General features: G+C 40.9%; 2 protein-coding genes and 1 long non-coding RNA gene across 17 annotated transcripts; 1 reads left to right on the top strand and 2 right to left on the bottom strand.

Annotated features, from left to right (window-relative positions):
- Positions 1 to 6,017: 6,017 nt before the first annotated feature.
- Positions 6,018 to 183,346, bottom strand: KCNH1 (potassium voltage-gated channel subfamily H member 1). The gene is made up of 12 exons (XM_039569735.1): positions 183,206 to 183,346; positions 172,238 to 172,361; positions 171,885 to 171,991; positions 161,961 to 162,089; positions 154,231 to 154,349; positions 146,098 to 146,490; positions 133,221 to 133,650; positions 99,481 to 99,680; positions 95,671 to 95,923; positions 82,532 to 82,728; positions 11,989 to 13,032; positions 6,018 to 8,151 (listed from the first exon to the last, which is right to left on the bottom strand). The coding sequence occupies exons 1-11, from the start codon at positions 183,276 to 183,278 to the stop codon at positions 12,184 to 12,186; spliced, it is 2,874 nt and encodes a 957-aa protein (XP_039425669.1). The 5' UTR covers positions 183,279 to 183,346; the 3' UTR covers positions 6,018 to 8,151; positions 11,989 to 12,183.
- Positions 183,347 to 185,575: 2,229 nt separating this feature from the next.
- LOC109950953 lies at positions 185,576 to 197,931 on the bottom strand. 7 transcript variants are annotated; one of them, XR_002273313.2, is made up of 4 exons: positions 197,058 to 197,931; positions 192,918 to 193,671; positions 187,617 to 192,222; positions 185,576 to 187,304 (listed from the first exon to the last, which is right to left on the bottom strand). It is a non-coding gene; the product is annotated as an uncharacterized LOC109950953 (long non-coding RNA). The 7 variants fall into 7 exon arrangements; XR_002273317.2 differs by lacking the exon at positions 185,576 to 187,304 and having other exon boundaries at positions 187,361 to 187,700; positions 187,809 to 192,222; XR_002273319.2 differs by lacking the exon at positions 185,576 to 187,304 and having other exon boundaries at positions 187,361 to 187,909; positions 189,431 to 192,222.
- Positions 197,932 to 198,028: 97 nt separating this feature from the next.
- RCOR3 (REST corepressor 3) lies at positions 198,029 to 224,972 on the top strand. 9 transcript variants are annotated; one of them, XM_039567917.1, is made up of 12 exons: positions 198,029 to 198,267; positions 198,760 to 198,816; positions 204,658 to 204,735; positions 206,226 to 206,278; positions 207,963 to 208,124; positions 208,472 to 208,596; positions 210,057 to 210,135; positions 212,822 to 213,040; positions 214,690 to 214,767; positions 215,558 to 215,615; positions 220,870 to 221,111; positions 221,541 to 224,972. In XM_039567917.1, the coding sequence occupies exons 1-12, from the start codon at positions 198,126 to 198,128 to the stop codon at positions 221,883 to 221,885; spliced, it is 1,638 nt and encodes a 545-aa protein (XP_039423851.1). In that variant the 5' UTR covers positions 198,029 to 198,125; the 3' UTR covers positions 221,886 to 224,972. The 9 variants fall into 9 exon arrangements, with proteins under 9 accessions (XP_039423851.1, XP_039423850.1, XP_039423855.1 ...); XM_039567916.1 differs by having other exon boundaries at positions 210,057 to 210,153; XM_039567918.1 differs by lacking the exon at positions 198,029 to 198,267 and adding an exon at positions 198,495 to 198,606 and having other exon boundaries at positions 210,057 to 210,153.
- The last annotated feature ends 2,144 nt before the right edge of the window (positions 224,973 to 227,116 follow it).

Genomic DNA, 227,116 nt, shown 5'->3' with positions numbered 1-227,116 from the left:
TGAAGACCACTTCGGTGTTTTTTAATTTTCTGCTTCGTGCAAATGCAATCACATCCAACACAGGTCCTGCCAGAGCATCTGAGTCCCAGCTGTCTGTGGCACCAGTCACCTACGCCTGACCTACGGATGGACAATGTGGCTCAGACATCCCCAGCCCGGGGGACAAGCACTGGCAAGCTTGAGAGGCTTTCACAGATGCCACCAATGCCCAGGAGGACAGGAAAAGGAAAATTCTAATGGATATGACACACTTTAGACACTGCACAGGAGATGGAGCTGAAGGGTGTCAAGGCTCAACTTTGAGGCAGCCTCAGCACCGCTCCCTTTAGTTCCCACAAGCTTTAGCAACCTAAGTGAACTGCTCCAAGAGGAAAAAGGTGTGTGCACTCTGTACCCAGTGGAGATAATGCCAGGATTAAAACTATGTTCAAAAATCTCCTCATTCCTTATGCTGGGAATCACAAAGATCTGGGTGAGAACAAGTCAGGCTACCATCAGGATCTAACAGGCAAATTTTGACCACAAACTAGGCTGCACCACCTTTCTTAATATCCAGGGGCAGCTCAATGTGTAAATAGCCTTAGGCAGCTGCGTATCAGCACCTTTCAGGAATAGAACAAATTAAATGGCCTACCTGTGGCCTGTGCCTTCTCCAGCAATGGTCAGCCTGCAGGTAACAGAAATGCATTCTAGCCACAGGGATTTAAGAAAAGCTTTATATATGGTTGGGTAGCTGAAGTGAATCATTGCAGACAGGTGCATCAGCCAGCCACTGAAAAATTAAAGTCTACTGAAGAAGTGGCACAGAAATATAACTTCAGTTATGACCTGAGACATTTAAATTGTATTGGCACTCCCTCTAAAGCTGATCTTTCTTGACAAAATTAATTAATTTTTATGGACCATAGCATTTTCATCCCTGCACTAGTGCATTTGAGTTTCCGAAATTAGGTGGCAAAAATAGAAGAACTGGAAATGATACTAGAAGACCAGAAACAGCTACACTGTTTGTAAGGTAATTAAAAGGCAAGTCAGTGAAAAAATTAAGGTCCAATTGATTTTTTTTTTTTCAGATTGCTGCTGGAAGGGTTGAGGTTGCTTTAAGGACTCAGGTATGCAGGAGGATTACCTTATAGTAAGTCACAGTTCAGAGATAAAAATGAGCATTTATGAGACAGTTCTTGAAGTGATGGTACTGCTAATTTATAGTTATGTGTTTCTTTACTCTTGCGGTAATAGTTTTGTGCCGAGGCAGTAATTCATTATGAAATTACAGGCTAATAACTTCCATTTGGTTATATATTTGCTCCAGGCCACTTCAGTGACCTCTCCACTGCCTTTCCCCAGCTCTTGGCATCCTGTCTCAAGGCTACCCTTGGATCCAACTCTGTTTACGCACACTTCACACACCACTGCTGGTGCCATCTGCCCAACCATCACTCAGGTTATTCTTCTCAGAGTTCCTCAATTTGATCAAATCCTGCCAAACATCACTTGTTAAAAATAAGAGACCTACAGAGGGTCCTGCTTGCCTTGAACAGTTATGCCAATAACCACTGACAGCATGAACAACTTGGATATGGCATGAACAACTTGGCAAGTTTGGTATGAGGCCTGACATAAGTGTAAGGCTTTAAAAACCATGGCAGCCATTCAAAATAAAATAGCACACCGCTTTTGGAGTACTTGGGGCTCTGAACTTGGGGGCTCTTAGTTCATGCTGGTTGAGGAAACTTCTATGTTAAGAAAAACGGCGTTTTCATAATAATAATGTTTCCAAGCTAAACCTTTAAAACTTTAGGGGTGCTGGCAGTAACACAAGGGCACACTCTGACACTGGCAGAGACAACTGAAGCAGGGTAAAGTATCTCACAGCTCCTTCCAGCAGGCAAATGGTGACTCAGAGGGCTACAGCCCTTTAGAAACTCCAGCTGAAGGAGCCTCCTGGGCAGTCAGTTTCATTTGCCCTTGTGCCAGTGTTGTGCTTCCCCTTCCTGCTCCCTACTGTCTACCCCCTTGGTGAGTGCAACTCACAAACCCACCCTCTCACACTTCATTTTCCAAGGCTTTCTTCAGATGCTTACCTGAGACACAGACAGGTTTCCTCCATAACTGATTTTCCTGGGTGAAGGAAATGCAGCTGATTCAAGCCACAAAGACAGGTCTCCAGGGCTCTACTTTGGCTTCATTATATGCTGCTTCTATTTGCTGCCATGACCTTAGACTCTCCCTGGTCTACCCTGGGGTCAGAGCAACCAGCCTGCAGCCTTTCAGCACACCTGCTGAATAGCTGCTCTATTTGCTGCTCACAAATGAGAGGTGCCCACCCTCATTTTACAGAGCTATTTACGATTTGTGTTGGCAGAATTGTAATTTCATGCAGTATTTCATGCACAGTTCCTGTACACTTTCCTAAAGGATGCTTTTTCCAACCTAGCTTGCAGCTGAGCAGCTGTACTTTATATTTTTGTCTCTCCACTTCCACCTAGCCAGGGTCAACGTGGTTGCATGCGCAGTGTTAACATTGTAAAGGAAAACAAAAATAAATATTTTGACTTGGGGCTCCATATGGATTAGCTTAGCTTTCTTTCCAGTCCTCATGCTGAGAGTGTTAATACATTTTCCTGTTATCGTTAGTTCTTCTAAAACACCTTCTGCTTAACCGTAAAACTCACCAAAAAAGATTGCTGGAGAGCTTTGAAAGCAATCTATTTCTCCTCTCTAAGCCCTGCTTGCAGGGAGCCATTTCTTGTTGAGCTGTCTTGGTCCCATTGCTGAGCACACAGTAGCTCCCAGGTTTAATAGTGCACTTTGTGTGCTACTGCTGCTTAGCACTTCCCCCCAATGGCAGCCCCTGATGAAGAAGAGGCCATAATCTTCCTTTTATAGAAAATCCACGTGGAATAGATACTCCAGCACAGTTTCTTTCTCCCTCCAGTTGTGTAAGCTGGGAGATGGGGAACATGGAAGAAAGTTCCTCTTTGATTTGCACATACAAACTGCAGTGATATTTGCAGGGGCTCTGTGTCCCCCCAGGTAGGAATCAACAGCCAAGCCTGTACTTTCCCCTCATTCCTCATTCACCTGAACAGAAATACCTTCAACAAAAAGTGAGCAAAGCTTAAAAAGAACCAAAACCTCTTTAAGGTTTCTCAGACACTCCTGCCTCCGTAAGTACTTAAAGTGAGGCTGCAGGGAGAAGGCTTCAGAATTGGTAATGATGGATGGAGCTGCCACAGTTAAGCTTGTTTTAAACCTACACCTGTGCCACGGGGCAGCTTAAATTTGAATTTGGCTGTGCTACGTAAGGACTTAGAACTTAATTTGGAAAGGTGGAGCAGGAATGAAAAAGGAAAGGAAAAAAAAAGCAAAAAGACAAGGCTTGAGCACATGTATTTTACAGATACAGCTGTGCACAAGCGTCTTGGTGTCTACTTCTGACAGACTTCAGGAGTTTACTTTCCCTAGTGCCTTCTTTGGATTTCTCACAGGTTTTTAGTCATCCTGTCTTTCAAGAACAGGACAGGTTATTTCTCCCAGCTGCCACGTACCAACACAGAAGTTGTGGTGAATTAGAACGAAAGAAGCACAGACTGAATCGTCTAGGTGAAAAATACTTGTATTGGCTGAGATTCTTTATATGTGTGTTGCAAATCAACCCCTGATACCACTGGCAGCAATAAATACCATAGCAACACAGCATCCTTCCCAGCATTTTCTGTTTGGATACACAGCCTTACTAACCAGCCTAACTCGTGGAGCAGAAGGCAAGCACAGAGAGCAGCTCATCAGCCAAGGTCTCCTCAGCCTCAGTGCTGGGGTGCAGCGGCAGCTTCTCACTGGGTGAGGAGCTCGGTGCGCTCTCTCCCCGAGTTTTGGGGGGGAAGGGGGCTGGTCTTCTGAGCACTGCCCTGCACCAGGCACACACACACTGCTGGGACATGCTGAACCAGAATAGTTGTGATGTTTCCTTAGTGCTGGGGGAGCAAATAAAACCCACTGCTATTGCACACGTGTGGGGGGAGGGATTTTCTGCGGTTCAGTCCCACTGGCTCTCACAGCACAGAAGAGCTGCTTTATGCTGGTTGTCTTTACTCCATTGCAAAAAAGCACCAGAGTGCTTCTGACATTAACACAGATACTAAAATGCACCACAGGACAACTAAAGAAGCACCATTACCAAATGCAGAATTTAAAGCTGTGTATGCAGCACTTACCTCCCCACAAGCCGATGCACTGCTGACTGCCCCCGGGGATCCCTGCTGCTGCCCTGGGGCTGCACACTCAGCCAGATAAAGACCCCACGTGCCTGGCAGGGGTCCCCAGCAGCTGGACACTAATTCATAGCCAAACAGAAGAACAATACCTGCAGCTGTTTCTGAGAAAAATCGGAAGCCACAGCACACTCCCTGTGCTCTAGAAACCTTCTGTCCCTGCTCTGAGTGTGCTCCCAGGTGCAGGGAACGAGGAGCAGGGGCTGGTGCAGATGGGCCCAAGGCTGCTCACAGCTGCTGGGGCTGCAGCTGCCCAGCTGAGCCCAGGCCTGATGGGCAGCATGCAGAACATGGACCTTTGCAATCTGGCATGTGAATCTGGGCAAAAAGTGCTGTAGTTAATTACCTTTGGTTTGAAATGCTGTGGGGATGCTGAGGGGAGAGAAACTCTGATGGGGAACATTGAGTGGCCAGTGCTAACCCTCCTGCACTCACTGAAGCCTGGAGCACAGCCAGGGAGGCTGCGAAGAATGCAGGAGCAAAGAAAATAATGAAGAATCAGAAAATGAGCACAACAGCCTCTAGAGACCTCAAAAAAAACCCAAATAAACCAAACCCCAAGCAAAAGTACATGCCTTCACTATGGTAATTTTCCCTTTTCCAGTAAGTATAAGGACACTGTATAACATCACACAAAAGAAAGCTGGATTTTCACTCTGGCCTGAGAAACAATGTGAGTGACAAGAGATCCTGTCACACCACATACGACACTGGATACTGAAATGGTGTTAAAAATAGCTCCTCATTGTGCTCCTTGGCTGCTCTCCGTACAGTTCCGCCCCAGCTCGGCAGTCTGAAAGCTTATGCTTTATTGCTGTTCTTTTAGAGATGAGACTGACAAGCCCCTGGAGTGCATTAATACAGGTGACAGCCACATTCACCAGACCCCTGAGCGAGAGGATGGAGAATGAACCACAAAAATGGCTGCAAAGCTCACGGGGCCCAGGCTGACATCCTGAAGACTAAAACTTTGTATAAACTTCCAGTGTGGCTTCTGGCCTGCAGGAATGCCTGCTGACTGTGATCCTGTCATGTAATGTCCATCCTGACCTGAAAGGATCTCCCATTCCCATGACCTCTGGTTATTGATTCCTTTGCTGAGGTAGCCAACAAAATAATATTCATTGCTGCCTGTTGCAGCAGTGTCACTGCCAAGTGACACACTGCTTGGGGGTTCCTCTGTGGGGTTTGTCTTTGTGTAAGTCCATGGTGAGGTCACTTTCTTCTGCAGCAGATGACAGGACAGCAGAAGCTTCTTTGATCTCTGGTTTCCATGAGCTTTGTAAAAGTTCTCAGATACTGCAGCAGTGAACACAGTCTAAAACACAGACCAACTACAGACACGTGTGCCCTCAGGACATGGGATGATCCTTTCAGACAAGTCACAGCCAGTCCTCTGGTGATCTCTTTTTGCTCAGCAGATACCTGGACTAGACTTGAGGTCCACAGCACAGGACACTGCCTGGGGTGTCAGGATATTCCCTTTACAGAGCACCTGAGTTCAGTTTATAGTAAGCCTGGAAATGTGAATCCCTTTGCACTGATACACAGCAGAAAGGAATCTGAAAAAACAACCTGAATCATTTACAATCAGGGTAATAATATCCCACTACTCCACTGATAACACTTGAGATACAAACCAACAGCAACAAAACTGCTAGCCAGAAGTTCCAGAGGGTAATTTAAAACTACCTTGTTGATCTTGTGAGCACATATTCAACACAGAGAAAAGCACACCAAAGCAACTGTAATGTATAAAATAGTTTATTACTATAATAAATAAAATTAAACTTTTTTTTTTACAAATATTATTTGTGCTTGTTTAAAAATGTTGACTAGGGATATCATTAATGGAGGTGGCTGCATTTGTATCTAAAACATTCCCAGACAGTGCATATACATACATACATACACACACTGTCTATCTACTGGCAGCTGCTTTGCTGACCACAAAAATAGTATCTACTCATTCTCTGTTTCTAGTCATGCTTCATTGAACAAAGTGACAAATGCAAAGAAAAAGAACTCAGAGTATTCGGTGGATTTCTGAAAGGATAAAAATGAGTGAAGTACATTGAAAAGCGCCAAAGCAACTGCATTAACTGCATATCAATCAAGTGTCCATGCAGTAGTGGCTAAATATTGAAACGCAGACAGGTCTCCAACAGATGTACAAATATTGATTGTATGTAGGTACAATAATATAACACATTCATTAGAAAACTCGGTATTTCTTTATATAGCAGTTCATCCTGATACAAGATTATTGAACTTCTTTCATCTACAGCTAAAATGATTCTTTTTCTATGTTAGTGGTCACAGATTTAGTGGGAAGAAGAAAAAAACCCATGAGCCTTTCAGAACAGTTAGTGAAAACCCTGAACTGTTTTGCTAATATTAGGCATTGGATCCAGTTACAGAGATGTTCTGGGATTACACATCAAATATGTTTACACAACACTCAACAATCAGCTTGAAACAAATTACAGTTGCAGGTAATTCACATTAGCTTTGTCGATCTGTAAAAAAAAAGTCTCTGAAACAAGCACTTTTGCAATATGATGGGCTGGCTCCCTGATATACAAAAGTACTTAGACAATAGTTATGTCTCTTTGTTTTATGAGGGGAGAGGGCAATTGGAATAATTCATTATCCTAATAAGAAGGCAATAAGTGGAGAAAGAAATGTGATTACCAGCAAGTGATTTCCATTAGATTTAGAAAGCTAATCAAAGTGCTTCATCTTTAGGCAACACTGTAAATACTACAGAACATTAAGAAGGAAGAAGAATGGAATCACATTTTGAATTGTATCACTTATGAAAGGGTCTTAAGGCTAAATGCTGGATATATCTTATTGCAAAAAAAGCTTTATTTTTATTTAATTGAATCAATGCTTCCCACAACAATGTGGTCAAAATGATGTCAGATTGGAGGATACAGTATCCTACTGTGCCTCACCTCAAATTTCTGGAGCTTCCCCTGCATGGGACTCACTCTAAAAGGTTTGTCTTGATGTATCATAAGTGTCGCTAAAACACAGACTTTGTTATTGCCAATACACACACAGGAGACTATGTGGAAATGAAAAATTCAGAAGATGCTTTTACCACCTAACACCAGGACAAGAAAGCAGAGGTGCAGCAACCATGTGTTATGCTGCCCATGAAGAGAAGGATAGGCTCAGCACCTTTGAGACAACCCCTGGTACCAGAAAAAAATAAAGCCATCTATTCCACCATCTCTCTTGCAGAAAAAGCCATGAGAAACACTACCAGGGCAGCTTGGCTTCAGATACTGTGAGCAACAAACACCAGCTTATGAGTCTTATCCCCACCGACTAGGATACAGCATCTTTCCACTTTCACATGGATTTCTCTTTCCTGACTATCGTGACCCTCACCAGATCTTCTTGCAGTCACACTATTTACCAGACTCACAGTATGAAGTTGAGGCCAGCTAGAAAAATCCAAAATCATGGCCTTATACGTTCAACAGATAACAAACAAGACACTAACAGGACACTCAGTGGATGTCTACTGGGAAGATTTAAGCTCCCTTCTTGGACTGGAATCAATGAGGAATGTGCTTTTACTTAACAGAAATGCAATCCATAGACTTACCTATACATAGATATTATATATATATGTGTGTGTATGTACACGCATCTGCACAAGTGTAATCATACACGTTGTTTATATAGTAAAGACAAATTATGTAGTAATTTTTTTTCACAGATTGGTTAAGAGTGATTGAAAATATATCACCAGATAGTCACAGTAAGTATCTTGTTCAGTTCATTAAAGGGAAGTACTGTAGAAACAGAACATCTCCTTCGAAGCTGTTAAACAGGGTGTTCGCTGGGATTCAGAGCAGAACTGTGGAAGAGATTTAAAGGAAGAATGGTGTTTTCAAAAGTATACTTGTAAAACCAGACAGAAGTAAATGTATCTGAACAAGGCAGGGGTGAGGGCTGGGGTTTGCTTTTTTTAATCCTTTTTTATGTGCTGCATATTTGTATTCTTTCTAACAATTTAAGCATGGACTTTCAGAAGTTCCCATTTGACCAAATCATAATACAGCTCCTTCTCTCAACTACCTTGACTGAAATTTAATTACACCATATAACCAAAATGGAACACATCATCTCTTTTAGAATGATGCAGGTCATTTAGCAGGTTGTTAAATGGCAGAAGCACTATGCCAGAACACAAACTCAGGTGTTGGGTTTTGTTTGGTTTTTTTCTTTATATTATGTACAAGCATTTGCTTGTGAAGGGGCAGAGTCTTATTTTCAGAGATGCTTCATTTCTAAGCTGGAAAATAATTTAAGCAAAAAGGCGTAACCAACATGTAGAGAGGAACAAGAGAAAAAGGAAAAGCTGACAAATAAAATCAAAGAACAAGTAACATTTATGGTGGGTCCACATGCCATCCAGCCATAGGCATCTGTCTAAGTGTAAGGCTCAGGGGAGAAAGACAGATTTTTAACACAGGGGCTTTCAGCCACTCCTTAAAGGAAAAGTGCTGCATCAGCAGAGCCTGGGCACCACAGCACAGGTCCAGATTAGTCCAGGGTTCAAAGGAGTGGGCATGGATTTGTTCATTTTTTAACCACTCAGTAGTCCAGGGAATCCAAACACCAAAGCTCATCCCTAGGTGGTATTTTTTTTCAAATTCTCTTACAACAAATACAGGTTGCTGAGGGATGATGCACTCTCCTACGACCAGTTTTAGTGCCTGACAGTTCATAAAAATGGGCCTCGCCTCAGTTACAGCTGTACAGGTCTGAGTGACACTGACTGCTGTCAGGGCTCATCTGGAGCACCACCCTGAAGGTGTCATTTTAAGGAGCAGAGTTTCTCTGCCATTTCATGACTGTAACAAAATTAAATTTGGCCATAATCTTAAATTTTAAGTGGAATTCAGCAGTGTGTTACAATCTTTGAAGGCTTTACAAATAATAAATGCCTTTATAGGCCATTGTAAGAGCCTGAAAAAAAGCCTTAGAAAAGGACTGGGTGCTGCACACCAGCAGGGTGGGAAGGAGTTCGGTATCATTCTGAGCATCAGGCTACACAAGGAGCATCCCCAGAAAATGGGGACTTGTCTGCCTTTGTTCACAGGCCTGGGTTATTATTACAATTAGGGGGCTTCTAGGGCTGGTCCTGCTGGGATTCCAGGCTGGGCAACCAGCAACAACAGAGTAACCTTTAACATATCCCTGAGGGCACACAAAAATATCACTGAGAAACATCAGTATCAGCAACAAAGGGACAGGTAACCTGCAACTGCACATTTAATCGTAGGTCTGCACTGCAATTCTGGAGACACTAGGCACATACTTGGGAGGTTGTAAACACTTCCTCCCTTGTCCCCCTGGGCTCATAAGATCATGTCCATGCTTATTCAACTGCAGGTAAATGAGTGACACTTTCACAAAGGACTTGATAAGACTTTCAGCCTTTCAAAAATTTTATGAAGGAAAGTGTTGTGAACATCATGCTGGTGAGGAATTTGCCTGGATCAGAAAACTGACTCCAAGGTAGTCTCAAAAAACTTGCTGGAACTTTTGGAAATCAATTACAAATCCTTGTGTATCAGTACACCTCGGGTTTACTTTGGTGGTAGTTACTGTCTAAGAAGACTAGAAAGAAAAAAAATCATGACAGAGTTTCTCACAGGAACTGTGGATGGATGGGTTTCTGTGGCAGCCATGTTGTTGCAGGTAACTGCTGCCACTTACAGTGATTAAAGCACCAAACACAAACAGCATGGCTTTGGTCAGAGAGAGCCTTCCTCAGCACTGCAGGTCTGCAGTGAGCAACTAGAAAAGACAACAGGTACCACTGGAAAAACCTAAACATGGAACCAGAAATAAGTTAAGGAAGTGGCTTCTTGTTTTCAGACTAATCCACCTCCCTGCTTGCCTTTTCTTGTGGGAGGGAAGAAGGTGACCTACATATTTGAACCTGAGAGTTGCTTCTCAGGAGTATTTCAATCCTTGGCTATGAATTCGCCTCCCTCTGGGCACCTCCATACCAAACCAAGGAGTAAGACAATGAAAGCCAATCCTAAACCACCTGCCTCTGGACTTGGAAATGGTGGTGCTGGGCTTGGAATATTGTTATCTTAGAGAGCAAGGGCAGTTACTGCAGGAACAGATACAAACGAACACACTGCTGGCAGGACCTGAGCTGGGAGCTTTGCACAGGCACGGCCTCACCACTGTGTCACTCATCAGGGCACCTCCCACCTCCCTGGGGATGTCTGACACAGTTCTGCATTGCACTGTGCGAGCATCAGGCCAGCAGAAATCCTTAATACTGCTCACGTTCTTTGCCTCTTCTGTACTAAACATGAACAAAAATCTTCCCCCAGAAAATGCTGTATTCCTTTGTAAATGACTCAGTACCAAGGAAAAAGAATGAGACTTAACACATACAGTGTTAAGACCTATTGCCATTAAAAATGAAAACCCCTTGGAGTGTGTGCCATACTTCTGAGCTCTAAGCTACTGTTAAGCAGTGAATATACCAGATCAGTGGAGTGAATAAATTGTGAATATACACCTATATCCCAAGGTGAGAACCCAAGTCTGTGCTACCCTATATGAATAATGAAGAGTAGTTTTGGTAAAGTGCTTCAATCTTCCTCTGAAAAAAGTTATGAAAATATAAGTTTTGGAAACATCTCCTTCTTTAAGAAGCAGATCTCTTTGTTTCCTTGCTACAATAGCACTTGCATACAGTAAGCACTGTATTTCTACCTCTACTATCCATTTGCTTCCAAGCTAGATTAGATCAGGAACAATACATCTGGATGTAGAGGAAAATGCCACAATCTAAAATTGTTAAAAATTCTGTGAAAGCCTTTGGCTACAATGAACTTTATCAAAACAGAAACTTCTGAATAATAATTTAACAAGAATTAAAAGAGCAGATTCATAGCAGAACAGGAGATAAATGCCACAGTATATTTTCATTGGGAAGCAAATCTGCAGGACCTGTTAGCGATGTTCCAAATATGTTGTGCCATGGGCTGCTCTCAGATACACTGCACACCCCAACCTCTGGCCTCCAGCAGCTGGAGTTGAAAGCAAAAGTATCAAATGTTGAAAGGCATCTGAGACAGAAGTCAAGTTTTTGAAAAAACATTAAAAGTTTTGAAAAAACATGTCCTTGATTCAGTGAATGACAGTGTGGAAGGTCCCACTTATTAACAGATCTGGAATACTGTGGCTATTTTTGAAGATGTTGCTAAATGTAATTGTTTTAGCAATATGTCAGTTTGAAATTAAAAAGTACAATTTTTTTCATCTTGTTAGCCCTTCGTTGACTGCCCAAAAGAAACTTCAGCACACAATGAAATACATGTCTCCTACTGCTTCTTGCATTATTACAGATACATGAAAATATACTGTGACATCCAACATGCTGTAGAGATGACTGAGACAGTGACAGCAGCAACAAAACAAAAAAAACAAACAACCCACCAAACACTGAAAATATAAGCACCCTGGCAAGTGCTTATTCATATAGGCATAACCCAAGCTAGGGACATAAGGCATGCTCCAAAAACCTCAGAGGTCACCTGGGGCTCACAGGGACGGCTGCTGCTGTCAGAATTCTTATTCCAACATCCCGGGGGCGGGGGGGGGGGGGTGGGGGAGGAATGAGGACAAAGGGAGAAAAGAAAAATTTTAGAAACTGTACCCTTGCTGTCAAAAAGGCTTCAAAGTCAGCTGCCATCTTGACATGAGGTTGCAATTTCTGTTACCATACCTTTTTAGACAGAGGGAACATGCTTAGTGAACGGGTCCCTCACTCGTTTTCAAGAAAGATTAAATGTAAAGTGTTAGGGGGCTGTTTCTTTGTTGGTTGGTTTGTTTGTTTTTAAAAAGAAACACCTCAGCTAGCTCCAAACACGTCTTTTTCTGATTCTGGAGACTGGGGCCTTGATATTTCAAACAACTCCTGTGGAGACTGGGAGCTTCTTCTTGAGGTTAATATCCTAAGTATCTCAGCAAGCTGATTTTCTATATTGGTCATTTTTGTGTTTAAAGCCTTGATGTCCTCTTTCAACTCATGTTTCACTTCCAGCATGGTGGCCTGAAGAGTCTGTTCTGGGATGGGATAAAAGGAATGCTTGACCTCGGTGAGGACCGGGCTGTGGTCCTGCGGGCTTCTCGTCTCCCCCGCATTATCCAAGCGCAAGTCACTTTTTGTAATGCCACTGTCACAAGAGTCTGTCTTCTTCAGGGTAGCTTCTCCCGAAGCTTTAGTTCTCTCAGGTAAAGTCTCCATGGACTCTGCTTTAGAGACCTTGTTCCAGTCTTCACCTTTCCCACAGGCTTCCTTGAACTTGGCCCAGCCTTTCCGCCGGGGGTAATCCCCCGCTGCCTTGCACGCTGCGTGGTCCGATGGCGGGGCCTGCAGCTTGGCCTGGTCGGAGGCCCCGGAGGTGGAGGCGGGCTGGTACGACACGGGGGTCGCCGGGCTCTCCCGAACGGTCACAACGCTGGCCTTGACCACTGCGCGAGCACAGGATTGCTCCCCGACAGCACTGCCCTTTTCCACATCCAGGTCATCCGGATCTCGGCCCCTCTCTGCCGCAAGCCGCGCTTCCTTCTGCTGCCGGAACCTCTGGAACAGCCGCCGCACTGGGTGGTCTGGGGGTAAGATCAGAGGTGCTTCGTTCTTCCTCTTCATTCTCTCCTCTTCTTCCCGCTTGACGTCGCTGATTTTCCGGAACACGATCTACAGGGGGAAAGAGATTTCACTCTGTGATTAACAGCACATTTGTTAAGGGGGGAAAGTTGGAGAAAGAATTATTTGAAAAGATCTATTTTAACTGAGAAGTGCACAACCTCTGCACATTTATAGCAACGTTTTCGAATTCTTATGTTGTGTGGAACATGGCTTATTTCATTATTTAAGAGCAGACACCATCTGTCTTATAACACCAGAAAGAAAAAAAAAACAGAAGAAAAATACTTCTCCAGCTCTGACAGGTCAGCAAGGCAGTGCCATTGTACATGTAATGATCCCAGGAAGACACTTGTTCTATTTTGTGTTAAAAGTGACTTCTTGTATTTGTTTTCCTGACTCTGTGGTTTAGCACCAAGTTTCTAATGTTTCAGAGCCATTCCTATCAGTCTCAGAGCTCACTCACTGCAAGGGATCTGATATTATTTTAGTGCAGCTTGGCCACTCGTGGTGCCAGTACAGCAGAGACTACTCTGGACTCGTTGACAGCAGTTTGGAAAGTGCTTCTTCCCCTCCCTTCCTCCCACATATTCTTCTAGAAGCAACGTGCAGTTTAAGGATGCAAAGGCTGAGTCACTCCCAAAGCCAGGGGCACAAGGACGATGGGAGGTGGGCTTGGCAAGACATGGGGAAGCTGCTCATGGCTTGATTACCTCAGAAGCTTGTAGAGCTGTGTGTCTTGGTTTATCTCTTTATTTCTATGCAAAAGAGAACATCTTTGCACAAAGAAATATTAATTTTCCATCTACCCTCCTAATTATATCTTCCTGAGCCTCTAGGCTAAGTGATCTCTAGGAGCAGTCTGAGGATCCCACAGTACTGATAAAAACCTCAGTGTCCCAACCTGTAGCCAGGCAATGTTTCTTCCTTGTATGTGATGGAAACACATTCTCTTCAAAAAATCTGTGTATTTTACATTAGCATTGGTACTTCCCAAGCAAACCCAAAAATTCCAGTCTGGCACCAAAGGAGAACCAGTAAGTAGTCTTGTTTGAAAATGACAGGTTCCCAAAGCCGAAGTTTGCAATACAGAGGGTAAAAGATGCAGCCCCCAGTTTCTACTGAACACTGATACCTAATCCCTTTAGCTGCTTTTGGGAAAATCCACTCAAAGACCTTACACTTCAATGCAAATATAACTTTCAGTTTCAAATCATTATTAGGAAATGTGTAAATAAACCCATCCCTCTGTTGCAGACAAATTTAAACTAAAGTTAATAAGCACTTCTTCACTGGCACACCCAAAATGAATGTTTCTCCAGACTCCAGTGCTTCTTGACAGTTTTGTCATTGTGGAGCAGGGAAAAAATACATCTTAACAGCGTGTCTTTGGAAGGAAGAAGTTGTCAGACTTGGCAGCATTTCCTAAATACAAAAGAATAAAATTAGCAGGAAGGATATTTTATTTCCAAGCTGCAATTAGGAAACTAAATATGAGATAAGAATAAGAAAACAGGGTACTTGACAGTCCTTTTTTTCTTCCCTCCAGGAAACTCACTCTGCAGTGAGCTCAGTAGAAAGTGGACAAAGCAGTGTAATCCTTAGAAGTGAAAGAACAGCACTCACAGGGAAGGGAATGCAGTGCAATCCTGCAGGCTAATGGCTTCCCACACACTGGCAGTTTCCCACTTTACCTGAGGGATGAGTATCAGCCCAGCGTTGGGGCAACTGGCCTGCTCACTCTGCTGGAGCTGAGTGATGCCAAGCAGGGTCTCAGGGGGTCACTCCAGCAGCATCCTGAGGCTGGCTCTGGGGGCACAAAGCCCTAGCAAACCGAGGCAGCTACAAGCCAGGTCAAATTGTCCCTGCAAAATGTTGTGCCCCAAGCCTTCTCTCTCTTGAAGTTTACATGTTTGTATGTGGACATCCACATCTGTGCCAGATGCAGCTAACAGGGCTCACTTTGTACATGAGCATGTTGTCTTGGTCTGACTCATGGATCAGGACTTCCCTTAAATGCTCAGAAGGGATGTATGACTGGCTGGTGCAGCGGTCACCCTCTCAGGGGTCATCAGGGAAGGCTTTTCAGACCCAGAGGCCGGGATACTTCATAGAGTCCATGTCTGGGCCAACCCCTGCTCCACACAGCCCACTCAGCACTTGTCTGGAAAGCAATGGAGAACCTGTCACTATTTAATGACTGTTTTTTACAACATAAAAGGGTAAGTTATGTGACAGAAGCTGCCTCTGCTACAGCACCATGCAGGAGAGAGAAATGAGCAAGTCTCAAGCAATCAATCCGATATTAGGAGCCTGGCCCAACCCGTATTAGCCCTAGCCATTGCACCTCAGGCAGCTGGTAGCATGAATCCCGTACTGGAGGACACAATAAATCTACCAGCAAATGCAGAAAGGTGAGCGCTGATGGACAAGCTGCTGGCAGCCCTTATCCACCCACAGCCTCCACTGCTCTCCATGCCACTGCCAAGGTGAGCCCTCCCTGTGGATGCCAGGCACATGTGGCCATGGAGGAGCTGCCATCAGCCTTCCCACTGTGTGGGATCAGCCTGAGGGCCCTGAACACACCCTCACTGCTTTGCCTTCGGGAGATCCGACTGCAGCAGGAACAGGAATGTATGTGGAGGGAGCTGTACATCAATACTGCCTTTGCCATGGACAACTGCTACCATGCTAACAAGACCCCTAATTTCCATCTTCCACGAGGCCTTACACCAGCTCCGAGGGAAGTACCCCACGGCAGCAGCCACTGCACGAACGCAGAAATGCAACCCTCGGGTCCCCCACGCTGCTTGACATCTTCTGCAAATACGCATTTACGCAACAAGCTGTGCCCATGCAGTGCAAGTCAAACCTACGCACGTTTGCCAGGGGACATCGCCTCCAACTCTTGGGCTGGCTCCTTTTAACTAACTCCTGAGACATTGGAGAAACAGCTGTCAGAGAGCAACTCCTCTTTGGGAAGCTCAGGCAAGGCTGTCACTTGTCTCCTTTTTTGCAAGTTCCCCAATGCCATATTTTCTCCAGACAGCTCCATATTTATGTATTAAGCAAAAATGTTACAGCTATGCAAACTTCAGCAGTAATTGAAAATACTTTCATTAACTCCGTTTTGGATTTTTTCTGCCTTTTTTAAAGATTAAATGCAAGTCCTTATAAATAAAAATACAAATAACTTTAAAATGGACTCTTTTCTTACAAATGCTGAGGAAAACACAGTTTTTAAGTGGTTAAACATCTGCAGCAGCAGCCAAGTTATTCAGAAAATCTGGTTGTTATGCCAATGGATGTACACCTGCTCCCACAAGCAGTAAGAAGGAAAAGAAGATAGATTTCATTTGTTGTAAGGAAGAGAAGTCTGGACCTACACAGATACTTTTGTGTGGAATTTTCATGTGGCTACAAATATGGACCTTACTCAAAGTTAAAACCCAAAATATTGCGGCAAAGAGCCCAAGACAGGACTTTTGGAACAGTCCTTCTTTATCGCTTTCTCCAAGCACTCACGTCTGTCTGGTAAGAGACAGTCCTTTGTACCTTCAAAATCTCCTAGCCTGTGTATCATACACTGCTTAAACACAGGGGACTTCACAAATTATGCAGTTCTCCACAACATCACACTCTTCAAGACCTAAGCACACAGAAAAAAGCCTAGTGGGAGCATTTTAACAGTGTGTCAAGACCAAAAGATGGACAAAGAACCTGAATTGAGATGAAATAACATGAAATTTAAACACCAGGCCTAAAGCTGCATGTTTCACACATCCCATCTCAAATCTCATCTCATAATTCTGTTTGTATTAAAAAGGTGCTGAATCTTGTGCCTCAACAGGGAAGCTGCCCAAGCTGCCAGAAATTGGATTATTGTGCAGGTATCAGCCTAGATTTGCCAAAAACTTGGAAAATAGCCCTGTTAGGCACAGATCCTTGCAATTGTACAAACATTTAACCAAGCCATGCAGTTACAATGACTCGATAACCATTTTATTTTTTGGAAAATGTAGTCAGAGACAAATGGAGAAATGTGCTGATATGTCCTGGTGCACTCCTGCTCCCCTATGTCCCCACAGCAGCACTCTCTCTGTGACCACATTCTTGCCTGTGCATGAGTCCTGTCCAAGAAAGGAGGACAGGGTTACACCAAGCATTTGTCCCTTTCCTTGGTATTACCTAGTTGTGAAGTCTTAAATGATTCTGGGTAAAGAGTCTGCCTCTTTTGAATCATCATAGAATTTTCAAGCTGTATTTCTAGAATCAATGTTTTTGTAGATTAAGGTCAAAGTATTAAAAAAATGACGTGGACATAAATGAATACTTGGTTGTCAAATGTGGAGTGCCCAGCAACTGTTACAAGGACCTTACTGTGCTCTGCACTGAAACCCAAGCATCAACTAAATAACAGAGCATGGACTTTATTTGTGAATGTGACTTTCATAATTTGTTTCTGGTAAGACCAGAAGAACAGATGGCAATGTGACCCCCAGCATAAGGCAGCCATAGGATTGCTCTGAAGGGGCATGCATTCCCTGGGAGGAATCTTGTTGCCACTAGATTGCATCTTTTAGAAAAACACCCAGTTTGATGGCAATGAAGAATCCATCATCACATCTTGATGAAAGATTGCTTCAATTTTTGATTCAAGGCTAAGTTTTATGGAACAACAGAACCATAGAATGGTTTGGAAGGGACCCTAAAGATCATCTAGTTCCAACCCCTCTGCCATGGGCAGGGACACCTTCCACTGGACCAGCTTGCTCAGAGCTCCATCCAATCTGGCCTTGAATGCTTCCAGGAATGGGGCATCCACAACTTGTTTGGGCAACCTGTTCCAGTGCCTCAGCACCCTCAGAGTAAAGAATTTCTTCCCAATATCTAATCTACACTTACTCTCTTTCAGTTTGAAGCCATTCCCCCTTGTCCTGTCACTGCATGCTCTTGTAAAAAGTCCCTCTCTATCATTCTTTTAGGACCCCTTCAGGTACTGGAAGGCTGAAGGTCACCTGGAAGCCTTCTCCAGGCTGAACAATCCCAGTTCTCTCAGCCTTTCCTCACAGGAGAGAGAGGTGCTCTACTATGTTGTCCACTGTCTGCAGTTGTTCTTGCAATGAACAGCCCACTGCTGGTTGTTCACAAACCCCACCAGAATGGTGCTGCCTGCCAAGAGATGGCAAGTCACATTCTTTGCCTCTCCTCACACTGCCAGGAAGGTAATCAACAGCAGGGCAAGGCAGGAATGATGTACTGGCAACCAGATTTTGGTCTTGTGTGCCAACACTGCATGAGACAGACTTAAAGATCACAGGATGCTGCATTTAGACAAATTGTGAATATATTGAAAAGCTTACCCTGACAAATGCTGAAAGAGACCTGCCTGCACCTGAAGTAGAAAGGATCTTTTGGTCTTGTGCAAAAACATCCAAGGTTTTTTTCAACTCTGATTTGTAAGGACTGATCCAAGACCACAGGAATAGATAGAAAAATGGATTCCATCATGTTTTGAATCAGACTGTCATCATAGAGTTACAATTATGAGGCTCCTAGCCACAAAGCTGCTGCTATTATTAGCTCTGCAAGCTTCCCTTCTTTCCACCTCTATAGCATGCACAAATACTGCAAGATTTGGCAGGCCTTCCTCAGCATAACAGCAAGTAGCGTGGCATTTTTCTCTGGTGCTTAATAATTCTCTTTCACAGATACAGAAACATTCCCAGAGTCTAGAAGTACCAGATATCATAAACAATTAAAAGCTTAAAATTACTTCATACAGTGCTCACAGAAAATGAACTTAAGTGTGAGGAAAACAATTGTGAAAAGGCATTCATTATTACACAGTCCATCTAGGATCTGCCAAGAACTGATGAAAATATCTTCAGGCTGATGTTAGTCCGATGAAAATTGGATCCAATCTTTCTTCCTTTTTTATTTAATTTTTTTTTTGAGAAGCAAAAGGGGGGGTGGGGAATGGAAAGAGACAGAAGGCTTGACAATGAAAATGCTTTTGACACTGATGCTAAAGAAACCAAAGCTGCATGTGATCGACGTAGAGTGTGATGATGAAGAATCTCTATAGCAGTGTATTAGCAGGTGTGAGGGAAAAAGGAGCCTGTGTCTTTTGCAATTATGTGGGATGGCTTGTCAGAAAGGAGGGAATCACTGGTCCTACCTTCCCATGAAATACAGGATCAAGAGAATATGCAATAATGTTGCAGATGTCATTAAGTTCTCTCTAGTTTTACTGTCTGTAACAGCAGAATTTAGTTTCTGCTTCTGAAGAGGAATGAGAGTCTCTCCAGTTAAGGCCACATCCCTTCTGGACACTCCCAAATATTTCTAGTTTTGATTAATTATCTGAAAATTCAAAGCAAACTAAGATTTGGACGGTCCTGGCAGTGGGGCTGTGAAGGAGTTCTGGTACCAGGAGTGCCTCAGGGATCCCTGGGAGACACAAAGCCCAACAGCCAACATGTGGAGAGGCACAGCCCTTTGTGCTGTGGAGAGCCATCACCCTGCCCTTCAGACAGAGCAGTACCCACTTACTTCCCAAAAACCAGACTTCTGTGCACTTCATTAATAGACAAGTGCTTGGAAGAGACACAGCTTCATCATTTCATGAGCATCCAGGCTATCCAGATGAATAGAGGAAACAAGGGTTTCAGTCTCTACAGAACAACATCTGGGCTAAATGTTACTGTCATGAGCACTATCAGCTTCAACAGTGCTGAAGCTCTTCTCTGTGACAGCCTGCTTTGTAGCCTAATTACAAGTTCTAGAAATACCAACTCAAATATTGGTGTTTAATCGTGTCACTATTACTTATTTACAAGCTCTGCACAACTCAAGGCTCTACTCCTCTATGTCAAACTCCTCATTCTAATTCATGTTTACAGGCTGTGCTAGTGTTGAGTGAAAAGGGAAAAGCTTTTACAAAAATACTACTGAAAATAAGTCAGAATTCTGTCTAAAGCAGTTAGTGGAAATAACAAAAAAACCTTGCCTGATCTGCAGCAGACTCCCTAGCAGGTTTTGAGGCATTAAGAGATGTCTCTTCCCCAAAACAGACTCTAAAACACTCTCAACAGTAAACTTAGACAACTGCACAACTAAAAACTAAAAACCACACTGGTTTGGATAGACACAATTACAGCACATTAGCTCATTCAGCAACCTCCTCCACTAACATAGAAAGAATGCAAGAGAAATAGGGAAAAAGAAACCATTGAAATACATATATTGCTAAAGATCTACTAGAACATCATTATTTTGAGATGAAAAGTAGCAATTACAAGTAAATACCTAATGTGCAGACAAGAGCTTCAGGGAAATTATGCCCGATCTGACTGGTGGAACATTATACCCCCTGAGAACTACTATGTCCATCAAAATGTGAAATGCTCTGTAGGAACTTCTTGTTTCTAGTAAAAGAGGAAAAAAGAATGTTTATGGGTTTTGACAGCCAAGTGTCAGCAGTTTCCAGCAGCAACTCCTATAAAATACTATTTTCATGTTTGTTTGGGGGCTTTTTTTGCAGGTTTTTTTCTTTTCTTTTTCAGCACATGGGTTGCTTTTCTAGCTGTGGGCAGACATCAGACACATTAACAGTTCATGTAGTGTCATGTTTTATTCCAGATCAACATACTACCTGCATTCTTGGGCAGAAAACACTGCCTCAAAAACTGCTTTAAGGAGAGCCCAAGGCACAGCAGGAACTTACCTCTCTGTCACCTAAATTACAACTATACAAAACGTCATATAATCTGTACAACGTGCCTTCTCAGGACTCAGAGTCTGTTTCTCCAAGCTCCCTGTGGCTTGCTGCCATTTACTGTTTCCTGGAAGAAACCAGGCAATTTGTGAGAGTCAAGGATTTGGGATTTTTTTTCCCCTCCTCTAACTCAGACACAATTTCACTTGAGATCTGAAATGGATGCAGAGGTTGTAGAGCTGAGAAAAGCAATGATGTGTTGAGGGAATAGTTAAGTTGTACAGTTTGCCTTCTGTGATTACATTTTGGACACTAGCTTGCCATTAAGATAGCTTCCTCTCAGCCAGTGTCTTTTTTTCATTCACTTGTTTTTCCTTCTGCTTTCACTTATCTGCATTCTGTCATTAGGCTTACAGTGATTGACAGGTATTTTACTTTCCAAGAGAGTAATCAAATGTATTTTCAAATGTATTCAAATTAATCAGAGCTTACCAAGAGCTTACGAGTCATTCAGCTGCCTTCGAATGCCCACTCACAAACCAATCCACACAAATACAATGCTTCGTGTTCCCAATGCACAAGGTTTGTTCAGCTCTTGAAATTATAAATTGAGAATTAAATTCAGATGAAAGTTCCCTGCATAAATTGCCAGAGATAACATGAACTCTCCTTTATGTGTCTCTCTCTGAGCTAACAGGCTTAAAGTTCAGCTATAATATTGAAGAAAAGCAAACTAACCTGCAGCCCTGCATGAAAAGAGAATAAATCTTCTACCCAAGTAGGTGGCCCAGTATGGCTGCACAGCCATGCACAGACAAGCACCCAGTGCCACTCAACTCGTCTGTCCTTTCCCTGTTCAAGAGCTTGGATAACATTATGTGAGAAGGAAACAAACTACTTATAACCGAATGAGAATCGGCAACAGAAAAATTGCATTGCTTACTATTTCCCAAAGCAGCTGTCAAACCCCTTCAGCCCTAACTAACAGCCAGGAGCTTAAAACATTGGAGGGAAGACAAGAGTTGACTGTAGTGAGGTGTTTCAGACCTTCTCATTACAAGAGCTCCTCTAAATTCGCAGTTCCTACAAACCCTCTCTGCCAGTTTCCCACGGTTCAGTTGCAGCTGGTGATGGTAAGTGATGGCCCTGTTTCCTTATCAGTTGTCAAAACTGATAGCTGTCTCCCATCTGCTAAATCCACAGGTGAGCTAATTAGAATAGCCAAGGACTGACTGATCCCTCCAAGTAACTTCACAGAGAATCGTTTAAAGCTGAATTTCTTGATTTTCTTTCAGCTGTTTTAGTTCTGTGAAAGCAGACGCTTAAGTCCCAAGGTGAATGTAGATTCAAATACAGGCAGAGGTAGGTGCTCTCTCTCTTATCAGTGTATTTCATTCACACATCTCCAAGAGTTTTACAACCATTTCTCAATTCTCCCAATATGACCAGTGCCATTATTTTTATTACTTATGTAGCAGCAATGCTTAGGGTTGTATTGGGCTTTCAGTTTATATACACACAGAGCAAAGTGTCATTATTCAATGAGGTGAAATGGCCTGTTTCATGGGAAGACATCACAGGCCCAGCACATATTGCAGTCTCATGTCAGCTGCACGAGTATTTATCAGGAGTTGAACTGTTACATGTGCAAGACATCCCTTCCTGATACAACTGGTGAGAGTTCACCCTTACAAGTTCCAGATAAGAGATCCTCAGTACAATTTGTCAAGTGATTGCAGACACACTTAACTTAAACATTCATTAATTTCTCCTGAAGAAAACACCAGCTCTAGAAGAGGAAAACCAGGATAATTCAGCAGGAGAGCATTGTTTCTTCACAAGCAGACTGAAACCCTCGTTTTAAAAACATTTTCCATCACCTACATTCAAAAAATCACAAAGTTAGATCTGATTATTGAAAACCTCTACACACCTTTTACCAGGAGCAGTAGGAACCGCAAACTCCAGACTCCCTGAGATCATCAAATGGGAATCTAAACGCTGCCTTTGACCCAGCCTTCGTTTGTATCACATCTCTCCCTCTTACACAGATATGGGCAGACACACATTCACAGTGGTTCATTCATCCCCAAACACCTTTTCAATCATAATTCAGCTGCATTTGCAACCAGTTTTGTTAAAAGATTTTGTTTAGAAAAAGCATGTGCTTGCATTTGACTCTTGGACACCACAGTCATGGTTTTGTTTACCTTTTTTTCCTGAGTAGTTGAGAGTACTCATAGACAGCAGAAGGCAAATTCCCTTTTCCCCTCTGCCAAAAGGATTTGTCACCACATTATGGGACAAAACCTCCGTTCAAGTTCCGATGTGCACAGAGACGCCAGGAGGGAAGCTCTCCCTCCCTTCCCTCCCTTGCCAGAGCTTTGTCCTGTGACCAGGTGACGGTGATGAGATGCCCGCCCACTGCAAGCAAGACACACGCCAGGATGGCTGAGGTTACCTCAGGGAAAGGTGTTCCAAGTCTCCCCTGAGCTTTCACTTCAGAAACACACACAGCAGGGCATCCTGCCTTCCACGCTACAGAGACATTCAGAGCCAGTGTTCCCTACAAGATGGGCTGAAGGAAGTTCTGCTTTTAAAAGTGAGGATTGGAACTGAGATCCCCCAGCTTCCCTCAGGCAGGTGACAGGACTGGTGCTCAGCCTGGAGACACAGGCCCTCACCAGGAGGTGGGACCCCCACATTCTGGCTCCTGCTTCAGCAAACGCCCTCACCACTGATTCAAAAGAAGAAAATTTCAGCTGGGGAGACAGTGACACCTAATCCCAGAACTCCTTCAGCAGTTTTACCATTCTCTTCATCTTCTCAAACCAGTGAGAAAAATAAACTTCCTGAACCTGAAAACTATCCCAGTTTTATTGAATAGTGCCCTCCTTCTGCTCTGCAACTCTAACCCTTCATTTCCCCGAACTAAAATGTTTCATTGTATCTTACAGACAGCTTTTCATTTAAGCTTTCTCCTCTTCTCCTATTTTTCCACTTCACTGAGACAATGCAAAACATTTAATTTCATTTCGTAGGCAGGCAGGTTTGAAGAGTTCAGCTTCAGTAGCTTAAGTGAGGCAGAGCACAGAGTGTACGCTGACGTGATTACATGCTTTTAAGTCATCAATAAAATACTGATTGTTTAACTATCGTGCTTTGCCATCTCTACCTCTTCCAGGTTCTAATGTCACACTGGGCTAAACTTAAATACCTCAAGTGACATCTCCTTGCTTCCTCCTAAGGAGCATTGTAAAATCAGTTTTCTCCTTGATCCCCTGTTCTGAGATAAGAGACAGATGTGACACAGAGCTCGCCCTTGAGCAAACTGCTTCTCTTCTACTGGCAGTAGTGGGACATGAAGCCTTAACCTCTAAGCATCACTGAAATGGGATATATTTTAGTTTCAGACTTGTACTAGTATCCAGGAGAAGCCACCACCAAAGTCATATCTCAGTGATGAGTGATTATGAGTGCACTGAAGCTTTGTAATCTCAGCTTAACTCCTCCTCACACTGCTTCACAGGCTCTTTAGTTCCCCATGTGCATTTATGCTTTATATTTACATAGCATAATCTTCTTATTTTTAAAAGAAGAGAGGCAACTTTCAAGGAGCTTGTCATTTTATGTTTTGTTACCCATTTTCTAGTCTCATCTTTCACATGAACTGATTCTTATCGCAAGTGTAGGAATGTAAAACACCATCATCCTGATCAGAAATAAAGTCTGTGAGCAGCACGCTGTACTCTCATTTTCCTGAAAAAGGGAAGAACGGCAGCCATGGAGAGGTTGGAGAAGCTGCTGGAAGTCAGGTGGGTTTCATGTTGCCACAGACCCACGGCAGGTGCTGTGACATTCTGACTTGTCACCACCACATTGCGAAGTTGTGCTTGTGGAGAGGAAGTAAAGGTTTTCCATGTCCCTCATATAACTTGGGGGACACAACCAGGGCCTCAGGCATTTGAGATACAGTTGGGAACAGTTCCCAGTGTAAAGCATACCCTAAGAGTAGACATTTCAATGGTGCTGTAAAGTTTTTCTGTTATGACAATGACTGTACTTGACTACAGTATACTAATTTGTTTACTTGCTCAGAATTAAGCAAACAAAGGTAAAAATCCCTCTCTTCATGTCTCCCTGTGAGCTCTTCTCTCCTTTCTGCTCTCTCTTATGCCTTTGTAAGGCATCTAGTCTGCAAGAATTACTAGTCAAAAAATTCAGTTAAATTTGTCCAGGTGAAAAGATGGATGATCCTATACCACAGGCATAGGCTGAGACATTAAAAATTTATATCGAGGAAAGGAAACCATTTCCTTAGCAACTGAAGAGTGCAGCAGACACTTCAGCAGTTAAGTACAGGTAGAAGTAATACCAGACTCCACAAAGAGAGTATTTCAATATAGTGGGAACAGTCATTTAATGGAAAATGCTATTTTGAGATCCAAAAAAGAGAGTGTTATCCAAAATAATGTTAGTCGTGGATCTAAACTCAAGAAAAGACAACACCAGATATGGTCCAGTGCATCCCCCTGAATGTGAGTAAACAATGCTTAGATCAATCTGTTGTGTGTGCATACCTGAGAAAGACACAGCTGGACAATCTAACAGAGAGCTCAGAGAAAATAAAAGTGTTTGCACAAACAGCAAACCATGCCGAAGAATCTCTTCCTGACATTGTTTTCAACTAAGAGATTACAATCCTTGGAAACACAAAGCAGTCATCATTATATAACCAGCACCAGCAACTGAAAGCTGGATTTTGGCAATAGCTTCAGCATCCCACAGAAATGAAAAGTGCTCTTAATTTTTCACATAATGACATCCTAAACAAATGAACTGCTTGTAAGACCATTTCCTTTACTGCATAATAACCCCATTTCTCATGGGAACTCATCCACCATTTTGCATTTGCCACCTAACTTCTGTGCACCCACCTCCCTGCTGCAATCACAAGTCAAGAGCAGGTGGACCCGAGCCATCGTCGTGGCGTTCTAATCACAGACTGTCTGGGGGCTGGGAAGGACTAACAGATTTTACAGGACTCAGAGGCTTGTCAAAGATACATCTCATCCTCCACCCCTGCTGTCCTCTCAAATGCCCCTGAACTCTCCCAACGTGCATCTTTATCACCACTCTGCCCACAGCATAGATTTACATCAGGCTTTATCTGGCTCTGTCCAACAGGGGCCCCACTGCAGAGGTTTTGGCACCAGATTCATAGAAAGCAGCTACAGTGCTTTCAGACCTCCATCAGGTTTCTCAGAAGTCCACAGGACAAAACATTTTATCTGGCGATGAAACGGCACAATTCCTACAACTCCTGGCTTGGGGTCTCCATGCTGACCCTGCTGAAGCAAGCCTGCACATGCACACACCTGGGCTACTCTGCACAAAGCAGGTTTGCATGCTTTTAATTTATCCATTTCCCACCACTTGGAGCTACTATTATATACCAAGTAAAATCTAGAGAAACTTTAAAGATGTGACTTCCAACCCTCCCTTCATGATTTTCATCTAATGCTGCACTTTCTAGCAAATGCTTGACTGCAAAGGCACGGAAGGGGCAAAGAGATGGTGCATTCATTACACCAGCACACTGGCAAATTTGCTTCATATTCAGATGGAAACCATTTGGCTCAGAAGCATCATTGCATAGTAAATCAGCTGTAATTTCCATTATTCTCATTGTGCTACAGGGGCATCCAGCCCAAAACGCCTGTTTGGCTGAAGTGGATGGAGCCACCAGGCAACTGCTGGATCCAGCTTTTGTTCTTCAGTGACAGAAGGCTCTAGAAAATGCTGTCAAGGAGGGCTTGGCAATGCTGGCAGAGATCATTTAATCTCCCTAAACTCTGAAACCTGCTCACTTATAACTTCGATCTGATGCCAGCTCTCAGGACAAGAGTCCTCCTGGCAGGATGCCAGTACTGGAGCATCTCCTGATGCGCCGCACGCTTTCATTACGTGGAAAAGCTGTCCTCCAGCTCAGTGGTGGGGAATGAACTGCCCCACTGTGCTCCTCACCTGGGTGCCTGTCCCCATCCTCAGAGCAGAGTCCTCACGACCACCAGCCCCACAAACAGAGAGTGACACATCAATATGCAGGGCAAGCGTGGTGTCCTCGCTGCAGAGCAGCATAGAGAGGGGGAGGCAACATGCTCAAGGGCTCTCACTGCCTCCAAAAAGTGTCTGAGAACAGTAAATACACTGTCTGCCTTTGCTCTCTCAAAGCCAGGTCTTGCACCAAAGGAGGTCAAGAATTAAAATACTTGCCAACAGCCCTCTTCTCTCCCTGTCTGCTCCCCAAAGCTCAGCAGCAGAACAGGCAGAGCACAAAAACCTTTTTCCGGCACACGAAGTTGAACCCGTAAGGCCCCTCTCTCATGCACAGACAGTAGGGAGTGCTGGAGATCACCAAATTCACCTGCAGCCCATTTATCTCTAACACAGTGCCAGGCCTGAAACGTCTTAGAAGAGCTTGGGATAAAAAAAAAAAGGAAACTATAATAATTAAAATAAATATATTTGACCTCTCAAATCCTAGAAGGCCCTTGGGAAGATTTGTCAGCAATGTCCTCTGCTGCTGAACACAGGCACTGGGAGGAGCAGGAGCTGCCTGCATGGGTGTGATGAGCAGGGTGGTGGGAGGTCTGCAGGCAGATGTGCAGACCTTGGCAGCACATGAGCTCAGCTGCTAACAGGCATTCCCGTGCAGACAGATGCAATAACTTCCCCAGCAGCTCCAAGCTCTAAGATATGTTTCAGTTGGGATGTTGGACTAAATGAAAACACCATTTGAACAAGTAGTGCTCAGGAATCTTTTCAATTTTATTTGCAAATTCACTTCCCCCCCAACAATCTGTCTTACCCAGTTAGAAAGAGCCCAATCCAGCTGCTATTAGATATTTTTCTAACAGGACAGTTTGCCAGATCTGGAATTTGAAACAGATTTTGTCTTTAATATTCCTTTTACTTAGTATTTGCTGTTTCATACATGACTTCTTAGGAAATGCGGTTCATTAATAAAGAGGATTATTTCTAGAACATTAGTTTGCATTAAACCAGCTAGAATCAAAATGCTGCTCTTCAAAATCACTATCCGCAGAATACTATAAATTGAAGAGCTGTTGCTTCAGTAAGTCATGCAATTTTTTAGCTTTTATCTTAAATATGACTATGTATCATCACCTGCTCTGCAGCCCAGCTGCCCCCAGCACACCGTCTGGAACTCAGCTTGCTAAAAATAAGAGTTACAGCATCATCTTCTGATTTTCCTTGCTTTGCTTTGTTTTTTTTTAATACATTTATAGCATCTGCATCCAACCTTCCAGTCTTGTTCAGGTGCAGGGGTGATTAAAAGAAGATCCTTTTAATATTGTTATTAGAACTTCTCCCCTGTGAGAGGCCCAGGTTTGCTGCTTAAAGGGTGTAGAGCTGCCCATGAACAGCTGGCTGCCTGCTGCTGCTCTAATGTGCAGATCCAGAAGGACTCAGCAGAGGCACAGGATGCTGCCATCGCTCCCTGTTAACTGAGTCAAATTACTTCACAGGGCATATTGTAACTAATCAGCACACAAACCTCATCTTTGCCCAGCTCAAGAGAAGAGGATTCCCCAGAGAGAAGGCAGAAGGTTTTCTGTCTTAATAGATGTTTGGCATATCATATTGCATTTGATTACCTTCTTAAATACATCATTTGCTGGATACATCTACCATATCAGAACTTTGAAGAAGCAGTCATCAGGCAGACAATGCAATTCAGATAAAGAGGAGAATCTTTATCTTTTAGCCTGTGCCTTAGGGCAGGGAGAATCTAGGCTTATCTCTGCAAAGGCATCCAGCTCTGAAAACACTAGGTCCTTGTGCCTGCATCGGTTACTGAAACTGCATCTTGCCAAATGATCTCCAGCACTGGTGCTAAAGCAGTGAGTCACTCCCAATTGCCCAACACTTTCCAAGGCATTTACAAGCTTCAATACAGCATTCTGTGCTTGTTCACAGAGAGGCTTCTTCACATTCAGACCTGCTCAAGGACAAACCTACAGCAAGCAACTACTGACAGCAAAGCAGTGCTGAGACACCCCAAAATTTGTTGTTGCTGTTGGCTTTGTAGTTGGTTCTATTTTTCACAGTGTCAGAGGCTGAGCACTACCACATTAGTGCTGCATCCAGGACTGGGCTGGGCTCAACCCTGAATGGGAGGCAGGGTGAGGAAGGAGTGCAGGGGCTCTGCTGCCAGGTTCATGCAGCAATTCACTGACCAATCACCACATCTCAGATGTGAACCTCTACTCAACCCCAATGAAGTGGGAGTATGATGGCAAGGCTCAGTATGATGGCAAGGGTACCTCAGGAGACACAAAGAATCCTCCCGAACTGCATGAAAACATTTTGATGGCAGTGGTGACACCTGCCAAAGAGATGAAATCACACTCCAAACAGGCCACATTACCCTTTCTCTACACACACACCATTAATTCTCCTAGCTGCAGTCTGGCATGATGATGACATATCTATTTTGTGGAAAGGGAGCAAAAGACAGAAGAAAATAAATTATTTCTTAAAGGCTGCCACCGACATCATTTTGCAGAGATGTGGACTAGTATCTCCGAAGTCTCATAATAATACACTACCCAAAGGTTGCTCTTCCTCTTGGAGGCTTGGACTAAGTGATCAGAAGTTGTCTACGATAGCAGGCACTTACTGATACCAGGCACTGCAGAGGTCCTGCAGGACTCAAGTGCTGCACAGTGTCTGCAGACTGAGGCACTGATAGGGTGATCCGGCTACGCCTCACTGGGTTTGTCGCTAGCCACACACACAGGAGGTAAACTCAGAAGGCCTGTGGCTAACCAAAATGCCTCCACACACAGCCACAATTCACAGACCAAGCACCCAAGTGGAATATTGACTGGCCTATGTCCTCACTTTGACTGCAGGAACAAATCAGGCAACAAATTTGCAAATGCATCATCCACTGCATTGAGATGTGTTTTGCATGTAAGGGAACCAGGACTGGGATACTTCAGACTCTCTGTGGCTGAATGCAGTATCTCATCTATTTTTGTTTTTTGCTGATTTGCCCTGACCAAAGGCATGAGGGTCAGGAGTCAGGACAGAGCTGTGCTTACTACTGGGAAGGTCAGCACTCCTGGGCAGTGCAGGATGCAATGGGAAAATTCATCACCTCCGATGAGGCCATTGCTCCAGTGAGGTCTTTTAAACTCAGATGGTTATAAAAGGAGACCTAAACGCCTGACCAGGTGAGGGCGACAGTTCTACTGTCTCCTTTATGTTCTCAAAGATGAGATAGGGTCTGCGCCCTGCTGCATGTCTTCCCTCTTCCCAAACTTCACTGCCAGATTGAGCCCTAAATTTTGTGTTTAACTATAGCTGATGGCACCCTCTTAGCACTGGCAGTTTTAGGCAACAAGCAGATGTCACCGTGCCTCTAACACATTGGTAGACATAGCTTTAAAGCATCATGATTTTGTTGAAAACATCTCCAGTTTGTATTAGAATTACAAAACCAAGCAAGTAGAATAGAGACAAAGTTCAAAGTGTTTAACAGATAACAAATGCTGCTTCACAACACCCAGGAAATATGTGTCACAAACAAAAGGCTTGGAAAATCAAAGCCTGGCCTCAGCTGAGGAACCATCCATACCATCCATTTCCTGGCCGCTTTCTATCAATTCAGTAAATATCTTGTCTCCTGCACTCTGTCATATATAGGAAATGGTCCCAAAATCAACATAAAAATAATTGTCAGAAGGAAAAAAACCCTACAAATAATTCAATTAAAGTAACTGTCAAATTTTTACAGGAGTTTTGATACTGAGATGAATCACCATACTCAAACCCCTCCACAGGACAATTCCAGCATCTCTTAACTTTTTAGGTCTTCTCTCCCTATCTACGAAGATTTTTTTTTAAGATTGGATCTAGATTTAAGTCCAGCTATAGTGTCGATGTCACTAAAGATGTTTGGGTATGCTCCGGGAGCTCCAGCAGTCACTGTCCCCCTCACAGAAGGCTCCAAGACAAGAGCATTCCAAAGTTCCCACTGATGTAATGACAGTGAGGAGGAAGACAGAAGGTGTATGTGAAGCCCTTAATTCCGACTGGAAAACTAAGCACTGTCAAAAAGCAATCTTCCTGCACACATAAGAACCAGTAAAAAATACCAGTAAATTACATACTTTAGGATTTGATCTAAAATTTGTAAGCAACAGCAGTGAATTTCACCTTTTTTGCAGGTTTGTTGGGTTTTTTGGGGTTTGGTTTTTTTTATTTGTTTGTTGGTTTTTGGAATTTTTTACTACCGATCTAGGCTGTGGAACAAGCCTTAGTCTCTCAAACACCTTTTACCTGGGAATCTTAAGTAGATTCAACTTTGTAACATCTTCTGAGGCAAGGAAAACACTGCTTTTGCTGCCTGACTGGAGAGAAAAGAGAGTGAATAATCAGCCTAGCCTTTAAACTAGATGCCTGCAGTAGAAAGAAAAGCAATCCTTGTTTTAGCAGCAATACAGGATGTTCATTGTAAGAATAAATGTTCAAAGGAGTCATATATGCTTGCAGAACAGTTATAGATAGTGCACTGAATTACCAGTGCAGTAAATAAATTACTTTGACTTGTGTAATACAACAGGAATGAGAGGTCCCTACTTTTAGTTCACTGTGATGGGCTGCTTCCAAGCAAAAACAAAGACATGGTGGTAAAGCATCAAACTGCTACCATCATAATGGAAAAGTTAGGGCATTAATTTGACCATGCTTTACCAGACCTATGCACAGATAAAATAATTCACTTCAGGTAAATGCAAATGGATTTAACTCCCACAACGGTGTGCAGGTCCCACAAATTTCCATTACTGTAAAGAAGCTCATATTGCAAGGTTAAATTTCTCAGGTAGAAAATACTGCACCTATAAAGTATGCAATTCCAGAGACCATAGAATGCTTTGGTTTGGAAGGGGCCTTTAAAGGTCATCTAGTTCCAAAGCCCTTACCATGGGCAAGAACATCTTCCACTAGACCAGGCTGCTCAGAGCCCCATACAACCTGATGTTGAAAATTCTAGGGATGGGGCACCTACAACTTCTCTGGTCAACCGGTTCCAGTGCCTCGCCACCCTCACAGTGAAGAATTTCTTCCTAACATCTAATCTAAACCTACCACCTTTCAGTTTGAAGCCATTGCCCCTTGTCCTATCACTACCTGCCCTTTTTAAAATTCCCTTTCCAGCTACTGGAAGGTGCTCAAAGGTCTCTCAGAGCCTTCTCTTCTCCAGACGGAACAATCATATCTCTCTCAGCCCATCTGCAGAGGAGAGGTGCTCCAGCACCCTGATTATCTTTGTGGCCTCTCTGGACTCATTCCAACAGGTCCAAATCCTTCCCATGTTGGAGGTCCCAGAGCTGCAAGCATTATCTTTCAATCACCAGAAGATGATACTTCAGTTTCTGAGTGCTGGGGCATCCCAGCAATTTCAAAATCAAAACCAGTTTGATTTAAAAGCTTAAACAGCTAAATTCTCAATGGAGCTGAACACCCTCAATCTCCCCATGGCTCAGTGGCTACACCAAGTGCTCGTCACTGACCTTAAGCAGTTTCTCAGCCTCTGAAAACCCCCAGGCATCCCTCCCTCACACACACTCAGAGGCAGGCTCAGAAACTGCACTGGGGTGAGGCTCAGGCAGACCTGCAGCATTAAGAAACCTCAAGCTCTGGTTGCCTCTGACAACCCTCCTGTCTGCCACATTTCTTATGAAAGCCCTGCCCTCTAGCCCAGGGCTCCTGTGCTGATGAGCAGTGCTGAGTTCACCAGGTGCTATTTTTCACACGGCTTTGCATGACCTGTCTATCAGCCAGCAGCATCCAAACTCTGCACAGCCAACAGAATCATTTCCTCATGGACTTTCTGTGCTGCAGTAGCTTTATCCTTTCCAAAGATTAATGAATTCCCCTTTGCAGTGCCCTGTGACATTTTACTACCCATTTACCCACAGAAGAAGGATTGCAAGTCTGCTCCTAGTATGTACTCATGCTTTATAATCAAGCCAGACTGTTTCTGTAATATCAGTACATGCAGTTCATCCTTTAACTTAAATCAATATGGATCAAAACAGGTTATGACCTCTATGCAAAAAACCGCCAGGTTTGAGACAGTCTGTGAACAGCTGTATGGATTTTGTTGAGCCTGAAGGATAACTTTGTCAAAAGCATGGAAAGTTGCACATTTTCAAGTAGTCAGAAAAGAATGGAAATGCCATCAGCTAGTGTCAGTGCAAGTGCACCTCTCAGGAATGCCAGAAACTAAGTAGGATTGGGGAAATGATTAAAGCATACTGCAGTGCAACACTCACAGAGACACCTCAACCCATACTCCTTTATATATATATATATATATATATATAAAAGTAGGAATTTAGGGAGAAACTATCGAACTATACTGTGATCTGTCTTCTTGTAAGATAGGTGCTTGTCTTTTGTCTAGGCAGCTCTTTAGGAAGAGCCAGGTGGGAGGAAGAAACAGCAATTGGAAGCAAAGGATTTCCTGAGAATAAGAATTCTATTTTTAAGAAATCTTTAAAACATCCAAGAGAAACACAACTGCATGCGGATTGACCTTTTTTTCTTTTGTAATGAGAACCAGCCCTTGAAAATAAAATAATTTTTAAAACATTCTCCAAAAGCCTTTGCATGCTAGGCCAGTAGATATTTTCCTTAAGTCTAAGGAAAACTGAGACACAGCATAGCTATTACTCAAGAAAATGTGGCTTCCGAAATGTCTGGTTTACCAGTTTGATGCATTTACATTGAAGAATGTTAAAAGCCCCGTGCAACGGAACAGAAACATAAGAGGCATGAGTCAGCAATAGGACAGGATCATCTTTCTTTTGATTTAAAAGAGCTTGAAGAAACTCTGAAACATAGAAGGATTCAGATGTAAGCAATTTGAGGAAGATTGTAATTTTTTCAATCTATACAGTGGGGACTGACTGGACAGAATTAATGGGTGTTTTGCAAAAGCCCTGCAGTCATAGTAAGATGATTCATGCTACACTGTTCTTATAGAGCATATGTGTATGGAAATCTGTATATCATATTTAAATGCCACAATATATTCACATTGTATGCAAGATTTCATGGGATCAGAGCAGGAAAGCTTTTCTACACTGAAAAAACATCATTTGCATTTTATTTTAATACAATTGATACCAAGCAAAGAACAGTCTGACATGCTGTGTAAAGCCACCCTCACCCTGAAAAGAAGGAATTGTCAGCTTTCCAACAGGTACCTGCTGTAACTCTGCACTACGGAGATGAGATGGCTAATGGGGATTTCATTCAATGAGGTGGCTAATGGGGATTTCACTCAAAACAGGCAGTGAGACACCACTGAGCTCCAGTAAGCAGCTACTTCTACTGCTGATGACAGGATAATGCAAGAATATCCTGGACAGATAATTTTTTGAGAAAAACTCCCAGTTTTTGTTGTTTGGCTTTTTTTTTTAATCAGATGATGTGGAAAAACTGTAGTCAGCTCATTTCAGATGATACAGAAAGGCCAGACTTCTGAGACTGGCCACACAGAACCACAGGTTTCCTCAGTCTCTGGACTTGTTCCGCCACCAGTGGCATTCATAGAATCATACAATCGTAGAATAGTTTGGGTTGGAAGTGGCCTTTAAAGGTCCCCTAGTTGGGCCCTCCTGCAATGAGCAGGGACATCTTCAACTAGATCAGGGTGCTTAGAGACCCATCCAATCTGACCTTGAATTTTTCCAGGGATGGGGCCTCTGCCATCTCTCTGGGAAACTTGTGCTAGTGCCTCACCACCCTCATGCAAAAAATTTCTTCCTTATATCTAGTCTCAATATACCTTCTTTTAGTTTAAAACCATTAACACATGTCCTGTTGCCATAGGCCCTACTAAAAAATCTGTCTCCATCTTATATACCCCTATTCATATTCTCCTATTCTTATTTTTAGGAAAACATAGTTGGAACATCTCTGTGAAGCATCACAGCATGATTGCAACACTCCCAAAAGAAAACTGTAAGGTGGGTATGGAACAGAAGCGAAGCTTCTTAAGCCAGAGTGAAATTAAATGTGTGACAAAATGGTTGAAGTGAGGATACCTGATCCTCAACATATCAAGATGGCAACTTGATTGTTTGGTGTACTAGAATCACATTTTCAGAAGTCTATTTAATCCCTTACAGATGTCATCGCTTTGTTTTGGTTTTCCTGCTAGACTGAAATCAGTTATCTCATACATTTTTAATTATTTTGTCCAAAACAGAACTTATTCTCCATTGGTTCAATCACTCTTTACAATGAAAATTTTAGAGGAGATCATTTTGCCCTGGCTTCACTTCTTTTACTCTGTGGGAAGGATGAGGATGCTGAAAAGGGGCTTATAAACCTGCTGTCAGCAGAGCAGGGTCTCCTCCGGTGACAGTGCTGTGACAGAAGCTACAGGCTGCCTTCCTGCATGGCCACTTGCATTGGGAAAACTACTCTGGACACAAAATGGTCAAGGACACAATGCTGCTACAGGTGGTACAAGGCCTGGGAGGTTGCCATGACACAGACAGGGCAACAGGTTTGCTAAATTTCACTATGGGCCTTTCCTGCCCTTGATATAGCCAATTTAGGAAGGACAAGCCCCAGTCAAACCTCCCAGAGGGGCAAGCTCAGCATAGCTTCACTGAAATTACTGGAATTGTCTAAAGAGGAAAGCAGTTACCCAACTAACTGAAACCCCTTTCAGTAGTAATAAAACTATACAAAAATATATCAGTGAAAAAAAACTTAGTAATTTTGGAAGATACTCAACCCTTATCTCACTTCAGAGCTTGGCATCATCACATTTCTCTTACCAATTTCTCTAAAGAAGTTTCACAATATTTTTTGTTATCACAAATATAAATGTTACAAAATATCTTTAAAGCTTTAGTTGAAGTAACTTCTACAGCAAGCTGGAGTTGGGAGGCCAAGTGCAGCAAGCAGCTGTAGTTAGAGCCATACTAGAGTTCTGAGGACGCCTGAGACACACCACTTACAGGATTAAGTTCCCTACAAGTCACCAGCATGTCTGCTGAAGTGCTACATACCTTTATAGCATAAGCTTTGAAAGGAAAAAAAAGGTTTTGTGACAAATTAAAAGATTAAAAATTTCGAGTATCTGAGAGCATCTTACAGCAATGTTCAAAAGTTGCCTCCATGTGGTTATTATTTCTGCCTTTATTCACTGACCCACATCACTTCCTTACTGTGCTGGATGTTAAAGCCAATGAGAGCACAGCCTTTTTACATTCACATTTTGCTCAGTCTGAATCTTTAAATGTCCCTATTTCACCATTCAAGATAAGTAAAAAAGTCCTACTGAACAGCAGTGCACAAATGAGTAATACTGCTGCCTATTGGATTAATCTTTAATTTATCTTCCTCACCTGAGGGATGCTTTAAAGCATCAGTTTAGGCTCAGACCTGCAGTACCAACCTGCTACAAAATTAACACACTAAGATGCAGCCCAAGCCTGCATTTTGGAGAGATGTAACTCTAGGGAGTGAGAAGTGGTCAGGAACCCACCTAACCCATTACCATTCTGTCCTGCCTTTCAAATCCTACCAAAGCTGGTGAGGAAGGCAAGTGTGTGCACACAAGTGCTGTTCTGGGTCTCTCTTCCCGCTCTAGAAAGGAGCTCCTTTGAGGTTTGCTGGTCCAAAGGCTAGGTGCGGATGTTCAAAATTTGGATGAGCATTTCCTTGGAGTTTTTAAAAGTGCAGACATGGAGGGGGTTTTGTTTGGTTTTGGTTTTGTTTTGTTGGGGTTTAGTATCTCCGCAAATCAGGTCCAAAACCAAAATACAGCACTAGAGAGGCATATGGATTTATTATGGGCTTGTGGCTTCAGAATCCAAAAGACCTTATTAAAACACTTCTCACAGATACACACTGGATTTCCTATGAAGTAGATAAAGTCTTATTCCACTACTGGTCTGGTGACTCAAGAGAATACAATGCCAGTTTTCTTCATTGCAGTGCTTTGGCATTTAAACAGGTAAAAGATACTGCTCAGGCTCAATAAAATGGGAAATACAGGCCTTATTGCTCATCCTTATGAGATGAGCAGAAAGGGTACAACTTTTTAACCTTTTTTTTAATAACACTGCATTTGTTCAATTGCTGCTGAAAAAAACCTTCTCGTGCTTATATTAGCAGGCGTTTTTTGCATGATTTGTCCTCAATTCAGACATAAGACCCACGAAATGCCATTACAAAAAACAAATTAGTGGTTTAGGACAGAGCAAAGTGAGGGGACATCACAATTGAAACAACAAGATTATGCCTTGAGTGCATGACCCTTGTTTAAAATACTTCATTCACTTCTGCACGATGCTACCCTATAAAAAGGTCAGATCTACTGTATTACCAACCTATAAATAATTCAGGGTTATAAAGCTTCTTATCTTATGTTGAAAATGCAGAGGGCACACAAGAGTGCTTTCTGAATAAAGTCTTCATAAACCTTGCAGATCAGAGAACATTAAACTGTGCTGCCTCTACGCCAACCCCAAAGAATGATGCAGTATTCCCTACAACAGGGCAGGTCCCTGGCTTCACTTGCACAAGGTCCCAGTGAAGATCCACTGAAAAGCTGCTCAGCCACCCCAGCTCCCAACCCACAGGCTGAGTGCACAGCCTAGGCTGCGCTCAAGAGCCAGAGAGAAACCTTGGATTCCCATGGCAGCTCTTTCACTCCAGAATTTGTGCCAGCACAAAAGAAGAGCCCGTGTTTTTCACAATGAGTTTTGGTCTAAATGCTTGGGAGAGAAAGATCCACTTTCCATCACCACAGACACAGATATTTATCAGAAATGAGGCTAATATTAACTCCATATGTCCATACTCTAAACCTGCTGCACCTGAAACTGAAATGTGAACACATTCTGCTGACAGCTCTGATGCCACTACCTGTACATTGCAATTTTCATCTAATGTTGCAACTTGCTTTCACTAGTTCCCTTAGCAGAGAAATTTTAAAGAGTAGCATCAGAATTTTTGTTTCCACAACTATTCCAAATATTGTAGCAAATGGCTTTTCAATTTGTTGAAGTAGACCTGATGTTAAACATCAACAGGCTAGCCATTTTAGAGTATTTATCATCTTCTGAAAATTGCCAACAAGAATTAAATCATCTTTCTTTTTTTCCTTACTTGTGACTTAGAAAATTCATTCTGATTCTGTATAAAACAGAATGAAGGAGATGGCTTTGAAAATGACTGGACTTTTATTAGCTAAATCAAAGCTAATTGCTTTTCTTTCTCAATGATGCTTTAAAATATTTGCAATAAAGCAAAAATATACCCTTAATCTGTTTGAACCATTTTTCTTCTTTATATATTTTCCCACTGTTTTTGTGGATTAAAAAAATGCTTCAATATGAAACATCTGTTTGACCTTAAGCATACAATCTGTCCATTGTCCCCTATGGAAAACATCAATTATATTGATTTTCCAGGTTTTTTTCCTTCTCTGCAATGGAAAATTGAAAATTACTTCAGCATGCTTAGACCTTAGACTAGACTTGTATGGCCCAGCTGGCAATTCTGTGGGCCACATTGATTCTTCGGGATTTTTTCTACCTGTGCAACTATCCTTTCCCCAGAAGAGATTGGGAACAGCTGTAGGGGATGAATGCTCAGCACTGACAGGTGACTCTGTGTTCTCCTACACCCCAAACTACAGTCACACATCCACTTTGGTGGCAGGAGTGGGGTTATGATGCACCTGAGATGCAGCCCACCACCAAAGAACACATTAGTGGGAATATGGGGGGAGACGGAGGGGAAGCACGATCCATCTCTAACAACTCATGGGGATGGACCTGCAATACTTGTATCTATATGCCACTATCACGACTGACTGTTTAAATATCTGCTGTGTGCTCTACAGGCATGCAAGAAGAAAAATCCTTGGTTTAAAAGACAGTGTGCTGTCCTATGCTATACAGCTACCACACACAGACTGCCTGGAACTGGCTCCTCACATCTTTGAGCACAAGCGTAGAGAAATGAACTACCTGCCTACCTGACTGGGGGCAAAACATGAGGGAGCCAGTCCCTGCCTCCTACTCTTATGAACCAGCCACCCAACACAATGGGGAAAAACTGCACTGGTCAGGTCAAGTAACAAACACAATGCTTCTCCTGGAGGCGGCAAATTACAATTTTCTTGGAACAAAGAGGAGAAGTGATAATTTTTTTTTGGATGGTAAATCCTTTCTAAGGTGCTGTGAGGAGCAGCACAGCTACATACTGCAATTTATAGAAAGATGATGCACTGTGACCAAAGCCCATACTCCCCAGGTTAAATCACTGCTTCTACAGGACTGAATTCTACCAGAGACCTACTGCAATCAATTGCATTCTCATAGAATTAGAACCCCAGAACATACAGTGGCAGAGCAGCATCTCAAATGGGAAGAGGAGAAGGAAGAAAGCCTACAAGGAGCAATTGTCATTACTTTCCTTTTCTCAGTATTATTGTTCCTTTTCACTTGTTTATCTTGTTCCAAAATTCTTATTTCTCATACAAAACAGGAAAGTGGGTCCCAAATGCATTATATAAGTGCCTCGATAATACAGTCTTAAAAATTTAAAATAAGTGCTTACAATGTTGTTTTCATTTTATTTTGGTGAGAGAAATAATTAATATTAATGCAGGGAACACAGTATCATTTTACATTCATTTTGTTAGCTGTTAAATTGCTGTACATCCCCCACTCACTCTTATTACTCATCGCTATTTTCCTGCTCCCGTGGTAGCTGTAGGAGTGAACTCTTGGCTGCTGTCTGTCCACAGCACGTAGCTGTCTCTCAGTCAGCTTTAGAGCGTTAGCAGTCATGCTCTGATAAATCTGCCACGGTAGGAACAGGATTTGGTCTTATGTTACTTTAGCAGGATCAGAACTAAGCCTTGAATCCTCGCATAGGTTACACACACACACACACACACACACACACACACACACACACACACACACACAGACGTGCCAGCAAGCAAAGTACCTTCAGTGCTTCTAGAGCCCTGCAGCACCTCAGGTTTGCACCATTTGTTATTAAGGCTATTAGGCAATTCCGTGGACAGGAGTCCTGTGTTGTGTGAGTCATGGAGCAGGGATGGACCGGGGGTTCAAATGAGTGGGACTAAAGGAGCCCCACTGCGGCACCACAGCAGAGCCAGGGACAGTGTGTCTGCCCAGGGAAGGCACAAGGGATGCTGAGCACGAGGCATCATGCCAGCAGCCTGACCTGTCTCCTTGGCTGCTGCCACACGCCAGGGACTGGCTAAAGTAAAGGTGATTGCAATGCCCAGCAAGCAGCTAAAAAGCACCGACAGCCCCTGTGCAGAGTTCTGCGGGTGGCAGCTGTGGCAACAGCACAGACTGGGTCCTGGGCTGCTTGAAGGCTTGAGGCTTTCCAGGAGGCTTTCTCCTCGCAGTCCCTGTGCTGAATGCCTGCTCTGGCAGCCCTGGCCAAGCCTCCTTCCAGGTGCATGGGAGAGGAGCATAAAGGGACACAACCTGCATCAAACCCCTTGTGTGGATATACCCTTAACCCATGATTTGGGGAACAGAAAAGCTTCCACTAATCACCATGGCCATGGTAATTAGTTTTGCCTCAGAGAGCCAAACATCTCACCTATCCAGCTGCAAAGACATGGCCCCTTCCACACGCTACAGAAATGGTGTGAGAGCAAACAGTATGTTCTGGAGATCCCACAGCACGGGACAAAATTTGCCTTGAGGACTTCCACTGAAGCTTCCTGTCATCCTCCAAAGACAACTGTGGCTTCATGTCAGCACAGACAAGCGTGATCCCCAGGTGGGGCAGAACTGTAGGTACAAGGTGAAGTTACAACTGGCCATAGCTACAGGTATCTCTTACTCCACAAAAGCAGAGCTGTACAGAGATAAGCTATCACAGCAATATGTAAAATGGAAAAGCCTATTTTGTGTAAAACACGCAGCAACAGAAGGATGTAATGGACACATCTACTGCTTTGTTTTCAAAGGAAATCTAATTTTTTGACATATTGAAGTACTTCAGAAGACAAAGGTAAATCCTCTGTCATCTCTAATCAGATGCAGATGAAACTAGAGAATGAGCAATGACACCAAAGAATATAAAATCTAGAGCAGTTAACTGCCTAGCTGAGTGGACAGTCCACTTGAACATTTGGGAATCACACTCTTTTTTCAAACCTGGCTGGTAACAGGCACATAGGCACAGAGCAAGATACGGGAGAGAGACTTCTCTTGGCCTTAAATGTCTGGCTATGCTACTCAGTTATTAATAGTTCCGCAGTGACTTGTGAAACTTAAGATATCTGAACAGGTAAACTTTGCTGCAACATTATGGCATTGGGAATTTACTGTTTCCTCATTATAAGGAAAAATATTAAAAATGCATTTTCTAAATAAAAATGGAATAAATAGATGGAAGTAGCCATTGCAACCACTATTTAACATTTTGCCTTAATTTTTCTTGGCCTTAAACCCCTCATTTATAAGAAAAGAGAGAATGTTCTTAGATGGTACACCCCAGGCACAGAGCTGGCTTGGAGGCACATGCTCTCCCATAGGCAGTGCCTGACCTCTGTTCTCTCTATTAAAACTAAAACTGCCATGCAACTAAACCAGATATAAGCAGTGAATGCCTGATGATCCACTTGCAGTTACACTTTTCATATTAAAGGAATTATTAAAGAAAAATAAACAGTCAGAAAGTGGCAGTTTTAGAGTAGGGCAAATGAAACTTTTTAGGTTTCCCTTACCCCCCACACAGCTATTTCTGGCTTTGCTTTAAAACTGGCTGAAAGATGTCAGACATGCAAATTCCTTCCCCCAGCATCAGCTCCAAGAGGAGCAGAGCTGCAGCAAAAAGAGGAGCAGAGACCGAAGCTGAGCATCTGCTGTGTGAAGTGGGAGCTCTGCAGCCTCCACAGCTCTCCTCGCTCCTTCCCACCCCCTCTGCCCTGCACCACCCGCCTCTCCTGTGAGCCTTAAGACATGGGCCCTCATTCTTGATTTCTCCTTCCAGTCCTGCAGCAGCTTTCTTGGAGCAGAGTCGACTTCTCTGCTGGCAGGTGTACTGCTCTTCTGAATTAGGAACGTCCATCTCCCACACGGTTGTTACACAAAGCCTGAAATATTCCAGGTACTCTTCTCAGTAAGAAAACAGTGAGCAGTTGGCTATCACTGCTACAAAAGAAACTGCTACTGGATTGGGGAACCATTTGGGGAAATCGCAAAGGATCAGCAGAATAAGGGCAAGCAGAGAAGAGAAACTCAGCTCAATCTCATTTGTAAAGCCCTGGGCTGACTATCGCTGTACTTGCTGTGGTCTTTGGGGACCTGTGTGTGTGAAAGGGTAAGTCTGTAACGTATATGTACTTTCTCCAGAAGGCACCTTTTCAGGGAAAATGCTCACTGAGCTCCAAGTTAAGGAAGTGTGATTTCAGATACCATCACTGTCCCAAACAACATTCATTAAAATGCTTGTGCAGTTCATCATGTCAGCCAGCAGCTGAACACCCCCTCCCACCTCTTCAGAAAGCAGGAAAGGCTCATTTTGTTTCTGAGGAAAGCAGCATCAGTGTTTGAATTCAACAACAGTAAACAGTACTCATTCCTGTAGAAAAACACAAGCAAATCTCTCATGCCACATGTAAGCATGCAGCATCTATCTGACCATGAGGCAACATACTTCCTTCAGTGTGTCCCCTCAAAAAACCTGAGACATGTCCCTGCTTTCCAGCAAACTCTGGTGAGATGCTTCCCAGCCTTCCCACAGAACATGCAAGGTTTTTTTCAGCTCAGTGGTAGGGTTTTAGAGCATGAAAAGGCTTTTGGCACTGCTTTTGTACAACAGGATGGACCATTAATGTCCTTCTCCACATGCTGGCTACTCGAATAGGTGCTACAGAGATGTTCTCAACAACTAAGCACTGAAGTATTTTGCTTAAAAAAAGGACTGAAAAATTCTGATTAAAATTTGTTTCTGGTTCTCACAGGAGGCATTTTCAGAACCATGGCACTAATATGGCAAAGCTGCCCACAGTGAACTTGCAACAAAAGAGCAAAACAACAGGAAAGAGGATGTTAGTGGAAAAAACCCACAGTAGATAACCTTCCACGATAGGCAGTATCCATTTGTATGAGAAATTGTAGCTATTCCTTTAGTGCAGACCTCAAGGAACACAAGACCTAGCCTGCCTGGAGAAAATTGAGTACTCCTATCTGAAAGCTCAAGAGGAACAATCCACTGACACATACCTCAGCACAGAGTCAGCACCTGCCACTGAGATTTCATTCAAATAATTTCATAAATAACTGTATATACGTCACTTCTGTTGCATTAGTCAAGCTGACAGCTCTTGCTTATAAAATATAAATAGGATAACAACAGGATTAGTTCAGTTTCATCTAACTCAGCACTGTTAATATCTTTTCCTAAAAATGCACTCAAGAGTCTGCCTTGGAATCATCCAGGCATAACTTTGTTATCATGAACTAATTATTATAGACAGTTTGCACTGGCTACACATTTCTGTCTCTAGTAAACAGATTAAATCACTGAAAGATGTCTACAGCAATAATCATGCAAGGCTGTTATGGTGAAAACTCCATTTGCTGATCTTCTTCCTTAATGCTCTGGCTATCACAAGCAACTGATTCACTGGTGAGGCTGCCTGTAGGACTACCAGTGAACATTCTAAGAACAGTACATTAGGGGAAAATGCTGACACCTTTCATGGAAGAATGGGAAAAATACAGCCTCAGTTGTGCAATTTTTACCTCACCATGAAAAAACAGTATCTCAGTGCTACAAGACACACCAAGGTAAAGAAAGTTCCTTGTCTAGTGCTACACACATGATCAAAAACAACAAATATGAGCTGACATACAGGACAAAGGAGAGTGGACAGCCCACAGTAATGCAGCAACAGCATTGCCAGTGACCTATCTACCAATGTACCATGACATAAATGAAAAACCCCATCTCAGTGATGGTTAATTTTCTACCTGAGCCTCACTGCTCTCCTATAAATTCTTCCCTGGAATTTACTGGAGTTGATAAGCGCCAAAGAGTCAGAAAGCAGGCGCACCACCCATACAAACCTTTTCCAAAGCAATTCTTTGCTTCTGGTGTTTTGGCAGCTCCAACTGAGTGACAATAAATCACAGCTGTTGGCTGAGTCAAGTGTTGCTTTAAATGCCATTGTCTGCAAAAACTCATACCAATTTACTGGTGCTATGCTCTGATGGATGGAAGACAGCAGTGTTGAAACCCATTTTAGAGTGACACTTTTACTGTCAGTATTTTGTAAACAATGTAGAGGCTGATCTGGATATCAAAGAGGAGCATGTAAACACTTTGTTACAGCATTTGTTAAAGCATTTTACAGATAAATAAGTAAATTATATGAAGGTATATACATAGAAATTGCAGTTAAAGGTCTTGGTTGATTTTTTTCAATCCCTCTGTTCTTTGAAGTAAAATTCAGTCTTGTAGAAACCTCACAGTATTGTGAGCATTTAACTGGAAATGGTTATTTTCCACTATTTGCTTTGATTATCTCCCACAGAAGCTTTGTTTTTCTCCTGGTGACAAAATAAACTTGGTGCAAAGTTCCAGAAATTAGTGATACATATCTGCAGAGCCTGAATTATAAATTCTTCCAATATTCAAAAAGAAAAAAGCAGAAGTGGATTATGTACACAATGAACAGCTTTTTACCTTGATATTAACCTGAGGGTTGAAACCAGACTGGCTCAATAATCCAAGACACACAAGAGTTTCCTAGAGCCACTTTTATGAAGAGGGCAAAAAAATGAATGCAGCCGAGTAGAATGGAAGTTGGTTTTATCACTCAGCTGTCTAGAAATTACCAGGTACATTCACATTACTGTTGGAAAACCATTATCATTAACAACCATATCGATTCCCACTTACAAAGAAGTCTTTGAAAAAGATAATTGCCCAGTCTGACTAGACAATTCCTGTTTAACCACACACAGAAGTATGTGGCATTGCAACCCCCTACACAACAGCGTGTTCTCTACCTTTGCTGTGAGTGAAGATGCAGTAGAGAAGCACTGTGTCCTTTTGTGATCTGTGGTATAATCCTTGTGATGGCACTGCTTTCTCCTTTAGTGCCCGCCCAGTGAGACTTAACACAGAAGGGTAGGTGGTATTTCTGTCTGCTCAAGCTTTGTGTCAACAAACTACATCCATCAAGAGCCTCAGCCTCATGGCTGTCAGCCATGTAAGCTGACAGCCAAACAATGGCTCTTGTTTTGAGATAGACACTTCCCCTAAAAAAGGAGCTGTTGGTATTGTTCTGCTGATCCTTTAAAAGAGGAGACTGTGATTGCTGAGGCACTTTGCTGAAGGGAAAACTCTGCGTCACTTAGGAGTCCCACTCAGATTTCATCAAAAGCTTGGAACAAATGCCATGGTTGTGCCAACTGGTTACATGGTGGAGCATACATCCAGAGAGGAGTGTAGCTGGTCAGGAGTGCTGAGCACACACACAAAAAGGCAGAAGCTGTTGCTAATTTTATTGATCTTGTTGCTGGTCTTGTGCCTACTGCCTAGTCCTGAAATCACTCTGTTTCAACCACTCGAGGGAGGAAGAACAGCTATCAGGCCAACACTTGACCCCACCTACACTAAATCAGCAGACAGTATATGTTCTTCCAAAAGCAAGTTTTGAAGAAGTTACAGCTCTCCCTGTGACTATCTCTTTTCTAGAAATAAAACTTCTGAGATATAAATGTGAAAGCACAAACCAGTAACAGTGTCACCATCTTCAACAAGGATAATTTGCCAGCAACTCCTAGACTCTAATGTGAGAAGGAAATAACTATTTAAATTACACTGCAGGTTCAACAGTTCATAACAGATTTCTCTCAATTGCTATGAGAAAAAGCTTTTCTCTTAGTTCTTTTATAATGCTTATTTGCCTTTTAACTAGTTTTCCTGCAGGCATATACTATAAAGCCATAAAAGTGGATTTTTATACTGCCATATCTTAAAAGCTGTGTGTCTGCAGCTACCTTAATGTTATTCTTCATTGAAGTCAGCACCATCAAATTTATCCTTTCATCATTCGTAACCCTCATGTAGCTGACACAACTGCATGAAGATCCAAACACATTTATTTCCAATGCATCTACATTTGAGCCATTTATTTTGCTTGACTGTTGACAGTCCTACACAGTAATAGAAAACATTTTTGATTAGCTGAAATAAAGCACCCTTCTAGCAAATGAAGTCTTGATGAGGGTGTCATTTTCTATCATTGACTGAATTTGTTGAAGTTCTCAATATTTAAAGTTGTTTAGACTGATTGTTCATCTGGGCTGAAATTTTATTCTTTTTACCTATTTGTAGTGCAGTTTATAAATTACTTGGATCCTGAATGGAACATCTAGAATGAGGTAACAGAAATATTTCAGTTATTGTAGACTCAAGGGTTTACATTGTCTGCTTCTCTGTGCAGTATGGAGCCAGAAAGATCTTACTCTTTAGAGTTTCTGGGATTACATTTTTTTTTCTATTTTAAACCAAGATCTTGACTTCTGCTCTTCGTCTGTGTAACATTTTCTACTCATCCTCCTATCCATTAGAGTCATTCAAAACTTACAGTTACTGCCCACACCATCCATCACCTGTGTTTATCCTCTCTGGTGATGTGACACAAACCAAACATTCTTCCTTTCTTCTTTCCTCCAGGCTAAACATCCCCAGCTTCCTCAGATGCTCCTCATAGGACTTACTCTCCAGAACCTTCACCAGCTTTCCTAAACCCTACACAGAGAATCAATAAAAAGCTAAAAAGTGAATTTCCCAAATAATTCTACAAAGGTTTCTTTTCTGTTCAAAAATGCAGTTTTAGCTAACTACACCCTACATATGTTGGGCCTCACCCTCTTACAACAACTCAGCACTGAGATCTGCATTGTCATCAGCCTGTGCTGCACCCTTTACACCACTTCCTTACTGTGCACTGGAACAGACTGTCCAGAGAGGTTGTGGAGTCTCCCTCACTGGAGATATTCAAGAACCTTCTGGATGCATTTGCATGTAATGTGCTCTAGGATGACCTTGCTTGCGACCCTGCAGGTCAATTGGAACAGGAATGCACTTCTCCCCTTCCCTCAGAGGAAAAGAAACATTTCAAACACAAAGCAGCAGAGAACTTCCAAAATCCCCCTGAAAAATTCATGGCCTCTCCCTAGTTCTGTTCCTCTTTTATGCTCTCCCTGGAAAATACCATCAGTGAGTCCAAAGAAGAGGTATCACAGGCTTGGGGACTGCTGGTGCATGGTCCTCAACTGAGGTTCCTTGACAGTGGCCCACCTTAAGGAACAATGGAAGGAGAGATGACATTTATGATTAAGGAGTATTTCAGTTTCCTTTGATGTTTAATTCCCCATAGACATCTTTTCTCAATCCTGAATGCTATTCTAAACATCAGCTCCTTGTTGCATTAAATGCCTCTGCATTCCCAGCACCAGCAAGCTCCGGCAACGTTCAGCTTCCAAGGCACTGAGAGCACAGGTTCTGCAAACTGAGTGGAAACAAAAAGCAGATTTGGTGTGCAGGGATGGAGGAGCGAATAGGGAGAGGTGTTCCCTAGCAAACAGTTCTGTGCTTTTCTATCTATAACATGACAGCCATGCTTTGGGGAGCACTAACAAGATCACTGCTAAAAATGGATTAGGAACAACATTGCTCTTCTTTGCTGGGTCATGCTTTAAATACGCTAAATAAAAGTCAATTCATTTTGAAATCAATGGAGAGTTAAATCACAAAACATCTTTCTTATCATCTCTTCATTGGAAATACTTCTGCATCGACAAAACCTTAAAGCATACACTCAAAGTTAGCAAAAAAAACCCTGCCACTTTTAATGAATGTTGTGCTAAGATTGATTTTTAGCAGAGCATAATCACCAAGATAAAGACACTGTTACTGGAAGCCACAGTATAAAGCTGAAATTCCTTTAACATTGACTTTTCCAGTCATGGGTAAGTGACAAAGAATCATTTAAACTTTTAAATGTTGGCCTTCTTAAAAGGTGAACTGCAGTAGTTTTGTTCTCTGGGACATATTTGAATCCCACTGCAATAAAGCCACGTTTAAAATTAGCTAGCAGCACAACTCTTCCATAGAATCATGAATCATGGAATGGTTTGGGTTGGAAGGGACCTTTAAGATCATCTGGTTCCGACCCCCCTGCCATGGACAGGGACACTTCCCACCAGACCAGGTTGTTCAGAGCCCCATCCAACCTGACCTTGAACAATTCCAGGGATGGGACATCCACAGCTTTTCTGGGCAACCTGTTCCAGTGCCTCACCACCCTCACAGTAAAGATTTTTTTCCTAATGTCTACTCCAAACCTACTCACTCTTCTTTCTCAAGAGGAGATAAAAAAAAATTCCTGCTTTTCAATACTACAGCCTTAGCAACAAAGATAATTTTTATGAAGCTGTTATTTTTACTGTTTGAAATCCATTAATACCACCATTTTAAACCAAGATACCCTATTTTTGCATTTTAATATGCTGCTTTAAAGAATTTATTAGGTCATTATCAAATAAGAATCTAGCCCAGGCTACAGAATAAACTTGAAAAGCAAAATGGCACAGACTCAAAACATAGTAATTTACCTTTTTGTTCTGTAAGAGAAAGATTTCACTTATTTGTCTGAAATGAAAAGAAAACAAACAAAAAATCCCTTAACTTATTCTTCTTGTGGTAAGGAATGACATTAGAGGTAGATACAAATCAGTGTTCCCCTCTCATTCTCTTTTGAATGTTCAGGCCAGACAGTCCATTGGCAAGAGGCAGATTTAGCACAGGGGGGTGATTCCAGTGATTCATGGACACCTCACTATTGTATAATCATGCAGAAGAGGCTTCAGCACAAATTGCTCATTTGTGGAAGCAATTTTAATTAAGAGCAGCATAAGAAAGTTAGTAGATACATTTAAGCAATAATTCAGGGGTGATGGATGCAGAAACACAGGCAGGACATTTGTTGCATAAGTCACTTGACTTGGGGTCTCGAGACTGACAAAAACAAGGAATGAGACAAACAGAAGAAAGCAATTCTAGAATAAACACTAAAAGTGGAGGGGCCATAGACATCCCAAGCCAAAGACTGTTGCACAAGTGTGTAAACATTTGCACACTCAGATCTGTGTAATAACAGAAAGATTTGACAGGGCAAAGAAGGGGGGTGAAGAAGGGAAATGCCAGACATAGTTTTCTGGTCCCTTCTGACTCTCCCAGCGCCTCTGGCTGGGAAATACCGTGAAACACAGAACTGACTCAGGAGGTTGCAGACTTTGCACCTCAAGCATAAATACCCTCAAGCAGGCACAATCCTAAGCACACATGGAATAAACAGAGCAATAAAACAATTCCTGTCAGCAGGACAGGGAAACATAGGCTTAGAAGGCAATGACACCTCCAAATCCAATCCTGTGCTGTCACAGACAACTGCAACCTCTTCATTGGCTTAACAAGTTCTCTGTTTGACCTAATCTGACTTTTACTCATATTTAAAAGCCAGTTTCAACATCTCATCCTTTCCATAATAAGAAACCTGATTTTGAATTCCACCTAAATTTATCCATGATCAATGTAGGTCTATTTGGCATAAGCCTCACTCTTTTTTTAGTAAGTAGTGGTCATTAAGTCCTATTTTATTTCCTCTTGTAATTCACCACTATAATATATCTAAAGTAAGACAATGCTATTCTCTGCTTCTAAATTAAAGAAAACATATTGTCAGAAAACTATTTGACCACCAACTCTTTTAGAGTTGGAAGAACAGCATGTCTTAAAAGCCCAGCACATGAAAAACAGTGATAAATGATGGATGCCACATTGACCTTGTTGCGGCCCGTGGAGCATTCGTTGTGGCCAGGAAAATGTTTTCAAAAAAGCCAAAATTGGCAGCAAAGGCAGGCTTCCAGCTGGCTGGGAGGTTGCTCTGTACCTGTTAAGAAACAGCACCCTGTTTTCTATTAATTGGAAATTGTTGGGAATTCTCCACAATTTCTCCAGGTAGCTTTCAGGAATTTTTTTTTTTTTTTTTTTTTTTTGCTTTTGCACCATTCTTACTCATTAGTTATAAAGAAGGATCATATAAAACCAGCTTGTCACAATATGTTTGTTTGTTATTTAGGTAAATACAGTAGGTGGAATTAAAAAAAAACATTGAGGACCTTTTACTGAATATTAGTATTTCCGTAAGTGGAATTTCTCCTTAGTGCCGTAATCAGATGCCTACAAAAGTTAACTGCACATGCATAAATATATATATATTTACATACATAAAATATATAAAACATACTTCCATATGAGTATATGCCTACATCTTTAGAACAGAACAACAAAATAAATTTCTGTGAAAACCTTCTCATATCCAAAATCTTTAATGAAAGTCCTATGTCTTCTGATCACATTCTTTTTCCTGTCCTTTATTTTACAAAGAAGTAGCTATTTTATAAATGTTATAGCAAACAAATATAATGTTTTTACTATTATTTTTGTGCTTTTAAAATTACAACATAATTTAAATAAAAATAAAATTGACTATTTAAAGTACGTTGGTTATATACAAAACAGAATATCAATATAAAACCTTGAGAAGTAATGCCAAGATGGGTATAAAATAACCTTGCTGCCTTTTTCCTCTTTTCTTCAAATCAGGGAGGAGACCATGGTATCAACACTAGTATTGCTTATCATGCAAATGTGTTTGGAATTCACGAGATTAAGAACCAAAAATACCCTGCTTTTTAGGTTTTGTATTACACATTTCCAAGTATTTATAACTGTGGGATTCCTAAATGTATGAGTTAGTTCCTCGCGTAGATGCTTGTATCCAGGAATTGTGCCATCAGGGGAAAAACACCAAATGGAGCCTTTTCATGAAATTACAGGAGCTGCCAAGCGCTGTGACTCTTGCTATTTTATTGTGAATCTTAAAATATAAAGTGGGGGTTTTTGTAATAGCCTAGTTCTCAGAACCAAATGGTGTCTGCAAATGAAAATACTTTCAATAAGCAGAAAGATTGAACTTGCTGTTGGTCTGTAACACTAGCTTGGCTGGCACTCAGAAGTGTTAGTTTAAATACGTGGTTAAAAAATTCTTCACCGTTGTGTGAAATGAGATTGCTGGAACATCCTGACCCCTTCATCTTATACCATCTGCTCTACCTTTCCTCTCTTCTGAAGGCAGCTCTATCCCCACCTTCAACCTCAAAGAGGTTTGTGCTGCTGAACATTGGGCCAGTGCAGTTTTTTATTCTCCAGCTCCTCCATCATCAATATGTCTCGTTTTCCTAACACTGTAGTAAAGGAAGCAAACCAGTCAAATACAAGCCATTCATCATCTGGACAGAAAGAGTGCTGGAAAATTCAGGGGGAAAAAAAAGAATACATGCCTTTTTTAACAGAGGCAAAAAAAAAAGTCCATCATAAAACAGGAAAACCATCTGTTTTGAATCTGAAAAATTCAAAGCAACCAAAGGGCAAAAAGGAAATAGTTTGGGGACTATGTCTGCAGATTCATTACACCTCATTCAAGCTACTAATGCAGCCTCAAGTGGGTTTAGAAAAGGGAGGTACACCTTGGAGTAAAAGGCTGTTCAGAGCAAAATGCAGTTCTGCATGAGGATTAGATTCCACAGAGCATTCCCATCTCAGCAGAACCCAGAGGCAAAACGGTGGCAGGGAACAGAAGCAAAAGGAGAAGGAAGAGCAATAAATGAGGAAGAGCTTTTGCCATGTTGCTGGAGTGCTGCTGTCAGTCTCTAGCTGCTTCACTATTTATTTGGCAGATCTCCGCTAAGAACAGACTTTTCTAGAAATCAAAGTATGCATTACCTTTCCTTCAAATTAAAATTTTAAAGCCCATGCCAAAAAGCAAACCATTTATATTGCAATATTTTCATTTTATTCTCTCTACTTTGGGAGGTTCTCAGTAACTGAGGCTTTTAAACCAATATCAGAGACAATTACAATGATATAAGGAAAATCATGGGCTTTACTGTAGAAAAATGAAGTCAATTAAGCCCCTGAAAAATGACCTGCATGCTGAGATACTGAACTGCACAAAGAATGGAACAGAGTAAAAGCATGTTGCTTTTGAATACCATAATGAGGTACATTTGGAAAATAAACAATTTAAAGCAATTTCTATTAACATCAATGACTTACTTTCACAGGAACTACTCAGACCAGTTGCTTATTCCCAGTCCCCAAGACTAATCAGTATCTAACTTACATAGAGGGCACCATGGAGAATCTTATTTAGAAGACAGACATGCAAGGAGGGAAGAGGGGCTGGGAATGGAGGAGCCAGTACTGAAATTGCTGTCATTGTGAGAGAAGGAGGCAGAGCAGGGTCAGGCCACAGTGAGCAATGAAGGCTCACTGGCCCTGTATCTGAAACCTGCAGCATCTGAATAAAGAGTGTATTCCAGTGATGCTGTGGGGGAAACAGAATCTCACAAACAGCTCCCCTGTCACTTGTGGTTGTACAGCAAAGCATTAACAAGCCTGTACTCCACCCAGCTCTGGGTGGCCCCGGACCTGACCATTTTCCATCACAAAAACTCATTTACTCAGGCTGTTCTCCGAAAAGGCTTGAAGCAGCTTGTTCACTTCATCTCTCCCCCTTCTCTGGGTTCAGCAGCTCCCTAAAGCTCCTGGTTTAACAACAGCAAGAAACACTCCAGGTCACTGCTCATTTTGTCCCATTTCTTTCAGTATTGTTGGCAAAATAACACTGATGATAATATTACTGATTGCAACCAAATGCAATGAATTCATTACAGATTTCATTTCATAAATAACTATTTTGCTCTTGCATTTTTAGATGCTTTCAGAAGCAATAAATCAATTAATAAACACAGCGAGTGTCTTCTTTTTCAGTGCTGACAAGGTACAAATTTTGTTAATTGCAGATGTCAAAGTCTGTCATTAAACTAGTAGGCATACTCTGCATAATAAATACCAAACAATCACCCTTAATTCTAATTTAATTTCTGCACTACAACACTGCATTTACATTTGGGGGGGAAAAAAAAAAAAAAAGAAGTTGAAAGTTATGCCTGCTGTGACTAGTTATCCTGAAAGAAATGAGAGGGAAAAAACCCAACTTTTTATCAGATTCTTTAAATTTCATTATCTATATTTTAATAATCCTACTTTTTCTGAACAAAAATTTGTTTCTTTATGGAATGTTCTGATTGGAAATCATAGAACGTATAAATTGGTCACAAAATTGTAAGCAAATAAGAAAAAATTGGTAAGAACAGCAATAAATGGGCCATTTAATTAAAATGCATGCATAACTATGAAACAACTATGTGCTTTACTCTGTCTGGAAATGTTGATTTGTAAACACTGGGGCAAGAAATATGGTTCTAGAAGAACATTTGTGTCTCAAAACAAAAGGGATATTCACATTGTAGCAATATAAAATATTTTTTCTTTGCTATCAGAGGTAGAAAAATTGTAACCGAAGCACTAAAAACTGGAGGGAAAAAAAGCAGCCTTTGCCTTTTTATAGGTAAGCCCAGAAGACTTGAAACAACCCATGCTGGGAGGAAAGTGCAAAATGGCACCATCAGGTTATACTGAAATACTCACATTTGAGCCCCTTGTTCTCCGCATCAGTTTCCAGATATGTTTCAGAAAATATTTTCATATTCTCAAAGAGCTGAGGTTGAACTTGGCTTTTAAACTTACTCCTCTATACTGAAGAAAATGTTTCTCTATTGAAGACCTCTAAAAATCACCTCAGAAAGTTTGACACTCATCTGCAGCACGTTTAGCTTCCCAGCACAAAGTAATATAGGCAGAAATCTGATCTGATGCGTTTGTTTCTGAAACAGTCAATGGCATAACTCAGTTGCAACCAAGAGAAACATGGGAAATAAATTTGTCTGTCATTAATATTTTATGATCATCTGAATTTTTTGTCACTTTACGGACCACGTACCTTTCAGAACTGAGCAAATTAAATATGCCAGATATGTTCAAAAACATTGCCAAACATTTAATTAGCCCAGAATTAGTTTAGGGAAGTAGGGAAATATTTTTTTTTCCATTTAGAAGTCATAATAATGAGAATATTTGGGAAAAAAATCCTATAACTTCAGAGGTTTTTGTAGTTTTGGAAGTTGTTCCCTGTCAGTAACTTCCTTTAAAATTTCTGCCATGCTTCTTGTAAGATTTACAAAAGGAATCTGGATTGGTGGGGTTTTAGGACAAAAGGAAGATTAATGTACACAGCACTGTCTTGCACTTCTAAATGCTAATTTTAGTAGTAAGATTTATTTTTAAGTTACTTTTCCCAACTGGCTAGTTTAATTTTACTGACTGAAAAACTATGGAAAGAGGGCAAAGGACACTTCTTTTTCATCCTCCTAAATTATTTTTATTTCAGTGTTTCTTTTGTTTGTTTTCTATGGCAAGATAATTCTCCAAAGGAAACTTCTAAGGAGATAGCAACCTTTTTGGTCATTTGGAATATTGAATCTCTGAAGGAAATGCTAGCTTACAGCTACAGCTCCTCTCGCAGCTCAGACCAAATCTGATTTCCCGTATCTGCTGATAAAGCACTGACTTCCCAGAAGAGACCACCACTTACCATTACACTGTTGGTCATCTCACAGGCTCTCAAAGTGCTGACTGAGCTTTCAATTTAATGCATGGTTATGTTAAAGTAATAAATGAATGGAGGCAGGGCATCTACACACATAACATCTTTGGTATATGCTCTTCAACACAAGTTGTTCAAAAAGCATAATGCTGCCTAAAGCAAAATGATATGGAATCACAAATCATTGCAAGGGGGCTGAGCCCCCTTATCTCTCCATCTGGGAGCAGTGCAGATCCACTGCAAGGAGGAAAGGTGGCTGACTCAGGTTCTGCCAGCAGGAAGCACACAGCATGATCTGGGGGAAGTGTTTTCCATTGCTACCACCATGGACAAGTTGTCTCAAGGACACACAGCTCATATGCATGCAATAAGCAGAGTCAAACAGCTGCTAAACATGACCACTATCGGCCATATATTTGTGTCAAAAGCACATGAGAGTGCCAGACTTTAAGTACAGGTAACTAGATTCACCAAGAATAAACTTAACAGCAGCAAGGAAACAAATATTTAATGTACATAAAATACAAAAACACCTCACATGTTTCATCACCATACTAGGGAAACTGAGGTTCACATCTTCAGTGTAATTTCAATTCTCTGCAAATACAACTCTGGTATAGAGCTGTGTTATTCCCACTTCAGCCTTCATATATACAAAATGAGTTACATTGGCTGCCATCATGATGGAAGAGAACTGCCCAACCACCTATTCCACTTCTGAGCCAAGGAAACACTTTTGTTTGCTTAATTTGGGGGTTGTTTTTTTTTTTACAGTATGTACTTCAATGATCTGCCAAGGATACATGGGCAATGTGATTTAAACTTCTTTTGTCATGCTTTTTAATGAACTAATTAATTCTAGCAGTAATGACCTAGATAGTGCTTGAAATTCTTCTTGCTACAGGAAATAATTTGCATAAAATAATAAAACAAGAGAATTCTTTTCTTGTTGGACCTGCACTGAAATATGGCCCACAGAAAATCTTATCATCTAGCATCTATTCATCTAGGAAATAATTCAGACCCCACAAAGTAACAAGCAAAAGTGCTTTTCCCTTGCCACTATTGCTATTTGTGAAAAAGCAAACTGGGAGAGACCCAATAGTTGCAATCTGCTGGCTTTGAACTACCCACTCATTGCTATTCACACAATTACCAGCCAATATGTGCATTTCTATTTCTCATTTCTTCTTGGAACTAATCTCTGGGCTGAATCATAACCACATGAAAGATGACTTTTCCAAGACAGCAGCATTTCAAAATTTAGTGTGTGCATCAAATGTGGCTTGCTTATTTTGATCACATTGCTTTTACTGAACACTCTCTCTGAATTACTGCGAAAAACACCCCACCCTCTCTGCTGTTCCTGTAGTCAGTGGACTCTCTGCAAACCACCTCATAATGAAAAAAGTAGAAAGGCTTTGGTTAAAAGGTACTTTTCAGGAAGTCTGTCAGCCTTCCTCAGCTATAGCAAAACAGATCTGATTCCCTACATTCACTTCACAGGCAAAATGAGCCACTTAGTCTCAACCATGTGATGAAGAAGATACTGGTTATGAAGGTTTCGGGCAATAGTGAAAATACTTTTTAACTGAAAAATCAATCCCAGTATTTTAAAAGAAATGAAGTCCAAATGCTCCAGAAAGATAGAAGAACTGTAAGAAGTTCTTGTGAGATAGAAAGCAAGGTGTCCTCTTTGACATACCTACACACACGTCTCACCCAGACACTTTAATCTCCTATTGAGAGACAGGAAACCAGTGACTGGAGGTCAGTCAGGCATAATCCCAAAGGAGATTACAATATCCCTCTGTGTTCCCACCCTTTTAAAGATGACTACTCTAGAGTATTACTAGGCCTGCAGTTGTACTACCCATGTTTTGGGTTTAGAAACAAGAAGTAAATTAATAAAAACATAAATCTGAAAACAACAGTGGGTTCCAAAATTATTCACTGTTATCCTGCTGGCACACAGATTATTTGTTTTTAATTTCCACCCAGTGAGCTGAAAGCACTACGCTCTTCCAGAATTTCTTACATGCACATCCAGCATTCAGCAGCTCACTCCTCTGAGTGACTTTGCATTGCCATCTCTTATTTTCCAAAATGCCTCTGCTGTGTGAAAAATAAATAGCTTCCCTCCTTCACAGCACTACTCACTTAACATTGTGGTGTTAAATAAATATTAATATAAGACTAGACTCACACTGTTTTATTATGAGTAAGTGGTACCTTACTCTGCAAATATTTCCATTCTCTTTAACAGAGCAAGGTATTCCTCTGCAGAAGTAAAGGAGGCAGAACCTGGCTCAGGCCAGCAGCATTTACTCCTCTTCCCCCCAGTTCAGCTTGGCCCACTAGTGCAAACACAGAAACCTGCTGCCTGTGGGGAAGGCAGCAGGGAAAGACAGCCCAGCAGGACACCACACTGGGCTCAGAGCACAATGACACCCAAGCACATCAACCCCTTTCACCACAACACCGTGTAGAGCCCTTCTGTGCCTTCCTCTCAGAGAAGTGCATGTGAGCAAGGCCAGGGGACAGCAGGCTGGGCCAGAGACTCCCAACTTCAGCTGGCACGTAAGCTGGACCTACTTACCACTCAGGTACAGAACAGTGTGGCACAAACATGCACTTGTACCTCTTTTCTCTCTTGGGTTATAAGAAAAGAAATCCAACTCTCCTGCTTTTTGAGAAGGGGACAAAATGCAGTGTGGAGCCATCCAGACTTATAGGCACTTACCCACCTAACCAACTCACCTTGCTGCATATTGTCTGTTTGTAAAATATTCCCCTTGCTTCAAAGGCTCCTCTACTCTCTCCAGTTTTACTCTGTGATACATAAAATAAAACATCAAACATCATGCTACTCTGTGACATTTCTCCACAGTAAGAAGACTTCAAAGATGCAGCTTCTGTTGCTCTTATTTTCTGCTGCCTGATTTTTATGTTTTTTCTTATTTCCATTTTAAGTATTTGTATTTTAATGCATACTGTATTGAAAGATAATGTTTTTTAAAAGAAACTGTTTAAAGGTATTTAATAATTTGCCACATTCCATCTATCTAATTCATATACTGAATTTCTATTGAGCTTCCTTCAGTTTGTCTTCCTACATTGTTCTAGTAATAACAACATGCCAGCAACTAAAAGTAATACTTAGGTTCATGCTATACACAAGTTACACATTAAAAAAAGCACATAACTAAGAGTAAGTTTCAAAAGCCCACAATTTTCATATCTGTATCCCCCATTTGGTGCCACTTTCAGATTTTCTTCCCATTTTTATTACACTAACTTCTCTAAAAGTTGCTGACCATATCTTTTTCTTCTTTTGAACAGGGGTCTCTGACTTGCCACTGTAAGCTCTTTCATAAGCCTGTGCTGCTTTGGGCTGGTATAGAGTTAATTTTCTTCCCAGTAACGAGTGTGGGGCTGTGTTATGGATTTGTGCTGAACACAGGGTCGATACCACAACAGTTCCACAGTGATCTCTGCTTCAACCATTTTAGACCTCTGACTGGAGACAGGCATAGATATGTTCCAGTTTCTCTGAAAACAAGGTCCAAAATATTCCAATCAGACAATCAAAGATTTGGCCACCCAAAAACCAGAAGTATCAGGCCATAAGTGTCCAAGCAATCTCTAGGAACACCTCAGTCATAGAAGCTAAGAGCCAAATAATGTATTAAACTGCACAGTAGTTCAGATTTCTTGAGAAGAGTCAGCTATCACAGTTAATTAATTCTGCAGAGCAATAGAGAAGGTTTTATGATTCTGCAGGTTAGCTATAAACATAGATTAAAGCTAGGTGAACATACTTGGAGTTTCTGAAGTTGACAGTTTGGATCAAAGAAGACTAAAATTGCCTTGTGCCCATATTTGTCTGGAGTTTTGTAGTATTAACAAAAAAATAAAAACTGAAAAAGAGAAAATATTTAAGCTGAGGGCTCTTTATGCTTTATTTTTCACTTTCTAGCAAGCAGTCAGAATGAAACTTTCAGAATTAAACTGATGATTAGATCACAGTTAGATGTTAAAGCAGTCAGAAGAGGTATGGATACAAACCAGAAACGGCAAACCCAAAACCTCTTGTACCAAGGTGTGCATAAAGGCTGCAGGGAGACCAACTCCTTCATAATGACACCTGGTTTTGCATAGACCCTGTGCATCCTGGATTTTGGCTAGAAGTTGGTGTTCCACAGCTGGGGTGGAGCCAGCCAGTGCTGCCACTTTGACCTGGCTCCCACTGTGGAACAGGTGGAGGTCTGATAGCTGAAAGGCTGCAAGGCAGCACAAGGACTCAGAGAGACAATTCAGTTCTTCAAAAGAGGAAAGAAAATCCCTCTTATCTGCCATGCACACTCAAAAAATGCTGTTTTATCAGGGAAGTAAGCTCCTAAAAACATCCTCAAAAGATGTACTTTGAGTCAAGAAAAATGCTTCAGTTTCTTCTCAAGGATTTTTCCCCTAATTATATTGTTTTGTGTTTTAATGTGTTTTGTGGCTTAACTGAACCATTATGAAATGAACACCTGACTTTGAAAATGTGAAAACAATTTTACATCATAATTTTTTCTCATCACGCTTTATTAGTCAAATTCAGCATGAAGCTGTGAATGACAAGCAGTCTCACACCTACCTTGGGGGCGGGGGAGAGGAAGAGAAGAGAGGGAAGAAGAAGGAGGAAAGCATGAAGGTTTCTACAGAGAGCTATAAATCATTAGTGTCACATTAGAGGACAGGGAAATGTTGCTGATCCTCTCTTCTGATGAAGAGTTAAGTGGTATTGAACGGTATTAGAAGGTTCAAAACAAGAAACGCAGCTTTTCTCACACAGCTGACTACTAATCTTTAGACCTCCTTGCCATGGACCTTACGAATTTTTCAGTCTTAGTTTTAAGAGGACTCAAAAGGTACCAGGACAAAGTCACAGAAGAAAAATACACAAAGGATTACTGAATACAAACAGACTGCTGCTGATCCTCTCCCCTAATTGGTTGGGTGCCAGGAGATTATTCCAAACAGCGCAGTGACATTTTCCTCCTGTACTTGTGCTGTCCCCTAGGCAGTACCACTGGACACTGTCTCACACCAGACACCCAGTTAGATGGACCTCTGAGAGGAGCAATCTCTCTGTGCTTGCACCTGTGCTCCTAAGCAGGTTGAATAAACATTTGTTGTAAGATACCAACACAGCCTGAGCCCCATAACTGTGTGTTGCTATCCTGGACCATGCTTGTTTTCCCCTGTTTTACATAACTGAGAGAAAAGCAGAAATTCCACTGGCTTTGCAAAACTACATTCCCCCCAGATGAAGGTTTAGAAACCACAGCATGCAAATACATTCTCAAAAGATGTGCTGGTAAAAATGCAAGCACAAGCACTCTCATTTATCAGGACAAACTGAATGACTGCATGCACAGTTCCGGAGCAGGAATGCACCAAAGCCATGCATGGTAGTGCTTGCAGACAGAAAGGACTGTGGAGTAACCCTGGAGCTACCTCCACCACCAAGTGTGGATTACAACATTGTACATCAGCTTTTCACCAGGCCCAAGTTTATCTTTATATATTTTATGGCAAACAGTTATTTGCACTTACTTGTGTTCAGGCACCATTACTCTGCATAACTGACAACTGACAATATACTTTGGACTTAGTAACAAGGAGTGCATATTTCCTAAGAACATGACACAAGCTTTTACTAAGGCAGCTAACATAAAACCCCCAGATGTCAGTTTCAGCAACAGTGTAAATTCAAAATTCCAAATAGTCTCAAAAAGGAAAGAAAGAATTCTATGTCCGGGATTTATACTTAACAGACTTTATCTTGACATGCAAAATGGCTTCTATTATGTTGCTTTGTAATCTTGAAATTCTAATACAACACAAATCCTAGGCAAGAGCTGGAAGTGGACAGCATATGTCCCTGCAAGATCTTTGGACTCTACTCCAAACCTATTCCTTCTGTGCAGAAGCAGAAGCCAGAAAGAGGTGTGATTTATTTCTAACAGTTTACAGATCTATTAATTCTTACTAAGCAAACATGTTACTGAAAAGCTACGTGCAGCCTGCTAACCTTTATCAAAATCCTTCCTTACTTCAGTGCTCATAGGCAAGGCACTGCCATCATACAAAGATCTGAGAGAAAAGCAGAAGGATGTTTGCAAGAGGCACAAGACTTATAGGAGCGATTGTTATTTGCACTACAAAAAAAGAGGCTCAACATAACAATGACAGATTACAGGAGCATCCCATTGTGATTTCTGATAGAATAAGAAACACTTAGTATTCAACCAGACATCTTTACTGTAATGTGATAGAAGAATGTAACAAAGGTGCAGAATCCTCCCCTATTCAGGCTGATGCACACGGCTGGAAAGAAAATCACATTTCTATTTTTGGTGTCTGTGACGTTGAGTACATAAGGTGCATGTAAGCCTAACAACTACCATTTACTGATTGAAAACATTTAGCAGGCATGCTGACAAACTCTTCACTGTAGCTCTACAGAGACAATGCCATGAAGGAGATTCAGCGTGAGAAGGAAAAGCTGGAACTGAGAGAAGAGTCACCAAGGTACAAGGGATGTTAGCACATTCCCATATGCTGCATCTGAGCCTGCTATCACAGATGCAGCTGAAGGCACTTTCACACCCCAGAGAAGGGTGCTGAGTGGAAGCTCAGCATGGGGAAAACCCATCCAACCCTAATTCTGCTCCTGAGGGGCCCTATGGGAAACAGCTGGGTACACCACCAACCAGACTGTCCTTGCAGGTTCACAGGTTGGACACTCCTCCTCCAGGCAATCGATTTTCAATCTCACAGCAAGTTGGTTTTTTTTAAAAAGTATTTTAATTTAGTGGCTGCACTGGAGACAGCAAAACTGTGTTGCTTGGAGTTCTTTTAGAGTGGCAGAGCTCTGCCTCACTCTCTGAGCTGTACCCAAGAGCTGGCAGGAGACTCTAGTTCCAGCCAGCTCATGGAGAAACCTCTAAAGGACACAATGCCCCACGACATCTTGAGGCCAAAGTCAAACTGCCACAACAGCACAAGGCACAAGTGAAATTAAATTGCAGTCCCTTACTCTCTGAAACTTTACCGTCAGATAAATGACATCACCACAAATTAGTCACTGTAAATGTATATGATTAAGTCAAGGTCAATCGTCTCTACATTAGGTTGTCTAGCTAAGCATAGGATTGTGATTAAAGTAAGACTCAGAGATTTCTATAATTCAATCTTTCAAATGGCAGTTTTCAGTGATGCATCATTAAAAGACACACCAATACTGTGCAAAAATGGCTACAAATGCAGGTCTACTTCGTAGCTTTCTAGTCTAAGAGGCATTACAGCTTTCTAGAACTTCCACTTGACCTACAGTCTTTTTTTCAGAAAAGCCACATCAGAAAAGTGCCTAAGGACCTGGAATGGGAATCTGGCCATCTGGGTTTAGCACCTGGGTCTGTCAGAGGTTTCCTGTGTGAACCTTGGCAGGTCATTTAATGACAAGGGATGAACAGTAAGAAATATGTAGAGCAAAACGATTAATAAGGTTAAGTGACTTTTATGGGCAGCTGGACCCTGACAGGCTTAGGAAATCCCACAAGGTACTGAACTCTTTTGTAACTTCCAACTCTTCAGAGAGAGAGAGAGATTAATTCCCCATCACTGCAACATGAATCATGCATCCTCTGCCTTAACCAGTTTTACTTCAGAGCAATATCTTTGACATGCTGACTGCAACAGGCAAGTCTGAGGGTCTCATTTTGCTAAGGACATTTTACTGTTGCTGACCTGAAATCGTGAAATATCACCCTCACAACCACTGTCCTCAGCCCTCAGAGAGGGCACAGGTCAGCGGGAACTTCTCGGCACCTTGCAGTAACATGCATCACTGCCCAAACCCAACTTTTTAAAAAATGAAATCTGGAGTCAGAATAGTGTCAGACAAGTAAATAGTCATCACTGGCATATTTTGTGCTCTAGGGCAGATCTCTTCAAGCTGAAAAACAAAGTAAGTCTGTGGTGGTTGGCATAGCAGACTTAATTCATCTGCTTAGGAGCAGTCTGTGAGCAACACTCCTTCGACCATCTCACCTGTCTGACTGAGATTCTATTCTTTCCTCTTTGATGCTGAGCTTGTCTACTCATCTCAGTTTATTCTTAATTAGACTACAGACTGACACAATTTCTAATCATTGCAGACCACCAGTGCAAATCCTCAGTACCATGATCTTTCGTGAAAAAGGCATATAAAATCTCAACTTCTCACTGTATTCTCAAGCAATGTAAAACCTTGCTCAGTTTCCCATTTTCTCCCCAGCTCTGTAACTTCCAGAGGTATGTTAAAAGTATTTCAGTTCTAGGGAAAAACGCTCATAAAATCTTGTGTTCATTGGTATGGGATCACTTTGTCCTGTGATCAACTTTCAACTCTCCCCCAAGAGAGAAGACAAGACAGGAGGCATGTTGGGCGTTTTACCAGATGGCCTAGACAGGAAGCAGGCCCTACACTAAAAGCATAATGCAAGAAGATGCCCAGAACCTGAGAAAACAAGAGACAGAGCAATGGCAGCATGACCCAGAGCTCACTGCAAGACTGCAGAGCTGGCAGACCACAGAGGGGAAAAAGGCAGCGAGAGACAGCAACCCTTTTTTTTTTTACAGGGAAAATTACTGGAACAGTTGAACCTATCAGGTTGCTGCTGCCAGAACGGGGGGAACCTCAGTAACCTTCTTTCCACTCCAGCAGCTTCTCCACCCCTGCTTCCCAGCCACCTCCTGTCCCTTGCTGATACCCAATGGTGCTCATCAGACTGGTATTCTCATGGCCCCTCCTCTCTCTCTCTGCCACATCAGTGAACTGAATGTGGCTGTAGACAGGGTCTGAAGAGTGCCAGAGCTGCCAGACACAACAGAAGTGACAGAAGAGTGAACCAGAAACAAGGAGAAGGAGACAGCAGGGGTTCCTTGCTCTCAGCCACTGAGATCTACCAGATTCAATCAAGTCACCTCATGCAATTTTAAATTATTTGGAACTACTCAAGCTTTTAGAATATAAATTGTCTCTCAAAGAAAGAACAACCTGAGAAGGCCTCTGTGTAACTTTTTGCATCGGTGGTATGTTCCAGAATCACACAGAAGAGAATGCATTTTCAGAAGATTACAGCACTGCTGGAGTGCAGAAAAACTATCCCTCCAAGAAAGAATATAGAAAATCTCCCTACAGTCATGAAATGTAAGCCATTCATCATTGTTCAGTGGAGATGCAAAGCTGTTTTTATTGTGAATTACTAAGATCCTTATTTCTTTATATACAGAAAAACTCCATTTTTCTCAATACTCACAAAAGCTCCTCAGGTATGGGATCTCACAGAAGGAATTGCATGAATGGCTCCTTACCCTTCCCAGAAAAGTGGAATGCCTAACAGGGCAATAAGAATGATAATAGGTCTCAAGCACGGAAGAAATGATCACAGCTAATGAAGAAGAACTGTTCTAGGAGAGGAAGGCAATTCCAAGTAGGCTTCAAAGTGACTTCCTGCAGTTCCCAATACTATTAAGGGATGATAAAAAAGAAACTTGAGTAAAGATAAGACAGATGAAACAAAGAGGGTGAAGATTAAAGAGCTACTAGGAATGGAAAGGACAGGAGCTATAAGCAAAAAGAAAAGTGATTTTCTAGCTTTCTTAATGCACAAAGTACCGGGACATGTATTGAAAGAGGATGACGTTTAAAAGGAGTCGTTCCAAGAGACACCACCACGGCTGTGCTTGCACAAGAACCAAACTCATTAGCAGATGGAATTAGCATTAGGAAGAGGATGGAGGAAGCGCCCTGAGGCTTTTCCCTGCTCGTCTCGGCCAGTAGGTGTCACAGCAGTCAATGCTATCGGTGCACAGCGACTCCAGGCCACAGAGGTGTCTAGCTTGGAGAACGCTAAATTACTGTACTTAAAATAAATCGGCTTTAATTAAAATTAAAGAAAAAAAAAAAGGAGTCATTAGTCATTTCTATTACTTTCTAGCAGATATTTCAAGTATCCTTAAAGAGTTTGGAAAGAACGCAAACAGATTGCCAACCATGTCTGCAAATACCACAGCTCTTACACCTGCACTTAGGGCTTTAGCGAGGCATTAAACACTCCGTGCTGGCACAGGTTAAAAGAACAGAGATGTTTGCTGCCCCCTCCCCAGCTGTATCAGCCAGCCTGACCAGCACACACCACTGAGGTTTGTTCCCAGACATGCCTGGTCTGAGAGCTACAGCTAGAAAACATCAGGCTGTCACAACACGAACATAAAGCCAGAGCAGTATGACTTGCAGAAGCAAGAGAATTTTAAATAATTCTTAAAAATTTTCTACTTCAAAGGAAATTAAGAACAAACACATCTAGGAGAGCTCCTTGGGTTTAGCTTCTTTTTTCCTGATGTGAATGCTCCAGCAGCAAAACTTCAGGCTGAGTGTTTTCCTACCCTTTACCAGCACTAAGGGAAGCAGATGGGCTCTAATCATGCTCAGATATAGCAAAGAGAAGAAAAGCATATGATGGCATCCCCCATCATGAGTCTGCCTTTATGCTTGCCAGTCAGCTGTGCACATATAAAGCAATCATGACTTTGTTTGGCATTTCCTCTGGAACATATGGTGATTTACTATGCAGTCTCCAGCATGTATTGACACTGTTTTGAATCGCACTTAAATCCTTCCCTACTACACACAAAAACATAAATACATGTGGTTTATGTTTAGGGTCCTGTCTACCCGATAGCAGAAGGGTCCTACCAACAGCTACAGAGCAGCTGCCGACAGCTCCCCTGTCCCCAGTGACCAGAGATTTCAGTGGGAGGAAAAGGCTTTGTTTTGGAGGGGAGACCATGACAACTTGCTGCAAAGCAAGACAGCTTTAAACAGACCACCTGTGTGCCCAGAGGACCCCCACTGCCTGGCTGAGCACACCAAGTGGTTTCTGTTTATCAGCATCCAGTCCTGCTCTATCCTTTCTGCCTAGTCCCACTGAGTGGTGGGTTGCATAATGATCCAAAAATAGATCACTAAAATATGAAAATTATTAGACATACTTAATAATAATCCCTGCAGCTAAATTTTTCATAGCAGGCAATTGGCTGGCAGGTTACACAATAGAGCATCCAAGATGTGAGTCAGAGCAAAAAAAGAGAGAAGCTATAAGAACATCAGTTAAAAAAGCCCCACAGATTTAGGCAGTGCTCTCAGTTCATTACCAAAATGCATCAACTGTGACAACTGGATCTTCAAACCCTGTGCAACTTTGGAACAAGTAACAGTTTTCTTTTCTCACCAGTAATTGAAGAGACCATCCAATAATTAATCTTCTCAAGCCAGGAAACACACTTTTTTCTTCAGTAGCACTGATATGAGGAACACAAGTTAGATTTAACAGAGTTACTCAAATTTTGTAAAATCAAGACAAATACCAAATAAAATGCCCTATGAAACACCAAGATTGAAACATTCTTTCTTTGTATGTTTTTCTCAAAACAACAGCAACAAAAAGGAAATCCATTGGATTGCCACAGTGTCTGCTGATCTTTACACAGTCATATTTGTAGCACTCCTGAAATACTGAAGAGAGGAAACATAGTTCATCTTTTAAAAGACAGAAGCAATTCCAGTGAACGACCCTTTAGCCCTTCACTCCTAAGGAAAATAACCATACTGCCCACAAGATGCATCTCATCAAGAAAATGTAATTAGGTATAATTACTTCACCATGCTTTTAAGAAGCTAGTATCATTTCCTGTTCTTGGTGCATAGACTCCACCTTCTTTAACATATATGCACTAAAAAACCTGACCAAAGTAAACCAGGTTACTAAACATACATTCACTTCTCCAAGGAAAAGAGATGAGAAAAAATAAACTACATAAAGCAGATGTTCAGATGTTAGTGGGTTTGCTTTGTGTTTCACCAAAAGACACTGGGATAACGAAGTGGTAAAGGCAGTAAGCGTGTTCCTAAACTTGGATAAAACTAGGGAAGAAAAAAAAAGCAAGTATTTCAGTGGTACAAGAACTGAAATGAATCAGGTGAAAACAGGTTTTTAGAGCCTGAAAAAGTGCAAAAGCAAAATACCCACCTTTAAACGTTTAATCTTGGATCTTTAATCTTGGATCGCATTAAGCAAGCCAGATAAGAAGCACTCATGATTGCTCAAGGCACTTGGGTGAGTGGTTCCCTCACCCGGAGCTCCCACCCTTCTGCAAAAAGCTGCTGCCTGCTGGCTTCCAGCTCCAGAAGACTTACTAAGGCCCAAGAATGACCTAAACAAGAGTGCTTCACAGTATCACACTCAGTCATCAAAACTTTGGTTTCAACAAGGGCCTTATCAAAACAGGTTTATCAGCTAAATTTAGGCTATTGTTGTTTTTCAAAGCCCCTGCTCCAGTCTCACCTAATGCTGCACTCATGCAGATCCCCTCCTAAAGGGGTAAGAAAAAGCTTTGGTGTTCTGCATTCAGTTACAAGCTTTAAATTACAAGCTTTGTAGAGCCCTGTAACTCAGTCCCTCACAGTGTAACTCACGCCAGGTTGTAGAGGGGAGATGTTCTCTGGAAAGCACAGGTTTCAAGGGAAATCAAAGGGGAGCTCCTGCCTGGGTGGCAGCACTAGAATCATAATCAAGGAAATAAAAGGAGCTTGATGGCACCCTAACAAGCATGAGTCAATGTATTTCATGCTTGTCTGCCATCAGGAAAGGCAGAGACACTTTACCAGTGCCCAATAAAAGAGCAGTTTAATTTCCAATGTCTAGCAAGCAGCTTGTTCCAAATCTCTTGTTTGCTTCATTGGAGTATAAAACAAAATCAAAATTAAATCATTTGTCTGTTTCTCTAAATCACTTAGGATGTCTACAGGCAATTGAAACTTTTTAATAGGAAACAAAGAATATTTATATTGCAAAACAATCTTAAACAATTAATATTATGCTATTAATATTATGCTATTTTTCTGCATTTAATGCAAGTTGCCATATCAATACCCTAAACAAAAAGTAAAATGGGAAGCTTCCTAATGCAATCATGATTAGTAGGTCTTAAGATAAGCATGTGGGAACTAAAGAGCCACGGATCCAGAAATAGCCAAATAACAACTAACATTAGCTTCCTTTACATTACAAAGGTAATTTGTTTAGCTTATCATTATTATCGTTATTACTGTTGCATCTTCACACCCTACTCCCATCTGCTCAGTCTTGCCTTACTGCCCATGCAGAATTCATATTCAGCATTTACAAAAGAGATTAGAAACCTCTGGTTAAAGAAGGATCAGTAATTTCTTCAGTAGAAGTGTTCAGCACTGGTGTCAGATCCATTTTAGGAGGCTCCCAGACATAAGAATTATTCCTATTTGTTTGTTTGTTGCACAGCTCCATGAACCATGAAATACCTGGCACTGAACTGTGCTTGATTTCAAAGCAAGAGTTTTTGCTATGAACAGGTTGTGCTAGAAACCTCCAAATAGCTGAGAAGAAGAGTAATCCTTTGTAAAAATCTTATTTTCTTCCATCTCAACTAGCTTTGATGCTTCTATGGTAAAACTATAAGTATTCACTGTCAAGCTGCCCTTTCAGAATGTTCCTGAGCACTGTATATGCCAGATGGCCTCAGGCTGGAGCACGAATGTTGTCTTCTCTGCTGCTGCCCAGCCTGATGTCTCCAGCAGGCTCTACCTGGTCTTCACTGCATCCCTGAGAGGGGACCTACTGCCACAGACACCATCCCTTGGCAGCTAAGGCAACTGAGTCTCATTAACACACTGGTTGTCCACACCACTCGCACAATACAAAGCAGTCCTATGGAAGGGACCCTGCCTAGCTCTGCTACCTGCCAGCATGTGTTCAGGTAAGGTGAGTGAAATGAAGAAAGAAATCAGCAGCAGGATAGATCCAGATCTCTGAGAGGTCAGCCTTCCTTACCCGACTCCCTAGGCTCATCAAGGACTGTAAGTGAAAAGCCAACCACCACTGACCTCTAGGTGTTTGTTCCAGCAGACCTGTTTGCTCACGTGGAGCAGAACCACCCTTCTCCCTGCTGCCTCAGGCTTTTTCTTCCATCACTGTCTCCTGAGAAGGTGCTCCCACAACTCAGAAAATGACATAGCTCATGAAGCTTGAGATGTCCTGCCTGTCTTAAGGGACACAGCTGGCCCAGGTCACATTCAAAGGCTGCTCAGAAGGTGTGGGGCTCAGCTGCTGGTGGGCAGAACACAGCAAATCACACATGCAGAGTAAATCTCAAAGGAAAACATGACCTGGCATTGTGCTCAGGCAGGGGTAGGCAGCATACATGGTGTGACGAGCCAGTCTCAGATCCCAAGCACACACAGTTGCTAAGTGAGTCTGGGGAGTCTGAGCAACCCACAGCTGGCATTCATCCAGCAAGCATGGAGCAGCAGCTTGATCACATGTTGTTTTTGTAAGGTGGGAGGGCTGCAGGATGCAAGTGTTATATCTATTCTGGTCCTTAAAGCAGCTTTGTTGCTCATGTTCACACAGGAGGAGCAGGAGCATAAGGATCAATCATGCACCATTTGGGTACCACGTGGAAATACCAATTAAGACTACTTTTGATGGCCACCATGGCAGAGGCCCAGCAGCATGACCTCTCCAGTGGGAGACATGGGCTTCATATCCATGCCACACAGCTTTTGAAGCAGCATTTTTTACAAGGAGTGTGGTAGATCAGTGGTCCAGGTTGCCCAGTGAGGTGGTAGATGCCCCATTGCTGAAAACACTCAAGGTCAATTGAATGGGACTCTGAACAAGCTGATGTAGTTGAAGAGGTCCCTGCACTGCAGTTCAGTCAGACTAGATGACCTTTAAGGGTCCCTCTCAACACTCACTATTCTGTGATTCTGTATTGGGTCCCTCAGGCTCAAGGATGTGTTATGGTAGCCATAAGACACGATGCAGTGGGTACCACATCAGACTTTCTAGAAGACACTGTGTTGGTAGGTTAAGCCTTGGGTACTAGAGCAACCTTGGATACACACAGTTGAAAAAGGACCTCAAGTGCAGTTATGTCACCAGAAGATGCTCCTGACTTTTTCATTTTCTTCTACTGGCTGCTTTAGTAATATTTCTTGGAGATCATGAGAGTGTAGATGTTGCTTTACTGCAGCTTCTATCGTCAGGAAGGAGTAGCAGACAGGCTGTCAAATGGTGAAGTCTGAAGGGTTTCTTTGGGGCACAGCTAGGGGAAAAGTTGGTGAGACAATCTGAGGTTGCTCTTTACTGTTTTTATTGTGTCCACCTGGTCTAATAAAACTCTTGAAACACTGAGCTGTCTCTATCCCCAGTCACCAACTGCTGTCCTATAGCCTTGTGGATCACAGAGCACCAGCTGCTCCATTCATCCAGGTTTTTTCACCCACCTCCATGGAGAGATACCAGATGCTCCACTCCTCTCCTGCCTCTTTCTCTGTTTTAACATGCTTCTCTACTGAGAGGCTCTCTTGGTACATGCAGCATTCAACAAGGGGAAGAGGGACAAGTCTGTGTTTGAAATACCATTTTTCTGGCCTCTCCTGACAACCTTGTCCTTGTTTTCGCTCACTCAGTTGCTTCCTTTAGCACACTCGTATGGACTATTAAATCCTTACAGGCTGGGTTTTGTTTCAAAGCAGACACAAGGCCCTTTGCAAGACTGCAGCACAAAACCAGAGTCTGCTCTTCCACTACACAAAGCATAATTCAACATACTATGCCACGTGCTGCAGACCTTTGAATGTCTTCTACACAGAGTAGAACATATGACTAGAAAATTCTACAAAGTGTGCCTTTCTGAACAGCTCTCTGAAGAGCATAATGAGGTTTGGAAAATCTTACTGATTGGAAAATGTGGTGAAACAAGCAATATGCAACATTTAGTGAGAGATTCTCAGAGAGCATACCAAGAAACACCCCCTCAGTATTTTTGAAGTTATGCCTTCACATCTCTAATAAATATGCTAGATATAAAAATAACAGAGCAATTGCAAATTTAGATGAACTTCTATAAATTTTGGAAACATATTACAAACCAGAACCCACAAGTTTTCCAGACTCCCTTTGTGGCTGCATCTGTGTTACAGAATGGTTTGGGTATGAATGCTGAAGGTCGTTTAAGAACCATTTTGATTGTCAAACACAAATGACCATTTTCAAGGTTGCTGAAAAAGACCACTGTAATGCTTTTATGTTATAGAATATAACTGATCCCAAATGACATCCCAAATAAAAGCTTTCCATTATGACTTCTTCCATTCACTCCCATGAATTTGTCATTGGACTAAATGTGAATCCCCTCTTTCAGAAAGGGTACAGGATAATCACTGAGAACACGTAAGCCACTGAAACTTTTACTCCTACAAGACTTACTGCTTGAGCAATTTGAAAAATGCAAGAAAGGAAAACCGAAGGTTAATATTTCTAGACTACACCAAATTTCTAATGGCAAAGCCAATATCCATTTGTTAGAGCTAACACTATTTTCTTCCTCTGTTATTGCTTTGCAACTTAGCATGACCAAAGGTTACAACATCCTCATATTTCCACTCTAGCCAACCATCTGATCAAGTATGTGATGGAAGTCAACAGCAATTTTGTTTTCATTAATCAAGATAATAACTGGCAATAAATAACATCTTTGCAGTCACTGTGAAGTAACAGCAAAACCTTGAAAAACAACAAATTGCACGTCCCCCTGCTTAGAGGAAGACTGCAACGTGCCTCACTTCTGCAGCACTGGATACAAAGTATGCTGAAATTTACATGACATTTAAATCTTATACAAAATCGAGGCATCAACCTTGAAGATGGGAGACACAGATGTATCTATTCCAGTCAACCTGGGTATACCATTAGTTCTTTTTGAAGTATTTTGTCTGGGTTTGGGTTTGTCTTTTGGTGTTGGTTTTTTTTTAAGAACCAATGTAAAAAAGAAGGTTCCAAAAGGGGAATGTAATTCTGTATTTTCACACAAAGACAATGTTTACACAAAGTAAATAATCCAGTGTATTACAAAATTATTGTGGCAGAAATTTTCTTGGATTCTCTGATGTTAGCTCTGTAAAAGAATAATGAAAAAAAATCTGTTGTGTAGTATATTTATTAGAGAGCATATGGGAGAAATGACCAACCATGAAGTATGTCAGAATGGTGGAAGCACATCCTCTGAAATTTTAAGAGGGAGGCACAGTACCTTTAGATGAATTGCAAGGCAAAGCCAGGTTGGGCAATGCTGGGGAAACGGTATAGATGTGGTTTGCCAAAGTCACAAGGACTTGGAACAGTGCATGTGTGGAGTGTTTTCTTTCTGTGCTTGGAAAAGATGCCAGGAGATGGTGACAAAAAGAAGAATCACAAAGGTATATGGTATTAAAAGCACAAAGTATTAAAGTCCAAACACTTCTTTAATTGGGTATTGCGTTTTCACATTCATAATGCTGTACTAACTAAAAATGGATTTAGCAGACTTAGCTCCTGATAAAAATCTGGTGAAAACATTATGCAGTCTCACAGCTGCATAGACAGACAACGCATTTGGACCTGTGGTTAATTAAGATCCCTTCATGTCCAGCTGCATGGCTGTTTGTGGATAGTGAAATTCCCATTCCAAGTCCTATAAGGACAGCATTTTGAGACACTGAGTATACTCAGAGTAGCCTACCACTGTATGCTCCAGCTTTAGTTGAGGGAGGTATTACCAAACACACTGTATACATGTGTGTGTCTTTATATTCTCATATATACACACACAAGATGCTGAAGTTCACGCCCCATTTTGTAATGTAAAAAGCAAAAGAGAAAATTAATGGGAACAACAAAAAACCCCCATTAAAATAGGAAGAATATTAATATTTTCAAGTAAAGCTGAGTGTAAGGCCCCCCTGCAGTCTGCTAATTCAGAAAAATTACTCAAAAAACACTTAGTACATTCATTTGTATAGGGATTTTATGTTCTACATCAGTGCCAGGTATCACATTTCTGTTCGAAAATCTGAATCCAAACAGGTGTTTGACACAACAGTGCACTTCCTTTTGAGGAAGGAGTCATACACAGTTTGAGCAAAAACCCAGTTGCTGGCTGCAAAATTAATACCAAAAGAGAGGGGATGATTTGTGATTCTACTCTCAATGTATTTCTCAAAGTAAGTTCTTATACTGAGCCACAGCCCAACACACTCCTTAACACTTGACTTTAGCTGAAGGAATAGTTGGTAGCTGCAGTTATAGCAGACAACTGGCAAGGTGCCCTATCAAGTTTTGTTTGCAATTGGCTCATTCCCATGATGGCAAAGAGTACTGGACTTCAAATTCAGAAACTCTCACAAGGCCGCACCTCGTCGTTACTCCACTTGAGATGCAGCAGTCAAACACTCCAATGTCACGCTGGAATGGGCAGCAGCCTGTAGAGCAGGTTGACATCAGACACTGTGTTACCTGCATGACTGCTCGCAGCAGGCCTGAGACTAAGGAATGTGGCACGCTCCTGGCTATTCTCCCCCAGCAAGATGCTTGTTCAGAGGCAACTAAAAGGCTGGTTGTCAAGGATGGATACAGGAAAAACATCAGTCATCTACACACAGAGGTTAGTTTGACCGCTCAGTGTTTACTGTTTATCTGCTCTGAGATCAAGCTGGGAAACTACTTTGGTTCGCACGAAACCTTAACAGGATTTGTTGGATTTAAGGTGATCTAATTCTTTTATGCCTGTCATGGGGCATAGCAAATAGAGCCCTCAGAGGAACTATGGAGACCTGGCTCAGGCAGAAAAACAGGGAAAGGACCTCCTTTGTCTCGCTGTCCAAGAGCTCACAGTTACAACAAAAGTCTCAACATTTAAGCAAGAAAATAGCAGACCTGTAGGTAGGGTTTGGTCTGGAGCCAGGATCACAAAGCCTCTACACAACACTAGCTGCAACCTCCAGAACGTACTTTCTTTTACTTCCTTTTTTGTTTTCCCATAGGGGGCAGTTATTTCAGCTTTCATTGCAGTGCCAAAGAAAGGATCAATCTGATCACTTAGATTACAAAGTTTGATTACTCAAGGATGTAGGTTGGCCAATGTAATTCAGCTTTCATATTGCAGTTACCTACATCCTCTCTCCTTCATGGAGTATCTTGAACAGGTTGTGTTTGGATCTGCAGTCCTATGAGTTCAACTCTTAGTGACCCTAGAGAAGACCAGAAGGTCAAAGCTGTTATGCCAGGAAATCACCCTCTTTTAGTAAGTTTATCCTGCACCCAGCTGCTTCCCAGACCAGAAAGATCATTTTTAGAAAAAAAATAATACAGGAGCGTATTAAGTCACTGTTCTGTCTTTGGCTTGGTCATTAGTGCTCCACAGTGAAGCACCAGGCCACAGAGGTTACTATGTCATTGACATAATTAGTGCAGTTATAATACATGATAGAACATGGCACACAAATGCAAAAAAGTCTGGGTAACAGCATGAATATATTAGAAAGAGTGTGGGACATTGGAATTACTTGGGAGCTTCAGCAATGATTCAGTCACTGTACATATATATATATATATATATGTATATATACCCACAGACAGATACGGCAGGCACCAAAAAAACCCCGTATCTTATTTTTTTTATTAGAAATACAGAAAAATGTTCAATCTCTGGCCACTCAGTCATGGTAAGCAGAAGACTGCTTTGGAGAAAGGGTAGGAATTCTTTGAATTCCCCTGGAATGTCCCCTCTTTGCAAGCCTGGTGCAGAACTGGACTAAGGCACCTCATTACACTTGACTGTGGGCAGGTGGTGGAGTGCCATGCACATATTGAACACACCATGCAGACAGACTACACATATTACACTTCTATTTCTCTAAATCAACACAGTAGTAAGAAAAAGGATGAGTTTAAATTTGGGATTAATCCTTCCTACTGTAAAAATACTAGCAAGAATTTCACTGTTTTCACAAGGAAGACTAGATTCCCAGACTGTGTAAGAGCAGCTACACTGTCTTTTGGATTATCGTCTTCCGTCCCTGGTGGTGGGCCAACATTTAGAACTTCCTCAGTTCCTAGGAAATTCATTTTCTATTTTTAAAAGGCTTGGGGGAGCTATTCTGGGGAATCCTCATTCACGCCGAATAACCTTTCTCTGTATTAAAATTATTTCTACGTTTTAGTCTACATGGGTGGAGGAGGGTAAAAATCAAAGTGATGCATTTCCTTCTGTTGGGATAAACAAGCTGGTGTGGGTGGTTGTGCATGTTAAAATGAGACAAAACCTTTTTTTAACGTCAACTTTCTATTACTCATCTGAAAATAGCTTCACAAAAGCCAAATGTGCCTTTTTTTAAGGATTAAAAGAGTATGAAAACAAATTTTATTTTAATTCACCATCAACCTTGTTACATGTATTTTCATCTACTCGGAAAATGTCTTTCCAAATATGGAAAGACTTTATGAACACTAAAGATTTCAAAAAGGTCAGAATTTTTTCTTTTATATTTAAGGCTGAGTATTTTACGAGTGGCTGAGAAAAAAACTCTTTCAAAAACAACTCAAGCAGGTCTCCTCAAAACATGATAAAACAAAGCAAGCATCAATTCGGTTTCTGGATTAATGAATGAAGTTCTTAACCTCAATTTCTGGTTGACCAGAACCCCTTCTGTTTACTCCACTTTTCTTCCAGGTACTGACATATAATTGGAATGTCTTTATTGACATAACATTGACATAGTTTTCTGTACTTAGAAAACACATTGTGAAATAGCCAAAATTCTGGGTTTACAAATTTAGTCTGCACAAATATAATTTCTAATTCAGTGATCAGAATGCAAATGATAGTTAAGAATTTAGTGACCAGCATGGGAAAACTTGTAAATCTACAATAGCACAGAACAGGAAATACTCTTTTACTGAAGATACTTCAAGGCAGTTATGGTTTTAGTATCAGCTTCATAAAAGAACCATATTCTTCCATTTTAAGGTGAATTGGAATTTGAACTTCAGCCATACAAGCTCTTCCATCAATTTTATTGATGACTATTAATACCTATTGATGACTGCATTACTTTTAACGGAATTTGCTAGTGAATGGCCTATCAGAATTTCAACAACGTAATATTTCTGTGAAGAAATACACAGCTTGCTTTGTATGGCATACTAAGTTACTTCTTTATAACAATTGTACAGACATTATACTACAGCACCTAAATGTATGAAAATTACTCATTATTCATAGTAGCAGAAGGCATCTCAAACATGATGAATTCATTAAATCAGTTTAGAAGGGATTAGTTGTTTAAGAGCATTCTAAAGAAGCATTTTGCTACTTACCCACAGAGCTTTATCTAAGTCCCAGCTAAAATTTACATTACAACATATAATGTAGTGAGTAAAAGCAACAGAACAGTTTTGTTGTCTGTTTTGGGTTTATGTAGCAAGGGTTTGATAGCAGACAGGCTGCAGAGGTGGCTTCTGTGAGAAGGCACCAGAACCTGTCCCCATGTAGGACAGAACAAGTTGTGGTTCGCCCCAAGGCGGACCCACCATAGGCGAGAGCTACATACATATCCAGTGTCAGTAGCACCTCTGTGGTAACGTATTTAGGAAAGAGTAAAAAACACTGCACTACAGCAGCTGAGAGAGAGAAGTGAGAATAAGTGAAAGAAACTTGGCAGAAACCAAGGTCAGAGAAGATGGAGGGGGAGGAAGTACTCCGGGGCTGGAACAGAGACTTTCCTGCAACCCACGGTGATGACCATGATGGAGACTGTGGAGCTGCAGGTTGTCCCCCTCTGGCTCGTGGAAGCCCATGGTGGGGCAGATATCCACCTGCAGGCCACTGAGGGGGGCCTAGGAAGGAGCAGGTCTTCTGGCCAGGACCTGTGGCTCACCAGGAGAGCAGCCCTGCAGCAGGCTGTTCCTGAAGGACTGCCCCCGTGGAAGGGACCTGCACTGGAGCAGTTCCTGAAGAACTGCTGCCTGTGGGAAGGACACACACTGGACAAGTTTGTGAACTTCCCTCTGCCATGAGAGGGACCTCACACTGGAGCAGGGGAAGAGTGTGAAGAGAAAGGAATGGCAGAGAACAAGCGTTATGAACTGACCACAAACCCCATTCCCCACCTCCCTGCACTGCTCAGGGGAAGGAGAGAGAAGAGTTGGGAGTGAATTCGTGCCTGGGAAGAAGGGAAGCGATGGGCAGAAAGTGTTTTTTAGATTTTTTTTTTTATTTGTCATTATCCTACTCTGATTAACTGGTAATAAATTAAATTAATTTCATTCATTCAGGTTTGTTTTGCCCATGACGGCAATTGGTAAGTGATCTCCTCGTCCTTATCTCAACCCACAAGCTTTTAATCTTATTTTTCTCTCCCTGTCCTGTCAAGAAGGGGGAAGATAGAGAGGCTTGGCGGGCACCTGGTTACCAGCCAATGTCAACCCACCACAGTGTTTTAGAACTTCTTAGTTAATTGTGTTTTCTATGGTACACACACATCCCCACTACGTAAACTATTTATCTGTAGCCAGATCTTCCTCTCTATAAGCACAGGAGCCTAAGGCTCCAGGTCACATGCATTAAAAAGAACAGAAATAAGTTTAGAATTTGGAAGTTTTGGAAAATAAAATTGAAGATGATGTGGCTGAAAGGTAATGGAGTTGCTTTGGCTTGAGCACAATCACATATTTCAATAATCGCTGTAGGTGTATGAACATTAAATGCTCGCAGTTCGTCAAATCCTTTCCAAGTCTGGGTGTTGAGGCTTTACCTGGAGGGGTCCAACAAACTACAGAGGAGGAGAAGGAAGAAATCCAAGGGCACATCCTCCCGAGAGCATGAGGTTTCAACTCATTGACAGACATAGCACTAAAACCATCCATAGAAGATGCACACACAGCAGGCCTCAGAGCACTTTCGGTACAGAGTGTAAAGCCTATTTGCCCAAAAATCTGTGGGCTAGCTAAACAGTTCTCTGTTAGAGACAGATAGAAGTTCAGATGTCCAAGGCCAGAGAAAAGATGCAAAAATGCAATATGGAATCTACCAATGATGAAACAGAATAAAGTACCTTTTGTTTAGATTGACATGGAAAAACTGTGAATACAAGAACATCCAATTCCCTGAACAACTTTTAAAAAGCAGCATGGGAAGGAACACAGTGCTTAACTGTTTATTTATATTTGGACAGGTTTTTTGGAAATTGACAACTTTGCCTCCTGGACAGCTAATTTGGCATAATTCCCAAGCCACAGGCACTTCCAGACATACCAGTCATGTCCAATGTCCTCGGTTTTCAGTGCTGTAAGATGCGTGCCTGTCAAACATCAAAATCCTCTCCTCACAGGACTTGTGGGATTGTTTTGGTGACAAACACAGGAGAAAGAAGCAGGCTGTCAGTTTGACCATCATCAAATGGGACAATATTCTAAAATTAAAATCTTTCTCTTCTCAGTGTAAGAAAGCTTTGTTGAAACCTTCCAGCAATTCAGGCTTTTGTGTAGGAGAAAGAATTCTGGGATACCATTTCAAACCTCTACCACGAAGAAGGATTTTAAAACTTGTCATGCGGAAAGGCAGAATGTAAGGCCATGGACTGCCTCTCTGAAAACAAACTGCTGCCAACGCCCCCTGAGATTTAAAATCAGGGCTTGAGGCACTCCTAGCTGAAATGTATGATTTGAGAGACGTTCTCTCTCTAGTTAGAGCTTACACTATCAAAAGAAGAAAGATTAAGCTAATGCTGAAGAGGAAAGTACAATTACATTTTAAAATTGCTTTTTGAAAAAGATGTTGGGGACCTGTCCACTGGCACAGTTGGAATACCAGAGAATAAACACACCACTACATGTACAAAAGCAAGCAATCTTACACTGCCAAGGAGAGAGACTATTCTGTTACAATCACTGCTCTCTCAAGTATGTTCTGACTAGGAGTTTTGGCTCTAACTCACTAAATCATGTTTGATTTGTAAAAACACAGAACGTTCTTTGCCGCTTCTTTCACTCTAACAAAATCCCAGTAACATACCTACATCCTACTGTCTTCCTTCTTTCATATCAGGATACAAGTAGCTTCTGGGAAAGCTACTTGTGCTTCCTATCATGACACTCCAAAGTATTCAGAATTAGTCATTTAATCTCTATCCAGGCTAAAACGGCTTACTAGAGAAATCTCAGCTTAATAAATTATGTATAAGAATTCTCCCTTTTATGTAGTGCGAGCAGTCATTTGAGATACAACATCATTTATGGCTGCAGCAGAATGAAATGAGCAAATACACTGTGGTACAACCCAGTGTAAGTTAATACTGGTCACAAAGCTCATACACATGGAAAGAAGCAACTGCTAAAGCCAGAACATTTCCCAAAGGCCTTTCCCATTCTTAAAGAAGGTGCCAGCAAACTTGCACCCCATCACATGCCAAAGACAGAGACAGGTAGTTATGCTTCTATGAACCTGGAGCTACGATGTCCAATTTGGAAACCCAGAAGTGTTTAAATATTTGGTGGGAGAAGCCAGACCTCCATCCAGCCTGTGCATCCTGCTGCCCTCCTAATCTGCAGTATTTCTTTTGTCTAGCATACCTTCCATGAGAGTGAGTTTGTGACTTGACTATCCAACAATACCCCCCAGTGTCTGCACTCTGGTTCCTCTCCAAGATTCCAAAAATGGAGAGAAACATCAAGTTAACCTGCTTTAATTTCAGAACATTGTTACAGCAAGTATTGCTCTGAAAAACCTCTATCAGCTTCCTTTCAGCTGCAAAGTCTTCAAGTCCAACATACAGCCACCTGCAGCCACAGACTGCAGTTTCAGTTTCTTAGCACGGTGGAAAGAGAGATGCAGCAGATGATTCTCCCTCTGTTCCCACCTAGATGAAAATTTCAATGACTGGCAGCAGAAGGAGTTAATTAAAGGTCTGCTTTCTCTTCTCTTTTAGGAAAAATAAAAAGTTTTCTAAGTCTGAGCTCCAGTCTGAGGTAACTAGACAGCTAATAACTTCAGCAGGGATTTTAGTCACTTGAGGAAACTGCTCAGGGAGTCACCTGACAGCAAGCTGACACTTTTAAAAAAGAGGATATTTCACTGGTATTTGTTGAGAAAGTGAGTGAAAGGAAACTGCTTTCACAGCACAGACAGGGACAATAATGACATGCCAGGCACAGAGCATTGGAAACTTTTCCCTTGGCCACAAAGTCTTTAAGCATCACAGGCAGTAACATTTTATACCTGCAGGCCTGTTCTAGGGAAGGCATAAAGGGGATACATGGACCAGAAGTATCCTGCCCTCCCAGCTCAGCTCAAACCACATTCAAGACAAGTAGGAAGACCAGCACAAGGAATGTTGCCTTTTACTTTGCCTAAATCCAGCTCTAGGTTTAGCTAAGGTCAAGGCCAATTGACCAGTTAGGGTACCTTCCAATGTGCCTGCATGTCTGCTTATTTCTGTCACAGCCATCAGCACGTGGATCCAGACCCAGTAACAGGGGGAACATCTCTTCACTGGCACTGAAGGGCCTGGGATAGGGAATCCCAGCTCCACCAGGGATCACTACAGGAGACCTGGCACCCAAGGAATATGTTAATATGGTGAAAAAAATGGACCAGTGCTAGAGTTCACTTAAGCTGAGTGAAACTTGGCTACAAAGCACCTTGAGCTGTGTAGTGAGACTCAGTACCATGGCCAACTGAAGGCATATGTACCCTGAAGATGGGGACACCTCAGAGGAATAACCAAGTCTAAAAATGTGAGATCCTTCTGAAAAAAAAAATCCCCAAAGCTGCTTGTTCATGTATTTGGAATCTGTATGAATATATTTGGGAGGAATACACAGTATCTACATTTCAACTAGTTGAACACTTTTGGAGCCAGAGATGAAACTGTTTATTGAAATGAAAAGTGTAATTCTGGTATTTATACTCCAAAGGATATGCAATACCTCACAAATGCAACTAACAGAAGGTACCAGTTCATTTTAATTCTACAAAATTCCATTTGCAGAAATAGACCATAGAAGTGTTAGAAGTGACAGGCTGGGGAGCTATTTCTAAAAAAAAAAAAATCACAGATATTTAAACCAGATTAAATTCTAAACTCTAAAAAGTTGCCTTTTAACATGCATTACCTCAAATCTCTAAAGTATTGTACCTTCCATGCATTTTCAAGAACATATATTATCCACATTACTTAACATTTGCATTCTGATTGCAATCAGCCTTCTTCTAATAAAATAAATAATGTTACAGTCTGTTAACCAGGAACCATCAAACTCTTGCCTCCATTATCAATCAACGCCACTTTTCTGCTGACTGCAACTCAATTAAAATCCAATTATTTGAATAACTGGATGGAAATTGCTATCATAAGATGTATGTTTTTATTAGGAACATTTTGTGTAGAAATTGACAGCACAGGAGTTGTGACACTATGATTAAAAAATGTTTTGTAACCTGTGCTGGGAAAAGCTATGCCAATAAACATGGAGGGGCAGTGTCACTTCTGGAGTAGGTATTTGATTCTAAAGTCAGGCCTTCTGGCTCAGAGCAGGTCCAAAATTATGTGATTCTGCTAGCATTACTATGAGCTGTTAGAAAGCTGATCCTTCTAAGCTTCAAAGGTTGCTACTTCTACAGATGATGTTAAAAAAAAGAAGTAGTTATATATTCTGAGGGCATCTTACCACATTACCCATGGAGTTAATTATAAAATATGTCAGTCAGTGATACTGATTCTTTAGGTGATATCAATGTCAAATTCTTTCATTTACTTTATTTCTTACATTAACTAAGACCAGGTAAGGAGGTGTTTATTAACAGGACATCTCTCTTAATATGCTTGCAGCTGAATACCTTCATTTGAAAAAAATGTCTTAGAAGGAAATCCCCAAGTACAAATTTGTTTCTTAGTTTTTAATCACATCAATTTTCTACCAGAGCTCTGATTTATTTCACCAAAGTGTGGATAACACATTTTTCTTCATCCAACCCTAAAAAGCTGAATTCTTTGATACTGATAACATATGCAGATAGAAAATATCATCGCACTACTTTTACTTTCAGTATGCCAACTCTAAATATAAAAAATAAAATATCTTTAAAAATGTCTAGTTGTAAAGTCTAATTTTACAAAACAGATTTAAAAGATTAAAACAGTTCTATTTTTTTCAGGTCTAATTATCTAGGACTTACTTGGCACCTGAAATTACTATGGAGAACCATTTAAGAACAAAAATTTCTCCTATCAAACATATTTCTTTACCTGATGTCAAATACCCTTATGAAGCAAGTACAGGTTCTCTAATGCACTTCTTTTCAGCGTAATATTATTGTCTTCTACCTCACATCATAAAATCATATCATCTGAATTATACCTACTACAGTTTTAATAAATTTCTGCAGAGGTTGTTCACTGAGGATTACACAGAGGATTTAAACTGGGCTATTAGATTGTGATTACTTGCATTTGACAAAATACCTTGAACTGGCACACAGCAAGGAATGAAAAGAGCCAAAAAATCAAGGATAAGAAAATGGAAATACTATAGATAAGCAAAGTAATTCCAAAATGTGATTTATAATAAAAGAAACAACTCTTGATAGAATGTCATCTTCATATTACTTTTCCATTGTGATTACTGTACTTAACTTTTGTTCCATATATCAGATTTTATATCTTTCCTGTCATTTTCCTTGTGATTTCAGGAACACCCCTAAAATATTTTTAGGGGCTTTACAAACTAAAGTTGCATTAAGTAGTGAACGCTGTTTATCACACGTACATGACAGTTTTCATATCTGCTGGAACCTGTCTACTTCCTAGAAATGTATACAGTCTAGCTCCCTCTAAAGCTAGCACTGGAATAAATACTTATAGCCTTTTGACTCTACATGCTAGCAGGGTCTCCTAGGCAAGCACTGAAAAATCATCTTATAAAAGGGGTCCACGAAAAATGCCAGAATTCAAGCCATTCAGTCTTCTCACGCAGACAGACGTTAAAAGTGAGATCATTTACATGATGTATGTTAAAATCACAGCTACTTACCCTTTTTCTCAAGTTGTAGGTCAAAATGAGATTTCTGGAGAAGGAGTGTGAAAAGGCTGTGTAGAACTCCAGCACTTTCTGCAAGGCATCCCTTTTTATCACATGAAGATCACAGTAAGTCAAAGCCCTTACATTAGCACAGGACTGGGCGAGGGTCGACTCCTTCCAGAACACATCACCAAAAACGTCTCCTTTGCCTACAGAAAATCAACACCATTGCTTTCAGTAACAGCACTACTTCCATCAAAAATATAACAGAACAGACATCTCATTCATGCAGTCAAGTGTCTTCTATTTTTGCACTCAGAAAAAAAAACTGTCTGGAAAAAAAAACTTTGAAGCATTTAATGGCTAACTTTTTCCATTATCTTTTCCTTAATTACAACAGTCTAGCAAAACTTCATAAGAATGAATCATAATTTGAAAGTGTTCTATGTGACAAGTTCCCTTTAAATATCAATAAAGATTTTTCTTTCAAAATCAAGAGAAGTGGTTCACTCTTGGTTCATGTTCTCTTCTAATCCCTTTCAAAGAAATTAATTAAGAGGAAATGGTTTTTCCCTTTCTCCTTTTAACTGTCACGCAAAGGATCTGTTTCTTACATCTGTGCTGCTGAGTCTTCTTAATCTGGCTACCATTTACCCACTGTTGTGTCAATAAAACCATCCTGTATAACATATCAGTGCAGTTTCAGGCTGCAACTAAACAGAGTCCAAACCAAGAGGAGTACAGATTAGTTATCCCCAACGCAACAATGACAAGGCATGAATGTTTAGCTGTTTCACACTGGAAGGAAGAAAATGGCCGTTTCCTCACACCCTTTCCATGTGCATGTCTCTATGAGCTTGGGGCAACCAGTGAAATCCCTGCAGTGGGATACTACAATGAGGGCATTTGCACCAGTCTGGGCACTACAATGCTGGGCACATATACCAAAACCTACTGAGAAGCAGCCCCCCGTCAGGATTTCACTGGTCACACCCCAGCTCAGGCTGGGCACAAAAGGGAGCGTGTAGGAGAAAGTTACAAGTTCATTTCCAAAAGTAATTGTCTTTTTTTCCTGTTTTCCAATACATAATGCTAACAAAAAAAGAATATTCAGTTGTTACCTTGATAATGAAAAGCTAAACTGTTTTTGTTTTGAAGTGTGTTTTCCTCCCAAATTTCTGCTGTGCTATATCACTGCTGCCCATCTCTCTTAAGACCAATGACATGGAAATGCATCCACATCTATCAAGCTGTGGTAGGAATGGTCCCTTGTCTTATAAGTATTATCTTGCCCGTAGCAATTCTTAAATCCAAAGCATCAAAATATATATTAGTTTACTGACTTCAGCCAGGTTCTTTTAGATTTCCTTCCCTAAATAAATTGTCATTTTTGAAAGCTTATATGAAAGTCAAGAGAACTATCAGGGGTAAAGAGCTCAAGAAAACTTCTAATTCAAACTCAGAATTCCCATCTCAGTCCTTCAGCTGTATTCCACCCTTATCTAATCTCTTCCATGAGATGATAAGCATTTTCTCTTTGAGAAGATGCTCTCAACTTGATGGTAAACTACCCTGAAGTGCACTAAGCTGTCGTTAACTCTGATGTGCTCTCAGTCTTCCACAGAAAACCTACACCATCCACCTCCCATGGACCAGTTCAGATCCTGATCACTTTGACTTCATTTTAATTTTAAATGTGTATATACCCTGAAACCACCTGTTCTGTTAGCACATTTTTCACAAGATTAGGCAAACACACCATAAAGATAACCTTTCTTCCACTTCTAGTCTCCTTACATAGGACAATGCCAACATGCGGAAATAGTACAAAAGCTTCATACCAACAAGCATAGCAGTAGTCCCACAGCCCAGTACAGTAAACAACTTTTCTTTTTAACAGCAATGACTTTTCACATTTTCAATTATTTGTATGGTTTTTGTTAGTAGATACATTAAAAACGGCTTAAGGAAAAAAGCTTCCATGCACTTAAAACAGATCTTCCTCTACAAGGCTTTTAGACAGACAAATACACAATATATTCAAAATTGAAATGAAACAATTTTTATGCACCATAAAAACTGATATGCTTCACTGGGTAAAAATGGATTGTTTGCCTTTGGAATAAATATGCTTTTACTCACAATCTTCCAGGCAATTAGCTAAACAACTGTTTTAATTAACGCTCTGGAATCTATCAAGCATTGAAATGTGGCATCACTGATGAGCAACAGTTAGAGCTGGTAGTCCAAGCACATGGGAGAGGAATTCTAGCTCACTTCTAAGTGTATTGCTTAACATCTCCGGACAAGTTTCCCTACCTTAAAATGACAATAATTATGTTACTGCCCCACAGTAACATGCTGAATAATTAATACAACCCAAGCACAAACAGCAGGGTGCTGCTGTGCCTACCTCAGAAGTGACATACCACAGAAGTTAGTTATGTCTTACTCTTTTTGAAATTTAATTCTGCTTTTCACATAACACAGAAAGACACAACTCTGTCCTTCATCCCTGGCAGCAAGCACAGCTGCCTTTTGCTATTTGTAACTTTTCCCTCCATAAAAATCTCCCTCCTGCAGTATCCTGCCACCCCAGGGAGTCACCTCCCATTAGTGGCAAGAACAGCACAGGAAGGAGCTGTGTCTGCTGGGTGCCCACTGAGCCAAACCAGAGAAAAGCAAAACATGAGCCACAAACTGAGCCAGATCTCAGAAGTCTCTGTTTTTAAGAAACAAACTTAAAAACCCAAAGAAGTTGTACTCTTTTCTTTCATTAAAAAACTTCCTTGAAGTTAAGAGTGAGGAATCTAGTCAAAAATGAATTCTACACTGTATTTCAGTTTCCAAAGTAAGGCACATGGAAGCACCTCATTGCTTTCTGTCAAGTCCATTTGCTAAATGAAGCATACCAAAAGTATTAAATTTGATTGTCAGATTCTAAAAGAATCACGTTTGACATTTATAGAAAAATGAGGGGGGAAAGGAGCAGTAGAAATCTATACAGCAAGAAGGAATTAAAATTCCACCCAGGATTACCTGCACTGCATCAGAACAATTGGCCACTTATGCATAATAAGGAATTGCATACCATCTCCCTTTGTCTATATGTTCTTCACAAAGTATGATCAATCGCTGTGGAAAAAGGAATCAAAAAAACAGGGGGGCAGACTAAGTGGGTGTTTTATCAAAACCATCTGTAACTGGAAAGCAAGAAAGGTATGGTGATGCTTCTGAGTCAGAAGGTGGTTGGCAAAGTCCACTGGCTGCATTAGGGAACCTGAGCCAAAAAACCTCTTTTTATATATAACTCTAGGCTTTATATATTTCACCTTACCTCTGAAGAAAGATTAAAAAGCCAGAGAAATGCAGATGGCCGTTTGTTTGTCAGTACTTTGCATTTCTGATTCCCAGTTTGCTGAATTCCAGATGTTTGCCAGGAATGTTATCTGTCAATCACACTTAAAGTGGATGATCTAAGCTTTTACCATCAATCATTTATATTCCCTGCTGGATTTGTGGGCTCAAGACCTTTTCCACCATCAGCTCAGCATGCATTGGAAAGCCAAACAGTGTTCTGCCTTTTATGTTTCCTTGTTTGTTTTCATTATAACAGCAAGTCCCCAAACCCTGATATATTTAAACTGGGAAGAAATATTTTATAAAACCTCCTGTTACCATATTTGTTCTTTCCCAATTTCTTCTCCACATCAAGTTTGCTATTTATCTTCTAAGCAAAAAGATGGTTTCTCTGTTACCACTGCCAGTTCAGCCTGAGTCAGGCATAAGGTCAAGCCACATCCACTCTGTCTCCTGAAAGCAGCACCAGTAATGAAGATCTGATTATTGCAGCTTAGTCAGGTGTTCTGCTGATTCTGAGAAGAGAACACCCTCGCATTGCAACTGTATTGCCTTGGTACCACAACAACCCTTGGCTTTTTCACTCTTACAAGAGGAAAGATTGAAGAGTTTTCCTCTTAGACAGAAGATCTTCCACTCTACTCCAAGAAAATAAATATGGCTCATGTGGAATATGCGTTTGGCTGATAACCTGCTCAGTCCATTTTTGGGTTCTGGGTGTCTGGAAGTTGTGGTGCAGTTTTGGTGTGATAGCTGGGGGAGAAAATGAGGCTATGGATTCATGTGTTGCAGGTCTTCCAAGTCAGTATGAATTTTGAAGGCATTTGCATGAATCCATGGATTTTCAGTATATCAGACAAAATATTCATGTTAGAATCATTCTCAAAGCAATATAGTTGTTACAGCAGCCAACAGCAGAATCTAGGTCAGGTCCCTTCCCAATTTGCCTTCATCTGCATGTTTGAACAACAGAATTAGGATCTGACACAGTCTCAGCAGATCCAAAGATCAGGTAGAATGACCAAACATTGCTCGTGGTGCCTCAGTGGCAAAGCAGCACTAAGCATATCCTGCAGTCAGGTGTTAGCAAATACAGTTATCTGTGATGCTAATCCACAGTGGCTGCCACAATGACTTTCCCAGCACAGCTCCCTGGAGCACCCACGTTGGCCTGCACCCTCAGGATCTGCTCTCCACCTCCAGGCAGTGGGGGGACACCAACTACTATAGCAGCAAACACACAGATTCTCTAGGGTCAAATTCCCTCTGTGATCACCACATGACTATTTGCCTTCAACTGAAAATCCTTCCCTTCTCCTCTCTTCCCTCCTTTCCTCCAAATCTAAGTAAGGCATGGAATTTAAATTTTCCCATTTTACTGAGCGGAGAAAGATTCAAGGAAAGTAAAGACACTAGAGCAAAAATAATTTTTCCTCTTGGTGCATTGTTTTAATGCAACAAAATCTGTCAACCAGAAAAAAAATGGAGCTACCATTTGGCATTGAGGTGGAATATTCAGTATCTGTCCTGTAGATAAATTGTACAACTTGACAGCCACTGAATAGCCTGTACTTTGGTCTTCCAGCACAGTACAGCTGGCAGGACATGATGCATGAAAGTGATTTGCTGCTTTGGATTTTCTTAAGATTTCTCAAGTGCAAACTGAGACATGTAACGAGAAGTGAATGACCAACTGCCCTTCAGAGAATACACTATTTTTTTTAAAATCAGAGGTTTTAACTACTCTTTTCCTCTAATTAGGCCTCTGAAAAGCCTGAGTATCTCTGCCACAGAAACCAAAGTAAGTGTTACAGAGATAATAAACTGAAGCTGTACTTTAAGTGATTTGCCTGGTGCAGGAACAGAAACACAGTGTATCTGTCCATGTTGTAAACCACAGCCTGGCAACATTTTGCAGACAGTTTACTACACAACTGCATCAATTTTCTCTGTTGGAGCACATTACTGTACAGACAAAATAAAAACATTTATTTTAGAGATGAGTAGCAACAACATGATTTAGTTACAGCTAAAATTTCTATTATTGTTGCTATAATTAAGGCGTTTATTTGTCTCTCAGAATACAGCATGGATTACATTTCACTATGTGAACACTCACCTATTGTGATGAAGAGTTTTAAATGTCAGCTGGGCCCTACCAGGTTTATTCACAAAAAAAGCCAGGAGGCTTCACCAGAATCTGTATCATTTATCCTTATTTGCATTTTAATGGTTGCTATAAAAATGTTACAAAAATGTGGCTGGTTTGTACAAACTCAGGATATGGAGTAGCTCAGGTAACTGTAGTCACAAACGTATTTGGATGTATTTGCACCAGTTAAGTGATAAGAAAAACACAGCTCAATCTGTGTTGTCATTGCATGCGCAGTGCTAACTCTCTGACCAAAAAAAAAAAAACCTATATAAGAGGCTCAAATTGCATTATCCTCTGAGTTACTTCCCTGATTACTTAGGGACAGCCTTTGTGTTCTACATATTGCTTGAAACATACATTAAAGCCCCAAAATTTTATTATTTTATTTCAGACAAAAAGGATTCACACAAGTTTAAATAGTAAGTTTCGTGTTCTGAAATACATAAAGTAAATATTTTGAAAACCTCACAAAGTTTGCATCTATCTTGTATTTAATTTTATTTAGTATTTCTAATAACTCCTTCAATACAAATATAACAATGTTACAGAAACATATCTCTGAAAAAAGTATTAATTTGAGATTTGGAGAAAACAAAGAAAAACTAGTGTTTCATGAAAATTTTTTTGATTATTTTTTACCTGTCTCTTCTCTTACAAAAATTATTCTTCCTCCTCCAAAATTGTGAAACAGAAACAAAATCCTACCCAAAACAAAAATGAAAATTCATTCAGTGGTTCACCTGGCAGAAATCAGGCTCTTTATAGAAAGCTGACTTCCTTGCTAAATTATAATTTCTACCTCTTCCCACCTCTGGTTGGAGCATGCACACAAACATGATGTGCAAGCCTTCCTAACACAGATATCCCGAGCTATCAAGGGACATGCAGGAACAGAGAGCCTCATCTCCACCACATCTCAATTTCAGCTGCCAGTGTCCTGCCAGACACTGCCATCTTCCAGGGGGAACTTCTTCCACATGTGGTGCTGTTGGACAATATAAGAGCACATTATGCAAAGGTGTATAAATTTGCAGCAATAAAACATGAAACATGCCAGAAAGTTCCCTACTGAGGTCTCTGCTCACAGGGAATACTCCTCCTCCTCAGTCACTCTAGCAAGACATCAAATGTTTTAAAAATCTGTTTCTCCAATACCCTGCGCAGTCTTAGACCATCTACAAACAGTACTGGACAGGAGCTTTGGCAATTCATGCTTTTAATGTCTGTCAGAAATTAGACATAGAACAAACAAAAAGTCTCAAAAATGGCAAGTCCTGATATCAATCCACCCCAGATGTCTGGAGGACAGGAATAAGGAATACTCTCTGTCTGAAACCACCATGTGGGATAAACCCATATTTCTCAATAAGAGTTTCAGTGCTGCTCCTACATCCACCATGAAATTAAAATTTTATATTAATGTAGACCTCTTTATGCCACAGCCTTTTAAAAAGTTTAGCTGGATCTCCATCTGTAAAGCTTTTGCTCAATGTGCCCAGACACTCATTGAGCAAATCGGACTCTGAAAATCATTCCTTCAGTTGCTGTTTATTGAATTACTTCATAGAAACATGTAACTTGCCCAACCTGCCTATATAAATCAATCTAAAAAAACCCCACCCTTCAGCTACAAATAGAAAAAGCACAATAGAACTACTGAGGATAAAGATGATTTTAATTTTAATCATTCCTTTGTCAAAGCACCACTGGTCATGTTTCAGTCTTATTCAATAGCACAAACAATGCTGTGAGGTTAGATACTGTCAGAAAACACATAATGCCATCCATAATCCTGCAACCATTTGTTAAGCCTGAGAGCATGGCAGCTTGGCATTTTTAACACAGAGAGGTGTACCTAAATTTAAAATTCAGGTGAAAAATGAAGCAGTGAAGTAAGGGACTTCTTCAAAGACCTGGAATTAAATAACAGGCTGTAAAATAACACAACTGATTTTTGAAAATGGGGTAGTACACAGAGCAGTTTAGTTTAGGGAAACCTGAGTTAGCTCAGGTACCAGGGACAATCTAAAGATAGCAGCCTCAGCTCAGTCAATTTGTCTGCCCCCCTCACATCTGCTGAGAAGCAGTTTTCACATCACTCTCTGAAAGTTGCAACATCTTCCACGGAGAAGGTCCAATTCAGACAACACTCCTGCACTGCTATTGTCCCTCCTCTAAAACAGACCCTCCCTGTGGCACAGTTGCCCTTGCAGTTGGCACTGTCCTATCTGGATGCAAATCTGTCCCACCAAAATCTGAATCAATCCTCTGGTGTCTACATCCGAATGAAATGCTTACGGCTAAATGAGTAAGCTAAAGCAATTGTAAAGAAAACAAACAATTATTCTTATAGCGTTTCTTTAAGACTGCAATTAGATCAAATTAAATCAGCAGGAATTTCTCCACACAAAGCAAATGGAGCATTTAATATCCTGCTGAAACAAAACATGGCACATCAAGGTCCCCTACAACATCATGTAAAAACCACAGTCTCCAATCTTGTCAACTTTGTAGCTTTGTAAATAACAATAAAAGATCTGTAAGCCAGGGTCATGCAAATTTCACTTCCTCAACTCCTGTGTGATCTTTAATGTAAATCTATGTGCAACCTTTGCACACTCCCTGCCACACAACCCACCCCCACCAAAAAAATTCCCATTCTTGTGTTACTGCATACTTTGATACTTACATAATACCTACATTCTATTATTGCCTTTCAGCTTTGATAGCAGCAAAAGGAATAGCAACAGCAAACTGACCTTTTGGAGAGCAATTATATTCCTTGCTGCCAATAAATTCCTGCCTTCGTGTCCCATTCACTTTACGTGCCCTTTGTGGACTCAGGAGTTGGACTCAACAATTCTCACAGGTTCCTTCCAACTCAGGATATTCTGTGATGCTAAACCAACATTCAAGGAAAAGGTTTATTCTCTTGAAAGTTTTTTGCTCAAATAAAGATAGCAAGAACATAAATGCAGAACAGCTGGAATGTAACACTTGGGACAAACTGTTTGGTGGGAGGGTGTTGTTTTTCCTTTCTAACTAAATCTTCTAGTAAATGCTACTTTTCTCATCTAGTGCTCAGCTCTGAAGACAACAGTAGTTTCCAGGGCTTTGGTTTTCAATTGTTAAACAAAAGCTTAAAGCTCCCTATCTTTAATCAAGTCCACAAAACTAACCTCCAGTCTTACCTTCCATACACACATGGCCCCCTTGCAGGAAGTATCAAAACCACTTCAGCAGCTTTGAATATTTCATATAAGTAAAGATTCGCTGCTGAGTCAGGCCCTCTAAGAGTCATTAATTGACAAATTTTGCAGCAGTCTGAAAATTTAAGTACACGACAATGCTTTCCCCACCGCTATCTAGAAAAAAAAGTTTGTCACCCTAATTTTCAAGGGTCTTCTCCTTCCTCTCTCTAGCTTTTTACTGGTATGTTTCCCTAAATGTCAAAAATTCCCCCAATTTCAGGCAGAAAAAGTTTGAACTAACTTGGGTCGCAGAATCACTGCCTTCCTTCAGACTTCCTAGAGAAGAGGGACTTTTTTGTTCAGTCTTGGAGTACAATTATGTCAGTCATTTCTAACTTAGAATTGGTTTTTCCCTATAAAGACCAAGAATGGTTTTCTAAGTCATTCAGATATTTGCACATTAGCACAACATAAATCCTTTTGTAATTAGGCCTCCTATCCAGTCCTTCCATGTATTTCCAGAAGATATGTACAAAAAATTCTTTTTGCTGCTATGACATTCTTTTCTGTAATTCTCATTACATTATCTAAGCACACATGCAATTGGAGACATAGCACAGGAACCAGCACTTCTTCTATAGAGCAATGGTGAGGAGAGATTTAAAAGGTTCAGACTAAATGGCTGGGGGGCAGTAAAGTGCCTTTTCCCCTGCACATTCCAAACAAAGCTGCAGGCAGACCTTATGGTCTGTGCCTGGAACACAGTTAATTCAGGAGGAATATTTTTAAGAAGTTATTTGATAATTTAAAACGTAGCCAATCTCCTGATCATGAGTAGGTTTTAACTTTTCAAAGACCTGCAGTAAAGTCGTATTTTCAGATGTTCAGTGTCTCAGCCTGAAAGATCTGCTCCAAAGCAGAGAAACTAGAGCTGCCAAATGAAGCACACATAAACACTTGATTGTTTTTAACAGGGGAGACAAACCCTCACAATTTCTCTAACCACATCAGGATAAATGGCTCAGTCTTTAAGTAAGAGTAGTTCAAAGAGATACTGTCAGTCTCAGGTGGATAAAGCAGCATCAGGCTAAGTGGGAGGGCTTAGAGAAGTTAAAAGCAAAGCCAAGTTGAAAACATTCTCTTAATGGAAGTCCTGCATGACCTGTGCTTCGTTCAGTTCTCTTCAGGGCAGGGACTGTGTGATTTGTCTCAGTCTTCCACAAAGTGCTGAGTGTACGTCAGCACTTCATCCCACACAGTAACAGCGGTGTCAGGGGAGGAACAGCAAAGTACTGAAAACAGAATTGTGTCTCATCCAGGCAGCTTCCCACCAGCTAAACTTCCCTTCTACATAATCCCACTTTCATACTTACACATTAACACAGAAAACATAGCACAGAGCGGCTTTTCTTGCTAAGTCTTATTTTTCTGACTCATTTGTGTTGGAATGAATCACAAATTAATCCATCACCTGGATGAGAGATCATTTTCTACATTTTTTGCTTCTGTTTCTTTGACTCACCAAATCCAAAGACTCTGTTGCATGAACATGAGTAATTCCTGTATGTTAGCAGAAATTTTGCATAGAATTCAAAAGATATATCTTTAATCCCAACAAATCAAACTTCATACAAAATACATTGATTTATTTAAATTTTTACTGCAAACGTGCAAACGTTTGGGTTTTGTTTTTTTTTAATTTGCTTATTTTTGTGGTTTTGTCTTAATTTAAATTAATGGGAAAGGCAATCTTAGGGGACACACAAAAAAAGTACATTTTTTCACTGCTGGCCTATGTGCAATTTCTTCCAACTCAGTACTTGTATTAATCCAAGTCAATCAAAGTCAGTGCTTTCTTCTAAGAACATAAGCCTGAACTGAAAATGTACCTGTCTCTGGGTATTACACAGAACTGATTTGGAAGGATATTATGCAAGTGTACACAATACACTCCAGGGCTACACAATACACTCTTACATGCCAGTCTGCAATTTAAATGATTTCAGAACTTGAAAATGTTTCCTATGAACTGGATTCTTTAAGGATTAAGTGCAGTTTACCTTTGGTTTATGTAATGCTGTACAGCAGTCACACAGACTGATTCAGAGTTGCAATTCATTTCTCCATTGCAAGGAAGATACAGGCTCCATTGCAAGCTGCAAAGGATGCTTTATTACATGACAGCCAGAGCTGAGTAAATAATTCACCTTGAATAATTTGTGCACTTATTTTTTTCATTTTCATTTCCAGAATTCCAGAAAAAAGATTACAGTTTCTGCAACATACCTGTTAACTAAAATTACCCTAAGGAATTTCTCACATGGTCTGCTGTTACATCCCTGGTGTTCACAGCTATGCTTAGTTGCAACTAGTAAATAAAACTTATGGCATAGGTTGTTCAGGCTGAGTGATCAGCAACAATCACGTTTCTTGTACAATACACTTTTTCCCCCTTGCAATACCTTGCTTTATCTGGTATACATTCATCAAGAACTTGGCAAGTTTAGCTAAATATGAAATTAAAAAACAAAATCAGAAACAACCAAAAAACCCCATCCCCTGAAACATTGTTTTCAAACTGAGAGTACAAAGAAGTTAGGGAGGAAACCCTGACCCATCTCCTGAAGCATCCTTCAGTAAGAGTGGTGGTTAAATTACATAATGCTGAAGGAAAAAGAAGTTTAACTGATTTAGAATAGTGAAAAACTTAGTTAAATACATAATCTCTTCTCAGGATAGAGAAACCCTCAGCAGAAGTCTTCACAGCCTGGGGGAGGAAGGTACACACGTGTGGAAGGAAAGGGATTCCTTAGTCCAGAAACTGAAACACAAAAATCTACACACATGCGAAATGAAATCTCACAGAATCACAAATAGATCCCACTTCATGTTAATTTCCTCTCCATTTACAATATTCACAAAGAAAATGACAGAACTCACCAACTTCAGTGAGAGCCAGGGAACTGACTCCAAATTTAAAAAGAAAAAGAAGAAGAAGAAAATAAAAAGTTGTGGAGGGAAGAGGATCAATAGTCACATCCCCGGAGAAGAGCAACAATAAAATGTGTCTATTCATCCAGATACCCAGGGAACAGCCTCATTTATCCCCAGCTATCACTCTGCAGCAACAGAGATTAGGAGTTAGGTTTCCTTAACACTGATTCCTCAAGCAATCTCAGCTGAGTGTTTTCTAAAGTGAGTGTCATGATAAAAGGCAGGAGTTACCAGTAAAGGTGAGGAGAAAATTGGTATCTTTAAGAACATTTTAAAAAAATTCGATCTCAGTGCTTTTTACCTATACTCAAACAGAGCAGCAAGATGTTTTGAGGTTTTCTGCTCATGCTGAACCCAGGTGGTGGCATGAAGGCACACAAACTGAGACATCTTAGTTTGTGTTCTACATTTGTCATGTTAATTCATGAGAGTTCAACATGGCAAAAGATAGCAAGTTCTTGATGTGCAGCATAGACAAGCAGAAGTTACAAATACATAGCACTGAACAGCACAGGTGATTCCAGAACAAAAGAGAATCCATTATCCTCCAGCTTCTCACCTTTTTAGCTTCTTGTGTGGGACAAAGTATCATCAACTTGATTCCCCAGGACTCTAATTTTACCCTATGCTATACATGCAATCCTGTTCAGAAGTAGAGAAAAATGGAACTCGGCATATTTATTAGCCTCCTCTTTTTTCGGTAGACATTCATCTTAGGAGAGCTGAGTGTATGTGTTCAGAAAAAAGTAAGATTATCAAGGTGTTTTATTCTTTTTCCAGGGTGCTATGAGTGACAGGTACTGGATTAAGCCACCATGAGAATCTACCTTATCACAAAAGGGCTTGACAGAATCAAATTATAAGTATCACCTCCTCAGTGCTCCAGCCACCCCATGATTCATCTACATCTATTGGATTATCCCACTCTTTTCTGTTAGCTTTGCCTCAGAATGCTGTTCACACCCCATCAGTTTCTTTTCCATGCCTCCAACCCAAAGCTGCCCTTCCAAGTTAAGGCTCTAGATGTTTTACTTTGACTTTAAAATAGATAAATATTGTTTCAACATGAGATTTTAAATAAATATAACTGGAAAAATTCCAGCAAAGGTGGATTATTACTGGGGGTGGGGGCGGGGACAGTGAGGCAGGGAAGCCAGGCACTTCAAAAACAAGTTTTCTCAAGTCCTAAATGGAATTTCTAATTAAAGGAGATGTCTCAAGACAGGGAGAACCCCAAGAATGACCAGGACCCCATGCTAAGGTAGTTTCCACTGACCAGACAAAACAGGGTTGAAGCAACCAGGAAATGAGACAGTTGCCCTTTAAACCTCTCTAGGATGTGGTAAAACAAACTTAACTGAAGCTTCTTAAAGAATGAGTAGAAGAGGCTATAAAAATGCTGTACGTATCTGTATTTGTGCACAATGCCTATTACCAGCTCTGAAACTCACCTAATATAGCAACGACTTCATCATCCTGGATTACTTCCAAAGAGCCTGAGACCACAAAGCAAAGGCTGTCGACGCTCTCCCCAGCGTGGTAGATCAGGTCTCCTGGAGCACAGTGCACTGTCTGAAATTCCATGGCGAGGGCTCGAAGGCACCCATCGCTCGCCAGCCTGAAGGCAGGGTGCTCCTTGAAAACCTTGCGGTTCAGATGCACGCAGATGTCCGCTCTCATGTCCTTAGGGCAGATCTGCAAAACCTGAGAAGGAAATCAGGCAATCAGTTCCTGTGCATGGCTTCTATGTGCCTGCTATGGCTCGTTTACCACACAAGGTTTAAGAACTGCTTTCCTCCTTCTTGTAAAATTTCTAGTGTCAGTCTGTAAGTTTATTTTTATATTATTTATCCACATAAGCCACAATACTAACTTAGTCTACTTTATAACATCTGAAGGAAAATGCTGTTTTCATCTCAGCAACATGCTCTGCTGGATATTGAATTACCAGAAGTCCTCCAGTTTTTAAGACAATAAAACTTAGAGCACAGCAGTACACAAAGTGTTGAAGAAAAGCTTCCTGAAGAATTGTTTCTAGAGGGCAGGTCACTTTTTTGATAGGCAGATTCCACGAAAAGCCTGCACAAGTTATATGCTTTAACAACTACAACCGATTATTTAAAGTTTAATTAACTTATGATATTAAGAACTGCAGGTATTCAAATTTACCCCTCAGTGGCACTAACAAGTTTTTTGTTTACACAGGGAAGGGACTTAAAGGTATGATGCTGTTTTGGGCAGCTTTTGATCTTCCAAATGCAATGTTCCTCACGGCAATTCATGGTTCTCCTAAGAGAACACAAGCTGATGCTCAGCACAGCGGGTACCAGCCAGGGCCATTTCTGAAGGGTTTTAATATAACACGGACAGCTGAGTGGAAAGCATACAAAATCACTGCTGCACGTACAGACTAAAAGTGGAAAGAAGCAACATGAACAGGGTTTGGGGATAACAAAATCTCCTTGGGGGATAGCCTACGATGAAGCACATCCAGGACATATTATTTGAGAAAAACATTGAGTAGTCTAAGTCGGCCTCTTTTTTTTTTTAAATTTTCTTAGTAGTAACTATTCCATCCAATTAAGGGACATTCTGGTTGAGCTTCAGAGTTACTCCCACTTATTTTCCTAGATGGAAAGAGAAGACTGTCTCACTGCAAATACTCCTAGAAAACATAAAGGCACATGACACAGGAAGTACTATGGCTATGCCTACACTTTGAAACGGGGTTCTGTGCAAGATCTGAGCAGAGAACCAAGCTGGTAATTCTGTGCATGGCACTGGTTCCAGTTATCATGCCTGGTACTCCAAAGACAAATAACTCTACCACCAATATCATCATCTTTGGCCCACCTCCAAACAGACCTTTTATTGCCGATACTACTTTTGAAAAGACATATATTTCTATAGTGCTTAGGTGTAGGGCACCCATGGATGATTTTTCTTGGCTGCCCTGTACAGAAGAGCTGCCAAACCTGCCAGTTCTCAGTTTTCCAGGCTCACAGAAATGGGCTGGGGCAGAAAGACCAGCATTTAACATGGATCGCAGGCAGGAGACATATCTGTCTTTTCCATTATCTCATTTACTCTTGTGACAAAAATATTCTCTAGTGGCATATTCTTGCCAAATTTTGCTACTGGAATTACACACACACTTTGCAGCTACCTGAGTATCACACACAAAAAGGGTTGTTGTAACAGAAATAGTAGCAAAAAGCCATGAATATACAAGAGAATATTTAAAATTATGCTGTTATCCAAAACCTTTTTTGGACAGCAGTCTTAGAGGAAGTTAACTAATTTTCCATTCTCCATTTAAAGATGTCTCCAGACTTAAAAAAATGAAAGGGGTTTAAGGCATTTGGGAGTTACAGACAAATGGAAGAAGACTTCCATTTGTATGGGAGGTATCTTCATGGACCAACTTTAGAATCTTTCAGTAGCTCTTGGTTAAATTTTGTTGTACGGGTGTTTTCTAGACTTGTAACTTAGCATGTGTGCAGTTAACACTGAATTGACAAATTCGTGGCCTACAAAAGAGTGGTAAGATCAGTTCAGTGCTCAGTTCCTATTTAAATCTTTGCCTCATCTGTAGGAAGCTGCGCTGTGTTTCAGAGGAGCACAACTACCACGGCTCTGTCTCACAAGCAATACATGTTTTATTCATGGCAAGACATCCCAGAAGTTATACACAGGCATCAAACCAACAGAGCTCAGACCTGGGAGTTTATGGCACAGCCAACCATAGCTTTTGCTGTGCAGATGAAAGCTGAGCTCTTGGTTAAGCAGTCATGGCCAGTGGCAGCTCAGCTATGAACGAACCAGTTATTGAAAACAGCACCATATTAACCTCTTTGAGACCTCCTGAGAATTAGAGACTTTTCTCCTGTTTATTAAGATAATTCTCAAAGACTACACTGGGAATTGTTGTGCCCAGTTTGATTATTCTGCTGTCTCCAACTGCATCCTTAAAGCATTTCTCTCTTTATCAAAGGAAGCCAAGAATGAACTTTGAAGATAAGCTAAACCGCCCCCCCCCCCCCCCCCCCCATGTTTTACATAGCAATTTTTTCTTGTTGTTTTGTAAAAATGATGACAGGAGTTTGTACTGGGGGCTGAATGAAAGCACCAGCACTCATTACACTATGTATCCTCAGATGTCTCTCCACCTTCCCCAAGTGCACCTACTTCAAATCACAACCCCACACAAAGACAGATTGTGAGAAAACATGCAGAACAGCTTCTAATCAGCACTACCCAGCACTAAAATACCATTTCTTTCTGAAAGCCAGTGTGACAGACAGTGCTTACAGAATCGTGTCTGGGATTTAAAAATGGCAGATATGCTGAAGACCTTTTAGGAAAGCAAACAGTGCCCTGTGTGCCCCTCAGTCTCCAGACAGTTCAGTGCAAGGCCACATCTGTTCTACTCCTTCATAACGATGCTTTAACAGCTGTACAGAAATGACACTGTTTGCTCTTTAACTGCATCACTCACAGTTCAGAATACTAAGCTAACCTGCCAACCAGGAGACTGGTGACCAGAGCATTGGTATGATTTCCTGAATGATCCACCCCAAAAATCATGTCTCTTTACAAGCAGAAGAAAAACTGTATCTCCACAAAAGCTGGCAACTAATATGAAAGCGACAAGGAATTACTTTTGTACATTTGCCATGGTGAAAGGCCGTCTGTTATCTTAAAAGACACAATGGGAATTTACTTGTAAATTCAGTGAATCAGAATGATAACATTTGCCTTACATAAGATAGATTTCAAGCAATACATTATTAAATACTTCCAGTTTTCATTAATATCTTTAGCCTGCACACAGAATATTACATTCAAATTCTCCAATGACAAAAAAGAATTACTTTGTTTTCAGGCCCACAGAGCTGCAAACAACCTCACAAGAAACACTGCAAAAAAATCTCATTTGGAAAAATTGTGAGGTTGTGTTACAATATGGAACTTGTTATTTACTTATCACCTTTATTTATTGTAAACCAAGCTTTTTCCTTTATAATTTTTATACTATTTTATGCCATTTCACTAGCAAAACATACATACTTTTACCACTAGCATATGTTTGTATGATGGAATAGCTGAAACACTGTATTTGAAAGTTTAAAATTACGGGAAGCTACTACTTAGAACTATTTAAAGAATATTTGTCTCCTTTACTAAGACAGTACCTCCTGTTTATTTTAATGGACTACTTTCAGGATGTGACTTCTTCCCTTGCAGTTTAATTTACTTACCTTTTCAGTATCTATTCCTCTGGACATTGACCAGGTGGAAACGATGTAATCCATCACACGTTCACTCAGTCCTTTAGGGACCTGGTAGAGCTTTAAAAAGTCCCGGACACTGTTCAGCATTTCATGGTATCTGTTTGTGTTAGCATACATTTGCTGAAATATGGTTGTCACATTACCAAAAATGGTGGCATACAGAAGGGCTGTGAAAAAGAAGAAAAACCACAGAGATAATACACGGTAAGTTGTGATGATCAGTCTGTGTTCCACTGGGCTTTAAGACTGGAAATGCCAGGCTCATAAAAATGCATGCAAATACAGGTGCTTTATTAGCAAGGCATGATGAGCGCAAGTGTTTTATAGGTCACCTTCAGCACTACAAATTGAGGACCACCGCCTATTTTTGTAAGAACAAGTCCTGCATCAGAATTCCTGAAACACAACTGTTTGTCTTTGTCAAACAATTCAGTAGTACCCAAAAACCTTATGAAACCACAACAGAAGACAGAAGAATTTTAAGAGAAATAGCTTGACAGCAAATACTTTAATTTTTTGTCTCAGGTTTATAGTGCCTGTGTTGAAATACCGCCAGTGACAGATTTGCAGGCTTTAAGTGCATTATCACAGTAGTAAGCTGAGTCATCGTTACCCACCTCGGTGTGACAACAACAATGCATCAAAGCAGAAGATGGAATATGTAATAAACAGCTACCATGGGTCAGTAATTCATAGACATAAGTTTAATAATACATAAAAACTCGCATTACGTTTTATATTCTTCAGGCAAAAGCACAGCAAGGTCTGAGGCAAGAGCTAGAGCCCTCAGAGGCAGACCTCTGAACAGCCCTCCTGACTTCATGCAACACAGTTATGAAGCCAGCTGGTTCCTCAAGATGGGTTTAAGAATAAACATGAGGAAGAAAAAAAGGCAATGTTTCAGGCGTGGAGAGAAGCAGATGAAAACACACAGGACTTGAGAAGATCCATCTGCTGAAGCCCAAGACAGAGCAGCAGGCTGGTGGCAGCCTCAGCGGCCAGGTTTGATAGCTTGCAGAGGCCGGGGCTGAGGCTCTTCCAGCCAATCCAGCCCTGAATGAAATGGAAAGACAGGAAGCCTCAAGGGGAGCTTTCCTTTGTTGTGAATCAGGTCAGTGATATGTGACAGGTTGGCTGTAGAGGGAGAGGAACAGTCAGACTGCAGATGCAATGATAACCACCTGTAAGTGCTCTGGCTTGCTGAGTCAGTTCTTCCTCTTAATCATTTCCTGTCCCCCAAAACAAGCACCAAACTGTATCATATCTTTTCCATTCAAGACAAATAAATGAGAAGCCATATTTACAAAAAACAGATTCTGCCTTACTGAAATACCCCTTTTTGCTGTTTATTTACTCCCTCACCAGCTATTAAAAAAATCTTCATCCCACTCCTTCCCTTGAGAATGCAGGTATTTATTCAGGTCAGCGTTACAGGCAGATATCCTTAAGCCAACTAAGATGCTCCAGGATTCTATGACCAACAAAAACCTTTGATATTGTGCAAAATAAACTTACAGGACTGTCTTTGCCCTGATCATTAAGAGATGTAATTTAAATTTAGGCTTGCTCAAGGCCTTTACACTGCTGATTTTCTGCAGAATTCCTTCTTGATGCTGCATGACTTCTTTTCTTTTCATGAATTTCTGTAGAGAACAGCTCTCCCTTTTTCCATCTACTCCTCTGTAAAAACAGGTATAAAAATATGCAGAAAAAGGTGCACACTCAGTTTAAAGAAAAGTGGAGAGCATGTCATGAATAGGGATACAATGACCAGAAACATATATTTTCTCTCTTTAACCTTAACTTGTGCCTGAGCAAATCATACCAGGAAGTCCAATGCAATGAGTAGCAAAGAATGATAAAAGGCTTTAAAAAACAGTTTTACCATAAGAGCTCCTTAATCCATGAGTATTTTGTATTAGAACAGCATTACCTCTCTCTAAGTCCTGGTTTGCTCTCTGTTAGGCAGGTGCAAACACAACCCTACAGGAGACTGCAGCAGCACAAGGCAGCCAGCACAGCACTGGAATAGGTGACAAATTAGGGAGAGGGTGGCAAGCAGATTCTTATCTGTAGATTTCTGGACAACCACATTTGTGTCCATACAACTCTCTCTTTGCTCTCTGGCAAACAGTGGAACCTGGGAGTTCAGTACCTTGGCACATATAGCTCCATGCCAGCACAGGTAAAACGGAGTCCCCACTCTGTCCCATTAATGTCCAGCTACACGAAGCCTAAAGAAAAACCAGAAATTTGGTCCTATATTTTGATTATTATGAAGCAAGCAATTTCCACTGCAAATTGAAGCTCCAGTATGACAATTATCTTGGCAAGAAAAATTATTCATGCCTAGATTTTTTTTTATTCCCAAACTCACAATCCTTAATTTATCATTAGCTAACCATTTTATTACTATTAAAGACACATTAAAGCCAAGGATTTTTGCAGCCTTATATTGAGTAGATACATTAGCATATTAAACCTTGAACTCCTCTGCACAGAAATAGCTGGCTGTGTGCCTTTCCTTCCATTCAAAGGAATAATGAAATGAACCCACTGCAGTAGACTGCAGCCCCAGAATGATTTCAGAAACACACACTCTACTAAAGGAAGAAAGTTGGGCTGTTTATGTCAGAGCAAAATCTCCAGCATCTCCTCTCCAGGAATGTCAAGATCCCTCAGAAATTATATAGCCCTCACCCCCTGACATTGATATTCTTTTCTGACAATAAAGGAAAACATGTTGTCCCCAACAGTGTGGCTGCTCCTTTACACTGCAGTCTGTGATACCCCATTTAAGCGTCACAGATAGGACCACAGTAATTGCAGTAGCAAATTACCCACAAGTGAATCATGAAGGTCAGACACAGGTTGGAAAGGTCACCAAATCATCTGCTACTTTAAATGATGTAACAAGTGAGAATAGAGAAATAAATACAAGCCAGTGTAGGCCTCAGCTACCACAGTAAAAGATCTGGGGTCTGATTTTAGCATTATAAGAGGAAGAACTTCTATCTGTAAGAATGAGAGGTTTACAATTACCCCAATTACAGATGTAAGTGCTGCATTCGGTTCCTGAGATGAATCATCAGATTGATGATGATTTGTTCAAAATGCACTCATCCAGTGGCCTCGCACACAAAATGTGCGCAGAAGAACTACACAGCAACAAGTGAGACCAACTAGTGAACAATCTCTTATATCTTTCCCCCAAGACTTGAAGTGCTTTCTGAAAACAAACTGCCTTCATTTTTGCTGTCTGGAAAGCTGATCCAGAAAGTCTGTCTGTCTGCATGTAAATTCCACTTAACAATTAAAAAACCAAAATAAACCCTTTTTACATACTGCACTAACCTAAGTACTGTTCAAAGAGCAAGAACCTCCATTTGCAAATAGTAGATGATCTAAATGTATAATTGCACTTTTGCTTCACCAACAAGTTCCTAGTTTACAACAAATTATTCAGTTCATAGAAGGCTGAGAGAAAGCACAGCCTTGAAAATCTGTTGCAGTGTATGACTTCTTACTGAATACGAAACACAATCGTAAATTAACCACAAAAACTGCATGTCTCAAGGGCATTTTTCAGATAACACATTGTGAGGTCACACAAAATTAACACTGATCAGATAAAAAGAAAAGCAGAAATTAATAATTGTATGGATCATCTCATAATTATATGAGAAAATGACATTATTTTCAAATGTGCAATTAGAACAATATAAGAGTTTATAATTGCTTGAGATTAGGGGTCTTGATTAGTGGTAATTATGCCTACTTATGCGTAGAGAGCATGCAGTTAAAAGGAAAACACTGAACTGTTAAATACAATATACAAGAAAATACCAAACTGAACAGGTATCTTAAAGAATTGTTTACCAAACTAGTTTTGATAGAATTGTTATTTGTAGTCTTGTCACCTGATATCAAAGCTTCAAAAACAAGATGGACTTATCAAGTATCTACACAACCTTCTAGAACAGTACAGACAGACCCAAAGCTGCTTAATTTGCTACTTCTTAAGAAGCTTTGTGTATTATAAAGTTTCCTATTTGTAATCTTTTACCTACCTTTTGTTTTTTTACTAACACAATATATAAAGATATAATTCAATTTAGGTAGTAAAGAATAAAAGTAAACAACTTAGCCAAAATCTAATAGGTCAATTAATTTTCTGCACTTCATGACTTTTCACAATATATATCCAGAACATTTTCACCTGCTATAAAACAAATTACAATTGCTAGTCTTAATATGTACATCACTTCCTGAATTTCACAACCTGGGAAAAAGACTTTTTTTTAAGTGAAAGTAAATTCCCAGAGGAGCTCTCCCCCACGCTGTCGCAGTAACTGTTAAATCCTGCTCTTCCCACGGCTCTCTATTCTCCTGGACTGAAACAATACACTGCTTCACCTCCCTCTTTCATGCCACCAGCTTGTAATTTGCACCTCCGAAGCAAGGCAGTAGCAATGGCAAAGATCAGAGAACTGGCACACTACTGAGCAAGTCTGAAAATCAATTTAACGGCAAAGAGCAAAGCAGAAAGCTGGAACAGGCCATGAGGGACATGCACGTCAATCCACGTGGCACAAGCACTTCTAAGATGAAAGATGAGAGACCACAGGCAAATTTTATTAAACTCTTAGTCGAATCCTACTGCAAATCTTCTCACTCTCATCATCACATTTGATGAAATCACCCTGCTGGCAGCAAAATTGGGACAGAGAAGGACAACAGTGGGCTCCAGCTACAACGGAAATGTCTCCCCTGCAGAAGGGTAGGACACCAGTGAGGATACAGTTGATAAAGGCTAAACAACAGAGCATCAGCACATGGGGTTTTTTCATCTTCCCATCACCAAAAAAACAAGAACTGCAATGAAGTGAATGTCAGAGACATAAACAAGGGAACAGCTGCTCTGAGAAGCCACTTAAGCAACTACCAAGGACTGGAGTAGTAGAAACATCTGTGCACCTTAAAATAGGCTGTCTGCAGAGTGTAAGGGCAGAAAGCAAAATTAAGAACAGCTAAGGAACAAACACCACAAGCAGCTCCCACTGCTTCTGTCCTCACACCCTTTCCTAACTCTGCGAAATAAAAGGAGCCTGCTACTCCAGCAGCACAGACATATGAACTCCTGTTACCTCATCAACTTGCAATGACTTACATTTTGCCAGCTTAAGACTTAATATGGAAGAATAGAGGCAAGTGTTGGCAATTACCAAACTTTCCAAAGATGCTGAACTCCAGCGTGCCTTAGGGATGCTTCAAAACCCAAGGGCTTTTTATTTTGATCTGGAAGGACCCACACAGCTGGTAGCAGCAGTCACAGGTGTTTTGGCTCACAAGCATCACGCACAGTATAACTCTCTAACAGGTTTTGCTGTTGCCTTCAGCATGTTTGGGCTAAGATAAACAGCGTGGAAGAACGTACATAGCAAAACTGATCAGAGGCGCAATCAGAGCCAGAGTGAGTACAAGCCAATAGAACAAACTTCAGCATCAGCCCTACAAGAAAGCTTTTCAACATAAACAGCTCTCTCCAAACTGGCAGTGAAGGGCCAACACCACTCTGCTCTCTATGAAAGGCTGCATCTTGGATTAAAAAGCCTGCTTACAAAAAGAGAAGATGAAGCCTCCTGCCAATCCATACAAAGGAAGGGTGGTGGCAATTACCTCCCTGGCCAAGGCTCCAACCTCTGCACAGCACCACTTGACTAATTAACACAGTCCTGTGGAGCACTCCCTTGGAGGACAGAGGCCTGAGAGCAAAAAGACTCTCCCAGAGATAAGTAACCTTCCTCAAGGTCATGGTGAGAAAGTGAACCACCCCCAGCATGCCTTGTTTCTATATGGCAATAGCCTGTACCCAGTTGGCTAGTTGGTTTCTACCCCACCCCCTGCCTTTCCCATAAAAAGCCCCCTGTTTCTGCCCCTGATGAGGGAGCCTTTGTCCATGGCCTCCCCTTCACAGGGGCTGCTGGACAATGAAAGCCACCTCTGTGGAATTGCCATACGAGGCTCCTGTCTCTCTGTCCCCGGGTTCGCCTTGGGTGATTTCACGGGGAGCTGAATCACAAGAGCTGGAATCGCTTGTAGCTGAGAAGGTGCTACACTTGCTGGGATCACCTGCTGCCCAGGGAGGCCTGCTGCCACTGCCCCTGGAAGAATTAATTGTTCTTGGGAGGACACTCTCTCTAGGAAGGTTGTGGCACACCGGCACTGAGCAGCATCAGACCCCCTGCGATACAGTCCCACTAATTAACACTGTAAAATCTGGATTTTGACAAACTGAGAAGTGTCCAAACAAGTAAAATGGCAGGAATCCTGATTCACAAAGCTCATCACTCATTTGTTTTGACAGCTACAGTTTAGTATTATATTTACCCTGAAAGGTGCCAACAGTCACCGGGGGGGATTTAATGGCAGCCATAGACTCCACTGCAGCCAATGTGCTTGCAGAAAAGCAGATGACTAAAGTAATCAGATGCACAAGTCAAAAGTAGCCTGTGAGGACTTAGATGTGTTTTTGGTTGCAAAACTAAGGAGTAAGAATCTGGTTATACGCTACAGTTCTGCTGTAAAGGGACACCTACAGAAGACAACAGAAGCATGATGCCAAAAGGAATTAAAGAGAAGAGCATCCTGGATACAGTGAGACTTAAGCTGATAGTCTTTGAAATCCCTAGCCACGAGTGTCTCTCAGGAAAACAGGGCTGCACACTCTTATTCTATAAACAAACAGCACTTGCAAACCAATGAGTTCACCTGACTCTTCTTACTTAAATTACCTGAAGGCATCCATTTCTCTGAAAAGCCCAGCACTTCCACTGACTGGTGAGTCCCAGTGAGGGTAGCAGCATTTTACATCCAAAAGTGCATCATAAACCAGACGGGAAGATGTATGTTCTGCCTCAACTTGCAGGTAAATTTTTAAACCTGACAGAAAGCTATGACTAACTCCAAACACAGTAATACCTACTCATTTATTGAAATTAGGGCCTTAGCCCTTGATAGCAAACAGACTTTCCAGGAACTGTTTAATCAATGAGTCCACAGAAAGCTCCTTGCAGAATCAAATTTTTTTTCAGTCAACATATAACAATATGGAACAGCAAGATCTGAAATGGGAAAAGCCGTCATGGTAAATCAAAGGTAAGACTAGAGAAAAAGGAAGATTCTACAGAAAGTGGAATTTCCCAATTACCTCTCCAAATTTTATTCCCCACAAGATAGGTTTACCTCTGATAAGGTAAAACAGAATGTCAAGGAAATGTACCGATTTTCACAACTAGTTACAACAACTACAGTTCCTGTAAAGAACAGCATATGTATCCCAACATCTTCAGGAATGTCCTAAGGGATTAGTCTAGAGCAACACTGAAGTACACATGCTAAAAACATGGAGCATCATCAAGATCTTGCTGCATGTGCCAGTTTGATTACCAAGAGGAAACTAAGTGTACACACAGATAACAGCTGCAAAATCTATCTCTATTCCAAACATACCAGGGCAGACTCACCAGTGGGACACTTTTACCGACACAGGATAACTTCAGCTCAATGTTTTCACTAGCAGGTTTAACCATGATGAGAATTAATAAAATGCCAAATCTGATTAAATCCTCTGCAATTTGTGAGAAAGGACACTATTTTACTGTTTTGTGGAATTTTATGGACAATAAAATTTAAATTGTCTAGAAAATTGAAATGGATTTCCATTTCATTTCCCAGCACTAATGAACAGATCACCATTTAAATGATGACTGAGCCATTTAAGGGCATAATTTTTCTTCTACAGTTTATACAGGGTAATGCATGGCCATTTTCAATTACTTGGTTAAAATTAAATCTCCAGATACTGCTTCTAGATTTTTACTCATTTACACCAATATGAAGGCTTTTTCTTTCAAAGCTCGTTTTTATCTACCCTCAACTTAGCTCAAATGGTTTCCCCCAATTAAACACCAACTCTCATTTTAAAATCTATTACTGAAATAGAACTACGCAAACAAAAGAACAGAAACAAAAATCAAAAGCCACGGTTAGAAAAAGTTCTCTTCATGTGAAACTGCTCACCTATGTAGTTGCTAGTATTCCTCTGTTCACCCTATTTCCTCTGGGACTTGTATGATCCTTTCTACGAGGCCTTGCAGGAGGGAAATCTAGGAGATCATCTGTTATCCAAACTTTCTGGTCCTTTCCCTACAATGCTGCCACACGTACTGCTCGACTTTGCCCTGCTGGCTCAGGCCTGTTCCTGTTGGCAACTATTTGGCCCATTTTTGCAATAACCTGTCCATGGCCTTTGACAATCCAGAACTGGATCTGAATTTTGCACACCAAAACCACCATCCAGCATTTATACATAATAATTTCTAGACAAAATTTGCCCCCCAACAGTGAGGTAACACAAGAGTTTAATGGCTAAACTCACTTGCAAAGTCCAAGCAAAATTCTCCAGCCTGATTCCTTTTGGTCATTGCTCCAACCTCATTTAATTAAGGTATCTACATTTGAGTGCAGTATTTAGAGTAATTCTTTGTTCTGAATGATAATTGGATTCAGGTGGCTTCTCTCTACTCCCACCAGAGAACCCATGTGGGAAGTTTGTAGCTGGCTGCATTTCTTGCTGAGCACGTTCAGATCTGAACCCACCAGTGACACCACAAGGAGGAAGGACCCAAGACTTCCCCTGAGACTGCAGTGATCTCACTTCTCATTAGGCTTAAAACCTCTACTCAGCTGTGCTTTAAACACTGCTGCAAGGTGTGGGCACATCTGCCTGTGATGAAAGTTAAGGACACAGTTCGGAGAAATACCAAGGCAAAGCTTTCTCTTCAACCACTAACTTTCATCCAGTGACTTACAAAAGCTTCAGCTGTCTATGTAGCAAGTACAGCACAGTCTTTTTTTAGGTTTTGTCTTCTCTGAGAACATAAGAAAAGGTAAAATTTTAATGCCTATAAATTACCCCAATATAAAAGCAGAGTGGGATGGAGGTACTATGGTTTCATTGTGAAGTGAACCAGAGTGGGCGGTGGAGTGCTGGCCTCAACCAGACAGCTGATGGAAAAATTGCATATCCCTTGTCTCACAGACTCCAGAGAGAAGAAACTTCTTTGGATTAACTGTATTGTCCCCAAACCTAAAACTAGTTAAATAAAACCATGAAAACAACAGCAAAGTGTGTAACTGGAAGCCTGTGTCTTTCGTAGCTCACCTGGTTCACACTCAGCAGGCCCTTCAAGCTGACTTTGCTCTGAGCCATCACACTGCGAAACCAGCAGTGACCTCTGCAGTGGCCACACACCAAAGAGGTTGTGCCAATCACCCAGGAGCCTCCAGGTCTGCTCAGGTGACAGATCAGCCAGCAAGAGTTAAGGGCATGGCTGCACCTGACAGGATTAGTGGATACTGGACATAAGGACAACAATTAATTGTCACTTCACATCTCCTCTACTGTGAAATTAAGCCCCTAAAGCTATTGCACTTAACTGGACTGTGCTGCACCTGCCTGCTTTGCCTCTCTGCAGCTCAGTCTGAAGCCTTTGATGCAACAAAACCTTGGGGTGTTGTTACTTCAATAATCACAGCCAGACTGTGAGGTGCTCATCACTGACCCGCCAATCCCTTCTTGCACATGCACAACTTTTACTTCTGGGTGCAACAAGTATAAATAAGTTGTGTGACTATACAGGTTCCATACAGGATTTTCAAACGCTTCCCAAACAAACCTAAAGTCAAAGTGGTCCAAAAACTCCCCTTTTCTGGTATCACTAAACAGTTACAAAGATTTAATGCTGTTCGTAACACAAATAAGAATAATGAATTTTGGAATCATGTTGACTAAACCAATGAGGTCAAAGATGACATTTACAGATGAAGACTAATTTGGGGTGGTAAAAGAATAATTGTCACTGGAATGACAAGGTCTGAGTCCTGCTCCTCCCACACACTAATCACAGGTGTGCTTGTAGACCAAAATCAATAGGTGCACACAGTATGTACAGGAATGTGACATGGGAATGGCTCGTAGACAGTGGCTTCTCCAGGGGGCCCTGCTTTATTGACAAGTGAAAAGACAGGCTAGTGAAGACACATATGGCTTATCAAAAAATAACTGGAACAACTCTTTGTGTTTTTAATGACAAACAATGGATGACTGCGACTGTGATGAGGACTACTTGATGACTGTGAGAGGAATACTTGCCTCTGGAGTGGTGGAGAGGGTTACAGCCCACCTTTCTGAAATGGGTATTCATTTCTGTTCTTATAGCTCCAGTCTTAAAAGTACTTCTCTTCCAGGCTGAGTCTGCTGTTTTATTAGAACTCAGCAGGACTAAAAGCAGCAGTAAACATGCATACAGCAGGGAGTTCCACACCTCACTTCTAAAAAGGATTATATTTATCATTATATTCAGGGGTAGATGTTATTGCATAACAGATACTGCCTAAATTCTTTCTAAAGTAAACATTACATAGAAATCATCTGACCTCTCTAAAAGAGGTCAGGTAGCTGCATTTTGTGCTTTGTTAGCAAGTCACCACAAAATGCAAATATATTCGCACATAAACAAACATACATAGTCAGAAGTAAGGATGTATTACTATCCCACTGGGACCTTTTTAGAGAACTATTCTGCTTGTGCAGTGCCTGCACCAGTGAGGCACACAGGAATGGCATTTGCAGATGCTAATAAGCTGAAGCTGGCCAACAGAAAGTACAGGGGACTCTCAAAGGTAATGAAATACCTCTGTCAGTAATTTGCAGCTACAAACCTCATCCAATATTTAGGCACACAAAGCTTTTCCTTGCTTAGGGAAGAACGATTGGGAAGACTTCAACTGTGCTCTCCTGCAATCAGCAAACCTCCAGGATACAACAGATATGTGTTTCAAATATCAGTGCAGGAGCAGAGACCTGAACTCAGGTCTTCTATTTTTCTGAAGAGTTCCTCCACCTAAAGGTGGCTGGCTATTTTGAGTCAAAGAGAAAAGAAAGGAAAAGAGTTTTTACTTTTTGTATCTAAGAGCTGTTCCAGTCTCCATAAATATAGCAGGGGTGTGTTCCCAACATTTCCACATCCTTGAAGCCTTTGAACCATGAAATAACGGATTAGAATGGAAGAGGCAGATATCTCTGGCCATAAACACAGACTTCTCTGCTCTCACCTCTCCACAGAGTAATGTGTTTTCTGGCAGGCTTGCTCAGAGAAGCTTTACTTGGCCAGCCACAGCCAAGTACTATCCTAGCACTCCCAAGAGATCCTAGGAAAAAGGTAATTTCTAAGATTTGTTGAAGTGATTTCACAGACGTGCATGAACAAAGTCTTAGGAATCACAGGGAAATAAGGCAGTTTCAGCAACTGGTGAAATTAACCAAAATCTCAGCATAAGTAAACTCTAGCGCATCATCAGGAGTCAAACCTCAGAGTAAACTTTTCATCACTGTGACATGGGGTACACAACAGAAGAACAATGGCTCCTCCTGAATTTAAATTCTGATCTTTGGATTCCAAAAGGAAAGTCCCCTCAGATGCCCACTGTGCTGACACAACACTGGGTCTAGCTTAACCCTGCAGCAGTCCCATGGCAGTCACTAAGGTCACATTCCCAGATAATTCTTACAGATCAGGCGTAAGTTTCACAACATCAGAGGACTTCCAGAAGAGTTTTAGCAGTTGTCCCAAGTCTTTTCCTTGTTTAAACACTGAAGAACTTGCCTTCTGTAATTCTCTGCCACATACAGGATCACCTAAGTAGCACCTTAAATCTTCCAGATCTTCTTGAATTCTTCCTTCCCACTGATGGAGGCAACAAGGAAATCTTACAGCTCATTGGAGACGAATAGTAAGATTTGGGCAAACAATATTCCATGTCATTTACAGGCATTGAAGTCGTCAAAGTATAAAGAAGTAAAAATGCAGGAACTTATTTTAGCACCTAAACTGTGGTAATAACCTGCATGCTCATCTTTTGAAAGCTATGTGAAGAACTGTTTGTAACCTGTGTGTGCTGCCATGAATATTCATTTACTGGTCTTCAGCACAAGGCAAGGATAGAATGCTTTTCAACAGCTTGAATTTTTGATATTGTATAGCTACTACTGGCTGACAGATATTAATGATTCTTGACAGAATGCTTATCTTTGAGCTGTTGCTGTAATCAATCAGCAGAAGAGCAGCAGGCTATTAAAATATTTTTCCGTCAAGCTCTCTTGACATGCTTTGAATGGTACACAGCCTGGATGGTAGGGTTTGGATTTTTTTAGGGTTTTTGTTTGTTGGGGTTGTTTTTTGTTTGTTGAGTTTGGTTTGATTGTTTTTCTGGTTGTTTTTTGGTTGACTCTGTTGTTGTTTTGGTGTTTTAATAAAAGACTCCACCTGAAACCACACAGCTGGATTTTCTTGATCAGCACCTCTTGAAGCTGTCCTTAAATATCAGCCCTGATGCTGATCATTCAGAATGTAGTCACCATGGTTCCAGCTCCTTCTGACAAATGTCCCTCTGTCTTCTTTCTATCCTGCCTTTCTCCATCGACACATGCACACACACTCTTCTTTAAAGCCATTTCTCCCTGTCAGATTCTTGTCATCTACCTGGCCCATAATTACTCTTTATGCTTCCTTCCAGAAGTTCTACCCCCTCCTGTTTTCTCTCACTTCTTCCAATTTTCTATTCAATACCCTGTCTTCCTCCAGCCGTTCAGAAACCTGACATGGAAGCAGTGATTTAACAGTCCCTCTGCATCACAAAGCCTGTAAAATTTAAATCAACAGCTTAGCAAACCCATCAAAGAGGCTGCCAGACCTTCTTGGCCTCCATAGAGAAGCCTAATGACTAGGAGGGAATCAAAGTTAAATTAGATGGTCAGGAGAATTGGGACTCTTCACAGATCAGAGGAGGGGAAGAAGGGAATATGTAAGCATGGGGTGGAAGAGCAGAAAAGGAATGCAGGTGAGGTTAGGAACACAGAACACAAAGGAGAAACTGATGACTGAACTCATGAAAAAAGTACAGAGAGAGTTCAAATGTCCAGTTTTCTGCACAGGCTTGGCTTTACTGATATTAATACCCTCGAAGATTAAAAGACACACTTCAGTAGCACTGCAGAGGGAGGCAATAGATACACAGTGGTGTGGTGCGTACAGAGCACAGTGAAAGCCATTCTGGACTAGTAAGACGTGAAGAATTAAGAGTGGCAAGACAGGCAAAGCAGAAACCAGGAGCAGCTTGCACATGGCCACAGAGGAGTGTGTGACAGAGCTGGGAACTCAGCCCAAACCTGCCAGCTCAGGGCCTCTCCCTTGTGCACCAGCTCCACACTGTCAGCACTGAGGAGACGAGCAACAGGGTTTTTTCACCTTTTGCTTTGCCCATTGCCTATCAGCTTATTTCCTTTGCAGGTCATAACACATGTTTGCTGTATCCAGAAGCTTCTACAGATTCTAGAAGGCAACAATCACCAATCTCTCTGAATGTTTGGTAATCAAACTCCAGAAGACAAACACTGTCTCTGGCTGAATCTCCATTATTCCAGTAAAAAGAAATTGTACCAAAAGCCTGCTTAATGAAGAAACAGTTTGAGTTAGGACCATGTTCCACCAAGATCAGTAAGTGAAATGCAGCAGTAGAAGGCTGAGCTGTGGCTTACATGCATCCCTAAAAACTTTGTTTGAAGAGTGTGTCAACATTGTGATTGCCAAGAAAGACACTTTAGACTGAGCAAGTCAGACCAAAAGAACACAGTGCGTGATAACAAATACTCCAGTGAGAATGCTGTCTTTGCTAGAGGCTAATGAATATAAGTTGATCAATTTTCATATCTTAAAGCAAATACTCTATGATTTTTATTTGCTTTTCTTCATTATTTCAATGATGAAAGCTTAGGGAATAAGCCAGAAAGATGAAAAAATAAACACTTTAGAACAAGCCAAGGAGACTAGACAACAAACCCGGAGAGATTATTGCAGAGGGCACTAAAGAGGACAAACACATTGGGTCCTAACAATATCCTTCATACAAAGCCTAAGTAAACAAGTCGTCACAAGCAAGGTGTGAAAGGGAGGGATGAAGTCCTTTGTGATAATCTGCAGACTGACGAAAAGAGCTTCAAGAGCTTCTAAACAGTCACAAATCTCTTCAGAGCATTTTCACCTGCCCAAGTTCTTGCCATCAGTGTGCCATCAGAGACAGCATCCACCCCCCATCCATCTAGAGACCACTGCTCTGCAGCTGAGAGGAGAGGAGATAGTGGTTCTTCTGAGAATGCTGCCAACATTTTGAATGCTGAACCACTTTTCCTCCCCAGCTCTGTGCATGTATCCTATTTACCATTATTTTTCTATCAGTGACAAGCTAGAGGTGTTAAATCCTGAACAGTTCTAAAAGCTACCACATTCCATACTTCATATAAGTGTGGTTTGAGAAGGGCACGGGAAAGAGGGAAATTGCTCAGAAAATCATTTTTGAATGGAATCACTGTGAGGATACCCAAAATAGAACAGACTGTGTTTTTATATTCCTAATCCGAATGCAGGAGGGAAAAATCACACACATGTATCACCCAAAAGGCAGAAAATTCTTAAGGGAAACCTTTTTCACTTCACCTCACACATTAAGAATATGTTTCCCCTTCCAGATGATGACCACTGTGATCTGAAAATTTCCAGTATTTAATGGCCAGTCCCGACTCCCTCTGCTGGTACTTCATACAGTCTCCTCTTCCTCAGTCTTAGAAGAGGAGCAACATCCTTTTAGCAGTCCCAACAGTAGTGCATAGTGGTAAAGTCTTGTCACAGCGGTTCCATTAAAATGTAAAAATATTTTGTTAAGTCTTAAAAAATACTTTGGAATCTTTGAGGGTTCATTATCACAGTTTTTATCCTTCCTGTATTATTCTGCCCTCGTACTTATGGTCTAGTACATTTAGACTTCCAGCTAGACTAAAGTTAGAACCGAATTAAGTAGTAATAAACATAAAACCTTTACTTGCCTTAATCCATGGTTTCACACTTCATGCAACAAGGACAAGTGCTAGTAAAAGTCTTTAAAAAAACCCAATTTATCAACATTGCAATAAGAGTGAAGCACAAAGAGAGCCTTAAATACTAGAAGTTGCAAGCTGGCAGCGTGGGAGCTCATTAAAAAAAGTACTGCACAAGAATGCTCAAGGCAAATGCCATTCAAACTTTTTCAACTCTGCAGTTATTTAATCATCACAGCAGTCACAAGGGATAAGGCATTGTTTAAAGGAACTGGCTTCTGTAGGCTTGGTGCTGTTCAGTCTTCTGGAAAGGTATTCACTGTAAATGTGCCATCAATTTCAAATGCTCCTCAGCTCTGAAAAGCATTCTTTCTGACCTGAGGCTTGATACTTCAAGTTTCAGAGCACCCTGAGCTGAAACAAACTAAACAATGTGGGGCTTCTGAATGCCTCCAAAAGACCAGAACCACAAAACAGGGGCAAACTGAAATATTCTGCAAGTAGAAATAGTAGTTCTAACACACATACAAAGCTAAATTCATCCTTCTGTGTGTGTTTGCCACCAATTTCAGTAATCCAGCATTAAGACAACATAATTTCTGCACTAGTACTTTGTACTCATTGCCTGAGCATTAAATGCTATGGTACCAGGGCAGTGTCAGGAAAATCTATGTTTCCATATAATATATATTTGCATGGAACTGCCCAGTTTCCCTTTTCATTGCATTTGCAGTCTCTTCAACTGTTCTGACTGGATGAAAGCATGCTAAAAAGCAGCATGGGAAGTACTACAATTGCTATAAAGCTGTGGACAAGCCAGTCTGAGACGTCAGCTTACTTACTCAAATATGTAAAGGCCTGAGTTATGCTGGAAAAGGTGCAGCAGCATCAGTGTTGCCACAGAAGTCACTCCACCATAGTTACCGTCTTTTCTTTCTAATATATTTATTCCTTCACTGCTCTCTGTCAGCTAACAATCCGTATAGAAGACCCACTTCTCTCCTTGCTTTCAGGAAAGCCACAACCTGGCCCAGCCTTCTCAGCCGTATGTTCAGTGAACTGCTGCGTTCTTCTCTCATGGTTTGTGCATCCAGCACAGCATCCATAAGCATCCCACGAAGTGCATACATGCACCAAAAGGCAAATTAGCATAAACTGGTCCCATAGGCTCTCTCCCATCACCTTGGAGAAGAGTTACACTGGGAAGAACTTCCAGAGAACCACACTAGAGGAGTTGATCAATGACATTTAAATTTTTACCATAGGGTTTTAACAAGAGAAAGTTTAAAATTAAAGGGAAAAAACTGAGTACAGTGGTGGTGCTGAGACTTGTGTCCGTATCACACACTCAGTACTCAACCCTGCCGATGCAAACCAGCAGGTTTCAGAAGGACCCTAGCTGAGGGACAGCCTGAAGACAAATGATTTAACAGCTGCTGTTCGGGACAACAGTTTAATTAACATAATCAAAGCCATTATTAGGTTAATCACCAATTAGCATCACCAATTAACTCGCTTACGGCCAGTCCTGAATATCTAAAAATCAGTGCCTGAAATGACGCACACACCACACTCTCTGGTATCATACTGGACTAGAGAGAAACACAGCAGAAGGGAATTTACTCCCCAGAAGAAGACACAAAGGAGGATGCTTTTAAGGATCTCAGCAAAAAAACCCCAATATAAAAAGCCCCAGCTTTTATAATAAAAAGCAAAAAGTCACACTTGGCTGAAAACCAGACATGCTAAAAAGCACCTGTGCACAGCAGCACAGCTTGGGCAAGGTCAAGCACAGAACCCCCTGTGCAGAAAACCACAGCTGTGCTGTTTGAGGCAAGCTTACAAAGGCACAGCTATCAAAGACCCGCCTAGCTAATGCAGTTATTAATCCACTGTTTAAAAGTTCAATCTGTCCATCACCCATCACCTTTTCCCAGGTGCTCCTAAGCTTCCCAGATGCCCTGGGTTCCAGCAGCACCATTTCTTCACCAGATGCTACTGCTGCCACAGCTGGGGGCCAGCCCATGCTGCTTCTTCCAGTGGGTGCTTCCCCACGGCACGTGGCTGTGGTCAGCCTGCCAGGCTGGGCTGTGGGCACTGGCAGCTAAAGGGTGCCTAAATGTCTTATCTTGTCCTCAGAGCAGTGGCTTGCAGGACCTACACATGCCCATCTTTTTCCATGATTCATTCTCTTGGGCTTCATCCAGAGAAGGCAATACATATAATTTTCATGTCTATTCAGCACTTCCACTGACATTAAACTATGTATATGGCCATCTCAATAACTGCATAATCTTGAGTGTCTTTCAAGTTCAACATTTACCAATTGGTCACTATTAGGTGTCCTTACATTGTTGGTATCTTTCTTGAAAGAAGACTTGGGTTTTTTCTAAGAATTCTCTTCTACAAGTATTCTCTTGCTGCCAAATTTCAATTTCCAGCCCTGCTGTTCTTATATACCTGCTCTGAAGATCAAAATACCATTTTTTAAAATGGATAAACACCATCCTTGCTCTCAGAGATGGCTGACCTTGATTATCTTAACTTGAAAATGGAAAGATTTAGAAAGTTACAAATATGAGTCACATGGAAAATAGAGAGAAAATGTGTAGACAACTCTAATTATAGATGTTGTTACATTTTGTTCTAATGCTATCATGATGACAGCAGACAGATAATAGCAGTAAAATCATAAATAGTAGGAAGGACTCAGAACATATGGAATAACACAAAGCACATCATCAGCCTGTGGAATGAACAAAGCCATCAGTAAAAAAAGCTCTTTGTTTTTGGGTTGTGTTTGTTTTCCCATTCTAATGAGAAAACACAGGTTCAATCAAGCTGTTTTGAACTGATGATCATAAAATCATTGAGGCTGGAAAAGACCTAAAGATAGAGTCCAACTGCCACACCTGCACTGCCATGTTCACCACTAAGCCATTCCCCAAGTGCCACATCTACATGTCTTTTAAATACCTTCAGGATGGTGACTCCACCACTTCCCTGGGCTCTCTATTCCAATGCCTGACCACCCTTTCCATGAAAAAATTTTTACTAATATGCAATCTAAACCTTCCCTGGTGCAACCTCCTCTCATCCTGTCACTTGTTACCTGGGGGAAGAAACCATACCCCTACCTGGCTACAGCCTCCTTTCAGGCAGCTGTAGAGAGTGATAAGGTCTCCCTGAGCCTCCTTTTCTCCAGGTTAAACATACCCAGCTCCCTCACCTGCTCCTCATCAGACCCTCAGCCAGCTCTGTTCCCCTTCTCTGGACTTGCTCCAGTACCTCCATGTCTTTCTTGTAGTGAGGGGCCCAAAACTGAACACAGGATTTGAGGTGCAGCCTCACCAGTGCCAAGTACAGGGAGATGATAATTTCCCAGGTCCTGCTGGCCATACAATTTCTGATAAATAGTTGTTATCATAGCTGTTATGCTCTGTTTGCTTGTCCAAGCATGATTTTTAAAGTCCATGGTTTAAATTACAGCATACCCAGTGTATTCACTACACAGAAAGAGCACAGAGACCACACACAAGGCATTCAGAAGCACAATATGGTTTTGTTGTTGCACAGATATCAGCGCTAACCTTATCTGTTGATACTGGGAGAGAGTGCATATCTGCAAGGTGCAGCTCCTACCTGACAGGACCAGAAATATTAGTGCCAGCACTGAAGAAAGTGCAGTTGTTTTCACAAATAACTAGGGGATTTAAGATGGTAGAATTAGCCTATGCTGCTAGGCTTCTCTCTTTTAGTTTCTAATTCACATTTTAACTTTTACAGTTCATCTGTATTTTCTCTATTAAACATTCTGCTTAAATGCCATTGACATATAGGTATGTACATCCCTAACTTGAAAAATCATATTCTCTTATGCCTCTCTTGTCTCCTGTTGTCCAAGGTCAGAGTTCTCCAGTGGGTCACCAGTACAGATAGTTGTAATTCTTAATGCCAGGTTCATTGTTTTTTTAAGTGTGATAATAATAAAGGTAATGAATTATAAATCTATTCTGCCTCAGAGGCTTAGCAACATAAAGTCAGGTTTGCAGTGTAGCAAGTGGGGAAAATCTGAAGCTAAACCACAAATTATCAAGCACCCATAAAAAATACTGGTCAAAAAGGATGTGACAGCACACAAAATAATCTCCAATTCCTCCAACAGGCCATTTTTTGCTTGAACACTGAAAATCGACATAATTTTAAAATCTGCCCCAGTATGGGGAAGCGTAAGTGCATGTGCAAGCAGAGATTCTGAGTCAACTTCAGAAGAAATCCAACCCTTCAATGAAAGGTGTTTTACTTTTCTTTACTGCAGACGATCTTGAAACACTGACAGTTCTCACAGAGTCAAGTCTTTGCAGCTCCTCCCAGAACACTTCATGAACAGCATAAACTGGAATCAGCAGAGGAGAAATTGATGCAAAAGTAAAATCTGATCCTTAGGGTAAACAGGTTTTGTGGACTGTGTGTTATTTTCTTCAGCTGGAACATTTCTGTGCTGCCCTCCCTCTCCTAGGGGACCTGGCCATTCAGAACTGGGGCACCAAGGAGCAGCTTGCTTCCCCTACCCTCCCTGGGCATGGGCTCAGCAGAGACTGGGAGGAAACTTGCTGTTTCTCAGCTGTAACTGCAGTAACTGCTCTTTTTGCACTTTAGATGAATCTACAGCCTGTTGAACTGTGAGAAGCAAGAAATCCTGCGGCATTTAAAATGGCCAACAACCAATGGGCATTTTAAAGAGCAGGTTGTTTGGGAAAGCAGCCCTGCTTTACAGGAATGCTCTTGGTTCACCAGGCAGCTGGCAACTGATGGCAAAGTCCTCCAAAACTGCTAAAACAGAAGTACTGCTGTGTAGCTACTGAAGGACAAAACTTTCCTGTTAGCAACCAGCAGGAAATTTGGCTGTGTGGCCCCAGGCAAACATCACAGTGTGTCAAGCATTTTGTGCATCACTGCATAGAAAATGGTACAAAACCAAATATTCTTCTCTTAAAAGTATAAAGCAGTACTCTCTGGCAGTGTACGTTAAGAGACAGCAACTAAAGGAGGAAAAAGCAGTACTAGAAGCATGCACACATGCACAAACATAGCAGTCTCAGATTTAAATTCTTCCTTTTCTTCAACCCATATTGCCTTCTTCTGGGAAGAAGCTTCATTTGCTGCCCATTTACCCAAAATTAATCAAACTCTTCTGCCATCTCTAATGTTACCTTAGAGCCTGGCCCTACAGATCCTGCCCCCAACCCCTGACAATAACCAACATCAAAAGCTTACAGGAAATATTTCTCATTCACATGGAGCTGCTTTCCCAGAATTCTTCCCCACTGCTGTCCCCCTCTGACACTCTCTGATATCAAATCTCTGGAGAGTGAGTACAGTCATGATGTTGCTTACAGAACAGCTGTAGGAAGGAAAACATGTAACTACTGCCACAAGGGCAGTATTTGTGTCATCAACACTGATTCACACCTGTTTGTGCAGTGTGCAAGGCTAGAAAGTTAGTTCTGTTCCTGACCAGTTCTACACAGCTAGTCCCCCAATGCAAGAGGAGAAAACAAGCTTCACAGCAGACTGTTGACCTTCCCAACTGAAGGCAAACAGCTTGAGAAGTGTGGTTGCCCTCAGGCTGTTGTTCCCCTCCTCACTTTTTGTATGCCTCATCTACCCCAGTATTTCACTGCTGAAGTGCCCATTTCATTGTGCTTTGGACCCTGGCAGCTGTACCAGAACTCCCTGTACTGAACCATTCACACCTTTTTGGATATAGTTGCCTGCTGTATCGTATTTTCCATTTCAACCCAAACTGGCAATGACTCAGAGCATTTTCTTCTGTCTGGCTGCCCAATGATAACAACACAATGGTCCCATAAAACAGTAGTCTTCCCTCCAGTCTTCTGTATTATTGAAGGCTGCATATGAATAAAAGATAATTCCATTCTGGACCTGAACTGCACCCTCATGAAGGGATATATCTTTTATGTTGGCATAATCACAATCTGAATCTCATGCACTTTGTACAGTACAATATCAAACCTGATAAAATCAGCACAGTCAACTGGCCACACCTCATGCCCCAGCATGCATGTTTCCTCACATAAATAACTCTCTCAAATTCCCTTTTCAAGTCTTTGTCTGCTTTAATGCATCATCACACTTCAAACCATGCTCTTTCAGCCAGAAGGGCCGAAGAAGAGAAATACTGCCCATCTTTTGGACTATGGGTCTGTAACCAGCATGAGGAAACAACCATCTTAAATATGCACCATGTTAGTTCCTGTTTATTTTGGGAAGCAGTCAAAAAAGAAGTTTAAGAGTTTGTAAAGAAAAGGAGAAACCTTAGTTTCAACTTCAAGTTCTATTTCTCTCTCTCAACACCTGCTCTCTCTTTCGCCCACCTACACACACCTCATCATAAAAGCGAAAGAAGCAAAGGAATCACAGTAACCTACATTATTCCAGCTCACACCTGTCAGTGCACTTAGGAACTGACCAGCAGAAGCCCAAAAAAGCTGACAGTCAACTGTATTGGCCTGAAAGGACCTTCTGATGCCATCACTGGAAAACAGGAGCATCCATCTACTTGGCAGCTTCAAGTCATACTGCAGAAGGTGCTTGGCAGTATCACACAGAGCTCTGCCTCACCGGTACTGCTGTTCTCATACCTCTAAACTTACGTGGAGAAGTTTTGATTGATTTGACTCCTGTAGTTTTCACAAGAAGTGTGCTGTCTTCTCTTACATCACTGAGGAAAAAAAATCCTGACTCATCTGTATCTCCCCTTTTCCTTTTTTCCAGAAAGCTGCCCTCTTGGTCAGATGGCATATTGCAGTGCCATTCCAGCACCTACTGGTGATTCACTGTTCTCAGGTGCCTCCTAGAAACACCTACACCACTGCAGACAGCCTGGAGAACAAACAGGAGGATCTGGAACGTAAGGCAGGTCCCTCTCTACCTCCCTGCACAGAGTCTAAATACACAAGAAGGGCAAAGAAGGGAAAATAGGTCATGGAAGGTAACACCCCAGGCTACCACCTCAGCTGGATGTGGGCCTCAGCTCCCCTGTGTCACACTGCAGGGCACCAGCAGCTGGATTGCAATGTCTCTTCCAGACAGCTTCTGGCACAGCCTCCTGTCACTTCATTTACCATATACATGAAGGTTCAGAGCACTATTAGACATTATTTTCACTCCATGGGTACATCAGAACAGCATTATAGGCCAAAGGTGGCACACTGATAGGTCATCTTCTCCTCTCCAATGCCCACAGTGTGTGCAGCACCCACATGACACACTGGTTTGCTCAATGTAATTTCTCTGTTTGGTAATTCCTCTATGATTTTCACAGGAGGTTGCTAACTTTATGTGGAATAAGGCTCCCTTCCAGGAAAATGCCCATTTCCCCCCTCACACATTCTGTAGCTGTCATCTTATTGCTAACCTGCAGTCAGCTTACTTGCAAGGAGTGTGAGAAAGACAGTTCCTAAAACTTTAGTTTTGGCATACTTCGTTCCTGATAAAATTGATTTTATAATTTTCCAGGTCATGCGAAGAAAGGCTTTTATGAAGAAAAAAAAAAAAGTAGAATCAAAAATACTCAAAACAGAAGTGAATCAAGCAGTCAAAACTTATTTGCATTGTTATAATACAGGAAATCACCTTCCTTCCCCCTCCCCTCCCTCCCTCTGCATTTAAATGCACCAAACCGAACAAGAATCTTAAAATTCAGCAAGTGTTTAAGGAATGAGAAACTCAAGGAATTACAATTTATAACAACTTCCCTCTCAAAAAGCAAAGGGGCAGAACAAGTCAAATTGAGTATCTTTTCTGGTTCCTTGTTTCTTAATAAATTCTCTCTCGTGAGGAAAAACACGAAAACCAGGATGATGCTGCCAGTGTGGGATGGCAAAGCTCAGAGTGGTGACAGGCCCAGAAATGAAGGTTTATTGAGGGAAGTGAGAGAAAAGCAGTGGTCCGTTTTGGGAAAGAGACCTGGAAACAGGCCACATGAGATTTAGGGTGCAGCTCTGTGAATTATTCCCAGTGGATATTGGGTTGTTTCCAAGACCAAATCATTGCCAGATCTGTGTGTTTGATGCAAAAAGATGCACACTGTCCAGGACCACCCACACAAAGTGCCACAGCAGGCCTGACCATTAGGAGGTGAAATTCGACTCATTTGCTCTCTAAATATGAAAGAGGGAAAAGATTTTGGAAAGGAACATTAGGATAGGGTTGGTTCAAAATTGGAGCAAGTGTGCTATTTCATAGTTTGCAAAACTTGTACAAAAAGTACAAACTGTCAAGTAAGTGATACAACTGTAATAAATAAGTTTACAGTTTTCAGAACTCACTTGATGAAGTTTCTAGAAGCTCTGAGACTGTGTAAGATCTTTGTGGACCAGGATGACCCAAAACCTCCAACATTATTTTTCATGCTTTCCTAGTAAATCTTAATTTTATCAGAAAATAACTTGCAAAAAAATTCCTCATTCATGTTCAAAGACAGAAGTTAATTATCTCAAGTCCAATGCTGTCTCCTTCAATTTGGCCTTGTTACACTTAGAAGATATTATCAATCTCCAGCTTCCTCTTATTTTGTAGTGAAAATCCTGCAGGATCCTTGCAATAACAATGAAGAAGTACCAAACCACAACCCTGAATCATCCTGCTCACCTGCACTCATCAACCAACACATATTTGCTTTAGAGATGGTGATAGGGAAAGGCAAGGTTTGCCTATCATCTCACCAGAAAAATTTAATTCCACACCACTTGGTACAGTTAGCAGTTTGATTCCAAAGAAGAAGGAAAAAAGCATTCCTAATTCATGTTGAGGTGAGTCAGAACAGTCAGGCCTTAATAACCTCAACTGTTGCATTCTTTGCGATAAGGCACTTGAGATTTTAGAACCTACTGGCTGCCAAAACCCTTTGGTTAGAAGAATAAATTTTCTACTTTCCTTCCAGGCAATAAGACCTATTAATATGTTACTTGTGTCCTTCCACATTTTTCACACCAGTAGCAGCAAGAGTTGCTGTACTGTGGATAAAAAGATACTGATACTTTTACATATATTCCATATTTTCTCAGTAGATCAGAATTTCCTCCATCAGGCTGCTGCTTATGATAGGATAAGTCCTCAGATAACTCAAGTTCAGATCTAGTGTATTTCAGAGCTTTCAACTCCAAGAAATAGACTGCATATGACCCACAGCAGCGTTTGCCTCCTCTAAAACATTACCTATCACTTTTACAAACAGCCAAATCTTTCTTTAAAATATAAAAGCAGCCAAATGCACTGAAACTCACTGATCTGGTAAGCACAACTAAGCCTTACTCATTCTCAAGATGTCATGAGACAGCTCATCCAAGTAGTTAGGGTCATATCATGATTTATAAACCACTTACACATTCCAGCTAGGCAAGCTATTTCTACTCTAACACTTTCTAGCCTGTAGGAGGCCTGTTTGAGTCCAGCAGCAATTAGATATTAAAATAACGATATCATTTTTTGAAACTGATGCAGAAGTGAAAAGTGCTTAGAAGATGCTTCAGAACTTCTATCATATTCCACATATTAGATGACAAGTGGCACAAGGTGTCATATGGGTGGATGTGCTATTTTACTGTTTTCCCCCCATGCCTATCTAATTGGATTTTTCTTAGTCAGAAGTAGACTTGTGTAAAACCAAATCCTTGTCCAGGATGGCCATCTTTCAGCCATACAGTTGGCTGCTTAAGGAAAGGCCTCCCAGGAATGCAGAGACAATGAAAAATCTGTCATGTTTTTTGTATGCTGTATGTATTAAGCCAATTCCACAGGTGGGAATCCAGAATATAGCTCTGACAGACAAACCATGCTCTTCTAGATTGCACTTGTGTAATTCAGCAATTTAAGAATAAATTTGTAAACTGAACCCCCAAGTTTGCTGTCCTGCATATCAAAGCACTCTATCTCTTGCAGATTCTTTGTGGTTTTTTTGTAGGGAACAAATATTTATCCTGCATATTATCCCCTGGTTCACCTGCCTGAAATATTCTTTCTTCTTTTTATATTCCTCTGCTCTCAGTCCACATTCTGGATGCATCATGCTCTTCTCTCACAAATTAACTTGAGTTAATCATGTACCTTTAGATTTTAAAACAAGTTGGTTACACATGCTGATGAAAGTTTGATAAAGCCCGCACATTTCAGTGTTTTAAACCTACTTATAGAAGTAATGCTAGAAATGGTCTAAAGGAAGCAAAATCCTGCACATGATATGGAAGATACCAGGTGAGAGATACCCACACCTGGGACACCTATTTATTTTCCTCCTCCTTCCTATTACAGAGTTAAAAGACAAAATTTAGAAATGCTGTGCAACAAAAAGAGAAAAGGCAATTATCTATAACATTACTGTAGTGTGAGCTCTCCCCAAATCCTGGAAAAACCAAACCATTCACACTTCATAGCTTCCATCTTCTCTCAAACAAAACTACTTTTTCTCCATTTGCATTTGCAGTTCTTTCAAAAGCTGTCCAATGTCTTGAGGAGCAACATTAATCTCTGCAGGACAGAAATGGATTGTAAAAACCTTGAGAATTAGAAATTTTTAAAAAAACCTCACTTCAAAAATTGTCCTGGTTGGATTTGCACAGTACTGATAGAGATATGGACTATATCCTGGGACTATTCTAGCAATTAAATTCTAGTGTATTCTGAGGTAGGGTGATTCTCTAGATCTATTAGGCTGAAGTACAGCCTGAAATTTTTAGTCATTACGACAAGATGACATATCATGAAACAATTCATAAAGCATAGGTATGTGATATAGCTTTGGAACACTTATGTTCTTTTTCCTACAGCCAAAGGTACATGGGCAATTTACCCTTGCCCTTTCCAAATTATATTTTGCCAAAAATTTAATAGCAATACTTTAATCTAGCTTTAATCTGGTCATATATGCTTTAAATAACAAGAAAAGGAATACTGGTTAGTCGTTGTATACTAAGAAATAACATCTCACAGAGAATTCATTTATGCTTCCCAAGCCAGGCCAGGAAACGAAATACTACCATACTAATATACTCACCAAAAATACTTTCTTTCTTCCTGCTTTGAAGTGTGTTGGGGTGAGGAGAGGACTAATCCCATATGAATGGGCCACTCCTTATATGACCATGGTCATTAGCTAAGAAAGATTTATTACAGCATTAGCACTGGCGTTGTGGACCTGAAAAACAACTTCGAGTCCATCTTAGCCTGGAGATGATTTTTGTAGGAATTTGCTCTTTACATAGGTGTCACCTAAAGGCTTTTTCCTGGCTTTAACACCAGTGTTTTATCATAGAACCACAGAATCATTCAAATTGGAAAAGACCTTTAAGATCATTGAGTCCAACCATTAACCCAGCACTGCCAAGTCCATCACTAAACCATGCCAAGTGCCACATCTACATGTCTTTTAAAAACCTTCAGGATGGTGACTCCACCACTTCCATGGGCACTCTATTCCAATGCCTGACCACCCCTTCCATGAAAAAATTTTTACTAATATCCAATCTAAACCTTCCCTGGTGCAACTTGAGGCCATTTCCTCTTGCGCTGTCACTTGTTACCTGGGAGAAGAGACTGACCTCTACCTGGCTACCCCCTCCTTTCAGGCAGTTGTGGAAAGTGACAAAGTCACCCCTGAACCTCCTTTTCTCCAGGCTAAACACACCCAGCTCCCTCAGCTGCTCCTCATCAGTCTTGTGCTCCAGATCCTCCACCAGCTCTGTTCCCCTTCTCTGGACTCACTCCAGCAGTTCAATGTCCTTCCTGCAGTGAGAGGTGATTTGAGGTGTGGCCTCACCAGTGCCCAGCACAGAGGGACAGTCCCTGCCCTGGTCCTGCTGGCCACACTATTGCTCATACAGGCCAGGATGCCATTGGCCTTCTTGGCCACCTGGGCACATGCTGGCTCATGTTCAGCTGCTGTCACCAGCACCCCCAGATCCTTTTCCACTGGGAAGCTTTCCAGTCACTCTGCCCCAAGATAGTAGAGCTGCACAGGGTTGTTGTGACCCCAGTGCAAGACCTGTCACTTGACCTTGTTGAACCTCATACCATTGGCCTCAGCACATCAATCCAGTCTGTCCAGATCCCTTTGCAGAGCCTTCCTGGCCTCCAGCAAATCAAGACTGCCACATAACTTGGTGTCCTCTGCAAACTGCCTGAGGGTACACTTAACCCCCTCATCCAGATCATTCAAAAGGATATTAAACAGGACTGGTCCCAATACTGAGTCCTGGGGAACAGGGCTGTGTTTCAGTACAAGCAATCCTGAAAAAATGTGCAGGTCCTGGATGGCCTTAGCCAAAGAGGAGGCAGCTTTTAAGAGCTAAATTCTGACTTTGGAGCTCACTGTGTTGTGAAGCCTGTCAGCACTGATCGCATCTCTCCTCCATGCCCTGTCTGTACTGAGTGTCAGTGGTGTAACTCGGCGTGGGCCAGACGCTCCGGCTCATCAGTGGGGCTGGAAATGCCACCACAACCCGGTGCACCCCACGCTTGCTGATGAGAAATACCGACGCGCTTCGCTGAAAATTGCATCCCTCAGGACTTGGATGTCTGAAGGGTTGTTTATATATCCAAAAAGCCAAAAACAACGCTGTTGATCCATTTTATTTCTATTTATCACAGTGACTTTGAGGTTTTGGTAGGTTTTGTTGGTTTTTGGAGCTGGTTTTTTGTTGGGTTGGGGTTTTTTTTGCTTGGTTTTTAGTCATTCTTTACTCTTAACAAGAAAAATTGAGATATTTTCACCTTTAGAAATTACCAGACCAAATCCTGTCCTAATAGCTAAACCCTCTTCTAACCTATAGAGAAACTCTACCCACTTTTCTACCAGCCCTGCCACTTTGCTGAAACTTGCTGTAGCACAGACATATATCCACAACACTTCTGGTGGTTCATTCTAGTGGAGCAAAATAACATTCCAATATCATCCAAGCCAAATAACAATCAGAAATCCCAAACAGTTGCTTAACAATTACAGTAATAACAAACCATCTCTTCAAATATCCTGAATAGCATCAAATAAGAAGTAATAAAGCACAACACAGAGGGGTGAAGGAACAGAACTGCAAAGACTGGCCGTACTTATTAAAAAGAAATTAAAAAAAAAAAAAAATCCAGACCTTTAAATTAGGAATGACTGGCTAGAGTCATGTTGCTGGCGGCTGAGATAGATGAGAATGAAAATTAATGCAAAGCTATCAGCCATATAGAAAGCATGCCATCTGCAACTTCAGGAGCTTGCAAGAGGTCCGTGGCATCTAAGAGATTTTTGTCATCTTGCCAGGCATGTGACAAAGATCAGGAATTCAAGAGACAGCTTTTGCAAGACAAGGTTTCTTTTTCCTTTCCCAGCATGTCCCCAAACCCAAAACACTGCACTGGCAATACCCATGAACATAGAGAAAGTTGCTTTGGGTTTAAAATCTCTTAGGCCTTTGTGCTTCACCCATGAATGATACCCTCAGCAAACCTAGCCAGAATTTGGCACATGGCTGGCCCTCAGTTTCAGGCCACCAACTTCCAGCAAAAATGATTCCAACACGTTCCCCCATCACCTAGAAGCAAATGTGTTTCTCTTGTCCTTAGATACATGTTTAGTAAATGACCTTCCTTTTCAACTGATGACCTGCTTTATGAGGGGGAAATCATGCCTCAGGAAGATCATCAAACACGATGCTGCAATGCCTCCATACCTTGTTCAGCTGTTTGGATAGCAGCAGTCCAGTTTTTACCAGTTCCTCACTATCCTTGTTCACAAGAGCCTCTAAACACTTCCTACCCTGCTGGAGGTCACCAAAGCACACTAATCCTCTGTGAGGGTGTGAAGGAGCGACACTGACCGGTGTATCATGATACCTGCCACTAAGATTTTCTTAAAGATCACACAGATGGTCACATTACCAGGGCAGATTTCTGTTCCTTTCAGCAAGAGTGCTGTAAACAAAAGTGCCTCTGTAAACAAAACTGCCTGTGTTTTCAAATTTACCTAATGTTATTATCATTTCTGGAGTGTTTGGGTGGTTTTGTGTGGTGGAGGTTTTTTATCTGTTTTTTGGGGTTTCTTTTTGGTCTAATGATAAAGAAACTATTCACAGACAAAGCTGATCAAAGCTGAGACAGCTACTCCATTCTCCTGGGATCTGTGTCTACCTTAATCAGAGACAACAGCTGAAGTGCTGCAGGACTGCATGATGCTTGTGTTGCACATCATCAAGGAAGATGAGTGGCTTGGGTTTCTGGACTGTTTTGATTAATGAACTCAGTGGCTGACAATTCATCACAATATGTGACCATGCATGTTCATGAATCTGACCTTTTAACTCCCACTTTTGTTCTTTTTCCATGACCCCTCCCCTATCTGGTCTAAGTATAGGGTTCACAGGGGAATTTATGATTTTGTTTAGCATTCAAACATGTGCCTTTTCCTTCATATTTTGGATGAGTCAAGCCCTGTGGTTCCAGTAAGTTCCTACCTAACAAAGGAGAATTTAGCATAAACAGGCACCAAAAGCTTGGGATCTTTCAACGCAACTGAGAATACTAACAAAAGGCTCCCAAAATGATGGATTTTCCTCCGTTGCTCAAAATCCCAATAGGCAAGCATCCATCAGTATTATTTTATGTCAAAAGTCAGGAATGCCAAGCATTTTTAAAACTGTTCATCCCTACTCCACCTGCATAGCAAGGGGATTGCTGACACAGTACCCAGATACAAAAACTGCAAATGAAAGTCCTCTGATTTCTGCTAGTGCTTAGGAAAAATAAACAAAGCACAACCCAACCTGACAGATTCACTGAACAAAATATATAAAGACTGTAATTTCAAGGCATATGTCTCCACAGGGAAGAAACCAAAAATTGAAACAGCACTTTTTTTTCCTCAAGTATTAAAAATGGAAAATATATGTCTTTCTGCAGACCCAGACAATGGTTTTAAGCCTGGTTTTATGTAACATCAGCCTCACTGAAAGATCTGTCTGTAGACATATTCCCTATTAATTAGCAATTTAGTGGCCATCTGTGGAAAGGGATAAGCAAATATGTTTTGATTCATTTAAAATGAAGCTGAGGAGTTAATTGCTTTTACTTCCCGTAGTAACACTCATCCTTCTCTCTCTATACTTACACACACATACACTCAATAAAGAAAGTGAGGCAAAATCATGCAGGTCAGTTCACAGATGTGAAGATATTTTGCTTTGCAAAACTATAATTTACCATATGTTCAGGAAAAGCAGCTACACAGTAATATGAAGCACAAGCTTCCACAGAACAGAAATTGTTAAAAGCAGCCACTGGGTATTTCATCTGTATTTTAAAATAATTTGATCTTCCCAAACAGATGTGCACTATTTGAGGTCACGAATCAAGAGCATTTTTCACCTACCCCCTCCGGTGGAGCTGCTGAAGAGACGAAACATCCCTGGGCTTACGAGTACACCACAACCCCCCACAAATCTAATTAGGGGCTGCACCTTCTCGGATCAAAAGAACCAACAGCGAAACACTTTCTCTCTGAAAACTGCAGCCACAATGAGGTCAGTGGGACAGCACGTGCATCGTCGCATTTGAGAGCACAAGAACACCTCGCTGCAGAAGGAGGCCCTGAAGCAGAGACCAGGGCTGCTGAGACAAACCCATGCTTTCTTAGACTTTGCCCCAAGTGTAAACCCAACCAACACAGCCAGCCCCATGGGCTCAATACCCACGCACACCATATTCCCTTCGCAGTATCTGTGCACAGCTAACATGATGTACCCACTCCTCCTACAAGCTACATACATTAAACTTTTTACTGGGTCAACATTTGCACTCAGCCAAAATTCCCACTGGTCCAGGACAGCTTCACTAACCTATTTCTAAATTTTTAATTAAAAGTTACCTGGATTTATTATTCACCATAATGAAAGCTTGAAAAAAAGAGAAAATGGAAACGGTCTTACCTACTTTTTCAAACAGTTATCTGGCATCACAGCAAAGTACTACTACCAGTGGTCAGTGTGTCTATGAAGAGTTAATGCAACACAAATGTAATTCTGCCATGGGATCAGCTTTACAGAGGGAGCAAACAGTGAGAGAAGGGCACTTCAGTGGCTGAGCAGCAGGGCAAACCAAATTTTGTCTTGTGGAAGGTGGAATTACAGAGCGTTAACTCCATCTCTCTGGGCATAAGCATACTAAAGGCACATGGAAGGGCACTAGTTAAGAACTGCTTTCAAATACCTCTAATATTCTGAGCCTTTCTGACACAAGCACCCTGTTTGGATGTCACCACAGTCCTGTGCTGACTGTAGCACAAACTTTTTAGTCAGTTTGCCAGTGGAAAAGACAGCAATGTATGTCTTAAAAATACTTGTTTACACAGCAAGTCTTCCTCAGAAACAGAGGCTCAACAGACAACATTCCAAGATCAAAGAAAAAAGTATCACTGCTATTCACACCTTTCTTCTTCAGAAACTATTCAAGATACTGAGCCACTAAACCAAAACAAAACTAGAACCGAGGTTGCTAGAAACAAGGACCTGAAAGCCTTGCAAAGCCACCACACCACCTGGCAATGCACACACCATGACCAGCCTTTCCCAGAGGTACAAGAATTTTGCACAATCAAATCATTGTAGTAAAAATAATTCTGAGCAGGAAGAACTCACACTTCCAAAAGTAAACTCTTCCTTTCCCTTTACTTGATGCCAACATCTGCACTCCAGGAACGCAGCTCTTGAGTGCCCCTACCAAACCATGGAGGCACAGCTCAAGGAGCAAACTGAAGTCAAGACCATTTACACCAATAATCAGAGGGAGAGTGCAAATGCAGTGCTGTGGCTCTGAATGGATCCAGGACCCACAGAGCTGTAGCTTCTTAGACAGCCACCAGTGGAAGGCAAGTCCCTGCCATGCACTGCACCCTGACTTTCTGCAGGGTGGCCTCACATACAGCCCATGCAAGAAAGGTGGGGCTTGAAGATATTTTCACACATGTTCACCACCATCTCAATTACCATTTCCAGAAATGTCCGTTTCTTTGAGAAATAAAGATAAGGTAAAAATTTCAAAGGTGATCTTGCAAATGAAATTGTGACTGTAAGCTTAGCTGGCCACAGTATTGTTTAAGCCACTAGTCTTTTGATACAGCACTTATTGGTATTCCAATGAGCAGAGGATAAAACACACAAAAAGAAATGTTATCATTTTCTTTCTGCTCATCTCAATCAACATTTTTTATGCATAAATTCAGTTTCTTTCTGCCACACTGTCATGTGAAGAGTTAGGAACAGGTACAAGTCCAAAACAACCCCATGTACATTCATGACTTTTTGAAGGCTATGTTTATTCATTATGCATAGGACTAAATAATAATACTGAATCATACTAGAGGTTCTTGTTCTAGCTAGTATCATGGTCGTAACAATAAGCCAAAGATCAGGATATTTCCTATCAAACTGGCACCTTCATCAGGAAATATGTTTGGAAGCCTGTTTTGTGCTACACCACTACATTGTCTAATGCACCTTCTCATCAGAAAACTGAAAAATTTTATCCATGGTTTATGAAAATTTCCCTTCTCCTACAGGGGTGTTTTATTAGGATGATGGGACTCTTGGCAGTGGAAAAAGGTACAACAAAATTAACAAATTTTATAACTAAAATATCCCAATCCCTGTGTGATCACGAATGCTTGTCTTGATACTTTCTCTCACTAACCTTCAGCAGGCTTAACACTGCACATGTAATCTCAGCATGTGACACCACTGTTGCTGTAAAAGCACACATCAGAAGCAAAGATTCACATTTCCACAGCAGGCACTGTGCTGCTAATTAAGTTTCATTAGGTATTTGGTTTTAATTTTCTGCTTAGCAAGGATTGACTTTCTCCTCCTCTGGAGGAAATATCACCATAGAGAAGCTTCTATCTTTTTCCATATAATGACATGTTTTCCCATGTTTTTCCATGGACAAAGTAGATTTTTTTTCCCCTTATTTTGGTTCAAATTCCACCCTTATCTAGAAAACCATGACCTAGTTTAACAGTGACCACCATATGGTTCTTAACTCCAAGTAGCTCTCAAGGCACTTTGAACACAGATACTGCATGGAAATGACAATATGGCCAAAAGCTGGACAGCTTGGCAATATGTATCCATTCTAACAAGGATGTGTGAGCCAGAGGTGCCCAAGGAAAGCATCATCCCCCTTGCTTTAGGATACATCTGTATGCTCAGCCCATGGCAGAGCTTGTGGTTTCTAAAGAGTCCCAGTTCTCTCTCCCTTAGATGATGCTCCCAGACCTCCTCCCACACTCTGACCCACTTATCAAATGTATACAGCTCTCAGACATGCAAAGCTTGCCACATACTAAATGAAGGCAAAAAGGTTGGTGCATTAATTCTTAACAGTTTAGGCTGTAAGCATTTTATGGTTTACTTACATGAGAATATTGAGAGGATATGGACAGAATATTCCTTCCAAAATGACTGAATTTTTGCTAGTCACAGCAATACTCCTATTTGTGATTTAAACCTTACCAGTAGTGTGTAATACTTATATTGCCACCAAAAATATTTTTAGCTGCATCATATTTAACAGGATTCCAGATGTTCTCATGAACTCAGCATTCATGATATGCCGCTATTTGGTGTTGTGAATGAGAAAGACAGAATCTAATACTTACAGCCAATCATCATCATAGCCACAGCAAAGATCTTCTCCCCATCTGTCGTCGGAGCGATGTTCCCAAACCCGACGCTGGTGAGGCTGGTCATTGTAAAATACAGCGAGGAGATGTAGACGGAATCTTTGCTTGGCCCGCCCTCCCACTTCCCAAAGCCTGAGGTGTTGAAGCGGTAGGGAGTCCCTATGGACTCTCCCAGCTGGTAGAGCCAGCTCTCTGTGCGGATGGTGTTGGTGTCCTCGTCGATGACCTCGTAGTCGCCGATGCTGTACCAGATGCAGGCCAGCCAGTGCGCTGCCAGGCCGAACACGCACACCAGCAGCACCAGCACGGCTGCCCCGTACTCAATGTAGTGGTCCAGCTTCCGAGCCACGCGACCCAGCCGGAGGAGCCTGACCACTTTGAGGGAACTGAAGAGGCTGCTGATGCCCTGGAAGGATAAAGCACGGTGACCATTAGAATTTCATGTGGAAGCAACAGTATTCATGACTGTGGTTTCCAAAGAACAAGCTGATCCATAAAAAACAGAGAGCCACCAGTTAACAGAGAGACTGTGGAACACAGAAAGCTTAGTGACCCTGTCCAGGCATGAATATATGCACTCCTGCCTTCATCCACTACCATTTTGTGAGTTGCTCTCTGAACTCCCTTCTCAGATTATTTGAAGAGGTTTACCAATACCTTTGTAAAAACTTCAAACAACAGGCTGTCTATTGCACATCCAGCTGTGAACTCCTATGCAACACATCAGATATAATGTCTCAGATATAACACAGATTGCAATATTTAGCTCAGACATATCAGGAAGATAAATAAAGAAGGCCAAAAAATACTGGAAGTACCTGGCAATTTGTAGTTTTCCTATTTCCTACAATGCATTTCCCATGACTTCACTTTCCTATAAGAATTCATGCACTGATAATCAGTCCTCTGATATTTCTCATATGGACTACACAAAGCTTAAATATTTCAAATATCTCACTAATCTATATCCTTTTTATGACAGCTTTGGTATCAATGCAGTATTTCTGTGCTGAAAATAATATGGCTCCCATGAAAGAGAACTAGGCCAGCATGGAGGATTTTGTATTGTTAACTTTGATACAGATTAGCACAAGAAGTCAAATTTAAAAACTCAAATGCATTTGGCACATGAGAAGATCTGAATAGCCTATCATAAAAATCCTTCCTTTTGTTTTTTCTCCTTTCTCTTACCAAGACCGTTTCATACATAGAAGTCTGATTAAAATTTAAGCAGACTGGTTTAATGAGTATTTCTGGAAATGCATAATTGCGTACTTCTGGTCACCAGCTTTTACTGGAAGTTTGTTTATTCCTGCATAAACACAACTTCCTCAGTATCTCAGGCTGCTTCAATGCACTAGAAAAGATGTTTTATTAAATAATTACATAAAGTATATTGACTCATGTTCCCCAGGACTGCAGCAATATATTTTCCCTTTATTTCATGAATTCATCATGATTACATTGACTCATTTTCAGAGACAGATGTAATTTGTTACCTGGGAACACACTATCAATTTCTATTAAGTATCTGGACAAGATCTAATGCAACCAAGGGGCAGGGAGTAAAAAGAAAAAAATAAAGAAGCAGCCTTCCTTTAAATCAGAGATATTTGCAGAGATCTAGAAGAGAGCAAGTGAACTATTTTTTTCATGAATATCTACGCCAAGCTTTTCAAGTTACTGATGCAAAAATTCCTACACAAAGTAAGTTAATTTCCATTTCCCATTCATTCCATGCCCAGCTTTGTTTTGTAAACACTGGAGCAAAAGCCTCAATGCCAGTTCTGAGAATACGACACAAAAGGCCTTAATTTCCAGGGGAGGGGAAGCAGGTATTTCTGAACACTCAGTATGGAGAGGAAAAGCAAAGGGGAAAATGCAAAAGATTATAAGCACATTTTAGAATTGGGTATGCAAGTCCTGGAGTGACAAGCACATTTAGTCTCTGCATTCTAAACATTCTGACATTACAACACAGCCTTCTGGCCTTTTCCCTCAGGACCAATGCCCATCTCTCCCTTTTCTCTTTACAAACGTTAGCAGTGAAACACTAATGCTTTATATTTTGAGAGGTCTCCAGCAATGGTGCGCTTTTAGCTTCAGTCTCAAAACCAGGCCTTTTAATCACACAATTCTTCAAAGTCTCCACCCCAACATCCCAGAGAGCAGTTTTAATTTAGTTCAAAAGCAGTGGTGCAAAACCTGTTCTTACAAATTCAACATATCCCTGCGATTAAAAAAAACCCAAACAAATGCTGTTTGTCAGTGAGAGTCCTACCAATCCCCAAAAAAATAATGGTTTAGGAAGGACCATTATCACCTTAGAATTTGGTTAATTCTTAATTAAAAATTAAAAATAATAAAAGAGTCAAGGATTAGAAATACCTTGGGAAAGAAAAGAATCACAGAAGAGGAGTTCAAGTAATTGGATATGAAAAATGGGAACATGAATTAAAATACACGAAATCAGATTTTAAAAGTCTAAGGCAAAACACTTTTTTCAAAAGTACTCTTATCCTAATTTCCCTAGTGAAATTCACTAAAAGAAATTGTATTAAAAAAATTAAAATGTGATTGAACTGCTTCATTTGGGAGAAAGTGATTCTACCAAATTCTGATCAGAGATAGAGAGAATTAGGCTTTTTGGACTAAAAGAACTTGAATATTTACAGAAAATATATACTTGATTTGGTTGCATTGGAAGGATACATTTAATATTCAAATTACTCCTAATACTCACCTGACCGCATTGCCAATGAGATTCTAAAAGTTCAGAAAAAGCTCTATTAAAAAAAACCAATTTATTTTTATTTCAGCTTTAACAGTGTTCGCTCTTTGATTTTCTCAGAGGAAAGGATTTTTCTATTTTAAATGGATCAATATCAAGAGCAAGAACTCCCCAGGGAAATGATTATTCATATAACTCTTAAAAATTTCTAAGTGACAGAATTTCAAATTATTATAAACAACCGAAACTTAATAGACTGTTTAATAGATGATAAAGTAGGGGAAAAAACCCAGGTAGTCCTGCAATACTTTAAATCAGTACTTTTTGGCACTAGATTTAGCAAGTTATATTTTAATAGATCTGCTGGATTGAAAAATTGACAATTTTAGATTACCACTTTCTGAAATAGAACTGTACTTTTAGATTATTGTCCATTTTAATGCTCTTATCAGCGCAGATTATTTGTATGCTTTTATCATACAGATGGCTCCACAATGTCACGCAAAGGGGCCTGAACTCAATTTACTTTTCTTGATGTGCATCCCACCCTCTTGGTCTGCTACTCCTGCCAGTTTGGAGAGGCAGATGAAGAGACATCCAGAGCTTGCTCTGCCCAAACGAAATAGAAAAACCTCAGTTTATAATGAGCTAGAAATGGCACTGCAGGTCCCAAGCAGGCACCCCAAAGGCTCTGCTCTAAAGGATCACCATAAGCAATGTCTGTGTGGCAGCCAGGCAAAGGACAAGGCTAAGTAATATTCCATGGAGTTCTACCTGTGTCTGATTTACCCCAACACAGGTGCAGCTATTGGTACTCTATCCAACAGAAAACATCCCTTGAGGCTATGCAAAAAAAAAAAAAACCAAAAAACCTGTTATATGACCAGAATAGACACATAGTACATTTTTACTGTATTTTGTTACAGAGAGAACTTGGGTGCAGCACTTACTTCAATATGCAGCACTTGGCCAAGTATGTCGGAAAATGCTGAATTTCACACATACTTGTTTTCAAATGGTTTGAAGCAACTGAATGAGACTAAAAAAATTCTACTGCTGATACCTGTATATAGATGCTGATAAATATTTCATAGGTTGGCAGGTTTACTGTCATTGCCAGTGATGGCTGCTGCATAAAAAAGGAAGTGTAGTCAATTCCCTCCAAACTAAAGGGCAAGCTCAAGGCACTGAGACACTGAAGAAATAACTCCATAGCCACTGACTGAGCAGACTTGAATGTCAAAAGCCCTTAAAATCACAAACACAGCCACTCCCCCTCCCCCTCCTTCTACACATTCTTTGCAGAGTAGAACTGTACCCCAAACAGCAGAAAAACAGACCAGCCTCAGTCCTAGGGGAAAGCAGTACCCTTATTTTATATTCAAAGAGAATGCTTCATAAGTTTGTCCATGAAATACTGCCAAAAGTAAATTTCCATGTATAATTTGTCATTAATTAGACCTACTCACTACATACTGTGCACATTTACAGGGGTTTCTTCTGTATTTCCTTGTTTTCTGCAAGATCTAATCTACTGTGAGTGCACCCCTGGTAACTCAGCCCTTTAAGTAGCCTTCTTTCCAAACATAAGATCCAGGACATCCATGTTTGGCTCTACCTCTCAATCAGACAACATAAGATTTGTATTATTACTTCCACACCCAGAAAAAGAGACAGAGACACTGTGAAGTCTTTTTGAAGACACAAGGGCTGTAAGCAGAGCCACTGTTGTTACTTATGTCATTGTGGTCCCCAAGAACAGTAACAGTGGACACGACAGTGAGAGATGCTGTACAGATAAAAACAGTTGCTGCTGTTCATTTGCCATGCAAAATGAAATTCAACTCAATTCATTGGCTAATAAAAGTCCACCTAGAAAAAAATCAAAATAAAAATTGTTTACAGAACAGCCATAAAAAGTAACTGAGACCACCCCACCTGCCCCCCTCCCCCCCAAAAAGTGAGAAATAATTAAATTTCCATTCCAAACAAGGTGTAGGATGAACAACTTCAGAAAATAACTAAAATGCTACATTCACCCCACCTCCTACAGCTGCAGTAGCACAAGTACTTTAGTAATAGATTCAATCTACATGACAGTATTCACTTTTTTGGCCATTATTCACTTTTTACATGTACAGAAAGAAAATGCACTTAACCCAAGCATTAAGATTTTTTTTCTAGGCTCAAAGGAAGGATAATTTACTTCCTACTTACTATCTATTTTTAAAAAGAGAAATATTCCGTATTGGCACAAATCTTTCCTAAGTTTTCCAGCACTTTTCTCTCATATGGAACTGCTAAAGTTCAGGCTTCATCTCAATTAAAGGGAGATGCAGGAAACTAAAAGCTAACCATTAAAAGAAGGAGAATGAAACAGACAAAAAAAAAATTATTTATTCCAAAAGGAGAGGCAATGAACCAAGTTTATCACTACTGTGAGGTGAGAGCTATAGAAAGCACTGCCTTCTTTCTTGACACTTTATTTGAAGCCTGCCATGCCACAGCCTGGCTCTGCCTATCTGAAGTAACCTGGCAGCCCTGTCAGGTCATCATTAGGACTACACATTTCCGTCACTTGTCTCCTCTGATTTTCTTAATTAGGTCTGAGAACACGACCTTTCCTACACATTGCCATATTTAGCAACCAAGAGATGAGATAACGTTATGTGCACAGGTCAAAATCAATATCTAAGCCCTCTGGATACTGCTGTGGTTTTCAGCACTGAAGAAAACATCTCCAGACTCTTAAAGCTTATTTTAGTCAGACATCTGTGAGCTTGGTTAGAATTTGGGGAGAAACAGCAGTAATTCATGTATAAGAGCACAGGGTGTGGGAAGAGATGGGAAGGCTGATTTTTCATTTGTAAAACTATGTCCACGCTTGTCTTACATGCATACATGCACACTAAGAAAAACAACAAAACCAGGAAACAAACAAACTCTGTTTTCTTTTTACTTTGAGAGAAAGAACAAGAACAAAGACAACACATAAGTGACCTAAAGAAATCCCACTTTCTGCAGTAGCAAATAAAAAATTAACCCCAATAGACAACAATCTGCTTCCCAATGCTTCTGATTCAAAGCAACAGTCAGTTCCAGAAGCTTTTACTAATCTCAAAGAGGCAAAACACCCAAAAAGGATTTATTGTTACTGGCATCTAATAATACCTCTCCATCTTTCCAATTCTAATCCCATCCCTAATATGAAATAGACTACAGAGCAACCACTTAGCTACTCAAAAAAATACCCTTTGTCATCTCATCTGACTCTCTGCCTCAGATCGATACAAGTATGCTGAATGGGGGGAAAAGAGGAGAGTAACTGATCCCTGTGTCTGGAACATGCTTCCCTTTATACGCAGTGTAAGTCTCCCTCTAACAGCAGCTTTTTGAAGTAATTCAGAATCTAATATATTCAGTTAGCTCTCCTTCTTGGACAAAGGCTATCACCATACATTATCACTGAAAATGTAATTCAGCGTTTTAATTCATTTAGCCTGATACAGATTGAATAGCTTATGTAGACTACTATTCTCTCTTTAACAGAATGATAAATCATGTCAGGCCTTTCAAAGCTATGAAGAAGTAGCTCTGAAATCCAGTAACACCCTTACTTATCTGTGACTTAGCAGAAAGACTAATCTGAACATTCGGAGTGCAGAAGAAGAGGAGTCAATTGGCATCATAAAGCCTCAGTAGAACCTACAGAGTGGGGCTACACCAGGCAGGGACATGGCAACACATCCTAATCTGGAATTCTCCTTTGGGAGGGGCTATCCATCAGCAGAAGAGCAGAGAGTCTCTGAACCACCAAGGTGTATGAGCCTGGGCAAGACCAAGGAAGGTAGCAGAATTAAAATAAAAGTCAGCACCTGAAGCAGAGGAGAGAATTTAACCCTGAATGTCTTCCAAGGCATAAGAGCTCTGCAGTGCCTATATACAGCATCAACACAACTTGGAAAACTGAGGATTTAGGGGGAAAAGACAGCCTGCCCCTTCATAGGGCAGCATAAAAAAGGCATGTGATGGGTAGCATGGAGGTTGGGTTTTTAAGGAAGGAAGATAGAAAAACTCATATTTGATTGGAAAAAAAATCGAGGGTGAGGAGATGTGGCACAAAGCAGACAGAGAAGAGAGACAGCCTCACTCGAATCCCCAGGAGACTCGGAACAGCAAGTGCTTCTTTTCCCTACCTGGTTTACATCCTGCTGTGCACTTTACCCCAGGAATCTGCTGTACACCATTTGCATTTCCCCAAAATACTCCTTCCACCTACCTGTCTGCTAAGGAATAATTCCTGCCTGGCAGAGCCTCCTGGGGCCATGCTGCAGAACAGAGGCACTGACAGAAGTCAGACAAGCAGCCCTCCTCCTCCACCACTGCTTTTCCTTTCCATTGCACACCCCTTCTTCCACAGTTCAAGGTCCCCAAGCTCCTTTTGAAGCTCCAAATACCACCTACGAGCCATACCAAGAACCTTCCTAGCCATGCTCCGAGGGTTTCTGGCAGGTTACAGCCCTCAGCACACACCTCCCATGGGCTTTGTCCTGTTTCTCAGGGGCTTCTTACACAGGGACACCCAACCAAGCAGACCTCCTTCATCATCACACCCCCAATCCAAGGCGCCTGTTCCAGCCCTCCCCCTGCCCCACTCAGGGACAACAACCCAACTGCTTGATCCTTCCCCAGAAGCCCCAGTAGATGTCACCCAGTCCACAGGGTCTCACTAATCCCTCCTCATCTACTTTCATCTCATCCAAGAACCACAATTTGCCAACATTTCCTCTCTGCCTGGATCACACTCCGTGATACACAGCTGGGGTTTTTTGTTAAAGACATTACATAAAAAGTAGGTTATGACTACTTTAAAATTGCAATTAGCCATAGAAAATTATTCATTCATTACTAGATTTAGCAATAGACTCACATGCAAAATACAGCACTGCCTCATTGGACAGATTCTAGTAAGAGTGGTGAACTAGTGTTTCAAATAGATTTCATATTACTCAGCTGTTTACAGTTTTAAAATTCTTTTAAAAATTATATTTTCCAGTTTGCAAAATTCATCTAACCCAAGATCTTTCTTCATGGGTCCCAGTTTATTCCATAAAACTGTAAATATGATAATTTATTCCCTTGCCCCTCATTGCATGCAATGGCAAAAGAAAGGGGAAGTTGCATGCTTTCCAGTGTAGCTACTTCAGTCATTCCTAGATAGCTGATTTGTATTAGCATGAGAGATTATTCCACTAACAAGGTTTAAATTAATCTATTGCAAAAATACTGCCTCAGAGAGTTGCCAACAATTTGACCAGCAACACATTCATTTTTTCCTCTCTCGACTCACTGTTTACTTTCCAGCTACGCCACACTCACTTAGCACTAATTATCTTAATTTACTTCTATTATTTCTGCATTGTATTTTTTTCTGGAACTTTTTTTATCATCATAAATTTTGGCCTTTCAAAGCTGTACATCTTCTTTGCCTGCACACTCGCTTCTCTCCTATCCATTCACTTAAGTGAGCACTAGATCATTTATATTGAATACATCTTTCCTGATGATCTTTTACTATGCATTTATTTCTATTCTACTTCAACTAATAGAGTGATATATGGTTCTCAATTTGGCATCAGCCAACAATTGATCACAGCATTCTGCTCAAACACATATAGCAATTACTACTACAAACTCCCTATTTCAGAGATTTATATGGTGGTGACATGACTGGATTCCACCCCTACGATGAGATTTCACAACAGCATCACATGCAATAAGTCAAATTTTTTCCAATATAAATTATATCTTATGGCATTATGGATGAAAACCACAGTATAAAATTGCTCAAGATGACACTGCAAAAATATGCTTTGGAATTCAAAGTCTTAAATTGCACTGTTCTTGGCAAAAATTGTGGAATTTTCTTTAAGCCTGGTTTTTGTTAAATTTACTGACTGATGTCTGAACACAAAAAGATAACATTATCCCCCAAAGTAGGTGGTATTTCCTTAAGTGAGGAATAATACTAATTACTGTAAGGAATTACTGACAAATGCTATTTTGATCACTTGAATTTGAAAGAGACTAACACCACATGTTTTAAGGGCTGTTTAAATTTTAGACCGTTTTCTTTTCTTACTCAGACTAAATTACAGGATGATGTATTCTCTTAACAATAGAAAGCTCGAGCCTAACATTAAGTTGATTCATCAGTCAGTGGTATATTTTCTTCTGTTGAAATTCCGTGGCAGGTCAAGAAAATAATTAGTATTTAACTGTATAATTTGCTTCCAATATATAAAAGCCAGGAGAAACATCCATAACTTTACTTTCATTTGGGTAACAACAGAAATTTCTCTACAGCTATTCATTTCTTCATTTGTTGAATCCTGCTCATGTCTGAATATGAAATGCTGTACTGTCTCTTTGAGCACAGCACTTGAGATCAGTCTCTTATTTAATTATATGGCCTTGAACAAAGACATTAATGTTTTTTCTTTCCTCTTCCATCTGTAGAAAGTGGCTATTCATACTTGAGTGCCTCTTGAATTAATTGTAGTTATTAATAGTTGTATTGATTAATAGTTAATGAATTCAAATTATTTTTGTGGACAAAAATATTCTCAACCATGTGGAGAGGAAACTGGAATTTCAATTATATTGAAAAATGTGAATTGAAAATATACTAATGTTCCAAACTGCAACAAACCCAAAGAATTTTGAAATTGTCTAAAAACCACAGAAGTCACACTCAATTTTGTTTCAAGAAAATATTTTCTATTATATCTTATAATGGAATAGTGAAGTAAATTGCAAAACAAAAAAAGTTACTTCAAAATAGAAAAAAAACCCAATACCAGAATTTTTTCAATTGAGTATCTGCTTGCCAAAAATATTGATCAACTCTAGTTTCACCTATTACAATTAGTGGATCATTTTAAGGATGACAAAAATGGTTTCACTATTAATCTAGAGCTAAGTGATGGGCCAGTCACAAAACTGCCCAGAGCAAAACAACCCCTCAATACCCTATTATACAGTTTTTTACTTCTTCAGTGCTGCAGGTCCTGTGTCCCTTGCAAATCAATTACCATTATGGTAATTACAGCATTCTTAAAACAAATTGACTTGTCAAGTTAGTTCTTCCATGACATCCTCAGCGTCTTCAGTGGCTTTTTTTTTTAACAGAGAATGACAGCAGACAGCAAAATAAGCAAGCTTCCACCTGGCCCAGTCTTCCTTCATTATGGGGACTGCAACAAAACCAGGATTCTATTCCCTCCTGTTTAAAATCATGTATGGAAAACATCAGACCAGGAAAACAGCAATTCATATTCTTCATCTCATTTTATCACGGCTGTTGACACTGGGTATCATTTAATCTCTGGCAATTTTTTAAAGAAAATTCACATTAGGACTTAAAAAAAAAAAAAAAAAAAAAAAAACCACAAAAAACCAAACCAAAAAAACCCTCCCTGCAGCAGCCATGGCCACTGACTGACTCCTGTGCCATGGCTCCAAGGGAATTCCCTCTAGCAAAATTAAAGTGACACACAGATAACAGTTCGGTTTGGTTACTTGCATGTTAGCAGGGCAGCCTTGCACCTGACTGAATCCAGCTGTGAAGTTCTATAGTGTATAATCCAGGGCAAGAGAGAGGTAAAATTTAAACTAGCAAGAAAGGAAGGGAGTTGACCCACAAGGGAATGCTCTACACAACAGAAAAAAAAAGATACAAAGCAAAGATTTCTACTTTCAAGATTCCCTGAATGTGGCTTTTATTTTTTTTCTTCTTTAATAAAAGGTTATCTTTCCCTCTACAGGCAGTTCTTGAAACAGTGATCAGCATATACTGCCCCAAACCCTCTCCTGATATGCACTGTGTTATTCTGCTGGCATTGCTGGCAAAACCCCTCAGGTCCCATGAAAACCAGCCATGAGCCCTTAATAGAAGCATGGCAATTTACACCAGTGGAAACCCTGCTCTAATGATTCTACAATGATTTATACCAGCCAAATGTCAGAACCCACTATGGGAAATGGGGATGAACAGTCTTGAAAGGACAGAAATCTCGATTTCTTTTTTTTCCTTGGGCACAATAGTAGAATAACTAAAACTAACACTGTTATACTGATTAAGGAGACTGTTGAAGAGCCATGGGAAAATTGAAGTACCAATCAGCTTCTCATTGCTACAAGGCAACACTGAGATGGAGAACCTGGAGAAATTCAAACTCACACAAGAATTTCTCTGCAGAATTGCTACCATGAGTCCAAAATCATCTGTGCTCAGTATGAGGGCTGTCACAGCCACTGATACAGACATTTTCCTCGGGGATGTTCTGTAGGTCACATCACTAGTCTAAAGTTAAAAAGTGTTCCTTCAGCAAAATCTTCCCCAGCTTGCCTCTATCTGCCATGGGCAGGAAAATCTTCCTTCCTGTGTTTTGGGGGTTTTTTTGTCTCTTGCTTCGTTAATTTTTAAATTTTATTTATTATTTTTACCCTTTCATCTAAATGTCAGAAACTGACATATGGCTAGTCATTCCATTGGTCTATCAGTGTCATGGCAAAGTAATATGTGAAAGCCCTGCAGAATAATCTGCAGTCTGGGTCTTTCATATGACAAACAAATATTTAAGGACAGGTCTCACAAGGCTTTTTTGCTTGATCTAATTTGTGTTATTTCAGTCTGTAGCTTGATATAAAATGAAAACTTCTCTAGGGAATTAAATATCAAATATCATCTCATTTTTTTCACTGCATTTAATAGTTTGCCTACCTAATGACTTGTCCCCAAGTCATTGAGAGAACCACTTTAAATTTTATTAAAAAATAGTGTAATTTTTAAAAAGTAATGGGGTTTGGTTTTGCCTATGTTCCACTTGGCATAGTTTTCTTTTGATAGCTAGGCTGTCCTTTGTAACATGGGCATATTTTAAAGGAAGTCATAACATTTAAATTTTACAGGCTAAAATTTAAATACTGATGAGGTAGGTATGCAAATCCCTCTCCTTCTCTGGAGATACTCAAACCTACCTGTGCCATTGGCTCTGGGTGAATCTGCTTTAGCAGCTGGGTTGGACTAGATGACCTCCAGAGATCCCCTCCAAGCCCAGCCAGCCTGTGATTCTGTGATTCTGGATCTTACAGCTCTAGCATGTGTCACAGATAAACTCAGACATGTAGTTAGTTGATGATTTTATAATGTGTAACCAGAAAGCAGACTGCTGGAATCCTCTTTAAGATTTTACTAAAAAATCATTAGCTCTCTGAACTATTTAGGCATGGAACTTTAATGTATTTACCTTAGGAGCATTTCCTTGGCAGACTGATCCAAAAGAACAAGAAGCTACAAAATACTAGTTTTCTGGGTTTACGTGTCTAAATGTTAGTTCTTTTGCTGGATTGTGATCTATTCCCAGAGAAATGAAGAACTAAGGAGGAGTCTGGATTTCCAGATTTCTCCCTACCCCTTAATTCAATTATGAAATTACCAAACAAGCATCTTCAATTGCTTCACCTTCCTCAAAAAACAACTGTTGCCAAACAATGCTGCACGGATCACCAGATATCCGCACAGTGCTTTCTGGTGCTCTAAGACAATTCAGTGAGTCACTGCCTGCCTCTTTGCCACCTGCTATAGAGTACTAGAAGCAGCTGAGAAAAGTGTATTTTACTTCTCAGTTGTTCCTGTGAAGAATTGGCATTAGCAGAAATACCCTGTTTGGTCATGAGTGAAAGCAAGCACAGCCTGCCCCAAGAAACTGTCCTGACACACAGCTCAAACTATTCCTGGTAAGGCAGATGGAGCAGTCTTCCTCAGTGTGGTACAGAGGTGCTGCTGTCTGCCTCTACCTGCCCTCCTGAACTCTGAGGATGCAGAAAGAAGGAAAATAAACACAGATTTTTAACAGCAGAAACTACAGCAGCAATTAAAGAATGAGCCTTCTGGGTAGGACTCATAAGCAAACCTCTATGCATGCTGTGGGTGGCTACCAGAGACATATGTACAGTAATTCAATAAATTTAAAAACATAAATTCCTTTCTTCTCTCCCGCACCTCCTCCCAACCATCGAGTAATAATTAATGGGTGGAATTTAAACTGGTATACTGACCTCATCAACATTCTCAAATGCATTGATGACATCATATGGCAGGCAGGAGAGCAGGTCAATCACAAACCAGGTCTTCAAGTAATTCATGCGAATCAGCTTGGGGTCAGAGATCACCTCTCCTGCCGGCCCCACAAAGGTGGTGTGGAAATTAAGCACAATGTCGACCAGAAAAATGACATCTACAATGCTGTCAACTACTAGCCATGCCACGTTGTTCTGTTTGGTTTTAAAGGAGACATTGTAAGGGACCAAAATAGCAGTGTAGAAGGTTAAAATCAAGATGATCCAGTCCCAGGTAGTCTTGAAAACACAATAATGCAAAATTATATGCGGTGGAGTCTTTGGTGCCTCTTGTTTGTACTGTGGGAGGATTTCAGAACCCAGCTGCAATACCTGTAGTCAGAGAGATTTCAGAGAAAAAAGAAAACATGCTTACTTTTTTTCATGGTATTTTTCACACTGTAGTTTCTCAAGCTCAGTACAACAGTTCATAAAAATACATGTCCATTAACTACTTTTATCACCATGAAATGGTAAGCAAGCCAAGAAAAGTATTCTGTTACACAAATCAGCATCAAACTAAGAACAGCTGTTTCTTTTAATGCCATTAATTATTTTTTGACTCTAAACCTAATGTGTGGGGTGTCCAAGGCATACAGAGAAGAGGTAACTCCTTCAGCTATCTAGACAGACGAGGCAGAAAAATGATGGGCAAGAATAGGCAGGAAGGCAGGTGAGAATAGAAATTGCTGGCAAAACCAGGAACAATACACAACGGAGTTCCAGTCCAGCAGCAGGACCACTGGACTACATTTTTTTCAACACTGGCTATTTAACTCTTCACTATACCATGTCTGAAACAGTCTCAAACTACAATCTGTCAGGAATGCACAGGCCTTTCTTCCTCTTCTCTGGGCTGTGCAGGTCCAAAGCCCACGGATATCTATCATTAGCCTCAATAAACTCATTTTGGATTTCAACTTTTCGTTCAGAGAAAGAAGCTCAGTGTCTTAACTACCTGATGGTGTAGAATAGTAGAAAGATAGAATCATTTATGTTGGAAAAGACCCCTAAGATTGTTGAGTCCAACAATTAACCCAGTACCACCATGTTCTCCAATAAACCATGCCCCCAAGTGCCACATCCACACACCTTTTGAACACTTCTAGGCATGGTGATGCCACCATTTCCTGGGAAATCTGTTCCAATCCTTGACAACCCTTTCAGTGAAGAAATTTTTCCTAATATCTAATCTAAACCTCCCCTGGTACAGCTTGAGGCCATTTCCTCTGGTCCTGTCATTTGTTACCTGGAAGAAGAGACCAGTCTCCCCCTCACTACACCTTCCCTTCAGGCAGCTGTAGAGTGAATGGTCCCCCCGAGCCTCTTTTCTCTCCAGGCTAAACAACCCCAGCTCCCCCAGCTGCTCCTCATCAAACTTGTTCTCTAAACCCTTCACCACCTTCATTGCCCTTCTTCGGACACACTCCAATGCCTCAATGTCCCTCTTGCCGTAGGGCACTCCAAACTGAACGCAGGGTTTGAGGGGACCTGCCGAGGCACACTGTTGAGTTACACTGCAGCTAGGTCTGAATTCAGGAAAGCACTACTGCAAAAGATCATCTGCCAGCATGTGTTTTAAACCCTGGACCTCAAGCTGAGCACATGCTGACAGTGAGCACTGTTTTGCATAAGTGCAGTCTCAATCAGTGCTGCCCATTTGATGTCTGCTCTCTCTCCAGTTCTGCCCACTGCTGTGAAAACAGTATTATCATGTATTTAATTCTTGGGAACTCAAGTTTCTTTCACATACCTATGAATAAGAACGTGTTTGTTTATACGTATGGATATACATGAGGGTGAAATCAATATCAAGAACCTGTGTCCTAATAAAGAAGTTAAATTTTAAAATTAATTTTACCCTGGATGAGTTATGAAAGTAAACTGAAAGGATGATAGAGGCTTGCTCAAGTGAAATGTGTTTGGTAATGCCAAACTCACAGAACCTGTGAGAAGTATTTAGGAGCATGGTTCCTTTTTCACATTTATTTACACATAGTTCAGAGCAATAGGAAGCAGAGAAGGAAATTAAATGGCTGTTTTTCTCAGGGAAAAGATAAGACAACACAGCTAGAATAGAAGGATGTCTTCCTTTCACACTCTTTATCTCAGCTTTTTTAATGTCAGTTATTTAGACATGGATTTTATCCTCAGGCTTTTCTGAGTGCCTTTTTTTTTCTTTTTGGTGAACTGGTGAGATTTTTTTCCAACAGTTTCAGCCAAAGGGGACAAAAAAACCCAATCAGCTACAAAAGTTCTACTTGGACAAAACAGTCTCAGATGAAACTCCCTGCTGCTTTGAACCTCACATAATCACTCGTGTACACAACAGGCGTCAGACACTGTCAGGTCACAGTTCCTAGCACATGTGTAAACAAGAATGGGAATTGCAAGCCTGCTGACTTTGAGTCCAGTATGTTCTCCTGAAGACAATTAACATGACCTGCTCTGACAGACCTGCATGTTACCACAGAGGCATTAAGAGTTTGAAAAAATTTTGATTAAAAGAAACCAAGAGGACTCAGTATTTTTGTTTCACTGAGTTTCTAGAATGACAGCAAAGAGGAGAAAGGAACATTTCCCCTGCAGACCCAACTAGGACTCAGACATGTTCACTGCAGTATTACGTAGTCTGTCATTCCTGACGCTGATTCATGTAGGCTCTCCATACTACCAAAAAAAAAAAAAAAAGAATTAAATAATGTTGTCTTGTGGTGAGAGGAGCTGGAAGCAGCACAAGGCACATGCAGTCTCTCTTCTCTGCAGGAGGCACTGGCCAAGCCCATGCAGTCCCCAGAAGTCACTGGTAGTGACTGGAAGAGGCATAGGTTGTGTATTGAGTCCGTGTGTGTACTCAGAGCATCGTTCCCTTCAAGGCTTGTTTGCAGTCCCAGCAACAGATGTTGGGATGTCTTTTCTCAACAAAAGCTCTATCCCAAATCAATATTGCAAATACCTCCTGCCCTCCCTTTTGCACATGGCAGCTGTACCTGAATCACTTGGAAAGCAACGAGTTGCAACTGGCTTTTATGAGGCTCTGCATGAGCAGCAGCTCTAACATAGGATCCTAAGCCTGAAATACGCTTCACTGGGCGAGGAAGAGTCCTCTGCAATACTCATTCACTGGAATAACTGATCAGCAAACCAAGCACCTCCATCAATAGTAACATTTTTCAGTCATTTAGCTGGATTTCAGTTCTAATGCTGAGATTTTACTGGTGTGGGGAGATGGGATCACTCTTCAAATGCAGCAGGAAAGCATAATTGCTTCTTCTGCAATCACAGGTCTGCTACAGCTTATTTTTTAACCCCTGGTATTATATGAATAAGTTCAATATTTTGGTAACTGTTCTAGTCAGCACAGGAACCTCAACCATGAAAAACTGAAAAAAAAAAACTTGTTAGTTCTTGTCAGCTTGGTTCTTATCTATACATATGTAAGTTCTAGACTGAGAATTGTATCGTGCATTCCATTTTGGTCACTGCTGCTCTCTTTGTACTCCAAGAACTCGTGGAAATTTTGCATCAACGAAACCAGATTTTCTGGAAAATATACTAATGTATACCCAAATAGGGAAAAACGCAAGAACAATCTCTGTTCAACAAAAAAGAAGGAGCTAAATTATGGTGTCCATTTTTTTGCCGTAAATAGAAAAAAACCCATTAAAATAAAGCCAGTGGAACTGTAGGAATGTAAAACTGAACTGAAAGCAGAAAAAACAGATTTCTAGTTCCAACTCGTTAAGAAAATAAACTGCTGCTTCAGTGTTTTAAAATGTCATCACCAAATACAAAGCACTCTCTCCTTGCTTCTTTGAGGTGCAAGGGCTACAGCACAGGAAAATAAAAGGATTGATGGTGGATTGATCTCCTTCTCTTCCTATTGAGAAAGTAAACATCCTCTAAACTATCTGAATGGCTGGGGACCTTATTAATAAGTCTTTTGAACTTCTGTTACCCCCCTGGAGTCTCTGGTGAAGCTCTGCCAATAGTTATTTAAAGAGACCAGGGGCCATGGCTTTAGTTGGTCTCCAGCAGGATGTGCACCAGCACTGTGAACATGAATCTTGAATGGAGGGGCAGGAGACAGGCATCAAGGAATAGGGATTCCAATCACTCACCAGGTGGGGAAAGCCACCTGCAGCAAGCCTGAGGTGCCTCCAGTCCTCTTTTTGTGTGGGGTGGAGGTGACAAGTTCTAGCCTGGGCTCCCTCTCACTACATCACTGCCATGCACCTTTGCAAAACCACCCCATCTCACTGGCACTGCTGGAGATGGTTTCACAGCTTGAGGTGAAAGAAGGGCACTGCCCCAGCTCACACTCTCTCTCTCAGGAAAGGCAACTTGCTTTGCACACTGGCAAAAGTCTCGCAGTGCCTGGGGCCGCCAGCCAAGAGCTTTCAAAGGCACCAAATTCTTCATTTCACTGAAGGAAGAGAAACACGCCCACAACAAATCTTAATAATCTCAGAGAACAAGCATGTGCCTTTATCATAGAGCACAACAAAAGAGCTCAGTTCTGCAGGCAAACCACAGAGCTTGGTGCTAAAGATCAAAGTTTTGTCATGTCAATGCACTGGAAGTTACAAGGGCTCCTTTCTCCACTTTTCACACCAAGGGCCACACCGAGTCTATTTCTTCACCATCCTTCCAGACACACACACCACCCCTGGTTCATCAGGAGATGAAGAGCTATAAACACCACTCTCTGCACCATCCAGCAAACCCAGGTCGATGCAAAGTACCTTCTGCCCTATTCCAAGGTGCTCCTGCTGCCCTCCAGCCCCTAGGGAGTGTAGTGCCAACCTGAGACAGGTTTGCTGAAGTAGTCAGGTGTGGTTACTCACACACATGAACTAACTACATTCAAACTGCTTGTAAAGCTACTTCTCCTGGAGAGGAAAACAAAAAAACAAACCCCAAGAAATTAATATGAAAGTAATTATGAAGAAAATGTACACAACTGTATAAACCAATATGCTGAGCTTCCATTCGTGTGCACTGGACAATTTGATTACTACAATTTTCTGAATAATTGAAACAACTCTGGTTTTGGAAGATTTTTCACTGTTATAGAGTTTTATCATAGTAAAAGAAATATTTATTTCAGAAATTTATTAATGAAAGTATTATTTCAGTTACTTATAATTCATCAGAGAATACAGCTGTATTATCTGCATTTATTATTTGTGGTAATGATGCATGATGCTTTAATAGCTCTCTGAAGCTGGAGAATTTTATTCCAAGAGCAGAAATGCCAAATTTCATCATGGGTTTTACAAGGTTGTGTCCTTTTTTAAACACAGAAAAATTTAAAAAAAAAAATTTTTTTTTTTCAAGATGGTGAATATATCCCAAATCAGGAGTCATAAATTGCCTCAAAAGTGGTTACAATGATTCATTTATTTTTAAGACTGTATGACTGGAGAGCAAAAAAAGAGCCAACACACAAACACTCACTCATTTCCAGCGTAATCTCTCCTTTTTGTGCTTTCAACTGCACCTATTTGCTGTCTCTCACTCTCCCTTGCTTTTGTTTTCACAAGCATCCACCCAAATTGCTCCCAAGCTAAGGCCTAGGTGCTAAGCCTCAATATTTTGATTGGCAGTTTTAATGGCAGTTATAAGTTCCTGGTAAACAATGTTAAAAAAAAAAAATGGCAGAAGTTCCATTCTTAATCAGTGCTGCTAAGCACCATTATAATTTTTCTGCTTTTATTTCTCATAACTATCATAATTTTTCTAATTTTGACACAATCTGGTTTGCCCAGAACTGCCTGGCAAAGGCACACCATCCCTACAATCAGCTCTTTGGTGACAGAGCAACAGAAATGCATCAGTTACTTTATAAACTCCTATTGTGAAATGTTGTCTCAGAGCTACCTAACACCCGTGTGCTGATTGCATCATTAATTTGGGTAGTTTTCATATGACTGCTATTAGAGAAGTCAGGCTAAAAAAAAAAAATCTATGCCTACTGGAGAAAGTCAGAGACTGAAGCTTGTATTATCCATGGCCTGTTAGTCTGTCACTAACACCTTTCTTAAACTGTTTCATAAACAATAAAAAATTGTAAGCTGTTGTGGCAGGCTCCAACACCTTGCTCAGGTTCTAGGATGCAACCGCCTCCTGAGACATTCAAAAATATAAGTGATAAATAACTAAAAGCAACACAAATAATACTGCAATAAATGTGGAGCCTTCTCATGCAAACAAGATTGATGTGAAGTGTCATAGTGAGTAGCAAAAGAAAAAGGATGAATTTTAAAATTTCAAATAGGTTACTGCAGGGATGAAGGAAAAAAAAAAGAAAAAAGATTTGAAAATACAACAGGGAACAGTTTGAGATCCCATATTCAATACTATCAAGAAGCCTTTGCAGAATAAGGAGCCTGGCACCCCATATATCTTCAAATAAAGAAAAGTGGTCTTGTCTGTATGATTATCTGCACTCTTCTTTTCTCTAGCGTAGTTTTATTGACTTAAATGGAATTACAGCAGAAATAAAAGCTACCTAACATCACAGCTGGGGCTAATGTTCTTTGTAAAATTATGACTGCAATATTCAGTCAGCAATTAAAGAAACTCATTTCAGACACGTAAACTATACACTTGCCCTTTATTATTTGTAATGAATCAATTGGCTGTGCCAGTAAGAATACTTGCAAAGACTTGTTGAGCACACGGACTTGCAAAATGTTTTGGTAACATGTAGTCACTGAGGTCCAAACTGAGGTTCACTGAGCCAAACAGAGTAACCTCAGACCCTTTGCCTTACGTTCTGCTGCCTACATTTTAGCATTAACTAAAATTCAGGGGTAGAGATCTAAGGAGAAGAAAGGATTATTTGATATGAAGCTTTGAGTAGGATAAGAAGGAAAACTGTTCCAAATTCCAGGATGCTAAAGCAACCTCAGGGTGGACATGTGCTAATCACATGGTGTTCCTGCACTATGGTGTCCATGTGAATGTCTGTCCCTTCCCTGTGCTAGCATGATCCATGTTATTTCTGTACTTCCAACAGAAACTGGTTTCCCCTTCTTGAGTACTTCTGTATTAAATACTGAATAGGTAGATCCTGTCTGTGGGAATTTCATCATTATATGTGATAATAACACAGGCCTGAGCAGGAGACTTTTAGTTGGCATAGAAACTAAGACGTACACAACAAAACTAACAGAGTATAGTATAACTGACTATATGGAGACCTCATGGAACCCATCACTGCCTTACACCTCCAGCTGCACAGGAAGATCAAGAATTACTGACTAGTCACAGCTGCTGCCATGGCATTCACAGCAGGAAGCGACACAGGACTGCCATGTTATACTGGCTGTGCTGTCATTAACATCGTATCAAGCCTCTCCCCAAGCTGTTTTTATGCCAGGGAGACCCTGCTACTGGCCCAGGAGACAGCTACAGGAAACTTGGGACAGTCTCTCCCCCTCGTGGCGAAAGCCCTCAAACCCTAAGTGCTCCAAGGAGCCTTCTCTGCCTAGAGCTTATCTCGAGACTTTGAGAGACTACTTAAATCACAAGGTTTCACTCTCCTAATCTGCCTGCAATGTTGCTTGTGGCATCTCACAGCTGTTCTGTCCATAACACCAGTAACTGAAACACGTTTTAACCAGCTGGTAATGCAGGGTTGGGATCCCACTGAAAAGCAACCAGACATAAATTAATTCAGAGAACAACCATGTCATGGATTCTCCAGAATTTCCTTGTGTACTAGACTGAATTTTTCTCACCTCAATTTTACATAAGTAAACAGTCCACAATCCTCCTCTTATTAAGATCCTCAGAAGAATGGAAACTAAGCAATAAAGTATTATTTTAAGAACACCTTTATAAGACTTTGTTAAGATATGGAACACAACACTGCAATTAGGAAGTCTTTGGGACACCTGTTTTCATTCTGCTGTCATGGGACGCATTTGACAGCACATGTGCCATATTCCAAGCTTCAGATTCCCAGGGCAGGGAGGACTGACAGTTCTTGGCTCACGCAGAGACGACATACCCACAAAGGCTAAAAACATTTCTTTACAGCCTCCTGGGGAAAGAAGAAATTACCTCAGCAAGTCTTGAGTGCTTGTGAACGTTCTCTCCTTTCTGCACGCTGGGAGCAAGCTGCTGCAGCACTCCTCGGCTGCTCGTGAGGGCACGGGTCAAGCGGGCAAACTTCCCCCAACCTTGAGAAAACATGCAAGATTAGACACATTACCAAAAAAAGCTACAAGCGTACCTCATAAAACCTCTTACAACTAACGGGGGGAAAGAAGTTAAAACAGAGCAATCTGCTTTAATTCTGACCAGAAGGGAGTATAATTTAACCAAGCACCAGATAAAAGCAAGCCAGAAAATAGGTGTCAGCATGGTACTGTAATAAAACCCATGACTGCTGTGACTTTGTACTCAATGACTCTACAAAAGTACTGCTACATGAACTGCATATTTTGCAAGGATAAATGTCCACTATACAATAATCTCATATTAAATCTAATGACCAGATTTGGATCTCGCAGCACTGCAGAAGACACTCCAGACTAATCAAGATGTAAGACTAGAGTCGTGCACCATGAAAATTACAATTGTCTGTAACAGAAGTGAATCTGGCCTCAGATGCATCAAGCATAGATCTGGAATAAGAAGAGAAATATACATAAGATAATAAAAAGCAGAGCAGAAAAGCAAAACAAAATCATTAATTTTACCCTCTCTAAACAAAAGGGGGAATATACTGATAGATTTTCTCTAACTCTAATTAAACATTTAGCAGCTTCTGGCAGAGAAGTCATATGCTGAATTTTAATTCGGAATATTTTTTACAGTGATTTCAAATACCCCTCAAAATAGAAGACCATCAATGACAGTCAAAAGAGCTAGCTACAACTATAATTTTTATGAGCAGTACTTTGCCATAACAGAAAGTCAGGCAGAGTATGCATCTGGATATTTTTGGTATACTGAAAGGAAAGTATCAGTGCCTTTACTCCTGATCTTGAAAAATGCTAGCACCGCCTGGGAGCTGTTGAGCTCCTACTCCTCATCTCCTACTCCAATTAAGGATGCTCAGCACTTTGATGATTCACTCTATAATGAGAACCTGGTAGGGAAAACGTCCCCTACACAGCTTTCTTGTAGACTCCTTTTAGGTACTGGAAGGTGCTATAAGGTGTCCCCAGAGTCTTCTCCTCTCCAGGCTGAGCACCCACAACTCTCCCAGCCTGTCTGCACAGCAGAGGTGCTCCAGCCCTGTAAGCATCTTCGTGCCCCTCCTCTGAACTCACTCAACAGGCCCTTCTTACGCTGGGGGACTCGGAGCTGAGTGCAGTACTCCACGTGGGGTCACATGAGATTAGAGCAGGAGAATCATTTCCCTTGACTTGCTGGCCACGCTGCCTTTGATGCATCCCAGTATACTTTATGAGCTTCAAGTGCATCTCGCCCAGTCATGTCCAGCCCCTCACCCGACCCAGGTGCAGGACTTCACAGGTGGCCGGCCCGACGAGGCCCGAGGGCGATGCGCTCCAAGGGGACCCGGGCAATCGGCCTCTCCGGCCCCGGGAGGGAGCTGCTGCGGGACGGGCGATCCGGGCGATCCGGCGCTGGCCGTGGTGCTGACGCGGGACGAACGGGGCTTGTTCGCAAACGTCGGCCCCGGACAGAAACAGAACAGACCACGGAGTTCCAGCTTCACCCGGGAACTCGAAACCGGCCTCCCTTACCAGACGCGAAATGTTTCTAATGCCAGATAACATAGACAGCTCCTTTTACCAAATCAAACCAGATTGATGGAGAGGGCATTTTCCTAGAAGATTCAAAACCTGAGGACAAACTTTCAGCGTGCATTTTCTTCCAAACATTGTTCTAAGATTTGGGCTACTTGGACATAAACAGAAAGAGGATGAAAAGGAAGCACCTCACTTGAGCTTTCTTGCACAAAAGCACTGCCAGACAACGCTGTGGCACGATTTGTGGCTATGAATGCAGAGCACTTCCCAAGAATCATCTCCTTTTGAAAGGTAGAGCTTAACCCATTCCTCTCTCCTCAGCATCCCCTGTAAGCATCTCCTGTGCCCTCACTTGTGGCTGCCTAAATGGCACACAAAAGAACTGTTCCCACCAACACTGGATCCCACCCTCTACTCCAAACTCTGATCTGAAAGCAATTATAACTGTTCTAGGCAAGAGATTGTGTCACAAGGCGGTGCTTTTCAGCTTGGCTTTTTAAACCAGCATGGATACAAATTGGGAGTATGTACCCTAATTCCCTCCACACACAGGGTACCACACGTGGGAGCCCAGCTTGGAGATATACCCACCACTGTGCCATGGTGTGCCTAGAACCAGGCACTGAATCAATGTGCAGTGTGTGTGAATTTCATCTTTAGAACAGAACACTCTCCTCCTTGAATTGCCTTTGTGAAAGAAAAAGATAAAAATGTGGCAACTCCAACATACAGTTAAACCTGCAGGTTGTGGCATAGGAAAAAGAAAATAAAAATTAAATGGAATGCCAGTACTAGACCTTTTGAATGATAACATCTCCAGTAAAGCCTGAAAAGACAGCAGTACCTGTTGAATTTATTGCAATTTTCCCTCCAGAACCCTAAGGACAGTCACAGCTGACAGCAGGTCAGATATCTATCCAACAAAGATGGGTCAAGTAAGCCATAGGACTTAAGCCATAGGACTGAACACAAACACTAAATTTTAAGGGTCAGGGAGCTTTCCAAGACAAGGAACTAAGCTTCAAAATGGTGTGAGAATATATTGGTGTCAGTCCTGCTAGAACAGAGGAACCAGATGATATGGATTAGGAGTTTTCTTTCAACACAAGCAGTTGGTATAGCCCTACGTACATTGTTTTCCTCTAGAAACAAAGAAAATATAAATTAAATTTAAAATCTAATGATCCTAGGTGGTTCTAATATAGGCATATATATTCCTCAAACGAAATAAGCTCACATAGCAGAGAAGACAGTTTGGAATTCAGGAAGCAAATATAAAGCTGGAAACCACCCCATGGCAGTGCTTGCCTGTGCCCCATCTTTGATTCTAATCCATTTTTATCATTTTTTGGTCTCCTTTTTCATTTCTGCAGAAAATATCATGCAGGGACAAAGCAATGTGACGACATTAAAACATCTCCAGCTTCAAAAGGATGGGAAGTCTTCAAGATTAACAGCACTGATTACACCACCCCTGCATTCCATGATGTTCTTCCAGCTTTCCACCATTTCTTCGCAAAGAGGTGAATAGAAATTGCTTCTCGTAACACCCAAGACAAGATGATTACAAAAGCTGTCCCCTGAGACTTGTTTCATGTGGAAATATGGCACTGAAATATACTTTTGTGCTGCAGTATTTAACTCATCAAAACTTTTAAAGCATGAAGTTTCATTTAACAATGGCCTTAAGCTGAAGAGGCCAATTTTCTAATATTTTAAGAATTAAAAAAATAAGTATTTTTAAGTAAGTTGATACTCAACCACAACAGCATTTATTATTTATTTGTAGGTAGCTATTTATTTCCTACCACTCTTCTCAATTCAATCCTAATAACTCAAGAATTCAAACATTAGGAACTGTGGCAGTTACAGAACCCTTGTTACCACGTTGTTGATCCATGACTTACACAATTCCTAGAGTCAGAACAAGAAGCCATTGTCTGCTAGAGAACAAGCTTGTTTGTCCACGGGTCTATTGTTCTGTGTAAATGTGAATAAATCAAGATTCCAGCAGCTCTTTCCTCCACTCAAGCCACCTTTGTATTCCAACACATGAAAGATCCTTGCTTGCATCCATGAAGCTTCTCTGCAGTGCTCCTTCTCTTTGAAACCACATGACTAAAACAGTATTATTTTTCCATCTGGACTGGGAAAGCATAGCAAAGACTTTTAATATACTCACTACTTCCTTTTCATTTGTTTCCTTTTTTTAAGAAAACATTTCATCCAGATGAAAGCAGAGTGTATCTTCATCAAAATATTTCAAACACTGGCTCTGTTCATATAAATACATCTTTAAAAACAGAACCAAAAATCAGACAGCAACCAAAAAAAACCCCAAAAAAGCAGAAACAAAAAGGAAAAAATAAAAGGAAATGTGAATTTTTTCCCTGAATTAAGATGAAGGAGACAAAATGTTTTTTTGTGTCTGTACTCCTGCATGTTATGCAAAGGACAGCTCAGCTGCAAAATGAAATAAAGCATCTTCTGCAGAGGAGATGGCAACTGATGATTGCTACAAGGCACAGAAGGCTACAATATCTTGGAGGAAAACAACCATTCGCTATTTGATTCAGTGATGTTGAATTTGACCACCTCTTTCTAGAAAAACAAAGTATCAAAAGCAAAAATTAGGATCCAAAGAATTGTCTCCTAACTCTTATGAGACTGCATAGATGCTCCTGAATATGTTCACATTGTATTCATACATTCCAAACCTGTTCAGGCAAACTGCTAACGAGCTACCCAGAGAGCAAGCACAGTTTCTATGTGTCTGCACAAATAACTGTTTTGCATAAAATGATGCATTCCACTTTATACACTATTCTCAAGCATCTCATACTTGGTGTGTTAGATGTCAAACCAGGAGAGACATATACAGACAAAAATGCATTAATTCCAAATATAGCATATACTTTAAAATTCAGCTAAGAAGGTGACCTACCACTTGACAAGCCAAATTTAGCTATGTTATAGCTTGATTTTGCCTTCTATTCAAGTAAACCTAGTTTCCCTGATTTTTTTAAAGGGGCAAGCATACGGGAAAAAGTGGAAAGAAGTTGTTTAAAAATATTATCAGCATCACTGACACACTATTTTTAAGTGGTTTTATTTAGAACACACTATTTTTAAAGCTGCTGCATTTTAAAGCAAGCTTACTTACCTTCCATGGCAGTCATAAAATAAACATCTTCTAAATTAACTGAATCAATTAACGAAGACTACAAGAAGTCTACTTTTTATGTGACTTTAGAAATATTTTCTAGTTTCATCAATTCCAATGTCTGACATTATTAATCAATAAAAAAAAAATTATTAAGCATGAAAAATGGTACTGGGACCTTCTATCCCTCTGAGTCACCTTCAGATAAAAGATGCCTATTCATCTTTGTGTAGTCAAACACCTGCCATTACAGCTCTACACTTTTCACTCAAGGAGCTGCATCATTTGCAGCTGAACAATCAGGCTTGAAATTGCCAGCAGGTGACAGAAAACCAAGATACACCACAGCTAAGCAGGCTTAGCCTGACAGATTAGTTGCTCTTTATGTAGTACAAGAACATGATCGATTTAATGTTTTTTTCTACATAGACATACAGGCATTGATTTTGAAAAACTTGAATACTTATCTATAATCTTCTGCAACTGTGCAAATAGCACATTTTATTAACATATATCTGCATCTACAGGCAACCTATTACATATTAAGTACTCATATGCATAGGAAACTGATTTCACATACAAACACAGTAAAAGAAAAGTACTTGCTAAGCTGACTGAAGGTGAAAGAAGAAAAAAGAATTGATTCAGCAATCAGTTTTCAGTTCACAGTTTTAGTTTTTCAGATTGAGAGTTCATTTGGGTTGAGAATATGAGAAACACTACAAAGAAAATTGCTGTCTTTCAGAATCATGCTACAAAGTTCCTGTGTAACATTGTACACAGCACAGAGAATATGCCCTCTTCAAAGCTCATGTCTGTTAAAGTAATGGTTCTTAGAACAAGCCAGTACAATTTTACCTTTTTTAGATTTTCCAAAAACATTTTTTCACTCTGTGAATCCTAGTGCCTACTACAGATGATTATCTTACACTCCATACCTGTCTTTTCTTCCCCTCTCTCACAGTATACAATTGCACAGTAAGATCTAGTACTAAAGACATGGACACGCATGTAAAAGTCTCTTTGACAAATCAGCTCTTCCAAGAAATTGCTTATCTAGCCATGAAGTGACAATACAACATCACACACCCAAATTCCAAAGCTAGCCTACAGCAAGTAAGTTATGGAAGAAAAATCGATAAATTAAGGATGAAAACAGAAAATGCAGTTCCATTTATATCCTGCTTGATTTGTGTATAAAGTGACTGACAACTCTTTACCAGCATGAAACTTCGGCAGTTTTATTAATTTTAGGAGATCCAGAAATAATATTTGGAAGACTCATTTAGTGCACAAGCCCTTCTGTACATAAAGACATGGCACTCAGGGAAGGAGTGCACTGTGAATCAGTGGCCTCTAAATAATACATTCAGTTCTTCTGTTTGCAACCTGTTAGTCACTTTGCCAGTTTCCATGGGCCAGAGGGAGAAATTTTGCTTATCATGAATTCCTCTGCAAATCCATGCACTCAAGCGTAGGTTTAGTGCCTATACTGCTGGAGATTTGCAACTGCTGAGAATTACCATGCTCACTGCAAGAACAGCATAACTTCAAGATCCAAAGGAGATTAAAAAAAAAATAATTAGCATTCCCTTTCTTTAATATATTTGAATGGAAAACAAAAATGTTAGTGTTTCTTTGTGTTGAAAGTGAAGGACAAACTGCCTATCTCTTCCACATAAGGGAACTCCTGTGAAAGCAAAAAGACACAGCTACCGCTCCTGAGTGAAAGTCCTGCTTAACAACTGACTAAATGAAGCAAGGGCCTTCACTACTGGCAAATAAATGAGAGCCAGCTTTACTGCATCATGCTGATTTATCTGTGCTGTCACTCCTCATCAGGATACAGTGAGGACCACTAGGCAGGGAAAAAATACTGTAGACTTTCTGACAAGGTAAGTTTTTTAGTTTTATTGAAGCAATAAGGAACCAAACAAATAGCATTAAAAAGAGAAAAAAATTACCCCCATAGCCTGGAAGAGGGTATGTTTGTCACGGTTGAACTTCCTTTTTCATGGTAACAGGTGTTTCCACTTTGAGAAACTATGTTTTTAAAGAATAACATTTTGAGGATAAATGTAAATCAGTTCATCTTCACAGTAAGTTTCCTGTTTAATTTTATACTACAAATATTATTAAATACTACAAAAATGCAAACAACAGAAGAACTTACATCCTTTTTTACCCCAGAGGACACAAGTCCCTGTAATTCACCATAGGGTGCAGAAGGTCTATTTCTGACAGGATCTGAACCTGAGTGCAAGTTTATGCTGCTGTCACAGCTGAGTTTGCTTCCAGGTTTCCAGGCTGTAGCTCAGCAAAGGGTTAAGAGCAGAACACTGCAGTGCTACTTCACTCACCAGGACAGCTTGAACCTGATTCCACTTAAGATAGCTGGAATCTCTTCACATAGGCTAAAGGAAACTAGTCCAGAACTTTAACCTAAGAAATCCCATAATAATGGCAAGTAACATCAAGTCAGGCAGAATTAAATTATTCCGATCTTTGCTAGACTCAGCCAGGGTTAATTCCTCAGTTTTTGCATACAGCTTCACACACAATTTGTACAGGGCTGTTGAGCAACATTGTGAATGCTTGAAGGCTATGCTGGAGAGTGGGTTAGTAACATATTTAAAAGGAAGAACAGTACCTATTTACCATGTAAACGGGGCTTTCTGAAGCACTTGGGGCTTTCATTAGCAATGACCCTTTCCAGTGCAGGCCAGAGCAATTTCACTAAAGAAACCAGCAACCATTTCTTGCACAAATGCCATCCCCAGTGGAACAGCTACACGCTATTTTAACATTTAATTCTTTGGCTTGGGTATTTAAAGGACTTCAGCTCTTTCAAGACCAGGGCAAACAAACAAAAGTAGCATAAATATGTAATTGTGAAAAAGACCAACCTTTACATGAATCATCCTCAATGGGCTGCTTGAAAGCCGTTATGTCATTGAAAGTACAAAGAAATAAAACCACTTTATCCTGCTCATTTCGAATTGGAGCAATTTTCACAAAGAACCAGACAGGTGTTCCTGGAAATAAACACATCAAAGAGTTGGTCAATGGCAGGCAGAATAGTAAATGTGCCAGTTTAGATGTTTACATCTCAAATCAGCCATCTGTAAAAGTATCTTTAATGTTGGCTCTTTTCACAAACACCTATTAGGAAAAATAACAAAGCAGCAGCAAAGTTTGTTATTTAAGTTCTCTTATTTAAGAGCTCTGTCTCTGCTTAGCTTTTTAATCTTCAGGAATCACTCTATTTCTGAACGTCACCTGCAAAGTTAACACTTGAAATTAAGAACTGCCTTGTGATCTCCTGAAAGGACAGTCCCACGTATGTGCAAAGGCTGCACACAACAGTGTCTTGCTGGTTCTGTGCAGGATTTGAGACCAGGCCAGCTGTGCCTAGGACATGAGCATAACACAGAGTCTCAACTCAAGAACATGATCAGTTTGGTTGACTTTATAATTCCCTGCCAACAGGGAATGCCCTAAAAAAGACCATGCCCTAACTACTATGGTAGCCTATGTCAAACTTCAGAGACAGGCTCCAGGAGCTCTGGTCTAGCCTGTAAATCCCCTCATGCAACCCTTCCCAAGCTGCCTTCCAGCTTGCCTTGTCCTGAGCCTCCCAATCCCCCCTCAGTGTGAAGCAAGACTCAGCTGAATTCAGGAGAGAACCAGGCATAAGGACCAGAACACAAGCTATGGATGGGATCAAAGTTGTCCAGCACAGAACTGCACCTTTCTAATTACTGCAGTAGGTGATCTGCTAATGAAAACTGCTTGACAGATTAAAGCCTACACATAGCAGAAAAAGGTGGTCCCACAATACGACCCTTCAGATGCTGCTGCCATCTCTCCTTTACCTCTATCCACACAGATCATCTCGAGTGGAGAATCAGTCAGCCCTGCCTTTCTATACTTCTGGCAGTTCTGCTGAGACTGCTGAGAAGACCCTAGTGATACCAATAAAGTTCCATGTAACACAGCAGTGTCTACCACTTGTTTCACAGGACTCACCGCACTGATTTTGGTGATATTTGAGTAAAAGCTGATTGGAGGGCTCAGAACAAAGCATTTGGCTACTGTATGTGATAACATGACCTCCCTGAAGGCAGCATTTTTAAGTCTGCAGTCTTTAGACATAAAAAGATGACTTCTCCAACTCTGAGGTACAGGGCAATAGGGACACTCCAGATCTGAGCCCTCAGGGAGTTCGTACCTGGGTTTTCAGACTGCCTCTACACCCTCAGTGATGATGAAAACAATTCATCATTGCTTTTGCAAGCACAAGAAGTAAGAGACAAAGTGAGGATTTAGGCTTGCTTGCTGTGAGCAGCATTTTTCTTACATGTCCCTTGTGAGCTATGTTCGGAGAGAAGGGTCTACATACCAGGGGCCAAAATAAGATCAGGATCAGCAGGAGCTTGATCCTCTGTGAAAGCCAGAATAAAGAGCACCACACAATTTTTGTCACTTATGTAGCAAAGTCTATTTTAGAAAGAGTGACCTTAGAAGACTATTCATTTTTTTTCTCAGTCACAGGACCCTCCTCCATGCTAGTGATCAGATTCTCTTTCCCCTGAACTGCTCAGTATCTTAACGTGAGCACATGGTATGTTTCATGCAATAGTTTTTACTAACAAGGGCAACTTGTGTTTTCTGGCTGTGAAAGGGTCACAAGAAAACCCCAGGTACCTCACAAGTTACTGTTCAAAAAAGGAAGCAAAGGCAGCTTTTTTTCCAGGTATGTTAATATAAGGGAGGTTGTTGCTACCAGTGCCTCACCTGGCTGTTTCCCAGCCTCAGTGCTGAGCAATCTTTTCTGGCTACAGAAAGATAGGGCATCTCCAAAACCCATGGACAACTTCCATAAACGAAGTTCAATTCCTAAGGCTCCCACTGTGCCTGCATAACACACAGGCAGTTTCAAACCCTGGCTGAGATTCCATGCCATATGTACAGCCACTTCTACAAACAGCAGGGTCTATGATGCATGGAGGCCTCTGCTCAAGAAGCAGAGAAATCCAGATGGAATCACTGGTGGCCATTTCTGAAATATGCTGAAATATGTCTGCATGGCAGAAAGTATTCAAGGGTCAATATATTTTTTTTAAAGAGGTAGCATTCCTGAACAACCCCTTCCAAAAAAGTATGAGCAAACAAACATGCTAAGTGTGAAAAAAGATTCAGCTAAGTAACTGTGCCAGTAAAATCATCACTAACTTGCTAATGAGCTTAGAAGACACTGCCACAAAGCAGCCAACAGCAATTTTCTAGCCAGTAACACCCTTTACACTACCCTTTCTCAAAAGCTCCTAAAATTGTCTATCTCAATTTCTTCTTGCCTACTTGTTTTTCCCAACTTCACATGGGAACTATTCTAAGGCTGATCAAATCTGTATCCTGCTTTTACAGAGACTCCTTGGTGACTAACTGCTTTTCATTTTACCCACTTCAACGCCCTTCACTAACACTGCAACTTTTTAATCAGCCAGGATCTCCATCTATAGCCCTGCTTTTTGATCTCTATCTACATGCGCTTTTTTAGATTAAGGATTTTTTCCCCTCCCCAAAACCACTTTGTATTGCCTTACTACTTCAAGCTACAGCCATTCTGCTATGGGCTGCTCACATTATTAACCTTCATAGCATTGAGGCTGAATTACATGCTCAGTTTCTTCTCTGCCTCTCACAGTTATAAAAGCTTACTACCGTGCTTTTGAAGATGCTGTACTCAACACAGAAAGGATGCAATTCACCCTCTTATTCTGGCTATTTGTCAGATGCATGATGTCATCTTCCCTTTATGGTTATGCTATAGTATGTTGTTGCAGGAGTTTTCTAACATGTTCTGAATGCAGCAAGAGGACTTTTCCCAATAACCTGCCGAAGGCTGCTGCAGGGCAAGGAGCTTTCATCAGCAGAGTTCTTACTTCCTGACTCCCTTGACTCCCACTCCTGTGCTGCAATATTTACAGGAAGAAGGAAGACAAAACACTTTTTTACCTAGAACCAAGTGTAGAACTTAGTGAGGTGTCCCACAGTCTAAAAGAAAGAGCCAGATGCCCTCGACAGCTAAAGTAGATGTGTTTGCTGAAATGCACTATTTGGGTACCCTTGTAATTTCCTGAGTGCCACAAACAGAATGCAAAATCAAGATGGCATGCACGGCTTGCAGAAGTCATCTTCCAGTTTGGGATCTACACAGTAACACTGTAACAGCAGAAACAAGTAGAAGGAAAATTCTGCCAGGCCATGTACCTGCTTCCACAACATTGTATTTTCCCTGCAGTGTATTCCCTAACATCTTGTCAGTGTCTCTTGTGAATAGGAGAAAAGTGGACCTAAAAATACAGTCATGAGGTGAGTGCTCACAGTGCTGGGTTACATGGGCTTTCCACAGTGCTCTGCAACCAGGAGCACATTCACAGCAGAACTGGGACCTGAACTGTGGGAACACACCAAATGGCTCAGCCAAGAAGTGGCCATGCTCAGCTTTTGTCCCACATACTGGTTTAATTATCAGAAGAATTTTACTTTTTAAACATTAAACAGTTTATTTAACTATTAAACAGGAAAGCCAAAGTATAAACTACTTATAAATCAGGTCGGAAACTAGAATTTCAGGGTCCTACAGGCAGCCCTCATGCTCTTGGTGTCAAAGCCAACATCCCTGCTCAGCCAGACAACCATGACTAGCAAGAGGCACAAACAAGGCCATTTTAATGAAAAATGTGATTTTCAGATTCTGATTTTCAAGTTATTCAGGCAGCGAAATTGCAGCATGTTCCAGAGTTCTCACAGCAAAAAAGAGTAACTTCCCAGTCTGCACTGATGCACAGCCACACAGAAAGTGTTTACCAGTGTTTCCAACAATACATCTACTTCCATTTACATTTTCTGTTTAGTCCTGGCAACCTCTCTCCCTGGTAAAGTTCAGTGATAATACCAGTGCACAAACAAAAAAGTAAACACTCATGAGCTACATTGGCTTCTGTTAGATTTGGAATCAGCAGTGAAAGAATCCAGAGTTTGTCTAGTGGCATAGGACCAATCATGCTAGAAAAGGGAATGTCCCTTCAAAGCTGCAGGACAAGCAGTGTGAACGACTGAGAAGAAATGAAAATCTACAATGAATGCCTGATAGTAGCCATAGGACCAGCCTGGCTCGTGGTACCAAAGTTATGAAGCCAATCCAGAATTAACAGGTGCAGCTCTTGATAGGCTTTTATGGCCTGAGCACAACACTGAGGGTGTTACCTTAAAGCAAAGACTATTTTAAGAGCTGTGATACAAGGCCCATGTCTTCTCCAGACTAACACACCATAAATGTCTGCACGCCTTTCAATTTCCCATCTGAAAGACAAATACTACTCTCTCTTCCTTCTCCTCTTTTCCAGTCCTGTGTCTTCCAGCAATATGTGCTCAGTCCCTTGCTGGGCAGGAACACCAGCATTTAACATAATATTTAACTTTGGTTGAAGTCTTTCAGAAATTCTTACAGCATCAAAGTGAAAGAGGTCTTAAAGGTCTATTCCAGCTTCTCTTGGAGCATACCACTGAGCTCTCCTAAGTTTTCATTCCTGCCAAACAAAAAGAGCCTAGATGAAAATCAAAATCACTCTTTAAATATGCTCTTTGCCCATACCTTGAGCCATTTAACCAAAGAGGCCAACTGTTTTTCAAAACTACAAAAAGCACAGTTTAAATAAAACTGCAGTACACAATTTTTCTTTCCACTAATTAAACCAGAATTAATTTATAAATACAATGAAAAAACCATGTTTTGACAATTCAGCTGACATCTTCACTGCCATTAATGAATGGGGCAAGTTTCCTCTAAGAAGCACAACCTCTGCATTACTTGATCATGTCTCAGTCAAACAGTCATCAGACACCTACTGCCCTGAAGGAAAACAGGCGAGCAGTATGGATAGAAAAGTATGGAAGCACGTGCCCTGTCTCCATTGATTCCTACAAGCAGCAATGCAGACAGCACGACTTAAGTTATACAAACAGCATGGCTGACCATTACAGCCACCCCTTTTAGGGTTTCACTTATCCCAAGTACTCAGTATGAGATTGTTTCTCTCTATCCCACACAGACAGAACAGTTTGCCCAATGTCCAGCTAGCAAACCAGCTGATGAGGTGTGATCAGAGAGAGTTTGGCAAGCCACTGTACCCACCCAGATTTTAACCAAGTGTTCAGAGAAGCCTGTGATATTTGACCATGCAAGACAAAGAACAAAAGTCTTCCTATAGACTCTAGCTTGGAGCAGAGAGCATGTACCACATGAGAACAGACCAACTCAGTGTGCAGCTCACTCTGTGCCAACAAGAATGTACCTTTAAATACATTCCCAGCACTTTTAAAGCTGTTACCTTCATGTCTTCTCTACCTGGTGCTGGGATGCTGTGGCACCTAATGCTTCCAAAGGTCAGATCTTTACATGCTAAGATAAGGAAAAACAATTTTAGTCCCCAAAGGTGGAATTGCTACTCACAAGGGTTATCCTATGACACTGAAACAACACAGCAGAAAACAAGGTTCAGCACACACCCTTGTACCGCAGTAGTGCTGACATGGTTCACCCGATCCTGAGTTCTCTGAAGAACAGAACATGAGTATAAGGAAGACACAGTAAAGTCTTGAGATCTTCTTTCCATTTACCCCAGAAAATACTTAAGGATTACTACTGGGAATTCAGTACATACTTGTGGAGATGACAGCAGATCTTGCTTGCCAACACATTTGAAGTTGACAAGATCAATGGGAATTACCAGTTTTATGAGTCCAAAATATTTAATTTGACCTTGCTGAAGGTAACTGAACTCACACAGATGGATTTCACAGGAGATGCAGGTGTGCATACTGCTTGACAAATAATGGAGCTACACTTCAGTGAGAGGTCGAGGAGGATATATGTCACTTGACTCCAACACCCTCATTATTCTTTCCTGCTTCTGTTCCCATGCAATGATATGGGTTAGCAAAGGTTTCCATCTGGAGACACTATAGACACAGCACACACAAGATGGTTTTAACCAGTAACAGTTATGAGAAACTCTTTAGTGGTGAGCAAACACAGGTCTACCACCCTGAAGTGAATTTTGCTGCCTACAAATTAGGATGGGGTTGTTTCCTTTTGAACGTCTATAGAAAGCACTGGTCCCAAAGATAAATGCAAGTAGAATCCACCAAGTCACTATTTTAGGCTTATTTGTCATTCTCTGACATCTGAAGGCTTTCTAATACACTGGGGGAAGAAGGGAGAAGGAAGGAGGGGAGAAGACTGTGCAAATGTTAAAATGAAAATTTTAAAAATCAGACAAATAAACTCCCCGCCCCGCCCCAAACTCACAGTATTAAAGTTGTTAAACATTCAAGCACCCAGAAAACAGGGAAGTGAACCCCAGCACAAACTGAAAGTGCATCCCAGCCTTTGGGACTCTCACCACAATATGTTTACTCAGCAGAGAGCTACTGCTCTACAAAACTGCTTTGCAGTGTGCAAAATAGTTACCTACAGCCAACCCAGCATTCTGGCAAGCATTCTGCTGGTCCTATCTGTAGAGAACTTCTGAGACAAAAAAAATAAAGCTGTCTTAACACCCTCTCTGCAGCACAGCTGCAGACCATAAGCAGTGGCAATGCCTCTGCTCAGACAGGGGACACTTGAAGACTCTTTCTAACTCTTGATGCACTTCACCTTTGATGAGCTCACCCCACTTCAAATATTCTTCCACTGAAGTAGGTCAAGTACTGCATAGAAAAGGGGGTTAGATTTCAATTGGACACCACCTCTTCAGAGGCAAACAGAAGCAAGTAAATTTTGCATTCTTACAAAAATTTTCTTCATCAATAATGAAAGCAAGTGCATATAGAACAAGCCTGCTTTTGCATTGTTTGTATGCCAGGCCTACATTGTAGGTGAAAAATTAGGCAAAGAAAATCCAAATTTAATTTACTCAGACATTTTTAACTCATGAGGCTGACCATAAAGTGTAAAAGCTTAACAAATAGCTGTCAAAGTCTCATAAGAAGTTAGATGTTCAAAACACATCAGGTAAGGTAAGATATGACTAAGGCTAGATATAAAGTATTTTCTAATACATCAGCTGTACCCTTCCTTGGTATAGGTTAATTTATCTCCACTGACTTCAGACTTAGTAATGTTTTAATTTTTCCATGTAAAAATAAACAATACTTCCAGCATCACTGGATGCTCACATCTAATTAAACAATGGAACTGAAGCTGTCATGTGAAATTACTGTCAGTCTGCCTGTTGTCATTTTGCAGTCCAGATTAAAGAAAGCTTTCACTTTGTGTCTTTCCAGGTGTGACAATGAATCCCCACTGAATGCAACAGGATGGCATCAAAGCAACAATGACAAAAATCTGGTGGCTGTGCACCTGTTTGCTCTAATTGCTTCCAATTATCCTGAAGAAGCTCTTATTTCTGGGAAGCAATTTTTCCAGAGAATTACAATGATTGTTACATGTCTGCTAAGTCATCAAGGGCCTAGCCCAAGGAAACACCAAATCTCTATCACAACTTCAAGTTCTGAAAACAGAGAGTATAGTCACTTTTGGATGGGGGGAGGACTGGACAAAAAAAGGAAAGGCCAGGGTAGAGGCAGCATCCATAAATGCAAACATGATGAAGGCAGAAAATTGTATGTTGTTTCTGGAGTTGATACTGTGAACTGCAATGAGGCTTGTGGATGTACTCTGTCAACAGCTGGATGGGGAATTCTTATCACACAACCAAGTAAATACTAGCCCTTGGTCACCACCATGGAGAGTGCCATGTCAAAAAGAAAATAGCCTATCACTTCTAGTAACATCATTAAATGTCTCACTCTGCTGTTGACATGTAGGACCAGGGAATAATTGTTACTCAGAGAAAGAGAAAAATGGCTGCTGCTCCTAAAAGTACAAGATTGACTTGCACTACCAACATCATTATCAACTCAAAACTCCTATTTTGTTTTCCTTTGTTCCTCCAAAAGGATAGAGTCTGTACTATCAAAGCAGCCAGAATTACATTACATGTGCAGGCTGTGGAAAATGTACCAATTATCCAACAACTCAAAAATGGAAAAAAAACCTTGCTATTTATCATGACTGTTAAGTTTATAAGGAGGGAGCAGACAGGTAAAGAACAAGAAAAATCTATTTCCTGTCTATTTCACTGGCTAATTTGAAAAAGAAAAATAGAATGAGGAAAGAACAGAGAGACAAAACAGAAGAAACAAAGAGCAGGATGTCTAACAAAATTCAGGGTCCTTTCCCAAGCCTTCAAACTGAGAGCAGGTTAGAACCAATCATGTTCATTAGCTGAACCATTGCCATAGTTGCAGGCAGAGGTAAGGTGACCACAGAGGAAAGGCCACTTAGCAGTCTGGGTGCTAAGTGACTGGTAAACAGGACAGTGTTTTTCTGTGATGTGGCTTATATTGAGAAGAAGTTCCACAATGTCCCCTTTTCTTATATTTTTCAGTTAAAACTTTCTAGTGTTATTAGTCTCTGCAACAGTAGTTAATGCATCTCTAAAGCTATAAATCTAACAAACATTAGGTGCCCTGCGTTTTGTTAAGCTTGAAAGCAAACTCTGTGCTTCCCTTTTTCCCATGCCTGTGACCCTGTGTGCACAGAGCAGAACCATCGCAGCTCTGTCTTTTGGAATGTCACACAACACAGCTACTGCACAGCTGGACTTTGTTCTAGGCCACCTCTCCTCAGAGGAGTGCACAGCAGGGCAGGAAATATTCCTCACTCCACGGTTACCTTGCTTTAAATCTGCAAAAAAGACAGAGAGGCCCCCAGCTCTACTACAGGCCATATGCTGCAGCACGACAGAAGAGTAGCTGCATAGTCTCTTGGTGCCAAATCACTGATAACTAAGAGAGAATTCCAGACTCTCCTAGATCCCAGGACTGCAGCTTATTTACTTGGCTTTGGATGCATAGATGTGAGCTGCATATGGTCCCCACGGCCACAAACTGTGCTAGGAACAGAAATCAGCTTTTAGAAAATAGGTAAACATCGGAGGCAGGTAGGGCTAGGAGGAAAGCAGCACAAAGCAAGGCCATACAGACAGTGCATGCAGGCAGTACCAGCTCCTTTATTAGAAGGCAAAATTGTTAAGAGCAAAATAAGTTCCAGAATGAGACTTTTCAGCTTAACATCTACCCCGGCTGAAGACTTCAGTGTATTTACACTTCAGGTAACATTAAGTAGATGAAAACAACTGTGCACAACATAGTCCACACTAGATGAGACAACAAGTTTGGGGCAAGTAGTTCATCTGCTGACATGTGCAGTTACAGACAGGCCGAATTTCCTAGGAAAAAAATCATGTGCCAATTAAGGATTTTTTGTCCAAAACAAAAGAAAGCATCAGAAGTAGCTCAGTTGCTAAAACAAAAGATGGGTTCTTTTTATTCCAAAACTACTAAATACTGGCTTTGCTACGTCAAGTTTTTTAAAACTGAGAAAGTATGTTCTCTGTAGTGGAAACTTGCACAAACCTAGCTTGTGTACTACCACTGATGGAATCTTCAGTGTTGTCTTAAAGCATCACACCCAAATTACTCTAAACGTCAGAACAAATTACAAAGCTTCCTCTGCCTCCCTGAGTGACTTTCATCTCTAATGTTCTCATTTCTCCCTTTTAGATCAAGTGGCAGAACTGGGGCTTATTTAGCCCTAGATAAAGCACAGTCCTCCAGGGTGACAGAATTGCAGTTTCACTACAATTTAGAACAACTTTGCGCACCTACATTAATGAACAAACCAATCAGCCACTTACTGTTCTTCTTGTACATCAAGATTTCAAAGGAGTTCATCTCATAGTTCTCAAATGTTTGCCGGACCTTGTCAATTGTATCTTTGTCTGTCAGCTCTCCATACATAAAACTGCAAATAAAGGGAGAAATTCAAGTCAGATACCAGACAAAGACACAAAGCCATTTGTTTACCGTGTAAAAAGGACCCATTTAGAAATGGCTCTTCTTTGGTTTTGTTTCACCTGGAAAGCATATTTGACAGATGTAGCCCCAGGAGATATAAGACAAAACTGGAATAAACAGATTACTTTCCTCCTCAAGCAACAGGCACAACACTACAAGCTATTTAACAGAAAATAAATCTGTTCTCAGATACCTGCAGGTGCTGCTCTTTTGCATAACTTCTGCTCTGTGATATCCTGATAACTTGCAAAATCCATCGTTGCTGTAGACAATGGGCCAATCCACGATCTGGGCATTACCCAAGACAAAATTAGTATCTGTTTGAAAAAACACATCAGTTAGACGTTAGTCAAGGCTATGGTTGTATTAGAGGACATATTTATTTCAGAACCCAATCCTAATTGCTTCAGTCCCTGCACAGTTTTTCCCAGATATTACTCTCACTGCAGTCAACAGGATCATTCCAAGTTTTAATTTTAAGTAAATGCTTACTTTTAAAAAAGTGTTAATTACTCAGCATAAAAAGATGTGTTTATGCAAATGAAACACGATGGTTAAGCAGGTAAAATTCATCTCTTGACTGAGGACAGATCCACCAAACTGTTTCCCTCTGTGCCACACGCACAGATCCACCACGACACTCAGTTTGAATGCAAAGCCTCTCACAGTGTGCTCCTCTCAACACTGCCTTCACTGCTGGCCACACAAGCCCAAATGCTTATGTACAGCACAGCACTCCAAACAGGACACCAAGAACTAGGGCTAGCAATTACACCAGCAGAAGGAACTCCTTGTCTGCCACACAAACCAGAAGGAGTTTCAATCAGTACAAAAAAAACTAAGCAGGATTCACACCTCCATTCTCACTGGAGCTGTGCGTGTGCCTTCTATTATGATTGCCAACTCAAACCAACACCTGTGCCAAGACAGACAGCAGCCCTGGGCACTGGCAGGCAGGAGGAGATGGTGGCTCCTGTCACAGCTGCAAAGACCCTCTGGCTTTTGAAAGAAAGGCTGGGCAGTCCCACGAGATCAAGAAGCACTCATTTTTAAGGAGAGCCCTTACAGGAGTTCACCATGCTGTCAACTTTTCAGGATCAACTCCCAGCTGCTCACACATCCATAGATATCATTAATGCTTCCTGCAATCAAATGACATTTTACCTATTAATTGCAGAGAGTTTCGTTTGTTTCAACTTCCCCTTTCAAAATCTTTCACCCCAAACTTCAAGTGGGTTTAAATAAAGGAGTCCTGTAGCTAGCTAAATCCACGAGCATGATTAAATGTATTTTCATACACTCTTTAGAGTGAAATACACCAGTAATACATCTTCAGGATATTTTAGCTGCTTTGTTTCTCACAGACTCTTTTAAATACCATGGTTTTTGCTTGGTTGAAGCACCTTCTCCCAAAAACAATACACCTCCTTTACCCCTTCCTATGAATAAGTAAACCAAGTCATTTCTCACTGCTAAAGCAAGTGCTTTTGAGTGTCTATTATAAACACTACATTAGACTGTGTTAGGATATTTTTAAATTTCATCAGGAAGTACCAAAAAAAGACCAAAAAAATGCAAATACAAATGTTAGGCCAGGTCCTGCCCAGATCTGAATGATGTTATTTCATGCATGAATTCCTTCTCACTGTCTCCCCTTCTCAAAAGATAACTTTTCCTTCTCTCCACTTACTAAAGAGTTCCTGTTAAGCATTTGCCTGCCTTTCACACTTAACCCTCATTGTCTTCAGATAAACAATCTCTTGGGTTTTTTCATTAAAGGCTATATAGGACACATTTCTGATGAACATCACTGTGTTAATCCTACTTTTATCTAGCCTTGCAATGCTTCTGTGATTTACAACACTGCTCTTGTCTCCTATTTACAGGTACAAACAAAACCTTAAATCCATAAGGGAATTTAAGCTCCAAAAGGTGAGACTGCAGCAGTCTAGTCCCTAGATGGCCAGCTCTCAAAGACTTGGGAGCTGGAAGCTCTGTGAGCAGTGTTGGAGAGGAGAACTGAAAAACCTTAGCACAGCAAATAGAAATCTGTCCAAGTTAAACGACAGAAAACAATTAAAAAGGGGGATATTTTAAGGTTGGCTTTTTCCCCTTCGCTATATTAGTTACAATACTTAATATTTTAACATAAGCCCAGTTCTTACAGACAGTTCTTGATTCTTTGCCATTATTGCAGGAGCTGAAAAACCACATTCCCACTTATGTTTTGGCCCAGCAAAGCCTGATTTGTTTGGACTGGCAGTTTCCAAAGGATGCGTAGAGAACATGCACACATTTCCCTTCCCCAACAGCAGTTTGGATATTCTCCTGCAAGATGCAGGCTACCTTAGGGCAGTGAAAGCTCAGCCACTATTTCAGCTCCTGAATGACTGTTCTAATTATCAAGCTACCACAGTGAATAGATGTCAACATCCTCACCATGCAAGTTTTTAAGTCAGTGTGACTTGGCTGTTGTATTTTATGCACCCCTATTAGTCCACACAGGGTGAGCCTCTCTAGCAGGTAGAGGTTCAGTGTTTCATGAGAGTCCAGGCTGGGTTTAGTTGTGAGTTAGAAGCAAACTGAGAGATCTTTATGTAAAGATAAAGCTTTAAAGGAAAAATTTCGTGCAACTATCAAATCAAAGAACGAGTTAGAGATTTTGATGTTCCCATTGTTTCGTAAGTGTCTCTCCCTTCTAGCTAATTCCCCCTTCATGCATCTTGACCTTTCTTTGATCCAGGCTTTACGTAGCTGACAAACACACCTCATTTCTTCAGAAGTGTCTCTGACAACAGTGTTTTGCCTGTGTGAACACTGGCAAGACACAGCATAAAATAAGGACTCCCACTTGTAACTTCCCTGCATAGCTTGTTCTGACAGACAACCCAGAGGTAGAAGGGCTGTCCTCGTTGCTATCATTTACATTCAATTGCATTGACATCCCTGACAATGTGCTGCTTGGGGACAGCTCATAATCTGTTAAAAATTGTTCCTAACATAAGAAAATAGTAAATAACATCCAGTGAGGCAAATATTGCCACTCCATCTGCAGGGACACAGGGTCCCAGAGGCCACGAAACAGCTGTGGCTTTGTTACACAACAAGCATGAGGGATGCTCTAGTGAACTCTGAGTATCACAGGGCAGAGACTCTTGGGGACTCACAAGTGGGTCAGCAAGGCCAGGAAAAGAGTTGGCCAGAGGAAGACCATGAGGAAATCCACTGCTAAATTCTATTCAAAGACAGGGATGAAATGGACATACTCAAAACTATTTAGTGGCTTGAAGCACCTCTTTGAAAGGACTCAATGAATTCCCCTACCAGGAGATCAATTTCTATCACAATGGCAACTGTGTTAGCAGTATTGCCTGGCCCAAGAAGAATCTGAAAGCATCACTGGCCCTTGTTATGAGCGCCAAGAAAACCTGAGCTAGAACTGGAGAGGGCAGGCTCATATAAAAGACCTGGGCTTCTGGCTTGTGTTACATTTGGCACAGTCTGAACAAGACCACTGGGAAGCAAGGAAATATGCAGAGGTGCAGCACAGAGCACAGCGTGCTGCAGAAACACAAGTAAGAGCTGTAGCATCACGAAGGCAGCACAATTACTTGCATGAGTAGGGCAGGCTTCTGCAGCACGAATTACTTTGTGAAGTGCATCACTCCATATTTTCTAGCCTGCGTTTTCCCCAGGTCAGTTCTGCTCTCTGCAGTATACCCACGTCAGCATCTACACACTCAAATGTCAGATCCGGTTTGGGTTATCACTTTAAAGTAGACATGGCCACTTAAAAGCAACAAGAAAAACATTTTAACTCCTTCCAAAACGTAAGAATGGATTTCACTCAGTCACTGAAACCAGCACTTTCCTACAGAGCATCACAGAAGAATCAGAAAATGTCTTTCTAAATAACCTTGGTCCTTTAACAGTAACAATAGCAAGTGTCTAGAGCACCCATCTTACCAAAACTATCTACTGAATCCTATTGTGACATTTAGTGCTTTGTTTAACCAAAACATCATCTTCCAAAATTCCTGTAGACAAGCTGCACTCACAGACATTTATCTGGCCAGGACTGGCTGACTGAGGCGTGGTCACCTCCTTGCAAGGGCATGGAGCAAGTTACTGAAATGTTTCCCCCCTACCCTACCATTCACTCCCCTGCACCATTTGCTCCCACTGCATTCCAGACTCTCCTGTAACATGGATCTTGCCCAGCTGAGATCCCCCACCTCTTTCCAGACGCCAGCACACTGGTTCTACCTTCCCTGTCCCAACAGTGATGCACAGGTCCTTTTCTGGGACACACTGGCAGAAGGTCAGGGACCAGCAGCCAAACATATTCCAAACAACACTGCCAGATACATTCCCACACTGAAGGTGTTTCCTCATGGCACAGAGGAAGCTGAGGGGAAACCTCTGCCCAGGCAGTTGTAGAGCAGACCTTGGTAACACGAGAGGCTGGTTCCCTCTGCACTTTCCCATGTGTGGGTCAGTCAAAGCCCCCACAAGTGTGCTTGGGTTTGTGTAGTGTACAAAAGTAATTTAAATATATTAATATCTTTTCCCACAGTTATCATACAAATACAACACTCAAAACATTTGTTCCCAATTTATTCCCCTCTCAGTAAAAGGAAAACCAGGCTCAGCATGGAGGGAAGACCTGAACTTGCTTGTTCTCCCACCAGTCTCTGAGAGAAGAGAAATTGCCCTCCTCATTCCAGACCACAGCCTTCCTCATGCTGTATGATGACAGCCCTGGTTATTGAGACCAGCAGGTCTTTTTTTATCCCATCTCAAACTCTTCCCGTGGATCTTCAGGGGAGCAAACCTAGTTCTTTAGCATTACCAAGCACAAACCACTTCTACAGCAGAACGAAAAGAGCTGCATATCATATGCGTCTCTTACCCTACCCATGGAATAGGGGTGGGGGATACAGCTACTGCTGCCTAAGCTAGCCACAGAACAGCACAGATGCTGTGTCACAGCCAGTGTAAGAAATGTGCAGCAGGCAAAAATCATGTGCCACTGTCATAGGAGTAAAGATTTTATCATACAGCTTAAGGACAAGGGGCACATGGTATTTACAAACTTGTGACTTTGCATGACAAACAGCATCATTTGGATATTGGGGGGAAAAGAGATTGTTTCATTTCTGTCTAATTTCTTCCCAGTGCATAGAAATCAAACCTTGTGTATAAGTAGGCCTGTCGAAATTGCTAGCAAAGGACAGCTATGTAAGAATTTTTGCTCATGTTTAGTCTTAGCTTTGGAAAAAAAAGTAAATGAGAAGCATTTAGTCACACTGATTAGTTACATTGTTCAAATGTAACTTCTGAGATCAAAATATGGCCCTAAGTCAGTACAAATAAGTCACACTGAATTTCAGGTACTTATTCAATCCTTTCTCTGCATACATGGGATTCGAGGCTTGCACTTCAGGGACCAACCACATTTTCATCCTAGGAGAAGTGGTATAACTGTAGTCAAAGCAAGTACAGACCTGCTCAAATGACAGAAAAACTATTCATATGATAGAATAAAATAAATAAGAAGTAATTCTGCTCTTCCACCCACATCCTCCTGTGGAAGTCAATGGTGTTACATGAATTCTCACCTTTACTCAGTATCTCCTTGTATTCATTCCTAGAGTGGAGGTGCTTTAGTGTTTAAATATCCCATTGAACAACTTGATCTCTTCACAGAATAATGTTATAGCGGCCTCAAATTTATCCATCCTTAATACTGAGGTCAACATTTTTAATCTGCAGCCTCACTCTAGTACAAAAAACATAAACCCCTATAGATAGGTTCATTTGGTCTGTTTTATAAAAGCTTTATATAACTATTTATTTACTTTACAGAAAACAAAAAGGGATGTAAAAGTTCCTTGATTGCTACAGCATGAACACAATTCCCTAAATACAGAGGCTTCATGTTTATTCAAACATGACTTCCACTGTCATGTGTACACCAGAGCAAAGTGCAAGTTGAAAAGAATTATTAAAAAATTCATTTCATTGTTCTTTCCACAAATAACAAGAGAGACTCTAACTAAAACAACAACTTCAAGTGACTCAGTTTAAATCGTTACAGAAAATGAATGCTAATTGCAGCCAACAGTATAGACAAAAACTACCTTTTCCATCTCAACATTCTTCCTTTGCATTGTTACAGAAAATACTTCACAGTAGGTGCCTACCATGAGAAAAGCTTAAATTGAAAAGAATGCATCTTTTTAACACTAGTAGCTATAAAATCTTCATAATTATCTATTTTTTTTTAATAAAACAAATTGCTGCAGAATAATGGAACAAGAATATGAAATGGCACCAAAATTGCGCCAAAGCTGCCACATGTATTTTATGGATAGCATGATTCTTCACCTATCCTTGAAGTACTGTCCATAGTGAGAAACTAAAAAAAAATCCAACACCCCCCCCCCAAGAAACCCCTAAAAATAAACACCAAAACACAAACCCCACAACATTTATACATACGTGATGCTAGTGTGAGATAATTAGATAATTTTCAGAAATGAGAAAGTTCATCAGTTGGTAAGAGTCAGACATAGCACCACCCTTACTAAAGGACAAAAACACTGTTCAGCAGTGAGACTTCGTCATTCAGCTGGTCAGGGGTTTTTTTCCCCATCCCATATGATCTGAGCACTAATCCAGAAAAAGGCATGCTTTAGTTGCATCGATTACAAGTCCTTAGTTTAAAGAAGCTGTTTGATTTACTGATTATAGCCTTAAAAGTATTTGACAAGACCTAACTCCCCACTCACTTTTAGCTATGAGTTACAAAAATGCATTAACCAATTCTCCAATGAATGGGTTTCATTAAGATTTGTTTTACAATCTTGTTCTAGGATTTAATGTAAAACTGGATTGATACGTTGAATTATCACAAGAGAACTTCTTGAGCTTTCAGAACATTAATTTTAAAGCACATTACCTGTCAACTCTGTGCTGTACATTTTTCCCCTTACTATCTATAAAAGTAATTTTAGCAAAATCAGGTCGTACATTCCTAAATGAAGGTGCACATTCAAAACTAGACTTCTGGCCTAGTAAAAGCCAGCAGAAAAAAAAACATTTTACATTCAATTCCAGTGATACTGAGAAAAAACACTGTCAATAGTGAATAGGTATTTCAATTATTTCAATTGGTACTGACCAACTGTATGAAAAGCATGGATAAAAATATATGTGTCTCCACAGTTGTTAACATGGGAAAGAAGGAAGATCAGGAAGCAACAAAACCCTTTATTTCATTCTCTTTGGGAAAATGTCCTTAACATAGAACCTACAAATTGTTCTCTTGCAGTTTCTGAAGGTCTGCTGTTTTCATTCTTCATTCTCTGTTAAGTTTCCTTTGCATTTCTCTCTGGCTGAACACAAAACCAGTCTTTTCAGTTTCAGAAGTGTTTACAATAAAGTTAATTTCTCTCCTAGGTCTCAGATGATGGTACAAGGTTAGCATGCCCAGGATGCAAAATATTTATTGTACTGGGACTTTATAGCCTGTAATGGAAGCAACACCATAAATCATGCAAATGTCTGTTATACTTGAGATCTGTGTCTGAAGGTGCTTTTTCTTTCCCTCTACAGGGAACTCTCTGCATTCCCCATCAAAAGGTCCAGGTTTGCTTCCCTAACTGATGTCTCCTTAGTGTGCTCCCAGGGGATTTTGTGAAAGGAAAATTAAATTCACACCAGCCTCGTGCCTTCTTACTTACCCTTCTTCCAACCTCCTTATTTTGTCCATAAATCAGAAAAGTATCTATGACTTCCACCGACATTCCAAAGCCATGTAAACACAGGACTTACTTTTATCATTCTTCCACATGCACAGTTATCACACACCTCAATGGGAATTTTGACCAAGGAAGGACGGAAGAATTCAGCTGGCATTTACATAAATTGAAAACTACTTTTGCCTCCAGATATTGATAAAGCATTGGAATACCACAAATAACCACTATCCTCTACAATAAACTGCACCAGCTGAATTGGGTGCCCTGGCCATGATCCAGGTTTATAACTGTTATTATTACAGTGCTTGTATACTGTGGATGTATTACATTACCAAGAAAAAACATTAATATCACATTAGCAGTAATCATCAGGGGCTAGTGATTCTTTATATACTGCACTGTTTTACAGCACGGGCTCATTTTCTGTCCCACTGGGTGTTCTGGTCTTTAAATATTTCAATGCTTCAAAGAAATTTTTATCAACTAACCGCTGCATGCAACATTTATTTTTCTAGCTCTGCATGGCTAGTACAGAAGCACAGATTTTAAACATTAAATACAAGATGATCAGAGTTATGGTGTCCCTCATTTCAAAGAAGGACAAATCTTAAGCTCACACTTCATCAAAGGTCTTCTTGTGAGAAGAAATCACAGAGGACAGACGAGGTCCACCGGTCTAGGAAGATGACACTTCACATGTTCCTTCCTGCATGTGCTATCCTAAGGCCATCCCATCCTCTCTCTACTCCAACACATGGGAAGGAAATGCTTTGCAGCCCTAGCACAGCTCTTTTGGCTGGCATTCAGTGCATGAGAACCTGTCTCAATTGATTTGCAGCCTGTGAAAAAGCTCTTGTTCCTAGTAACTCTGAGGTAGATGATTCAGACCAAAGGAGTTTGAGGTGAGTCTTGCTGCAGAAGGTGTGATATGAACATGAGCCAAATTTTAACCCTCATGGAAAAAACCCTGAACTTGCATGCCTACATACACTGCTACTACCTTTAGCCACTGAATGTGCATCAGCTTACCAGTGCCACATCTAACATGAAAGGCTGTCCAAAGAATTCCTTGTTAAAACTACTGGTAAAATAACGGTGTAATTAGTGCTGTCCTTAGAGCAATGCTTCCAAAAGAGGATGCACATCCATTCCTTTGTTATTGCCATACAGCCTCTTTCACTGAGTTAACATCCCCTGCCCCAAAACATGCTTCCCTCAGTCCATCAGTGACTGATGATATGCATATCATGTACAAGTTCCTTCACGTGACGCACTTAGTACATATTTCTGTTCAAAGACCAAATTCCTCTCTTTTCAAAGGGAATCCTCCCCAAATTAGGAACAGTCCTATATCTGTATCTACTCAATATCTGTTGGCACTACTCAACTTGCTTGCATGTGCCAGCAAATACAAGCTTGACAACAAGCCCAAGGTTTATTTGGCAACTCCCAGATGGCGTAGATAGTTTCATTGTGGGTCACATTACTACCCAATTGAACGAAACCAAGAAAGGGGAGCCAAACCTCAAGCTTTATGGGCCCATTTAAGCAATCATCCTGTGGGCATCCCAAATCATCTCAATGGCCAAGTAGGCAGGACAAGATGAGACAGGCAACAAGAAACTGGCATGTTTCCATACTGCCCCCGTGCTGGTCAGCACAGCCCTGCCTCAGCAGGAGAGAAGGGAGTCTATCCTTGTCTGCTCAAGCAGACGAAGGTTAGAAAAACTGATTCATCCATAATTTGTATGTGACAGCATCACATTGACAGCAAAGCTGGATTGAGTCCAGCAAAAACTTGAAGGCACATTACAGAAGAAATGGGCTTCTAAACCTGAGTCACTTCCCTAAGCTTATCCTTATATGTCTGAACTGTGCATCGTTTCCTACCAAGCTTAATCTAAAAACTTGTATTGATTCCAGTCCTCAGGACTTGCTGAGCGTTTGGAAATGGAGTGCTGTCATTTTACCTGCGCTGTCTAGCACCACATTCTGTTATGACACCTTCTTAATAATGGGGGAAGAGAGGAAGAAACAGAGCATAGCTTCTGCTGCATGATTCCCCCCATCTCCAAGCCTCAACTGATTTATTGCATCGAGGCTTTGGCACTGAAAGCCAAAAGAGGAAATTGGTTTTTAATGAAGAAAATAATCTACAAAGTCGAGACAGTTTTGAAAAAAACCTTCAATAACTGTTGTTGGAAGATTAGAGAAGCAGCCTGAATGTGATCAAATGTAACATTCATTATAAAAGAAATAAAAAAGAGGGCAAGATTCACTGTAAGTCTGGAGAGTAATTTTTTTCAGGAATGCAGCTTCCAAGCCCTTCCCTTCTACAGGAAAGTTGCAGAGAGAAATAACCTATAAAAAGAGCCTCAATTTTTTGTGAAAATATGGTCTTATCAAAGGCTAGTTCTCCAATAATCCTGCCTAATTAAAAAAAAAAAAATTAAATCATTCTTGTGATCATTTGAGTTTTTAGCTGCTTATCAAGAAGGTTGTCTTTGCTTTATCAGAACAAACTATGTTTTTAATTAATTAACTCGTCTTGTCTTCAAAAAGAGCTTGATCCTGCATATTCTCAACCATAGTACAAGTTCTTAATCCTTTAAGTAACCCCACTGAAGTCAATGGAAGCATTAAAAATGGCACAACTTAGGCTCGGGGCTTTAAAAGAAATGCACATGCCTAGGTTAAACAAATCCATGAACGCCTGCATGGTCGCCAGCTTACTGAGGGAGCAGCTTTTGGTAAGTCCCGAAGTGAAAGAATCTGGATAGCATTAATACATATTTGCATGCAATTGTGAAATTCGAGGCATTTTCCACTACACAGTTTTCCAAGAGACAGACCTGGTTACAGTGCACTAGGAAAAAAAAGAAATATCTGCCCTCAGCCCTCAAAATGGCAAAGTCTCTCCTCACTTATGACCAACCTTCCCTTTCAACTCGGACAGGCAGCCCTGGCCGATGCCCCCGCACCGGGCTCTCCCTGCCCAGGGACCATCTTGAATCCCGGCACCTCCTCCCGGTCCGGAGCCGCCGCCGCCCCCGCCGCTCTCCGGACGCCCCGAGCCCCCCGCTCCGGGCCGGGCGCTGCCCCGCTCGCCCCCGGGGCGCGGATCCCGGCCCGCCGCGGGCACGACGCGGCCGGCGGGGCTCGCTGGGCGCCCGCCGTGCCGGCGCACCTGCAGCCCGAGCCCCGCCGCCCGGGCCAGGGGCTCTCGGCAGGACTTGGGCGGCGCAGCCGGCACCGCCTCCGGCACCTGGATGCGCCGCTTCGGCGGAGCCGCCCGGCAGCGGCCGGGGCTCGGCGCCCCGCGCCAGGCGCTGTCCCCGTCGAGGACGCGGCGGGCTCCTTGCGGCCGGCGAGAGCTCGCCCCCGGTGCCCCTTACCGTTAGACCTCCGCACGATGTTCTCCAGGAACGTGTTCTGAGGCGCCACCAGCCCTCGCCTTCCCCCGGCCATAGTCGCTCTGCGGGAGCGCAGCGCGGCGCGGAGGCTCCGCTCAGGGCCGCGCCGACCCGCGCTCTGCCGCGCCGCCGCCCGCCCGCCCCGCGCGCCTCATGCCTCCGCCGGGACCGGCACCCGCGGCTGTGCGGCACCGCCGCCGCCGCCTCCCGCGCACCGCAGCCCCGCGCCGCCGCCGCCGGACCGCCCCGCAGCGACCCCCGCCGGCCGCCGCCGCGCCGCAACGCCGGGGCTGCAGCGCCATCGTCTGGGGCCGGCGCGGCGCGGCGAGCTGCGGGCCCCGGGAGCGCTCGGCCCGTCAGCGGCGGACGGCGCCTTCCGCCGGCCTCATGCCCCGCTCAGGGGCGGCTGCCGCCGCGCTCGACTCCTCGCCGGCGCGCCTCGGGGGATGAGAAAGCCGGAGTGCTTAAAGACCGCTCACAAACTCCCGGCAGCCGCTCTCCCGAGTGGCGGGAGGCACCTCCATATCCCGCCCCGGGTCGGTCGCCGCGAAGCTCCGGAGCCTTCGCTCGCCGCTCTCATCCCGGGTGGCGCTTCACGCTTCCCTACGATGATTTCCGTTAGAAGGCTACTCAGTATTATGTGGTCAAACTGATTAACAGCTCCGTGGGAGCAGCGAGACAAACTGTTCAAATATAACCTTTGACAGGTCTTGAACTCTTTGAGACATTTAATTGACATCAAGTTTTCATTCAGAGATTAATCGACTTCGTTCTTCCCTGCTACCAATCTATCAATAAATGGAAAATACTCAGATCTTTTAAAAGGCAGCTTTTTTCTTGCTGGTATTGGCATTTACTTGCTGTAATGCTTCATTAAATGCAGCAACTTCAGGCTCTGCAGCTCAAGGCATATTGGAGACATGAATATGTTTTTGCATGTTCATGTGCTTGAGGAAAAGCTATTTCTCACAGCACGAGCAAATAAAGTACGGTAAACACGATGGCCTGTGTCACCTGGGCATTTTAATCATTACCACTGCTCCCACAGAACTCTGGCACTTCCCAGCTTGCTCTCTCCTGGGCAAGGCTTGGGCCAGGACCACAGCACAGCCAGGAACCACAGCCAGCTCCAGCACAGCCACACACATGGATTCAGCCACACAGTTGTGACCAAATGCTGACTGCAACACACACACTGCCCAAAAAGTCAGATCTCCCTGCCACCAGCCTCCCACAGCATTTTTAAGTGAAGACTGTGAGAGTCGAGGGGTGAAGACAATTTCATTGCAGCAGGAGCTACAGACCAAGTCCCTGAGCACCCTGGTGCCAGGAGTCTCTCATACAACTGGGCACCTGGGGAACTCCGAAAGCCCCCATGGCCCAGCCCAGCTGCCAGGCAGGAATTAGTCTCTTTTAAACTGGTGATTCTCTATATGCTGAGCATTCCTGCATTTGCTACCAAAGAGAGGCTGGTTAGGAGAAAAAAAATCAAGTGCCTGAAGCTGCAAAAAGGCCACTCTCCCTGAAATGCTGGGGTTTAAAAGATCCCATAGAAGTATTTATTTGCATCTTTACACATCTAAGTATCCCTAACAACTATCCATACAAAGATCCCAGGTTATTTAGTTCCTGCTAGCTTCAGCAGCACAGGCCAAACCCAAAGAGATTCTAAACTCTCTGGCAAAATTGTAAACATAACCTTTGACACTGAATTTACACAACTGCTAACAACCAAGAGTGAGGTTTGGAAAACTGGGATACAGAATACTGTTTCATTATCCCTCAAAGCCACTGTGCCAGAGGAATAAGTGCACGCTCTATCTTAGCTTTTGCTGGGCTCTGCAGGAATATCTGTGACTTAGGAGACACCTGGCAGCTGACGTACATTACAGAAATTTTGAGGCCTTTAAAGGGAAAAGGTTTTAAACTGAATCAGCAAGTACACAGAAGTGGGAACAAGGCGACACAAGAGTAAGAAACTAAAGACTTTTTTCTGGAACTCCATGGAGTGGGGGGGTGGCTGCAGTTTGCGTTGCATTGTGTGGTCCCATCTCTGATTATCTAATTTTTCAGTGTCATGCTTAATCCTACAAGTTTTATGTCAAAGGTACTATTTTATCTACATTGGGGTTTACATCTACCCTGTAACAGTGCAAATTACTAAAATGCTGTAGCAAATTGTGGTGGGTTGATCTTGGCTGGATGGCAGGTGCCCACCAAGACGCTCTATCACTCCCCTCCTCAGCAAAATAAGATGGAAAAAAACCCTTGTATGTCAAGAAAAAGCAGTTTACTAAGGCAAAAGAAAAAAACTGCATGCATACAAGAAAATTCAAAAACCAGATTTTATTATTTACTTCCCATCAGCAAGTGATGGCTTGCCACCTCCCAGGAAGCAGGGATTCAGCACACACAGTGGTTACTCTGGAGGGTAAACACTGTAAATAACAGATGTCCCCTGTCCCTCCTCCTTTTCCTTAGCTTTTGCATCTGAGCAGAACCCCATGGTATGGAATATCCCTTTGCTCACTGGGGCAGCTATCCTGGTTATGTCCCCTCCCAAAATTTTGCCCACCCCCACGCTCCTGGTGAGGGGAAGAGGATGGAGTGACAGTGCTAATGCTGTGCCAGCACTGCTCAGCAGCAGCCAAAACACTGGTGTCTTATGGGCACCTTTAGAGCTGCCAATGCACAGCACAGCCCTGGGGGCTGCTGTGGGGAAAATGAACTCCATCTCTGCCAGACCCAGTAACAAGTGGAAGATTTCTCTTGTATATTCTACCTCCTTTAGACTTTCTCCCCCCTGCAAAATATGATTCCTGCTGGCAGTATGAATTTTTCACCACTACAGCAGAGGGATACTGTGATAATGTTTTACTGTGATTATTTTGAATTCTATACTAATTTTCACCATCACTGGTAAATTTTGCTAAAGATACAGAGCTGGAGGCAAAGCCCCACTTGAAGCAGGACATGTATGCTGTCTTACTTCATTATTAGTGGGTTACCTCTCTCCAGCTATCATTCTTTTTGAAAGTTGAAAACTGGAATTGCTTTATTTGCATGTTTGCTAAAGCCTACTGGACAGAACTAAATACCTACCACTTCCATTTAAGGCTAAGATAAAAGGTGATAGCTTGCTATAGAGGACATTCAGCTGTCTTGCATTATGCTGCTCTTTCAGCCTGTTGTTCCTTCCTGAACAAGGCACTTAGGTCAGGACATGTATCAATCACCCCAGTAAGTGACCATCCCTTGATTACCCAGCCTTAAGCACCTGTTCCATGGTCACACTGAGCAGCTGCTGCTGCAAAAGGGACAGATTTGCCTTGATCTAAGCTGTGCATATTTGTCACCCCACTGAATGGAAAACCAGCCTGAAAAGGGCAGTTAAGACACCTCCCTTTTTGGCAGCAGCCTGTATTTACATCAATCCATTTACTAACATGGCTGTCAACTTCCAGTGTTGATACATGCAAACACCTTGAAAACACCAGGTCCAGGAATTAATTATGGGAAGGTCATTTAACCCCACAGCATCTATGAAATAAAAACACCGGACCTGGACAGAGCTCACTTCTTTCACTTTGTCACATGGTTCACTCTTGAGAGATACTAAGGTAACTCACTTTAAAAAACTTTCCCTTAGTCAGCCATAGAGTCTCTTGGCAATCTGTTCCAACGTCTAACAAATCTTGTGAGAAAGCTTTTCCTAAAATGTCACTAAGTCATCTGGTCTTTGAAGCCAGTAAAACCTCTTCCTTCTGCAGTCACAAAAATCACCAACCCTTTTGCAAGTTTTCAAATGCATGAAAAGTTGCTGTAATGCTCCTCTGTCAGCTCTTGCTGGAAAAAGCCAGTTCTCCCAAAGTTGCACAAGGCTTCTGCTGTTAGACTCTGCCAGTACCCAGGACTTGTCATTTCACTGTCACAGCATCAAATGGGTAAAGAATTGTGGTAGTCAGGGACATCTCATAGGCTCAGAATTTAGCTAATTTATATTGAAAAGTGGTTTTATTTAAGGTCTTTTTGATTTCTTCACTGTTTTGCACACTTCCTTTTCCTCTTTGTAAAAAATTATCTGTCAAAACCAAGAATCATAACACAGTTATAACAAACTACCACCAACTCTGAAAATAAAAAGAGCATTCTATCTTTAAATTGAGATCAATTTGTATGTTACCATATAGCTTTGATAAACTGTCAAAATAAAATACATTAATTGATAGAATAATAAATTACAGAAGGTAGTACACAAGTTATGCTGCCATACAGACACTAAACAAAGAAAAGAAATTCTGAATTCCAGCTAAGATGGAGAAACAATTATAACTTTATTAATTTATTTTTACATTCAAATCAATAAAGCAGTCATTATTGTACAAATTCTTACCCCCAAAGGAAGGCAGGCTAAGGCCTCCCATCAAGTAATAACATCGAGGAATACTTAGTTGCTTGTGATCAACCTTCTTTGGTACTTTGTGGGAAGAGCAATGAGAAACGAAAGTTAGTTCTAAAAAGTAACCCAGGTCTGTAGTTTAAAAAGCACATGTGTCCATCAAAAGGAAAGAATTTGAGAAGATACCTGTGCATCTTTACTGAAACCGTTCAATTTATTTCTACACTGTCTTGAGACACTGGTAAAGTTCAGCCTGAGGTTCCTGAAGGTCCAATTATTTCTGGGGTCTGAAATAAAAGAACCTCAAAGAAATATCCACTTGCACCTAGGGATTGAGGTATGTCAGTATTCCCAAACAGCCATAACAAATTTGTCAAAAAATAAATATGGACACTTTTCTAGTTTTGGAATTACTGAATTTCCTCCAGACTTTTCAGGGGTAACAAATATGGAAAAATAACTAAAAAAATCCAATGTTCTGAAAAGAAGAAAAAAAAATCTCAAAATAAAACTGATGAGGGAGTACACAGCCAGTTTTTATTTATACATCTAACATTTGGAGTGTGGGCTAACAGGGAGGAACTGTTCCTTCTTAAAGAACACCTCAAAAGGGCATAGAACAATTTTCCCCATTTGGACAGCATGTCCATCTCCATTTATTTCAACAGGAGGAAGCATCCTGGATTTCCAGATTTAGGGAGGAAAAAAACCAAAACCCCCAGAACCCAAAACAAAAAAGGTCCTCACACATCCTGATTGAGACAACAGTTACTATCACCCTTCCCCTCACTGCAGCTGGGTCTACTCAATCCTCTTGGCACAACCCTGTCCTGACATGTCCACAATCTCTCCCAGTCTCAGCGCAGAGGTGGTGACCCGCTGGCATTGTTACTCAGAGAAGGGATAGAAAAATAACCATAATTTCCTTGGTTCCAGGTCTGGTGGGATTTTTTATTAACACTTTCATTGTGTACTTCACTGGCCTCATTTTTCCTGTGTCTGGGTCAATATAAAACAAGGCAAAATTAAGCAGTTTGGCTGCAGTTTGCTTGAATTCTAACAAAGTGCAGGGTCCTGCTAAGTAATTGTAACAAATAATTTTATTTGCATGCCCTGTCCACAATAAGCCTAGGAACCCATAGTTCTTTCTGGATGATTGTTTTTTGTTAAGTAGCAAGTAGCTCTGCAGGCTGAATTACTGTGTTGTTACTAATTGCATCTTTATCTCCCAACTCTTGTCTAGTAGTCTCTAATATAATAGTATTTTTAAAAGCCACTTTTAATTCTACGCTTTCATCATATGCTGTCCAAAGAATAAAACTGGAAATTAGCTAGTTTAGACCCAGAGTCAGACAAATAACTCCTAGTTAGGAATATGTTTATGCTAGCTATAAGGTCCTCTTTTTCGTTTTTTCTTTGTGTTCTACTATACAGTAGTTTCCAAGAATTTAACAATACAAAGAATTCCCAAATAATTCTGAGTCAGAGTCCCCACCTTATAACATAACCTAAACTCTTAGGTAAATTTAAAAAGCCCAACAGTCTTAAAAGCATCATTGTTTGTTTTCTGGACAGAAGCATCCTACCTATGAGGCTGACAGTGGTAAAGCACTGTGAGTGCCTCTTTCCAAGCAGTCTCTCCAAGAAACACACCTTAAAGAGTACCCAGCATAAAACTATCCTCAACACAGTGAATAAGTTTCTTGCACAGAGCTTGTGTTTTATAGGTTTTGCCTTATATGTGCTCAGAATTCCTGTTTTGAAGTCACATAGTCTATAAAGTTTCTTAGCTTAAAACTTCACCATACCAGTTCCTTGTACTTTTTTCAGTTACAGAAGGTTTATCAACAGCGAGAAATCAACCTCTCCTCAAAAAAAAAAAAAGCCCTGGAAACAGAAGAAAGAAAGCAAACTAAACTCTTCTCACTTTATTTCATCGTTTACCTGAGCATAGCATTTCATCACATATTTCCCACTTACTTATGTCAATAGGCTTCATTACTTGCAGTATTTGCTTTCTGTGTAGACAAAACTTTGTTGCATTCTTTGACAGTGGGAGGGATAAGCAGAAATAGCCAAACAACTCAGGAGCATAAATCTGGGAAGGAGGGAGGGAAGGAAGGAAGGAGGGAGGACGGTTGATTGGTTGGTTGGTTGGTTGTTTTTTTAACACAGCTTATTACTGCCATTTTTTTCATCTAAAATTTAAATAAAGTGATAACAAACTTTCTCATTCTAACTTCTAGTGTGTCTTATTGTTATCTCCAGCAATTGCACTGAGAAAAAATTACTAATTTTCTAAATTTGATCATATCTTAAAAGCAGTTTTTTCCACGGTCTTTATCAGCACTGGACTCATATTCATAACTAGTAACACAGGAACTATTGATTTTCATAAACACTTGCATACTTGCTGGGGGGGAGGTTTGCCTTTTCTAATTTTGGTTATTTTTTTACAATACAAGTAGAAGAGGATTCTTTTTTTTGCTTCCATCTATTACTGTGAAGCAAAGACTGCTACCAGTTAATGAATAGAAAAACTTCTATGTAAAGTCACACAGTACAGAAAAGTATCAGGACATTCTTTTAGAATATGCAGACCTACCTGCAGCTACCTAACCAAAATACAGCACGTAGCATGTGGGAAGGCGAAGTTAGGGAATGAGTGGATGGGCTGGGATCACGCTTGTTAGAAGTGGATATTTACACATGAAACATCAGCAGAACATCATCTATCCAAAATGCCCTTGCCAGTTCTGCAGTATCCATTGGGAGGGATCTCTGGCATTGGGCTCAGAGTGTAACTCTGAAACCTGGGTCATCTCTTTGGTTTTTCAGAATGATATGTGTCTGAAATGGAGACAATGGTCCACAAATGGACCTCATAGCAGGCTCCCAGACTATAACGTATTTCAAATTTTAATTTGTTTAATTTAACTGAGGATAAAAGCCACCTTCACTAAAACGGATGTAATTTAGATGGAAGACAGTGAACTATATAAGAGCAAGTAAAAACATGATCTCCAGCATAAGAGAATTTAAAGCACTGGCTGAGAGTGAAGTTGAGTGGGTATTTTTCTAAAAACTGTGTGGAAACTAACAATAACAAGGTCCTAGTGGTATCCAACATTTTCACTCTAAAGTTGTGTAGGCATGACCTTTTGTTTTTCCTCTCAGTTTAACAAAAACTCCAGCAGAAATTTTGTGTCCTTCTTTCCAAGGACAATTTTGCTACTGTAGACTGAACCTGTATGTACTGATCCATACCTTCAAATGCAAAATTGCAGATTTCGTTCTATATTTATGTAGTTATATCTGCCTCAGACAGGAGAAGAAAGGACATAATTCCTTGAAACATCACATAATACAACCTGAAGAGCCAGATACAGCTATATTGATTTATTTGTTGTTGAGCTGCTGGGTTTTTTTAACAAGATACACTTTAGAGAACCATTGTACTCCTAGAAAATTCCAGTGAAATGGTGTTATAATAACAATTTCCATGTGGAAAAATAAATCTTACTTATATGAGAAAAAATTAACTAACAATTATATTTTTGTTGCTTACAACTCTGTCTTAGAGGTATTCTCAAAATGGAACCTCTTGCTGATCTTTCCTAAACTGTATATCTGAACTGTGGATCATTACATGAACCAAACAGTAGTTACAGCCAGAAAAGATATGACACTTGAATAGCAGTAATATTTTGATACCTACACAGTCCAGCCACACTGACCTTCAAAATCCAGCACAGCTCTGTAACACAGGGACTTCTAAGAAACAGTGCATACTTTTCTACAGAAACAACAAGACAGAAAACTGAAATACAAACTCTTGTAATACCTCAGGGACCTTCTTTTGGTCATAGACAGTCAGTGTTATTTTCCACTTTATACCTGCCCCCGTCCCCCCACCCTTAAACCACAAGGGGCCAGGTAGGATAAGCTATGGAGGACAAAATTTAGCAGAAGGTGCCAGAATGCTACAGCATAAAATGTTCTGACAGTCCAAGGCCTAAAACATACAGCAAAAAAAGCTGCCACTACTGGTTACTACACCACTCTTTACACCTTTTTTCCACATGCAAAAATACATCATCTTCCTCAAGTAAAGATCTTGACATCACTACTTTTGGTTATTTCAGGTCCCTCAAGATTACTCCTGCAATAACACTGTATCTTAAATGGATGGGCATTAGAGGGTTACAGTAATTTTACATAATTTGTCCATGTTAACATATTTCTCATGTTTCCTTTATTCTCCCTTCGATTTCCTGGTGTCAGTTACATACACTGGCTGGATCCCAAACAAACTGTAAGCTGGTTGGGGCAGAGTTATTTCTTTTTCAGGATTAGGCACACAATATGGTAACATAGCAGAGCATCTTCTTTTTTATTCTAGCACGTTTAAAAGAACATTTTTCTCAACACAGTGAGTGCTTGGCATTATTAACTGCAAGGAGAAAATCTTGCACTGTATGTTCCTTTTGTGATGTTGCTTCATAGGAGGAAAAGGAGGAGAGACCCATAGGAGAGAGCATAAACATCATTAACTCACAGCAAATGGTCACCTCTTCAAGTTAGCACAGCGACAGAGAACCTGACAAGAAAGAGTAAAGCATAAGTTTAGCACAGTTTCCCCAAGTGTATGGAATGAAAGCACTTGTTTTGCTTTGCATTTAAAAAAAACAAACAAAACACCTCTGAAACCACAACAAACAAACGCACAAAAAATGTAAATACCATGCAGGAGAAGCAAACCTACATTTCTTACAGAAGTCCAACAGCTTTAAGTATTAATTAGGTGACCTCTGCTTTCTGCTGAACAGTCCTATGAAAAGCAGTTTAGGTAACTGTATGCAAAAGTGAAACAGGACAAAGAAAAAGCATAGCTTACCAAACAATTACAATGTCTTTTTTCCCTTCTGTGGGAAACAACTGGCCCTAAACCCAAATTATTCGTAAAGAGATGCTACCATTTCAGCCATGTACACAAGATCTTCGTACACAAGATCTTCATACACAGTCTGAGAATCTTCACTGAAAATACTGAATGCCAACGCTCTGATTCAAAGACGTACTGGTGGCTGTTACCAAAATTTCCTTTAAAGAGGCTATGCAAAAATATAAGTGGTTAAATGATGTTTGTAAACTGACTTCCTGAAATGTCCAATTGTCCCGAGTTGCCTACGTAACACAAGATTAAGCCAGCTACACTCAGGCTTTTCCCACAATGTGTCATGATAATCAAGTGGACACAGAACCTCTTCACTCTTTGCAAACAGTACAGCTTACCAGGTATTTAGATTAACTGTAGAAAAATGAAACAATGATACTGAAAGGGCTGATCAGGAACACCTGTCCCTCCTGTTAAAAAAAAGAGAAAAAAATTTCTTTTAAAGGACAAAAATAGAATCATACATGTCAGTAAAATTCACCTGTAGAAAGTCACTGAAATGAGTCTATGAATATGTACAGGTGGAACAGAAGTCTTCACAACACATCCATAGGAATCAGATTTTTTTTTAAAGATACCAAGCTTTATGCTTCAGAGTTTCAGCTAATCTTTAGATGACCAAAAATAGGCTTCTTGCCAACACAGAATGGAGATCATGGCACTGACCCCAAAATGAGTTCCTGTCAGGATCAAAGTACCGGACAAGATGGATGTTAGCACTAACCCATTATGCTTGTTCCTGAATAAGCCTTCCTACAGTGCAACAAATAATTTATTTCAAAATACTATTTTTAACAGAGTGCAAAGTCCTAACATTCCCCACTCCATTCCATGTACCCCTAACACTGTACAACACAGTCTGAGTCTCAAATTTCGGCAAAGGTTTCAGAAGGGCATGATATGATCAGCTGGTGACAGGCATTTAAATAGGAAAAATGTCTGCATCTGCTGAAGTCCTTAGACTTCTCAAAGGAACAGCAACTTGACTTTCTCTGTCTCCCAAGAGTAAGTTACCAACTGTCCTGATGCAGAAGATTGCCATTCAGATCTGGAAAGCAGATAACTCTTGAAACCTATAACTGGAAGACAGCACTACAAAAATAAAGAAAACAAAGAAACAAAACCTCAGTTGGGGGATATTAACAGTAGAAAGACGGTTAGCAAATATGCTTTGTTGTTGCATTTTAACAGCCAGTTATAGAACAAATTTTTACTAACTTCTGCCTTAAAACATTAAGATTAGAATTCAAAAATACTAATAAGTGCTAGCTTGAGACTGAAGGCCTGATTTTCTAGAGCTGTAGAAAATCCACCATCTTCCACTGGTTCCACTAAAACATGAAGTCTTTGGGAAATTCAAGAATGTTGAATGAAACACAGCAACAACCATCAGTGTAAAATAACCAATAAATCTCACCCTGTCCACTCTAAGCCTCCCACTTCCCACCCAGCAGGCCTAGTTGTGTTTAATATAAAAGAAACAGTACTTGACAGATGACACCTATATATTTTCCAGCAGAGGCGTGAACAGACTCCACGCAGTATAATTTATCTGAAATTACCTTGATCCCAGGCATGCTTTTCTTAATGTGTTTATGATGACAAAGAGCTTAATTTTCTTTATGGAACAATTATAAACCTTCACATTAAAGCACAAATTTCCTGGCTGGATATTGCCAAAAGGTTTCATGGTCATCCTATTTTCTTTGGGTTTCACAGAACACACATCATCTATCTATAATTTTTCTGGAGAAGCATCACAAATCTGTTGACCTGTTTCTAAAAATATTTAAATGACACAGATTTTAAATGGTGTAAAGTAACATTCCCAAGAGAGGAAAACTGTCAAAATGCTCTTTCCAAAAAACCTGAGAGCATGAAACTGTCACCATAAGATAGAAAGGCCAAACATGAGATCTGCAATACTTTCCCTGACCTATAATGTAATGAGTTAGAACTTTCATAGGTGAGATGGGCATAACATACAAGAGGTGCTGAAGAGCATCCAAGGAGCAATGAAGCTGGTGAAGTGTCTGGGGCACAAGTTTTATGACGAGCAGCTGAGTGGGCTGGGGTTGTTTAGCCTGGAAAGAAGGAGGCTGAGGGGAATATTCATGGCTGTCTACAACTACCTGATAGGAGGCTGTAGCAAGGTGGGGATTGGTCTCTTCTCACAGGTAATAATAGATAGGATGAGAGGTAACAGCCTCAAGTTGCACCAGGAGAGGTTTAGATTGGATATCTGGAAAACTTTCTTCACAGAAATAGTTGTGAAGCATTGGAACAGGCTGCCATGGGAAGTAGTGGAGTCACCATCCCTGGAGGTATTTAAAAGAAGCATGAATGTGGCACTTAGGGATGTGGTTTAGTGATGGACTTGGCAGTGCTGGGTTTATGGCTGGACTTGATTTTAGAGGTCATTTCCATCCTAAATGATTCTATAGTAATAAAGACATGTTATAAGAATTTCGTTTCTTCTGAATAAATAGTCTTTACTTGCCCCTAGCTCACCACTCAACAATTAATACTGTCATTAACCCTCACTGTAAGGTAATAATAGCAGGAGTCCACAGTCCAATCAGAGTCTGATTTTAAGCAATGAATTCCAAGAACCTGCACTAACAAAAATTGCAAGAGGCCTCAAACCTGTGTGGAGCATCCTCAGAAGCTGTGTAGGTTTTAAGCTAAGTTAATTAATGGATAGGGAAACCTGTTTCCTTTTGAGCTTCTGTTTCTACTGAGGCCTTTTAGCAATTTCATTCAAAGGGAAGAAGCAACTTCCTCACCTTCCTTGTTTGCAATTTGTCCATTCCCTAATTCCCTTCCTCTCTGTTGCAATCCATTTTGTACTCCAAGGATCCCTCCCCTCCTGCCCAAACACAAACTTTCCCCCTGAAACTATGACTTGGGAAATAAGTTTTAAGAAGAAAGGCATAATCTCCAGGAACAAAAAACTGGTAGGCTCATAAAGAGCATCTTTAGACTGGCTCAAGTTGCAGCTACTGAATGCATTGGTTACTTTGCTGCCCTCTAGGGATTGTGTTCGGAAACAAAAATCACGAGTAAGGATACAGAGAAGGAAGGATATACAGAAGAAAGGATACAACATAAAACAAGGAGAGGTTGGGGACGCCCCATCCCTGGAAGTGTTCAAGACCAGGTTGGATGGGGCTCTGAGAAACTGATCTAGTGAGTGCCATCCTTGCTCTTGGCAGGGAGTTGGAACTAGATGATCTTTAAGGTCCCTTCCAACCCAAACCATGCTGTGATTCTATAGTTCTGTTGGCTAATATAAGTCTAAGATAATTCCTTATGCATAGCTTCTATAACAAATGCAAGACCAAGCACGCAAACAACTGTCTGATCATCATGTCACATCTAATCCAGAAGCACCCACATACTAAATGTGACAGAGGAACTATGGAGAAGGGCTTAATAAACAAAGAAACAAAAAAACCCAAATTAAAACAGAAGGTAAGAGAAGGATAAGACAAGAACCCAAGAGAAGAAATAGTGCAAAGCAAGCCAGACTGCATGGGGGGGAAAAATATCACTGCATGCATCTGCTAATATCTAAGTGGTTGACTAAGTGAACATATGCCCTTTTACTGTAACCTTTGAAATGCAGTTTCAGCAGCAGCCATGCAAATAAAAGAAATAAAAAAGGCCAAGCTCTTCAGACAATTCTCCTCCCAACCATGCTACAAGGAATCTTCCTTCCAGGTGGTTACTTTCATGACACTTGCAAGAACTCAGAATTCCTGAAAGCTGTAATAGCTTACTAAACTTTCAGTAGCTTTTATCAGTAGTTAAGAACTGCCAGACAAGTGCAGTCATAGTGCTGCATGTATGCCCAAGTTTCACATCAATGGAAAATAAAGCTAAAAAGCCTCAAATAGTCAGCCTCAGGAGAGCTAGAACAACAAATCCCAATTTCCTGCAAGTTTTCTTACTGATTTTGTGCCTTAGAAGTACAAACGTTGGTTCAAGATTTTCCTGTGGCTCTGGCATTTGTGAGTGCTTCCTTATGTGAATTCTTTTGTGCATATTAAAGTGTGAGACTGCAAATCCTCAATTGTTGAGGCACTTGCAGGCAGTCAGCCCCTGTTGCTCCTACCTTCTCCCTGCTAATCTTTCTCTCCAACTCTTGGAGAACAGCAAGCATAAAGGAGTCACAGCTTGTTTACTCCCATTTTTAGTAGTCATCTGCCAAAAGTTGTCACAAAAACAGTTCTTCAAGGAGCACAAAATTCCCAAAGCAGGAAAAGTCTTGACAATATTTTCCTGACATATTCTAGGAAGCACACATAAGGTTTTTCAAAAGTATATTATTTGACCATAATGGGCTGCTTTCAAGGCAATTATCAAGAAACAGCAAACACGGCAAACTACATCGTGCTACAATCCTACTTTAAGACACTATGAACACTTAGTAGCCATAAGTATGGACACAAGTAGTCATCGCCCCTTTATCTCACCGTGAGAAAGCAGCTGCAGTATTCCTGCTAGCACTCTTCAATCAATCAATCAACCAGCCAACTTGGGGTAGACAGCCGCCAGGGCAGAGTTTGGGAAGAATTGCTGAGATGTGACAAAGGGTAATGGATGGTGTCAGACACTCTTAGCTGGAACATGAGATTTTAGTTCAATAGATAGCAATCTAAGTTTATACTTTTTTCTCCTACATCTGGAAATCAGACTGACAGGTTATCACTGCATCATTAAAAATATCTTTAACACATATTAAAAAGTAGCCACAACAACATTAAATGTATTTGCATAGAAACAAACCAGCTAATAATGCATCTCCAGATTAAGTAGCAAGACCGTTGCCACATTGTAACTCAGCCTCGGTCTGGAGCCCGTGTCAGCCTTTTTTTACCTCATAAAACGTGAATATTTTGATATAAACTGGATGGTAACACCGCAGCACTTGGTAACGCACCGGAATTGCACTAAACAGATAAATAAATAGATCACTTTCTGAATTTAGAAAGAAAAACCAGCACGGGTTCTCACACCGTGTGATTTCACCGATGTGAGAGCATCGGCTTTCCCTGCTGGGGCCCGGCCCCGAGGTGGCCGCCCTCAGCCCGGCTCCGTGGCCCCCGGCCCGCGCCTCCTGTCCCCGCTCGGCCCCTGCGCGGCCGCGGCTCCTCCCGCCCCTCGCCGCGACACCACCGGCGGCCGCGACACCCCGCCCGCCGGGATCCCTGCGCCGCCGCCGGGAAATAGTCCCCTCTCTGCTCTGGGCCCGCTGGCCGGGAGAGCCCCGCGGCGCGGCGGCGCGGCCGCGGTCCGGGAGCAATCCTTCCTTTCTTCCTTCGGCCGCGCCGCTGGCGCTCCAGCGGCATCCCCGCCCCTCGGCGAGATCCGGCCGGGCCGGCGCGGAGGAATTCCCGGCGCCGGGGGAGGGGGGTGCGGCGGACGGGGGGAGGAGGTGCCCGAGGGGGGGGCGGGGAGGGGGCAACATGGCGGCTCCGTATTAACTTCCCCCCCCTCGGCAGCCAGCGCTGTCGCCGCTCTCCCCCGCTCCCAGCCCTGGCATGCCGGGCATGATGGAGAAGGGCGCGGAGCTCTTGGGGGGCAAGAGCCGGGCAGCCCCCAACGGCGCCAAGAGCAGCAGCCCCTCCAACGGGCACTACTCGGAGCCGGAGAGCGGCGGCGGCGACAGTGGCGACGAGCACGGTGCGAGCCTGGGGCCGCCCCGCCAGCGGCGGCAGGGGGGTGGCGGAGGCGGCGGGAGGGGCGCCGAGCCGAGCCGCCTCCCCCTTCCCGGTGCCGGGGCTCCGCCGCTCCGTCCGTGCTGCGGCCGAGCCGCGGCCGCGCGTGTGCGGGGCGGGGGGGCGGGAGCGCGCGGCGCGGCCCCGCGGCTGCCCCCGCGGTACTTAACGATGGGGAGGGAGTGTCTCCCGGGAGCCGCCGCCGTCCCCATTGTTCCGCTGGAATAAACTCCCCCTTCCGCCTCCTCCTGCCCCCTCCTCGGCGGTCGTCGGGGCTTAATCCGCGGCGGCGGCGGCGGCGGCGGTGGGCGGGGGGGTGGTGAGGGGGGAGGTGGCTTATTCCGCACGGCCGCGGCGGGGGCTCCGCCAGCCCGCCCGCCCGCCGCACGGCGGGAGCCTGGGACGGCGCCCGGGGACACTCCAGCCCTTAATTTCTCTTCCCCCCTTTGCCTTGCAGATGTAGGAATGAGGGTCGGAGCGGAATACCAGGCGCGCATTCCTGACTTCGAGCCCGGTAAATGGCTTTTCGGCCGTAACCTGACATCTCCCGAGGCGGGAGGGGTGGGCTCGCTGCCGGGTCGGGCTCGCTCGGCGCTCTCCGGCGGCGGCGGGGTTGTATTTATGTTGCTTTTGAGCCTTTGTGTCGGCGATCCGGTGCCGGTGGCGGGAGGCTTAGCCGGGGCAGCATCTGCACTCCGGGGGCGGGGGGCGTCGCGGTGGGGGATTCTCACTTCATTATCGGCCGCATTATGTGTATCGAGAGGCGGTGAAGCAGAAAAAGGTTGGAATTTTTTTTCTCCCCGTCCTTAAACCTATAACCATAAAAAATATTTGACGAGGAGTGATGGATGTTGTCGGGCAAGGGTGGGAAGTGATGCGCCCTGCCGGAAGCGGAGCAGACCTGGCTGCGTGCTGGAGGCGCTGGCTGGAAGATGCGCTCGGTGGGAAACTCCTGCTCCTGGTTTTGTGTGCTGTAGTAGCCTCGCTGGCCCCGCCGTGGCAGGCTGAGCTGCTCTCCTCCGCCTTCCTCGCCCCCCCAGCCCCGCCCCGAGGAATATGGGTACGCTCGCATTGCCTGGTACTCAGCTTTAGCAAGTTAATTGCTAGAATGCTGCCGTGCCTTACTACACTGAGCAGGGAGACCACAGGAGTGTTCATCAGTTTTGCTGTGGTGGTCAGACGAAGCCTGTCTACTTTCCTGCTCTCCAGACAGGCTCCATGGGTGTCAGATGATTTCTTACCGGAAGAGGATTGCTCTCACAGTGCCTCCCAAGGCTGGGGCGAGCCCCTTTGGATGGGCGCAAGTCCCCACAGGCCAAAGAAAAGGCCGGGGGAAGGAAAGCGCGAGGGTGGGATTAAATGGATGCGTGATCTTGGCTTAAGGGAATGCCTTTCCCCTGGGAAGGAGCACGTAGTCTAGGTCTCTTTGTTAATAAGGCTAATTGTTTACACCCTTTATTTTTACATTGCCTACATAAAAATATGCACAGATAAAAATGATGGTTTCTAACCTGCAGCCTGGGCTTGTTTATCCTACAAGGCCATTTAAATTAGAAAAACACCTAGTGTTTGTTTTCCTTTTGATTAAAAGAACTCTTCAGCCCTTGTAGGACAATTGAGGTTGTGTGGTTTCAATTTTGTAAACTGTTTATGCAATAGTACCATTACATTAGTAACTACAGAACTAATTTTATGGTCTCCTATAACCAGATTTTTTTTAGAGCTCCTAAGTGTTTCTGAGGGGTGGCGTTCAATTAATGCCTCTTTCCCCAGTAACTGGGACTAATATATATTCGCTTTATCAGTTTCCTTAATAATGGGAATGTTTCTTTAATAACTTCTGAGTTAGAGGCATAATGTATAGTATTAGCCTTCTTGGTGTGTGTATTTTGACTATTAGGGCAAGAAGGTAGTGATTTATTTTGGAACACCTAAGTCTTACAAAATAAAGTAAATTTAAAAGTCCATCAAGTGTAAAAGTACGACACTTACCAAGTTAACAGATTGGATATCTGAGGAGATCTCAGCAAAATCTCGTCCTTGCATCTGTTTGATTTTTTTTGGTGGAGTTTTTTTTCTCATGAGTTTTGAGGCATCACTTCTTAGAGACAGAAGTAGTGAGAGACAAAAATCTGTGCTCTTACAGCTACATTTCAGTTACTTTTTGGTAGCAAGTGAGGTAACAAGCTCCCTTGCAGTTCTAGGTTTGCATAAATGGATATGGCACTATATTTAATTATCTTTAATTACGTTTCTTCTTGGAATTGTTCTAATGCTCTTTTTTGCGGGTTTACCAGATACTTTAGAGTATGTGTTTATTTGCAGTACTGAGTGCTGTTTTTTAAGCCCCTTGAAATAAATAGGTGGGAGAAGAGAATCAATGATGGATAAAAGTAGACATAAGTCTAAGACACAAAGTCAGCCCTGATAAATACACAGAATACTAAAATGAGAGGAATAATACCAATCCTTGGGTTTCACTTAGCCTGTCTTGAAAAACAGCCATAAGCAATGCTCTACAACAATACACTGAGGAACAAAATATTCACGATTAATGTTGTGATGGGAGTAAGCATTTTCTGAAAACGCATTTTTGCGTTTATTTTTGCGTTTATTTTTACGTTTAGTTTATGTATAAAACAAGATTTTTTTTTTTAAAGAAAAAGTGCAACTGTTTCTTAGTGTCTCATGGAAGAAGTGGATTGTGGTTGGAAGCAACAATTAGGAAAAGTTAGTTTAAACATATTCTCTTACCCCTCTCCACACTATATTCTTTTTACAAGCAAGCTTTCAGATAGAGCTTAAGGGAAGTAGTGTTCTTAATTGTCACCAAATATTACAACAATGAGAGAAATTTTGTCACTGCAAGAAACAATGTCAATAAGGAAACTTGGGATTTTTACTTTACCTGATTTACTGAGTTAATATACCATCTCTTGCACTCCAGACTTTTGTCTCCTCCTCCTGGTTTTCCTAAAGTATTTTATATTCTTGGTGAAAATGTTTCTGCTTGTACTTTCTGACCCCTCTATAGATCCAGCAGGATGTTACTAAGCTAGTATCCTTATACTGTGGGTTGTTTGCACTCTTTTGGAAATCATGGTAGAGAATGCACCACCCTGTTGTGTCATTCACATATAACTGCTAGAGAAGTTTTATTCTATTCAGTTTTAGATTTCACAAAGGTTTTAGTATGAATTTTGCTTACTTAATGCTGAAATACTGAATTTCTCATTTACCCTCTTCTCAGGGATGGAGTTGGGGCTGTCAAGAAGAATTATTTTATACCACTTAAGGTCACTTAGGAATGCATTTCTCTGTATGTCTTCATAGCTTTTCTAGTCTCCTAATAGGAAAACAGGCTTTCTTAAATTGAAGTTATTAAATGATGTGGCAAAGTATAAAACATTTTCCATTTATTCCATGCTATCTGTCCTTACATCCCCTGATTGTTTTGTTTGGGATTTTTTTATTTATTTGTTCATTTACTCACTTATGAAGATTTCCGGTTCATAATTTTAGAAATTTGGGGGTTCCTTCTGTTAAATTCCATGTTTCTGTTCCTACTTTCAAACCTTAGCCTTAAGCAGAGGAAGGCACATTTTGTGGTGGAAACCAACATACTTTTAAATTGCCATGCTGCTCCACAATGCCCTCACTGTGTCTTGTATGCTCCTGGATGATCCCTTTATTCTCAGTACCTGGAATACTGGATGGAGCTGCACCAGCCGTGCGTGCCTAACTTCCAATGTGAAGCTGCAATTTAGAAAGGGTCAGTTTGCTGCTATGATTTCCCTATTCTGGAAGTGGTGTGGAGTGCCTGTCAGTCATCTTCAGCTGGCTGCATCTCCTAACTGGTACTGGCAGAGGGGTGCAGCAGCTGAAGGACAGAAACCTCTTCCTCAGTGGCTTGGACGTGTGTTTTGGGGAGACTTGTTATTCTTCAGATGTAGCTCTTGGTCCTTCTCTTCCTTACTGGCTTACAACTCTTCTAACACACTTGGGTTAACATGTTGCATGGTATTTCCAGCCCCCGTCCCTTGTAAAAATGGACCTTGCAGACAAAGATCATGTCAGCTTTGAGGTATAATACAGCTTCTTTGGGGGTTAGGGCTGCTTGCTTGAGTGCTTGGGGCACAAGGGACAGGCAGCAGTTCTCAGGAAGGCAGGTCATGATCCTGCATGTGGAGATGGAGGGATCCCTGTCCTACAGCTAGAGACATCCCATGCTGAGAGCAGGGTACCTGTCATCAAGCTACCTGTATGCACCTCATTATTCCTTTGTCATCCTTGCTTTCCTTTTGGCAGTGTGAAGGTGCCACCTGAATGGAAACAGATGTGTGATTCCTGCTGAGGAAACAGCACTGCTTTGAAAAGGGATGTTCTGGTGGTTGCTACTTGTTTGTCACATGACGGTGGCATCTCAATAGGGAAATGTCACCACATACATGATCTCCTGCAGGTGCAAGAACTCTGAAACTAATTCTTTTTTCACTTTAGTACTTGAGTATTCAGTACCTGATAATATCCATGATATCCATTTGCCTGTAGGTATCTTAAGTTTAGACATTTCTTGCTTATAACCTGAAATTCTAATCATTCTCTGGTGGCCCTGCTTTCTCCTCATCTTTAGTTAGAATGGAGTGCAGGGTAGTGGTCATTCACTTGTGATAAAAACAGCATGCAAGAGAAATGTTGTGCCTGTAACACGCTTGCATTGCTCTTCATGCAGTATTGCATTCCTAATGACTAAAAATGTCGCTTTTTTGTTCTAAAGTGGAATGTAATATTAAGGAGTTTGTTCTTGTATACCAAAAGCCTTTCAGAGTTTAGTAGTGCTTATGCATTGAAGTTGGTGCTTTATGAGTGTACGTACATTCTTAACCTGTTACGGAATTTATGCTGCATTGAGGTTATCTGCCTTACACATCTCATTTTGGAAAGGCGCAGGAGTTCTTTCAGTTTTTCTAATTAACTGTTTTCAAGTTCACAGTTGTGACGGATCAAGATTGCAGAGATGATAGCAAATACAAAACACTGCCAAAATGAAGAGGGAAGAGCAACAAAACATTGTACATAAAGGGAAAGCACTGTTCTTTTTTCCAAAGCATTTGGGTTGGTTTTTTGTTTGCTTCAAATAAAATGTAGAGCCTAAATATAAAGTGTGTAAGCTTAAAATGGAGTGAAAAGTTACTTGTTTCACTGAATAAAAAAAGCTGTTCTTCTCCAAGAAGGATGCAAAGAAAGTTCCTCTTAGGGTGATTACTCAAGGAATTCATTCTGAGATTAGGTATAAATTCTCCAATTGTTGAGCAATTTCTTAGCAAGATAAAGTGTTGTAAACAGATTGTAAGGGGTTTTATGTAGTAGACTACATTTGTGAAACAGTAATGGAAAGTAACTCTGAATTAATGCTTTTCCAGTATTGGGGAGTTTACTTTTCTTTTACAGCATGTTTTTAAAAATCATATTCTCTGATTTAGTGCTTCAGTGTTTGCATCAGTATTGCTCTGTCCTGGTGGGCTGGGTAATTTGTACTGCTTCCCTGGCAACATTGAGGTGGGAGTAAACAAACCAAAACCAAAAATTACTTTTACATCTAACTGCTTTCTACAGCTGTGCAATTTGGTTGGCTATGAATATTAAATTTATATGGTTACAAAAATCAAAACTAGAGGAGGACTAATGAACAGAATTGCTTCTGGCATAGTTGTTAGTATAGTTCCTTGTCGAAAGGGATCAGGGATGGTAACTGTATTCTACCTGTTACCTATTTTTATTGGTTTTAAGGAAGCCTAAATGACCACAGTAGGTCCTAGTACTCCTATGATAGTGATAAATGTTAGAGTACTAATGGACAATCATAACTTCAGGAGGACGAAGTTGCATCCTTGCCAACTTTATAGGGGGTAGATTTAGCTATAGGAAAGAAATCCCTCCCTCTAGGGTGGTGAGGCGCTTGCCTGAAGAAGTTGTGGATGCCCCATCCCTGGAAGAGTTCAAGGCCAGGTTGGATGGGGCTCTGAGCAACCTGGTCTAGTGGAAGGTGTCCCTGCCCATGGCAAGGGGTTTGCAACTCGATAGGATTCCTTCCAACTTAAGCAATGCACTTCAGTGGTTTAATTGTGGTAACCAGAATACTGTCTGATATTTAGTTATACTTGAACATCCTAAGAGTAGTGTTCAATTTCAGCCATTTGATGTCTTAAGGAAATAATTTTGAATTAATGATGATTTTTTCCCTTCTTCTTAGTAGCTGGACTCTTAATGTGGCTGGCTTTTGCTTGCTGTCACATAGCTGTTCTCTAGATGATAGTTATTAAATGAATACTGAGACTTACTTGTTTTCTTACAGGTGCCACAAAATACACTGATAAAGATAATGGAGGGATGCTTGTATGGTCTCCATATCATAATATTCCCGATGCCAAATGTAAGTCCTTGCCTGCTTAGGAATTCGGGTGCTTAAGTAAACTAAATAATTGTTTCTGGTATGCCTGTTTGCTCTTTTACACACAGTGAAATTGCAAATTAATTAAATACAAAGCTTCTCTTTTTCTTTATTTAGAGAACTCCAGGTAAAGGCAAGATGACCTTCTCTTATATTAGTAAAGTCTTTGTTTCCAATCATACTGCTTATTTTGTACTATCATCATTGTTGTCTGTGAAGCTTTTTGTTGTTAATGAAAGAATAAAATATCTGAACATGAGGAACTTACTGCTTTAAATTTCTAGGAGGAGGAGTTGCAGTGGATGAATTCAGAAAAGATTTGTTGAGGCCCACTTCAAGGGGAAATTATTACTGCTGTCATAGAAGGAAAAACCAAACATTTTCTCGCTTCAGAAGTGACCTGAAATACAGGAGTCATCTGACTTAATGTGATCAATTACCTGTTTAATCTAGTTTAAACCTGTCTCCTATGCTAGAATTTCCCATATGTAATAAAGGGGAGTAAACTTTGAGGATGCAGCCATAAGAACCTCAACCTCAGGACAGCTTCTATCTAATACCAGTAGTTAGAGATTTATGTCCCTCTACATTTGAGGGAATGCACCTTCAACTACTGCAGAACAGTTAGAAATAAAATACTCTACAACTATGATTATTAAACAACTTTTTCATTCCTTTAAAGTGTAATTAACTCTTTGCTGCAACAGTACATTGCAAGAGTATCCCTTGTCCATGTGAATAAGGAGGATATGATTATTTCCTTTTCTTGATCATGCTTCCTTTCAACTATTTAGTTGCCACTTGATTTTGAGCTCTAGAATGTGAATAGGAAGAGGTTTTGTCTATAAATAAATAAGTAGAACTTAATTTCAAAATGATGAAAAGTGTTCAATTCGAAGCTGGCTCTATTATTGCTAAATATGATTTTTTGAAGTGTTATTTGTGAATTTGATTACCTAATTATTGAATTTTCATACTTTCTATTGAAAACTGACTTTGTAGTTGTTAAAACCAACATTGGTCAGTGAAAGCTATATTAATATTGAGGATATGTATAATCACTGATATAGCATCTACTTGCTTTAATTTTCAACATGTATGGGAATATGGGCAGTAGAAGTAGTTCAATTTAAAACTAACACAGGAGTGGGTTCCAAAAAGGCATAGCCTTTCAACACCCAGCTAGTCTCTGCTTAAAATAAATAAATTATGAGCCTCTATGGTTTTGTTGTAGTAAAAATGTGAAAGAAAGCATAATTAGCTTGTGTAAAAAGTTTATAAATATAAATGTTCAGTCTGTGGGTTTATTTATTATTAATAAAGCTGTGAAGATATTTAATATTTTGGGGGACCTGGGCCTATGCAGTGTGTTAAAGCAGGGGGGAGACTCTTTTCCCATGTTAGATGGCTAATTCTGTCATAGAGCAGAGCTAAAAGTACTAAAGAATAATTCTGGCATTGCTTTGTTACAGTGGATGAATATATAGCAATAGCAAAGGAAAAACATGGATACAATGTGGAACAGGTAAGTGCTGTGGAATGAGAGTGCTCCTTTAAAGGATGTTTTTTTTAATATAAAACTATAACACAACTCTTCTATTTTCCCCCTTGGTTACCATTAATTAACGCTGTTTCTCTTCAGGCACGGCAGCAAACACTGCAGTTAAATGGATCTGCATACAGTTGTGGTCTGGATTCTCTGCAAAAGATTGAGCTCTTTGTTTTCATGACATGCTCAGCTTGTAATGTGCACTTTTGAAAGGTTTGGTATGTTTCTTGATACACTGGGCATGTCATGCAATTGTGTGTGTATATTTAGCTGAAGAGTTTCTTAGGGAAGCAGCTTACAAATTTAAAGTTTAACACTAGAATGCAAATAAGGTACAATTTTGAACCTCTAATTGATAGGGATGGCACTGAAAAGGTTTCTTTGATATTAAAAAAAAGGCAACCTGAATTGAGTGTGTTTTTTCAGAGGTAGGAAAACAGACTCAAATTTTAGCTCTGAAAGTAACAAACAAGTTCACTTCTTATTTAACAACCTTTGGTCACCATTCCTTAAAAAGTAAGGATAAAACTTCCCTGGTCTGCATGTAGTTCTATTGCAAATTTCTTCATGAATTAACCAATCTATGTAAAAGTGATATTACCTATTGCAAAAAAATATTTGCTGTACAAGTGAAAAGAAGTTGTATGATCAAGTTTTGGAGGATGGAAGCTTGCTCATCAACTGCTATCTGACAAAGAGGCTGCCAGTGTTACAATGTCCAGAATATACCTGTGGTTTGGTGTTGCTTCTTTATGCCTTGACTTCTGTTAGGCAAGAGGAGGAACTGATGGATCTCAAGTCTCCAAGAGATGGATTTTCAAAATAACTTCTGGTACAAAACATTTGTAGACTTGTCACAGTGGAATAGAAATTCTCTTTGCAAGAGGTGCCTGTCACTTGCCATTTTAACAAGAGCAGAGGTTTGCTGTGTCCAGGTTGTTAGAAGATGTGAAATCAGGGGGTTGGAGAGACGCCTGGTGATCGTGTCTGCGCTGTGTGATTGAAGCTGAGTGGATTACATTGCCCAATTCCCATGCCCGAACCTTGGAATCAAATCTGTCAGTGATTCTCTGGCAGAAAGTCTAATGAACATAAGATTATTTTAGAATATTGAGAAATGAAATCATATAAGAAAGTATATTTAAATTTCCGTTCCTTATTAGGTGCACATGACATGGAAGTGGCCGTGCTGTTATTTGTGGATTGGAGAGTTGTAGAAAGACCACTCTCACTTTGAACTTTCAGACTTGCATTTTGGATGATCCTCTGGCTACTGAAAAGTATTTTTATTTTCTTTTTTGAGTGGGCTGGTAGTAAAAGCCTATAAGGAACTGTGTAGGTGATATATGCCTGTAAAGTAAGAAAGCAGGTCAGATTTGAGCCTCTCAGCCTAGTTCATGCTGCTCTAGAATTACTGCTGCCATGCCAACCTTAAATTGTCTGGCTTTCATACCATTAATAAAGTATAGATGTGCCCACTGTCTCCAAAGAGAAATTTGCAACATATAGTAAATAGCCAATAAAATTGTAATTACATTTTGAGAAGGGATTCTGATAGTCAAATTTTATTTTAAATAAATAAATTGCCTGTTGCTATTTAACTTGTCTCAGCGTTTTAGAAAATTGACTAAATCCAAAGAGGGACTATTTCTTTTCAAAGGCTCTCGGCATGTTGTTCTGGCATAAACACAATATTGAGAAGTCCCTTGCGGATCTCCCTAACTTCACTCCTTTCCCTGATGAATGGACAGTTGAAGATAAAGTCCTATTTGAACAAGCATTTAGCTTCCATGGAAAGAGCTTTCACAGGATCCAGCAAATGGTAAAGTAACATTTTAATCAGAAGCATTAAACAGCTCAGGTGCACTAAGAACAAAGGCTCCTGTTGGGCTAAAATTTCATGTTAATTTCTGTGTAAAAGCTTCAGGAAGAACCTCGAATAAAAGTTTTAATTTAATTTCATCATGTATCTTGGACAGACAGGTTTTTCACTCTAATGAAAAGAAGCCTTCTCAACTTTTTAAAAATGTGTATGAAATACATCCCTCCTTTCTATCTTATCAATGCATTTAAAATATTGTTTAAAGATGGTTATTAACAGAGCAGAATTATAATTGTGGGTGGAATTTTAATTTTTAAAGGTGTTAATATGTTGATGAATTCTTCTAGCTCCCAGACAAGACCATTGCAAGCCTTGTAAAATATTACTATTCTTGGAAAAAAACTCGCTCTAGGACAAGTTTGATGGATCGTCAGGCTCGTAAACTAGCTAATAGAAATAATCAAGGTGACAGGTGAGTTTTATGTTCTTAAGCAGCTAACCAGAGATTGAAATCTTCCTAAGTAGAGTAATTTCTAGCCTTTGTTTTGGTGTGAACCATGTGTTTCAGGTTTGAACCCCTGTTGTGATGTCTGACTTTAGCAAGGGGTTTGGTACCTGTGCTTTAAGAACTTTATCACTCCAGTCTGTGTGAGCTATAATAAGAGATGGGAGTGTTTTCATGGATAACTGTAAAAACAAGGATTTAAACCCTGAAGTCTATTACTGTCTGTGCAGGAGAGTGTTTTTGTGGGTGGGTGGGAGGGGTTGGGATTGTTTGTTTGTTTGTTTGGATTTTTGAACTAATATGGAATTAAAACTGGAAGTTCAACCACTATAAAGAGATGAAGCAGACTGCCTAAGTATTGTTTTAGAACAAAACTTTATATAAAGTCTTTTTTAAGAGACTTTGAACTGCTATCAGTCAGAGAGAATTAGAGCTCTGAATAGTTTTATGTTGTCTTGCATAGAAGGGAATAACATTTCTCCTAGTTACTATGAAGTTAAAATTATATTGTGCTCAGTGTATTTTATTATTAACTTGCACTTTTTAAAAGGTGGTATGTGTTGCATGTATAAGTAGCATAATCTATGTTTATATTGGAAGCTATAATTTTATATCTGTAGAAAATGGCCTAACTGGAGCAAAAGGGGTCTTTTTAATTACATGTTATTTTCAATAACTCCTGAAATCTAAAGTTCATATGCTTATTTAGTGACCCTGTTTCTGAAAAATTACAGGCTAAAATTAGTTTGCTTTTAATATAGCAGTTTGGGGGGGTTTGGTAATAACTAGAAATTTTAGTATGTTTTTGCATTAATTTATTCAGAAGTTATATTGTCAGAATGACTGAATTGGGCTCTAGATTGACTGTTTTCTTTTTAACCTTTTCTCTTTGGTTTAATTCAATAGATTTCATTTCCCTCCCCTAAATTGCTAGACTTTAGGCACTTTGGTGAAAAAGCAGTCCCATGTTTTCCCATCATATATTGTTGCCTTATGTTCCCCACAGACTTCAGCAAGGGTTTATTCACCTGGTGCAGTGGTTTTGAAAATTGGTCTATTAAAACTAATGGGGCAAATGAAAGGTTATTTCTAGCCTTGGTATATAGTTGGCCACAGAAGTGTTCATGCTGGCACAAGTGGTTGAATTGAAGAAAGGTGACACCAAAATTCTTGGCAGCAGTAGCAGCACTGCTTAAAGTAACTTTGAAACTATGGTTTAGGGTTGCTTGTTTATCATAATAATTACTAGAATTTAATACAGAAAATATGCTTGTAACAGCTGTCTTTTGAAAACTACAAATAATTTTGAGATGCTATGTACTTAGAATAGATAAATTTGAGTAGATAATTATGTCTTATCCTGGTACATTCTTATATTTGGGTTTAAAAAGTAATAAAGTGACTAGTTTTTTATAATCTGTCTTTAGTGATGATGACGTAGAAGAAGCTCATCCAATGGATGGAAATGATAGTGACTATGATCCCAAAAAAGAAGCCAAAAAGGAGGTAACAGATAACTTAATGGTGAATGTCAGTTTGTTTGTTTTCAATGTGTTACTGTGAAGTGTGAATTGTAGTACAGAGGTTTAGCTTGCAGCCTGCTGAAATCCCAGGGTCTTTAAGTGGTCAAGACTTCTCATGGAAACAAATTTTCATCATATATTTTTGCCATTTTGTGGCTGTAAATGCATCTCTCATTACCTCCACTGTGTCCTGAGAGATCTTCCAAGTTTTAGAAGAGATGTATCCTCTCACAGCCTGGTAAAACAGGTTCTATTTGCCCTCCGTCAGCCTTGTTAATATGTTTGCAGTTTTACTGGTTGTGAATTATTTGAATCAAAATGTTTTCTTTGAATTTTAAAATTAAATTATATTTTTCTAAGAACAACTTTTGTTGTTTGTTCAAAGCCACAGTGAGCTGATGCATTTCAACTAGTATGTGGTTTTACTCAGATGCTTTCTACTAATAAATGTAGAGAAAAAACATTTTAGTCCTAATGAACACTTACTGTTAGCTTTACAGGTGACTGCTGTGTTTGAGGTATGTTCAGGTTTTAGGGGTTTTTTGAGTTCTTGTTGTAAACATTAAGCTATCTATGAGCAAGACTAGAAAAAGAAAGCATGTAAGTGTTTAATTGTTTCTTTGATCAACTTGAAGCATTTGTGATTTTCCTAAATCAGCCAGTTCATGCTTCTCAAGATTGAGAGGAGAGGTTATGCTAAACTTCAGCACTCCCATGAAGTGATATCTAGGGTTATGAATAAAACTTTGCACTTCTGACAAAAATGATACCGAGTAATAGACTGATAAGTTTAGATTCTGTTCTGAGCTTTGCAATGACCTTCAATGTATCCCTTTATCTAGCTGGCCTTGGGGAAAAAAGGACAATTATCCCTTTCTGTGAAAGAGTTTGAGTTTATTTTTTTAATGTGGGGATATTTTCTAGTACTTGAAATGTCACATGGTCTGATAATGTGCCTTTTTACTTTTATGCTGTTCTAACAATGTCCTTGCAATCTAAATGATTGGAGCTGTTGCCTTAGCCATGTCTAAATAAGGGCTATTTTGCTCAATTTACTTAGTTATAGTTTGAATCATTACATGCAGTCCAGAATGCAAGTAGTGTGTTGACAGGCTTCTAGGAACAGGACAAATAGGTTTGCAGTTTCTGATAAGCTATTTGGATCTGCACAAGATAATTTTGTCATCTAATAGTTCTGGTAGGATTTGCGTACTTTCACTTCCTAAGCAAAATATAAACTGAGTAGGCTGCTTGCACACACAGCAATGGAAATTTTCTGTTACCAGATAAAACTAAAATAACCTAAATTCTCTATCTTGGCAAGACAAAATTGCGAGAGAATATTTTCACTTTAAATTCAGATTGAACACACAGGAACTGCAATTTCATACCAAAAGAGCAATGCAGAACCAAAACTCAAACAGTATAAACAGGGCAGAAGGAAACTTCACCTTGAAATTTTTAGATGTCAAAGATGTAAGGCTCTACATCAATTTTCCAAGGAAGAGCACGTATCTTAAGTGCTTTTAAGGTGGCCTCTGTGAAGTCTGGGGACTGGATTAAGATGTTATATTAGCTGGGGAAGAGAATGTGGCAGAAGGTCAAGTGTAGTAAAACAAGACTCTGTTTGCTGCTCTGTACTACTACTACAGAAAATAATAGTAATAATAATAATAATGGCTGCTGCACTTGGTTTTGCAGTCACTGTGATCAGATGACCACCTCCTCTTAACATGCACGGATGCCAGCAGGGAGGAGCAGTAGGGAGCTGCTTAAAGTAGGGAAAAGCCTGAATCCTCTTTCTGTTCTGGTACTAAGCATTGTTTTGAATTGGAAAATCCTTGCAGAGAAAGTAATTTTTGTGTCTCTGCTCCTGGCCAGTAGGGAAGCTACTCAGTTGCTCTGAGGGAGTCACATACATGCAGAGTAGCTGTTGTGGAGCAATGCCAATTGAAGACAAAGCTGAAATATTTAGGTGCCCAAACATATCAAAACAGTTACAAAGACTTCATTTCCAAAGAAGCAAATAACGAAGGCTCAAGTTTTCTAAATTACATAGATTTTTATAAAGACTGCAAGAGTATTACCATACTCTCTCTTCCAAATCTCCTATCAGCCCTTTCCCACCCCCCAAACCAAACAGTACAGTCTCTTTCTGTAGAGTGCTTACAGCAGGGAGAAATGTCATTTAGCATTTTTGGCTGGCCTGGTTGACTTTGTCTTTCTTCTCCTTTAATCTTTGCCCAAGTTCTTCATATCTGATCAGAAGTAAATGTGTGAAATCACTGATTATTTGTTTTAAAAATAAGATACGTACATGTATATTACTTAACTACTGTATATGTAATAGGTTCTCAGTGTTTGCCCTCTGTCACAGTATTCAGACTGCGATTTCCATACCATTTACTGTATTTGTGGCCATGTTAAGAAAAAAGTTTTGAAAACAGACCTTCCTTAGACTGATGCAGGCTTATCCAGCAGATGACTGGTATGCTCCATCAACTCATCTGCAAGACATAGTTGGATACTACATGCAAAGCAGGATGTTAGCTTAAGTTTTATTTGTCGTAAATATGACATTACAATGCTATCTGATACATCATTCTTTTTAGTAAAGTTGTGTACAAGATACTGTTATTCTTTAATGATTTATTTCTTGTAAATTAAAGGGCAATAATGAGCAGCCTGTTCAGACCAGCAAAATAGGTCTGGGTAGAAGAGAGTATCAGAGCTTGCAGCATCGCCACCATTCCCAGCGTTCCAAATGCCGTCCACCAAAAGGCATGTACCTGACCCAGGAAGATGTGATAGCTGTTTCCTGTAGTCCCAATGCAGCCAACACAATTCTTAGACAGCTGGATATGGAACTAATCTCGTTAAAGCGACAGGTACCATGGGTTATTGGTCTTGGTTTTTTTTTTCATCTCAGATTGTTCTGATTGTAATGGTTTTGAAGATTATCTGTGAAGATTCTGAAACTTCTTTAATGTGAGTCTTCCTCATTTTGTTCCACAGTTATCACCACAAATGCTAGACAGTAGCTGTTCTTCAGTTTTGTTTTTTACGTTCATCTGCTCTTTTGGATAAAATGAAGCAAGATGACTTTTTACTTAAAATTTAAAAAAGGGGGTAGCATTAAAACAGTGCTACAGATTTGGGGACAGGAAAAATCAAAAGTCACATTTGATTTGATTTTTTTTTTTTTACTTTGTTAGAAGTATTTGTGTGCAAAGTGAAAATGAGACCAATGGAGCAGAGGAAGTTACATTTGTTATGCTTTAAATTGTAGCTGATTTTCTGGATGTCCTTTCCCACATACTGTGAAAGTATGGGAGGGAGGCGTGCGGAAATCGTGGGCCTAGTTATTTCTCTGTTTGAATTGAAAAGTTTTCTACTTCTTATTAAATTTAGAAAAGCTTTTTAGCCTTCACCTTTAAGAGGAAAATTGCCTGCATCCATTGCATGAAGAAATTAAATTTTGGCATTTAAAGTTGAAATGTGTAATTATTCAGCTTCTAAGGGTACAGCAGTTATGTGCATGCTTGCTTTCTAGGAGCGATGGGGCTACACAGTCAAGGCTTATCTTCTGGAATTTTTGCCTCCTTATAGAGCTGCCCTGTTGCAAAATCATGGAATGAATAAAGGGTTTCTTTCATGGGGTTTTTGCTCCCTTATGTTCTTTTACAGGAGAAATAAGCTTCTTTCTGTCACAGCAGGACTCTGGGGCTAAATAGCATAGGTGGGTTTCACTCTTTAGCCTAAGTGTAGGTGAGTTACAGCCTTGAGGTTGTGTTTCTCTTTTTTTTTTTTTTTTTCTTGCAGTGATCTCAGAGATGCAGCCTTTGGAATCTTCCACTGAGTTGTCTGCTTTTGTGTCCATACTTAAGAACCCTTGTAATAGCTGTGTACCATAGTATGCAAAACTGTTTTCTTACCTATGTTGCCTTTTGTGCATCACTGTCAGATTGAAGTGGTTCATAGATATGTATATGTACAATTGGGAAGGTCTGTCCTTTTTATAAACTAAGAAATATTCAAAATAATTTTAAGAATCCCCCCCTAAAGAAAATCAGAATGATCTCAGGTCAATAAAAAGTATCTGTCAGAAGGAACTAACTGGAAACATCTCCTGGTTTGTTTTTTTTTTTTGAGAAGGGGGACGTTAATAAATTAATATATGCAATACATCTCACATTTCTAAGAATCAAGTTTGGTGTCTAGAGTATTCTTCATTCTTCAAGAGCATATGCATCCTTATCAAAAATTACTTGTTATGAACAGCTTTTAATATTCTTGCAGACAAACTGTTCTTTTGAAAGACTGGCTTAATTTTTCTTTTCTCCTTAGTAAACTGTGATGTGTTTTGTTTTGGTATTTTTAAGTTTGTTTTTAAACAGTTAAAAGTAGTGAAGCCTTAAACCATAATATTTCTCTTTCTAACTTAGGAGGTACACTTGTGGCAATCCTAGTGAAGATAAATGTGTAAAGTGACCAACTTTCTTTGTGGAGCTGATTAACTTTGTTGTTTTTGACCAAGGTTCAAAATGCTAAGCAAGTAAACAGTGCACTTAAACAGAAAATGGAAGGCGGGATTGAAGAATTCAAACCTCCTGAGGTAAATCAGAATAAATACTAAAACTTGTGGCCTTGCACTTACATTGGTGGGAAGCTGCAGAAATGTGTTTTGCTACAGCCTAGTGTTTGCACTCCAGCAGCAGCTTAAACAGGATCCATTAAATTACATGCAGGGGGGAGTCTGGCTTCTTTACAAGAAATCGGTGGTAGGCTTTTTTTTAATGGCAACTGGTTGAAAAAAGAAGCAGAAAAAACTGAAGCGTCATGTCTGTTCACAATAACAGGGAGCTGAAATTGAGCCCTGATACATGGGGGCTTTTTGGATTAAAAGTAGGTAATGTAGATTGCCAGTAATAAATTCTGTGTGTAAACATGACTATATATATATATATATATATTTTGACGTCTGAAATGAATGATCTATTACTATTGAAGTTCTGCTTTTGCTTGTTTTAAAGGCTTGGATATGAAACATAACATGAATGCAAAATGCTCTAAACACCAAGTCCAAATAGTTTAGATAAATGTTACTATAAATTCAAATTCTGTCTGCATAAAGATCATTAGCTTGTGCATAAGTTATTATATAGCCAATACTAAGAACTGCAATAAAACAGAGGAAAAACTGCTGGCAAAGTTTTAAGCTCAAATTCATGAGTACTATTTCCTCTTCATGAAAACAATCCTAAACTATAAATTTATGGCTTATAAGCAAACGGTTTTTACCTATTTTGCAAAACGTAGTGCAAGTAAAACACATTGATGCTCAGATATTTTGCAGCTGTTGAAACAATTTAATGATCTTTGTGCCATTTTTCTAATTTTAATAGTCTAATCAGAAAATCAATGCCCGTTGGACCACAGAAGAGCAGCTTCTTGCAGTACAAGGTATGTTAATAGTAGCAGCAAGTTGAAATCTGATGCAAAGGATTTGAAGAGGTGCTCAGGCCTTATATTTGTATTTCCCTCTGATGCAAAGCTAAAGTTTATCTGGTCACCAGGAAAGCAGCAAAACTATTGAGAATATTTAGGGCATTTATTCAAGCAACAGGACACTAGGGTTTCTGTTACCTGTGTTAAATTTCAAAGAGAAAAGCTAAGCAGTGTTTAACAACTGTATTAGTACCAGAAAGTCCCTTTGATCATCCTCTAAATCACTTTACATTAATTTCTCTAAGGTGGAAGACTAAAGCAATAGTTAAAGTAATAAAATTCGAAGCATTTAAGACATCTCTATATTCCTAAAGTAGGAAAAAGCAGAAGTAAATCTGCTTTACTGTTGCTTTTCTCTTTTCATGAGGGAATAATGGGCAGGTTAGACCTGTTAGGTCTTTTGAGAGTCTGAAGCTGGATATGGATGCTTGACTAACAGTCTTACTGGGCTAAACCCCAGCATTTTCTAGTAGGCTGTTCATACAGCTAATTTGCATTTATTTCATTTATATGAAGGAAAACTGACTCTTGTGTTAGCATGCACTGCTAAATCAAGAAACATGTAAGGGAAATATCTGGAGATGCTGTCTTGAAGGCATGTATTGTCTATATATTGGCTCACTTCTGTGGATCATCTTTTATAAGGATAATATTCTCAGCTCAGTTACGTCTATCTGCTCTATTTCTCTGTATTCCTCACCTTGAAAATGAGAGACTGAGTTTTAGGATAAAATATTCAGTGGATCAGGATATCAGTGTAAAGTTGACAGATGTGCCATACCTGGTACTTATTAGTCAGATGACTGAACCTAAAGTTAGGTTATTTTAAGTGTGAATGGAAATATAGAAAGACATGGTGTGTCTTAAATCATGCCTTTCAACTTACATGCCTCGGGCTTGGATTTGCATCTCTAAACTCTTTTCTGTCCTAAGTTCCTTCTCTCACTATTGCTAAACACTTCAGTATTTTGTTCCCAGATGCAACTGAAGGAGATGCCTGTCTCTAGTATGGTAGCGTAGTAAGTAGAAGGCTTGCTGGAGAAGTGGGGAAAATCCAGGGTCATTGTGCCTGCCTTAGAATGAAATGATTCAAACCATCTAGCCTTTTCACAGTTTAGTTATAGGAGTTCTCACTAAGCAACAGTTTGGGAAGTGATAAAAATACATTCAACTTTCGTTGAGCTCTGGTGCTCTGTGACCAACAAAACAAATAAACTGGAGCCTGGGCAAAAGAGAGTGAGAGTTGGTGGTGACTCCTTGGAGAGGAGTTCTAGTCTTCTGGTCTCTAGGGAATGTTCTGTGTTTTCTAAAGGTAGTCAGCCTTAAGGGTGGGGTGAGAAATTAGGCCTTCTGGAAGAAATCTGTTTTCATTGACATGTGCTTCTTAGATGTGTTGTTTCCTTTATGGTCCCCTTCCCTTGTCACTGTATAAAATGGAGATGGGAGAGAACCTTAATGTCAAGAACAAAGTATTCTAATTATCCCTCCCTTACCTACTGCTCACTCTCCCTTCTGGAATGAGAGTGTTCCCATCCCTTCAGGCTAAGGACCCTGATTTCTTGCTTCAAAGTAATTGCTTGAGGTAGTAGACTCTAGGCATGAGGGAGCCATGCTGTGTTTTTCCCTGACTTTGTTTTTAGAAGGTAGCCACAGCTGCTGTACTAAAAGCTTCCATAATGTGCATGAACTTGAAAGTTGACTTGAACATGGGGACATTTAGTTTGTACACTTCAAAATGGATTTATTTCATTAAATGTATTGGTATATTTTGGCATATGCTTTTAATAATCTTACAGAAGTCATAAGCATTAAGCAGGTAGGTGGGACTTATGTGATTTGTTCAGTTGAATCTGGAGAATAAATCTAACTATGGAAATTGTAAATATAATCTGCAGGAATATAATTTGGTACTGTTTTTCCTAAACATGGAAAAAACTCATTATCTGTAGGCCAGTCTCAGGAGATTCCCAGTAACTAAGGAAGAGGTAATGAGAAAACTTAATTTAAAATAGAGCTGTGTGTTATCTTAAAAGCAGTGTGGGTGCCTGCAGTGGGGTTGTGGACTCAGATTTATGATCTCTGACCCAATATATTTGCAGTATAATTTATCAGGTAACAGTTCAGCTTTGAATAGTTGTTGGATGTAATGGGCTAGTTCATCACCTAGTGTTCTTAAACTACAAACTTTTATGTACAGAAATGTATGAGCATGATCAAATTTTCCAGCTAAGATCTTGGCCATGAAAATGCAATTGCAAAAATGTCTTAGCACTTGCTGAAGACTACAAAACTTGCATTGAAAAGCAGTGCATGACTTTCATGGCATTGCAGGGAAAAACAGCTGGGACAATTGGGATCTAACTCTATATAAGATAGTTGCCAGGAGCGCTGTAATCCCATCACAGTGGAACTGCAGCTCCCATTAACTATTTCTGCCTCATTGTGGTGCTGTATCACATTGCATTGCACCCTGATTAATACTTTGTTTGCTGTGCTGTACAACATTAAGCAGTGTAAACAGCATCAAACTTGGATTTATGAGTTTCTCCAAGAGAGACATTCAAGATGAAATGCTGTAATCAAGAGCATGCACGTGTTCCAGTGTACCTTTGCAGCTGGGTGAACTTCTGAAGAGCTTGAAGGATTCCTGTGATCTGGGCTGCTTTCAAATGAGCTGGGAGAAAACCATTCATACATGTGGAGTGAGGCTGTGCAGTTGTCCTTTGTGAGCTTCACTTTCATCAGCCTAATAAAATTATTTTTAGTGAATAATGGATTAAACACATGAGAAATAATTTGGGGGTGTTTAGCACTGAATTTGTATAAGGATGCCTAAGTAATGTGCACCAGTTTGACAGGGATGATGGCTTGGGAAACAACTCTTACTGATATGCCATCACCTTATACATTAAAGTTTTATAAACACACAGTGAATTTTCTCTATTTCTTACATAGCTTGAAAGGCTTTTAATATGTTATTGTGCTAGAGCAGTAGTAAAAAACACTGAAAAGAATCAAAAATGAGTAGTGCTGTATGTAGCTAAACTAAGGAAATTTTTTTCTTTTTTTTCTTTTTTTTTTTTAAGAGTTGGGTTCTCAGTGAAGGCAAGATACCTTGTTTTCAAGTTATTTGCTTGGAAATAGGCTTTAAGACCTTATTTTTGACAACCTGAGTTGAAGATAACCAACAGGCTCAGTTGTTTTGCAGATTAAGGGAGGAAAGAAGTGTAGCCAGCATAGTAACAGAAAAGGCTGAAATCACTAAAAGTCTAAATTAGTTTTCTAGCAGAAATGTGCTTTGTTCTGCTAGGGACCTTGTTCACTTGATTAATTGTACAGGATGTTAGATATATTGCAGTGAACATTTCATGTTCATTATAAATCAGTAAGGGTGGTAATGGTAGGACAGACAAAGAATACTGAAGTACTAGAGGCAATGTTCTGTGGGCGCACACAGTTTTTAAGGAGTGTAGCTGATACCTTGTACAGCTGATAAAGAACAGAGCCAAATCCCTGTCTTTGCTTTGCCTGGATACATGCCCTCCCACATGGCTCTGAAATCTTTCCAAGGTTCCTGCAATCAGGAGGGTTGTATTCTTTTGTATGCCCCAGAAAAGATACTAAATAATGTAGCTGGGCTCTTGACAGCTGAAACATCAGCTTCAGCTACAGAATTTGTTACTGTCCTGGAGGTGAACTTTCCTTTTCAATTGCAGGGAGTGTGCATTACCACATCAGAAGTGCCTAATAACGAGGAAAGTAGAAAGGAGCAGAACAAACTGAAGGTCACACTCTTCACAATTAAGTTGAAAAGGGACATAGCTTTCAGATTTGAAACAACTCTCACTTTCTAAACGCTTTTGCTTCATTTTCTGAAGTGAGGCATGAAATCAGGCATAAATTTCTTTTCCTGTTATGAGAAAGAGTTCCTGTCCTCTAAGAACTGTAATATGTTCTGAATGAGTTTAGTTATCAGGAGCTTCACAGGAAAAGTCAAATTGTAATTCACTCATGCATAACTGACAGTGAAAAAAATGAGTCTTCTGTTTACCCACTCTGGAACTAAACTGGTTTATTTCTTCAAGTCTCCAAACTTTTTGACACTTGTAATTAAAAATATACTTTTTGCAGCTAAAAGCTGTGTTCTAGGAGGTGGGAGAGGTTGAGGACTTTTTTTCTTAAGCAGGAGAGGGGAAGAACTAGACACACAGTCTAAATAAAACAAAATCAATATACTTTGTATTATAATTCAAAATTTAAGTTAAAAACCATGGAATGTTGCACTCAATAGTTTTTTGTGTTATACGCAAATGTAGTTCTAGAAGTATTTAAAATATATGTTGGGATTTTCTTTTGAGGTGCTCGTAAACAAAAGTGACTACTGATGTCAGTACAAAAATTAATGAAAAGAACAATGCAAAGGTCACCTGTTTTGCTGCTTATCAGTAGGGGATTTAATCCTGCAGGCCTGTGCTGGGCCATCTTAGAAGCAGACACCAGTAGCTTATATATATTTATGTTTTCCAAGGTGGTTGGCCCAAACCCCCAGATTTTTCTACCCAGTTTGAATGGTGAAGGAAAGCTTCAAACAGACTTTGTGAGGTGAACATTTGCTAGTAGCTCTGTGTAGCCTGAGTGGAGCATGTCACAAGTACAGGAATGAGCAGTATATTGTGATTAGTGAATTGTGCCCAACTGTTCTGCCCTCTGCCACTCCTGCTCCACTGGCTGTGAGAGAGAACCATCTGCATGCAGCTGGTGTGGAGGGAACCTGTAGGAGCTATCAGTGTGTCACTTGACATTTCTAGCATTATGTTCTGTTCACAGCTATACACACAAGCTTGGTCACCCTTTCTCCCCTCTTGAGCTGGTCTTGGGCTTCTGCCCTTACTGTGAGCATGCTGAAAGATTTACTGTGTTTGTTGGAGGCCAGATCTCTGTGGTTTTAGGTTGAGGCTTGGTGAGTAAGCCAGGATCTTTAAGAAGAATGGGTAATGACTTTTAATAAAGTTTTTGATTTGTATGTTGATAGCTGTGCTATTAAAAATTACTTTGTTCTAATGGAAATTGAGGCCTTCTCCTAATTGAGAAGTTCTCCTAATTAGCGAGTCCTCGGTTTGCAGGTCCCATAGGTTCTCTCTATGAATACATCACACGTAGCTGTGTCTGACTGATTCTTCACAGCTATGTTATTTACTTTGCCTTCCAGGTGTCCGAAAATATGGTAAAGATTTTCAAGCTATTGCAGATGTAATTGGCAACAAGACTGTTGGCCAAGTGAAGAACTTCTTTGTAAACTACAGGCGTCGGTTTAACTTAGAGGAGGTATTGCAGGAATGGGAAGCGGAACAAGGAACCCTGGCTTCTAATGGTGATGCTTCTGCTTTAGGGGAGGACACAAAAAATACTTCTAATGTGCCATCAGGAAAGAGCACTGATGAAGAAGATGAGGTGTGTTTTGTGTAACAGAAATAAGTAAGCATGGGTTGAGGAACAGCATTTTATTTAGTGATATAAGTATAAGGTTAACTGGTATGGAGTGGCAAACCACATTCTAAAGAATGATGATGAGCTTGCATAGAGCTTCAGCCAATGTCATTAACCAGCTGGGAGCAGGACTGCACCTTTGATAGTGACGATCACGTTACTGTTTTAGTGTTAAAATACGCTTCTTGTTCTAGAAGAAGACTTGCTTAGTAAATATTTTTAGTTCTGCTGTCTATAATGTTTTGGTTGGTGATTTCTTTTCAGTAACTTCTCAGTTCTTTGATTTTATTTTTTTAAATGCTGTTTCCTGTGTAGTGGCCAGTGGCAGCCCAACTGCATCACGTCCTGGCCGGGATGGCTGTTCACGCAGTCTTGTCTTTGTCCTTTGTGCAGGCACAAAGCACTCCGGCCACTCAGTGTTTAGGCCCTTCACCTCCAGCCCAGGCATCTGCTCCAGCACCTGCCGCTCCCATGGCAACTTTAAATCAGCCGCCCCCGTTACTCCGTCCAGCACTTCCCGCTGCTCCTGCTCTGCACCGCCAGCCGCCGCCGCTCCAGCAGCAGGCGCGCTTCATTCAGCCGCGGCCGACCCTCAACCAGCCTCCCCCCCCGCTCATCCGCCCAGCTAATTCCATGCCGCCTCGTCTCAACCCCCGGCCCGTGCTGACCGCGGGCAGCGGCCCGCAGCCACCCTCGCTCATCGGAATTCAGACAGAATCTCAGTCCACTCTGCACTGAAGAATTAAAAGCAGAATTATGCTAACTCCCACATTTGAAAAATTGTATCAATGTACATTTTTTTTTCCAAATAATGAAGGGGAGAAAAGAGCAAGCCTTCACAGGTATCAGACCAGTTTTCCAGAGGAGCAAGCTAAGAACTAGAAATGGAACGACATCAGTGACCACCTGTATAAAAATATTTTTATGCCGAAGACTTGTACAGCAGAACAATGCCTACACTGCAGCCCTCCTCTGTATGAATAACTGTTGAAGGAAGCTAACTTCTTAAATGAATAAATGTTCAACACACCAAGATTTTGTTTAACTGATTTTTACTCTATTTATTTTATTACAGTTCTTTATAGTCAAGCATCTAACTACAGGAAAGTAATCTGGCAAATCTAGAAATAGATAATATTGTAGGAGACTTAAATGTAGTGTTGGGTTTTTTTGTGTGTGTGAATTTTTAAATTTTTTTTTTACCTTTTAGTGAAAGAAAATACCGGCTTTAGGTTCAGAATGTTTGGCCCTGTTTAGATAACAGTAGAAGCATTTCACACACTTGTAAAATGTAGGTCTTCCCTTTGTGTTTTTCCCAGAACATTTTATCTTGTTTTAAAAGGTACTGGCTTATTAAATACTCCTCTTTCAGAGTATTCTGAACACTCAGTGAGCTAGCGTACCAAATTTATTAAATCTCATGCATTGTTCTACTCATAGAATTTAACTGGAAGTAGGAGTCCAGTTTCCTGCTGCAGCCTTGTCTTGTGGGCTGGGCAGGATAGAGAGGCAGCAGCTTCCACCACCCAGGGAGATGACAGGAGAGGAACCATCTAGCAAGAAGTACTAATTTTATTTGTTATTCCACTAATTCTTCTAATGTAAGTACAGTAGAGTTCCATTCCTCTGAGAATGGAGGAATCACTGATACCTTGTTTGAGAATTAATGAAGGAAGTGTAGAGGCTGGTGGTGCTGGTAGAATACCAAGAGAGAAGCTACCTGCTGCCAGCCCAGTCTTACTTCCAAGTGATTATCTCTTGACTCCCCGCTATATTTCTGGCAAAGTTGATTGCATGAGTTGAGGGTATTGGGGGAAGGAAGAGGGTGTTTGTTTATTTTATTGACTCAGTAAAACCTGCATTTAGATATTAATACTGCTTCCAAATTTTAGGAATTTGAAAGGAACTCATTTCACTGCATTCTTGTCTGAAACCTTGATTGATGCCCAGCAGTGTTTCAGGGTGTGTTTTTTTGTTTTTTGGTTTTTGTTTTTTTTTTTTTTTTTGTAACAGCAGATGCCTCTACCCTCTAAGTAAACCAGGCTCAAAATATGAGTACCACTGTTTAAAACCGTGATCTGAATTAAGTTACTGAAAAATAATGCATTCTTGATTATGTAATAATATTAATGTTGACTGTCATACTGTTTAGAAAGTTATTTTTGCCTTTAGCTGAAATGGTGTCTAAAAGTCTTTTAAAATCCATTTTGTTATTAACTAGATTTGCCCTTGACTAAAATGAGATTTTTATGCAAATGGGATGTGTTCTTCCTAGGTTTTTTTCACAGATAAACTGGGTGGTCTAATGATCAGTTTAGCAGCTAGATAAGGTCTTTTTTTATGTGCAAAGGGAAGTTCTTGTACTACCAGAATCTTTTTCATTTGAAAATCTAGTATTAAAGTTTGATAGTTTTAGCCTGAGTTGCAGTTAGTGTTGACCTTTATGTTTTAGTTCTTCATTTTAAAATATTCTCAGATCAAACTTGAGAGATTTTTCTTTCTGAACAGCTTTCACTGGTGTGCTGAGGTGTTGTACAAAAGGTCCTTCTTACAAATTTTCTTTTGCATTAGAATAGGTGCTTAGCCACTATGTGAGCATCAGATGACCCCCTGTCAAAGAAAAGCAGAATTTTAAATCAAACACCAAGGAATTTGTGGTCATGGAAACTTCTGCTCTGGGAGTCATGAGTCTTTAAGTGTGCCCTCACCACCTACACACAAATCTGGCTGCTCTCTGGTCTTTCAAACCAATATAAAATCAAGCTGGTATATTTTTACAGTTTAATTGTTACAGTGATAAGATTCATCTTCAGGATTCTTCTTTTCTATTTTTTTTTTTTATTTTTAAGCATTGAGTCTCCCAGGTGTGTGTATTGTACCTCTGCTAATTTTTGTCTTGTCTCTTGTCGATAGACTTCAGTATGCAGAATGTTGGGTGTTACAGTACAGTTGGCCACCACCAACTGCTATGAAACTGTTCAGTACATTGTAATTCCGTTTAATCTTGTTTAAATATTCTATAACTGGGCAAAGGTGCTGTATTTGAAGGGGGGAGGGAGGGTCAGAGATAGGTAGGGTAGTATTTCTTAATTTACATACACTGTAGCACACAGTAGGGAGCTCCTAGCATTTGTAGTACTAAATAAGTATGTACATAGCAAAATGTCTTTATTGTGTGCTTTGCAGAATATGTGCATACAGTTTGCACGTCCTGTTTTGGGGGGGTAGGGTTTGTTTTAAGCAGTGTTTGCCTGGAGAGTGATATGCTTGCTGCTTAATCAAAGGATTAAAGTTTCAAAGAAATCTGTGTCTTCTATTTTTATGTACCTTGTAATGGTCTAATATGTTAGGGCCCTTATACTGTGATTCTCTTCTAAATTCATTTATATTTTTTTAAAAATTAGAAATAAAATTATACAATGGTGTTGATTTCAGTGGGAAATTTCTTTTGCCATATCTAGTCTCCTGTTTTGTAATGTAGTAATGAACTCTGACTTCAAGGTTGGCTTAATTTTGTCACTTTAAAAAATGTACAATGTTTGCACACTAACGTTTGGCAGAGAACGTGTATCCTACATTGTTCAAAGCTAATGTAACTCTACAGCTTTTTGTACAGTTTATTTTAGTTAATAAAGCAAAACGGTACTAAAAAACTACATTTTACAAATGCAAGGCATAATCGGAGCAACGTGTATTCAAGAAACAACACTTGCAAAATATGGATGTACAAGAACTATCAGATTTAATTGTTGCACTTTAAATCAGAATGGGTACGAAGTTGAGCAGGTATTTCTGCATTTAATAAAACAATCACTAAACATTGCACATCATAGTAAAGCAGTTTAATTTGTTGTTCCTGAGCAAAAGGAATTAGGTACTTCTGTCCTTAGGTTTTCATCCTTAGAGTGTTGGGATTTTACTTTTTTCTGGATACCTCACAATGCATCAGAACAGAACACAAGCCAGTAGATTAGAGATGTGGGAGTTTGTGTATGGACAGAGGTGAATTGCAGAGTTTAGGGAATAGATTGGGATGAAGGTTACTAGGACTGTGTTGTGCCTCTTTATAACAAAAGAAAGGAATAGACTGAATTTACAGCTGAGGCCAGGCAGAAATGTGGTTGTCAGGCAAAAGCAAAGCCAAACATCATGAAATAGTGTGCTTGGAGATGTGTTTCATAATGCAAGGGAAGTCATAGAGAAGTCAGCAGTGTTGCACTGTAAACAGCACTGAATGCAGCTCAGTGGTCCTGCTAAACATGGTGAACTTCCAGCTTTTCCTGAGGCTGAGGTAGCCAAACCTCAAGAGTTTGCCTTTCTCAGAATGAGTTAAAACCAGGCATTGATGTGATAGACGTCTGCTTTAAGATCCTGGACAGTTTTATATGAGATATAGAAGGCAAACGTTAACACTACTCGCAGTCCATTGCCAATGAATTAGGCATCAAAAATGTACAGTCAGCTAGGGAGGAGAAGGAGGATATACAGGCAACAGTATCTGGACTATTTAATTAGCATGTGGCCCCTTTATAGAACACATATCCTCAAAATTAACACTGGAGTAAAACTTTGGAAAATAATTACTTCATATTTACCACTAGTGAAGGCTGCTACTTGTTAGTTCTGTCAAATCTTTAATCTTAAAGCTCTTTTTCAGTGCAGTTTTGTACACTGGAAGAATTCTAGCAGCACAATAAATCCTCATTGCTGTTACTGACTTGGCAGTTTTCCCTTGGACTGGCCCAGAAGGAAGCACTGAGATTCAGGGATTGTGATCTCTACTGCAGTTTCAAGGATTCAACTTTGTCTTAATGTAGACTAGGCCTCCTGTTACACTCACTGAGCCTTAAGAGTTGGGATTTTTAAAGTAATGCCTGCACCCTGATATCTGATGATTTTATTGCTGGATCTTCATCCCCATAAAGCACTGTTCTGGGGAATTACCATGTTCTGCACTGGGAGCATAGTGCAGCCAGTGTGCATCTTGGGAACCTGATCCCATCTCTAAACTATTCATCTAAATTTATAAATATTTAATTACAGGAACATAATGCCTATTGTAATGACGGATCTTCCTGCAAACTTCCCAGCAAGTAGCACCCAGACTAATCAGAATATTCCTAAAAGCTAATTAAAAGTAAAAACAACAAGGAGTGTTTTTAAAAGTGTCTGTTGTAATGTCTTTGCTGGACTCCCAGAGTCAATGCACTATAGACTGACTCCCTCGGGAGTGACAATTCTGAGTCATTTTAGCAAAAGAAGAATCTTTTTGAAACCATTTTATTAGTATTGGTTTTAGAGCTCCTTTGAAGACAATCCAGATAACTCGATCCAATTGGTTCTTTTTTTGTTAGCCTTAGTGCTTTTGTGGGTATGCTGGGATGGAATGTTCCTTAGAGACCAGTTTTCCTAGAAGTGGTTTAATGTGAAAGACAGAACAAAGTGCAGCAGCAGGTGATGTGGAACAGGCAGCAAAGCCTTCGCATCAGTACTGTTGGCTGGAGGAGGGCGGTGTTGCCTGCCTTTGTAAGGAACCCTTCGGCACGTCTCGGGTCATTAGCCAGTAGCACTGGCATCTAATAGTAATATAATAATAGCAAATAATAACTGGCACGTGGCATGTCCGTGTCCTTTGCCTATTTAGCATGGGCTTTGTTTCGCTCCTTCAGTCCCGCAGGTGTAAATAATGAAAGAGTAACTACCTGCCCTCCCTGCGGGCGGGCGGCGAGCGCTGTGTCCGAGCCCCGCCGCTGCTCCTCCTTCCCCCTCCTGGAAAACTCCCAGGCCTGCGGGGGACGGCTCTCCCGACCTCACCGAACCTCACGGGGCGTTCGGTGTGCTGCACGGCGGTGCGGTGAGCCCGGAGCCGGCGGCGGTGAGGACGGGCTGCCGAGGAGCCTTCCCGAGCCGCCGGTCCCGGAGCTGCCGTCGCTGAGGAGGCGCGGGAGCGCCCTGGCTTCCTCCCCCAG

The sequence above is a fragment of the Corvus cornix genome, chromosome 3, assembly GCF_000738735.6.
Source record: "Corvus cornix cornix isolate S_Up_H32 chromosome 3, ASM73873v5, whole genome shotgun sequence".
In the NCBI taxonomy this organism is placed as follows: Eukaryota; Metazoa; Chordata; class Aves; order Passeriformes; family Corvidae; genus Corvus; species Corvus cornix.
The sequence above is the reverse complement of the archived record's forward strand: the minus strand, read 5'-3'. Positions and strand labels throughout refer to the sequence as shown.

Excerpts from the sequence above, each read along its gene's own strand:
- RCOR3 (XM_039567916.1), top strand. The coding sequence starts at position 198,126 with ATGCCGGGCATGATGGAGAAGGGCGCGGAGCTCTTGGGGGGCAAGAGC. Across the intron at positions 213,041-214,689 it reads TAATCTCGTTAAAGCGACAG|GTTCAAAATGCTAAGCAAGT; the intron begins GTACCATGGGTT and ends TTTTTGACCAAG. Across the intron at positions 215,616-220,869 it reads GCAGCTTCTTGCAGTACAAG|GTGTCCGAAAATATGGTAAA; the intron begins GTATGTTAATAG and ends TTTGCCTTCCAG.
- KCNH1 (XM_039569735.1), bottom strand. The coding sequence starts at position 183,278 with ATGGCCGGGGGAAGGCGAGGGCTGGTGGCGCCTCAGAACACGTTCCTG. Across the intron at positions 154,350-161,960 it reads TGAGGATGATTCATGTAAAG|GTTGGGGGAAGTTTGCCCGC; the intron begins GTTGGTCTTTTT and ends TGTTTTCTCAAG. Across the intron at positions 99,681-133,220 it reads GGCTATGATGATGATTGGCT|CCCTTCTGTATGCCACCATT; the intron begins GTAAGTATTAGA and ends TCTTTTTCACAG.